We start from the raw sequence: 288,358 nt of genomic DNA on the forward strand, positions 1-288,358 counted from the left end.
GATTGTATTAAAACGTTATAGCAATGCATTGAGTAAAATTACATTTACAGCGGTGGTATATATTCAACATACAAAAAAAATGTGTAGTGATTCGAAAAGTATTGTATATGCATCTTCTAGCATAATTATGAAGACAATCTAGACTGGATCAGCCCATAATCTCTCGGGGGTATATACAATAAGTAACACACTGGAGAAGTCAACAGTGGTTGCCTTTATGGGTTTACTTGCCCCCGCCATAGTAATGTGGAATTTCCACCACGTGGCTCAGAGCTCTTAAATAGGAGATGAGCACCGCCTAAATGCTCACTTTGGAAAATATTTTTTTTTAGATCAAAACGCATCAGTACAAATACAATATTACAGTAGAGTACACATTACAGCAGTACATAGAGAAGTCACATTCATTACCGGTAATTCTTATTTTATCCAGGCGAGATTACAGTACGTATGTAACCCATGCAACCTATCTTGGCCACTGGGATCAGTAACTAGAAATGTGAAACCGTACGATTTGGGCTGATTGTTGACCCTTCAACAGCATCCTTGTGCCATTGTATTTTTTTATGTAAAGGCATTTATCATCATTTTTTTGTTATATATTTTGAAAAGTAATGTCCGTTTGTGTTGACCTTGCAACCACAGCCTTCTGATTATTAGATGTTTGGCTATTTTATCATTCATTCATCATTTTAGATTTCCACCACGTGGCTCAGAGCTCTTAAACAGGAGATGAGCGCCGCCTAAATGCTAATTTTGGCAAATGTTATTTTTGAGATCAGAACGCATCAGTACCAATGCAATATTACAGTCGAGTACATATTACCGCAGTACATAGAGAAGTCGCAAAGTTCTTGAAATAGTATAGTACTGTACTGAGGGCTATACGGTGTACGTATGGAGAGGTTTTGGTTTTAAATTTGGGGAATTTTTGGAAACTTGAGAAGTTACACCAGCTTTCATAAAGTACCCTTCGAGCAAACTTTACGGAATTATAATCACAGTTAAGTATAATGTGAAAAAACCTAAACAAATTAAGTTGATCCCTGCAATCAGCCGCAGCCTATTAAGCAGAAGGTAATGTTACATCCATTATTGGTGAAGTGCATAAGCCAACTTACTACTCTGTAATCTAATGCTTTAATAATTAATCTGTCATCAGCCATCTGTAAGAAAACTAGTCATTATAGCGCTGGAATTCATCTTATAGAATGTAGTCCAAGGCTTATTTTAAATATATATTTTCAAAGCATACGTTAACACTAGACTTTAATAAGGGCCAAATATACTATTATATGTTTTAAATTGTAATGATTGCATGGGGAGAGGTGCACGCTTGGAGTTTCACTAAAAAAGAAACACGTGGATCAAAGAACAAGTTAGAGACATTAAATTGACACTTAATCCAAGAATCGTACTGCAAATTGGCTTGGGACAGCAGGTCACGTCGTGGGAATTGAGCGATGAATTCCCCGGTGGTCGAGACTCATTCGGGAGTGGCAGCCAAAGGATGGAAACCAACGCTGGATGAGATAACAACGTCGTCCTCTGCAGAGATGGAGTAATGCTGTCAGCTCGTGTACAGATGCGAGGCGGACAGGTTACATAGCAGGACCCGGGCCGACCGTGAGAGGACAAAACGGATCGGAAAAGACAAAACGGATCAGAGGACTAAACGTATTGGAGATTCCACGAATCTAGCGGTGGAGAGATCATGGCTGGCGACGAATAAACAACACCCGGGGGAGGATGACCTCGCAGAGCTTGGCTTGGCGTCGTTAAGAGATCGCATACCTGTGTACCCCTTATCAGTGCCCTACCTTATTACAGACCAACTCAGACCTTATTGGTCACCCTGTGCCCTTATAAATCTCAACCTTCATCCTACAAATTCCCATCACCAGGGAGAAACACAAACAGACACAAATGCAAAATGTTTTTTGCCCCGTATTGAAACGGCTGTACGCCGTATGGACCTGGAAACTCAATTTCCCTTTGTAATGCGAGCAAGGATTGAGGAGGGGGTGGAGTCTGGGTCACGTGGGGAGTGGGTGGAGTTAGGGTCACGTGGGGGAGAGGATTTAGGGAGAAAACCGGAAGGGGAAAGGGGAGTTGAGACGGAGTGAAATACGAGGAGGCCACGCTGGGCAAGACGGAGAGTGTGGCGCGGTTGCCACGCGGTGGGAGACGTCGACACCGACGGCCATCGGTGTCAGACGCTAGAGAGCTAACGGGGCAGTTAGAGGCTAGCTGTGAAAGGGGCAGCAGTGACGCTAGAGAGCGGGGCAGCGGTGTGGCTGCAAGGATCGCCTGACGGGGCAGCAGTGAGACTGCATATTGGAACAGCAGGGAGCCTGCATAACGGAGCAGCCGAGGGCTGTGGAGAGGTCGTCGAGCGGGATGCGGGCCTGAGCGAGACGCCGTGGTACGGAGATTCTACGAACCCAATAAAGGACAACGGAGATCGACATCTGAGAGAGAGTCCTTTATTACACCTGTACAAGAATACGGGGTATAAACAGTTTGAGTTGCCACGGTATGAGATCTGTGCCAGAAAGACGTGGCCCTGCTTGAGCACATTGACACAAGACGGAGGAGAGTGGCAACACAAATGACGATATGTGCAGTGGACGCCTAACTCGGGGCTTATCTGCCTTGTCTTTTGTTTGTGCGAATAAAGAATCATAAGAATGGATCGAGACGACGATGATGACGATGAAGAACCCAAGCCAACTCTGCAGAAAAAGGCACCGCTGAAAAAAAATTGCTTCGTATGAAAAATAAGAATAGGTTTAATCCTTTCAGGCAATAAAACAGGTGTTAAGATGTTCAAACACCAAACAGAAACCTTTTGCAAGGAATCAAGTTCGCATTAACCACACGTACTTGTGGTGAACATGGAAACAAACATGCTCTTATAACATATACATTGTCTTTGAACCCGATCTTTAGGATCTCACTAGTATCAGACCAGAGAATACCAAAAGCCGAACAGTACAAAGACAATGCCACTATCAGAGCATTCATAGCTTAGGGTGTGCAGCTACAAAATGGGACATTTTTTCCAGTATGAAAAAATATTTGCTGTTTAAACATCTTACCACATATGTTTTATTGTGAGAAAGGATAAAACCTATTATTCTTTTTTTCATAGATTGCTTCGTGCAAACAGCCCAGCCCGGTAAAGTCTATCTCATGAATGCAAAGTTTATTTTGCCCACTGGGGGAGTTTTTTTTGTGTTCGTTAAAGAAAAGGAGATCTGTAAACTTCTCAAAGTATAAACAACAAAAAACCTCTGATCTGGAAGCAGAGATTCAAATGCCCCGAGCTTTGCAGCGCAGGAATCGATTCCCGTTTAAATGGCAGATTTAAATCGATTCCATATTTTCAGTGGAAGTGCTTCGATTATTAATTACGACATTCGAGCGGCGATTCACGCGGGCCCCTTTATCAAAGTCGCACGTTTGAAAATTTAACAATTATTTATTACGGGGCCTTTTTTTGAAGAATATGCAATTTTGAAAATCGGCTCTCGGTATGCGGTTCGGTTTAAGGTATGAATCATAGTCGATTATCGAGTTGTAAATTATTTGTAGGAATCGATTCGGCGGGCGGGCGCGTGTTAAAAAAAAGTCGAGAAGCTTCGAAGTTCATTCAAATTGCAGCAGTGGATTGACCAGTGTTAGTAATTATGAAGATGCTTAAAAAATTCGAATCCTGAATAAATCGCCAAATTATTCTTGACATATTTTCGAGGTAAATGGAGCGCGGCTTTTATTTTGCAACAGAGACCCGAATAATCCACAATAAAAAAACACACACACACAACCCGATAAAGACAATGCGTGTATACTTGGACATGAGAGATGGGTGCGAAACCTCTCGCCAGACTGGGTCAGAGTGGGTTGGTAAAAGTGGGGTGCACAAGAAGTTCGACTTCGACAGAGCAACCGGTATCCCTTGCTAATTTCTGATGAGACAACCTCATTTGGCAGGCTTAGGAGACTGGACGAACCCTCCGTGCCGTTCAGTGGCCGATCCGGATCTCCCCTCTCCATTCGTCTTCCATTCCCCGGCAGCAAGACACCAGCTACTGCCCCCCCCCACCCCCACCGGAACCTCTTCAATTGCCTCGGACTAAGATCGATCAAGCTCCCGATAAAATAATGAACACGATCGAGAAGCTCTGAGATCGAATCGTCGATTTTTGATGCGTTGACAACTGCTGCCCACAAAAACCCCACAGCGCAGACCACCCTGCCACGCAGGGTGGTCGTCCATCCAAGAAAATGTCCCCAGGCTCGAACTTTTACCGAGCTTTCGAGAGGGGCACACGAATTCTACAGGGTGTCCCATATGTCCAGAATCACAGAGAAAAAACACATTCCTGCGGAGGGAGCTGGTAGGAACGGTGGGTTGCTCGGTCAATGGCCAGGGTCAACGGCGGCGTGGTGTATTCCGCAAATATGCCCGACTGTGAGGGCGGGCACAAGCCGGCGTGAGTAGGTTAAACGTTGAGTTTTATAAGGGCACCACGGGGTGACCAGCCCCTCCCCACCCAGCCCCACCCCTTCCACCCCCCACCCAACCCCACCCTCCCCACCCAGCCCCTCCCCACCCAGCCCCACCCCTCCCAGCCCCACCCTTCCCACCCAGCCCCTCCCCACCCAGCCCCTCCCTCCCATTTTTTGATGCACGACGGACGGACACAATAATTCCCTGTGGGCTGATGGAACCAGGTGGTTCCTACCAGTATAACTCATTCGTATTTCCCTGGTCATTGGACAGGACGTCTGTGGTATGGTCAGCGAGAAGCCCCGATCTCACGCCACTAGATTTTGATCTCTGGGGTCACTTGAAGGCCACTGGTCAACGCGCAGATAATTCAGTGTTGAACATTTGCGTCAGCACATTATTGACGCATGTACAACAACACCGTTACCCCTGATACCATTTACCGTGTGTTTGCTGACTTGATATCTCGTCTGGAGTTGTGTATCAGGAACAATGGTGGACACATTGAGCACGTTTGTTGAATAAAGCGTTATTATTGCCTTTTTTGTAATTTTTCCTATGATTCCAGATGCATGGGACACCCTGTATAACGCAGACGTGAGATCGTGTGGCATATAAATTACAGATACACGAGGGCATACATTCATCTGATCCTTTAATCCGGACGCGAAACCTGCAGTTGATGTTGAAAACTGCCCATACTATTATGCATTTGAACACAGGTCCGAGGATGACCATACATGGCTAGTTGAAACTGTGTGTCCAGGGGTAATAATTGATTCTTATTTTATCCAGGCGAGATTGCAGCATTTAACCCATGCAATCTATCTTGGCCACGGATAAAATAACTTGGGGTGGGAAACCTTACGATTTTGGCTGATTGTTGACCCTTCAACAACAGCCTTGTGCCATTGTAATTTTTTTTATGTAAAGGCATTTATAATAATTTTTAACTATCTATTTTGAAAAGTAATGTCCGTTTGTTGACCCTGCAACCACAGCCTTCTGATTAATTATTAGATGGTTGGCTATTTTATCATTCATTATTTTAGATAATTAACTTTACTTCTGAATGATCACTTTGCTGTCTCCTGTAAATCGTTCATTAAATGTTTTTTTTATTTTGAATTAAAGCTTTCGTGACTGCAGGGATTCATATTCTTGGTTCTTTCGGTAAAGTCACGTAGAAGGGAAATAATAAAATAATAAACATAAAACAATAAAATTCTCACGACGTTTCGATTGCAACACAAGCAATCATCATCAGGTTTTCACACCTGATGATGATTGCTTGTGTCGAAACGTCGTGAGAATTGTATTGTTTTATTTTATTATTTCCTTTCTACGTGACTTTACCGAAAGAACCAAGAATAATGTTTGTTAGGTTTTTATTCTGAATCTGTTCGTCTAAATCGATGTTTTTATTTAACAAAAAATGAGTGATGTATCAATGCTTTTTTTTTTCAATGTCTAATCGGCACCAGTGAGTCTGTCAAATTTGCTTCAGTACGATGGACCCATAAAACAACTTTGGTTACAGCTTACTTTATCGAGTCTTAGAATGTGCATTTTGTGGATTCATGTTGCACGATTAATTGGTGACGTGCAGTGGGATGATGTAGGAAGAAATATATCATCTATAGGAATTTCAGGTTAAACTTCACAGACTGAACCCATGTCCTTTGCTGCAAATCTGGCTGTGACGGTCCCACCTGATGACGGAGACTTGTGTTGCCTCCGAAACGTCGTGATTTTTATTTTTTATTTTATTTTACTTTCATTCATTTTAATGTTTTACCTACGTGACTTTACCGAAAAAACTTAAGAATATGAATCCTTGCAGTCACGAAAGCTTCAAATCTAGAATGAACCCATGTCTTTGGGAGATGTGTTCCATGTTGTTAAATTCCAACTCTCGCTGCGACCCTGTAGAAGCAACGCTGGGTGGCGCCGTATTCCCATTGTAGATCCTGAGCCAGTAGAGTACTGTACAGGGTGGTCCTGATGTCTTGTGACTCCAAAATTAATTGACCCATAACATATTTTTCATTCGCATATAAATTTTTGTTTTAAATAAAGCTTCCTATTAAAATATTAACCTTTAGAGAATTCAATAGAGATCACGAGACATTTGGACCACCCTGTATTGTAGCTGGAATTCCACGTTTCTGATGGTGGCCAGTTTAAGTTTGTTGGCATCTCACAAAGTGATGCTCAACATACACAATACATATATAAAATAATGGCAGATAAAAACATCTCATATTCTGAAGGATTTTAGCTCAAAGTTCAGCTTTACTGTCACAAAAATGGTAAACCACATAAACCAGGGACCTCCTTTGACAGTACCAAAATATGAGAATAGGTTTTCCCCTTTTTTCTGGCAACAAAACAGGTGTTAAGATGTTAAAACACCAAACTGAAACTTTTTACAAGGAATTCCTTGTAAAAGATTTTCTTTGTAAAAAGTTTTCAGTTTGGTGTTTTAACATCTTAACACTTGTTTTGTTGCCAGAAAAAAGGGGAAAACCTATTCTCATATAAATCAGCTAATGAACTGTCATTTCACTGAATTTGTATCCGAGATATAGACAGTACAGGGTTTTCATAATAAATTGATAGTATATAAAACTAGCCAGTGGCAAATTCCGCGACAGGTTACTTTGTAAATTCCTACAATCTCGGAATTAAATGTGTGTGTTGCGGTTTTTCTGTTTAATTCTTGAAAAAATTGTAACTTATTAACTTTGTACCAAGTGGTGTTGACAAGAATCAATGATCAAAGTTAATGATACACACTGAAAAGACAGCTGATAAGTAAAAGAGCCAAGCTCCATTGGATGTCGACAGTGACCAGTCATTTTCCTGTCTAGATATGTTATATTCTTAGGTTTTTTCAGTAAAGTCACGTAGGTAAAAAAAATAAAATTAAAAATTACCGTCACAGCAGTAGGTGGACCGTCACAACTAAAATTACTGCTGTGATGGTCCCACCTGATGACGGAGACTTGTGTTGCCTCCGAAACGTCGTGATTTATTATTTTATTTTATTTCAATCCTTACTTTTAGTAATTTATAATTTTATTTTTTTACCTACGTGACTTTACCGAAAAAAACCTAAGAGTATGAATCCTTGCAGTCACGAAAGCTTCAAATCTAGAATTAGATATTTTATACAAGTGCGTTACTTGGTGGGCTGCAGGTAAACAGTAGCCGTTCAAGATGAGAACAGAATACTTAATAGTTGCTTTGTTATTACTGGATCGGAGTCTCACTCGGAGCCATGCCAGCATCACCACAGTTTAAACACTCGCACACAGATCATAAATTCGAGATTTTGCCTCCCGGTGCAGTGTTCTTTAGATGGAAGCTTTAAATTCTGTGAACAGAATGTGAAAATCCAGTAGCTAAATATGTGTGTGTAAAGAAGGAGGACCATTTTGTGGGTGGAAGGCACCTGGCAAGGGCTAGGTAGCCTTGAAAGACACTGGGAAATGCCAGTCGATGAGGTATATTACATGCAGCAGTACTATTTGTATATCGATTTAAAGCTTTCGTGACTGCAGGGATTCATTTTCTTGGTTCTTTCGGTAAAGTCACGTAAAAGGGAAATAATAAAATAATAAAAATTTAACCTTTTATTATGTTTTATTATTATTTTATTATTTCCCTTCTACGTGACTTTACCAAAAGAACCAAAAATACTATTTGTATACTTTATGTATACTGCACGTACAGCCCTTTTGCCAATGTACTGTTGGATGAGGGCCTCCCCACACCGTGTGGGTCATGGACATGATTTGCAGGATGGTAAAGGCAGGGGGTCATACACGCGGGAGTATAGAAGTGCAGCACAATTGATTTTACTTCACTGTCATCTGCTGCCCACAAACTAGTCTTACTATTTGTCGTTTTTTTAATAATAAAAAAATTACGTTCCACAAGGTGTTCCAGATGTCTTGTGACCCCCATGGTCAACAAAAAAACTACGTTTTTTTTTGGCCTGGACTTTTGCAGCTGTTTTAGACTAATTTCAGGGTGCTGATTCCAAATCTGATCTCAGATTTTTATGCTATCGGCATACCCCAATTTCATTGATTTTACCCGAAATTAACTCTGTCACTTATGATTGCAAGTTGTTGCGAGTCAGTGACTGCTTTAGTGTTAAAATATGGTGCTGTATTTTTAGGATAGTGTGTTTATAATATCATTTTATGTAGATATCCACATTTAATTAATATTTTTCTTCTGCAGTTTTTATTGAAAATGCAATATTTGATATCTCAAAAACCTGATGTGATAGACAAAAACTGATGCCAGATTTGGAATCAGCACCCCAAAATTACCTTAAACCCGTTGGAATACCTTATGCCAGAAAAAGTGTGTTGACCAGTGTTATCTAAAACTTCATACGTATTTTTTAAGTAAGGTTTATTTAAAACATAAATGAATATGCAAATGAAACAAATGTTCGGGGTCAGTTAATTGGGGGTTAGAAGACATCTGGACCATCCTGTATAGTACATAACAGAGAGTCTGCTGTATTGTCACGTGGCTAAACTCTTAGACTGGTCCTGATTTAAGATGGTATATACAGGATGGGGCAGTTAAAACACATTTGAGAAAAGCATACCATATACAGGAGTGTATTGTTAAAGTTAATGAAAATAACATACAGTATATTTACAATAAATGTATTACTATTCATCAACTTGTATCTCTATTACTCTTGGCCTACGATCCAATTGACATGAAATGCACCTGGTCTCATCAGATCTAAAAACATAAGCGGGGTCTGACCCTGGGTAGTGCTAGGGTGAGTGACCACCACAGTGCGCAAAAGACCGGTGCAATAAATAGGCTTTGTGGACAGCAGAGGGGAGTGCAATGTTCGGCACTCTCTCCCCCCGTCTCCACCATCATCCCGCACTGACCAGCATTACGAAATATGGTCAAATATCACCCTCATCCGCACGCGGTGGGAAGGTCCCCCATCCAGCAGTAGATTGACAAAACCGCCTGTACTTGTACTCTTCAAAATCAATGCATTATAATACTTGTTTAAAAATGTGCATAACAAAAAAACAGTGCTTCAGACTGAGCTGGGCATTATTTTCGATTATTACTTCTTTTATGTGTTCTCGACACGTTTTAACCACCTCCAGTATGTGCAAATTGTGTAAGTACAGTACTACGAAGCAATGCATTTAGTTGAGATGAATTCAACATTACGCACACCCACCCACTCAGTGAGCAACGTGTTTGAACCATTGCAATGCTTTTTATCATCTCAGCTTAAAGGAGAATGTAATGATGGCTTGCCAGATTTTTTTTCATTACATGAACGTCCTCCTGCTGCCTACGCATGACATTTAATGTTGACAACACCCGCCATCTAATCTATCCGTTATGAACATGCTTTTCAACAAATCCTTGGCAAAGCCTAATTAAGAGGAGGGGAGACAGTGCAGTATTTGTGAATACTAATGGTGATGAGCCTCCAGTGCCATCTGGAGTCACCCATCTGCAAGTTTATGAAATCGGAAACATTAATTTTAGAGAACGTTGTAGTAACAACTCCCTTTCCAGGCAGATAATTTAGGTATATACTATGAAGCACATTTATCCCATAATGAGATGTAGATTTATATCGGCACGTCTTAAATACAGCAAATGATTATGCTGCATTTAAAGCAATTCTAAATACTGCAATAGTATGAATGCATTTTAATGCAGAATCAGAATATTTATATTTGAGGAATCTGATGAGCTCTTCATTAGATACAATACATCTGGTTTTAATAACACGCATGCTTAAAACCAATGTAATAAAAAAATATGATACTACTACCAGTAAATTGGTTTAGTTCCATCTTAGAAACCATACTTTGAATTCACTATTTAATTGTATTTGATTCGAGATGAGCAACACTTGTAAAATATAAAGCAATGTAAATGTGGGTGTAATATATTTACTTTACAATTATCACTGAGACACAAACCTGCCATAACATTACTCCTCTGAAAAATGCAACTTTAAACTATTACCTCCATAAACCTCCTGACACAATTGAGTACAATTTTAATTTATCATCACCATCAGCTATGATCAATCCACTGCTGGGTTAAGGCCTCAATGCAAGTATCTGTGAAGTGCATGCCCATGAGCTGATTTCATTGCTGCATGTCCATGTTGGATATACTCTCATGAATGTTCCCACCCCATTATTAGTTTCGACCACCGCTCATCATCCCTTGCAGTGACGTAACCTGCCCAAAACCTACTTATTTTCTTAACATTCAATATGATGTATATAACTTGCGATGGGTTGTCCACATATGGCAGCTGGGGCACAATTCAGTGTGGGAGTAACAGCCATCACACAGGTACCAGGCAAGATGGAGGCATTGCTGAAGCTGGTAATGCAGGGAGCCGGGTTGGGTAGGCAGTTAGATATGAATTTGGTTTGCAGTGTACAGTATTGTGTATGAAAGAATATGTGTTTTGGTTGTAGGGGATTTTAGTGATATTTATGTGACAAAACAGGCAATGCAGAATTCCATAATGAGTTCCTTGACTTTCCCAGAGAAATGGGAGGTAAGTTTTTTATTGGCCAGGTAAGACCCACTGAGCTATATAGCTCTTTTTCAGAAGCGACCTGGCCACAAATCACAGCTGATCAGAGTAGCTTATCATGCGGAAATGTATAGCAGCCAAATACTTTAAACGCATTTTTGATTCTAAATTAGAAGGAACAACCCGGAGGATCTGGAGAAAAATCTAAACGACCATGGGGAGTACATGCAAACTACAAATATGCAGGTGTTAGAGTCCGGTTCGAACCCACGACCTGCTGTATACCAGGCAAAGTAGTTAACATCTCTCCACCGTGGCTCCCTCTTGTCAGCTGGGGGAGTAGTGGATGGAGCCAGAGGAATTTAGAAGACTGAAAAGAGATTGAGGGCTCCCAGCACCATTTACAATCAGAGCAGAATAAAAGTCCGATTTGGCTATTATCAGTCACGTGACTTTACAGAAAGAACCAAAGAGTATGGATTCCCGCAGTCACGAAAGCTTCAAATCAAGAGTGACTGATAACCTTTCATGTGAGCCTTCCAGGCCTGGTAATGGATTTCAGGGCAGGATGGTTATATAGTTTTCTTAGACTATGAGCTATATGTTGTTTTGCTCACAAAGGGTGGATGTGTACCGGGGGGGCCAATGAGGTTCTAGAAGAGGTACACATCAATAATCAGATTAAGAATATTTATTGACACTGGAGGAATCCGATGAGCTATAAGGGTCTTTTCCACAGATGTCCAGTAGAGGCGGTTCAACAACATGTCTTTGGAGGCATGAGATAATTTACAGCGGTAGACAATGTGGCATTGTAGTGCTCAATTAAAGGAGTGTTGCATTGCATGAGGCAGGGATCAATATACAGAAAGCAGAAGCAGAGAAGGAAGTGAAGGAGATGGATGTATGGTGGGGCAGAAGGAGATTGGGACCTGTCAAGGAAGTGGCCTAGGAATGGAAAGTGACAATTTTACGATGTGTTGGTTCCTTAATGTGACAGGTGAAATGCTGGTCCTTGGGTTTTGGGATGACGAGGTGTGAGTGGGGCAATGGGAGTGAGTGGGATATGAGATTAGTTGGAAGAGATCTATGGATTCTAAGATTGACTGGGAGGTTGTTGTGCTGCAATCAGATGGATGGTCAGCATGAATATTGAATTCGCTAGTAAATGATGACTGGAGACGCATAGAGACCTAAGGTCGATGTGAGATCAGAAGGGTCACACGTCAAGTTTTAATTTGGCTTTGGTGGATGGTAGGAGACAGAGTGCTTGAGGTTGGGAGTAGAAGGTAGAGCTGGACATTGTTACTCTTGCACTATTACCCAATGGAAACACAACCCTGGTCAGTGTAACTCTCAGCTGAAGTGATTAGGTCACATGACTTGTGTGAGAAAACAGACGTTTGAGGTCTCGATACGCAATGTGTATCTGACATGAAGTCAAATATTATCTCCTGTGTTGCTAAAATAGAAAGTCTAGCAGGAGGCAAGCCTATGATGCAATGAGCATTACTACGTGTTATTGGCACAGCATAGGACCAGTTCAGATATCATTTGCCACTGGTATAAGCAGTGAGCTGACCAGATGCATAAGCACAATATACTCACCAATGCACCAACACTCCCCCGCACCACCACGTGTCAGGGCCCACATGTCCTGCGTCTCTTTGTGTTTGCCACCCTCTGTGTTTGTTTCTCTGTTCCTTTGTGTACGTCTCTATGTTACTCTGTGTTTCTGTGTGTGCTCTCTATGACATATCTCTCTTCTGGGTCTATGGCCGTCTTTGTCGCTCTCAGTGTCTCTTTAATTTTGGGCCATTCTACTCCTCATCCGTGCAGGCCATTGCTTGCTGTTAATACTGCTCAGGCAATGTGTTGAATTATAGCAGCATCAACGTGTGTAGAGAGCACACCAAACTAAAATAAACATCATTCACGTTGTTGTCTAGAATATAATACCAAAGTAGATAGAAGGACAATGTCTCCTCTTATATCTGCCTATCCACATAAAAAATACAAGTATTATTTCCAATAACCCATCGATCGACCCCACGTCCTTCTTCTGGTCGTGAATAATTTCAGCAGCATTGATTCAGTACAAGCGAGCTTAGGACCAGTTTCAGCATACAAGTGTTTCATCAGCAGTCAGGCAGGCTTGACTCAATGGTGGTGCACCGCCAGATGTTAAAGGTAATACATGCTCCTCTCTGCTGAAATTGCTCTCTCCTAGAATGCCGTGAGGCATTCGAATTGTGTAAAAAGATATATTTGAAAATTTTTAAGGACCGATATTTGAAGGAGACGTTGCTTTACGCCGGTCTGTGGTGGCGCACGCCTGTAATCCAGCACTGTGTGAAGGTAATGGTTTGGTGGATTGCACAAATGTTGCGAAACTCCCTTCTCGTTGGGCGTCCAGGAGTTGTCCACACACCGAGGCTTGCCAGGAGAAGGTGGTGCGGCCAACCTTTCGTTTCAACCCTCGCCTGTATGGGTTTTATCCAGGTGCTCCGGTTTCCTCCGACATGTATAACCACTCATTAATGGGTAGATTACACTTTAATATATGGAGGACCGCAGATCTTGGGCAATTGAGCTTGGGCAATTCATGGTTCATTGCGTAGCTTCCTTCCTGCTTGTCTGTAGTTCGTTGCACATTTGAGTCGTTCTCTCTCTACGAGATTGAGCGAATACTTGCACGAGACAAGTGGACATTATTATACTGTACTTTACAGTTTTATTAATTATCCGTACAAAAATTAGTCAGACGTCGTCTTCGCCGCAAGCAGTATCTCACTTTCACCACTAGAGGCTAGCAAAGGCTAAATAATGTTGTTTTATCTTACACATCTGCTGTTGCCCGTTGATGGGGATTCTCCAGTTTATTTTCGGAGGTTAGCTCGTCACATACTCTACGTGGTAGATTATGAAGTCCTGAACATATCTTGCGAATCAATGTCATTATAGTATCCAATTGCTGTTTCAAAACGTGTAAAATAAACATCGTGGAAAATGTTGATGTGAATTGAAAATTTAAATTACAGCAGCCAGTGATGTTTTAAAGGAGTTCAACATAAATACACTGTGGAGATTCAACTCATGTGCAGGTACTATAGACGGGTTGTTTGCATGTTTTCCCACAAATATGTGTGGTTCATGCAGACTTGATGCCTTGCAAACGTTATCTATTTAGTGTTTGAACATCTTAACGCCTGTTTTTTTGCCAGAAAGGGTAAACCAAACCTATTCAAAATTTTCATAATTTTGGATACTGGCAAATAGGTCCCATAGATATATAGACGAATTGTTACATCTCAGGAAATTGATGTACGTATATTTAACTTCTTTCGCATCGTACGGAGCCAACCGTGTTAATAATCGTAGGTGGAGGGGAAGTATAGGTTTAACCCTTTCTGGCAATAAAACAATTGTGTTAAGATGTTAAAACACCAAACTGAAACCTTTTGCAGGGAATCATGTCTGCATTAACCACATATACTAGTGGTAAACATGCAGAAAAAACACATGCTCTGGTAGTATATGCATTACCTTTGAAACTGATTGGTCCACACCAGAGACAGCTTTCTTTAGAGCCTAGTCTCAAACTGTGTTCGACCAGAGGACGCCAAAAGGCGAACAGGGGAAGGTCAACAAACTAAACGCAAAAAGCAGTTCTAAATAAATTATTTTTTTTATATAGATTATTTAAAAGTGCATAGCTGCAGTGGCTTTCTAATATTGGAAGGAAGTGCGTTCGAAGACGGCCGCAGAAGCGCATCTGAAAGCGGGGAATGCAGTGATCGATAGTGATGGCTTTGGGAGGCCTTCATCCAGCAGTGGATTGATGATGACTGATGATGAGTAAATATCAAGAGTACTATATATTGCAGTGCAATTTCTACTGAAAAGTGAATAGATGCCTTACATGCATACCCATAATTATCAATGGCACAATACACTAATTTATTGTAATTACAACCATATAAAAAATATAATTAACAATGCATATCCATTTCCCTGCTTGCACACCAATACCTGGCCTGGCAGCAACTCCTGGGTAGAATGATTTAATGAAGATATAGACTCGTTTCGTGCTTTCAAATAAGCTCTGTGATGTCCACGTGCTAGTCCTGTAGAGTGCGATGAATAATCATTACGAACATGCTGACATTAACGGCAACAACGGTCTGTAAAATTACAGTCCTTTTGGCTCTCCAGACCAACTTTTTTTGTATTTACAAATACAGTGTTCCCAAATTAAATTTAAATTAGATATTGCTGTAATGCAATATTGCTGTAATGCAATATCTAATTACACGCATAATGGTTGCTACATGTTCATTTGGTGAAAATATGAAGGTGTACTTGCAGGCATGGAACAAAGATTAATATGTAAGCTTTGTGCAGCAGGCGATATTATCATCACTTTGTGAGCTCTCGATGTGTTTATTTATACTTTTATTTAAATGGGTTTTACAACAAAAACACAAGCACAATCAAAACATATATATACACATTTTTCATATCGTAGTGAATGGTAGGGTGCCTGTACGATCGTTTTAAAAAGACAACTTATTGGCATGGGTGTACAATATAAACGGTCGAGAGACCGGTCTCATGTGTGGGGTAAAGTGTGAGTACTCCCACCTGTTCCAATATATCTGGCCAGGATGGAAGAGAAGGCCAAATATTCTCTAGAGGGGCTCTTTTGAGCTTCCTCGAGTGGAGGCCCTTCTGCCAGTTATGGCAAGATAAAAAGTAAAATTGTAAGAGCTGCACCCTTACCTTGTATTCAGTACTGTAATGTAGAGGCAACAATGATGTATAACCAGCAAAAACAATGGCTCTGCATTTCACCATCAGCCGTGCTCAATCCACTGCTGTATTAATGTCTCCTCAAGCCATCACCATCTCTTGTGATCCTGCAATTGAATAAACCACCTAGCACCCGTGCATGAGCAGATTTCATTGCTCTATCTCCTGAGTGAGTAACACCTTAGAGGCGTTACTGCTCGGGGCACCACGGTGGAGAAATGTTGCCTACCTCGCCTGGTATACAGGAGGTCGTGGGTTCGATTCCGACCCTGACATTTGTATATTTGGAGTTTGTGTATTCTCCCCGTGGTCGTGTGGATTTTTTTGTAGGTCCTCTGGGTTTTCCCTCCACATTTAGAAACATGCCTTTCGAGTATTTGGCGGCTATAATTTTACACATGATAAGCCACTTCGTTGAGCTATCATTTGTGGCCAGATTGCTTCTGAAAAATAATTATATATAGCTCAGTGGGCCTTACCTGATAAAATAAAAAGTTTAGTTTAATACTTTATGCAGATGACTACCCTTTATTTAGACTAATTATTTGGTGATACTGCGTAATTGGCAGTGGTTAACAAGCACATAACAAAAACTCAACACATTAGTTAATAACACTATGGCCTTAAACGGAATAAATATATAATAGGTGACGTTTCAGGCAAAGGCTCTTTATTCATGGCGCCTGTCCTATATTTAGTCTTAGGTTTCATATTACACAATCTTGCAAAATTATTGGCAGTGGTTAGATTATTTCAAGAAAGTGTAAAGTCACATGGCATACAATTTAGGCCGGCAGTGTACTGGCTCAAATACACCCTATAACATAATCTATGTTATTTACAAGTCTCCTAATTTACACCCTGCACCCCACCGCTATCCACTTTCAGCATAGCAATAATTAAAATAACAAACAATGGGAGATGAGCTGCCTTTGCAGGTGGTGCTTCATAATTGAGACCCTATAACATCTGCTGACAAAAAGGTTTCTTTTATTAGTACTTCTGCTTCCTCATAGTTATTAATCAGTGGGGAGTGATGGATGGTGGCATCAGATGTGATAATGCATATTCACCAGCTGCGTGCAATTGCACAGATCTTGCTTATGGTAATTTTGAGCATTTAAAATATCATGCGTTATGATGTTTGTCGTCTGTTGTGGTGCTGATATTGGAAAAGACGTGGGGTTTTTTCATTTAAATTTTAATAAAGGATCACTTGTCTTCTCTTGGCTTGTAGGATCAGTAATAAGTACGACACTTTATATTTTAAATCTACAATGCAGTCCTGTATTTGTAGCAAAATTGTGGTAAGGGTAAAAGGTCAGTCCTGCAATTGCTTGCACAGTACTAGAGGGAGCTCTCGAGTGTATTTGGCCTACTCTTCCATGCTAACCAGCCGTGTTGGAAGAGGTGTAAATACTCACACTTTACTCCACCACACATCACCCTGCCGATCGACTAAATGTGGTGTTACCCATTTATTCTGCGGCGTGGGCGAAGATTGAGATTCAAGAACCTTGCCGTTGTTTCAGCTGCCGCGCCGGGAGGTCGAATCGAACTGTCCACCTCTGGATTGACCGTTGCACCTTGGCAGCTCCCAAATCGGTATACCCTGAATCAAACAAACATGCTATACAGTATTACATTTAAACATATTCAAGTTGGTTACGATTGTAATCTCCATTCAATGCGATATAAACAATACGCCGTATCAGTTCTGTCCAATTTATATGGCACCTCTTGAACGAATACTTTCAGGGTTACGTGATATACACTGTGAGCAGGATTGTGACGCTGCTGTCACTTGAAATTGTTTTCTGAATTCTGGGTGAATATTGTGGAGTAGCAACGGCATGATTGTTTAGTTGAGCATTCTTTTTTTTATTACCCTGATGAATTATGTTCAATTATAGCATAACAGAGCTACATATCATTGCACAGTAAAGCATTCTTTAAATATAAAAAACAATATCGCCCATTAAATTTCGATTTAAAGCTTTCGTGACTGCAGGGATTCATCTTCTTGGTTCTTTCGGTAAGTCACGTAGAAGGGAAATAAGAAAATAAAAATAAAACATAATAAAATAATTCTCACGACGTTTCGGCCACAACGCAAGCAGCCGTCCTCAGGTTTTTCAGACATACCTGTTCTTCACCTGAGGACGGCTGCTTGCGTTGTGGCCGAAACGTCGTGAGAATTATTTTATTATGTTTAATTTTTATTATTTTATTATTTCCCTTCTACGTGACTTTACCGAAAGAACCAATAAGAATTTCGCCCATTTTTTCTTTCTTAGCCATTAATGTTCAACTGCTGGGCTAAGGTTTCCCTTAATGTATTCCACTCTTCTCTTGCCACGTGCATCATTGCTCGCTTGTCACCTCCATCCATTGCACTCCTCCATTTCCACTTTCTCATTTTATGTCTACCTCTCTTTTTCTCTTGAACAGCCTCCATAATATTTTTTTAGTTTTTCCCATCAGTCCTCCCCGATTCCATTCCAGTCTTTCACTTTGTAAAATGACATCTGTTACCTCTATTATGTATCTTAGTTTTAACTCTCAGATGTTAATTTCTGATGTTTCCCTGTTCATTACATTCCACATCCTCTGTTTCTGAGTATACAGTACTTGTAACTCTGTTGCTTGTTGTTAAGTTCGAGACCAGGTCGGTGCGCTGTAAGTCATTATTGGTGAACGAAAATAACTATATACACGCATTGGTAAATTGCCCTTCGTGAAGCTTTTCAATGACATAAATCTTTCCAAGCACGAACGTCTCTCTTGAGATGTGAGATACTGTATTAATATTTGCAAACTACCTAGCATATGTAATTTGAACATACAAAAGCACTTTGCCATAATTGTATTGCATTACCTTAAATTTTACAAACATTTCTTAAATACAAAAATAGGTTTATTTCATAATTCACTAATAATACTAGATTGTTTTTTGTCATCTCTCTGAGACTAGAATTACGATTTCGGTGCTTTCACATGCCGGTCTGAAAGGTCACTAATGGAGTTGGGGTTGCAGTACGGATCAGGCCAGATGGCGTAAGATAAAGTTACAGGTTATTGGATTCGCAGCACATTATCGGTGGGTCTAGCAGATGCTATTTAAGTGAAAATGACAACATTTGCTCTGGCAGACCCATTGGGGGCAGGGACAGTTACTGCAACAGCCCCAATATATTACATGGACCATTCCCCATGTAACGCCTCTGGCAAAGCACTGCAACTCTCCGGAGTGATCGGTGCTTAAATTCTCATTAAAAACTGTTGGTAGCAATCTTCCCTTTTTCTTTGTACACTGTCCTCTCTCTCTCTTCTTTCGCCTCGTGTGTGTCCCCCAGCTACTCTTCCACTTTATAACGCAACTTCGACCACTAAGGTACCCTCTCAAGGCAAAATACACGATGCCCTCTTTTTCATATCATTATTGTGCATTCTATTGTACAAAAATGCAGTCTACCCATTATAACTACTGTACAGTAGATATGGCCTTCCCTTAAACAACTGTATGCTGGTTGATTAAACTGGCCATGTCTATTTGAGATTAATTTTAATATTGTCTAATAACAGGCCATTAAGACACAAAACCATTTCCAAATTAGTTGTTTAAGACACGAATTCCCAGACCTGATTTCTGCAAATGTAAATACATGTTTAAATATCGAAAATCTTGACGATTGCAATCGAGAGAATGCCGTGTGTACATCCCATGTAGCCATCAAAACCATTATAATAGTGCAATATTAAAGTCACACCGTTTAACCGAAAAGCTAATGTGCAGTACAAGTCAACCTAATTGCACCGCATGCACTTCTGTCACAAGTTAATGCAGTCGATGCATTTACCAGCAGCTCATACGGTAATGGAATATCCGCCCCACCAAAAACGACAATTGCCCAAGATCCGTTCGAAAGTACTGTAATCAACGGTGAAGGGAGATCTGACGCGATGGCCACATCTCAAGCAGTGCAGGTAATTGCACGGTGCCAGTGGACTATATAATCGTGTGAAGAGGCACAGATGCTGCCGAAGGCTTTATAACAAAAAAAACCGATGTTGGAAGCTGACCGGACAAGAGGTGATGGGTCTAAGAGTTGTGAGGCTTTTTTTACCGTTAAATGCGTAAAGTGAATGAAGTAAACATTCATAACCACATATATGCCCTGGAGATAGAGTAGACGTGAAGAACGAAATCACGGTGCGTTGTTCCAGATACATTACGTTGTCTTGGTGTGGTCGGGAACTGTTTTTGCAGGTTTTTTCATCCTTTCCCAAGCTTAAGAATTGATGTTCATATGCAATTTGAACTTATATACTTTATTACAATGTATTTATTTATAGTGATTTACTCACCTTTCCTATACTTTCCAATCCTATGGCTTTTTGCAATTGTTATTATGATAGCTTTCTGACCTGACCCTACTGGACATGTTTGAAAAAGAGTTTCACAGCTAAACGGATTTCTCCATGATAAATAAAGATTCTGATTCTGTGTGAAAAGAAACAGAGAAAAAGTTGGACATTCCCATTGTACGAATGTACGTTTTTGTAGTCTAATTCCTCGATTTTTGGTATGTTAAAATTAGCCCTGTACTCAAACAACTGTAGCCGACATAAATAGTTTTACACACATGTACAGACATGGGATTTTGGAAGCTGAATGTGAATAATGCTTAGAGCCACACGCTTTGAATGACCACTCACGATATTCCTTGGCTGCATCCTAATTCACTGCCATAGGCAAAGCACGAAGGCTGAGTGGTAATGCCTGCTGCATGCCACCCACCGCTCTCCAAATACATTTGCGAATAAAACAACACGGGGAAAAAACATCATAAGCATTACAATATTGGTAATGGTTTGTGTCAGTGCTGCATATATAAAGGTTTATAAACAAAAGGGGCTCTTAAATATGTTTTAAATGCCCATCAGAGGCTCTCTAAAGCTCCTCCTAGTGGAGGCCCTTTCCGCCAGAATTGGCTTTAGCAAGCAATTGCAGAGCTTTGTTTTGCTTCACCGTAATGTGGCGCTCACGTTCCCTGCGACCCATTCCAAATTTCTCCTGCACTGTATCCACGCTGCAGCCTGTGCCCCCCTCCACCCTCACTCACTGGGCTTGGGTTTGTTGTAATCCCTGCAAACTGACATCTTGATTTGTCAAATGTATGAACTCTGAAGTCATTCAATATTGAAGGTGTGCTTTTTTTTTCTTTAAAGCAGTTGAAAGTAAATTAACTTTGGAATAATTAAATAATTTGTAAGTATCCGTGGGGTGTACATTCTATTCTAGCGTATGGGAATGTGCTAAGGCACTAAATGCCAATGTCGAGGAGTGCCAGCAACGAGAGGGCTTTAGAGAGAGTTGGTGTAGTTTTGCTGTTCCTCCTCCGTTGAAGGAGCGCAGACTACATACAGTGGTTTACTCTACGGTCAACAGTTTGGATTGACATGACCACGGTCGCACTGTGGCTCGTGTCTATAGTTTACCATTCATGAAGGAGATGTGCACAGTGGGCTGTTGATATTCTGATGCCGTGGACTGTTAGCATCCGTGTTTTCAAGGAATGTCAAAGCCAGGAGGTGCGATGTTTGGTTCTCAAATCACGTGTTCATTTCTAGTCGTCTGCGTTGTTCCACTCAGTTCGTCAGTTAACTTCAGGATCTGGATGAGATTCCAGGATGGCGACGGCACAATCCCAAAAGGGGGAATCTGGACTTGAGTCAGCGGCGAGATAGCATTGCTGAGGCCTTGGTTGATGGGTAGGTTCTCTTTGGCAAGGAATAATGTACACTCCTTTGCAGTTTGCAGGATTGTATAGATATTAATATTTTACAGACTTGCTGGATCATGAACTGGAATGAGCAACAATAATGGAGCAGGTGGAAGTCGGACGAGAGGAATGGAAGTCGTTCATCCGAATGCATGCCCCTGTGTGGTTTCAAAAACACCGGTCGTCCGCACCAAGCGTGGAGGAGTGTAACATCGTTTAAAGGGGTTGAATACAAAAACACGACACACAATTTAGCATTTTGTCTAGCCCCCTCCAACTATCGCAGGGAGTTTGTACATCAAATAATAAGACTGTCAAATTATAGGATGGCTGAGCCTTTGAGGGTAATCAGTCCCCCACCACCGCAATGTTATTAGGGTACTCCACACACTCAAGGAACAATCTCAGGATCGAGCCACATTGTTTTTTTTAAGGAGTTAACCTACAACCACAGACATTTACAAATGGCATCAGAAAAAAAACCAACGTAAACAAATATAATGCATGCCAACGGTTAAGTTAAAAGCATAGTTACATTCAAAGCATTCTCGGATATTTTTGGATCACACAATTACAGATGCGAGTTAATGTCACGAAGCTTGCTGCAGTCCGCACTCAGTGTACACATGCGGCATTGTGTGCCCGTACTTTTCAGCACAACAGCTACGTTGTGTTCTCTGTGGTGGGTACGCAGGAAGCAAAAAGGTCCTCCTCCCAGCACCAGCTCAACGATTCAAATGTCCTCATCGTCTAAGCCACCAAGCTATTTGAGGAGAAGCCCTCTGAAAGGCCCTTTGTTCCTGGGACTTCAAATATACTAAACCTAAGCCAACTGCGAAATGAGATATCGCAGGCATAAAAGCGAGTTAGCGACAAATGAAAATCCCTAGGTGCAGTGCTGGCATCTCCTGGCCTTGTGGCGTGCAAACATTGGCGTGCATGAAATGCTTGCATAGACATAGACTAAATTATATCACAAATGAATGGGTGTTGGTCCTTTGAGGCCTATTTAGCATTCCTCCTTGGCAATAACTTACATTCTGTGGATTTTAACTGTGCTCTATAGTATAAAAAATCATTTTAGAATGGGTTTAATTCCCATGTGCTTATTGCCACTATGCGGCAGAAGTGTACTTAAGTACATTGAAATTATTCGTGAGATACTAATAATTTGTAAATAGGTTTATGTTTTATTTTACAAATTGATGAATAAAAACATGACATTCTTGGCTTTGTAAAGGCTCTGCTGGTAATATTCCCCATCCTGAGAGTAAAATGTATCATTTACCATACCATAAATAACGCAACACTTTTGATTCACATTCCACGCTGGAAACTAAATGTGCAAAATTCCAAACAGCATGGTGGTACTGATGATACAAATATTGACACCTGATTAGAGTCATGGGCTGATTCTAAGTGTCTGTGAGGTTCATAAGAGTGACCTGGTTCAATGATTAATGTGATTTTCTCTTAATCTTTTTTACAATACATCCAATAATGCTTCGGACAACTGGGGAGTCAGGCTATTCATAAGCCTGATTTAAGTGCAGTTTAATCTTCACACCACTCCTTGATTCAATATAAACCTTACACTGACCTAAAAGTCATACCCACCCTTACACAAAGTAATTTAACATGACTACACTTTCTATTTAAATTATCCTAAATCATATTAAAATTGAAACAACAACTTTGTACCTTATTACATATATGATATTGCATGTGCTTAAAATATTATTTATTACTATAATAAGCCAAGAATGTCTGTGTCCCGTCCGTGACGTCAATCCACGGTGACCAGCCCCCCTCATTAGTAATCATGAACAGGTGACGTCTTTAATAATAATTAGCGGGTGACGTCACTCCACATGGGGGGCGAGGCGCCTCCTCCCCCCTCCTCAGCGTCAACTGACAACCCTCACTACAAAGGCAGAACCCTCACGTCACGCGATCTCCGCTATTGAGACATCAAAGTAAAAAGGACGTCATGATGAACAAGGGATTATAACCTTTAAATGAAATAAGTCTGTGTCACCGCGGCCTTACTAATTGCACACGAATTGATGCAATGAATATCACGTCACGGTCTGCTTTTCGCTTGCAAGTTTCATGTTTTACTGCAATACACCCGTCCTTGGACGGGCAAAAGGCCAGTGCATGATATTTAAATACAATAAGGGGTATGGGAGAGAGTGGTGGTGCACTGGTTCACACACTGTGCTCTGACTCTGGAAACCTGAGCTTGATTCCAGGATGTGGAGAACATCACCACTGTCTAAACCTGTCCAGAGCTCTCCTCTTCCCTGCTGCTGAACCAAACCACAGCGAGAAATGATGACTAGGGATACAACCTCCATGACCAATTCTCAACGGGGAGGTCTTCATCCAGCAGTGGATTGACGAATGGTGGTAAATGATACATTGTTATCATCGCAGCATCATAATTATTTGGGAAATATTACAATAGTTATCGACTAGATTTTAAACAAGGTTGGCTCTTCAGATTCAGACTGAATGCGGTGCCGCGGTGGCGAGATGTTAACTACCTCGCCTGGTATACGGGAAGTCGTGGGTTCAATCTCAACCCTGACGCCTGCTGCTGTATATTTGGAGTTTGCGTGTCCCTCTCCCTGTGGTCACGTGGATTCTTTTCCGGGTCCTCTGGGTTTCCCCTCGTTTAGAGTATTTGGCTGCAATAAATGTTCACATGCTAAGCCTCTCCATTGACCTATCATTTGTGGCCAGGTCGCTTCTGAGAAAGAGCGATATAGCTCAGTGGGCCTTACCTGGTAAAATAAAATAAAAAGTTATTTCGTACATTTTTATTTAAAGCTTTCGTGACTGCACTGCAGAGATTCGTATTCTTGGTTATTTCGGTAAAGTCACGTAGAAGGGAAATAACAAATTTATAAAATTCTCACGACGTTTCGACTGTAACACAAGCAATCATCATCAGGTGTGAAATCCACAGCAAGAAAATTTGAAAAAAGTGGCGTTTTTTTTCTTAACGTCAGGTGGTAAGGCCCATAGTGCTGAGAAGCTCCTTTACAACGACGACCACAGCCCAAGACTGTCGGCATTTGGCAGTTGCAGGAGATTGCAGGGTGGAATGCACATAATAACAACGGTAAAAGCACAACATATTTCCATAGAAAACGTGCAAAAACTTACTGCAAGCAGGATAAACTGAATATTTCTTACGAGCAAAAATCAAACGAAAAATGTCTGCCAATAAAACCGCATATGCAGCCTCAGACACAATGGTGTATATGTCACAGTTGAAGCATTTGTGGTTGCGGCAGAAGCAATCCATTATCTTAAAGCAAACTTAACCAAGATACATTTGGAATTAAAATTTTGGAATATTAAGTGTTATCTTATTTTACATTTATATAGCGCGTTAGCTGAAGGCACTTTACATAACCGATGTGATCGTCTCTTAATCTTTCTCACAAAACATCCAATTATGCTTCTGGCAAACTGTGGAGTCGAGTAATTCACAAGCCTCAATTAAGTATTAAAATATATTACGTGAAACACGACGGAACAAACCGCATACCTGATTAATAGTAGATGGTTCTTCGTAAGCCAGGCTCTCCTCCACGCCTGTAATCGAGTGCAGTGTGGAGTTTCAAGTTTCAAGTTTAATTTATTAGGTATAGCCATGTGAGCCATTCGGCTCTTGAATCGGGTGCAACCGCAACAAACAAAAAAACATGAACAAGAAAACATCTTAAAGTGATTATGTGCAAACAGAAAATCCAAGAAAAGACAGTAAAATATTACAGAAAAAGCACCGTACACCAACACTGTGTGCAAAAATCCCAGTGGGATGCAAGTCAAACAACAACAACCACAAGACATTTTAGATCAAGGCCATCAGTCTAACTCTGTACTACAACAAACAAACATGGCCAAACCGAAAAACTTTTCAAAAATCACCAAAATAAAGCCATAAAAGCAATGAAACAGTGATCATAGGAACTGTGAGCGAATTTTCACAATAAACGACGTGAACAACATGTATTACCAAACTCTGCAGCCATAGCTGGATGCATGAGTCACTCCACAACAGTGGAGGCGAGTGTTAGTGAACCACTGCAACAAAATGCTGCGAAACTCCCTTCCCGTGGGAGTCGAGGTTGCCCATAGCCTGGCTCGTCAGGAGAAGACGGTACAGCAAGTGAACAAATCGCCATCTGTTTCCATGTGTACGGGGCTCGAGTGTTGCCCTCTCGCACGCCTGGGTTTTCTCCAGGTGCTAGGGTTTCCACCCACTCGTATCATAAACACTCATCATTAAGTGGCTGGAAAAAATCTTTTAAAATAAAACCCAATGCATGATCAACATTTATTTTACTGGTTAGAGATAGTTTAACACGTAAGCTTTCGCGGTAAATATAATCCGTAATATGTTTTGGGTTATATCGCGTAAATATAAATGTTGTTAAACCCGCCACCACTCGGCACAGCCAATTAGTAAGGTTTGTCGCGTAAACAGGATATGCCAATTCGTTACTAGTGTAGTGGTGATACGCGCTGGGTGTATATGTCGTGTGCCAGCGCGTATGTACGGGTGTGTGTGTGGTGACGCGCGCTGACGGGGAGGAGCAGGCGTCAGTGCGCGGGTGGGGGTAGTGCTGCTGATTGGCTGTGTGCCGGTGACGCGCCCAGAGGGAGTGATCGGGTAGCAGCGCGGTGTGATTGGTCGGGGAGTGGAAACACGCGCTGAGCGGAACCGGATCGTATGGATAGCGCGTGGGGATTGGGTAACTGAGGAGCGGTGCCGACGTTGAGGTCCGCATCCGCTCCGTCTCCCGGGAAGAAGGGGTATATAAGGTGATGCACAGAGGAGCAGGGGCAGAAGTGGAACCATCTAAGAATGAAGACGAAGGTGCAGAGATAGAGCCCGGAGAGGAGAGTAATGGAGAGTAATGGAGAGTAATGGAGAGTAGAGGAGAGTAAGGTATAAGTGTGTAGCCAGCGAGAGAGAACGGTCTACACGAGCTGAGTAATGTATAGTGTGTAGCCAGCGAGAGAGAACGGTCTACACGAGCTGAGTAATGTATAGTGTGTAGCCAGCGAGAGAGAACGGTCTACACGAGCTGAGTAATGTATAGTGTGTAGCCAGCGAGAGAGAACGGTCTACACGAGCTGAGTAATGTATAGTGTGTAGCCAGCGAGAGAGAACGGTCTACACGAGCTGAGTAATGTATAGTGTGTAGCCAGCGAGAGAGAACGGTCTACACGAGCCGAGTATGCATACGGTGTAGCCAGAGAGAGAGGAAGGTCTACACGAGCCGAGTATGCATACGGTGTAGCCAGAGAGAGAGATGCAAAGTCTACACGAGGCGAGTGGAGAGTGTAGCAGAGGCGCAGAGTCTACACGGGGCGAGAGAGGAGTGTAGCCGAGGCGCGGAGTCTACACGAGGCACAGAGAGCCGGCAGCACAGAATCCAGAGTCAAGAGAAGCGCATTGTGAAGAAGAGAGGCCACGTGTTGTATTGTTACAAGTCAAGATTTAATAAAAGAAGTGTGTTCCCGTCAAGGAGTTTCCTGCCGTCATTTTCCAATACTTCACTAGTACAGAACACCAGTGTAAATATTGTGGATTTGCTCTCCAACACACCGGTGTGCTGTACTAGTGACGAATTGGCATGTTCTGTTTAACGACACATTTATATATTTATGCTATCTAACCCAAAAACTTAAATCATGGTTAGAGATAGCATACCATTTTCGGAAAGAAACATTTTCGAAAAAAATTTTGTGTGTGTGTTTACATGTCAGTTAAACACACAAACCAGGATGAGCCTTGACACGTGTTTCTCTGGAGGCTGTGATTACACTTCAGAGGCCTCATTTCCAATGACATTTGCCTTTGGCTGTAAGTCAAATTTTACATCAGTCCTTATTTTAAGATTGCAGCTATTGTCACAGCAAGAATTTACGTAATGTACTCCTCCTATCTTCCTGTATTGATTTTATTTTTTTCTATCCACAACAATGTACACGTGTCACGGGTAAGGTGAAATTGCTGTAAGGAATATATTCTCAACAATCTCCAACTGAACCTAATAATTTTTTCAAATAAATAAGGCAGATCTGAAACACGGTAGGACCAATACCTCAGCCGTGGCTGATCATTGTTTTATTGCGGTGGACTCACACGAAATAGATTTCACAAAGACAAAGGTACTTTGCAAACACACTGGCTATCATCTTCTTGGTTTTTTCGGTAAAGTCACGTAGAAGGGAAGTAATAAAATAATAAAAATTAAACATAATAAAACAATTCTCACGACGTTTCGGCCACAACGCAAGCAGCCGTCTTCTTTACCTGAAGCAGCCGTCTTCTTTACCTGAAGACGGCTGCTTGCGTTTTGGCCGAAACGTCGTGAGAATTGTTTTATTATGTTTTATTTTTATTATTTTATTACTTCCCTTCTACGTGACTTTACCGAAAAAACCAAGAAGATGAATTCCTGCAGTCACGAAAGCTTTAAATCGACACTGGCTATCAACAAAGATTCGTTGATAAAGCCACCCATATATATAGACACAGACACAATTTCAATCGAGAAGATGGGTACAACCTGAGCAATCATTGGAAAGACGTTATTAACCAGTTTAAGTCATAACTGGGTGTGATGTTCCCATCCTACCACCTTCCGATGTTAGCTGTTGTTTTCGGCTCTCTGATTCTTACATTAACAGATACAATTTCTCACACTAACACAGCTACCTCGAGGTTGCTGCTCAGCGATCTCCCATTAACATGCTAATCTCTCACGTAAACATGCTAATCTCTTTACATTAACATAGCCACATCGGTGCACTCGTCGTGGAGGATGCTCGGCGATCTGCCATTAACATGATCATGCATTTTGGCGTCATCTGGTCCAACACCGCGTGAGACTGGGCTCTAAGAAAAGCTCTCTTGGGTGTGGACCAATCAACTTCAAGGACAGTGCATATCATTATCAAAGTTGTGTTTTTTGTTTGCATTCCGACTGCAGGTATTGTGGTCAATGCAAACATGACTCCTTGTAAAAAAGGTGTCAATTTTGTTGCCAGATAAAAGGGTAAAAAATTTTTTTCATATTTTGCTACTGGCAAAGGAGGTTCCAATGGTGTAAATGGTCATTTTTACCTGGCAGCCCTTTGATTGGTGGAAAACCCACCACCGCCGCAGTCGCTGACCACCACGTACATTAACATTGGCTGCTGACATTTGGGCTACGCCCATTTCAAACCTTTATAAACTGTTTGCCTTTAGAAGCTAACCCCCCTTTTCCTGATGACGACCGCTTGTGTTGCGATCAAAACGCCGTAGTTTTTTGTTATTTTTGTTATTTCTTTGAACCTATCTACGTGACTTTACCGGAAGACCCAAAGAATATGAATTTCTGCAGTCACGAAAGCTTTAAGTCAGCATGACCGAATTATTTGTTAATTTGTATCTTTCTTATGTGTCAGGTTACAGTGCAAAAGTAGTAATAGCAACAAATCTGGCGTACTTCTAAATGACCCAAAAATTGACATCACGGGAAGCGCCATCACTTCCGTGACGTCTCACCGGCAGTTCTCTGTCCAAAAGTTGTGGCACGTGGCATCGGGGTGATGTTGGATGTCTTGGATTTTCTGTTTGCACATAGTCACTTTAACATGTTTTCTTGTTCATGTTTTTTTTGTTTGTTGCGGTTGCACCCGATTCAAGAGTGGCTCACAGGGCTATACCTAATAAATGAACTTTGAACTTTGAAATGTTTGTACTCATGAAGGCAAGTTAAATTACTGCAGAATTGTACATGGTCCAAACACCCGTGGGTATTGAAAATGTCAGATTGTCCTTCCTAACCTGAGATGTTAAAATCTATTGTACAGCATATACCGTATGAACATCCACGTTTGTTTAGAAAACGAACTCTTTAATAACAGCAAAGTCCCACTGAAGCCACTATTTACAAGGGCCTGACCAGCTAACGCTCTCACACACAGCTCTGTAAGCTGGTTTTACGAGCAAACGCTGCTTCAGCTTGCAGCAAGCGTGACCTGCACCATCATTCATTCAGAGCCGCGAGCAGCTGTGCACCAACCCGTGCCGGCCTGTTGTTTATTTAAGCACATTGACGTCCACCACTTTTATAGAGTCTATAGCACATAAAGAATGATTGCTAAGGCTTTCAGCAAATGAAAAGTATGATTTATAGGACATTTTTGGTTAGCCTAAGTAGATATAGGTTAAACATTTCACTTACAGCTCGTTTCTCGTCTTCTGGAGAATGTTGAGGCTACTGTATCATCCCCATTTGTGAGCTTTTTGTGTTTTCTTTACCATTTATTTTCACGTATAAAAGACACAATATGTTTCCCATGATAAGAATGTTTTTATTGTTTTTAAAGGAGACCTGCCACTAGTCGTGGAGATTCTAGTGAATGGTGTTTTTTTCTTTCAATAATTGTTTCACAACAGCAGCACAAGCATGAATGCACTCCTATCGTGTTTTGTTTCGTTTGTTGTAACATTCTGACCCCGTGCCCCTACTGAACATGTTTTTTTTAAAAGAGCTTTATAGCTCATCGGATTCCGCCAGTATAAATATTCTCATCGGATTAGGAACAACAGTGGTGAAGTCAGCAGAAGGAACGGTTCTACATTTCGTCATAGTGCTCATAAAGCCATGGTCAATCCACTGCTGGATGAAGGTGTCCCCCATCCGTTGTCGCCATCTCTCACAATCCTGCGATTGCTGCAATGAACGATATGTGAGATTTATAATTTACAACTTGCACTTAACATGTTCTCAGAATGGACTAGGATCGTACACAAAAAAATTGCCCCGATGATGGACACCACCGGGCAAAAGGAAACCTGGGGGGCCAAGACCAGTGCCTATTGGATAATACGGCCCTGCCCAAAGACTTAGGCTAACCAAAAATGTCCTATAACCGCTCTTGGGGCGAGGATGAACACGTTGCCAAGGACAGGAAGACATGGAGGGAACTCATTGCGGCTTCGTGTCCCACAGGGGATGAAGAGGATTAACTAACTAACTTAACAAAAGGTCACCATGTCTGAACTCTATAAAAAATAAATTGTTCAGTAAAGCCAGGTAAAGAAATTGTTTTTCAAACCTATATAATAGAGGTTTTAGTATTATATTTTTCCAATATTGTAAACCATAATTTGGATTGATGTTTTTTTTACATTTATAGAAAGTTGACATTTAACAATAATAACAGCTTGCTGAAATTTTTCCTGGAACCAAGCACAAAGTGCGATTGCATGCTGTTCCCCATTAAGGGGGATTATTTCATACAAATTAAATGTTTTATGCCTGTTATTAATGTTTATTGGGCTCCCGCAGCTAAAACAGCCTCAACCCAAACTGATCCAACTATTGTTATTAGGAAGATCTGAAAGCAACGACTTGTTCTCTCTTGCACATATTCCAATACGTAATCTAATCTCAACGGGGATGTGCTGACTGGATGCTTGTTGTGCGATGAGCCGTGGGGCTATTTCGAAGCTCATCAGGAGACGTAAATGGGGAAGTGCGACAGGGTAAGTGAACACATACCAGGATGAGAAACTCACAAGGGAACACCATGCAAGATTCCTAAAGGAATAACGAGGTTTACTGCAATGTGGAACCATTTGTTGATTTACATGTTATTGTGTATGGGTTCCCACCCCACTCCCCCCCACCCCAAAATGTATTTCTCAAAAAACAAAGCCTTCTCAAGACATTATGAATTACCAATAGTCACTCAGGCCTATCAGCGCATAAAACACTTCGCTCTGAAGATATCAATATCCATTACCACGGTTATTGATCGGGACACCATCAGCTTCCACAGTCCTGATTTTGGAATGTTTGATGCAATTGTGATGTAAATTATACCACTGACGAAAAAATGAGCGTTTGCATTTAACTGGAATGAATGTGAACACGGATTTAAGGCCGAGATTTTAACAACTCATGCAGTGACTGAATTTTCTATAAAAAAAAAATGTCATACAGCATCCTTTTTACTTTTTTGGGGCGCCACGGTGGCGAGATGTTACCTACCTCGCCTGGTATACAGGAGGTTCGTGGGTTCGATCCCGACCCTGACGCCTGCTGTATATTTGGAGTTTGCATGTCCTCCCCGTGGTTGAGTGGATTTTTCTCCGGGTCATTCGGTGTTTCCCTCCACACTTATAAACATGCTTTTAGAGTATTTTGCGGCTATACATTTCCACATCAGCCATTTCGTTGAGCTATCTTTGTGATAGCCAGGTCGCTTTTGAAAAAGTGATTTGTAGCTCAGTGGGCCTTACCTGGTAAATTAAGAATTAAGAGTATTCTTTATATTTGGAGTGCCCCTGTTCAAAGCCTCTTTTGCCTGTTTGCGGCTTTTCATCCCACCGAGTTAAACTGGATCGGATGCACGCGGCCCCACCACGACATTTTTCTAACGAGATCTCCTTGAGGCAATCACGCCGCTTCTTATTCTTCTGCTCCAGTTGGCCGATGACGCGGGCCCGTACAAATGTCACGCTGCGCGTTTCACGCGAGCCTGCTCAGTCGTGGAGAAGGGCAACCTCCGACAATGCCACTGCTAAGGCACACAGCTGCTTCTGCACTCCAGCGTAGTCCAAAGAGATAATTGTGTTGTTATTTTTGCACTCTTGTTTGATCTTGCGACCCCCCCCCCCACACACACATACACCCATTGCAACAATGTTCCAATTGACAGTTGTGGAAACACTACGCAGGATCATAGCCTTGCCATTGCATACCATGACGCAATGCGGGGTGCCAATTATTATTCGTTATCGTTCCGCTCGTCTTGCCCAGCCAGGCGACAGCCGGCTCCGTGAGCAGTGTGTGTGGGGGGGGGGGGCCCTGAGACCCCCGTCGAGTCCTGCCAGGGGGGGGGCACTCATCGACGACGCGAGCCAGAGTGGATTGTGGTCACGTTGGCCTCAGGTGCGGATGTTGGCTGGTGTGGAGGGAGGGCTGCCAAATGAATGCTGCCAATGTCATAGAAAAAAAACTACTTATTGAAAAGCACCTCACTTATTCTTCATAACGTACACGTTTACATTTTGAGAGGAAAAAAAGGACACACAGTGGTGCAACAACATCAAACATAACTGGGAAACGAAATTATGATAACATGGCAAATGAAAATACAATAGTGTTACCGATTGGTTCGCCAAGAAGCGTATGGATACATTTGAAAAGCAATCCTGTACTCCTACTGTTGGACCGAAGAATACAATTATCTGTAAATGAGTGGTTTCAAGACATATGTATGCAGGAAACAATATGACCAGACTTTTAGAGCATTAAAACCCACCACCTTAACCTTCTGGCTTAAGCTAGAGATGTTGAGACTATGGGCCACCTTGCTGATCTCAGAAAGGGGCATAAACCATCACGCGAACTCCGGTCATCCTCGCAGCTGCTTTTGGCTGGCCGATATTAGGAAGCCACTGGAGCAATGCACATTTAAATCTAGATTGAAAACTCATTTATTTAGAATTGCTTTTTTTGTTTCGTTTGCTGTCCTTCCTCCGATTAGCATAATTGGCTACGTCCGATGCGAAATACGTTCAAACATACATATACTCACCTGTAAAATGTGCTCAATATCGTGAACTATATATCACATAAATATTCAAGACTTGTGAACCATTATCCACATTTCTTCCCCTGAGCAAGGATTTATGTTTAAATATATTTCCTAATATGTTATCATTGCTTAATTAGTTCAAGACTTTATTTGTGTGTCTATATAGTACTATGCGTTAATGCATCAGTATATAACGGAAAGTTAATTGAGATCTCTATATCTTCATTTAACCACTGAGCCGCATCGGTCTTCAAGTCAAGCAGTGACAATGTGGCCGCAGGTGCCGGCTGTGCATAATGGCGTAATGAGACATTTCCACAGTGTTGTAGATTATTCATGCATAACTGTGGGGCTCTCTGGTAGAACGTGAGGCATTGTATTTATCTCAATTATTTTTCTAATCGGATGGGACTGCGAGATTTTTGCATGAAAAGACGCAACATGAAGCAATAACGTCAAATTGCATGGGCAATTATAGGGATTAAAACATATAGATGAGCAGAACTATCGAGCCATATGGCACATTGTTCCAATTAAAAAGATTAGATGTTTATTTGAATCGAGTCCACGTATAAAGTATTAATCATCACCACATAAATTACCAATTTGTTTTTACACAGCAATGGTTGTGTTTAAATGTTTAAACATGTGAAAGTTGTGTTTACGTACTCTTTGGTTCTTTGGGTAAAGTCATGTAGGTTTTATTTTTCTACCCACGTGACTTTACCCAAATAACCAAAGAGTATGGATTCCTGCAGTCACGAAAGCTTCAAATCAAGATTGTGTTTAAATGTGTACACATGTGAAAGTATGGGACAGAGCTTCACCGCAATCAATTCGGTCATGTATTTGTTATTTGTGGCAGTTGAGATTTGTAATAAACAGCATTTAAGTTACAATATAATGCAAAATAATCCAGAAATGAATGATTTGAGGGTATCAACTAGTTGTAGTCCAAAAAATAATTTAGTCTGATATAACCTTTTTATAGTTTCTGGGCGAGATGTTCACAAGAAACACAACAAAGCCAGCTCAGTGTAGCTATGGTGCCGAGGAACTGGATGCCTCCTCTCTGTATAGATTTATGGTGCAAGATGTGGCCTGCATCGTGATATATTACCAGATCTCAAAGCCACTGGCGTATCGCAATGCCCCTCAGCTTAGGGTCCTCAGGCCGCGTGTTTCACTCACTCCGGAGGATATCACATGCAACTTTCCCCATTTCTTCATTTACAAGCTTGTTTGCTATCGCACGCTGAACAGAGGTGGCATTTGTTTGAGCAATGTAGGAGTGTGGTTAAAACCCAGCAAATGGGATTTGCCAGTCACACGACTCGCTGCTTATCAATCACACAAATCACTACAACCTGTGATGTAAAAGCAGGGACATAATTCATGGGCAGGCAACATGACACGGTGATGATGTTTGGTGAACTCGGCTGGCCTCGCCTTAAGAGTTCCTCCTACGGCATTCTTGATCAGATGCTGTGCCAGAACACACATTCTAAATAGATGCCATAAACCAATTTGCAAGCGCACATTAGCAAATAATAAATTTGAGGGGTCGGTATGATAAGAAAACGATGGCCTTTTCAGCTTGTATTGGTGCTCGTATATTAGCACAAGCCTCTCAACCTCCTCCACGCCGACGCTCACATTACGAGTATTTCTCCAAAACGTGTTGCAAGATGCAACACGTAAGATATAGACCTGGGCTCATAATGTAATCGTAGTGATACTGCCAGGTCGAAACTGCTCGAGTTCGTTTGTATAAACAAATAATGCGAGGATATTAGTCTGGAAAGCCGATAGGCGGATGGAGTGAGACATGTTTTCATTTGAATGTGAACACAAAAGGGAGTTCTGTACTTGAAATCCGAGAGAAATGTATTGTCTAATGCATTAATATCAGAGATGTAGCACCTGGAGGATCAATTTGAATTAAAATGGCAACAGTACTGTGAATACTGCACGAATCACATTCACATACATGAATCCGAGTCGGTGGAAATGTTTTGTTCAGCACAAAATGGTTTGTATTAAAAAACATTACCAAGATAATAAAGTTCCTGCTACATCTCATCTAAATGGTACATTTCATTAAGTGTCGTATTTTAATAACAAATATGTAAAGTAACATACACACTATAAACAGACAGATGTAGAGTATTCTGTAAAGTTAATTTACTTTATTTTACAAAAGTGAACAGTTGATAATAATTCATAACAGCCACAGTTAAGCAATGTCACTAATAGTTCAAATACATGTCGCAATGGCAGTATAACAAACAAAAAACATTAAATAAAATATTTTTAGACTAAGCATTTATATCTCAATACCTTATAAAATATGACAGCCTGTATGCCCGTGGAATTAAAAGCCAAATTTAATGTCTTGACAAATACAGGTCACAAGCCTCCCGTAAATATTCATGGATTTCTTGTTTTAATTTAACTGTTGATATAAACAGGGCAGCGCAGATGAGCAAAGAACGGCACAAACAAAGTGATTCTGTTCTTGCAGAGCTGCAGCTTTCCACGTACAATGTAACACGGGATGGTCGCGCGACTCGGAAGATGCTGCTCGCTACTACAATGTTCCCATTCCAGACACTTCTGAAGTGAGCCTGAAAGAAAAACGCAGAGGAACCGGAGGGGGCATATAAAGAGCAATACACGTCGCCAGAGTAGAATGTGACCGCAGTATGCCAATGCGGAACCCTGACTGAATGTGGCAACGCGCACACACCGCGGGTGGCTGCTGCCGTTGTCTTTTTTTTACGATACGGCTACAACACGCTGAATGGCGAGGTATTTTTTAAAAAAAAGTGTTACAAGGTTATCGTATATGAACGTACAGATTATGTGTTCAATATTACAGCGGCTGTAGCGGCGACATCGCAGGTTTGCAGCAGTGGCAAAACACGGAGAGGGTAGGGGAGGAGGAGGGGGGGGCAACGATGAATGGTTTTCGCAAAATCGGTACGAAAACACAAGCCCCAAGCAACAGCATCGGCGATCGTACCTTCGCGTGTTCTCAGCAGAAACGGACCGTCGTCTCGGCAAAAAAAAAGCTCATTGCGTGTAGTGCATTGCCATCACAGTTAACAAAAGGCAAAGCGAACATTACAGAAGCTGAATATTAATACTGACGATGGCGCGCGCAGAACAGCCGCTTCGGTGGAAAGCCACCATACTTATAAATACTTTCGGTAGTTTTTCACCATACGTAGACCAATACCTCCACTTTAACATACCTGGGTGTGTACATGAGCAACTCCCACAGCAATGGTTAGGGAAAAGAAATAACCCAGATCTAAAATCACAGGCCAGTATGTTAGCCTGCTTCACAATCTAAAAAAAAAATCTATATGTACAATACGCAACTTTGCAGTGCTTTTAATTAATTTTCCATCTAAATCTATTCGCATCATGCTCATATACAAATGTCCAGTTATGCAATTACTACATACAGTAGGTAAAAAAATGTTTTCATATCAATTACGCATTAGTAATCCATGCAACAGGACTGGTTAAACTTGTGGGTGTGCGTCAATAGGAGGCGAAACTGTCAGACAGCAAAAACTCACTTCTGGCGGGGTCGATTAAAAACCGTAAGAAACATTTTGTTCTTATTGCAGTTTTAATACCTCTCGAAACTTTTTTTCATATTTTTTCGCTCACTTTAATCTCAACAGAAAAATTATAATTACATTTGAAACTTAGCGTTTTGGCAGATTTTCATCAACCCAAATCGTGATTTCCTCCACACTTAACGTTTCCTTTACGGCAGTAATCCGATGTTCACCAGCCACGTATCTTGTACAAGGACAAGATTGTTCTCACTTGATAGTTTGCATAAAGGCTAGCTTTACATAGCGCTGAATAGACGTTAACCCAAAGGTGTATTGTAAGTTTTGTATGGCATGTGCTTGGTGTGCGCGCATGTGGTAGAGTCTGTCCAAATCCACACCGACGGCATCGACGATCGAACAATTATAGAGCTTCCGAGAAGCCAAACACACAGAATATACGCAGCAGAGGCAGCACATCCAAAACAGTGGAAGACATGACAAAAGTATAACAATGAATGTTATAAATAACACAATGATAAACAAAAAAGCACTGGCAATTTTACACTTTCCAACGAAGTATTAACTACCAAAAAATATATAAACTGGATAACAGTGAGGGTTTAATGTCGACAATGAAGGTTGTTTTGCATTGTGCCTTGCAGGTTTTTCTATCACCATATTCTGTATTTCTACAAATTACATACTTGCAGTTTTGACATAAAACCGAAAGGTGTAACCTTTGAAGAAAAATTTGTAAATGAGGTTTTGGTTTGTTACATGAAAATAACATTGAGGTTTGATCCCTACATTACATTTTATCAAATAAAAAAATAACAAATTGACACCTTGGATTACATTTTTGATTCGTTTTTTTTGTGTGGAGGTGGCTGGCATTGCCTTTTCGACTGTTATACCTTTGGAGACGGGGTAGCATTGAACAACAATCAAATTTAGACTTAATTTTTTATTTAGTTCTTCAATATTAATTACCAATTATTAATAGTAATTTCAACATTTTTTGTTACAATGCTCACTGTGACATGCAAATGTCCAAACTGCCAGTTACCTATAATCTCAAAGTGAATGCTTATTTTTTTATAATTATCTTGGGCCCTGGTTGCTTCAGATCATGAGGACGAGCAGCCTCAAGCCAGCATCATCATCATCATTTTGCTCCCATCTGGTCAATACGGAGCAAACTTCTGGCGCTCGCCTTTCTTGCCCCCGGTGGCAGATGCGGCTGCGGACGGCATTTTGGCCGTGTAAGCGGTCAGGCCAGCCAGGCCCGCCAGCGAGGCCCCGGGGGGTGGCAGCGGCAGCAGCCGCCGCCGCATTTAAGGCCAGCAGCGGGACGGCCTTGAGGCCAAGCAGGCTGGAGACGGAGACAGGCACGGCGTAGGTGGGAGGAGGAGCAGGGTGGTGGTGGGGGGTCACAGCCGCCGCTGCAGCCAGGGGGGTGGGGGCGGAGGCTAGTGGGGTGGTGGTGGAGGAGGAGGCGGGCTGAGGGAGGTTCAGGTCAACGGGGTTCTGGCCGGAGGCAGACTGGTTGGCGGCTTTAGCCATATCCAGGCTGCAAACGGAGAGAGGGATGGGGATGGGGAAGGCCGAGGGAAGGGGGTAGCATGGGACGGGGGGGGGGGGTTAGGGAAATTAAGGGTAAGGGGGTGGCAGGGTCAACGGGGGGGACAGGGTCAAAACATTCACGGAGGGGTTAAGTAGGCAAACACAAGGGCAGTACATGGATGGGGAAGTTAAAGGGCAGGGGTGGGAGGCAGGGGGAGGAAGAAGGGAACATGGAATGTGTTAAAGAATAGAAACAACAAAAGGGCATCCCATGAACTGATGAAGAAACATTACAAAAACAAAAAAGGTGCGATGCAGCCAAATGAAATAACAAACAAAGAAGAGTTATTATTCATGGAAACAATGAGAAATAATCTAAAAAATAATCCAAAACTATAAGCATATTTTGAAGTTTGGCAATCATGCTTTGGAGGCCTTCTAATCAGTATGCTTCAGACTAAAGAGGGACATCTCTAAACACCAAAGATCAATTCAAACTGCTGATGCATACATCAACAAGTGCCCACACGGTCACCACATCGCGCACTTTCAGATGCGCTTCTGCAGCCGTCTGGAATGCTCTTCCTTCCGATATTAGGAAGCCACTGGAGCTATGCACTTTTAAATGTTGATTGAAAATGAATTTCTTGAGAACTGCTTTTTTTTTTCAGTTTGTTGTCCTTCCTCGCACCTCCAATTAGCACGGTTGGCTACGTACGGTGCGAATTAAGTTCAATGTACATACATACACACACCAATTCAGTAGACTAAAACAAACGTTAACAGGAAGTATTTAAGATTCTAATGGTACAAAAGAAATGTAAAATATTTCTTAAAAATTGTTACTCCTTATAATCTATACTATCTCCAAGAAGCATACTAAAGCTTGCAAGCATCATATAACTCCAGTTTTCCAGGAAAATAAAACAATTATGTCCCTTTAAGCAATGATAACATAACTGTCAATTATGAAATATTTACAATTGTCAATTTAGTTTCATGATCAGCCTCTCAATAAAGCTCAATCCTCCTACACGTATATTTTTGTAATTGGTTAATACAGTTTATTATAAACGTTTTACACTGTGTATGTTTAACACGTTTATTTTAAATGCAATATATATATCCTGTGTAACACAGCCACATCTCCATGTGTTAAGTGCTACTGAGGTTAAAGAACATTGGTTATTGATTTACATAGAATTCAGTATTTATGACAATGTAACGATTGTTACTTAATGGAATGTTAAATACACAACACCACTGCGATTAAGCTAAGAAGAAAATCAGACCAATTTTGCAAACAGCATCAACACGTACTCCAGTCAGTTTGTGAAGCTCTTCCAATGACGGGTGACATTTTAAACTGGGCCCATTTTGAAAACAATCATTTTAATAGCTGTTTTAAAATATAGTATTATAACAAGCATTCCACAGTCTTGGTATATGTCTGCGTGATCACACAAACGTCAGCCTTTCATTCCCCTTCTCTTAGGCGAATGCAGACTCTTTAACGAGCACTATTCATATGCAGTACCAAACACGCACAATGCCAACTGTTCACCCACGGGGCTTAAGCAACGACAATACAAGACATGCGTCACGAATGGCTGCAAACGGCTCCCCACACTGACAGCGTGGTGGAGTTCTTTGTTTTGAGCACCCTCCGATCGAGCTGGAGTCATTGTCTGGACAAGAGCTGCAGTGGGCCAGGACGAGGTGCAGGGCAGGCTAGGCTGTAGGCCTTGCGAGGCCTACCTTGCATTGATGAGGTACTGTGCCAGGCTGATGTTGGCTGGCGATCCTATGATGGTGATCTGTCGTTCTGCCGAGCCTTCTACCGCATTGGCGATCTTGATCTGCGCTCCAGACATCTGTCTGATCTCGTTGATTTTACTGCCTTGTCTTCCGATTATGCATCCTACCAGCTGCAGGGGAAGTAGGGATTGAGTTAATAAGAGTGCACTGTGCAGAACGCCATCTGCTCAGTACAATACACGTAAATCATGGAGCTTTTAATTTCATATTTATTTTTCCATTTGAACATCTTCCTCAATCAAATTGATATTTTATCAATGGAAAGCATTTCCCACCTTGTTACAAAAACACAATGGATTTTAAATAACTTGTGTACCTAACATACATTTTTGCAGCCAATATGAGGATTAATAATTGATTTTTGGATTGATTACGAACCCAACCAAAAACAAATCTCTTCTGAAGCTCGTGCACTATTCATATTTCCCTGGTAGATAAATTGTGTGCAGGCGTGCAGTGAACTGACAAAGACATTTACAGTTGACACTTGTGACACTTACATCATTGGGAATGGTAATTTCATGTGAGGTTGTCTGAGCATTGTCCAGACCTGCTGGGCGACAGCACAAGTGACAATTTTAGAATAGAAAATTCAATACAGATCTTACAACATAGTTAATTAAAAAAAGACAATGCACGTCTTGTATTTCTTGTTGTAGCCACACCAGAAGAATATTTTTGGTTGTGAATGTTAACACTGTACTGCGGTGGCCATACAATGACTGGAGGTGTTCAACCGTAGAAACTATCCAAACTCAATGTGTTGATGATAAGTTGATCAAGTAAGTTTTATATTTATTGTATGCCAAAGAGTTTGGAACCTATAACAAATCTGCCAAAAATTGCAATTATAAATCCCCGACCAATGTATGAGAATACAATTATTTTCAAGACATGTGAAATTGTTTCCACGTGAAAATATTAGTGCAAGAATCACTGAGCCAACAGAGGATGGAGCCTGAAGATTTGAAGATATCAAGACGTACCATACATAACACGAAGGTTGAAGTGAAATAGAAGCTCTCACAAGGCAGTACAGAAAAGTGTGGATAAATCCTCTCAAAATTCATGAAGTAACTGTGTAAAACCGGTTTTCATTTCTCATAACCATATATTTTAGCAAAAAAATGGTAATAACCACCATTGCTGGGTTTTCCTGCAGAGGCGAGTGATATTAATCTGCATTCTCTCCCACGTACCTGATATCACGGGACACTGTTTTAGGTTTCAGAATAACATAGCCCTCATTTGCTTGCATAAAACATTTGCATGGCACTTTAAGAAAATGCTCACAGTGAACGATGGCATTTGCAACCTTAAATGTAGTTTCTGTAATGTAAATGTCGTATTGATCTGAAAATATACACCTGTTTTTTGGACCTAACCCATCCCTACCAATGAGATTGTTTAAGTATAATGTAAAGAGAAGTGCCAAAAAGAAGCAGATTGAAGGGCTGCAACGGAATAAAACAAACGCAAAAGAGGTTTTTTGGGGTTAACATCTTAGGGAAATGGTTTGGATGTAACAGATGCAGGAAGAAGTTAGTAACACAAATGCGGAAGCCAGGGGAGGAAACATACTCACCTTCATAATAATCTCCCCTCCGCCAACTGAAGCAGGGGCATGCACAGTTGACTAATCCAGGGAAAAGATTTATGAGTGGATTTATTTATTTTTACAATTGTTTTTTTTTGGTTCTGTTTGGAAAACATAACTGTTTTGCCCAATCAGGTAGAGGCTACACAGGACGTTGAGACGACAACATAATTGTTGTCCCTGGGGAGCCTTAAGGTGGGTAGGTACGTACCGGGGAAACCAGGGGTAGTCTGTCCGAGGGGGGTAAAAGGGGTATGCTGCATAGCCAGCTGATGGAGCTTGGTCAACTGCAGGGAGGGACGGGGTGGAGTGTCGGGTGTGGGGTGCAGGGTTGTGTGAGGGCAGGATGGGGGTGGATGGTGGGAGCACAGTGCAGGGCAGGATAGGGTCAGGTGAGGGGGGGGGTGTCGGGTGAAGGATGTTGGGAGGCAGGGGGAGTGCAGAGGAGGGGGACACGGAGTGAAAGAGGGAGGGAGAGATGGGTCGGGGAGGGGGAGATTAGAGCTAACAAATCAAACGGAAGAAGATTACAGAAACAGTGCAAACTGGAATTAAAAAAAAGGATTAACGGTGTTATCACGGTGGGGAGGAAAAGGGAGGTTGAATTAGGTTGTAGTATCGATAGGTTGGAATCAATGATTTGGGGATGTCAATATGTAGCAAAGGTTGGAGAAATAAAACTGGACTAGGACACAACAACTCAACGTTAAACTGTCTAAAAGTGATATTACCCAGCAGTACCTTACAAGGACATACCACCGTAAAGACAGTAGCTGGACCACAGCAGATATTAAGATTTTTCAACATCTGCTGTGCATTCCATAACATTATTTTGTAGAAGGTAAACAAAACAAGAAACCACACCGACATGTACAGCACTTGCTTTATGAAATTGTATTGGTGTGAGAGAGGACATTGGCTAATATGACTGTTAGACAGTTTTTTTGTATCTAAAATAGCGCTTTGGAAGTTTATTGCCATGCAGTACTTCAAAAGTTAGTGCTGGGTAGCGGGTTGGAGTACTGGTAACAGTAAAAATGAAATCATGTACCGGGTTTTGCATTGTATGATGCATGTAATGGGCAGAAGCAGCTCCAAAAGAATCGTATGCCTTTTGCATGCTGGAGAGCCATGGTGCACACCCATAAATATCTATCCCTAAGCACGAATCCTGATGTGAAACGAAACGAAAAGTACGTTTTTAAGAGTACAATAAGAAAAAGTATTTCATTTCTTTTGTGCAGCTCAAAATACAGAAGTGATTTGCACATTAAAATAACTATTTGCATAATTCATAAACCGATATACCGTAAAAAAAACAACTCCACAGACATTTCACATTCTGTACCATCATCACAATGAAACACCTGAATGAACATTTGTATACTTCAGACAAATTGTTAAAAAGACTTGAGAGTAAGAAACTCCCAATAAGTTACGTCTCCCTTATAGTACTATTAACACCAAACAATGAGCTTGACGCAAAGCGTAATTACGCTTAAAAAAAACACAATGTAACAAGAGAAAGCCTGCACAGCCTTTCAGTATCTTGGGCTGACGTTTATATATTTATACATTTGTAAAGTCATAACAATACAACAATTACAAAACCAACAAAGCTATGAATCACAACAGCTGTTTATGTGATGTATAATAAAAGACGCTCTTTAAAAAAATATATCAGATTGGTGATTATTTCCTTGTGCTAAAAAACTAAACTTCAGCATCTACTATGTAACATCGGATGTAAAATTCTGGCAAACAACAATAACTACCAGACAAACTGACAATACTCTCTTTTACTTATTCGGTCAAAACTTTTTTAATCAATAACAAAAATATAGATTACAATTGGCTTGCAACAAATTCATAAATTAACTGCAAACAGTTCAATCAAACGCCAAATGCTGCATGGACAGCAAATGCATACGTCACAGGTGGCTGCCACTGGCTGATACAAATGATCTGTGAAATGTCATCAGGAAGGACTCACATCTGGGTGAGGAATGGCATATTGTCCCTGAATGGTGTACGCCTGGAAAACATTAACGCAGAGACCAAAACTGAGAAGATTATAGTATCAAACCTCGCATGATATTAAACAGTGCACCCACATTAAAACCAGACTAATGGATATGGCCGTAATCCATACCACAGAATCAGATCTGCACAGACTTCTCATGTGCACGTGAGCGGCAAGTCTCGTGCATGAAGCAAACGTTCACATTTTAGCTGTTTCTTATGAGCATGAAAACAAATAACTTTTACCTTTTACATATCCATGACATTTTAAAGCATTTTTTTGGAAACGAAACGTCTTACTTGAAACAAGCACATGCGTACTTAAAACAATTAACTTATTGGCAATTTAAATAATTCACTCTTTGCTACTCAAAATAAAACAGACCAACAATAAAAACGAAACATGATCAATATTTTACATTCATTATCTTACATGTCTACAGGTAGAGAGGGTGATGTAATCCGTTTGCTCAAAACATTACTGCCATTTTAGTAGAAATGGTGTGAACTTGTTTGTCTCCATACAAGTTTACAAAACCCTCTATGCCGTCGTTACACATTTACTTACACATTTTATTTAATTTTAAACTTTTTTTCTGTTAATTTATACGAGCAGCAGACCATTAATTTTTGAAAAACACATATATCAAAAACAGACAAATAATAAAGCTTTAACAAAGTCAATGACATTTCAAAAAAACAACGAGTAAAAAATGAAGGCATTGGGAACTAACTGTGAGGGCTGGCGGGTGGTGCGGTAAGACGGCAGGGTTGCCCGCGTGAGCAGCGAGGCCATCCGGCCTTACCTGCCCACCAGCGAAAATCACCGGGGCGGAAGCGGCCGGCTTGGGCCGGTACGGGATGGTGGCACCTTTAGGTGGGGACTGAGCAGGGCAAAGAGGGCAGTACGTGTGCAGGGTGGGTCAGGGGTGAGGGTGGCACAGGAACAACATGGGGTGTGGAGAGAAAGGGGAGTGGGGGTGGTGGGGTTTGAGGTGGGGTGCAGTGGTTTGGGGAAGAGGGAGTGGGGTGAAAGGACAAGGACAAAGGGGCAAGTGAGGAGTCCTTTGAAGGAGTTTTCTATTGCAACAAAAAAAAGATGCAGGGAAGACACAATCTTGTGAGGACATTTTATGATCTCACATGGGAAAATGGACGTAAAAACAATACCTCACCAATGTTTTAATGGCTATAAAAATGATTGACTACAATTATTAAAGTGGAACCTGGCTAAACATTGTTACGGTCATGGGAATTTTCTCATTCACTTCATGTCGGTCAGACAGCGATTACTTCACAAATATTGCACGGGTAACCTCGCACGACGCCGACAGATTATTAAATCATCTTAAGAGTGCAATTGCAGCATCGGTCCTAAAAGTCTTAGAATAAAAATTACAATTCTACCACAGACGTCAGCCTTTCATTCCGAGAGTGCGGGTAACTCGCTGCCACGGCCATTACCTCCAGCATGACCACACAGATTTGCCGCACACATTGGATGATTGCTTCAGGCGTGCCAGAAATTGTGACGGCTCGCTCCGTGGAGTTTGGCAGCAGGTCGCCGGCAACCTGCACCTGTGCCCCTGTCGACTAGAAACACAGCTCAGGATCAACATCAACACGACGGAATAAGATGGACAATTAAAGTGTAGTAAAGCTCAAGCGGTCCACCACAGTTACCAAGCATACATAAGTAAGAAAATGCAACTGATGTGTCAAATAATAAACGTTCATAAGTTTTTATGGGTAAATTAATAATTTATTTGCATACTATTCATTTCATGGAATAGTAATGTGGTTGCTAGAACCTTCAAGTTTATGTCCAAGTTTATTTTGTTTAACCAGGCGAGAACCCTCGACACCATGACAGTTTATTTTTTAAGTGACCTGCCAGTACTGGGTGATGATTGCTACATATAATCCCAATCGAGTAATTTGCGGATGATTTTTCAATTGATGCCGATACATAATGGCCTATTCTTACGAGCGATATCAGGGAATCTTTTAGCATCCGCTGTCAAGTGGACGTTGTGTATTGTCACAGTTAATACACATGCAGGAGGAATCAGTGCGGCCGCTGGATTCGAACCGTGAACCTTTGCAATGGGGACTAACGTGCTACCGCTAGGACACGTCACCACCTTAAACCTGAGGACCTCAGACCCCTGGACATGGCGAATCGGTATCTCGCGAACATAATGAAAACACATTCACATTGATGTAGTAGATCAGGCCAACGGCAAAGCCAATGCCCGATCCAGAAATACAAAGGAGACATTACAGCGATACACTCCTGCACTGGATTGTGAAAGTGTAGTTGTTGCACTGCATCTACATCAGCCATACGAAGGAAGAAGATGGAAAATCGATCTTAAGCACTCCACTTTCACCCCAACCATTACTGACTAGCATAACGAAGTATGATGAAATAATGCATGGGGAGGCATTCATCCAGAAGAACTGAAGTAATATTTATTTTTTTAATGAATATATATTGGGGCAAATACAACGAGACAGCTTAAATTACTGTAAATCGAGGAAAGTTTCACCCGAGTCCTCGTTCTATTTTCAACGTTTGGCCCATTGCTTAATGATTCTTTAAAGACATTGTCCAACACAGATTGAATTCTACAACTTAATTGTAGCCCATACCACATTGTCCTGGGAGTCGTCTATACAACTGTGGAAAACTGTCACAGGCACCTTTATCCAGTGGGATGTAATCTTCGACGTAAAAAAAGTTCCTTCCAAATATCAATTGATAATTCCATTTTGCCTTTGCATACTTAGTTTGAGGGAATTTACGTAAAATTTGTATCCTGTTTAGTTAACCTCTCAGCTTTTTTCATGCAAAATATTACATCTCTGTAAGAAAACTATGTCGTCAATATTTAATTCGATAGGCCTTTATCAGGGCCCAGCGTGAAAAACTAATTATGTCGCTCTTATCCAAGATGATGAAAGCCCATTGGCAGAAATGTAATTTATTGCATTTCTCTCCACAGCATGAATTTAACTGATATTCTTGAACGCAATTAAGGCCGTTAGTCAAGCACGCCAAGAACATTCTAATCACCGTCATCGTTGTCACCATTCGTAAAGATTTTTTTTTTGCAGTCTCCCTAACATTGTCTGCGCGAAATGCAAGTAAAAATTATGATACCGCTTCTGCAATTTGAAAGTGAATTCACTCCCGAGGATGACGACACCGCGTACACTTAAACCAGTTTCAAATTACACAAAGCGCTCTTCAAAATGTATGAAACTAATTTTAATGACATTAAAGCCCAACAGGCATTGTATTGACTCATCTCTTCTTTCAAATAAATACTTAATGAACAAATGCATAGCTTTTTTATTTATTAAATTGCAAACGCTCTATATAACTTGATCATATGATGGTGTGGGTAGAGTGCATGACTCACATTTCGGAAGGTTGCTGAGGTCAAATTCCTGTAGGAAATCAATTCAACCACTCTGTGCGAAGTCAACAACGATCTTCGATGGACAGACTTGGCCTCGGACATGGAAATGTGGTATTTCCACCATTGGCGCTTGGCCACTAATTGCACGTTTGGTCAGCCGATGTCGGTGCACATCTCTGAAGCGCACCGTTAGCAGGCACGTAAAAACGAGGATAAGCAACTGTGGGTCGAGTTTTGTTTCCCCCTCGAGTTACGGAGCAGTCCCTCACCTCTCGGATTTCACGGATCTTGGAGCCACCCTTGCCGATGAGCGAGCCGCACTGGCTGGCCGGCACCACGAGACGCAGGGTGACGGGCGGCTTGCTGGTCACTGTGCTGTTTGTCATGGAGCTGTTAATGTCCTGCCAGTGTGGGTGTGCACAGCGAGAAGGCGGCATCTTACTCACCTACCCAGTGCTTTTATCGGTAAAAGAAAACATAAGGACGACTCCATTCTGCATGTTCGCATAATAATAAAATTATGGTTCTTTCGGTAAAGTCACGTAGAAAGAAATTTAATTAAATAATAATAGCATACGACGTTTCGATTGCAACACAAGCAACCATCATCAGGTACAAATGAATGTACAAATGAATGTACCTGATGATGGTTGCTTGTGTTGCAATCGAAACGTCGTATTCTATTATTATTTAATTTATTTCTACGTGACTTTACTGAAAGAACCAAATAATTATTCCCTGCAGTCACGAAAGCTTCGAATCTAGTTTTATTAAAATTATGCTTTAGTCAATAGGCCTCCTGGCTTTTCAGACCAATATTATCCAGCAGAATGTATTTAAGTACGAAAACTCGGGACCGATTTCGACCTTTTGGATCTTATCAGCAGAGTCTGGCTTATTAAACAAAGTCTGGTGGGTTACCAGACATTGTTGGTAAGTATACACCATCTAAATGAGGGGGCCTTGTATTCAACACCAAGGTGCAAATTACCAGTCGATGCTTTGGTAAACCCAATAAACAATAGTGCTGTTGTGGTTGAAATAAATACTTGAAAAAATAAATGACAATCATTCTTACAGGCACTTGGAAATATAAAATTCAACAAAAATGCCGATGCAATAAAAAAACATTCCTTTTGGATCCTATTAAAATTATCAAGGCTAACCCAATGGGGGTGGCTAAAGCAAGCAAGTACGAGTTTCAAATTCCCATGGAAATCCTTTCGAAGAGTGTTGTTTCGAACTTTCACACACGTACGTAGCTAACGGTGCTAATCGGAGGGTGCGGAAGAAATGCAAGGGCGGAGGAAACGTTTCGTACTTCTTCAAACTTCTCTGCGATCATCGCGAAGGCCTTGAAGATGGCGTCAGTGGGGCCGGTGATGGTGACGATTCGCTCGGGACACGAACCCTCGGAGATGTTGATCCGTGCCCCGCTCTGCCCAGTGAGACACGGAGCTCTCGTTAGACGGCACCCTTAAGACCCGAGCTCAACACGCAACCCTCAAGCAGTTTCGTCGCCACACACGTTTTCAGTGGCCGCACGCGGTGTGAGTAGAGCTTTGCTTTATTTTACTTGTAACAGATTGATGTTTTTAGTTAATTGTGTTTTCCGATATACATGAGCTATGTTTTTTTTTGTAATCAGCTAAGAGTGCTGAGATGAGGTCCACAATTGTGTTTTTCTTGTCATATTGTAACATTAAAGACGGACAAACAATTAAACAACAAAGTTAAAAGCTTGGCTGAATGCAGCAAATATGAAAGCAAACTTCACAAGATTTGCAAACGTCAAATCAATTGTATTCAATTAATAAAACAATGTAACTGCAGGTAACATGAAAATTGAATATAATTTGCATAATGAGTGTAAATACATCTTGAAATAGAGTTAGAAAATATTTATGTGTTGCCTGTAACTTCATGTTTTGGATCACTTGAGAAGGACTTGCTGGTTACTGCCCTCAGAGAAAAAGCACGCTTGATCATTACCAAGAAAGCCATGCCACCTCCTTGTACCCAGTTTACCCATCCTTTACATTTGGGCCATGCCCTTGTCAAGCAAGGTTAAAGGAAAACGCCAGAGCTCAGAGAGTCCGTCCAGAATATTCCACAGACAGCATGGCTAGAAGAGCAGTGCTGCTTCATTTAGCAGCGGACAAACCTCCCACAGCGGCCTATGGTTCAAACTCATTCCGCCCTGCTTCATTTAAACATTCCCTAGGAGTAAATTTTATCGACAGCACTTTTTAATTTTGCTATTTGTGTTCAATGACACCTAAAATAATGTTGGAATTTTCATCAACGTACAACAGTGAATCGGCACAGGCGCCCCAGGGATTTGGCTGTTCGCTAATCGGTAAATCTGGAGAGACGACACAGGAATTGGCTTCTGCGTGCGAGAGTTTGGGGTAGGTCAGTTCACTATTAATAACCAGAGTGTCCTCCCTTTTATGAAGAAGTGAGTGGTGCAAATGGAAGTTATTGTATATGGGTACAAATTTCAAAAAATTAATAAGAAAAAGTTTCCATACCGACCGTACCTCCTCGCGCATTTTTTTCACCGTCTCCCCTTTCTAAAAAAAATAAACATGCAAGGACCTTACATGGCACCAATGTGAACATTACAAATCTTAATTATATATGTCAAATGAAGTTTCCGGAATGCAGTGTTCAACTGAATTCGCCAGCATTAGAAACCATCACTTACCTTCTTCTTGGTTCTTTCGGTAAAGTCACGTAGAAGGGAAGTAATAAAATAATAAAAATAAAACATAATAAAATGTTAATAATAAAATTTTAATAATAAAATTTTATTATGTTTTATTTTTATTATTTTATTACTTCCCTTCTACGTGACTTTACCGAAAGAACCAAGAAGATGAATCCCTGCAGTCACGAAAGCTTTAAATCGAAACATCACTTACCTTACCAATGATGCTTCCAACCTCCTACAAAGACAAGAACACACAGCTTCACTAAGCAATCAAAATTTACATTACGGGTGAAGATTATGTGAATAATGACACAATTGGTGAACCAGAGTCTATTAAATATCTATTCAGCTTCTCAAAGCAACAAAGCTCACAAAGAGCAAAGAATTGTCTTTCAAAAAGTTGGAAAACCTTTTGAGATAATAAAAAATGCAGCTCACGTCAGATGAAATCAATGTAACTGAAATTATACTGAAAGGTTATTTTGTCTGCTAGATAAAACACAAAATACATGTCTTAATTACTCCACATAACAATTACCAATTTTTTTTTAAATAACCACCTTTATCAGTTTCATATATACATTAGCAGAACAACAACAAATTTAAGAAATAAAAGTGTTAGCAGAAACTGGGTAAACAAAATAAAAAAAAAGAATAATTTTTCTTCTAAAAACTAGTAGCTCTGTTGATCGATTTCCAGGGACATGATGAGCCATCATGCGTGACCAGCTGTGAATGTCACACCGCCCCCCGCTCCCCATTCCCTCCCCATGCCCCCACTGGCCGCCATACTGAGGCCGTGCCAATCGTCTGCTCCGCACCTTGCCATGCATGAGCAGGCGGATCGTGAGCGTGACACTGAGGCCTCCCTCCTTGGCGCTGCCGTCCATGGCGCCGCCCTCGCCCCCGCAGTGCAGGCTGATACCGTCGCTCTCTCCCACCCACGAGGGCACGGGGCTCGGGAAGCTCAGGCACGGGTACACCTGTGGCGACGCGGGCAAGGTGGGTTTGGGGGTGACAACATTCGTCGCATTTTAAGTCGAGAACAACACGAGGCTTAGTGCTGCAAAATAGGACGCGGGCTTCATCGCTTTAGGCACACCAACATCCCTGGTAAGATTTAGATAATGGTGCAGCCCTGCAATTACTAGCCTCCATGACTGCCGGTGGAAAGGCCTTCACGAGAAGAGCCCCCACCCCCGAGAAGATATTGGCCTACTCTTCCACGCTGGCCAGCCACAAGAATATTTATGGGAAAAGAATGGAAATGTTGTGCTTTACTCTTTTCCCAAGATTCTGAAAGGTATTTTGATACATTGAAACGAGCCGTGAGATCCCATACTTTGCATCTGACACTTTATTTTCGTAGTCGAAAGCAAATCCTCATGCTCGGGGCATAAACATTTTCATTATCAGAGATATTTTAATAACAATTAAGCCACTGTCTTCTACATTGCCAAACGACACGGTGAAGAGGGGGGGGGGGGACATTATGTATTAGTGTCCACGGTCCATAATTAGCCACAACATGGGAATTCGTTTATCAGATCGCAAGGTTAAACAAATAAAAATACTCTCCAGTGACATGAATATGCTCTCAAGTGACATGAATATTGCTTCCATCAGCTGTTGTCCATCACAAGAGGCCGTAGATTGCAACTGGGCCCTTTGTTATAGATGACATACAGATATTGTGCATTGCCTGTTGCCGATAACCTCTTCAACATTAGAACATTTTGAGCGTTTAATTTTACGGCTCCATAATCAATACGGTACATCTAACCTTTTTCTTGCGAGGAGCATTATTATAAGCTTATTACCACGCAGAGCACATCGTTTTTGTAAAAAGCAAGCGTTAAAATTTGCAACAACAAAAAAAACACTTCCATGTTCTCTCACTCCAGGGACAGCCTTACAAGTGAAACACAACCGAAAGCAGCGATGGCTGACACCTAATTTTCATCTAGGCAACGTACAACATAACAATTCCAGCACCTACAAGGGTTACACAATGCATTCGGCTGCCCCGCTGAGAAAATGCGATTATTAATATGTCAGCGACATCTGGACGGATTGTATTGCAACAGAAGTGGAAAGGAGGTAAGAAGACACCTTATATGTTACGTGTACGCTGTTGTGGTTAATACAGGGTACATATACATACATACTCAGTGGCGGCTCCTGCAAAATCTCTCAGGGGGGGCAAATGTCTGGATGATTGATAAGGATAAGGTCCACCCATGCAATGGATAAATTAACAGCTTAAGCATGTAAAGGCAACTTCACTTCTTTAATATTAATGAAAAATAAAGTGACTCTTACAATACATCTTGTTTGTTTCTATACTCACTATTAATACAAACTACTCAAGTTTCTTTTATTAAAGATTCCACTAGGTGGCGATAAATTATATTGTTGGATGAAACGTGCTTACGTATGATGACGTAAGCACGTTAGGGCGAGCCCTCCCGGAAGCCATAGAGAATGCATTGCAGCGCCCCCCGGTCGAAAAAAAACATCTTTGAATGTAAGTCTATGGGGCCACTCGGGGCGATTCTCAGCCGGAGTGAAATCGCCCAAAAAGAGGCAGTACTCCACAGAACGTGACATGACGCTGATTGGACTATATCCAGAGGCACAGTGACGGCTAGCGTGACTCTGTGGTTGAATGACATTGGTGGTGTGTTGCCCAATCGCCCTAATGAAGAAACCGCCCCTGTACATACTGTAGAAATACGAGTATGCTATATATTTCCAAAATTCTAAATCTCCTTCGGTGTCATTAACACAGTCCTGATAATGAAAGTACCTTGAACACACACACACACATTTCCACAAAAGCAGATAAAGTATTATCTTGGATCTACCCCAAGAGACCAGGGGTGTAACGGTTCAATACCCCCACCGCCTCCTACCGAGCGATGATTCCATTCAGGAATCGCTTCCGTTATTCTCACACACACCACCAATTCGTGATTTTGTTTCATCTGTTTCTGTTCACTCCAATGGCCAAAAATTAAAACGCAAGGCCAGCGTGTCATTTGTACATGACGGTCACAAAACACATGACACCAATTATGTACCGAACGCGCGATTCGACGCACGCATCGTGAGCCTTGAGTATCGAAATTCAAAGTGCGCAGCCCTGTTAAACAACCATGGCGGTGACGGAAGGGGGTGTGGGGGGGGGCGCTGTTAGCGCAAACTACACACACGCAGTTAACCTGCTTCTAGTCGGAGGCAAAGCGCCGGGGGTTCTCGAGAGATGGCCCACGGTCAGCATCAAAGTGTGCTCTTCTCATTACCATGAGGGGCAGAGCCTCCGCGAGATCCCTCGCTGCACGAAGCCCGCCGTGTCGTAAAGATGCCCATTTGAGTAAATCGCAACCGTGTGTATAATACGGCGCTGTCACACAAAGCAAAGGTGGCTTATTACACCACTCTTTAAAACGAATATGTGATCTTAGGACTGCCAGCCACACCTTTTGGTGGGGTAGTGGGGAAAGGAGTGGCGAATGCAATCAGAAAAGCTCTTTTCTTTTTTTCCCCCTCTCCAACAAAAGCCTGTAGCATAGCAAGGGGGCTATGTTTTCAATTTGCTTCCTCCGATTGGTTGCCTTTAAGTATTCCCAATCAGCTTAGGACGTAGTTTGTAAATCTGGGTAAATTTGAAGCCTCAGATAAAAGACAAAGCAGGGACAACAGCAGACACGTATCAATCGTAGGCAACCTCGATCTTCGTAGGCACATGGCTGCATGTTTGATAACTATGTTAACTATAAACATCAGTATTGCAGCAGTTTGAAACAAAAAAAGGAACCAATTTTATAACGAAATTTTTATGTTGAAAAATTATTCACGTTTCTTTTTCGTGTTTGGCCACGTGGGGAGCTTTATGCTAAAATTATTGTCATTAACCCTCCACCGCGCAACGAGATTGTCACGATTTTAGATATTATTATATACACGTGGCCAATGTGTTATTCACAAATAAAGCTCCTCCTCAACAGTGGCTTGAGACTTTGCACGACTGAATTCAATATCTACAGACGACGTTTTGCATGAACTGCTTTGAGCTTCATCAAGTAACGAATTCTGAAATCGAGTGCTCTGCCACGTACGATTCGCTGTGACATCACCAACTGCCACTAAAAATAAAACATGGCATGCTTAATGGATGAATAGTTTTGGACGTAACACATTATTAGCAGAAATCACGTGGCAGGATTGTGGGGGAAGGTGGAGGCTTGAGGAAGCCTTTATCCAGCAATGTATGGAGCATGGCCGATGATGCTTAACTGACATGTTAGAGATTCTTCGAGTTGACGAATACTTTTATGATTGCTCACGTATCTACATCGAAGCGCTGCCTCAAGATCAAACGTTTTACGTTCAAGGGACAGTGTCTTATAACGCACAGAGTAAGCAGTACTGTTAAGTTTGCATTAAATAAACGAATTTAGGAAAACAGAATGGTTGACCATTCTACGCAAAATACGTTTATTCGATATGCGTAGGTTATTTTGTTTTAATCTCTCATTTCAAATGTGGATCAACAAGCCTACTCAAAACAGTGGTACGTGCACATATATAGAACGACTAAGATGGCAGAACAATGACGTTTCAAATTAAGCCTGCCAGGTGCAGTCACCAAGCTGGACCTAAATAAGGAAAGCTTTTAAGCTGGGCGTGCCAAAGACTTTGTGCTTATATAAGCATTGATTTAAATTTCGACTACCTGTCTTGCTGGCCACTTTTATTTCGTGAATGCTACTTATTAATTGGAGCCAAGATGCTTACCTCATCTATGCTGTCACAGCTTTGGGCAATAACTTAATGGTACCAAGAAGCTCTTTTACTTCATGTGCATAGTCTGCTAATGTCTATACAATACTAGTGATCGCATTTGAAAAGGTGGATTTGTTTTAAATCCATATGTAAAATTACTAAATTGTATTTACTATAATTAAAAAAGGCAAAGGTGCAGCCCTGAAATTGCCTGCTCACCAGTTAGTCGATCAACAGGTCGCGTGCGGTGGGGTAAAATGGCGGGTCCTTCATTAAACATCAGGCCAGAATGGAAGAGGTCAAATGGACGTATTGGCGGTACACTGGTGCAGAATAAGACACCGTCCTCATCAAAGTCTGACGATGTCACCGTTGCCCTTGAGTGAGATACAGACTTTCTGTCAGAAGTTGCCTTTGATTCAGCAGCTGCTTTCTCATTCGAACGTGCGACATGAGTCTATCTTTTGATGCCACCGTCCGCCAAGTAATGCCAGAAATTAATCGAGGAACCGTCCGATCAAGCCGAGGCCACGAGTCAAATTTGCCTTTTGAACACGGACCCAATCGTTATCAGGTTGGGTGCTATACGCCAACAGACTGTGAAACTTTGTGTTCAGCTGCTCCTAACATTCGTCTTCGGGCTGCTTGGACATCATGAGAGCCGATTTTGACGTAGCCCGCAAGATCTTCTAACTGGGGTTGCGAATCGTGGGAAAATATATAATTATCCCGCAAAAATGGCCTTTTTTTTATACCGCGCACCGATGTACCCCCAATACATTCAAATACCCTGCTGAGGACCAACTCCAGGAGCTACCTCTCGTGCAGGCCCTTCCATGAGCAGTGGCATAAGCAAGCAATTGTACTCCAGTAATAATGCAGTCATTTCTTCCACTGCACCACTAAAAGCTAATATCGTTGAGATGCCCACGTGACTTATTTGAACCTCTCTCTGTATGACGGACAGACAACTTCAGGTTCTCGTGGGATAAACAAGGGTTCATCTTTCCAATTGAATCGATTGGTCCTGCAGTTTTCACATCACAAATACCACTGCAGCCTCGAGAGTTTTACTCATTAAAAAAAATCCCATTCACTACAAAGTCATGAATCCTTCCAAGGATTATATCCAAAATCAAAATGGTATTTAAAATGCTTCATGGTAATGACTTATAACAGGTTTAAGGCCACTGAAATACATTTTGCCAAGATAACGTGTATAGTGTCAGTTATGCAGAGACAATGATTGATTTTCACAACTTAGTGTATATTTAACATGATTTTTGTTTAACTACCATTGTGATCGTAAAGTTCATCTGGTTTCCTCTGTTGTTTAAACTATGTTACTTAGCGATTACACTGTTTTTAAAATGTGAATTTTTAATGGTTTGAAAGTTACGTGATCTCTGATTTGCTGACTGCTGACAGCCCAAAGCTCAAATTTCTGGCAAATCCTAAGATGCACTCATCCGGGGAGCAGCGGGTTGTAATAAAAGTGCGCAACCAGGAATGTCACAATGGTTAGTACACGGGTGAGTTGATTTCAAGACTAAAAAAACTTTACTGTGCAGCCTGGGTTAATAAGACCTTTAGACTACTTGCTAAAGCAGGCTTCTTTAAACAATTCCCAATGCAAATTCTATGATTCTTTCGATAAAGTCACGTAGATAGAAAAAATCTAACAACAATAAAGTGAATAAAAATAAGAAACATATAACAGTGATATTTTTTATTCACTTTATTTTTCTTATTTTATTATATTTTTTATGAGTATGAATTCCTGCAGTCACGAAAGTTTTAAGTCAAAATCCCAATGCAAAATTAATGTGACGGCATTCCTGGCCGTTTAATTTGATGATTTACTTACGTAATTAGCGTAACATTTAATACACCTTGCGGAAGCAAGTACACCGCTACGCCACAGCGCCGGTGAAAAATGTGTCCAAATTACCGTAATGGCAGTGATGTTCCCGGAAATGTGCCGACTGGCTCTGCCAAACCCAGCAATGAACACATTTGCTTGAACCTTGACCTTCTTCATCCTGGTATCCATAGGTGGCAGCCATCTCAAGCCAGAGGACGAGAGAACTCTAGCCGCCCGTTTCAAAGACCAATGTGGGCTGGGTTGTTGCCCATTGAACACGCATATAAAGGATTTATAGTGAAAAACTTTGTTTTTACGGGTTAATTTTTAAATGATACCGTTTCACTCGCCATCGTGCCACGTAATCTAGCCATCAACCTGCACCCATCTGCCACGATAATGCAATGGGGAAAATCACCTCTCCACCCGTGAGCCGAAAACACCTTGTCCGGCGAACGTATGACTCCAACAGTACGACCAAGTTAACACATGACGGAATGCAGAATACGTTTTAACAGTATATGTAGCACTATAGTACCGTACTGTGCAGTAATAAGCCGCAGTCTCATACCTGTCGAGTAACTTATTTTCTTCAAAAGTTACTTGGACATTGTTTATAACCAAACCAAGTTGTCGATAACAGCTTTAAAATGTTTGCACAGTATAGATCTTCCAAAGTATTTTCTGGTACACGATCTAAGAAGTACAATGTCCTTCAAAGTAATTTCTACATGCGTGATACACATTCAATTTCAATGAACATTTTTACCAGGGATAATCCCTTGAGATCGAACGTCTCATTTGCAAGTGTTCATGGTGTCAGTGATGTGTAAAATCGCAAACACATGCTACATACACAAAATCACGTATGCGTGTCATTTTTGCACTTGAAGCTCATTATAGGACACAATAAAGTACTACTCTAACTACTGTACACCATGAACATAAAATGTAAGGCAGGTAAAGATGTGAAGGAAAGGAAAAGTGTACCACCCAGTAAAATATACAATAGTGGAGGACATTAGGGAACGTGGTATTATAGAACATGGATTTAATCTCTCCGATGTATTTTTTCCACGTAAAAAATATATTATTTTGCACACAGCAGCCTTCACACCAGGCAGTCTCGGAGAGCGTCACATCTCATCTCAAACATTTGAAAGGTCTTCTCCGCTACCAAAAACGATATTCCGCCATGACACACTGCACCAAAGTACAGTACGGTAGACAGCAAGACTACATGATTTTTTTCAAGATGATTAAAAGGAATAAAGCGACAGTGGTTAATGAAACGTTCTGCTGTTGCCTCCACCCTTTAATCCTGATTAAGAGCTGTGCCATCAGTCCATGAGCCTTGATTAAAGGAGAAGTCAGTCTGCTGGCAACGTGCATATTCTGGCTCAGCCAAAGCCCCATCTGACGGGCCAGGGATGATGGGCTTAATCCACCGACTCATTGACTAATCGGCTTTGGCACCATGGAGACATCCGTACTGTGGCACCCCGAGTGGTCCAGCAGCATCCGGGGATGCTTATTGGAGGCACAGGAATGAACCATTGCCACTTTTTCAGAAAATATATAATTCCACGCACAAAGTCATACGCATGATCGCTATGAATAGGACAAGTTGAGCCCCCTTAACTGGTTTCTTGATCTAAAGCAACCACTCGGGCTGTACGAGTTCCTGCTCGTGAGTAAACGTTACCCCAAGCTCGTCTCTTGGCACGAGCCACTGGGTTTCACGGTGGTTTATGTGCAGTGTATGATGAGTACACAAGACAAAGTGTGCAGCGGTGTCTTGGCTCACTGAGAGGGCCAATAACTGCAGTGCACTTCCTTGCGTGTGTGTTTAATATCCCCCCACTACACTTTATGCAAAGAATATCTATGGCGGTATTGAGCTTCAATTTTTATAATACAATTTGTCTGCGGTTGCCAGAGGTGGGACAAAGTCATTGTTATGCAAGTCCAAGTCGAGTCGCAAGTCATCAAATTCATGACTCGAGTCTGACTCGAGTCCAAGTCACATGACTCGAGTCCACATCTCATAGGTGGGACAAAGTCATTGTTATGCAAGTCCAAGTCGAGTCGCAAGTCATCAAATTCATGACTCGAGTCTGACTCGAGTCCAAGTCACATGACTCGAGTCCACACCTCTGGCGGTTGCCCAAATATCAGGAAAAGGGGAAACGGCTTCACTGCAAATATGGTAATTTGTACGCACAACACAAGATGTAAATATGCTCAATACAGTACTGGTGTTATTTCAAAAAGTACCCAACACAATACATAAAGTATCGCGTGTTTTACAGCTGTAGGCACTGGCACATGATGGCAAAGTATGGACAAGATAAAGCGCACCATCAACATAGAAAACCCGCACTGTAAAATGCAATGCTCAAAGGTGAAAATCACTCACTTCCAACGTTATTTTTTTCCCTGCCAGACACTCTAATAATGTGCCTAAGTGAAATGTCCAACAACTATCGAAAAGGCCCCTAAGCTTCTGGCCTCCGGAGGTGCTCAATGAACATTGAGACTGAATTTTATTTCACTGGAGTAAATTGCCCAAGGTATTCCAAAGTGCAACGGGTAATGAATGGGTCTGTGGTGGATGTGTTTGAGAAGCTGCCCTTGACACAAATAGAACCCCTGAGTCCTGTAATCGCTGTGTTTGTGGAAATAAAAGAGACCGTGTTGGATGTCGGACTACCTCTGTGATTCACAGCTGGGGTCCCCAGGTAAAACGTGAGAGAAAAGACACGAGTGCGAACCGGCGAGATACATGGATGCGGTGAGTTGTGGGAGATGACAAATGTCCACTTTTTCATTGAAGCCACAACAGATTTTACCGTTTTTGAATCCTTTATATTAAGTTCACTTGCTTGCTTGCTTAGGACCGTGCAAATCTTTCGGTTGTTTTTTAACCCACTTCCCGTGATCCAATCGAGCTGACATTTTCCACACAGACTCGTTGTGCGTGACAATTAATGTTCGTGAAAATTTTTTTCCAAAATTTTACACTTTTTAGGACAAAAATATTATATTTAATTACCAATTGCTTAATGGTGCCATGCAATCATCTGACCCATAGGTGGCAGCCATCTCAAGCCAGAGGACGAGAGGACTCTAGCCGCCACGCATATAAAGGATTTATAGTGAAAAACTTTGTTTTTACGGGTTATACTTGTTTTTAAATAAGGCTACAATGTCTGCTATATTTTTTATACGTTAATTTTTCCTGGGTGAATGGATTACAATTAAAAACGATAAAAATGTTCACTCTGGCTTTACACCCATACAAAATGTCAGTAAATCGAAATGCAAATTGAAGCACAATATAGTTAAGTCTGTAACTATTGTCACAACCCGAGGCTGTGATTGATTAAAATAATTGTCTCAATTTTTTCCATCTCTTTTGGACCGTTTTTCATTTGTCTTGCTTGTATATTTTTATTGGCACCATTACCCTAATTTTAACAAAACCATAACATATCCTTACGTGAAAATAGATTATTGCACAATTTAACTTGGTGGCCCACCCCTCCTGGACATCTGTGAAAAAGAGCTTCATAGCTCATCAAATTGCTCTAGTCGAAATAAAGATTCTGATTCCATATATTACAAGCATAAAAATCAGTTTCAAAAGTTGAATCAATGTATCATTAAAAGCCTACAATGTAATGTGAAAAGTGTTTTACCAATCTGTCAACACACTCTGCAATTAAAGTGCCATGTGCCTCATTATGTCGAGAATATATGGATTTAGAAAACAAATATCTGAAAAATAGTGCAGCACTCCACGGGAAATTGAACTGTCTAATAGCTCAACCCTTTTAGTAAAGAATGTAACTGTGTGTGCAACACCAAGAGGAATGACCTACTTTCGAAGAGTCAACTATTGTGCATTAAGGCACAGTGTGCTTCTGGGAACAAAAAATATTACTTATTTATTACCCAGGAAGGCCCACCCCGAGTCTGAAACATCTTTTTCAGGATTGGCCCTGAATTGGGATGTTTGGTCAACAGCAATGACATGTTTTTAGCATGAGAGGAAACTGGAAAACCCAGAAGAAACCCACACAGAACAGGGAGAACATTAAATATTTCACACAGACAGCCCTCAAGTTAGGAATCAAACCCAGGACCTTTTTTTCTGCGAGGCACGAGTGTTACCCACTCCACCAAAACTGATGCCCAACGAGGCATCCTTTGAAGAGAATGCGGAAGGCGTAGTGCAACACTGCCAATTGCTCTGTGCGCTGTCCCCGAATGAGCCATATTTTGCACGGTGTTGAGTGTTCCATTCTCGCGGCTGCCGCTTCCTGTAAAGTGATCTCTCTAATTGTCGGTGACATAATTTTGCCAAAGTGGGCCATTATGTGCCGTGTCAGGGCAGGATCCCAAATTTTAAACAATGCTCACAACCGAATGACTTACATTTCATTATAAAAGAACATAATAGTAATAAATAATCATTTGCAGACCTGTTGTTAATCCACTGCTAGTTTAAGGCCTCCCAATGTCATGTTAGTCATGAGGGTTATATGACCACACTTCATCACGCTGGCGAGTGTGGGTTGAAGGCAGACAGACAAACCGTTCAGATATTGCTCGCCACAGTCAGTCATGCCTGAGATTTTGTGTGTTTTGTAAAGAGCCTTGTGATTTTCGGGTGAGAGGCGCTTCAGAAGTGTAAATAATAAAATTATTTTATACAACATCAATTATTATTTTATACAACATCTCATCGGGTCATCTGGTTCTAAGGAAACTGTAAAGTGACAAAAAAAGGATGCGAGAATAGGAAATCAGCAGAGAGATTTGAGCGTGAGGTCAGCCCAAAATGGGGTTTAAGATTTTTCAAAACCACGTACGTTGAAAAAAGAACCCTCTCGATCACATTAACTGAGAACATAGCCCTGACGTGCGTATCAACCCCACTGAGAAAACTTCGGCACTACCAATTAATTTCTATAAATAGTGGATTTTAAACCAGAGTGAGAATTTTCACTACAGTCATTTCTAATTCAGTAAAAGAAAATGGCACCTGTGAAATATCATTGGAGGGCTCATACAGTTAAGTGTTGCCTGTCGCACGATGTACGACTACATAGCACTTATGTTCTACACGGTTCTTCGCGTTGTGCATAATTATACATCGTTTGGGCCACAAGAGATGTTCTCGAACAAAGTAAAATTTTTCTAAAATGAAATTGAACAAGAAATATAAGTAAAATATTGCAAAAACACTGCAGTAGAGGCATTTGTAATGTGCCGCAGAAAATAACCGTTGCACTATACCCAAGGGTACAGGACGCGTCTCCAAATGAATTGCTGTGAAAAAAAAAACACTTTACATGACTCAGACCCGTCACCTAAGTAGCTGTGAAAAAATGAGAAGCAAGAGATCACATCACATGCTCGACTGCGCATAGAAAATCTGATGGTCTGAGCGTTAATAATGTGATGTGCCACCACTGTGAAGTTCTTTTTGTCACTTTTTGTCCTGGGCAGCATTTACTAATGTAAATTGTTCTTGGGCTACAATTCAAGTCACATATGACAAACACAAATCCTGTTCTACTCCTATTAAAAATGCTTGCCCTGTCTGTACTCCATTCATCCTAATAGGACTGCTTACCGATTATGATTTTGTTTAAACATGACCCTGGCAGCCAAAGGAATGGAATGTGTCCAAGTGTACAACCCCTGATGAGATGGAGCGATGAAATCAGTTCGTGTGCAGGTGCCAGTTGGATTAAATAACATCGCAGGATCGTGAAAGGTGGTGGTGGCCTTCATCCAGCAGTCGATTGATCATGGTTGATGTTCATGCCGAAGTTAAGTAATCCAACCAGTCTGAAAACTTATGGAATCACAATTTAGTAATTACAGATAGGCCAGTATTGCAGTTTTTTGTTAACTAAAGGTGATTGATTTATTTATTTCGTAAAGTAAAGACATTTTTCTTCTAATTAACAGATAACGCAAGTACTGTACGGTAATGAAAAAAGGTCACAACCGATTTACTGCACCGTATGCACATCAACGATTCAAGCAACTCATGCACACGTCTGTCACTTGAAATGTGTTGGACACATTGGGCATTGCACTGCTCTTACTGTATCGATCATGCAAAAGTAAAACGGGGCATCTTCTGGTCAATCAAAGCGCATGCAGACAAGCGCTTCCAGTTGTCACTAGCCAGCCGAGGAAGAGTCTGAACCCAAACAAGGCACAGCACGTGCGACCATGCACTCAAACAAATGCAAAACTGTGCCCTTTACTCTGGCACGGCTATCTTCAAGGGTGGGTGGAGAGGATGGATGAGGCAAGTGGAGAGTGTCTGTTGTGTGGCTTTTAGTGTCAGTGATCCGACGTTCAGATGTCACTTCAATCGCTCTGTGCACACAAATACAAATATTAACACGCTGTCGGCATGCCACTGTGTTTAGTATAACATTGCCTATGGGAATAGGCACAAAATAATGAAATGCGGAGCATGCACAAGATTTAACGGGCATACAAATCTTTATCTTCTTTAAAAACGTGTACTTTTCAAAAAACAGTCCAGTATAAATATGTATGTGGACAGTTCGATGTGCCAATGCGTTCTTCAATACGTGCACTGCCTGACACTGAAAGCCTACGTATGGTGCGAACAAAGTTTAACATACAATAAGATTAGGCTGCTAAAGCTGTAATTTTTTTTTATTATTGTTACTTGATTGTGAATATGAATTTAATAAGTACCTGATTAAAAGCCCTCCATTCATATTGTTAAAATGCACCGACTGCCACAACCATTTAAAAACGCTTCAATTTTTCCATTACTTTTACTGCTTTCTTTATAACACATGGAGCAGGACCTTTCATACGGGTTTTCTTTCCCTGAAAGCCTTTTTAAATAGGACTTTAAAACAAAAACACCCTCATTACGGGTTCATTATTAGTAATTATATTACGTGCAGCGTAATGGCTCTGCATCCTCTATAGCCTGCTCTCTGTTTTGTGCATCATAAATGTTTGCATGTAAATAAATTACTCATTATATATACTCAGCTTAAAAGCGAACTGTTTTTTTTTATTGTATTTCGTATAAGGCCTCTTATTGCGCTGCGTTGCAGGGGCCTTCTCGCTGGCTGTGCGAAGGGTCATGCCTGTGTGCCTATTGCCGTTAGAAGTGAATAAATGAATTCTAAATAATGTATGCATTCATTGCTGATCTGCACATGGCCTCAATTCGTAGGCTAGGCACTTTACTTTGATATCACGCTATTTTGGGATATTGGATATTACTAACAATGTTATCGAGAAGCCTAACAATGAGCCCCAGTAATATTAATGGTAATTTTGTTATGCTGCAAGCACAGCAGCTAAAAGCCTCCTTTCACTACTGAGTGGCAATCAGATAAAAAACAAAAAGCACATCCCACTACCATTTATCATGTTTCACAAAGCAGGCAGCAGCCATCTGTAACACAGGCCCACTAAGCAGGTTTGCCAGCTGCCCTGCCTTCCCCCTCCCCTCCTGTGGATCAATATTCTCTCCAAATGCTATTAGCGAAAACAGCTCCATTATCCATCATGCCCACACGATACCCCCCACCTTGAGCCTGCCACTCTAGTTTCCCCCACCGTCACTGTTGCACCCACCACCACTTTTATGAAGCTGCCCAGTGTAAGCGTTGCGCGAGCGAGCAACCTCATTCACCGCTGCAGGAGGGCCACCTCCCTACCACTTTACATTCATGCACAGCTCCAAGCGTGCGCCCACAATGTGTGCCATCCCATGCAGCATCGTGCAGCGCAGCTACGGGTATGTGGGCATGTTGAACTTCTTTCGCACCGTACACGTAGCCAACCGTGCTAATCGGAGGTGCGGGGGCAGCACAACAAGCGAAACACAGAAAGCAGTTCTAAAGAAATTCGTTTTCAATCGAGATTTAAAAGTGCATAGCTCCAATGGCTTCCTAATATCGGAAGGAAGAGCATTCCAGACGGCTGCAGAAGCGCATCCGAAAGTGCGCGATGCAGTGGCCGTCTTTGTTCGATGGATAGCCAAAAGCCACGGTGAGGATGACCGGAGTTCACGTGATGATTTATACTCCTTGATGAGATCAGCAAGGTATTGTGGGTAGCAATGTAAAGCTACATAAAGCCACATAGAGGCCCATATTCACTGTGCAAACCAAACACAGCATCGTTAGAACACGTGCGAAAAGTATACGTACAAAACCAGTTGAAGAGTTTCCAAGCTGAAGTAAGCATTGGAGGAGCACGCATCTCTGTGAGAAGCCCTCAGCTAGTGTTGTTAATTCCACCTTCTAATTAAGGTGCCATTATCGCCATAGGGAAACCACTGCTTGTCAACCTGCAACACAACACGACTTTAATATCTTGGATGGCGATGCAAAGCCAATTATTGCCGGGTGCAGTTTTATCTATTTTGACAATTTCTCTCAATATTATCCTGATTGTGCTCACGGTGTCATGAGTGGAAGAACCCATTTGTATCTCTCACACACAGCAGGTGGTGTTCCCAGGTCCAGGTTTTTTCCCATGTGGTCCCCAGACTCTGAAATTCTCCTCCACTAAATATCAGGATCTCTGAGTCTGTGGACATTTTTTAAAACATCTTAAAATGTATTCATACACTTATGTTTACTCAACTATTAGTTCATTCAGCAAATGGCTTTTCAGCATTCATTTTATCATTGTGCCATGTTTTGGTTTTAGTTTAAGAACTAATTTATGCTGAGAGTTTACTGCTATGTTTTGCACTTTGTTTTGAGATACTCATTGAAAGGCGCAATATCAATTGAATTATTATTAAATCTTTACAAGAGAAAGATCCACAGAAGTGGCTATCATAGAGCTACCTCTGAAACTATTGTAAGTGCCCTCTGGGTCAACACAGTAGGGGGCAGCGTTTTCCCACTCGCCCTGCCACCATGGGTCATGTTGCTTGCATCGCAGTCAAACCGATAATTGAACCTCTCAGAGATACATTTTGGTGAGTTGAGCGCCGAACCAATTTTAACGCGATGGGTTTTTGTGTCCAATCATTTGTGACCGGGTTGAGACCTGCAACTCACAACATTTGAGTACTGGGCTTCATTCAAAGGCGGCTGCCCGGCTTCGAATGCACAATCTCATCGGTGCCAGCTCGGCACTGACCTCTGAGGCACCAGGCCATCTCCATCCGAGTGTAGTCTTAAACATTCTGGACAATTCTGTACAACCCAGGACTGTGACCACCTCCAATCACAGAGGTCACACGTTCTGTCCAGTCACGTCTAGTGCAACTGTGAAGACTCGTGAGTCCCAGACAGCTCCCGACATGTGTCGGAATGCTCGCCCTTGTGTCGGTGTGATGTCGCCTTGTGTCGATGTGATGTCGCCTGTGTCGGTGTGATGTCGCCTGTGTCGGTGTGATGTCGCCTGTGTCGATGCGATGTCCCCTGTGTTGGTGTGCTCAACCCCTATATCAGTGTGCTCGCTCCGAGAGGTAATATGGCACCGGCCACGGAATGTCACACCACAATAGTCACACCGAGGCTGCCCACGCTCGCTGGTGGGTGCGGGGGGGGGGGTTTGTTCAGGGAAGGGACGGCTATTTTTTGACAAAGGGCCTGAGCAGTGGTGGAGGGGGTCATGGGGGGGAACACTATCAATCGTGCAAGCGAGTAACGTGGGGCTAGCAGCTGCAACAAAGGCCTTTCTTGTGTCGCCGTCATGTACGCTTATAACAGGACTAAGAAACCACCCTATTTCTTTTCCCAGCAAGGTTTTTTTTAGGTTTTTTTACGACTTAAATACATTCGGACGTGCATTCCATGCAATTACGATCGAAGGAGACGATTTTGAATCGTCTAGACGAGAGATGTCTTGATGTACGTAATACGTGACTTCGTTTTATTAAATTTGTTCAATTCAAGAAGGGCACGTTGAGTCTAGGCACTCTGTTGAGGTGCGGATTGCTTGGGATGTTGAGTTCATTTTGGGTTTTCGTTGTATTTTTGTACATTGGAGGAATCTTGAATGCCAAGAGAAAACCCGTGACAAAGAAGAACAGAGAATATTCAAATGCTGCACACACGGCAACCTCGGTGGTTTTCCGTCTCCAGGGGGCACCCCCCCCCCCCCCCACTGTATAGGGATATGTCATACACGATCTCAGAATGATCCACCAATCCTGCCTTCAAATCCATACCAACGTACACCGCTATCCACAACAGGTTTTTTTTTGTTAGATCACGTAAATAGATAAATGTGTCGTTAAACCTGCCACCACCCGACACAGCCAATTAGGGAGGTTTGTCACGAAAACACAACATGCCAATTCGTTACCCGTACAGCACAGCGGCATATTGGAGTAAATTCACAACATTTACAATTCGAGTTCGACGTTTTTAATTCGAACTTGGCATCATCAGGCGGTACAGCCAGAATTGTGGATAAATCCTCCTGTTGTTGGACAAATGCTACTGTTTTGTTGTTAAATACACCGAATATCTCATCGTTTTACCGTCTGATGACACCATCCAGCAAACAGCGACTGCATTCACCCCGACTCGCTGAACCCAGTGCAGCTTTTCCGATGGATTTAATAATGTCAATAAAGCACAACAAGTTTTATAATTACACTCCATGTTACGGCTTTTGTTAAAGAGGTCAAAGCCATCAAGCACAAAATATGCAATGCGCAGTATTTCCAAAAAGAAAAACGCAACGAGGCTAATCCCTGCCGATCTTAATCCACATTTACATAATCACTTAAATAAGTTGTTTTTGTATTCGTTCAAATACCTCGCAACGCTAACTAGTGGCGTCTCGTCTACTTTACGGCAATAGAAAGAAATATATATGCGCATGTTAACACAAATCTCAGTTAACACTTTACATTTAAACTTGCAACTGCACACTCTGTATATATAAAATTCCATCAATTGACAAGCAAAAACACAGCCTCTGACACACTTCAATCTCGCAATCGTCGTAAAAGCGCCCACCACCACCCGGAGGTTATTAAATCGCAGACACGACAATACTTCACATTTCACAGGTCACGTTTAGAAATAAATGTAAAAAACCACACGAAGCAAGCCGCCCGGCGTGTAGGGGGGGAGGGGGGGGTAAATATCACGTTGCTAACTAAGCCCGTCGTGAAAAATAACAGAAACTAATAAAAAACTAAGAGTATCTTATTCTTGGTTCTTTCGGTAAAGTCACGTAGAAGGGAAATAATAAAATAATATAAATATAAAACAATATTTTATTGTTTTATTATTTTTTGTGAGAATTTTGATTGTTTATATTATTTTATTATTTCCCTTCTACGTGACTTTACCGAAAGAACCAATAATATGAATCCCTGCAGTCACGAAAGCTTTAAATCAAAATTTAAGAGTGTCTTTATTGGATCAAGGACGGCCCACCACTGAGCTCATACGGCTGGCCGCCAATGACAGCTCCACCAAAAGTGCTCTCATCTCGGGCGGTCATTCTCGGAGCCAAATAGTCCGAACGCACCCTTCTCTAAATGCGAAGGGGGTGGGAAAAAACAACTCGGAGAGCAAAAAAAATCCACACGGTGAGAGAGCGAGAGAGAGAGGAGACATGCAATCTCAAATATACAGCAGCAGCAGCAGTCGTCAGGGTATCGAACCGATGCCCTCCTGCGCACCTGGCGAGGTAGTCAACATCTCGCCACCGCGGTGCCCCCACGGCAGTAACGTGGCGATGCGATTTGGCGGTGCCCACCACCACCATCACGCACGAGAGAGAGAGATCTTACTTAGATCTTAGAGAGACATCCAGAGAGATCTTACTTGCAGATATGGCGGCACAGCTGGGCCGTAGCACCCAAGGGGCTCTCCAGCACAGTGCATTGCCGGTGAAGCCGCTTCTCTTCCTCTCCCCCTCCCAGTGGCTCTCGCCAAGTCGCTACTTCCCAAAGAGGCGCAAGTCGACAGCAGCAGCAGAAGCAGCAGTCAGCCGGGGCTCACACGACTGCCCCAAACTGCTGTGAGAGCTCCCCAAGCCCCATGGGTTGGAAGGACCCCAAGCCCACCCCTCGCAACGCGCACAGCCCGCGCCTCGCATCCAACTCCCTCCCCCCTCCTCCTTTCTCTCCAGCAGCACCACCACTCGCCACCCACCCCCTTCCACAGCCCCCCACCCCCTTCCCCAGCCCCCCACCCCCTTCCTATCCCCAGCCCCCCCACCCCCTTCCCCAGCCCCTCACCCCCTTCTCCATCCCCAGCCCCCCACCCCCTTCCACAGCCCCCCACCCCCTTCCACAGCCCCCCACCCCCTTCTCCATCCCCCCACCCCCTTCTCCACCCCCAGCCCCCCACCCTCTTCCCCAGCCCCCACCCCCTTCTCCACCCCCAGCCCCCCACCCCCTTCCACAGCCCCCCACCCCCTTCTCCACCCCCAGCCCCCCACCCTCTTCCCCACCCCCCACCCCCTTCTCCACCCCCAGCCCCCCACCCCATTCCACAGCCCCCCACCCCCTTCCACAGCCCCCACCCCCTTCCACAGCCCCCCACCCCCTTCCCCAGCCCCCCACCCTCTTCCCCAGCCCCCCACCCCCTTCCTATCCCCAGCCCCCCATCCTCTACACCTGCCCCCCACCCCTTGCCCAGACCCTTCCCCAGCGTATACCAATACAAACACTTACAGTATTTACAAAGCCCCCCCACCTCATCCTTTACCTCCATCATCCCCCCCACACACACAAATCCTCCATCCGTGCGCCTTCTCCATCGCTTCACCCTATCCCCCGGGGGTAATTACATGCTAATGAGCCTAGGCCTCTTGTAAAGGCTTTCACTCCAATTATTCCAATTACAGACGAGCATGCGGACATTTTACTGTGGGGCTGAACACGCCTGTCATGTTGCGACAAAACTGCAGTGGTTGACGTAAGATTTCTAAGCGTATACTTGTGTAAACGAAAACTATTCAAAAGCACTTTTTTTTTAAATCTCAAAACCACGACAGTGTATTTCCCAAGTTTTCTACTCGTTATGATCCACACAGCATTTGTACTATTTGTTTTCATGCATAACTCTTCTTCAAAGCGGCAATATATCTAGAATATGCATACAAAGGCGACATCTCCGTTAATAAAACATGGTCACGCCTGGCCTGTCACCGGGACAAAAAGGGGCTTCTTCACAGTAAGAATACGCTTCTCTGAGAAACTTAGACGCGGGAGAGAGACCCACGGTGGGTTTTTTTGTTCTGTTTTACATCCGATCTACCACGAACGCCACAGTTCGACTCGGAGCATTCGCGGGCAACATCTCGCCCAGTGGAAGCTCTTAAAAAGAGCATTAATGAATATTTGAACACACTGTGGAACGAACGATTGGGAGGGGGGGGGGCATCAGGGATGGCGCAGAGGCAATTGTTTTCACTCATCACTCGGTTCACTTAAGGTGGAGATGAGCGATCATTCGTATATCTAAAATCTAAAAAATGTTTAATGGTCGCTGCACAGAAGCGTGCATAAGCAACAATATTTCCCAAATGAGACGGTTTATTGTGTAATACTGTACATGTATTGCTGGCAGCCAAAATGTAACTTCTGCCAGAAACAATTAGTGTATACATATTTAATGCATAAGTAATAAGCCATGAGATCTTATTCCGAAAAAATAATGACAATTTATAGCACATCTTAATGGATGTGAGTGTGCACCAAGCCTGTCTAAGTAGAGGTCAACTCTTTTATGTATTTGTGAACGTCAGTTAGAACTGGAAGTGCAATTTATAACTTCCACAAATGAGTCTTGTCATAACCATAGAATACTATTTTTAAAGGGGGGATATATTTTTTTTACTAAAACAAATTGAAATTGGAGCTTTAGGCCACTGGCAGTAAGAAGACACTTGAAGATTAGCGTCGAGTGCATTAGCAAATTGGCTCATTTGAGAAAGTGCAAAAAAACCCATAAAATGTGGTCAATAACAATCGTGCGAATTATTACGACCACCAACAGAAAAACACATGGGGGGGGGGGCATGGGATAGCAACTATGAGGCCACGCATCACTCAGTGCTGCCGAGTACCACGTAAGTGTTGGAGTATTAACATCAGCTGTCCAGTTATTTAAACGAAACCATACTTCAATTGACAGTTGTGTGGCCGGCAACTACAGCAGTGATACAGTACTTAAATGTTGGGAGCAATGTGGCAGGGACACCCAAATGAAAGTGTCGCGTCTGCGCCGGATTCTTTCCACCACAGACGCACGTCTGCCGTTTTGGCACAGGTCGTTACATTACAACATTTATCTGTTCTGTCCGTCAGCACAGCGGAGCCACTAGTACAGCCGTCTTCGTCATCCTAACACACTGACGGCCCTCACCTAGCCATGACCAAGCACATATTTTTCAGGGCGGTATTTCAATTAAACGTATTCATAATCACGGCCTGATCTTGCATATGTACGTGAGAGCGAACACGAGCTCGTTGGAAAATCCATTGTCGGTTCCCTCTGTCCAAGGGGTGGGTCTCACTCGGAGCAAGACACTCCCTACCATGGCCCACGGATCTGACAGCAGCTGCCAAAAATCAGCCGTGAAAAAATGCAGTGTCCAGCTGCAATATGAAACAACAATCCTTTGACGCAAGTAAAGGTTCGCTTTCAACCAGTTAGGCCTTTTTTTCTCCAAACATTTTTGAAAAATTACATTTTTCTGAAAGTAACACCTACATAACGCATGTAATAACGACACACAATGTCTGTTTCAACGTGAGGGATTGAAAGTGATATTTGCAGAAATTAGAATGACTTGGTGCCAATGTATTCTTAGATCCACCGGTGAGATAGATGCGAGAAGATTGCGCAGCTTACCTCCCCAGTCCACACGTGGTCCTGACCGCTTCTGCCCTGCATCGCCTGTTATTTATTTGGCTTAAGAGATTCCTTCCAATTTACAAAATAACCAATCAAATCACTTGCAGAATTTTACCCGTTAAGTGTATTATAAAGCCTTGTAGGCACATCGCCGTATTAAGGGATCTTTGATTTCCACAATTGCGCAGACATTTGAGTGTTTCATTTGCAAAACACCGTAATTTCAGGTTGCATTTCAACAATTACGTCGACGCAGCACTCATTTTAGGAAACCATTATACGACCACTTTAAAATAGCAAATGAATGATACAGCGTTGTCATACAGCAGCTATTCACTGCACTACTTCGCCACACAACAGCTGACGTAAAGGGAATCGCAACACACAATACCTTAAACCGCCGCCGGCAGGCAACAGCAACGCCCTGGTCACAGGATACAGATAAATCGTCGTTCTTATACAAGAAGAGCAAGCTAACACCCAGCAAAACAAACCAAATTTACAAAACTGCACATCCCTTACCCCAAACACTGGTCTCAAGAGTAAGGACCACGAGAGAAGGGTGAAAATAAAAATGAAGGAGCAAAACGAACTGGAACATCAAGTAAAAACACACAGACTCTGACGGCAGAGGGAACGATTGATAATGATTATGGTGGGACAGATGGGGTTGAGAGGCTTAGCTCATGTGCTAAGGGGTCACTGAGCAACTGCAATCAGCTGATCCAAAGCTGGTGCCTGGCTGTCCAATCACAATGAGTGAGGGACTGAATCTGGAGGTCTCCAAGTCAGCCTGCACTTTGCCATGACCACCGCTGTCCTTGCATGATTGGTCTCCCCCATCCATGAAGTCTTTCATCGGGCCCTTGTGTTAGCAATGCGAACTTAAACAGACGCAGTCTGTTCTGTTCATTCCTGCTCGGTTGGGTTGGTGAAAATGAACGAGTGTTGGGACAATGGTGGGGTTTGTGTCCACGCGGGTGCTTCCTCTATCTCGATGATGGCCTCTGGCAACGACGATACGTGGTCATGCGTCTGCCATGAGGCTTGGCATTCCTGCCTGCCCACCTACAGCAGGGTTATTGTCGGGCGTCACAATCATATACATTGTGCTCTCTGCTGTAGTACGTGAACCTCAAGAGCATGAAAAGCATCAAATTACATTGGCAAAATGAAAAAAAATATTATTAAAAAAAAAATCTAAATTTACATTTAAATATAATCAATACGATTGTACAATATTAAATCTCCAATATGAGTTATAGAAAGTCATACAATGAAGATTAAATAACAGGTTAATAAAAAATATATACAATAGGTGTTTTTTATATTCTCAATGAGAGGAAATAAATATCTCCGATGTTTGTTATTATATAACAAAGAAAAACACTTAAAGTACTGTATAGACCTCCACAATTAGATTTTGATGACATTTGTGAACATAAAGAGACACCATTGTATAGACCGTGGTGCCTTTCACGACATCAACATTCCCAATGGCCGATGGCACGGCCACATTATTCCGTCCTATAAAATCCAGCAGGCACCGTAAGCGTGCAACAAAAACGAAACTCTGAACTGCGTTACTTAACTACTGTACACAGGCTTCTCCGAATTAGCACTGCTTCCAAGGTCGGGCTTATCTTGAGGGCTGCTTGGCCCTTCCGATCCACTCATCATCGGCGCATTGTGCATAACAGGGCACTGAACAGACAAATATAACGTCTCAGTGAAAGAAAAAAAACACTCAGAGGCAATCAGCAAATGGACTCGGACCAGGCCCAGCATGCCTGGTGAGAGTGCCGGCTAGGAGCTTGACAATGGCAGGGCATATTTGCAGCGGGGGGGGGGGGCACAGGGATGTCCAGATGTAAGTCTGCTGGGCATACATGAATGGGGATATGTTTCATATCAAATCAAACGCTGTGGGGTAACAAGAGGCGAATCCAGCGGGGGTAATCTTTGTCCTTAAGAGTTCTTCCTCTGAACTAAAACAGACGTGGCCGTGTCAGTAAGCGGCTCTGTGTCGCAAACAGCTACATTTACATTCCTAATCTTGGTAACAAAACGACAACGTGCTTTTCATTCGAGAATGCACCTAGTAAACAAAAAAATTGTCAACCATTACACCGACCCATAAGCATTTTAACCCCAAGCCGACGTTTCACAAATTATTTACTTGTCTGCAATGCGACCATGGGGCCGTGGTGGCACAGTGGTTCACAAACCGTGCTGTGAACGTTCCCAATAGGGTATTATTTGGTAGTAATAATAAAAAAATATTTAAAGTCCTTTATCAATACACTGCTAGATGAAGGCTTTCCCATGCCATGTCAGCCAATGAGGATGTTTGACCATACTTCACCACGCTGGTCAGTGGAGACTGGTGAAGGGGGATGCCCAGGACTGGTTCGGCTATGTTAGCCGTGGACGGGGTTCGAACTTAGGTCACCTAGTTCACAGTGCAGTGCGCTAACTGTTACTGCAGCACCCATTATTTCGTTAAAAGGTGCCTTAAAAATAATGCATTTTCTTAGAAATAATACTGAACGTCCCACTTACAAAGCATTGACATAAAGCACTCTAGAGCGCTTCATTTTGAGTGGACCAGCACACCCAAAAATCGTAATACATGTGCACCTCTGCACACGAATGTTGGCTTTTGCATTGTACTTCATGGGCTGAACACACGGCGTGGGCCTACAACCCAATATTCTATGGCTTTTTTTTTAATGATGATGAATAAGGGAACAAATTGCATTCACACAGTAGCACGGTGGAACGTTAGGCCCTTGACCTTTTATTGATATAACAGATGATGGAAACTATCCGTGACCATTTAGAAAATGTTACGGATTAATGTACAACGAAATAGAAAACTGCGTAAGTTACCGGTGGTGTTGGAACAAATGGACGATAAATCAACTGCAGGTCCTATATGCTATGAAATAAATAAGCAAAGCAGTGCTGGTTTTAGGAAGCGCTTGGATTACATCTGCGGCTCGACAGTGACAGACGGTCAAGCTTTTCAGATGCATTTTTGCGGCCATCTGGAACGCTCTTCCTTCTGATATTAGGAAGAAGCCACCGTGGAGCTACGCACTTTTAAATCATCTTTCTTAAGAACTGTCTTTTGCATGTAGTTTGTTGTCCCCCCCCCCCTCCTCGCACCTCCAATTTGCACGGTTGGCTACATACGGTGCGAAAGATGTTCCAACGTACAATGACAAGCATGTAAATGGCAGCACGCTGCAATGTAAGACGAGGAGAGGGAAACTTTGAAATGCATCAGTGCGCAATCTTCTCGTTACAAAGTGACACTTTATAATTCAGGAATGTGTTGACACTTGTAAAAAGCATATTCGCAAGATGGCCAGTCGAGAACAGTCAAAATATAAGTGCTCTGCAAAATGCATTCCACTATCATGACAGCTTCATAAACAATGCACGATATAATTATATATACAGCAATTGTTGTTTTTATAATTATTTGTTTCTTTCGGTTAAGTCACGTCTAAAGATAAAATAATAAATTAAATTAAATAATAGAATACGACGTTTCGATTGCAACACAAGCAATCATTGTTGCAATCGAAACGTCGTATTCTATTATTTAATTTAATTTATTATTTTATCTTTAGACGTGACTTAACCGAAAGAAACAAATAATAATTCCTGCAGTCACGAAAGTTCTAAAATTAAGATTGTTGTTTTTATAAATTTAAAAAATCCCATTAATCAATGGCTGTGATCTGTTCACAATCTCAATTATTGATGTCCTGCACAACATTTGCCTATTTCCCTTCTCTTTTTAGCGCGTACATTTTTAAGGCTCTTGGGGTAGCCCTGGCTCTAAAGGCGAAGCACACCGGACTTGTCGATACATGTCCACTTACTCGCCATCCCCTGCCTGGCGAGAAACAAGCCATGACCTCCAAACCAACCACCAGGCTAATGAGCCACAGGAAATGCATCTAAGATTCGCCATCACCACACAGCAGTGTCTGCCTTAATATCCTATCGAAATGAGACCCGGGGCACTCTGTATTACCACTGCGTGCCAAGCAAATGCTGTTTTACAATTTAATTTCATAATAGATAGAATACTGTATTACGTTTGAAATGTAGATGACCATTAATCATCTTCATCATCTGCCATGATCAATCTGCTGCTGGATAAATGCTTTCCTCAAGCTGTGCCATCTCTAACGAGAATGCCCTTTAATAGACATGTGCAATTCAAACCTATGACCATGTCCATACGTAAAGAGTTTGAATACAGACATCTGTACATCCTCGTCAATACATCATTTGTCAGTATCATGCCCTGAAACACAACACAAGCCTGTATTATACGGCAGACTACTGTATTTTGATTAATACAAAGCCAAGTTGTGTCGTATTATCCTCCTCCATTTGATGCAACAAAACAAAACATGTCAAATGGTGACTGTTCAGCAGACCGGTCCGTTGAAAGTCAATTCACACATGTGACTATTTTAAATGGGAGAGGAGACAATTTGGCATTTGTACTAAATCAATCTATTCAAAAAAAATGATGACGAACCATAACGATGGTCACGGAAACCTTCGTTATTAAATTAAACACTTTCGTTAATGACAAACATCCCATGCAGGGCCCACCGGACAAATATTGTCAAAGATAAATGTCGGGTTGCTCCTGGATGAGGATTTGTCAAAATGACCTAATGACAAAAGGAGATGACAACATTAATTAACGAACAAAACCTGAGAGTGGCAATTAAACACATGTGGACAGACTATAAATAAATGCGTACACTATTGAATGTCCGCTTTAACAGATTAATTGACTCAAACACATTTGACTGTTCTAAATATAATGCTGGGCTAAAAAATATATTTCTGGATAAATATCCTTAGAATGTCCTCGGCAAACCATAACGTTCAAAACCAATAATGCGTTGTCAACATTCACCTTTCACTCATCTACCGGTCGAAACAAAAACAAAAAACTGTCTGCTTAATAAATCCTGAATTTGGGTGCCAGTTGCTGCCTCTTCGACCTGAAGAAAAGTCAACATTGCTCAGTTCACCGTTTTTCGGGGGTGTGATCTGTCTATTGCAGGGCGGCTGGCGGCTTGTGTTTTAGCTATAAAAGATTTCCAGAGCTTGTTAAGAACATTGCCAGTGCACAAAAGCGGATGCAATGATGAGAGTGGGGGGCTCTATATAACCCCTCTCAGTATCGACCCACGCCAAAGCATAAAGAACTGCCTAGTGTTGTGACTCCATTTTGGACGGTGTGCGTGTTGTCTCTCAAACTGATTAATTCAAGAATCCCTACAAAATGTATATTTGTCAATTATAGGAATGGAGGCAGGTGCTGCGAACGGTGTTTTTAAGCCTTCATCAACTTTTAACGGTGTATCAACACCATGGAATTTTAAATCGATCAATTGTTATATTTTTTTTCAAAAGCAATTCTCTTCACCATGATGAATCTTTTTTGTGACAAAATATATTGGGCAGTGACTGCTCCATTGATTTGTGTTACCTACAAGTATTAAATCCCACTGAATAATGAGCTTACAGTTACTAAAATGATAGAAGCTATAAAATATGTATAATTTACAAGCCTTTGTCAATTCACACCTCACTGGCAGATGAAGGCTTCCCCAGACGTCGTCAGTCATGGAGGTTGTTTGACCATACCTCGCCACGGTGGTTAGTGCGGATTGGTGAAGGTGGGGGACAATGACCAGGAGTTCTGGGATTGCTGAGACCACAGCGCAGTGTGCCAACCACAAACTCACGACCCCACAGTAAAACATTGCAATATTATCAGTTGTATGAACATTGACAGGCACCAAATACTCTTCCCCAAAGCAATCTCAATTGAGAAAATTACTCATCATTAAGTATGCAAAATAATGTTAAGATCACTTGAAAATGTTTTATTCGTAATCCTGTCGTTGATCACGCAAATAAATGACAGGTTCCGCGAGGGTACCATTAAAAATGCGCCCGAGGCTACGCATAATAGCTTGTTTAACATCAGTTTTCTTTCATAAATAAAGCAAAATAAAATTTTAAGGTGTTTTACTGTGACTCGCCTTTCGTAGACTATCGTTCCAGCACTCAAAAAGAACCGTAGGTCAAGTGTGGCTCAATATTCTCAGTGTAAAGTGCATGCACCGACCAAACTTAATTGGCAATCCGCGCGTAATACATCGGCAACTTTCTTAGGCAGCGGAGAGCTTGGTACTGGGAGTGCTTCTGGAGGTTGCAAATACCCCGCCGCGTAATGTGCGAGTGCCGGCTTTATCCAGTGTGAGGAAACGTTGCAAAAATCACACACCTGCAGAAAGTACGTGGCATGCACCTGGCCGACAAAATTACATGGACCAGCATTGGCTGGATGACCGTAATTACATCCATCGGTAGTTGAAAAAACTGACCCTGGCGAGGAATATCAGGGCCAGTTGTCTGAAAAAACGACTACGTAGGTTTCCACGCTGCCTTCGGGTTACGCATGGTGTGTGACATCTCTGTGACCTAAAAATATTTTATATTTAGCGTTGGTGTTTTGTTTTTTATTACGGATTTCTTGGTAACACTTTGATCAATGTCACCAAGTCCCTAAATGCAAAAACGTAATTCACATTGGATCTTCAAGCACATTATTGTGACCCCTGCTACAGACTGACAAGAGACGAACACACGGGCCGAGGTAAAACATTCACGCTTTATCAACATTGGTTACAAAGCGTTAAGAGAGAGGGGGAATACAAACTAGTTGGCCGGCGACGTAGCATTGGTGCAAGACGAGTGAGGAACCCCAGTGCTATTATACAGTCCCTCCAGAAAAACGCGGAGTTTTTTGGTGATTGTTGCGGGCAAAAATCGTTGATTATGCGGCACGTTTTCTTAAAAAATGCGATGGAATATGCGGGATATTTATGCAATTTTATGCGATTAAATTGCGGGAACTTGCAAAAATTGCGGGAACTTGCAAAAATTGCGGGAACTTGCAAAAACTGCGGTTTGATGAAAAAGAGAAAAAAAAGTGATTCCCCCAACACCCTATTCACTAGGCTACTACTTTAATGTAAAGAGTAATTTCTTATTACTTCCTACGATAAGCAAGCATACTACATCACAGAAAGTGCTGGGAATATTTAAGTTCTCATCTTGTTTTATTTCAGACCTTAACAAACAGATGGCTCAAACTTACAAAACATTGAGTCGAACAAGTTCTGTAGCTTTACAAAATGAATATGCTACAACTTCTGTAAAAATGAATAAATAAAATATTAAAAAATAAAATGTGTGCTTCCTGTTTTACAGAGGTAGCTATGCAAAATAATTTGCCCCCACTGTCATGTAACACACTGGGGAACTGCTTTGCGCGGTCTTTTGCGCTTATGTTTGTTGGCAAATGAGAAAGATTTGCGGGCTTCATCATGGTTTCATTGGCATCGCGGGGTTTGCAGCTTTTCAATGATGTCGCGTAATGAGTGACGTCACTTCATAACGTTCCCATGGCAACAGGGGAAATGGCTGCGCTTGTGTGAAGTAAACGCAACATTTTTCAACTTTCTGCTAAGATATATGTGACTTTTTGCAACGAAAATGCGGGGATTATGAAATCATGCAAGCCCGCATATTTTGCGAGTGGAAATCTGCAATTTATGCGGCGAAAGTGCGGCGTATTTGAAAAAACGCGCCCCCCCACATAAATATGCGGACTTTGGCTGATTTTGCGTGAAATCTTGCGATCGCATAATCGCGTTTTTCTGGAGGGACTGAAATTATACGGCCTTAGATGCACGCGACAATGCAGTTTGTTATTTTCTAACTTTTAGTACAGTTTATATATAGAATACATTCCTGCGGAGAGAGCTGGTAATAACGTTGGGTTGCTCGGTCAATGGCCAGGGTCAACGGCGGCGAGGTGTATTCCGCAAATCTGGCCGACTGTGAGGGCGGGCACAAGCCGGCGTGAGTAGGTTAAACGTTGAGTTTTATAAGGGCACCACGGGGTGACCAGCCCCTCCATACCCAGCCCCACCCCTCCCACCCCCCACCCAGCCCCTCCCCTCCCCACCCAGCCCCTCCCCACCCAGCCCCTCCTCACCCAGCCCCTCCCCACCCAGCCCCATCCCTCCCACCCCCTCCCCACCCTCCCCTCCCCACCCAGCCCCTCCCCACCCAGCCCCATCCCTCCCACCCCCTCCCCACCCTCCCCTCCCCACCCAGCCCCTCCCCACCCAGCCCCATCCCTCCCACCCCCTCCCCTCTCCACCCAGCCCCACCCCTCCCATTTTTGGATGCACGACGGACGGACAGAATAATCCCCTGTGGGCTGGTGTAACCAGGAGGTTCCTACCAGTATCATATCCACCGTATATAAAATCATATCCACTGGTGGAAATAATCACCATGAAAAAAATGGCACCGTCATTTCTGATACACACATGCAAGTCAATATGCAAGTGAATAAATACTTCGTTTTTTTGCTGGGGCCCAACTACCGCAGTACAGTTGTACAACATTGTGAACCCTGAGAAAAAGTATATTGCAACAACTGAACACTTTTGACACCTCGAGTAGTGAAGAGCCTTGTTGAAATGTACAATGACAACTTGAGAAAAGGTGCTAATGACAAGTCAAGACAAGTCAAGTTTATTTATTTAACCTTGATGCAAAATCAAGAGACTGGGATAGCCAGGTTTGCAGGAGTAACCCCGCGTCACCAAAATGACAAAATAAAAATGTAAGAAAATAAAAAAACAGCGACCATTGACTGTGTGAGAACATCCCCCTCTCCCCGACGAAGCGCCTCCCACCTCCCACACACACTTGGATTGATTTCATCACACAATTTAGTAATGGAAACAATGCGATGAGGCATATTTTAAGTGTGACGTTTCAATTACAACCCTGGCACACTCGCGGACTGAATTCAGAAGCGATGCCAACAAAACGTACACAATGACCCGCCTTGACTTAAAGCTTTCGTGACTGCAGGAATTAATATTCTTGGGTCTTTCGGTAAAGCCACGTAAATAGTTTCAAAGAAAATTACAAAAATAACAAGAAAAAACTACGACGTTTCGATCGCAACACAAGCAATCGTCATCAGGAGAAAAAAGAGGGGGGAAGCTGTTGAGGCAGGATGTTTTAAAGGTTTGTAATGGGTGTAGCCCAAGGGTCATAAGCGAAGTGAGTGGGGCTAGTGATGTTAAAGTAAGAAATTTTCATGTAAATGTAAGATCGGAGAGCTACCTGTTATTTTCTTTGAACCTATCTACGTGACATACCGAAAGACCCAAGAAAATTACCTGCCTGCCAATGACGGGCCGGCCAATAATGTCCTTCTTAATTTGGTTAACACATGATTTTACTTATTTGAGGAAATAAATGGTTGCATAATACAATACTTATATTTTGTACAAATATTAATGAATCCTGATTTGCTGAATGCTACACACGGCTTCAGGAGTGATGTGTCGGCAGTGGTAAATATGATATTTACTGCCAAAGAAAATGGGCTCCATTTAGTAAAAAATTGTGTTTGCTTGGATAAAAAAACTGTCATAACAAATTCCAGACTATAAACAATCACGAGTACTGTTTTATTGCAGTATTTACAAACTTGCAAATAATTTGTTTAAGATAGATTGACGAGAAAAAAGCTACGCAAAAATGTGTTACAAATTGGCAGAAAGAAAAGGCGTAAAATATAATATTTTTTCCAGACATTATACTGCACGGGCAGAAAAAAAGGTAAAAGTCAAAACATGCAATCTTCTACCCAATATTATGAGCACTCCAAATGCCCCTTAGCACTCCATGCCCCTCCCCCCCACTGCTGATACTGTAGTGAGCTCAGGCACTAACACATCAACCCTGCACCGGATCGCAACAATCATGCACTATGCCTATCTTTGCCCTCTACACTGATGTTAGCATGAGACGACACCTGTGGCAGCATTGTCCGCACAGCTGCTTGTCCCAGATGAGCAAAAATATAAAATGAAAACACAACTCTCGACCATATGCGCGTTATGGGCCTGCTGTCATCGCGCACGGACACTTGAACTTTACAGGGGAATACTCAAAAATATAGCAGGATAGATATAAGTACAGCTCCAAATGTTAAATGGATTCTGCTTGGACATTTTCATGCAGGTGTGTTTGCTCGTCGAGTGCCCATGATCCACCCGCATGGATCTGAGGTGCAATTGCTGATCAAGAACATGTCCAACAAACATTGACCATATTGAGGACAAAATGAGAATCAAGACCTTCTGAACTGCTGAGCCCCGGGCAGACGTCAGGGTTCAGAACGCATGTTCACATCACCAGCTGCCCTCCCTCTAAAAGCGATCAATAGCCCGCTTCGTCTGTTGTGCATAACTGAAGCCTAGGGGGCTATTGTGTCTTCATCGCGGTGTGAACGCATCTTCTTTTGCTCCCCTTGCGTTCAGCTCTTGATGCGTTACTGCCCCTTCGTACATAGCGCAGTTGGCTACGCACGGTGTGAAAGAAGGTGAACATACAGACCGACCTGTAAGAGGCTGTGAATTTGATAGCTGCACCAGGAGCACATTGCCCCATCCATCCATCTCTGATACCCATGCGCCACCCATTAGATTGTATGCTAGAAAACTATTTTATGTAGGGTCATTCCCTCGAGAAGATATTGATAATGTTACACCATTTGCCACCGCTATCAATACAAAGTTCTATTGCCCAAGCCCGTGGACACTTCCCATGCATTCCAAACATCACGCAGCACGGTTATTAATTATGATTGCGGAGCCATCTGCACACTCAGATAAAACCATAGATCAAAGAAATAAATCAAAGATTTATAGTTCCTTTGTTATAACGTTGTTTAAGTAAACCCATTTTTTTGCCACTTTCAATTGCGGCACATGAAAGCCCTTTCCAACTTGAGTATGCCCTTGATGCGTAAAAAAAATATATTAAACCCAACAATGTTAGTCAAACTGTTTGTTTACAGTTTACAGCAAATATAACAATGTCGCAAACAATGTTCACCTCTTGTCTGCTTCTGCGATAGCTGTCACTGCCAGTTTCACTCAAGTTATTGCGGCGGATTGATTATAGCGGACCGCCGCTGAGAGCAATTGTCCAACGAGACTCGGCGCGCGCTGATGGAACGGTGCGACTCGAATGGTGTGGCGGCGGTCCCCGGGGAATGTCGCTGCACTGAGCCCGACAGCTGGGCACATTCGTTATTGACGAACCGTAGAAGGACAAGGAGAATGGTAGAAAGGGCAGTGGGTGCTCGAAAACCTACACAGAACTGTCACAAGCGGGGGAGACAAAGGCATATTTATAATCGTCAGATTGTCTTTCAACCGCATTAGAGAATTGCCCAGCAACCGTGAGGCACGCAAGTGCTATGCGGCGTTGATAAATAGCGCGTAGTTTTCTTTCAGCGCTTGATAAAAATAAAAAAACACATTTTACAAATCGCACCGTTTTGAGGTATTCCTCTGCCCATTAAGAAAATGTCCGTCTCAATGTCACGAATGAGGGAATGCATGAAATATCCTGCACGTGGTCCTGTCACGGTTGGACGGTGAAGAGAGCTCCTCCCATCACAAAGGGGTAAACACAGCGCCTGTCCCCCCATTATACCACAGCATATTTATAATTGGCTGGCTACGTGTTCTAGCTGTCTCGCTGAGAGAAAGCAAAGGCAGCACAATGAGATAATAACCACACAAAACTGCTACATTTCTAACTGCCATTCACACGCATTGATGTGCATTAAAATAAATTACATTTCACTATATTCCATCTATGTGATGTCCATATCTTACATCACATTTCCCCCCATATTGCAGTAGCCTAAAGGTCGGGCTAATATTATAAGAGATAAAAAAAGATATATAACTGAATATGTACGTTGATTTTATATATCTCTCATTTGAAATTAACAGCGGCTGTTTTAATAGACCTCTATGAGAGTGTACCACAGTTATTTTATTATATTTAGATGAACGTGAGCGACGGTCACTTTAACAGCCCTCAATGACAAGGAGTGGGCGTCTCTTTAACACATCTGCATGAAGGTGGTGATGGTTCTAACTTCTCAATAAAAGTGAATAGTGCCCTTGCTTCAAAAGATCGCTATGGGGTTCACTTGAATACATCCCTATGGAAGTAAATTGCGGTCTTTAGGCCATGTAAAGCTTAATCGGTTTCACAGATTCCACCCCCCCCTCCTCCCCTTATAGCGCCAGGCATTGTCGCTTAGACCGTAACAGCCGTTCGTGAACCAACCTTGGAGAGACAAAGCCCTGGCACTGGGTGGCACGTGGCTGCCACGCGTGCCACAGCGCCTGTTCACTCACCATATCCGTGTTTTGCAACGGGACACCAGCACCGAAAATAAGTACGCACGCAAAAAGATTTTGCACAGCTGTGGCTGGGGGATTTTTTTTTCTTTTAAAGCATTGTTTCAACACACACCGAGGATGCAATATGGTTAGACCAGTGTAAATTTTACATCAAATCGAAAGGGCAGAGGGCCCCTGACAAGTAGACCATTGTCAATCTTATATCAAATGTAAATGGACAAGGGCCCACACAAGGGACATCAAAAGTTCAAACACCAATCACAAACAATATCAGCAGGAGGCCTTGCCGGGTGAGTTTTTTCTTTTTTCCAACCAAAATCGTGGACGTGTTTTCACGAATTGTGGGATATTGAATTGTGCTTACAGCCTGCCTCCAAAGCTTCACTTTTGACTTTATTTTAGCAATGCGAGCATTACTATAGGGCGCATTAGACCTTAGCCCGTAATACCTTCTGTTGGGAGTTCATGTGTGACTATGCAGAGCACTTATTTTGGTCTAAAATACGTAACTCAAATCGATTCGTGATAAGCTGTGCATGGTACCTAAGGCACAACAATACCACACATGCAATTTCCACATTTAAAATGCAAAGTTAAGTAATATTAATGGCCCTCGTGAGCCAGGCGCCTGTTCTAGGAGAAAGAGATGATTATATATATATCAATCACCAAAATTCCAAGCGATATTTGAAATAAAAAAAAAATGTAAGTGCAATTTTAAATGTACGGTTTTTTTTGGCTGGTGAATGCAAAATCGAATGTGTTGATTTCATTCGCGGAGGAGAGGAAAAAAAACAGCGGACAGGTTTGGGCAGAGGTTATGAAGCCGCGGAAACCATCGAGGACGCGGCGATTGGCTCTTGAGCCCCATCAATCATGCGAGCCACTCTGACAGGTCAACAGCGATAAACAGAAACACCCATCCACATCGCCTGCCACCGCATCCCTCTCCTCCCAGAGGCAGAAGCGTCTGCTTTCTTTACTCACGTGAGATAAACCCTAGACTGACAACAGGGCTCATAGAAAACTGTACTGCCTCTACTTGAGAGACGTTTACAGTTGATAAACCACACTGTCATAAAGCACAATGTGAATAATAAGGCATATTCGTTGAAATAGTGAAATGGTCATTTGATATACATACCAATGTCACTTATAACTGATGTTTGGTGGATTTAAACGACATTACGGGGCAATATAGATGCATACAAAATACACAACATATCCAAGTAAATTAAAATGTATTTGTTTTACCATCAAGTTGAGAAAATTATCCGAAAGACGTTATACTTGTGAAATATTTCGCAAGTGTAAGCTAGCATTTTGGTCCGTAATAATGTTTTTGTTAAATATAATTGTTTCAACTATATTTCCTTCACAAGATACATTCAGTCAAAATTGTGTTCTTAGCAAGTGAGTTTTATTAACATATGCTGCTGCTGAACCAGCCAACATTATTCAGTATCAATGATTATCTATACTGCATATAGGGTACATATATAAATTACATGATTTACATAATACACATTGGCTTGCCATAATCCTGTAGACAGTATTGAACTCACGGAAAAAAAGCTTTTTGCCTTGGTGCTGCTAATACACGTTGTCGGCACTAGATGGCACCTTTGCACAACTGAATATTTCCAGAAATCGGATATTTAAAAAAACCGAAGCAGCCTCACCATATATTTTCAGCAGAATGCGAGCGGTGCGTGACAATGCATGTTGGACCGAGGAAGTTATCCGGGGGTTTGTTATTCATGATGAAGAATTAATCATGAGGATTGCAATGATTCATAATGTGAATTTCCGTTAAATGCCATTCTTCCGAGATGTATTAAACCAGGTCATGCCCAATGACGGCCAACATGAATCCAGGATGCTGCCCTCAGCGTCATCCCCAGCAGTCTCAACACTCCATCATCCCTACAACCTTGCAATTATGTAATCTCCTATACCCAACACGTGTTAAACGTTTTCCCGGTGCAATTTGGCAGCCAAACGGAGGAATGCAGAGAGGTCACGCGATGCACGCTTCGCCCTGCCTCTCGTTTCACAATTTACACATTCATGTGGTCGGTCCCCATGGCTCATGCAAACAGCATGGGACGCACGAGGCATCTATTTGATCTGACGCTGCTCATTAGCGTTTGTTAAAAATGGCAAGTGTCAGCCGAGTCGAAGCACAAACGATACATTTCACCCCGAATATCGTTTTTTTTTAAATGAGCAATTCTCCACACGTAGGTTTCGCATGATGTAACCTTATGGTCGGCTGGCCGCATGATCTCTTTGATGGCAGTTAACCTCTCTAAAACTTTTTGGAACGAAAAAATGTACAAGTTGTAACAACAACACAAAGGTGCTGACAAGCCGTCTTGTGGTCGGGGTATAGGGTAAAGTCAAACACTCATGGGGATGGTGCCGTGGTGATGGTTTGGCTAGGAAATTAATGTTGACAGTTGGGGCCTGAGTTACAAATAGCTTTGCTTATTCTGCTTTGTCCACTTCAATCCACTTATACTTTTGCCCCCCGATGACATTTCACTTTTTTTGGCGCATTTTATGTGCAGTTGCTAATTTCCATCACTGAATTTGTCATATTTATTTTATAGCATGCTTCTTACAACGGTACACGACTACTATACTTCACAGATACATTTTACTCTTGTAAAATTGACTGTACATTCACGAGCCTCTTTAAAAAAAGAAACAATATTCAATACAGTATCTCAATGGGCTGCTTTTTGAAGGTATGAAGGCGGCGACTGCCGGCGAAACATCATTTCCTACAATGGATGCACGTTATCAATGACAATTCACCGCTTTAAAATATTGTCTCTAATCCAGAATGGGTCATGGATGCACGTTATCAATGACAATTCACCACTTTAAAATATTGTCTCTAATCCAGAATGGGTCATGGATGCACGTTATCAATGACAATTCATCGGTTTAAAATATTGTCTCTAATCCAGAATGGGTCTTATTTCACTGCAAAGGCCCCCTCCCAATAGTTACCGCGCCCTCTTAACAAGGTCACGCCAACAGCATTTCAACCTGCCGCTGGGCCAACCGCCCCCAAGGTCGATCCTCAAATAACCTTTGGTCAGGCCTCTAGAGATCAATTTGTTACAGATGGTTCTGCCAGCACAACCAAGGATATACAAAAAAAACACTCTGCCTATTATTATATTCCAAAATATGTCACGAAAATATACGTAATGCAGAAAACAATCTGTAAGGGCTTACCGTTTGACAGATGTTGGTTATTATATTGTAAGTGATTAACAACGTGTGCATATTTGGCAAATTTAACTTGCGATTGTAATACCCGGGCTTCTTGGCTAATATCTAAAACATCCTCAACCTCAGCTCCTTAATCCTTTTGCCACAGTAAGCTCGTGTTCGTGATGACAATTTACCCACAGTATGTTTTAAATCTCAGGTTTCAAATCACGTTAAATACATTGCAGTACTACACACGAGGCTGGCTTGAGTAGCAAAATGAAAAAAACGATATATATATAGCCGGTAACGTGCCTGTATTAAAACACTGAAAATAAATACTGCCGCTAATGCTCATCGTACAAAAACAGGGACCCACTGGTATTTGACAAGCTGGTGTATTTTAATAATAGAAGCGTGCTATGCAAAGATATTCATTTACTCTCTGTTGTTTTTCTTTCTCGCTATTTTGACAACGTACTGTGGAGTACCCTTTACTGTTTTTACAGCAGTGGACTGCCCCTTCTGAGCTCTACACGACATCTAATGAAACTAAACGACTGCCACCAATTCGCTTCTTATTGCAAAGCACTGTATCAGGACCATTAAACGATAATACCATCCTGGCAAATATTGACTTCATGACATTGCTCTCTGGATGTTTGCTCAGCACATGAACCCTACGCCACTGATCACTGCATCTGAGCCTCAGTGCAAAAGGACCACTCTCATTCTATTCACATGTCATGGCTCAAAACCCCCCCCAAAAAATTTAATTTTTCCCGCAAAAAAGTAATGACCGTCTCCCCAGTAAACTATGATAAGCGATGTCTCGCCTGAAAAAAAATAAGCGGTAATGAATCTCGGTGGCTTCTCTCCCAGTTAAATAAAGAACAGCGAATTGACCCCAGTCTTCAACACATGTGGAAGGGGCATGCTACGAATAGCCACTTTGCGAGTTTGTGTGGTAACAGGCCACATTCCCGTTATGCAGGATTTCGCTCAAACCACGCCTGTGACCTCCAACCCAAGAACACCTGGGCTTCAAACTGATTGGCTTTAACACAAGAGAGATGGAGAGTGAGTGTGAGGGACTGCAGCTTTGGCAGGTTGAGAATGATTTTTTATGCTCACAACTACCACAGCAGCATTGTTATTCGGGTGCTGGGGAATGCTGGCACGGGCCTCTGCAGGAGAGAAGTGACTGAGTGGCAGGCACGCAGAGCCCCAGATGCACAGCTTATTAGAAACATTAAAAACATCTTCACGCATCAATTACCAACAAACATGGGTGCTTAGAAGTAGTGTATTAACGTAGAACAAAGCACAACATAGTGAGCCATTGGCTTCATATTTACCACTAACTACCTGCAGCACTAAATTCAGATACTAAACTTATAGAAAAAAATGTATGCACTTTTCAAAAAGCGTTTCTTTTAAATAAATTAAATAATGCAATCTTTATTTTACTGTATAATTAAAAAAATCGCATATACCAGTCATTCACATCTAATTGAGCTTAAAATATGGTATGCATGATATTTTTTGACACAGCACAGTTATTTACAAGCAAGAGAAATGTTCAAATGCATATTAATGCACTGCTCGCTTGGCAATGTGAACTGTTCATTAAGGGCAGCAGCAGGAGCATGATTAGCTTCAATCTGCACAGCAGTTTTATTTTAATAAAGCAAATTACTTTCAACTTGGCTTACTGAAATATCCAAGGGAGAACTGTAAACAAATGCACCGTGGTGCATTATGTAATGATGAATTATTTTTAACTACGTGACACAATTACTTATTTCTATTAGGTACAATTTAATGAACATCACCGCATTATTTTCATCGCTTTCATATAGAGTCTTTTTCTGGAAATGCATAAAGCCACTCCAATATTTAAATGTTCGTACAAAGTGAATCCAAAAACAGATAACATACACCCTCACGGAAACAGATAGTTTTGTTCAAAGATGACAAGTCACACGGGCATTGCCCACAGGTAGCAGCAAAATACTTTCATATCCTCCAGAAAAAAACCCAGTGGTGGCTGCAATTGAGACCAGAAGGGTGTGATAATTACGTTATTTTAAATCTGGCTATGCTCACTAACTGGCAACTTATGTCACTACAGATGGTAATGCGAAAACAAAAGTGGGCGTCGTTGTTTAAAAGCCGCCTTTAAGTGTTTCACACTGGATGTTATCCAATAACTCAAGACAGCCCTTCGATGTGTTTCCAGGTTGCATCGCGCGTTGTCCGGCATGCTGTCCCGACGTTCGATCAAAGTCCTGGGAGCCTCTTTTGGAAGCACTCAAAACTGTTCAGTTCCCAGCACGTGGAGCGAAACATCCACCACAGCTACACAGCACAACCTTTCAGCAATGCCACTCAAGGAATGTATATAAAAATACAATGGGGCTGGCAATTGAATGTTTTACGAAAAGTACACTGAACCAGAGGGATGGATGCAGTTGCGGTTTGCACGTATGCGTCACAAAACACAGAATTACAAAGTCCCATTAAGTCGCGATTGAGATGACTGGTGGCACAAAATGAGGTCGCACATTAAGGTAGGACCCACACAACTCCATCAATGTACCCGTTGATGCTTGCAGTCAAACTAGATTACTTCAAAATGCAAAATTTAAAATAAAGAAAAACTGCTCGCATAATTTTTAAGCGCTGTAATACAGCAAATAAACATTTTGAAACAATTCAGATTTTCTTTTTATACCACCCAAGTCTCAAAATCTATTAAGTAATATGTTGTTATGAAGTTCTTTCTGTCTTTGTTACATTTATAAGGCACAATGTGTACTTTTGAGCACTTGCACACATTTAGGACGTGTAAAACTAAAGGAATCAAAACATAATTACGTTATAAATGTTCTATATAAAATGAAATTGCACACCAAGTATAAAGCCGAGTGAAAGAACATTAGTCTTAGTATGTTTTTTACGATGCAGATATCTCAAGAGGGCACTTTGGAATTAAATTATTCACGCTTGGCCATAAGGGAGTGCCAAATTGGCAGCTTGGGGGACGGGAGGGAGGAAGGGGGCAAAGGAAACATTTTAGCCCCCAAACCAAGGGTGGCACAGTCGGGTTTTTTACAATCGGGTTTAATTGTCTTTTTATATTAAACCCGATCATCTGAGATTGGGAGAAATCCGGTTTAATTGGTTCTAATTGCAGAACCGCACTTCGCCAACTTCTCAACGATGGGCTTCATCCATTCCAAGCTAAGGAACTCACTGGCGCCCACGATTGTGGAGGAGAAGCTCGTGTTCATCACGACCAACCTGCCCGCCGCATTATACGACTACCCCGTGCCCGACGGCCCCGAGTACGATAGCAGCACCGACGAGGAAGCAGCCTAAGCCTTGGATCAGAGTTTCGTATTCATTAAACCAGGTTTTAATTCACCAAAATCGGGTTTAATTGTATTAAAGAAAAAACCCGATGCCTGCCCCAAACAGGGTTGGTGGACCGTGGGATGGGAGCCAGTTGTAAACGGTAAACTTCACATTCTAAATTATTTCGGTAACAACATCGCTCACGTCGGGAGATGCCGGAGCCCAGGAGTTACGACACCAGGGGGCGACGCTAGACACGTCAAGGATGTAGATTCTGTGCATGGGTCCCTTGACGAATTTTTGGGAAGGTAAATTGTTTAAGATACAGCAAACTCTGATTTGAGTCAGAAAATGTAACGCACGCCCTCTGCACGTTAAAAGACGCCGACTCGTATGGGACCTTTTTGCCATCATCAAAATGATGAATAAATAAGAACAGATTGACCCACACCAGAGACAGTCTTCTTTGTGGCCTTGTCTCACAAGTGTCAGTAGACCAGAGAACGCCAAAAGGCAAAACAGCCAATCAGCTTCAAAGACAATGCATATATTAACAGAGCATGCTTGTTTGCATGAATTGCCACAAGTATGTGTGGTTTATGCAGACTTGATGCCTTGCAATAGGTATCTATTTGGTGTTTAAACATCTTAACACAACTGTTTTATTGCCAGAAATGGGGCAAAGCTTATTCTTATTCCTTCATCACAAGCAGACTCGTGTAAGCAACTCCTCTCATCGAAGAAGAGAGGAGAAACCATTCCTATCAACCCCTTATCCGTGCCCTACCTTAATACAAACCAATTCAGACCTTATTGGTCACCCCGTGCCCTTATAAATCTCAACGTTAATCCTACAAAGTCCCATCACAAAGGAGATACACAAACAAATAAGAAAAAACATGTTTTTGCCCGTATCGAAACGGCTGTACGTCGTATGGACCTGAAAACTCCCTGTACAAGAATACGGGTAAACTGCATGGGTTTACAGGTATGAGAAACGTAACACGGCTACAGTCTCTCACCTAGAAAGCCACCGCTTTTTTTCCCCGACTGAACCATCGCTGAGAAATCCACGGCATCGCCTAAACCACATTCCTCAAAGTCCCACCACCCCAATTCCACCATGGAATCAGGTAGCCCCCCACCACCAACATCCCCTATATCCTGACTATCAAAAGTTCAGAATGGTTGGCGGCACAGATTTATATTGGCATGCGTTGTATAGTTTCATTTGTTATAAAACTATACAACAGTACCGTGGTGGCAATTTTAAATATATGAGCAAAGGAAAATGCATTATTTTATGACACTGGACAGCCAAATGATTAAACGGGGGCAATATAAACAGGACATTGGAAGATCTCCACACGTAAAGTTGTCAGAAAGCTCAGCAGGAATGGTAATTCATATTCTTAGGTTTTTTCGGTAAAGTCACGTAGGTAAAAAATGTAAATTAATAAAAGTAAAATAAAACAAAATAAAAATCACGACGTTTCGGAAGCAACACAAGCCTCCGTCTTCAGGTGGAACCGTCACAGCCACGATACAGCTGTATCAAGTAAATGATCTTGTGATCATCGTGGCTGTGACGGTTCCACCTGAAGACGGAGGCTTGTGTTGCTTCCGAAACGTCGTGATTTTTATTTTGTTTTATTTTACTTTTATTAATTGACATTTTTTACCTACGTGACTTTACCGAAAAAACCTAAGAATATGAATCCTTGCAGTCACGAAAGCTTCAAATCTAGAAGGAATGGTAATCTTTTCGTGCTGCGGATGAACACAGAGAGAATGACTCCCTGTCTCACCACCACGTCGTACATTGATACAAAATTACAGTACCTAAAATTCACACGTGCTCTTGCAAATCCAGGGCCATTTAAATTGATATGCAGGACATTTCGGTAGGATAGGATATGCCCTGCTGAGCTATCTGACAATGTGTTTCAAGTGACACGTCTGTTATTTCGCTTCACGTACGTAAGATTGACTTCTTCAGGGAAACATTGAGTTCCAGCAGAGGCTTGCAGAGGATGGAGCGAGATGTCAGGCATCATACAGAACAATCCATGAATCAGGTTTTTTGGATTAGATCGCGTAAATATATAAATGTGTCGTTAAACCTGCCACCACCCGACACAGCCAATTAGTAAGGTTTGTCACGTAAACAGAACATGTCATTTCGTTACTAGTACAACACACCGGTGTGTTGGAGAGCCAAGCTACAACATTTACAATCTGAGTATGACGTTTCGCCAGTAATTACAACTAGCTTCATCAGGCGACAGCCAGATTTGTGGAGAAGTCCACCTGTTTGGTTCCTTAAATAGAGGGGCAGAAGGAACAAAACAGGAAGACTTCTCCACAAATCTGGCTGTTCTCTCTTGATGCTAGTTGTAACTAATGCAAAAACGTCGTACTCAGATTGTAAATGTTTTGGCTTGGCTCTCCAACACACCGATGAGCTGTACTAGTGACGAATTGGCACGTTCTGTTTACGTGACAACCCTTACTAATTGGCTGTGTCGGGTGGTGGCGGGTTTAACAACACATTTATATATTTACGCGATCTAACCCAAAAAAACCTGTATTGTGGATGATATTGGTCGCGAAAGCCTGCTGCGTGTTAAACATACAGAACAATACACTCGGCGGTGGAACCCGAGAATCCAATGGACAGCCAATCACAGCCCAACCATGTAATGCAAATCACGGTTGCTACACATGCATGTCCAGGTGCAAGGTGATTTACCAGCATGTGAAGGTGATTTAGCAGCATGTGCATGGTGACTTTTGGTTCACTGTAGGTTACTCAAGGACAGGAATATCTCAGATGATGATGGACGTCTACCGTGCCCTTGTGCTGCTTTGTATGGGCTTGACAAAAAAAAGGTATCTGTATTACGAACGGCATTTCTGTCCGGAACAAACGTCACCGTGATGTTTCCACAACTGCACACGCTGAAAGTGGTTCTACCAGGAACCGTTACACGTGGCAATATGCATTTCTGCATGATCGGTGCCAGAAGGGTCATTTACACCACACGTACACACACTGCTGCTGGACCCCCGAATTACCGGTGAACCACCCTATCACAAGATTAAATTAAGAACAAAAAAGGAGGTTTACGTGACATACTATAGCAGTGGGTACTGTAATGGTAGCAGAATGAGGTGAATGGATATCAGCAACGCAAGTTCAGTGTGCATCATACGAGGGTGAACATCGTTTTCTCAGGTTTTTTCGGTAAAGTCACGTAGGTAAAAACATTAAAATTAATGAAAGTTGTTTTATTTTACTTTCATTAATTTTAATGTTTTTACCTACGTGACTTTACCGAAAAAACCTGAGAATATGAATCATTGCAGTCACGAAAGCTTCAAATCTAGAAAGGTGAACATCGTTGTAGCAGGAAATAAGCACGGGCACGTAAGCAAACCCATGTTGGTATTATGACTCCACCGTCCTGTACAGGAATTACATTAACGTATACGTAATGGTAAACATGCATTAGCGATGCTAATGTTCATATACAGAGTGTACTGCCAAATATGTATGAAACTGTTGATCAAATGTTAAATATTGAAGACTTTTTTTTTCCAACCAATTTCACAGCAGATGAAAGGAAATTCAGGACACAGTGCAGCACCTCTCTCTTTAAAATACACAGCGTAACCTTCGTGCATATTCATCCGCATGTGACGTCTCATATACCTTTTCTCGGAATCAAACCATCACGATGACAACTGCTAGTCGAATGCGCTACGCTCATTTTTGGGCAGCTAACAGAGGTTTAATGATGCATCAATTCAGTGAGGATACACGCATATGTATGAAAATTCATTATTATCTTGTCATATACGCTTTATGTAATGGCTTGCACGTTATCTCTCCAGCCACGAGAGTCCGTTACATTCATTACAATGTAAACAAATTTTGATCCACGAATCGGATCGGGATCCTGAAGAGTGACACGTCATTGAATGACAAGGGGAGGTGAGTCGTTACACCTCTGGTAGTTCAAACAGATATCACATGCTAACTACAATTCAACCATTCCTGTATTACTGTGTAGAATTACCCAATGTTTCATTTGCTCAAGTGTAAATGTGTGAGAGGGGAGATGTAGCCGACTCTTTTTTAAATCCTTTATATTAAGTTCGCTTGCTTGCTTGCTTAGGACCGTGCAAATCTTTCGGTCGTTTTTTAACCCACTTCCCGTGATCCAATCGAGCTGACATTTTCCACACAGACTCGTTGTGCGTGACAATTAATGTTCGTGAAATTTTTTCCTAAATTTTACACTTTTTATGACAAAAATATTATTTTTAATTACCAAATGCTTAATGCTGCCATGCAATCATCTGACCCATAGGTGGCAGCCATCTCAAGCCAGAGGACGAGAGGACTCTAGCCACCACGCATATAAAGGATTTATAGTGAAAAACTTTTTTTTACGGGTTATACTTGTTCGTTTGTCTCTTTGGTATCCGAATGCCATTGTAAAAAAACTATATTTGGTCAATCCTAGATCAGCCAACAAATGAGCGTATAAGGCGTGTGAAGATTGCAACTGATATTGCAGACATATTATGTTTAAACGATGGACACGCATTGCGAATGGCGAGCATAATTTTTTTTCAAGAGTTGCAATTGTAAGCAAGATGAAAAGAAACCTTGACAACGGATTTTTTTTCTCTCTCCAATAGCTCTTAATGCATCCCATGCCTAGCGACGTGTTCTAGTTGAGCCAACAAATGGTCCAAATAACCGTCCCATCTGCATTTTGCACAATGCATCAGTTGCCATGGCTGGAACTGGTCAGCTTGCAGATATCCATGTTACAAACGGGAACCCAGCCAACATGTCATTAGCTAGCATGTGCACGTGTCACACGATGTACACACCTCGGTGTGTGTGTATGTGCACCACGGCAGGGGTGGTGCCAAAAGATGTGGTATTTGCACTTGTGCTTGAATGGAGAGCTTTGTCAATCAATCAAGCAATCTTTACTTTACGTGCCAATATCGCACTCAATAAAGTAGGCATCAGTGCACATTTGCAACAGAAAATAAGCGGTACAGGGGGCATACAGCAGCAGGAATAAAAAAATAAACTCATCACGCTATATCTCTATGCTCCCACATATATGATCCTCACAATCAGCAACCCGCACTGATCAGTGTCGTGGTGAACGGTGGCTATATATATAGAACTCCCATGACAAACACAGGCTGGGGACAGGCCATCGTGTTACTTACTCACTGCAAGAGAAACAATGTCATTCCACGAATAATTTGCCACCTGGGAGCCACAAATAATTGAGTATTTTTAGTCACATTTGTATTGGTCCTTCAAAAGAGCCTTTTGTGAAACATCCAATTTTGAAAAGGAAAAGCAGTGTGCAATTATGCCCGTGATGATAGCGCAGTGCATTTCATGTGTATTGCAGCAGGATTTCCTTTGTTCATAGAAAATGAATAGCTTGTTTGTCCTGATCACATGTGCAATACGATCAAATTAAAACTTGCAACTGCAGTAATGAACCATGAGAAGCATCAATGCAGTATTTATAAGAATCAATTTCTAGTGAAGGGGTTCAGCAACATTTCCTTTCAAATCTAAATGCCCATATCATGCGAACAAGAATGGTCTCCAAACGAGTTTATAAAAAAAAGTGCAAACAATTAAGCTTGAATATATATAGTTTTACAACTATACTGTAATCTGCATTTATATAACTCGAAATTCCAAAGAGTCTGAGGCGCATAAATCAGAATCCTATTATCAAAAATCACTCACACTTGACATGGACCACTGGCTCTACATGAATAAAACTCATCTAGATGATTATTTTGGAAATGGAGCAGTTTTAGTAGAGATGCATTGTAATACAAATAAAATATTGAAGGTTATTTGTGCAATGATTGTGACCCATTTGACATGAATTATTGCAAGTACTTTAGCAGTAAATAGGTTTTTCCAGAAAAAAATGCACCTCCCGAACTGGTTTGCCATACCACTGATGTCAGTGCGGTTCTGTAATCACTATTAGAGTTTCAAATGGAATAACTAAAATATGCACACGCTATATTTGCCATTCCTGGCAAGGTGTACTTTGTGATTTAAATAAGAACCAGCATATCAGACACTTTCAATGGAGCGGTTGATATATTTAAGAAAAGGTGTGCCAGTTAATATGTTTTGATCATACAACTCTTTGTCATCCCTTTCGGAGTTTCTGCAGTGATTCAAATGAAACGAAGGCTCATGGGCTCCATTGTGACTTCATAAAAATGTGGCTTTGAAATAGGAACTCTTGAATGGAACACAATGCGACTGCTGTTACCTCTGATTTAAGTGGAGGACCTAATACATTGACGCAAATGCTATTCAGTGCTTCAGAACTCCAATAATCCGCATTGATGTGGATAAAAACATTTTTCAGATCCTGCGATCCATGGTGGTTAGTTCTATAATCCAGACAAATGTTTTCACACCGACACACTGATGAAAATCATTGGAAGACTCGAGACTCCATTAATCCGCAAAACAATTTCTATATTACAGGGCAAGCACGGTACTGTACGTGACAAGCTGAGAAATTTGTAAATTACGAAGTTACGATTTTTTCTAAGACCCAAATGGCGCAAATCTGCCCAGTTGGTCTATGTTAAGGGTTATTTTAGAAATGTTTTGACTTAATATAAAAAAAATGCTAAAAATCCTCCTAAAATGACAACACAAACTAGCTGTGCTGATGCTAAACAAAAACCGAACCTCTGTTTCCCTACAGCTCTGCTACTGCAGCTCCACATTATCCCTGCCTACTTCTACAGATCGCGTTCAGCAGTCCTCGAAGTGTTTTCGATCCACTGCAACGTCACGTGGATTACGGGATTCGCCGCGAACCGCCAAATAAACCGAAAATTACAGGAATTCACAGAGTATTGGGGCATGAATTACTGACGTAAAACCTCTCAAAGCCGGGCCAATTGGGGGTGAGAGCCTCTCCGGTTATAGTGGATGACTTCTTCTTTAGTGCTGCCTAACGGCGTGTGCGACTTCACGATGATATTGGTCCCGGTCTAGCACGGCGTGTAGAGTTTGTGCTGCTGTTGTTAATTGTAGCCATGTTTTGATGTTACTGAGCCATGTCGTTTTTGGCCGTCCTAGTCGATGACTGGCAGAATGCAAATAATAAAGTAAATTAAAATTGGCTTCCCCATGCTGCATCAATCCTGGGAGTGTTTGACCGTACCTTACGGGAGGGTTGGTTCACATCACTCGCCACTGACATTAGCCATGTCCAGCAATCGAAATCAAGTTGCTAGGTTCACTACGCTCCTTCCTCCCAGTTCTTGATTAGTCAAAATACACTGCAAAAAATACGTTTAGATTAATAACAGTCATGTCTCAATGATTTCACCTTTGCCTTTACCATTATATGTGACTATGTCCCCAAAATTGTGGTGGCTTCTGGAATTTTGCAAGTTTCTAACAGCGATTTTACCCACGGAAGAACAAAGATGCATGGGTCCCAGCCAGGTGTCTTTGTCTAATGTCCAAGTGGTGGGTTTTGTCACCTTCTTGACCATGGCCTGGCATAACCAAGTGTGGCACAGTACAGTCATTTGAAATGCACAATTATATTCTGATTTTGATTTCATAATAGCAAATTTTACAAAAAAAAGCACTGCTTGTGATTAAAATTTAAATGGCAAACCTAAACAGGGCATACAGTACATTTATTATTTATAGCGGTATTGCACAATGTAAATTTACTGAGCCTATGTTTCTTAAACTGTCATCACAAAAGTCCAGTATGCAAGGACTATTTAGCATTACAGTGCTCATTTTCTTTAATGAACACTAAAGCAAAATAGTAGTTGTCTACTTTCACATTTTCATGCAATCCGTTCTGTAATCGAACGTAATGTAAAAAATAATATGGTATTGATGAAAACGGCACGGAGAAGCGGTGAAGTGGTTACCCGTACAGTGCTATCAAGCCCAGTAACCTGAGTTCGATTCCTGGCCAGAGCTAAAATCGTGAAGTATGGTCAAATGACCCTCTGCTGGCACGGTGCGTGAGATATCGTTCATTTGGTGTGAAGAAAGATGAACAAAGGGTAGTACATTATATATTACTAGCGGGAAGTACCCGGCGTTGCCTGGGCGAAAAAGACACACACACACATCGACACACACACATCGACTCACACACACATCGACCTAGACACACATCGACTCACACACACAAACAAATGGACTTACACACACACACAAACAAATGGACTTACACACACACATGGACCCACGCACACACATCGACTTACACACACATCGACTCACACACAGACTCACACACACACACATCGACTCACACACACACAAGCCACATCGACTCTACAATGTAGACTGTATCCTGGTTCTTAACCTCGGTGAGCGTAATGGCAGTCTATAATGGCTATTAAACTCTCACTCAGTTTAACAACCATTGCCACAGTCTACATCATAGACTGGAAATATGCGCACCAGCGTAAAAAGCAGGTAACAGTCTACATTATAGACTGGCAGTAAACTCACCCAGCTTAATAACCATTGCCGCAGTCTAATATTATAGACCGGCAGTACACTCACCAAATATAATAACCAGGCTAGAGTCTATACTCTTTGGTTCTTTCGGTAAAGTCACGGAGGTATAAAATAAATTAAATCACGACGTTTTGGGGGCAACACAAGCGTCAGTCATCAGGTGGGACAACCACAGCAAGAAAACAATTGCTGAAGTGGGCAAAAGGGCTGCTGTAACAAGAGGCTATATAGGTAAGAGAGGGGGGAGGAGAGTCTACATTATAAACTGCTAGTACACTCTCTCCAATTAAGAAGCAGTCCACAGTCTACATGAGTGGGTTTTTAGTTATGTATTATTTTTATTTAATTTATACCATTTTATTTTGAATCAATTTATTTTTTATTCTCATTTTTCTATCTACATGACTTTACCGAAAGAACCAAGAATATAGTACTCACCTAACAATGGCGTGGTGAGGCCTTGTCCCATGCAGAGCTCCCGGCCTCGCCTAGATTGCCCAGCTGGCCGAGGTGGCACCTTGGCAGGCCGGGGCTGGGCCGCTAACCCCCCCCACCATCCCCCCCACCCACTCTACAGTAATAGTAAGTAAGCGCTAAAATGTTAATATCTACCGACCCTATAGTAGTAATTGCACACATTGGGGTGGGTTTGGGGGAGAAGAGGACATCACACTTAAAAGAATGTACTTCAGTCTTGTGTGTTTTTTTTGCAATTTTTACGCAAATGAGAATTGCCCCCCATTGCCGTCATAGAACGCGTGCGCGTTGTTCGAGGCAACCACGTCTCGGCTTTGTCGCGCATGCACAGATGCGTGCTTTGGCCCGTACTCAGCGGCGCAAGGAAAAATAATAAATACTAAATGCTTAATTAAACTACTTTAAAGTTGACGGATGCAAAATCGGAATAGCGTTGGCTCACCACGGGTCTTATCGCGTGGTACCTGGCTACTTTTTTATAACTTAAACCCCACGGTTAGCGAGCCAAATCCTTCGCAAGTTTCGTCCACACACAGACAGACACACAGACAGACAAAAAAATGACGATTATAGGTAAGAAGATTACGTGAGCCGAGTTGCTGTCCTCCTATGCTTGTACATATGGGCTGTCGTATTCCTGTATTTATATTCAGGGTATCTGTAAATACAAACGTGCCTGTTGACAATGCAAATGAATGGAGTATGGTATGAGAATACTAATGGAAGCTATTATGTTAATACAGTAATGTGGTCTACGCAGTTTAGTTGAACATAAGCTGCAGTAGGCAGGATTTGTGATGGCAAAAAGAGGCTTCAACACACACATTAACTTATTATGTTGAACAAGCATGAGTCATTACAAGTTCGACTGACATGCAAACACGTGGTGATTTTCACCCATGGTTGGTCAAAGTATGTCCACTATTCTTAAGGTGTCTCGCATTCCATTCTATTCTTGCGTATGGCTATATGTTCAGGAGCTAAATGCCAATGTTTAGGTCTGCTAAGCACAAGATGGTTTCAGGAGGGGGTTTGTGTAGCTTTGCCATTCCTCTTCCATTGAAGGAGCGAACACTATAGTGGTTTGCTCTATGCTGTTGATTCTCTCTTCAACACACTGGTGGGCTAAAGAAGTGAATTCTTTTGTCCTTTGAAAAACGTGACACATTTTTTACTGTTTGGCCGTGTCGGGTGGTGGAGGGTTACGACACATTTATAAATAACGCGATCTGACCCAAAAACCTATATTATTAATAATATTGATCGCGAAAGCCTACGTGTTAAAGTTTGCTCTATGGTCCATATATTGGGTTGCATCGCCAAACTGTGGCTTTTCTTTAATTCTCTATTTATGAAGGGGCAGCGCACACTCACGCTTAAAGTATATGCATAAAACTCCCGTTTACACGATTAATTGCTTGCTCATGCCACTGTCTGTGAAAAGAACGACACTAGAGGGAGGTCAATGAAAAACCACAGAGGATTGTTGAGCCTACTCTTCTACTCCCTGGAAGAGGCGTGAGTATCCACACGTTACCCCACCTCACGTGACTTGCCTATCGAACTGACGGTGGTGCTCCCATTGTGTACTGCTGGGTGGACACAAGAGGCATTGGGGGACTTCAGAAGCATTCCCATTTCAAGTTCAATTTATTTTGTCTAGCCTGGTGAGAACTCAAGAAAAAAAAACCAGGATCGTCTAATTTGTATCGCTTCAACTGCCACGTCGGAAAGACAAAACCAATGACCTCCGTTGCCGAGGTTCATTTTCGTCAATGCACAAACCGGTGCATTGCAAGTCAGAATCAGAATACTCATTTATACTGGGGGAATCTGATTAGCTATGTAGCTCTTTTTCACAGATGTCCTTATAAATTTACGGTCCAGGAGGACATCTGTGCTGTATGCTAACCATTACACCACGGCAGCATGCGTTCAAGGCAATCAATACATGCATAAAGCATGCCCTTGTATGGTAGCAATACATTGTAGATATTTAAAGAGAAAAAACTACCACATCGCCACATGTATGGTGAACTTCTTTCGCACAGTAAATAGCTAACTGTGCTAATCATATCGTCTCTCGCTGTTCTTCGTATCAAGCGTTGTTTAATGACACCACGTTATACAACCCTTGCAAGCCAACCCGCCACAAAATAAACTGCCTTTTGTGTAAAGGAAAGCAATCACAACGCATACGAAGACATTTGTCCAAGTTGCAACGAGTTAAAACGACCGCTCTATTGCAATCAACGCCGAGGCGCGAGTGTGGCTCCGCAGAGATACAGCACAGCCCGGCATTTTCTCCTGCAAGGTGTGAAGCAACCCTGCTGGAACTGAAAATGGGTTTTTGAAGCCCAGCACTTCTATTTGGTTGAGCATATGGTACCGGGAAATTGCAACAATATACATTACAAACACAAGGCAGGATTATGCTAACTATTTACGATACAGCAAATACGTGGAGTGTCATTGATGGGGGCACCGTAGTGTAGCGACAGTACCGTGTGAGTGGTACTGTATGGACGGAGTTAAGTATAGGAGAGGTGGGTTACCACCCTATGTCGTTATCCCGTTAGTGTTAAGAGTTTGTGATGTTAGTTAATAAAAACGTGTTGCCTCCAAGTTCTAGTGTGCGCCTCGATGGAACTTATTACATACGTAAATCGCCACACGAGGAACAAATATAGTATTTGTAGCAGGTGAGCTTTGAATATTGATTCCGCAGTATAAAATGGGCCAAGTGCACTCTATAAAGTGCTCATGTTAATAATTTGCGACGTCGACATGTGAAAACATATAACCATCAATCAAATAACTTGCCAATACATTATATATGTTCAACTCGTGACCGTATATATTAGGGGTGAATGATTCACCCTGCCCCCAGAGTGATTTTACGAATTGTCATGGGCCATTAATTTTTTCCCACATTGTTGTAAATGTAGCGAGTGGCCTCTAACACGCAACAAACTTCACATGAATAAAAAAAAGCACACATATCTTCTTACAAACACAATTGGATGCATTTATCATGATTATTAAGCAATATTAATCTATGCATTGATGCATCATTACGCCCCACAATTAGCCACTGTACTGAAAACAACACACGGTATACGCACATGATTCAATCTCATCATGTTAACCATTTAAGAAAGAATACTCTAAAGTATTTGACAAATATACAGGCTTTTTTATTTATTATAAATATACAGTACTATATAGATTGCCTTTATAGACATGTTTACTTCTGAATGCCTGCATTATTGCTTTAGGTTAGAACATAGGGTTGGGGGGGACCCTACATTAAGAGATTAGCAAAAAAACATTCTCTGATAATATATGCATTGTCTTTGAAACGGATTGGCCTACAACAGAGACAACCTTCTTTAGGGCCTTGTCTCATCACCATTGTCAGAGCAGAGAACGCCACAAGGCAAACAGCACAAAGACAAAACAAACATAATCTAGATTTGAACATACTCTGATAAAATGTATGTTTTCTGTTTGCAATCTGACCACAAGCATTGTGGTTAATGCAGACATGATTCCTTGTGGAAGGTTTGAGTTTGGTGTTTCAACATCTTAACGCCTGTTTTGTGGCCAGAAAAAAGGAGAAAAACCTATTATCATATTTTGGTACTGGCAAAGGAGGTCTCATGATGTAGCAGTTCACCCCAAGCTCTCATTACTCTGAACTCTGATAGTGCATTGGCTTTGGGCTCTATGTCTTTTGGCGTCCTCTGGTCTAACACCGTTTGAGACGAAGAAAGCTGTCTCTGGTGTGGACCAATCAGTTTAAAGGACAATGCATATATTAGAGTATTTTTTTTGCATTCTGACCACAAGTATTGTGGTTAATGTAGACATGATTCCTTGTGGAAGGTTTCAGTTTGGTGTTTCAACATCTTAACCTATTCTTGTTTTTTCATACTTAGCAATAAACGTGTTGCGCAAACAAATGTTGCTCCTCCTCTCTGCTTGAATGACGTCTTGTACAACGCTCAAACTCGGGGCCCATGGCCTCCAGCACAGTGGTTTCTTCAACCTTTTTTTGGCTACCGCATGCCACCCTCTCCTCCCTCACCTTTGTCGGAACTTTGTTTGGTTCTGAGAAATATACGCATGAATTAATGAACAGCGATATTTTAACCACTTCTCCACTGTGCGAGGTAAACCCTCCTAACTAGCTTTGAGGGAGTAAGAAACAAGAAAATGCAATGGACGCTCTCCTGGTTACTCTTGGATGCCACATTGTTCACGATCAATGAGTCCAGAAGGGCCTTTCAAATCGTTCTGGGTTACCATGGGGGATTCTTTTCGTTTCCCAGTTATTTTATATTGGCAGATTCACACATGATTATTCACCAATGACTCTCGTGCATAATTTCCACACATTTATAAAATCACCTCACGTACACCCCCCAGGGACATCGTCACGTACACCCAGGGGTCCCGCGTACCCCCCCGGCCGGTTGAGAACCACTGCCTCTAACACACCACTACACCCTGAAAAAGACCGGTGGCTTGCCAACAACAAATGCTGCATTGTAACTGAGCAAATTACATAGTGCTCTACTTCTATGTCCACCGTCTCATGCTCACTTGCTTTCGCCAAACCAGCTCTGACTAGCGTTGGTGGAGTGTGGCACAGAGTGGGGATGCTGTCATCCGGCAGTAGATCGACGAACACCACAAGAGGCAATACATGGCTGTATGCGGGGAAAAAAACACGAGAACAGAGGTGGACAACTGTGGATTCTCCTCATGGGCCACTTTATCTTTCTAAGAGAATCCATTGCTGATAAACAAGGGAAATTAACATCTCCTGAAGTATGTGTGTATCCGTAAACTACCTATCTGAAAAGCTAAACAACTGCATGCCTCGAGCAGGCAGAAGATACTGTTTAAATACCTTAATAAGGGGTAACAAAGACAAGTAAAGCAGTCTGAAAAGCTAAAGGCTTTCAAATCTCATCTTGGCATGCCACCAGTCTGCCATTTTATGTTTGCCAAAATAGACAACGCAATCGCTACACATTATTCACGTGACTGTTGGGGGTGGAAGTAAATCCTTGACTGTGGCGGTAGCAAGAGGAAGTAGATTTGGGAATCCCTGCCCTAGATGAACACAAATAAAATCTGGAAATGTGTCTAAATGACACGGGAGTAAAAGGAGTCGGAGGCATCAATGGGACGCAGAGTACACAACGATGGGTGGTTTTCAAGAACCAGTGGCACAAAGGAAAGATATTGCAGCGATATGGCGGGATTTAAGAAAACGTGGAGGTATGGCAGTACAGGGTGAAGCTGTCAGGTGCCACTGAAATCATAAGCAAGTTTGATCGTATGACAGACAACGGCACTGTGCTTGCAAATTGTGTGGGCACACAGCAATGCATCAGGAGAATGTCAAAGGATTAATCATTTCAAAGACACCATTAACCTGTCAAATAATTTCTTTTCAGCAAACATTGAAAAAATATATACAGGACGAGTGTAAATGGCAAAGGAATGCGATGCATCACGTGAAATTTTCATCTAAACCTACAAGAACCATAAAATGTTTTTTTTACTTTCGCAGTTGGCCTTTGCAAAAAATAGACCATTTCAAAAACTAAGAAGTGAATTCCTCTTGAGTGTGGAAGTCACAGCACTCATGGGCACTGTGGGCTCTTAGACCACCAAGAAGGTGGTCATTGCACCAAGCACTTGAATGGCTCTTATTGGCCCCCTGTAATGGCTGGGTTCTCAAAAAGTTTTTAAACAGCCTTGTCTAAACACAAATATTTTCACGGGGCCAATATTTAATCCGTAGTCTGTATGTGCAGTCTACATGTGTTTTGCATCGTCTGATTTAATCCAGATAATACTTTTTGCCACACTATTATTATTTTATTATCATGATGCACGGGTCACAACAGCTTCACAGTCAAGCTCAAGGGACTTTACACCGATATCATATTTCTGCAATTTGTTCTAACTTAGAAACAGCAACTGGCAGCATTTTTGTTGTTGGAAAGGACCATTAAAGAACAAGCACCAATTATTAAGAGACCCTTAGGTCATCTGACAGATAAAACCGGTATACACGGGGCAGTATTGTCTTAAAATAGATGCTGCATTGGTTGGGAAGTGAGTAAGGACACGGGGGTCATTAATGCAGACGTGGCTTAAAAGAGACCCAAGGAATAAACCATCTGTGTACAACTGTCAGAGATAGACATGGCCACAGGCCTGTACACTGACCCATGTGAAAAGGAACTTTGTTACAAGAGGTTTCCCATGATAGCAGCGTGATGGCTGGAATTACAAAGCAATGTCTTAAGCTGTAATAAGGCGGTTACAAAATCCCTGCACAATGCGGTTCTATGTACGTCAGTTCCTAAGTCTGTATCGGCAGGGTGCCTGGAAGATGAACTGAAAAGTCTTCACAAAATGAGAAACATCTTTTATAAATCACAGTTGGTGTCCATTGCAATGTAAGGGGTTAATGCTTGTTTGCAGAATATGAAACACTCATAATTTCTAAAACATGCCCTCTGGCAAGGCTGTCTTTCAAATGTCCCCTTTGTATCGCCACTCACCACAAACAGGATTGCTGTTATTGCAAAAAGATTACCGTTTTATAAGAATGTGGGGAGACTAACAAGAAAAGAAAGGCACACATAGTACAGGTGTGTACACGTTAAGGGTAGTTTAACTCATATTGCCTAATGGTTTATATTTAAACTGCAGTATTAATGATCGAGTTACAGTTGAAACATGCATGCTATGAAGAGAAATCCAACGAAATTTATATCTATAGATTTCAATTTACACCCCATATTGCAAATAAATACCAATAACTGTCACTTAGGAATGGAATAAACATACTCCCATATTAATTTTAATTGACTTTCAGCGTGCAAATGATCAAAAAAGTGTTAATATGTAAGCAATGTGCTTCGTTAAAAGGGTTAATACATAATTACACAGCTTCAACGCAGGCAGAATTAAAGGCTACCCCCTAAGCTATAATTGCAACATTTATTTTTCACTCATACATATTTATCCATTGATCACAATAATAACATATTACAACTAACAATTTTAGTATGTTGCTAGCAATCAATTTCAGCCCATTTTCTAGGACACAAAAGTTCTGCATTCATTAAGTCAGAGATAAAAGGAAAGAAAGATAAACGGCAAAACCTAGCATATTTAAGAAGATGTGCGTGCATAGCTTGGAAACGAGTGCATGTCTTGGCTGGATGAGCTCTGCGCTTTGGGGAATTAAGAGAGCTGAGAAGATGACCACATAGTCGTGGCCACGAGTGAACTCATCACTACTATTTGCTATTTTTATCTTACCAGCAGTTTAAGGCCCACTCAGCCATATAGTGCTTTTTCAGAAGCGACCTGGCTACAAATGATAGCTCAACAGAGTGGCTTTATAACGTGGAAATTTATAGCGGACAAATACTTTCAAACGCATGCTTCTAAATGTGGAGGGGAAAACCGGAGGATCTTGAGAAAAATCCACGCGACCATGGGGAGAACATGCAAACTCCAAATAGACAAGCGTCATGGTCGGGATCGATTCAACGATCTCATGCATACCAAGCGAGGTAATTAACATCTTCATACAGGCTGGGCTGCTCTATTTGTGCACATGTGTGAAGATAACATTGCAGGGCTTTATAAGCAGTGTTGTTTAGTTTTAAGTCAATTCGAAGGACTCCGTGGCATCATTTGCAAGAGAAAAACACTGTGTGTCAGTGCCACACCCACATTAAAAAAAAAGAATTCACATACAAAAATAACAAAAAATACACTGCAATGTAAAAGAGACTTCTGGACTTTAAGAGCTCTTGGTTTTAGACAGTTAAAACATAAAAATGTATCTTCTTGGTTCTTTCGGTAAAGTCACGTAGAAGGGAAATAATAAAATAATAAAAATAAAGCATCTTTTATTTATTATATTATTTTATTGTTTTACTTTTATTATTTTATTATTTCCCTTCTACGTGACTGTATCGAAAGAACCAAGAAGATGAATCCCTGCAGTCACGAAAGCTTTAAATCGAAATAAAAATGTATGTTTAAATTTACATCGTGTTGTTCATGCAAAGTGCATCTCACAATCGCTGAGGATCCACCGACAGGCTGGAAGACTGCCAGGCGGTGAGCTGGCTCCCAACAATTTCTCTGTTCTCTATATATATGAAGATATTTTTAGCCAATCAGCGAGTATTTATACATCTACGATGTTTAAAAAATTTTGTTATGAGGAATGTTTTGTATTTAGGATGAACTGGGGTACCAGAGACAACTCATATATGAGATGAGACTCAAAGGTATCTGCACAGGCTGGGTGACCAAATCACTTGCTGTACTGCCATCTCCTGGCCACCTGGCAGCACAGCATGTTATAATTTCACAAACCTGCGTGGTGACATCTATGCATCAACCCGAACCTCGGCAGAGCTGAATTACATGCATTATGCACCATTCCTGGGTAAATTATTCATTGCCATGCATGCATACTGTGCACATTTTATTACAGTGTTTAATCTCCAGATGAAAAAAATGTAGGGTAAAATAAGACTTGGGGTCATTTTGGAAAAAAACACTTATATGGGTAAATATGAAATGGATAAATACACAGTGACGTTAAACAAACGTTGACAATTATAGTACTCGGTATAAAATACAGTGAAAAGACTGTATGCTGCTTATCTTAAAATGGGTACATTGCCAGTAAAAGCATATATTGTACAGGTAAGCACAATTTTAATGGGTTTGCATATTGTATCGGTAATTTTTTTTTCTCTAGTCACTTCTGAAAATCCGTTCGGCTTACTAAGTGGCACATACATTGAGTGGCACATAGACTGAATGGCAATTGTAATTTGCCTGTCGAGGTGGCAGGTTTCAGGGTACATATCGGACTATAATCTGAAGGTGGCAATGCTCCTGAATCACCACCTCAGCTTGTCTTGTGAAAAGGGTTATCGTATTTTTAAATATCTTACATGGGCAAATAAGATAACTTCACTCCCACGAACATGCAGGGTGGAGTGTCAGAACTAAGTTATGAATGTCCAATCAGCAGTGAGGTTGGCTGCCTCGAGTATGAACTTCATCCGAGTCTAAATAATACAATATTTAAATGCATGCCGACAAAGGGCAGCGTACTTCAATAGGGATTACCGTTGGTAGGGCTATTTTAATAAACACAATAGACAGGAAGGACAAGTTCAAAGGGCTTGTAGAATGCATAATGTACGTTGACTCAGTAATCCCCCCCCCCCCCACATTGTGCAAGAGCACAGAAGCGTCGTCAATACATCTACGCCTCTATATAAGGAAAGAAACAGGTGGACTTCTCCACAAATCTGGCTGTCGCCTGATGAAGCTAGTTGTAATTACTGGCGAAACTTCGTACTCAGATTGTAAATGTTGTGGCTTTGCTCTCCAACACACCGGTGTGCTGTACTAGTGACGAATTGGCATGTTCTGTTGTCGTGACAAAAACCTCTATTATGGATATTGTTCGCGAAAGCCTACCACGTGTTATACATCAACATCTTGCCTGTTATGAAGATTATGTTGTGTTCTCCAGTAGTGACCCTCCAACTTTTGTCGGTTCTACATACTTTTTATTCTATTTAGTTTGAGCGGATATTTTGCAGCCTTGTTTGTTTACGACTATGGCATCAGAAAATCTGCGGTGGTTAATACCATTTAAGTTCTTGCCTTTATTTCTCCAACCCAATTTTTGGAAGACATTGCAATGTCACTGTGAATGTCCTTGGTGAGAGCGTCGCTCCTTGCCCGACTCTTAAACTGACATCTCAGTGCAGCTGATCACATCTTAATATATAATTTGAGATTTCTATGTACATTTTATCAACAATTGTACGTGAAATCTTGGATGACTGCATACATTTCCACTTATTCAGATAAAAAAGAAAAATGTACAAAAGAGAGGCATAATGGTATTTCATATACAGTACATTTCTTTTTAAACAATATAAGGGTGTATGTAGTCTGTAGTTAAAAGTAACATTTCTATCACCACAATAAGCTATCACTTGTATTTAATGTGTACATAGTAATTATAACATCATGATGTATGTATCTGTTCTGAGACCAATACACAATCACCTGAGGTATAAAATCATTGTTTCTGTGTACAATTACAGTTTTGTTTGTTATTCCTTAATTGTAAAGGCCAAGTGTCGACTACATTTGTCTAATGTGGTATACATCCTACAGTTTCGAATTTGCATTTTCAAGACGGATTAACCTTTTTCAAATTGAATGATTTGCACACATTGACCCTGAGGGATTCCTTAATACATCTGAATAATAGATCGATTGTCTGACTAAATTGTACATAGTAGATTTTTAGCATGGTATAAATACAATTAAGGTTGGTTATTTCCATTATTTAAACCCTGCCTTTAAATAAATACAATTAGTTTTCAGCTGCTAATGCTGAATGCAGTAATTCTACCAGTAAATGACAACTTAACTATTTCTGCTTGGCAGCTAACAGCAGATTTTTTTTTATAATGAAATTAATTTGTACCTAATCGGTGCCTTACACAAACAGCATTGAGGCTTGTAATACATTGTTTGGAATGCATTAGGTTTCAACTTTGTTTCACCTAACAATTGTTTTTTTTCTCTCGAAGATTGAGCAGCCATGTTAGGCAAAATAATTTGACCTTTGCCATTTAAAAAAAACAACTGTAATCTGTGTCATACAGCAGGAGCACACATTGTAGAGGTTAGCAGCCCATAATGCATGGGAGAAAAACACCGTTCATCAGCATTTGCCGAAGTTGCCTTGATTGCAACAGGCAAGACGGCACATAGCCACTGATTGTCCATGCGCTCTATTAAATGTATTTTCTGGCTTTGGTTTGTACTGCTCCCAATTGACATTTTTCAGCAATTATTTAATCCAAATTACATTTTCTGTCCAATACATGCCAGTAAAAATATGTTATTCTGTGAATTGTGTTCCGAAACTGTAAGGATTACAGAAATGCAGTGAAACTAAAATGTGCTGTTTGGCTTTAGTAACACATTTGACCGAAAGTTATCGAGCTACACAAACCAATCGGGAGCAGCTCGCTTCTGGCCACATGGTGCAACTCACAGGAAACCATTAATGATCATGTGCTGCTCCCAGTGGCTGTTTTCTTTGATCTATGAAAAGCCTTTGACCCGTGCTAAATTTACATGGAGAATTTGTTTCATTATTAATAATTATTTCACTGTATCACACCAACTTTCGAGACCCACTGAAATCCTGTTTGGAATTTAGCACATCAGCCAAATAATTAACACTCATTTGTCAAAGCAATAGCCTTCATTACGAGAAAAAAGTTTAGTCACTTTTGGTCCAGTGTTTAGTCACACAATCAATGAAACCTCCATCTTAATTATTTGCGAACTATGCAATTTGGGGGTAAAAACACGTTTCACCCTGTTATTTTGTTCCATGCCAATGCAAATTATAATGTACTATACCAACATCTATATATGTATCCACTGCCGAATAAGAGCCTCCCCAAGCCACTGCCATCTCACACGATCCTGCAATGTAATGATCCATCTAGCTGCTGCACGAGCCAAATTCATTGCTCCATCTCGATGGTTGAAGTGCTATCGGACGTGTCACCCCTCTGTCATTATCCTTGACCACTTGCCATCATCCTTGACCACTTGCCGCCATCATCATTCCTTGTAGAGAAGTAGCCTGCCCAAGCCCAATTACTTTCTAAAGCACTATACCATACTACACTTAGTTTCACACAAAATATAAAATAGAGTTTGCTCCTTTATACATTGTACAAAAAATATTATTACTGTAGTTATAATTATATTGTAGTAATTTCACAGAAATATTTTGTAAACGTTTGCAGGAACCATCAGCATATTCTCATGACCTATTTTTGTTCAACAACCTACTAACCTCTAACAGACCTCACTTTTACATGACCTTGGTAGGCATCATTAAAATTCACACCAAGTTGCACACAAATGATTAATATTCCAACACACAACCCCCGTGGGTGCTAATACAGCACACTTATGTGTTTAAAACTATCATATCCGGAGGCTACATCACATTAAAGTGGCTCTGCCTGCCTATAAAGCGCGAATATTGCTTTTTCTACGAACTGCACGTAAAAAAAATGAGAAGAGTAAAGTATCCACCATGCATTTAAAATAAAACTCTTTTTTCGTGCTGCTGTTGTACAACACGTTACTGTGTTTATACGCGTACGATAAAAGTCACGTACATATGTGGTGCCTCAAAAGTGAATCAAAGCGCAAGATGGCACCAGTTTTTTTTGTATGAAGAATGAAACCACAGTAGTACACGACCGCATTTCCCATTGTGCTCGATGCTATTGTGACTTTGCATCGTTTTGACTCTAATTGGCAAGCCGAGTTTGGCGGATAGCCCCTATTGACGAGTACCTGAGCCGAGGTTGATTTAAATATTCCTTCTTCTGAAACCCCCAGGGAGATTGTTAGGTAAACTGCGGTGCTTGATATTCTTGGTGCAGAAATGTAATTTGCACTCAAGGTGACTTGAAAAGCACTAAAATCTCATTATCAACCAATCCCTCAAGGAAGTTTCGTGAAAGCAAGAATAGACAAAAATTTAATTAGGACAAAAAATTGCTTACCCCAGTAGAGCCCAGTTTTTCATTTAAGGTAGACAGTTTATATGCTCTGCCTTGAAACTTTGCATCAGTAAACCTTAATAAATGTACAGTACTGCATCACTATAATTCAACAAAAGTTGTACATGTAAATTAATACACGATTGTACATACATTAGAAAGCTTGTTTAACAATAACCTTAGCTTTTTTAAACACTTATATTTAGAATTCTTCATCAGCCATTATCGATTCACTGCTGGTTCGAGTCATTGCGACCTTTCACAGTTCACATGGCATCCCACTCGTGTTGTTCCACCAAAGCTTGATTCCCTCCATTGGCTAATTCAAAGAGTTTATATTCTTAGGTTTTTTTGGTAATGTCACGTAGGTTAAAAAATTAAATTAATAAAAGTAAAATAAAACAAAATAAAAAATCACGACGTTTCGGAAGCAACACAAGCCTCCGTCTTCAGGTGGAACCGTCACAGCCACGACAGCTGTATCAAGTAAATGAGAGATCACAAGATCATTTACTTGATACAGCTGTCGTGGCTGTGACGGTTCCACCTGAAGACGGAAGCTTGTGTTGCCTCCGAAACGTCATGATTTTTATTTTGTTTTATTTTACTTTTATTAATTTCAATTTTTTACCTACGTGACTTTACCGAAAAAACCTAAGAATATGAATCCTTGCAGTCACGAAAGCTTCAAATCTAGAATCAAAGAGTTTAGTTATTAGTTGATTATTAAAATTTACTTGATTATGAACAACGTTATGATTAACCCTCACTGATCACGAAAAAGCTTAATCATCCGCCTTCTTTGAAGCACCAATATTTTTCATTTGTATGCATGCCACATATGCGAACGCTGCTGCTTTGTTTATACCTACCAATTCTCTCAACAACATGACATGCTGTCAATGATGTACACATACGTTACTGCAATTCTTCGTTGAACATTTAAAAATGAAATATGTATTTCCATACATATGCTGAGCTGTTATGATGCAATTCTTCGTTGAAAATTTAAAAATGAAATATGTATTTCCATACATATGCTGGGCTGTTATGATGCAATTCTTCCTTGAACATTTAAAAATGAAATATATATTTCCATACATATGCTGGGCTGTTATGATGCAATTCTTCGTTGAACATTTAAAAATTAAATATGTATTTCCATACATATGCTGGGTGTTATGATGCAATTCTTCGTTGAATATTTAAAAATGAAATATGTATTTCCATAGATATGCTGGGCTGTTATGATGCAATTCTTCGTTGAACATTTAAAAATGAAATATGTATTTCCATACATATGCTGGGCTGTTATGATGCAATTCTTCGTTGAACATTTAAAAATGAAATATGTATTTCCATACATATGCTGGGCTGTTATGATGCAATTCTTCCTTGAACATTTAAAAATGAAATATGTATTTCCATACATATGCTGGGCTGTTATGACTTCACGAAAAAAATGGCCTGCTTGACCCCCTACTCACTCCACATTTCTCGCACACTACCACTCGTGCAAAGCGGATAAAAGACACGGCAGGCATCGTGCGAACGGAGTCCTCAATGAAGTAAATGTACAAAGGGGGATGTCGAAAATTCTAAAGCCATTTGTTTTCACGATTCATTCACAAAACGGGAGCAGTTTAAACACCTCTGTCCCACCTTGCTCATGTATCACCCACCCCCCTACAGCAGCGTCGCGACTGGCACGCTTGGAATTGATAGCGTCTCACCGGCAGTTGTGAATAATGAATAAGGTCAGTTTACATCACTGCTATCGTATTACCAAGGATGGAGCTTGCAGACTTGTTAACGGTGACACAAGAAACCCACCCACCATCGAGCGGACCTCCTGACCAAATCCCTTCGGGGCACTCCGCACTGCTGTTCCACAACAATATTTCTAAGCACGAGGTTTGTGAGAAGGAACATGGCCAAGGTTAAAAAGAAAATATTTTCTCCTTGCAGGGTCGACCAAAAGAACCTGCTACGAATGGTGTGCACTCCGAATGTCTCAATGGCAGATTAATTTGTACTGCGAGTAAAGCTCCCCCACTCAGAATAACAACAAATTCTCATCCCGTGGCTGCTGTATCCAAGTAAAACAAATGATGTTCGACATCCAGGCACGTTGGAAACCTTCTCACGCTGTTTTCTCGACTCTACTTCAGAAGGGTTCTACCAAGTTTTCGCAGTAGGGGGTGACGTTGCTTTGTGTCGTTCCAATTGTGTAATCTGCAAGAACGGTATTGTAATGTATCAACACTAGCTTGTGTGCCCGTCCAAGGACGGGTGTATATTGCAGTAAATCAAGAAATATTAAATAGAGAAATTGTTCAGCTCATGATTATTAATGAGAGGGGTTTGCCCCATGCGGAGTGACGTCACCTGCTAATGGTTATTGGGGAGGGGTGCGGCATGTGGAGTGACATCCCCCTCTCATGGTTAATGGGGAGGGGTGCGGCATGTAGAGTGACGTCACCCTCTCATAGTTATTGGGGAGGGGTGCGGCATGTGGAGTGACGTCACCCGCTCTTGATTATTAATGAGGGGGGCCTCATGTGGAGTGACGTCACGCACGGGACACACACATTCTTGGATTATTATGAGTAATTGGGATGTTTGGTCAATACCAGTTACATTTGCATGTTTTTTTTTAAGCCGTGTTGTAAAATGCTCTGTATTAACACTGTCATGTTGGCCTGAACATCTCCCCTACAAAGAAACAAAGGGCTATAACTATGTGTCAAATATTTCTTATAATGAATTAGTCCCTATGTTGACAGAAGCATAGCCATCACGTGCATTCCTATATTTTGGCATAAGCAATCAAGACAGTGTTCCTTTCAGCTCATCATGCATGCCTCCAAAGTGTTCATGTATTGTGATTTATCAATTTAATTCCCGCAATCATCATGCACTACTGCGAATTAATTAACCTTCCACGGAGTGTTTCTGTTGAGGCAATGAATTCACAGTAGTCGCGCATTACTGGCCACGTACAAAAGTAACGGATCGTTTAGTCCATTGTCTAGCAAAGCGAGTATCTTTTGAGTCTGATGAGCTGCTATATTCTCGTCTTTAAAGTGTGGAAATAAGTCTGGCTAGTTTCCAATCTAAATTACACCCAGACTGCCTAGCCACGTTTGCTGTGGGCTTGCTGAAACACCTCGAGAGTGACATATCCCAAATGCAGCCTCAACCGAATTACACACCGTAATGCTAAGTGGCACATCAAAGTTGCAAGTCAAACCAAAATGTCAAATTGAAGTGAGGCCCCCTTTGAAGTGCAGAGTCCCGCTGCTTGCAGGGCACTTTATTGAATGACAGACACAAACAGGAGGCCATCAGAGATATGGAAGTGCAGAGACCCAAAAAAAATAGATAACCTTAACCTTTATTACTGTGCAGAAATGCCAGTCTAGCGTTGAAAGCTTTGCAGACACATCAGTCGGTTGTTAATGCCTTTCATTGTCTTGATGCACGAGTGCTTAATTCAAATTAGAGAATGTGTAAATACCATCATAAATAAATCTGTGAAAAGACTATAAATCAACTGCACAACCAAACTACAATCGATATACAAAGGGCATTTTTGCTTTCAATACACCTGGCATAATGTATACAAGCTAATGCTTACTTGTAAGCTAATAAGCACATTTCTTGAGATATTAAGCTGTTAATTTACCTGCCACTTACAGCACAGGATAACCAATCTGTTTTCAGATGCAGTCAACAAATGTGTGTTTTATATAAACCGAAAATATTTATTAATTTTGCCCAACACATCGAACCTGTACTATTGTACATATATGTGGGATGTTTGTGTAGCTCTCAGCAGACACATTGCACGTGCAAATAATACATTAGTTTACACATTAAGTGATATTTATAATCACGAATCCAAATCTAGAAGCAACTGATTACTTTGGAAGTGTCCAGGTATATTTGATCAAATGCTACATTAATTCTAGATTTGAAGCTTTCGTGACTGCAAGGATTCATATTCTTAGGTTTTTTCGGTAAAGTCACGTAGGTAAAAATGTATTTTACTTTTATTAATTTAAATTAAATTGTTTTACCTACGTGACTTTACCGAATAAAACTAAGAATACTACATTAATTACTGAAGGCGCATTTTTGATGCTGATGCATTGGTCCTCCTTTCCACGCTCAATGATTTTTTTTCCTTTCCACGTTGAAATAAAAGGGCAGGCCCGGTTTCTCTAAAGCCACAATGAGTGCACCGACATGGAAAACATTCCCAAATATAGCAAACGTGCCGAAATGAGAATTAGCAGTGTGCTTTGTTCACAGTCTCAGTGGGCACTGGGAGCAAGGCTCCGTGTCTTTTTGATCAATCATGGTGCACGGAAAAGACTTCTTGCTCACCTATGATAATAATTAAATGGGTCGTAGGTGGTTTATGCTTGAATTAGCTAATGAAGGGAAGGCACTTAGGCTAAACGACTTTAAAATACAATTTTACGTAATTGACAGTAGGACCCAGCTGCCGTCTTCAAAGCAACTGCCACAATTCAAGATATTTGCGCTCGGCATCTGATGAAGTAAAAGATGTTTGTAGTTTTTGACACTGTATGCTGTCAAACATACAGTCCCCGGGTTACGGAAGGGTTAGGTTCCCGAGAACGATCCGCAACCCGAATTTTCCGTATGTTGGAAACTGAACAATTTCCCCCCCAAAATCAAAGATAAAAATCGATTAACTTAAATCCTAGTGAAGCTCTCTCCACGTTATTAAACCTTACTGTGCAGCACCTACTTGTGCTTACGTAACTAACGCCAAAAATTCGGTTTATTGAATTTTTTAAACATGATTTAGGGGACCATTTCCGTAAGGTCGGATTTTTGTAAGTCGGGTCTTCCGCAAACCAGAAGCTGTCTGTATACTCCTGTACACTTTAATTGTGATCAAACAATGCCTGGATCTAATATAGCAAAGCATAATAACCGTACACGTTCAACCTGTTTATATTGTTGTACTTATTTAAACACAGTTGCTGAGCACAGACTCAAAGGCCCAAAATGTCAGACGGCCAGCGACAAACAGCACTACCGGAACCATGCCTTGAATCGAGCAAAGTTGGACGAGCTTTGGAAATATAGCCAATGGGGAGGAGCAGTGCGAGGGAAGAAGCAGAAATAGATGCGCTTTCACCTGCAGTGCGGAGGTTGAAGACAGCGTGGATGAGATGCCACCAGTCGATATGGTAGAACAAGCTCTCAAAAGATGAGTGGAGGAAATCAATGGGTGAAGTTCACGGGGAGAGTAACGACGGTCGTAGCGAGAGAAAGTCTGTTTAATTATGATATTAAAACGCAATCAAGGTACAGCACAGTCTATCGATGAAAGGGATTTGACGTAAACATCTGTATTCGAACTAAAATAATTTCAAACAACCTGAAAAGTTTTTACCTTCGGGACACAATACTATGAATGTTGTTTTATTTGAGGCAAGGCTACTACTTCCACGTTCACATGCTTGATAATCTTTCACGATTGCAAATACCGTAACTGCGATGAATGAAAATGTTATAACCACGACAAAAAAAATCAAGAAAGCGACATTTGCCGAAGCAATGCACTATATAGCAGATTGTTTTCTTTATTATTTTGCCAACATTACCATTGGGAGAATGTGCTATATTACCCAGTCTGCATAACCTACATGACCAAGTCCATAATTTAACAATAATACAGGTTTTTGGGTTAGATCACATAAATAGAAATGTGTTGTTAAACAGATCACCGCCCGACAGCCAATTAGTAAGGTTTGTCACGTGAACAAAACATGCCAGTTCGTTAAAAGTACAGCACACCGGTGTGATGGACAGTAAACCCACAACATTTACTATTTGTTTAGTGACAAAGCTTACTAATTCGCTGTCTGTGGTGACAAATTTAACGACACATTTATATATTCACGCGATCTAACCCAAAAACCTCTATTATGAATAATATTGGTCGCGCAAGGCTGTGTTAAACTCCATACTATAATTTGGTAGAAATTACACAAGCCCCTCTAACTGTGATACTTCGGCAAAGCCCTGCCAAGGGCACAACAGAACCATTAATGAAAATCACCACACCCAACACAAACTCTACAAGGAACTCCAAACATCACATAGAGGAAAATATATTAAAACTGGCACACTCTGAAATCTCACATTACCTACACAAGCCATTCCTTTTTACAAGTATACATTTCTATCACACAAGCAACCTTGTCTACTTTCCCGTGCAAAATTCTTAGTTAAATATTCATGTTTTATTAATAGATGCATACACAGCACATAAACATACTATGTTGTTTTATATGCTATGAAGAGGGTAGGTAACACTCATCCCACAATTTGATTAATTGTCCAGATATGGGTGGCAATTCGATCCAATTACTACATTTTAATATCTGGTTCGTATTCTGATTTATTTACATCTCATTTTTTAAGTTTTGTTCGTTCAATTAACCCAAATATAACATGTGCATATAATTTGCATATATTTTAAGTAAAATTGTGAATACATTCTTACATGCACTATGTCATGCATGTAAAATAAAATCCATATACTGAATGATAGCTATACATTACATTTTGGTTCTTTTGGTAAAGTCACGTAGAAAGAAAATAAAATTCGATTGCAACACAAGCATTCGTACCTGATGATGATTGCTTGTGTTGCAATCGAAACGTCGTATTTTATTATTTTATTTATTTTATTTCTATGTGACTTTACCGAAAGAACCAAAAAGTAATTCCTGCAGTCACGAAAGCTCTAAATCAAGTTTATAACTAGACATGTATATTTTACATGTTATTAAACATTTTCTCCTGAGGCAACCTGCAGTGAAATAATTGTTACGGCCACTAATGAACAGCATCTTAAGGAGAAATTCAATTTAGGTGCTGTTAAAATCTAAATTGTGTTATGTCATGTTCACATGTTATTGTATTGTTCACCATATTCACTCAGAAAACCCCATTGTCTCAACAGGGCCTGGTGCTCACGGTTTTAGCCATTCCGCCAACAGGCAATGATCTTCGTTTGACTGAAGCCCCACCGGAGTAGAAGTGGGTTTTCATTTTCACTCACACTTGCGTTACACCATCTATTTTGGCTTACCCTAAAGTAACCACATCTGGCAAACGTTATATCTAGAATATATTTTTTGGGAAATGAATGCACACCACAAAATGTATTTTAAACTGGCTGCTGTTTCGGTCACCGTTGGTCTCTACCTTGTTTGTATTACAGTTTAAGCAATCAGAGAATATCTGTATCATCGACAATTGTTCTTAACAATGATTATATCAATAATATATATAATGCAGTTGTCACACGAGTTTTGTTGTTAAAATGAGCACTTAGAATACATATTAAATACATATATTCTTTGGGTCTTTCGGTAAAGTCACGTAGATAGGTTCAAATTAATACAAAATTAAATAAACAAAAAACTACGACGTTTTCATCACAACACAAGCGATCGTCATCAGGAGGAAAAAAAGAGGGGGAAAGCTGCTGAAGGAAGGCTGTTTTTAAAGGTTTCAAATGGGTGTAGCCCAAGGGTCATAAACGAAATAGGCGGAACTAGTGATGTTAATGTGAGAAGTGAGCATGTTATGGTAAAATCGGAGAGCAGCCTCCACGGCGAGCGTGCTGAGGTGGCTATGTTAATTTGAGAGATGAATATGTTAATGTAAGATCACAGAGCCGCTGCCACGTCGAGGTCAGCACGCGGAGGTGGCTATGTTGGTGTGAGAAATGTAATCTGTTCATCTAAAATCGGAGAGCCGAAGCCACGGGGAAAAGAAAAAAAACTAACATCGGAAGGTGGCAGGATGGGAACATCACAGCCAGTTATGACTTAAACTGGTTAATGACGTCCTTCCAATGATTACTGAGTTTGTACCCATCCTCTCGGTTGAAATTGTCTGTATATATAGATGGATTCATGAATTAATCTTTGCTGATAGCCAGTGGGCTTACAAAGTACCTTCGTCGTAGAGAAATAAATTTCGTGAGCCAACCGCATTAAAACAATGATCAGCCACGGCCGAAGTGTTGGTCCTACCGTGTTTAAAATCTGCCTTATGCTCATGAACACGGTCCGAGACATGTCACCTAGTTTCCCTAATGTAACTACTGCCGCAGACACAGCTTAAACATTTTTTGGTGACCTCTACTATGTATGGCAAGGTGATGGTTTTTATTGGGTCCTCAGATGGCTCTTTCCCAACGGTTGGGGTGATAGCTTTACGGATTGTGTGGTCCAAATATCCATTCATCTTGAAAGCTTGGTGCACGTGTTTCAGTTCACTGGCTAGGTGATGATGGTCAGAGATACATCGAGCTCTATGGTGTAATAATTTTACTAATCAAAATATTGAAGAAAAAACACATAAGCAAGACTGAACTTACTAAAAAATATTGTGCTTTCAATAAATACATAAAATAAATATACAAACTTGAAATTAATTATTTAGATTAAAATGGATATACTGGCAATTCTCCCTGTGGAATTTACTAAGGAACATTTATTCAGAGCTTACTTTCTTTTTTCTAATACGAGAATCAGGAAGCCTTTTCAGGCCTCGAAAGGCCACCTTCCTCACACAGTGTGCCCATTTTCTTCATGCAACTCTTTGCTCAAAGCTATTGCTGTGTATGCCTTGGTGGACTAACTTTACTAAAATGTAAATCGTGTGTGACTGTGTGAGGCTTTAAGTGTCACCGTGAAAATGTGTAGAATGTTTGTCTTGACCAATGTGATCATGCAAGTACATATGCATGCAAGTTTATGCAACCGTATGATTAGTGATGTACATTGTGTCTTTATGTATTTATAACAACATTCAAATTTATCTTAGGTACTGGAATATATTCAGTATTACTTATTTTAGGATGAATGTTCAAACGAAGACTATAACCCAAAAGGCTACAAATAGTAAAACAATTCAAGCAGATTTGTTTGTTTGGTTTCCATACTTCCTCTAAACCTTAAGAGAAGTCATCCCGAACCAATTTATATCTGACACTTCTGTGCGGCTGACACATCAATTCTTGTGTCTAGCGAGCAGGCAGCGTCTCCACTGTTGCACGCGGCATAATGTGGCGACCAAGCCCAGTACCACCAACCCACATCCTGACAGTCCCACTGCACGTCTGTGGCCACCATCGGTGTGGGTCTGCATAACAAAAAACCTGACAGGCACTGCATGTCAAAATCGGATGTCGGGGGGAAAAAAAATTACATTAGCGATGAAAATAAGTTTAATATGAGTTTTTTTAACCAAAATGTCAACATACAAAATGTCATTTAAAAAAATACGTGTCCACGGACATGCAATTTCATAAATCGATGTACGATATTTAAATTGTTTCAGGAATAAATTATATACATTTCAGACTTCATACATTCACACTCTTGAATGTTTTATGAAATGGCCTGTATAAAGTTACATAGGGTTTTAATGATCCCATACACATAACCTGTCAATCCCTTATCAGTGCCTACATTACAGACCAATTCAGACCTTATTGGTCACCCCGTGCCCTTATAAATCTCAACGTTCATCCTACAAAGTCCCATTACAAGGGAGAAACACAAACAAATAGACAAAACACGTTTTTTTGCCCGTATTGAAATGGCTGTATGCCGTATGGACCAGAAAACTCAATTTACCTGTACAAGAATGCAGGGTAAACCGTATGGATTGACCGGTATGCATTCACACATTTTAATATTTAACTTTATTTTGTAGCCTTCAAAGGCTTCGAGGCAAGCACACAACAGATTTTTCCTGCATTTAAATAACATTTGTTGTTGTTGTAAAATTTCATTCAGCTCATAACTGTCATTCATCTGGCTATTTGGAAAAAACAAAACATGTGCACAAAAAATATTGCATACAATTCATGTATATCAATGTTAATTACTATTCCACATCTATGCAAATCTATTAACTGAAAATCTAGGATTGTATTTACAAACTACTCTCCAACAATATATATTTTTATTAGGTGTATAGGTATACTGTGCAAGTTGTATTAGCTCTTTTTGATCCTCTACTATTAACATACTAGCCTATTGCCCATCCAAGGACGGGTGCATTGCAGTAAAACTTTAACATACTAGCCTATTGCCCGTCCAAGGACGGGTGCATTGCAGTAAAACTTGCAAGCGAAAAGCAGACCACGACGTGATATTCATTGCATCCATTCGTGTGCAATTTGTAAGGGCGCGGTGACAAAGACTTATTTCATTTAAAGGTTATAATCCCTTGTTCATCATGACGTCCTTTTTACTTCGATGTCTCAACAGCGTTACGGAGATCGCGTGACGTGAGGGTTCTGCCTTTGTAGTGAGGGTTGTAAGTTGACGCCAAGGAGGAGGGAGAAGAGGCACACATTAAATAGATTTCTCCAAGACGAAGGTACTATGCAAACCCACTGGCTATCAACAAAGATTTGTTCATGAAGCCATCCAGATATATAAACAGACACCATTTCAACCGAGATGGGTACAAACTGAGCAATCATTGGAAGGACGTTATTAACCAGATAAAGTCATAACTGGCTGTGATGCTTCCATCCTACCTGCCGAAGTTATCAGTTATTTCCGACTCTCTGAGTTACATTACCTTGTTAAATGCCTTTACATTAACAGGTTAAATGTCTCACTAACACAGCTGCTGCTCCCTTTTCCTCCATGTGGCGGTGGCGCTCGTTGTTTAATAGGCTGATTGTATTTCATTCACATAGCCGCTGCTGCGGGAGCCGTCTAACATTGACATGCTAATCTCTAATCTGGAGCAATACAATGGCTTCTTCAGCACCGTAGTCGTGGGGTTACATTAACAGATTGACATGCTCATCTCTAGCAATACAAGGGCCGAGGTAGATCTGGCTCTGCGATCTTACATTTACTTGCAAATTCCATCTCTAGCCCCGCCCACTTACCCTTGGGTTGTACCCATCTCAAACCTATATAACCTCTGGCTGCAGTAGCTCTCTCACTAGATTTCTTTCTGCCTCAGCAGTCCGCCTGCTGTATTTTTTCACCTGAAGACGATTGCTTGTGTTGCGATCGAAACGTCGTGATTTTTATTTAAATTTCTATCTACGTGACTTTACCGAAAGACCCAAGAGTATGAATTCCTGCAGTCATGAAAGCTTTAGGTCAATATATAAATTATGTATACGCCTTTCTTGGTAAGGGAGAAAGACTCAACACCATGGTGACTTTTTTTTGTTTCCGCTGAGATATTATGGCGCATTTCGTTGTGTGTGTATTAAACCATTTACCTATTCTACATTCAGTATACAGAACTCTTATCTGTCGCCCTATTACTCCTATTAGCGGTGTCAGGTTTAGGGCCCTAGTTCTTCCTATTATTTTCGATTAGCCACGATTTACTCAATGCGTTTAGAAGCTACTTCCTAATACTCACAATTTGTGCACAGATAAGAAGAGTCACGTGGCAAGTTATTCCCAATGTCCATGGGTTATCTGCACTCCATGTCATGTAAAGGGACTTTATGCAGCAACGTATTAACAAAAGGACCGTACATTACTAAATTGTTATTAACATTTGAAAAATATACATGAAGTGAACTAAACATGAACTACATAGCTATATGAATTACAAGCATGTAATGTTGCATTTCATACAAATATGATTAATCTGGAGAATAAACACTCACATTGGCAAATAACAATACAGAATTCAGGTAAAATATTTACAGACGTTTAAAGAGTACAGTGTAATCATAAGCTGCCTATAAATATATAATTCACTTGTAGTCTTGTGCTCCATATGGCTATTACATAATACTGACATTCAGGCGACTTACGCTTCGTGATTATCAGGACAAATAAGGTTTGCAACCACAAAGTAAAAATTACAACGAAGTACATTTTTTGTAGTGCACATCACGAAAGATGTGGCCAGGTGGCTCAAGGTTCGAACTTGGCACTGCTGAGATTGTTGATGGACAGCCATGCATGATTCAACTGGGGTCGTCTCTCAAGTTTAGTTCGATTATGTCAGCCCGGGTCACCCATGAATGCACATAAAACATCAAGTTAAATTTGGTGTTTCACTTAATTTGGCTGAATTCCAATTCCGAGAATAAATAACAGTATGGGTTGGACTGGCATGAATAAACATTTTCTCTGTAGCAGCGTGTGTGGGGAAGTGTTGGGCGAAAATTTGTATTCTTGCCTTAATTTTACCAATGTGTTATCAATGTCTCCATCGCCAACAAAGGAATATATCCCCAAGGCCACATGTGTTGATAATTTTTTAAAGATGTGTATTGGGTACACAAAACGAGGGCATTTTAAAAACAAGTTTTTGAATGTGTGCAAAATCACACGCAGGAATCGATTTACTTTTTCACATTGTGCTCACCATTTTCAATTCCATTAATGCTCATAGAAAAAAACAGGAGTCCACTAACTATAACTTCAAACCTTTGCACTGCACTTTTCTGAAGCTATTATTAAATTTTTACTTTTAACCCGTTTACTGTCTCTGTTTTTTCTGAAACACGTTACAACTTAAAATATGAACAAATTGTAGAAAATTCAAGGTTATGTAAATAGTGGCTGCTGTAAATAGCCTTAGGGGGTTGACAACATGAAGATGCATTATTTCATTTCCTAACCAATTCACACATACAGTACTTTAAAACACAATTTTTACAAATCTACAAAACAAAACATTATTCTAGTTAGAAATTACTTCAACCATTTTAGAAGCTATTCTTACAAATACCTCCTTATCTTAAACATGTTATTTATTCGAAGCATCATAACAATATTTGTAAATACATACATTCTAAGAAGCCAGGCCCTGGTCATCTACAATAATATAGTATTATTAATAAAGCCTAGAATTCATTCATAGAAGACATCCTGTTTGCTTGTTTGCACAGAGGATCAAATGTGTGCCCATTGAGAGCTGGTGTTTTTGCTCAAGATTATATATATATTTGACCATATCTATATAATTAAAGAGGAAATGCTGATTTTAAATCAATATGGCAAGTAGTGGGATGAATGGAGCTACATCATACGAATTTTAAATCTAAGGATAAATGTTGAAAAACGATCTGTAAATTGAAAGGTGTCAGGTCACCAGATTCAAAATAACAAACATTTCCAAAAGAAGCTACAATTTCCTCAACAAATGTGGCAACACAAATGAAATATATATAAAGCTGACTATAGCATCCATTATTAAATGCTGTCTCTAGTAAGAAAACACGCTAATATGAAAAAAAATCCAAGTATACCAGCAAATGTATACTGTATAGGAAATGTAATGCATTAATCACTACTACATACAACACACGGACTCTGGTGACCAAAAACATTGTAGTCCGTATACATCGTGTACAATCAAGAAGAAAAGATTTCACCAAGGCTATTCAACTTATGTCGTCTGAAAAATTGGAGAAATACACACGTGAACATAAGAGGGGAAAGCATTGACCCTCTCGTCATGATGACAATCAGTATTGCTGATGACAATCCAATGGCAGTGATCTATCTACAGGATATGAATGAAGAACATTATAAAGAAGGCTGTGAAGGTGGGCTCAAAATAAATAAGCACGGCAAATCAAAAGAATGTGCGATAAGTTCACTTTTTAAACAAAGATACTTCGAGAGACAATGCTGCAAAACAAGATAGTACCGTATATCCCAAAGGCAATTATTGATGGAAAATCAAAGACAAAATGATTAAATAAGGAGTAAAAACAAGAGCACTGTTGGAATAACAATTCTCAATGTTGTGCCTCTAAAGGAAAACGTTACCACAGTACATACGAGTTGCTATCAGAAGTGTGGACGTTCGCAAAGTAAATGGAAACGAAGCAAGGGGAGGGAAATGCATGCTGGCACTTAAGCTGGGAGATAAAATGGGCAAAACGTGGATAGAGAACACATGCAGGCTAGAGACATCATATTGACTGTAAAGCGAGTGGGCTTATGCGAGAAAAATGGTGAGTGATCGAAACTAACGATGCAGTGGCATATAAAGGAGGGAACGAACGCCAGGATACATCCACCGTGGAAAAGGGGTGCTGAAATCTGGTCATATGCAGGAGCCCTGAATGGGCTGTTTCATGACAAGACTGAGCTATGGCGGAAGGTTGAAGAGGCCTTATCCAGCAGTGAATATATCATGGCTACTAATGAGATCGAGCATTCACTTTGATTTAATATTGCTCACAAGTGCATGAAAACAGAGGGTGAGCAAAACAAGGACAAGGTTTAAGTAAACATACGCCTACACAGTCTTGTTCACTGCTACACAATGTGATGCCCTTAAACAAAACTGTTTTCAGATCTTTTAATAACGTCGACAGGAGTGCAAGGCTGTGGATACAACGATCTCTCTGAAGGATGGAAAGAGCACTCGTGTTACACTGCCTTTGCTAAACAGGGTCTGAACAAGGATAACATTTAGCATTAATTCAGTTATTTATATAAAAAAACGCACACAATTAAATATATTTCATAGGGTGCTCTTTATGTGATTCAATGTCTGGATTCATGACCTAAAGCAAGGTACCCGACCACACCTACAACCGCTCCAAAACAAGCTCCAATGACTGATTTCAGTGGCATCACTAAGAGCTGTTAGTAAGAGACTGCGTGTGAGAGGGAGTTACCGTTCGGGTGTACAGGACCCCCCCCCTCTCTCCCACCATAAATAGACCGATGCCACCGAGTGAAAAAGACAAAGTATAGAGTTAAGCGTATGACCAAATAACCATCAGATCTTGGATGAGCCTGGATAGAGCTTGGAATGGATGACCACCATGCACACAAGGTTGTCATATGCAGCTACGGGGCTATGCTACCTTAAGGTTATCAGCAAAATGTTTTATACTATACTTCTATGCTCCCATATCTATGCTCATCACCATCACCAACAAGCACCGATCAGTGTGGTGAACGGTGGCAATATAACCCCCATGGCAATCGCAGGCTGAGGAGGCCATCATCCAGGCATGGATTGACAAAGGGGATGTTCAATAACATGAACATATCCTTAAGACCTCTCATTCTTCCATAGTACTGCCAAACCTTAATATTCCACACTATAATACAGTATATAATCGATTCTGAATTGCATGTTTTTTTTAACGTTTATTGCATAAAATACCCAAATTGTTTACCAAAAACACACACATATTTTCAATCTAATTCACCACTTCATCTAGAATTCTCTTCACACATATGCTAATTGCTGCAGGAACATTACATTGTCAAGTCTGCCACATTTGCAGATACTGGGTAATCTCTGCATACATTACATGATGATAAATGCATGTGCAAATTATTTCGAAAAAAACTTTTATAAGGTACCCTACTCATAAGATGAAAAACACATGTGCGTGCTAAATATTGGATGCCCCTGTGATATTCAGACACAGTCTGCTTTGGTACAATTTTAATTCAAGCAATTGGCTGCTGAAGTTGGTCTGTGCCAGTCATTCTTTAAATGCATGCATGCATTCATGATGTATGCACTTTAAAGAAAATATATAAACACATTATACTTAAACTAACTTCATGAGTTTAACGCAAAAGTATGATTTTTCAGGCCATCCAGCTCATTCCATTAGTTACAGTTCTTACACTCGTCAACGTTATGCCAAATGTAGAGCCATGCCTGATACTTGACGCTTCTTCCTTCTACATGTGTATTCATGAATTGTAATTATTCACAGTATGAAGAGTTGAATAAAGAGCACAGTTATTATAACCTTATCACGGTTATCACATCTTCAATGTGCATTAATGCAGTATGCACGCTAATACCTGTCATGCCCTTCATGACTTTTTAATGAAAAGCTCTTAGGGAAATGTTCCATTATAAAGCACTGTACAAGGTAAGCGTGTGGCCGCTGGCAGTAAATGGGAACCTTGCCAATGTTACCTAAAGTCAATGGACCAACCATTGTACAATGGTGTGGGTTTACTTACCTATCCTAAGCTAAACGATGCTTAAAGGACAAAGTCTGAGATATGTTTGACCTTTGTTTAACCTGGGGCAAAAGGAATATACAAAGTGATAAATGAAGGGAAGAGCAATGCATCCTGGCAGATTCATCCCGCACGTGCCCGTGATGTCTTTTTTTTGTAAAAGCCAAAAAACATATTACATTTGTATGTTTTGAGGTTTAACTCAAACCCAGGGAATCTATTTCATTTCCTCTGAGATTGCAACCGTTGGGATTGCAGTCGAACCATTGCCTTGGAAAAGCAGATAATAAAGTGGTGCTTTGCAGTGCATATGAAAACATCAACATCATATACTGTAAAAGGAAACACCAATGTAAAATATTACACAGCTAATGTGCTCAAAATTTGTCGTCCGTATAGCCTAGATTCCAACAAAATTATAATATGTACATAGGACTTATTAAGTTGCTGAATAACAATTTCGTTACCAGTTCATTAGCATTTTAGGCGGGAAAGGAATATAAAATGAGCTCAGATTGCCTTTGACCCTTAACACCGATTTAACACGCCAAGTTCCATTAAGCCATGAAAATGTGCTTAATGCTGCTGTATGATGTTCAAGCCCAGACAATATTAATTACATTTTTATAATTATGGCGACTAAAGAAAAACAGTTGTCACTTTGGAATGGTGAAGCTTTCATTTAATATTCCACAGTTTGAATGGTCTAATTTCTGAAGGAAAACATGAATAACCTTTTTGGCTTGTGGAACCAATATAAAAAAAAAAGCCTTTGTCAGAACACAACGGGAAAATACACTTTATCATCCTCGAAATATGTATTTCACAGAAACATATGGAATGGATGTAAAATTATGAAAACGATGCAGCCAATTCATATTTGCAACTCAATTTTCTTCATGGTGCTGTCACGAATCAACTACGCCACCTCTGCGTCAGAGTAATTATTTTACGTCCAACATCTTAAGAGCTCATTAAAATATTTCCCTGTCAGTGTGAATTGATTACACTCATCGTATTTTGTAACAAGATAGTCAATTCAAGATAGAATTTTTTTGTGAAATCGTATTTTTTTCAAAGGGTCACAAGAGGCCAGTTTATAAAAATAGGTAATCTCGCATTTTTAAAAACCCTATAATCCTTGGTGGTTCATATTTTGAAGGTAATGATCTAGTTTTAGAATATATGGCTTACTTGTGGAATGTAAGTGGTGTTAGACCCAGTACTGAATATATCACAAAGTATTTTGAGCCTTTTTCCTTGCAAATATTTTTTTAAAAAATGTGAATTAGACCTATTTGCTTGTCACACTCTGCCCAAGTAAAAAGCCACTTCATGGCTATACAGTACCAGTACTTACCCACGTTTAAAGTGTCTGAAATGTACCTCTTAAATCGTTGACATTCCCAAGGACATTTCACAAACCTGCACGTCTATTCATTTATTATGCTGTGCAGAAGTAGATCCAGCATTTTGTGTATCTCTTTAATACCCTAGAAATACAAAGTTGACGTAAATTTGCCAACAATTAGCACCTAAATTCACACTGAAAAAATATAAACGAAGGTTGCCTTAATCTGGCTCTCAGACCCACAACGTAACATTATTGACCCTTGTTTTCCAACTGCGTTTGTGGTTCCCCAAGTTTCAGCAAAAGCAGACAATACTGTCGTTTAGTAAAGTGCAGGACTATTGCACACAGTATAATATTTTGTTACGTGTTGTTCACAACAGAGTACTGCAGTTAGGTAACGAACATTTGTCTGCATGCACTGTTAACATAAATAGATTTACACCATCCCAAGACCGCGTTTACTCAGCAATGGATGCATTCTTCTCAGCAAATCTGCCTCGTAACACATTGCTCATAACGCCTAATTATCTCATAGAAACTTAGCATTTCATGGACCATCATTTTTCAGATCCTTTATCGCCTTTTCTATTTAGACCTTTGGTAAGCACAATCGTTGTCTTAAAACACACCGTTTTAGTCATTGAATAGTGGTTTTGCAAGTAAATACAACATGTTAAAGTTTTGTTTCTAGACTTTGCAGGTAGCAGAAGTTTGCGCACATTACATATAGACGAATTGCAATACGGTGCCACCCCCCTCACCCCAGTTTCACAATGACCACATTATACTACTCACTCGCCACTACACACTTTACCTGTTCACACGGGTATACTTCCGTTACAGAGTAGAGCTGTGATGTTATTACGTCCGTAGTAAAAAAAACCCACACACAAATGCCACGCACACATATACATACACACGGCACACTGTATGCAGGCACACAAGCTGGCCCTGAACCACAGTGGAAACAGTAAAAGCGACACACAGCCCCCATTGACTTAACAGTGCAATTCACATGCAAATCACAGCAAACGCATGCACGTTCAGCACCACGGGTAGCAAACGGAAAGGTGACAGAAATCCCCTCCCCCGCCCAAGCATGCACACAATAAAAATGTGCAATTACCGTAAATATGAAGAAAGCATCATAATGAACGTGGATGGAGGGGGGGGGGGCAAGGGGGAGCTGTCAATATTGAGAATTATAATAATGAAATACAGACTGGAGTAACAAAATCCACAGAACCAAGAAAGGACCAAACAAAGTGGCCCACAAAAGGACACAAATGGCAATGCAAAAAAACCCCAAAAGAATAACATTAAACAAGGGCAGACAATTACCGGCATATTAAACAAGGCTGGCAGCGTGTAGGAGGAATTAGCGTAAGCCATTGCTTCCAGAGCCCGGTTGGCCATGGGCCCCATGTGGTGGTGAGGTCTACTCAGGGCCATAGGCCAGGCCATGGGCCACTGGCCAGACAGGGCCAGCCCTGGCGACCCCGACCTCCACTCCAACGTTGTAGCTGCTGCCGTTTCTGTTGCTGCTGCTGCTGTTGTTGATATTTCTCCTGGATGCTGTTCCCGTCCGTCAACCCTGTCACGTCAGTCTATCTTGTCTGTTTGTGGAACTGTGGCAGCGGTGGTGGTGGTGGGTGCCGTGAAGTTTTACACGTACGGTCTTTTTGAAAGGTTTACCGCTATCACTATCAGCACCATCGTCGCCACCGGAGCAGCAGCAGCAGCAGCATCACACGTGGGTGAATGGGGAGGGATGGGGAGGAGGGTGATGAACGAGCAAGGGAGGTCGCGCGTTTTGCAAAACGGCAAAAGCTTCGACTTTGCGAAACTCCAAAATGAAACAGGGGGTGGGTTGAAGAGGGAACACTTTAGAGCAGAGGATAACAACACCCAGCGTGTACGGACAAATGCATATACCGATAAACACCGAGCAAACACAACGCTGGGATATTCACAGGTACAACAAAAGTGCCCTTCCACCCCTTGCGAGATGTCACGATGCCAATGTTAAGCGCTGCACCGCGTGCGCGGCTCCCAATGAACGCACATCCATCACATCATCATCACCACACATTGCATCGCCCATACACGACCACGCAGCAGCAGCAGCAGCGCTTTAAATGCAACACAGAGCAGCGACGGAATTACAAGAACAAAAATGAAGATAATGGATGGGAAAATACACACTCACCTCGGGGTTTTTTTTGGTAAAAACGGGGTTTTGTTTTTTTTTAAAGGTAGGTTTTAGGAAGGAGGTTGATGCACGGGGGAGTGAAGACAAAAAGGAAGAGGGGGGTGGTGGTGGTGGTGGGTTCTGGCTGGGGATGACTGCGCAAGGACAAGGTTTCTCGGGGAGCCAAGGAGCAGCAGGAGGAGGAGGAGCAGCGGGTTGGGAAGGTGCTGTCTAGTTTAGACCCTGAGCGCAATTCTCACGAGCAAAAAAAAACCACCCCACTCAATATATATAATATAGCCTGGCCGATTTTTTTTTTCTGGACAAAACTCACAACCACCAGCCCAGCCAAAACGCGAGCGCTGCCCTGCCAACAACAACAACAAACACGCGACTCGCAATGAACGCACGCCGCCCGCTACTCAGCGTTGCCTCGGGTGTGGGGGTGTAACGGGGAGCGAACCACACATGGCGAAAACGCGATTCCTTTTCCTTCTCTCGCCGCCCCGCCCCCCCTCTTTGAATTTTGTCCCCAAGTGGCGCGCCGTAGTAAAGGGGGAGGGGCGTCGTTCCTTCGCTCCCATTGGGTTGTTACGCAGTTGCCCAGGGCGACGGGTCCCCCGTCCACTCCATGGTGCCACGCCCCCTTCTCGATGTCTACGCCCCCCTCCTCTCCTCCTCCCCCACAAAACAAAGACAAAGATCCCTCCCCCCTATAGCCCACACAGACTATTGGGGCAAGTGCTGACAGCGAGTTAGTACGAGGTGGTGGTGGCCAACAAACCACGCCCGGCCGCCTTTGTCTACCTACAACAGCGGTGATGTTTTTTTTTATTACACCGCACCAGAGACTCATTTGAGGCTGAGTCGACCTAGGTGGTGTTGAGGAGGAGGAGGAACCGGTTCAGATAATCGCTATCACCGGTGTTGGTGACCGTGAGCAGGGCATCGAACTCGCGTCTCCGGGTTCGTAGCGCAGCGCGCTAACCGCTGCACCACCACTCCCCCCCCCCACTAACCCCCCCACTACTCCCCGCCCCCTCCCCCTGCCTCTGACCTTTGCACTCGCGGTCCGCACGCGTGACAAGTCGGTCATATCACACTCCGTCGCTTGTCACCTCTGAAAGCTGCGTGCAGCAGGCTCATTCCATGTTTTTTGTTTTGTTTTACCCTCATCGCATCGTATCTCTCTCTGTCTCTCTCTCTCCTGAAGATGTCCACGCGTGGTGTCAATGCGAACAGCAGGAGGAGGAGGCCGCCGGGTGGACGCGATGCTGATTGTTGATGTGGAAACTGACCCACAACTTGTGCATTGCAGTGCTGTAGCTGAGCCAAAGTGCGCGCCTGACCGGTTCCACGTCAGCTCCAGCTTGCCCGGTAATTTATGGGGGGTACGGTTTTCGTCAAAGCCGTATTGTCATTATATCATTGAAAGGGGTACATTTGCTGGAAAATACAGTTTTAGAGCCGAATCTCCTGTGACGATATCGCCCGCATGATCGGTATTTGGAACCATAATGTGAGTTTACCACAGGAAATTCTCACCGAGTCTTTTTCAGGAGGGTTCTGCCAAGCGTTAAACAGTGCGTCGTGGGTTCATTCTAACCGCGTGAATGGTCAGGGTGGCCGCTGGAATCGAACCGTGAACCACTGCGGAAATCACTTCGGCTAGGCTATTTCTGCATGCCGCGTTTATCAAGGGCTTCCCAGCTCAAAGACCGAGGCTTTGTTAATGACAAAAAATACGTTAAAGGCATAGTGACGAGCACTCCAGTGATATCACTTGAGCGTTACTACGGCACTCTTTAACGTTACCTGCAGGACGATATGAGCGGCTCCTGCCTGTGATGTTAAAGTCTCATTAACGTGACTTTGAACTCGCGTCTAACAGCCGCGTGTCGGCAAGAGCTATTTGCCCTTTGGGTTGCCTCTTTAACGCAAACTATACACGTGGCTAACACTCTCACAAGTGCAGAACATTTGAAACTATTTCGAAGTGCTCTGAAGCTACCACGTTTTCTAAAGCATCCTCTTCGAAGAGACACATGATTAAATAAGTGACGGCGAATACATTTGGAGTATGAAACTAATGGATTGGACATCTGATGGGTACGTTGGTGCTGTGTTGTGATGTGACAACCGCGATGTTAATGACTACTCCAAAATTACTCATTGACAGATCACACTCCTCCTGCAGCAGCCTGAGGGCGTTTCAGGAATGGACAGTGGCGTGCAAAGCCCTGCTGGAGAATTCTTGGACCTATCCAAGTTTCTGGACAGTGCCAAAGGGTGGTATGGCTATGATGGCCAAATAGAAGCAATAGTGGAGAAGGATTTTAAGAGACTCCAAGGTACTTATTCTGCCAGTGGTTATAGGGTAACTGCATTGTATTCCCATGCATTTACCCAGGGGGATTGTTTTTTTTACTGGCATACAATTATGGACAAATGAATGGAGACCTTTGATCATTAAATAACTTTCACCCACAACAGAGTTTTCCGTTGTTCTGTTCTACGCATTGCATTGACAGTCTCATTAGGCTCTCACCTAATTGAAATAAAGGTTGCCTACTCACTTAATATGGCCATGGGGACTGTATGGCAGTCTATAATGACAATATTAATATTATTTATAGTTAAAAAATACTACTACCCTACTCGCCTCAAAGAATGCAACTGTGCTTATCCATCTTTTTCTGTGGCCAGTTATGGAAATTCTACATTTCCATAGTTGGGCACAGTCACTACATAGTACAATTATTATTGTCGTCCAAATTCGATGATAGGCGGAAATGAGTCAGGAATCGGATTTCATTTGACAACTCTTTGATTGAGTACTGTATAATGCTTTCAACCATAGCACCGATTTATATATGAATTAGTGGGCTTTTTAAATTATGTATCTTGTAAAAATGTCCATGCTTGTCACCATTTCTTTATACCAAGACATATATGTTTTTACATTGACAATGTTATCTTTGGAACTCTTGATGTTATGCAACTGGGCAGCAGGGCATTGTAATATTTGAGATGTTTATCAGCATAGCTTGATGGACAATAATTAACATTTGTTCATTCTGTGTTCATGCTAAAGTTTATTCGTACAGTGGTTGAGTGTTTCCTTTTGTTTTATGTGGTTTATTTAATTATTTGTGTATATTTTGCTTTAAAAGATTCAAATCCACAATTTATTTTCTAAAGATAAATCATGTTATTGTGTACCTATGCACTAACCAGGTCAGTACGGAGAGAAGATTAATTCACTCTGTGTCACTGGTATTGTCACTCTCTACATTAAATCATAAATATCCTGACAGCTGCACAAATAATGTGTGGCACCACAGACCTGGGTAATTGTCAGATATGTGTCACATTGGGTCATGAAGGATATTTACAAGGTCTTGACAACTTCACCTCAATACCGATATGATTCAGAATGATGGTTCCATTTGGAATCACTAATAAAAATGCACATTTCAGCATATGTGCATTTAAAGGGCTTCTAAACTCAGGAGCAAGAACACTCGCACAATTGCACACCCTCCGCTGCTATCCATGCTGTGTCATGTCTTTTGGAAGCTCCGTGGCTCATGCTGTGTTGCACTAATCCACTGTTTCACAGCCTTTTGCTGGTTTTAGCAAAAATCCTCCCATCACAGCTCCTAGAAGTCATGCAGCCATGATCGTACCACAATTATAGCTGGCTCGCTGCTACAGTATTGACAGAATCTGCCTTTTTGTTTCTTGGCAGCAGTGGCAAATCCATTGAAGGTGGGGGGGGGGGGGGCAAAATTCCCATCTTGAGACACCAACATTTTTTATTGTATTGCTATTCAGAAAAAATATATTTTATTTGGTGTAAGGCCCTGTATAAAAGGCTTAAAATTCTTGGACCGACCCCCCTCCCACCCACCTTGGGAAGTTTTTTTTATCCACTTCTGCGTGGTGGTGGTGGTGCTTCTTGATCAAAGTTATAAGCAAATGTCCATATGTTGTGTTTGGTTCCATCGCAAACCAATTGCATTTGCTTTTAGTTTAAACTGTACTAAAACTTTGTAGTATTATTACAAACCTTGTGTGAACCACAGCAGCTTATTGAGGCCTTCTTCTGCTCCTAAAAAATATATAAAATACTTATAGGCTATTTCTGATTTTTTTTTTAATCTTACAATTCTCAAAGTATTAATGATATATAAAAGAACACAAGGGATTACATTTTTTTAAGCAAATATAATCACCAAGTTGCTCAAATATCTCCCATCCATAACTTCCAATATAAACATTGGAATTTTAACAAGCGACTTAGAAAATACCTTTAATTCTACTACATTATATTGCTGCTACAGACACAGCAGTCCAAGTAATGATTCAATACCTGCAGTCATATCGTGACATGTGACCGCTCATTTACAAAGGTATGACTATTTGACTGCGCGGTATTATTACCGAGTGGGGTGGACAAGCATAGCCCTGATCAACTAGCATCCATATCTCAATTGTCTGCCAGACTCGTTTGTCAATGCATACCGCTGTGTTATTACTTTTTTATGGAATTATTTTCCACTTGTGTCATTAAATACCCTTGGGTAGTTCGTTGACATTTAATGGCAATAATTTTGTAGGAGATTTCTGCCAAATAGAGTATTTTCATTCAAGAGTAATTTCTTTTTTCCCAAAAGAACATGCATGCCCATTATATGACTTTCAAAGGGGGCTTGCATAGTTTGCAATGCTCTTGTGAATTATTGAGTGGATAAGCAATATGGTGACTGATTAGTTGAGTCTGATAAATTATTGGATGAAACATTGCTTTCATAAATTCTACCCTGTTCACATAAACTATATAACATAAGCTTCCAAATCACAACCATTAATTTAAATTGGTGGAGCAGTCTGTAGATAACTGCTCTTCACATCTCACTCTAGGTATTGCATTCATATCATCAACGTTAAGTGATGAACATAATACTCATACACCTTTAGAAGTTCTGCTCCTTTACGTTAATATTCGAAAGGTTCTGCTACTAAGCATGACGTATGTTAATCTACATCGGAGAACCTATTATTTGCGTGCAGCTGAAGCTACTGAGGGTCTTGTTGCTTCATTTTAAACCATTGCCCAGATTCATGAATGATGATGTTAATCCATACCATGAGCATGGTATCTATTCAAGCGTTACCCTTGTGTCTTGGAGTGCAGGTACGACCTATCTCGATCATGCTGGGGCCACTCTCTATGCTGAGAGCCAGCTTCAAGGCTTCATGCGTGACCTGTCGTCCAATGTTTTCGGTAATGCAAATTGTGCCTCATTTATAGTGGGTTTTATTAGAATGTATGTATTTATTTGTAGCACTAATGTAGCCCAGGTTTCCCCAGGCGACCATGTCAATTGTCTTCATTTTATTAAACTACAGTTAAACTAATAGGTATTTAACTAGTTCGCCAAGCTGTGTTTATAAATGTAAGTCTTTTCAGTTTTTACTAAACGTTTACAATTTAATCGTGAACGCACAAATATTTATTCCTTAAATAAACTTTATTAACATTTATATAGTCCATATATATGGAACTGTTTAAAAACATGTTTTGTTTTTTGCAATTGCAGGTAATCCACACAGTCATAATAATGTCAGCAAATTCACCCATGACATCATTGAAAATGTGAGATACAGGTACGTACCTTGCATGTATGTGATACTCGTAATAGAACACTAAAAACAAGACGCACATGCTTATCACCGCTGATGGCCATAGTCCTCAAAATGTGGAGGCATTTATTCATTTGTAATATATTCATTTTCAATAAATATTCACATTTTGTAAATTGTTCAACAATTGTCACTTTTTGTCATAGTTCTCAATCGTTGAGACATTTTTTTTAAAATGGCAAATATATACCACTGCTGTAAACCTCAGCGACTGCTGTATTTGTCAAATGTACAATATATGTACAGTGCTGTATGAAACAGTGGCTATGTTATAAATATCGCAGAAATTTCAGGAATTTGTACACGTTTTTCCAGATTGATCCATCAGGCTGAAACGTCACACGTGTCAAGTCCACAATAACTTTTTTTTACAAGATCATAATTTGATCAGGTTATGGTCGGGTTGTGAATATATAATGGTGCCCATTCATCGATTAGCATTTTCCAGTATACAGTAGCATATTGTGATTGCCATGGGCCCTGGTGCAAGGAATGATATGGGGCCCCCTCTCAGATTTCTCCCCTCATCCTAGCACGGTGCTTGCACCCCACTGGCCCGTGGGTTCCGGTCCAGTCACAACCTTCGCACTTGATTACTACACCACACTCAGAATATTGACGCATAAAATACCAATGGAAGAGCATTCGTGAGCAGGTTGGCAGCACTGTATTTACGCTTGCACGATCTTGTGTTGAGCATGAAAAGGTATCTGCGATGCTCCAGTGGACACCAAGCAGGCACGCAATGCACCTGTGCACACAATGCACATGTGCTTGATTAAATGAAGTACAATATGTGTCAAAATCCCCATGAACTTACTGTCATTACATCGCAATGTAATATTTAGAAATTGCATGCATCACTTACGCCCATAAATAGAATACCATCTTTGGGTGACATTACGTTTCCTCAAGTGGTGTGTCCTGAGGCGACTGCCCAGCATGCTATATATATCAGTCTTAAACAGCTTTTACCAACTCTATCAATCTATCGTATTCTGCAGCATGCCTGCCGTCTCTGTCTACATGACCGGCCACAGGAGGCTTCCAATGTTCCCTAAGCATTTATAGCTTGAGCCATGTTTGAGATGCATTGTTCTTCAGAAGGATTTATTTCTCTTTTTATATATATATCACTTATTCTTCATGGCTACTTTTCTTCCTGTTCATTCCACCACCTGCCTACCACTAAATTTACCATATGAGAAATCGAACCTCTTATCCCACACACAGTAAAGTGATGTTTGATTGTCAAGTGGCACTCTCGTTGAGACTGGGACATTTGTACGGTATATTGATGCAAGTTATATAGTGGAGTGCCTAAAGATTGCAATACAAAAGCCCTGGAGCATACACAAAGAGGGAAAACATAGTATTTTATTGTGGAGTGCCTAGAAATGTCCGTGGAAGAATAGTTGCACGTAACGCAGTACATGCGAATTTGCTTTGTAAGAGAAGGCGCACCGCTAAACTAAATATGTTACGCACATAGGCTGGGTGTCCCGGGCTGTCCGACATAGGTTGAAAGCTTTGTTAATCAGAACAAAGACTTTAAAGTTACACGCAGGTTTGTCATCATAACCCTCCAGTGATGTCACCTGACGTCACTCCCATCAATCAAAACAGTGACGTGACTGAAGCAAACTGTGGCAGAAAACTTGACAATAATGCTCAAGTTTTGATTTAAAGCTTTCGTGACTGCAGGGATTCATATTCTTGGTTCTTTCGGTAAAGTCACGTAGAAGGGAAACAATAAAATAAGAAAAATATATAACAATAAAATTCTCACGACGTTTCAATTTTCTTGCTGTGGTTTTCACACCTGATGATGATTGCTTGTGTGGCATTCGAAACGTCGTGAGAATTTTATTGTTTTATATTTTTATTATTTTATTGTTTTATATTTTTATTATTTTATTGTTTCCCTTCTACGTGACTTTACCGAAAGAACCAAGAATTATAACGCTCAAGTTAAATTTCTCATTACCAAATCTTGAAACTCATGTCAGACACTCTGGCACACAGCATAACTATGTATCTATAAGATAACGGTTTTTTGTTGATTGAATTGCATCTTAACGCTGTTTTATTGTTCTGCATTTAATATTAGTTTTAAAATTGCACTGTACTGTATGTCATTGTAAAATGGATGGATGTGTCGTATTTTACTTAGGGGTAGTTTATGACAGTTTTCATTGAGAGAAATGTACAAATCATGTACTGTGTTTAATTCTTAACATCCTATTAGATTTTTAAATAGGTAATGCCCTTGTCTATTTACATCAGGAACATTTGAACATGTAATACATTTTATCAGGAGAACATGCTGATTACTTTTCCACAAATTGACCATTGAGCAGCTAAAGCCTTTCAAATTTTATTGTAAAAAAAAGGTGACTGGGCAATAGTCATTTGTAACCCTCAATTACGTTCCGCCGTCGTGTAGGTCACAATGCAGACTTGGCACGGAGACCCCTAATTAAGAAACATCCACCTTGCAGAGGGTGCACGTTACTCGGCTCAACTGACGAACCCAAACCATTGCACGCGTCTTATGGGGCAGAGGAAGAGACCCAGACAGGGTTGTTTTTTTGCCGCGATGTTAAAGACGTAAGTGTTTGAGCCGCACGTAATTTAAGGCAGCGGATAAAGTACAGCCATTCCTGTTTGATAGTGGCACAAGTAAATGCATTTATTTATGGTTTTCATACACAGTGTACGTGTAAATGCCGAGGCGTCAACTTTTAAGTATAATGAGCGAAGCGCTCTCGGGCACGTGTTATTTCGCAGTAGATGCGTATATAAAGAAAGCCAGAGCCGGGTGAAGTGTTTCTACGGGGGTGTGCAGGTTAGCCTGGTGTGCTGACTGAAGCAGGCACGGGAGTGCTTGCATAAATGATACATTAGACCAGCTTGGTGATTCATATATTATGAATGATGGATGGCACAGCCTAGCGATTGCATAAAGAAAGAGGGAAAATATATATCTTAGAAAATGTGATCTCCATAATAATTCATGCAGTGATGTTGAATGTCAGTTTTCATGCGGTTAGTTAAAGTTGCTTACAGGCATATAGACATTTTTAATCGCCATTGTGGCAAATGACAAAAAGGACACTTAGCATTCCTAGTGTAACCACAATTGACCCCACATTTACATCTTTCTGATTAACAAAAAACACTTCCCAGTGTTAAAATAAAATGTAAGAAATGTATGCATGCACATTGTACACCCTACACATCGGTTTCTTAAATACAGTATATCCAATGCTGCATAATTACATGCATATTATTAAACCTGTCACAGAAGAACCCTTAATACAATGACTGCAAAAGTGGTGGATAAGGGATATGACTCATTAATACAGTTTGCCTGACCTGTCGTGAAGCAAGACTCTGGCTTAATGCATTTTTTTTTGTGATTTATCATCTCGGAACCAAAACCACAAACCTTTCTCTGCAACATTTATGATAAATGGAAGCAGATATTCAAGCCGTTCATCTTGTACTTGTGTTACACAAATCGAAAGCACGATGTTTTTTTTTTAAATTAAGAGCACGAGATTAATATCTATAATATAGCTCCGTGAGTTTAATATTTTGGAATGTGTAGGACATGTGTATATTTTTCTCTGCCACAGAAGGAAACTGTGAGTCTAATATAGCTCTACTGCTTTTCTTCAGGTGAGCTTTTCAAAATCAGTTATTGATTAAGGAAACGGGCCACAGCCAGGCTACCTACCGATCTAGGGCTTGTTGTTCAACCATCTCGAGAGTCAGCCAATCAATTTAAGGCCATATTAATTTAGTGCTTTGCGGGATGGCTTCCTATTATCCGCGATTTTTCCTTACAGATAAGTGGATACAAATTGCGGGTAACCCCACAGATAATAGGATCCATGATATTGGTCCCCCAGATCACGACAGATAAGAGTAATGTATACAATATCCTCCTGTCTGTGCATTTCTGCAACAAAAGCAGCAGCATCAGCAAAGTAAAAAAATGTGTGCTTGCACATCATTCTAATACAACTCACAATATCTCAAAGGGCTATATGTTAACGGTGGAAAAGCATTGTTTCATTTTCCCAAAAAAAAACACCTGAGATTGAGAAGCTGTGCAAGTGATTGTGAAAGTGCCTCAGGAAAATCATTCATGCTGACCGTGCCGGACATATTTTTCAAACATGGGAAGAGCTGAATTACAAAACCCGCACGTGAGGTGCATCTGTAGCCATCGTTGGGCTCTAAAGCAGCCACTGCTGGGTCATCGGACTGCACTGGGAAAAATATGCAGCAACCACCCTCCATGGTTGCTATTCTGTGCATCAGTTAAAGCCATTGGAGTTAATGAGAAATATTCTACCACTATACTCTTTGGTTCTTTCGGTAAAGTCACGTAGGTATAAAATAAAATAAATTAAATCACGACGTTTCGGGCGCAACACAAGCGTTGCCCACTTCAGCAATTGTTTCTTGCTGTGGTTGTCCCACCTGATGACGGATGCTTGTGTTGCGCCCGAAACGTCGTGATTTAATTTATTTTATACCTACGTGACTTTACCAAAAGAACCAAAGAGTATGGATCCCTGCAGTCACGAAAACTTCAAATTTGATTATTCTACCACTGTCTCGTTGTCACTTTATTGTATTTTCTTGCATTGGCAGATGTGGGTTGGACAGTTGCATACATTTAAGACACCCCTCCTGAGATAATTACTGGTGGTGGACAAACTATTCACGGGCATCCATGTGAACATACAAAGTGAAATATTTCGTACCATAGCTAATGTAATTTTTTTTACTAAATGTGCAAAATTTAGCCTAATATTCCATGAACACCCCTTGCAATATTTGCATTACTATGCTTTTCCTCTTTCTAACTTACATTTTTTCTTTTGTCACATTTTGTTTCTTGACACCAACTTTAGAGTACCGATGTCATCTGTTTCGTTTGTCATTTATATAATCAACATCAAATACGTTCAATCCACTGTTTTATGAATGCCTCCCAGAGCCACTGCTGCCCCTCTTGAGCCAGTGATGTAATAATCCGCCTAGCACCTGCACACGAGCTGATTTCATCACTCCATCTCCTCCGAGTCCATCCTCTTGGATGCATTCCATTCCTTGGCTACCACTCTGTCATTATTCCTGATCGAGTGACATATCCTGTCCAAGCCCACTTAATTTTCTGAACACGTTGAATTATATATTTAACTGCTTATCTTCTCTAATTCACATGTTCCTCTTCAGATCTCGAATTGTAATTTTAAACGTGCATCTCTCAATACTTCTTTGTGCACCTTTGAGTTTTTGTTCAATTGTATTGTTTGTTAATGACCATGTTTCTGTGCAATGTCATGATAAGTAGTTTGCGCTGATGAAAAATGTTCTTTCGCCATATTGGAATGTTACTTTTCATGATGAAGTTCAAAAACACCCTAGACCCACTATCTTACGCCGCTTTATTTCATCATTTTGATTCCAGTCTGCCTTCAATAGCTTTCCGATGTACTCATTCTGCTGTCTTCCAGTTGTATCCTCCCAACAGATATCTCCAATGTAGAGTACTGTATTAAAACAGTGATTAAATTGTAAGCCGCTCTTCATTAAGTACATTTTTATATGGATTAACACGTGTTCATTTAATTACCGTAAACGTTTAGATTATTCCCCTGCACAGTATAATCAGTTGCGGAAATTCAAATATGTTTGGGGTATAAGTACCTCTCTTATCAGTAGTAGTAACTGTAATACTGTTGAATTTAGCAATAATGTAACAATCACCATATTAATGACAGTAAAAATGATAAAAGTACAGATTATTTGGAAATGGTGGTGCTTTCTCAAGAGAGTTACCTTTGTTTAGCTCTTGTGAGAATACAATCTAATGTATTGCCCTGTTGGAGGTATCTTTGGGAATTACCTAGTTAAATTTTGCTTTAAAATGTGTTATCAAGACATCACTTACCAACATGGATTAGTGGTGCTCATCACAGTCATATTTTATTAACCGGGGAATAACATGAGATTGTTGTGGGGTTTGTTCTCTCTTATTTGAACTTTAGAAGAATAATTCGACATTCATCCTTGTTTTATATTTATTAATAATTACACGAGTTATTGACCATGAAATTGTTTCGTGCGTCTGATTTGTAGACACCATTTCAACGTTTATGGTGAATACTTTCACTGTCTGAGATTCGCTGGTCAACATATTCATTATGTACTACTGTACAGTATAAGTAGATGTATGTGTCCGGACTTTATTAATCAACTCTGCGGTAAATATGGGATTTCCCCCCCCCCCCCCCTATTCTGAAGATGAGAATCGGCATTGAACTATCAAGGTGGCATTTAGCATTATTGCAGCCAATCTATGTAGCAGCCACGAGATACAGTAAACAATTATGGTAACGTTTTGTACTTGGCTAGGACTGTCTTTTCGGTGGGTCACCACAGGCTGCTTCTGTGTTTCAAGTTTGTTGATGCAATTTCATGGTCTGACACCATGTGATTTCGGAGAGTTTTGGCAGCTTAGACTTATGCATACATACACCGTTGCACACTAATGCGCACACGTTTATTCGTATCATCTCAATGGAAAAGCGAAATTGCGCAATTGGTTTAGTTGGAAAATAAATGGAAAAGTTATCTGAAGTTTCGGACCATACTGCTGGAGTGCACATTCACCGCAGTGAGAGTTTTTCTTTCTTCCCAACAGCACATCTATAAAGTATGCTATTACCACAAAATGAAATTGCAATTTTAATGGGGCACACTAAACAGGGCGAGTATTGCGATGGAAGTTATTACAGAAAGCGCTTCTACACAACGGCTGAGTTGCAAATGTGTTGCAGAATTCTGAACCGTTGAAAATATTTTCTTTTAATCTCCGTGGCACAATATTGCGAGTTTAAAAGGCATCACCTTTTCACTAGTGAATTGCCATACATAAAGATATATTCGATTTAACATGTAGGATTTCGCAATCAATATTATTCATAATAAAGGTTTTTGGATTAGATTGCGTAAATATATATGTCGTTAACCCACCACCACCACCCGACACAGCCAATTTGTAATGTTTGCACGTGAATACAACTCACCAACTAGAGTAAATCCACAACATTTACAAACTGAGTATGACGTTTCGCTGGCAATTACATCCAACTTCACCAGGCGATATGCCTGTTAATATTGTCGGTTTACTCTCCAACACACTGGTGCTGAAGTAGGAACTAATCGGCACATGTTGTGAACTTGACAAACTTTGCTAATTGGCTGTGTCTGGGGGTGGTGGGTTAACAAGACATTTATATTTATGCAAATCTAACAAAAACCTTCATTATGAATTAAGATATTCATTTGTTTGAACACAATAGGGACGGTTTGAAAAATATGTTTTGTTTCTCTGACCAGGATCCTCCAACATTTCAAAGCCTCCCCTGATGAATATGCCGTTGTCTTCACCTCGGGGTGTACAGCAGCTCTCAAATTGGTGGCAGAAAGTTTCCCCTGGTCCAGCGGGAAACAAAAGAACCCATCTGCGAAGTTAACGGAGCATGTACAGCCCTCCAACGGAGAGGACGTGTGCAGTTTTAATGGCGGTGGTGATGCAACATCTGAGCTTGACAGGCAGAGCAGGAGTGTGTTTTGCTACCTCACAGATAACCACACGTCGGTAATTGGCATACGTGTCTTGGCACAGAATGCTGGTGCCGGATGCCTTGCAGTGACCCCTGAAGAGGTAGAATCGGGCCCGGCTCAGACCTCCTGTGGCCCAAAGTGTAAATGTGATATTAACAGAAATATAGCTGCTGATAAGGTTAGTGAATCCTCAGTGGGCCACCAATGTGTACAGACCCAGCAGGATGGAGGTGAGCCGCAGAGTCACGAGCCACCGCCTTCCAAAAGGCTCGAGAGACCTGCTGATGTCAAGGAACTCCACCACCTATTCGCTTTCCCGGCACAGAGCAACTTCACGGGCAGAAAGTACCCGCTGCGCTGGGTGGCAGCTGTGCAGGAAAGGGGAGCGGCGGCCCTGCTGCCGACCCAAGCAGTGGTGGCGCGAGAGAGTGGTCGGTGGCACGTCCTGCTGGATGCCGCGAGCCTTGCAAGCACTGCCCCACTCGACCTGTCGGTCCACGCGGCCGACCTCGTTCCCATCTCCTTCTACAAACTCTTCGGGTTCCCCACCGGCCTCGGCGCCCTGCTGGTTCGGGCGCCCTGCCAGGCCCTGCTACTCAAGCATGGGGCATACTTCGGAGGAGGCACGGCCGCAGCTTATTTACCTGCGGAAGACTTCTATGTTCCTCGAGACTCCTTCTGTGACAGGTGTGGTTCATGCTCGCTTTTCCACAAGCGCGTTAATTCATTGGTCAGTAATTAAGTGCAATTGGACGTAAAATTATATTTTTAGGGAGATTGATTAGGAATAATTGGAAAGCTGCCTTGGGAAATCAGTTACTGGCTGTAACAGTGATTTATTTTCGTGGCGGAAGTGGCTAATTGTGTTTTTTACACTAGTTTGTTGTAGTAAGATTCATTTTTAATAACACTTGATTCCACTTTAGAAGTTAAAAACTAAAAAAAAATCTAAATATATACAGAACTACTATTATACACAAATCATTGGTGACTAAAGGTGTGCTTACTTGTCCGTAGCAGGACATCCATTCTTAAGTTGGTGAATTAACAAATTGTGGCAGCATTTCCTGCATTTACCTTTTGGAGTAATCTGTCAGATAAACAAACTATAGTATAGTATTTTAGTTATAAATAAAGTCCAAGAAATGCAAGTTACCTACAATTATGCAAGTTATTTTGACTGCACTGGTTCTATGTGGATGTATTTTACATCTATTGCAGTGGTTCTTAACCTGGGGTGCACGCACCCACTGGGGTGTGAGATTCCCTTTCTGGGGGTGCGAGACATGGCCAGATTTTTTTAGAAGGTAAATCATAGAAAACACAAATTAAGTACGGGCATGTAAGTACAGCTACTTTGTTTCATGAAACCTATGTATTTATTAACATACATGTTTTTAACGATTGAGAACCATTGGGGTGCAGTCTGCAGTAAAGGTTAAGAACCACTGATCTATTACAATGCTTTTGAAAAGTAGGGGATCATTGCAAAAGTGCGACGATGTGAACTTATCGGCCACAGTTCCCCAACCTCCATGCTTCTCTCGAGGGGTGTAACGATGCATCGATTAATCAAATGTCAATTCTTCTAGCTCATGATACTTGCACCGAATCGCATGAGTAAGCATTGATGTTTATTCGATTTGTTTGCGTTGTGCAGTGAGTTCACGTGGTGCATGTAGTCACTAAATGACCCACTGCACTCACCACAATGAAACAAATATATTCTTCAATTGAATTGTGATCATTCTATTGCAAAAACTTAATTGAATTGCAGTGGGAGTGGATGCTTCCACCCCTACTTTTCTCCATCTGAAATCTTTCACGCAATGTATTGTTCATCATCGATGTACACGAGGGTGACATATACACGCATGCTCTGTGGCTAAGTGGTTACAAAGTACAGCAGCAGATGTGTTAATTTGCACGTGAATAAAAATAAACCTCACTTGACAAAAAATGTCACGGCCTTACAAATGTCACGCCTCCAAAAAATATGGCAAATGTCACCAATTGATATGATGGCTTGCAAATTGTCTTCTGTCACAGATACAAAACGTAGATGTATTTATATTTTGTTTGCTGGATCTAAGCTTTATCAGCGTTACCTTCCCTTAGTGGGATGGCATGACTTTTTTCCCCTCATCTTAACGGTGATCATCTCCCCATTTAATATATCAGTTTCACAATTGCTGTAAATATTGAATGGAAAGGAACATCTCATCTTCAGCAATATGTTGCTTAGGAAAGAGCAATTTGCACGCATTAAAATGTTATCTCAGAAACGTAAGGGGAATTTTCCACACCCTCTTTAAAGTATTTATCCAACCAGTAACAATATATGGCAATGCATGAATGTATTCCCAGCCTTGATGGTTATCCTAGAGCTATTAAACAGTGTTCAATGGTGGTGGGTAACAGTGACCTTTATGTTTTGGTCGAAATTACCAAGCACTGGAACTGGGAACCTTGCACCAATGTTGGAGGAGAATATATTTTGAGGCATTCTTGACTAGGTTGTGCTTACAATCATGCGTTTCCCTTTTAAGGTTTCCTAATTAATGTTTATTGCCCCCAAATTGCAATATATTTCAACAACGAATGACCATTTTGCAGACAAATGCACATTGCTGATTACAAGCCGGTCCTCTTACCATTTTTAGGAGACGTGTAATGATTCCTTCGTCCAGTGATTGAACAAATTGTCACAATTTGGGGTCGCGGTTCAATTAAATTTTGTTTTTGTTTTTAAGTCTCAATTTTACCGTTGAATTTAGTATTTCTCTCTTTTTCAAATTTTGCCCCATTAGCTTAAATATGATTCGCATACAATTAACATCATATGCATGTATCATGAATATTCTATCTTCACATGTGATTCAATGCATGTTGAGCACAGGAATTGAGGTTAATGAGTGACTCGATGCATCGTTACGTGCCTATCGACATGCGACAGACAAGAAACTGCTGAAATTATTGGAAATCAAATGCTATGGAATATGTCCTGAGGCACAGCCAACTGTCAGATGGTTTGTTTTGCAACAGCTTTGTTGGCCGAGTCAGTCGCGATCGTACTAATGCACTGTATGCGATGACAGCTCCTGGCTTTGATTTCGGCAGTAACTGCCAGTGGCGGTGAAAAGACCGTCCGTCCAGAATGTTGGGGTGGCTGAGAGGGCTGCGATTGATCCCCCGCGTATGCACCATTTGTCACGCTGCTGTTCATGCTTCGGGTGGTGGAGATCGATAGCGTGAAGGGCCCGAGCGAAGCTCGCTCGTTCCCCATTGCCTGGCACACGGTGCCACCAGGGGAGGCTCCAATGCCAGCGTAGCGATCTCAGCAATAAAATCTGTGCTTTGCTACTGCTCCATCAACCACGATAATTAAATTAGCAGGCAGATAATTTAATCAATAGTGTAAAATAAAATTCAGCATAAAATGTTAGCTAAAACCTTTAATTAAGTGAGCATTGTTTGTAAATCGCTAACTATTGTAAATGTTGCTGTGAATAAATTTTATATTCCTTTAGGGCATTCCACCGCCCCTACATGATTTATAATTGGGCACATTCTAATTTACTCCCTTATATCATTCGTTATTGTTTGACTGCAAGTTTATTTTCACGTAATGCATTGCAATAACTGTGCATAATATTTCAATATCGATAACTTCATCTTTATGGATTTTTCTATACAGGGCTTATTTATTTTTGTACTTAAAACTGGAATACTTAAGAATGTAACTAGTGCTGTAACCATTCATTATTTCAGTTGATTTTAATGTATGCACATGTTAGGTAATAACAGCACGTAGATTTTATTGAGAGCCAATCAGAAATGAAGTGAGTTATTGATAACTAATGTGGAAGTAGCAAAAAATTGGCTGCATTTCTATCCTAACAAAATGTCAATGGGAATCATTAAACAGTACGTAGTAAATTAATGAGAAACTGCATTGTAGCAATGCAAAGCGGTGATGTAGCTATCAAGTGTGCAGGTGGTCCAACTGGTTCATGGAGCGGAGTGGCCCACATGCTGGACTACGAAGAGGGTGGGGGGGGGGGCCCCCCCAGGGTAGGGCCCCCCTCCCACCCTCTTCGTTGGCGGGGCCCATATCATTCCTTGCAAATGGGCCCATGCGAACCACATCACACCACAGCTGTAATGACACTTAGTACAGCTAATAAGCAATATAGTGCATTCTCTGGGTTATGAGATGCTCCTAAAAGTAAGAGTGCCCTAAAATTGTGCCCAGTCTAAACAAAGTTATGAAAATTTTGTCACACGTACACACCTACTGGGGATATAAAATACATCCCCCAACTTTAACTTTAAAGTACATGGGGGGAAATTGCGTCATAATCCAGTATAAATAATACTCTATCATCAGTTTAACAGCACAAATCTGTGGGATGAGAAATCGTTTTTATCGGTCACAAGCCTGGGTGTTTGCTAAAGTGGAATTGGACAGCAAAGGAGCACACCCAGTGAATGTACAATCAAGGTAAAACAGTGCCATTTCAGCAAATAAACAAATAGGGCACAACTAATGCCATTCATTTGTACGTGACTCACATGTCACAAGACGAGCATGACACATGTGGCATTTCTTTTTGCCCACCTGCTTTTCTGCACATATGTGTATGCTCCTTAGGCTCAGAACTTGCCGCACATGTTACAACCAGATGTACATCGTGACCTTTGACGCTGAAGCCTGGGGGAGTGCCATGGTGGAAGGAAGGGGGGGCTGTGACAAAACAATTTGGAGCGGGATGTTTGATGAGAGCCATGAATAGTGCACTGCGACAGCCCACTGCACTTAGAGTATTGTAATGTGAAACGCCACACCTCCACAGACGCTGCGCTGACGGCACACCGACGGCTTTCAATTTAATCTCCTTAATATAATAGCAATAATAAATATGTTACAGCCCTTTGTTAATCCGCTTCTGGAAGAAGGCCTCCCCATGCCCTCTCAGTTGTGAGGCTAGTTTGACAAGGTACAGGTTGGATGAAGAGGCCCTCGATATCCCCGTTCAGATATCACTCTCCACTGATATGAGCCATGGCTGAGAATGATCGAATCGAACTCGGGTGGCCGGGTCCATTGCATAGTGCTCTCCATACATATTTTTCTCCTTGGTGAAAACAAAAACAGTAAATACAGCAAAATAAAACATTTAAAATGAATTCAGTTCATGCTCAAAGCGAGTGTGGGGTGGTGTGCTTTATCTGTTTCATTTCTGAAGCAGTGGTGAAAATTCCACATGCAAATGGAAAGGACCAGTCTCACCATACCACAAAGTTTAGTGCAGTTGCAATAATTATATCTTAATTTGGGAGCTTTCGTGACTGCAGGAATTATTCTTTGGTTCTTTTCGGTTAAGTCACGTCTAAAAATAAAATAATAAATCAAAATAAAACAACACATTACGACGTTTCGATTGCAACACAAGCAATCATCATCAGGCATAAAAGAAATAGCAACAAAAATCTAACTAGAAAACTATAGACCGACATACAAGCAGACAGACATCACAACGGCACACATAGAGAGGAGTATACAGGCACACGAAAATTAAATAACCTAGTAAAATATTGAAATGTGATGTAATACAACACAGAGAGTCGGTTAACACACAATTAACGCATGGCCTGGTTGACTACGTGTTTCAAAATTTGCTAAGTTAGAATTTTAAGTGTGAGCAACAAATATCTAACTAGAAAACTATAGACAGACATACAAGCAGACAGACATCACAACGGCACACAGAGAGAGGACACAAATCGGCTGTGTGAGCAACAAAAATCTAACTAGAAAACTATAGACAGACATACAAGCAGACAGACATCACAACGGCACACAGAGAGAGGACACAAATCGGCACAAAGAGATGGTCGTTTCTGTGACGGTCCCTTAAATATAGAGAGGAGGGGGAGGGGACGGGGGGAGGGAGAGGGCGGGGAGATCAATGGGTGCACGCCAACGTACTCCTATTGTAAGTGAGATGATAGACGCGGCACGGGAGGCAAACCTGAAAATTAGGACAAACGCGGCACGGGAGGCAAGCCTGAAAATTAGGAGACAAGCACACGAAAATTAAATAACCTAGTAAATTATCGAAATGTGATGTAATACAACACAGAAAGTCGGTTAACACACAATTAACGCATAGCCTGGTTTATTACATGTTTCAAAATTTGCTAAGTTAGAATTTTAAGTGTGAAATTTCAAGGAGAGGACACAGGCAGAGAGAACAAATAGCCAGAAAGAAAAAAGGATAAGTTTAAAACTTCCCCGTAGAAGTGGTTCAATCTTAATTTGGGAGCTTTCGTGACTGCAGGAATTATTCTTTGGTTCTTTTCGGTTAAGTCACGTCTAAAAATAAAATAATAAATCAAAATAAAACAACACATTACGACGTTTCGATTGCAACACAAGCAATCATCAGGCATAAAAGAAATAGCAACAAAAATCTAACTAGAAAACTATAGACCGACATACAAGCAGACAGACTTCTCCAAGACAGAGAACCTCTGTCTTGGAGAAGTCAATGTCATGTGAACCCACTGAATTGTAACAGTGATCTGCCACGGCTGAGGTGTTTGTCCTACCGTGTTTCAGGTCAGCTTTATGTTCACGGATGCGGTCCGAGACATGTCGTTTGGTTTTTCCAATGTAACTGCTACCACAGAGGCAACTTAGTTTGTAGACGCCAGGGTACTGTATGTCTGGAACCACGTCTTTTACAGACGGAACCAGATCACGGATTTTATGTACTGTGTTGAATCGTACCTGAATCTTGTGTTTAATCAGGATTTTGGAGATCTTTTTTGTGACCCCAGCAATGTAGGGTAAGGTGATGGTTTTGAAAGGCTCCTCAGCAGGATCCTTCTTGACGGTTGGAGTGATGACCTTGCGGATTGTGTAGTCGGAGTAACCATTAGCCTTAAGAGCTTGGCGTACGTGTTTGAGTTCACTGGCAATGTGTTCCTGGTCGGAGATGCATTGGGCTCTATGGTGAGCACACTGCGGTATAAACCCGGCTATCCAGGTTCGATTCTCGCTTATGCCCACCACCAGTGACGGTTATCTGGACCGGTCCTGGGCCTCCGAAAGGTCAACTCAGCCTCAAATCAGTACCTGGTGCAGTGTGTAAACATCGCTACGAGGGAGACAAAACCACACCCTTCTTCTTAGGTTTTTTCGGTAAAGTCACGTAGAAAGTAAAATAAAATAAAAACAAAAATCACGACGTTTCGGAGGCAACACAAGTCTCCGTCATCAGGTGGGACCGTCACAGCCAGATTAGCTGTATCAAGTGAGGCAATGATTCAAGATGTAATCCCTTAAAAGCGAGTTGAGGGGGGAGGGAGAGGGAGGGGGGAGCTCATCAGACTATGGTAGCCAAAACCACACCCACCCCCTCGTGTGCCATGCCGGCCTTCATAGGTGCTCACTAACAGCACTTCCCCAACAGTCTATTTAGGCTAGATGGGGGATATTTGTCTTTGGTGCATCTGCCAATCATCTCAGCCAGTCAGCTCAGTCAGTCAACCCATGTCGCCTGGGTCTGTCCCATGATCTCCTGCCAGCAGGCCTTCGACACTTCACCTGGCCTCAAAAATGCATCTAGCGTGGTACAAGCGCTATGGTAACATCCACTGTTACTTAGTGGTAAATAGTGGCTGTTATCATAGCGTAGTGGTTAGAGCAGTGGTTAGAGCATTACGCTACAAACCCAGTGATCAGAGTTAATTTACAACACAAGGCCAACATCACTGACAAATATCTGAACTAGTTCTGGGCCTTCCCTAGGTCGACTCGGTCTTTTAAAAAAAAATCAGTACCTGATCCAGTGTTTAAACACCAAGACTCGGGATACAAAAGTGGTGGGGCATGGTACTACTATCACATGTGTCAACAGCGATATAGAGGATCTTTGTCTTTGTGTGTGCTGCTGGTACAAGCTCGATTAGCAGTCCTCTACAGAAGCCAGGAGAGCATCTAAGGGTAAATGGGGAACACACCGTTACTGGCCGGCTTTGTCTCCCATGTGCTAGTTTTGATACTTTACGCCAGGAAACCAATTTTAGTTAAGTTGACTTTGGGGAATCCCACACAGCATATGCACACCTCAGATAATCGGTGCTCAAAAAAAGCATTTCTCCAATTAGTCTCTCACATAATGAGATGTAATTGTTTTCTCTTCATCTTTCTCAGTGCATTTGTATGCAAAGAGTCTAAGTTACACTTAAAGAGCAGATATGGAGAAGCCACGATATAAAATATTCACAGCTCAAATGAGATGCACTTTCGCCTTAACTGCACATACTGTAATTGCTTTGACATTTGCTATCATTTATCGTTAAACATAAAGTAAAATTTTAGCACCGATTATAAGTGCTGTATCATCATTATTTTGCAAGAAAAATGATAAAACACTTTTTGACTGCATATTTTAACAGTTTAAAACTCGATACTTTAATTCAAATCGATTTTTTTACACTAATCAGACTGCATCAAATTATGCATAGTACAGTAGAAGTACCCTGGAGCTCAGTCTTATGGACATAATTCATTGGCATCAATATTAGATTAATGTTGTAAAACAAATTCGGTTGACCTTTGTGCACAGTGCAATATTGACTGAATACAGTTATCTTATAGATATAAGCAGAGATCGAACAATGAGGTCATTTTAGCGAGCTTATCATTGCAAGGTTCGTCTAACGTGAAATGGGAAATGGCTCCTGAGGTGGCCTTTTAAACACACCAGCACAACAACGTCGCGTGTTGTGACCGCATTTTGTGTCTCTTTCGCTGTGCCTCGGGTACACCCTCCAGGTTCGAAGATGGCACCGTCTCGTTCCTGGATATTGTGGCACTGAGGCATGGATTTGACACCCTAGAAGGACTCACAGGTATGCCCCCCCCCCACTTCGGAGAAACAAAAACACGATATGTATCATGGGAAGCAAAATATCTCACAATACCAGAAGAGGGGAGAACTACATGGAGAGCATTGTCTTGAGCAGTGGCGGTTGATCATGAGATGCCATTGGGGCCCAAGCCCCATGGCTATTTTAAAGATAATAAGCTCCATACACCCAGCTCCCTGTCCCTCCTTCCCAGGTAGGCTTACATGCCCCACAAATATATTTACCCACTAGCTGCCACCGAGTGGTGGATTATTATCAGCGAACAATAAACCTGACTTTTTAATGTCCTCGGAAGAATTACAGATTTCCCAGGATGGCAGCTACCCCAAAAAGAGGACGATGCTGATAAAAGCAGGGACAGGTAATGAACCCACTCACAGCTACAGGCAGCAGGCGCAACTTCATTAGAACGCGCCCTATGTGAGCGTAGACCCGCTGCCGCTTTCAAATAGAGAGACCGTGGATTCAAGAACTAAAGAAGCAGTAATAATGGTTTGGAAATAAGCATTAACACGACAGGGGGTGCGACCCAACATACAATTCATTATTACGAATGTAACACTAGGCTGCTGCGGTATGCATACTTTATACAGCATTTGTCTGCATGCTTGTGAAAAATATAATTATACCCATGTAGATAAAGGGAATGGTTTAATAATTGGGGCTGCTGAAACAGCTTAAAATGCCTAAACTCACACATATGGGTCACACGACATTTGGGCAATGATTGCATTTGTAATGGGTTCAACTGTGTCGCAGACGTAGACTTGGAGGCAACATATGTATTCAGTTCCAACACACGGGGTAACTTTCCCCTTAACAGAATAACAACATATGGTGGTGACCACCAGGTTAACTACACGAGTTACAACGTAACTGCTACTAATGACCGGGACCAACAGCTTCGGCCTGGGTCCACGTGTTGGAGACTCTTTGAACGGAGAACGTAGACGAAGGATTTCTCCCAGGATGAACAACAATCCTGGTCCCTCTTGGGACCCAGCTTATATTCTATGTGGTGTGGCCGGCTGTGCCCTTGGCCACGTCCACCTTCCAGAATATGGGTCCCAATCACGTGACCACCCCTAGCCCCCTCTTGGGGCCCCTTTGTAGACTTAACTGGTCATGTGTCCTCCCGGGTCAACCAGAGTGCCATGGCCTCGAATAACCTCATCCTTCAGCCGGCAACCACACACCCTGTCCTTTAGGGTCGGCACTGTACGCAAAGCGTGGTGCCATCTCGCGCTATAATTCAGCGCTCACCGGGCCCCTCTTGGGCCGGTACTACACGCACACCAGTGTGGTGTCCACGATGTCGCAACACCGCACGCCGTGCCCCTCTAGGGCTGGCACTGCACCCAGCATGTTGACATCCAGCGATGTCAATACACATTCATGAGATTGCCAAGATTGCCTCTGTATTTGCATCATGCATATCACAAGTACTACAGGACATATATACCCGTTGCCTTTGATCTATTTTGTTCCAGTACCAAATTAAACACATGAGGTTTAATTTGAATTTTCCCTGGAAGCCTCCTGCGCTTCGGAAAGCTTTTGAAGGGGAAAGCGCACGGAGTCAGAAATTTTAGAATTGGCCTTGTTGGGCGCGGCTCGTAACTGGACATCAATCGGGGGTTCGTGTTCTCTCCCATACATTCAAAAAATGGTGAGTAGCCGGTGGATGCGTGAGGAGCCATTCTATATGCAGCGAGGACTTCGGGAATATGCAAATCCCAGTCGAGTTGGGACTCGCTGACCTAATGGCTCAACATGGAGGTCAGAGTCCTGTGCAGCTGCTCAACCATGCCATCCGTCTGCGGATGGTACGGTGACGTGTGTACTTTCTTTGTTCCCAAACAATCACACACCTCGTGCAACAATTTTGAAGAAAAATTATTGCTCTGATCGGTCAGAAGACGTTTGGGAACACCTTTGTCCATGACATAGCCATTGAGGAATGCCTCAGTGATCGTTGCCGCCAACTGGTTGGGGAGCGGCCAGGCCACAGGCCATCATGAAAAATACTCGACTCCCACTAGCAAATACTTATTCCCACGAGGGGTAGTGGGAAATGGACCCAGGATGTCCAGAGCAACTAGTTAATTTATGCGGGAGACCTGAATCGATTGCAACGGTGGACAACAGGGTTTCGCCGGCGGTTTCCGCCGCGCGCACTGCACACACCCTTTCAACAAATTAGCGACATCCTCAGCCATGCCAGGCCAAAAGAAGTCCAGCTTAAGTGTGGCCAACGTCTTATGCACACCCAGGTGCAACAGGCGCTCATGTACCGCCCAAATGACCAATAATGTTATAACGGCGCAACCCTCCGTCCCAATGTATGAGCAATCCGCCTCTAAGAATGACAGAGGCAACACCCCGTCGATCCCCGCCCCCCATCAGCCTCCCTGACACGGCGTCGCAGTTTAAGCAGGGAAGCGTCCTCAACCTGGAGGCGCCCCCATTCGTTGTGGTCCAACCCAATGACGGCGTCACGCGCCACTGGACCCTCGGCCATCTCAGATGTTACAACCTCGGCCGACGCCGCAAGGGAATGGGGCAAGTGCTCGTTGGGCAGCTTACAGTGCCCCGAGCCCGAAAAACACGCGCACTCCCCCGCTCTTTGGTAATCCCGACAGGGCGTCAGCGTTCGTGTGTCAGGAGCCTTTGCGATAAGTAACATTAAAGGAGTAGTCCTGGAGGAACTCCAACCAACGTGAAAGTTGGCCAGACGGCTGTTAAACACGCTGCGCATACTGTAACGGGCTGGTGGACAGTGAAATAATATCTGCGGCTAAAATTTTGTCAATCGCCAGCCGAACGTGTTATTTTCCGTAGGGCTCAGGTGGTAGGGATTCTGCTTGGTGGGAGCGGCGTCACCCGTATCAATGTGATTACTCAAAGGCGTAGTGCAGCCGATGTCAAATTTTCCTTTGCTAAAAACGTCCGAAAATTCGTGCAAAGTGCCCTCAATTTCCCCCTCTGGACCTCGGACAATTCTGCATTCTCCGAACAAAGCGTATTCATCCAACCCTCATCAGGACTCTGGTGCAGCCGCGTATTCGATGCGGCACCCACACTGACAACGATGCTACCCTCATGAAGCGCTGGTGACGCATGAGCTAGCACGGTACCTTCTTGGATGACCGACGTGTCTAACCGTGCGATAAGAACTTGAATGAAGGGTTCCTGATCGTTCAATACCAACGTCGGGGCCCCTACTAACGTCAATCCACGACTGGCTTCATTAGAAGGTCCCAAGATGATTCCACCTGCTGTCGCCTTCTGGTCTAGTGGCTTCCGCAATCGTAAGGGGACCAACATCTGCGCGCCGGGGGGAATCTTAACTGTCGTACGTGCAAGTGCTTGCATGGTAGCGTTAGCTGTGCCCAAGCCAGTAGGAGAAGGCAAGAATGCCATTCGACGGCCGGATGGTAATTCCAGGCACCCCTGGTCAATCAAAATTTTCAGGGGCATCCTTCCCAAAAAGTCGGTCCCGAGCAAGCAAGGAATAGCAAGGGATGTTGACACAAGAACCGGCCCCGTCAATTTGACATCCGCAATGCACACCACCGCTGTTGTTCTCCCAATGATGCCCAATGAGCCGCCGTTTGCGAGGAAGCACGGACATAAGGTACGACATCTAGGGGATAAGATGTTATAAATAAATTCTGAGATGATGATCGCTGACGCACCGGTGTCAACGAGCATTCTGATCTCAACCCCCTCTATCAACCCAATAACAGCTGACGAACCTGCGGTCACGGCAACCACTCTATGGGCCAGCTCCGACCACTGACCCGGTCGGAGCGGCCGGTCAGCCCGATAAAAGTCCGAACCCTCCTGCACCGACGCGCAACCGGAACGGAACCTGAACGAACGAGATGGGTGAGGTGGATTCAGGGGCCAAGTGTGTGATGTGTCGCGACTCACCTTTCGGTGTAGTGAAGTGGAGGACGGTCGGGCGGATGATGGCGGTGGTCCGGGGAGGCGTCGTCGCGGCATGCGGCAGCCCGACGAGATGTGTCCCTGCAGGCTGCAGTTGTATCACACGACGAGCCCGCTCCCAGGATGAGGAGATGTCTTCCGCCGTCGTTGGTTGTCCGCCCGTCGCACCATGCCATCCCCTCACCCGCCTCCGCTCTGGGTCGATGCGTAGGCTGGGACGGGCTCCACGTCTTCAGGTGTATCCTGCCACTGACGGGGCGCGGTACACGCCGCCAACCCCTTGTGCCGTTGCAAGAGATGTTGAGCCTGGATGCTTCTTGCAATCTTGATAGACAAAAGGTCATTGTCATCTACAGCCAGCAGGACGATGTTGAGGTCCTTAGCCAAAGCCAGCAATCCATCGAGGACCAGCGAGTCGACTCCGTCATGGTTCATCCTCGGAAAGGCAGCCTTCGCCGCGCCAAAAGTGAGCTACGGAAGGCGAGGGGCGTCTCGGTTTCTCCTTTCCTTCGCGTAGAGAATTTATGGCGCACGTTCGACGGCGGCTCATAAATTCCCGCCATTTGGTCAAAGGCTTGAGTCAGTGTGGCCCTCTCCGATGGCGGGATGGTGGGAAACGCTGCCAGGACGTCGTCATCAAGGGCGGCGAGCAGTGCTTTCAGCGCCTCCACCTCCGTCCACCCCACCAAGTCAGCGTTCATCAGAAACCGCCGCTTGAAGGCCACCCAATCGCCTCCGGTGGCTTTGAATTCTTTCACGAAGGGCAGTCGTTGCCGGAGAGATGGAATGTCCACAGGCAATTTCGACACAGCTTCGAATTTGGCGGGCTCCGCGCTCCGCTCTTCTGCAAAGATGGCAGCCGCAAGCGCGGGCTGCGCTACAGAGGTTCCCGCTTGGCAGGAAATGGCGACGAAAACCTAATTTCTGCACGGCTCCGCTGCACCTCCGTCCAGCACTGGCTCCTCGCAGTGGAGCTCTGCAACGATGGACGCCGCGGCTTGGAGGAGCTCCACAAGGCGTCCGGCGCTCCCTCTCCGACGGCGGTGAGCCGTCGCGCACTGGGTCGGTGCGCTACTCCGCCAACAGCACCTCGCCTCCCTCCTCCGGGGTTACCATTCCCGGAGCTGTTTGAGGGATGAGGTCCTCATCTTCATCGGCCGACGCCCTGGTACGTAGTTTGCGTCGCGTAGTCATGACCTAAGCCTACTAACTTTACTCGAGAATGTTTGGCCACTTCCGTCACCAGTTGTAGTGAATTCAACTGAGTCGCAGACACACTTCTTGGAGGCAGCACATTTATTAAACCAACACACGGGGTACTACCCCTTAACACATTAACAACCTATGGTGGTGGACCACCAGGCTATCTACACTAATTACACGGGAATTAGCTACGACGGACCGGACCCTGGCCTGGGTCCGGGTCCGCGTGTTGGTGACTGTTGTAGCACGTAGAACGTAGAACTTAGATTCTTCAGGATGAACAACAGCAGACGGTCCCTCTCGGGGACCTGGCTTTTATCCTCTGTGGTGGGACTGGCTCTGCCCTTAGCCATGACCACCTTCTAGAATCCTCTAGCAGGTTCACGACCCTGACACGTGACCACCCTTAGCCCCTACCTGGGGGCCTTGTGTAGACTTTACCGGTCACGTGTCCTTCGGGGTCAACCGGAGTGCCATGGCCCTGAGTAACCCCATTCCCATGGCCGGCACTCTCACACCCTATCCTGTAGGGGTCGACACTGCACGCAGAGCGTGGTGTCATCCAGCACTGCCAGTCAGTGCTCACCGAGCCCCTCTAGGGCCGGTAATTGCACCCACATCCTCATGGTGCCCATGATGTCACATCGCACGCCGTGCCTCTCTAGGGCCGGCATTACACAGTGACATCCGCGATGTCACTACATATGTATCAATAATGTAATGATTAAAAATAAGTGGGTTTTAAATGCGTATAATATCATAATGATCTACCATCAATTCACCACTGGATTAAGGCTCCCCCAACCCACCATCATCTCTCTTGAAGCTGGGACATAATATAATAAATATTTTTTTTCGTTTTCTAAAACAAATTCATGAGGGATAGCTTAGTTTATTCCTTATTGTAGTTGTATTTAAATCACACTGAAGAAATATTGCAAGAGCGGTTAATGATAATAGTTTGAGGAAATTGGAATACTGGAGTGAGTAATCAAGCTCGTTGGTCTGTGAAGTGTTAAGACAATGTGCCTCACCAAACGTGACCTCAGGAGGTTTATCTTAAGTTAATGTTATTGAGTATGTTCTGTTCGTGCAGCTACTTGGCCTTGACACTTAGTATGTAAAAATAGAATATTGTCTACATCTAGTGATTATTCATATCTCGGTATTTAAAAAAAACATGAACAATGTTCTTTGAAATGGTGTGCACTTTGTGTGTGTATGTGTGTGCATTGTCCTAGTGGTTTACACTCTGCCTTATGATTCAAATATACGTTTACAGCCCTTTGTCAATCCACTGCTGGATGAGGGCCTTCCCCAAGCTCTGCAAGTGATGACGAGTTATTTGACCATAGTTCACAATGCTATTCAGTGCGGGTTCGTGAAAAGGATCTGAATGACCTAGCCCAGGGGTCGGCAACCAAAATAACAAGAAGAGCCATTTCTTTCCAATTCGGTACAAAATTCAGTATTTCAAGAGCCGCAATGCATCTGAGTACATACTGTACATACGTACATATTGTCAAGAAGCAGCCCGTAAAGAGCCGCATGCGGCTCCGGAGCCGTAGGTTGCCGACCCCTGACCTAGCCTAATAAATTGTTGGCCATCATGCGCCACAGCGGCGTTTGAAACTGGCATGAGAGTTCACCAAGTTCGCTTATCCTTTATACCTGGTGCAGTATGAGATCAACATTCCCAACCTACAATTCTCCACCTCCCCCCAAACAATTTTTTTTTTCGTGTACAAATGTCATCACGTGTATTCGATGTATAAATCCAAGCGTAATGTAGCCTAAGCACTGCAGAGACAAAGGGGCGACATGGTCGTACTCTCACTTCCCCTTTTGGTGCCTTGCCGCCTTCAATATATTTTTACTATCAAGCTTTAAGGACAAAATCTGAGACCCTTTTATTGTTCTGTACTTTATGTACACTACACCAAATTGTCACTTGCTTATACACTACGGATATTTTAAAACGTGCTGCCTGATGTTAAACCATGTTTAGATTTTTTTTTTTTACAAAATCAATTGAAAGCACTTCCTTTGATTGACCATGCAGAATTGTTTTTAGAAAATCCATACATATGGCCAAATGGTTCGAAATGATATCACTCTAAAATGCAGCCAGTCTCTGAATTATCCTTGACACCCGTGAACTGTAATACTCAACGAAAGATAAATTCAACAAAGGAACACAGATTTTGTTTTCAGATAGATGCACCTGCGTTTACATCCCTCAGGATTGTGTCTCATCACAAACAGTCATTTATTACAAACACGTTAGCCCTTTGCAGTTACAGAATCAGAATCTTTATTTATCCTGCAGAAATCCGATGAGCCATGAAGCTCTTTTTCACAGATGTCCAGTAGGGGCGAGTCAGCAAACAGAAAACAACAATGCCTTAAAGTTAATTTCATTTTGGCACATGTGCTTCACAGAGTACAATAACAGCCATAAGAAAAATGTATATCTGTACATAGGGAATTATGTAAAATTCTGAATATCTATGAAAACAACTCATTTATCATGATTATCATACTTCTGCAACATTGAAAATGTGTTCACGCCATAGAGTTCGAGATAAAATGTGACTGTGAAATTGACTGACAACTTGCAATTTGGATTGAAAGAACATTACCTCAAAATTGCACCTCGTAACCTGCAAAAGGACATCATCCAAGACATCGGAGCCTCACTAAATTTTCGCGCATGCCACATTTACATTTTCACTTCCACCTTTCAAGCGTGAGAGGGAAGTGTGAGTTGTTGAGCACCCAAAAACCGCATGGCATTGCTGGGCCCTAAACGGAACGCTGCGGGGTTTCGCAGGCGGCATGGAGCGAGTCATGAGACACGCGTTCAGCCTGGCGCGGCACACGCACCATGCGCTCGCGTCTCTGCATCACGGCAACGGGCGCCCCGCTGTGCGGCTCTACGGGGCCACAGATTACGAGGATCCCAGCACTCAGGGTGCCATCATCTCCTTCAATGTGCTGGGGCCTGACAGCGACATCGTTGGGTACTCGCAGGTGAAGCGGAGAGGCGCCGTAGGGAAAGCGGAGTATAATGCCGATCTCGTCAAGGAGCATAAACCATCACGCAAACTCCGGTCATCTTCGCAGCGGCTTTTGGCTGGCCATTGAGCAAAGACGGTCAATGCATCGCACGCTTTCAGATGCGCTTCTGCGGCCGTCTGGAACGCTTTTCCGATATTGAGAAGTCACCGGAGCTATGCACTTTTGAATCTATATTGAAAACTCATTTCTTTAGAACAGCTTTTTGTGTTTAGTTTGTTGTCCTTCCCCTGCACCTCCAATTAGCACGGTTGGCTATGTACGGTGCGAAAGAAATTCAATCTACATACAGGGTGCGGCCGAGCCCACCGCGAGGGCGCCTTCTGAGAGTCGGCATCTAACGTGCGTGCATGTGCAACGAGATGTTAATGTTTCGGGAGCTGCACTTGCAGTGGTGTAGAAGCACAGGTGGAAAAATGCCTGACCCCTACCATTGTCATTAACGAATGGAGCAGTATAACATATATTTCTACATGCTAACGTTTTAGCTCATAGTCCTTCATCAAAGCAGAAGACAAGCTCGTGCGTTAAAAAAAGTGCATGTAGAAACAATAAACATTTTTACGACGTGCACAACAAACACAGTAGGCAAACACTTTTTTGCAGAGAGAATATGGACTTTGTCGAGCATTGAGTACATTACGAATACATATTGCAATTATGGGGAGGGGGTGGTTGCTATGTAAACAATCTCATATCATTAACATGGACAATCTTGTTGCATCCTGGGACCGTGGAGGATGGCAGTGAATTTGGGAGGTTTTCATCCAGCATTGTATTTGATCTTGGCTAATTTTGATGTTCATGATGAACAATCTTACCCGTTCCAATGCAATGCGTTTCCCGGATATCGTTAACGACAGGTGGACCAGCTGGCTAACCTGCACGGGATCTGCCTGCGCACTGGCTGCTTTTGCAACACAGGGGCCTGTCAGATGCAGCTGGGAATCAGCGATGGGGATGTGAAGAAAAACCTGCAGGTGACGCTCAACAAAGTTTTTTTTTGTCACTGCCTGGGTATTCGCAGTGGCGCTGTGTAGCTCTCTGATGTATTTTCGGGTTGTTACCGCTTGTTGTTCGGCATGATGCCCGACCTTTTGCTCCACACGCTGGGAACATCTTACGGAACTGGGAGCACGTGGAGCAGGTCTACCGGACATCTGTGAAAAAGAGCTTCATAGCTCTGGATATCTCAGTAAAGATTCTGATTCAGATATTGAATCGTCGTACGACCAGAAAGCATATCAGAGACCAACAGCCCAGATGCCTCAGTGGTGTTCTACTGTCATATCATCACTGAATGGTGGTTGATTTATACTTTTAACATTTTTATTTTGCACATATTTTCCTTGATATGTACATATGTTGAACTTTCGCACCGTACATAGCCAACAGTGCTAATAGGAGATCCCATGTCAGTGCCATGTCAGTGTCATGTCCGAGATCCTTTCAAGTGACCACTGGTGCACATAATGCACTCAATGGTAATGTAGCATTTTCCTACCAGCCATACCAGATACAGTAAAATTTGTCACATGACAGTCAAATAAAGTGCAGAAACATACCAAAACTGTTTTCTTTTTGTTCGTGCAATGAGTCGTGACCAAGCAGAGACTATCAGCTTACTCCACATGAGAACCCCGTTTAATGGCAGGCGGTTGCTTAGATTCGAACCCAGGTTCTCGGCGGTTTGACCTCTGAGCCGGTCTGTTGTGACCCGGTGGCTTTGAAATAAAACGCACAATTTCCATGTTCATGAATAGAGTCACGTACAAAAGGAAGTCACAAGACATATATCTAAATTTTCATTTAAACCGTTACTGTGAATGTGAATAGTAGTTAGCTGGCATCAATGATGGTAGACTAGAGTAACACAGCACCGCGTTAACTGAAACAAAGCATCATCGTGGAAACTCGCTGTTCACATAAATTATCCTGCCTCCAGTAATATTCAGTTAATTTATAGTGACGGGTGCAAAAAAGGAATATATGAACACTTATTTTACGTGCTTAATTACTCATTTACCTATGATTATCTACTATAAGTGTGTGCCCTAATTTTTTTCACTACCTACAGAGTTGTGGAAGTGTCACTTCTTAAGTGTGCTTCTATGTTCACTTGCCTGCTGTGCCCATCTGTGCCGCTCCTTACATATCTTCCTGCACGTCTCCCCTGCCCACCGTCCTGCTCACACGGCGTGCCCTGTGCAGGCCGGCCATGTGTGTGGAGACAACATGGACCTGCTGGATGGCCGCCCCACGGGTGCCGTGCGCGTCTCCTTCGGCTACATGTCCACCTTCCACGACGCGGCCCGTCTCATCCTCTTCATCACTCAGTGCTTCGTGGAGGAACGTCTGCCCAGCACCGCTGCAGCCGCGGACATCTGTCACGGCCACAGCAAGGAGGGCACGGGTCCGGAAAAAGCGGCCGGCACAGGTTCAGAGGAGCTCTGGTCATGTACAGCTCATGGCGTCGACCGGGGGCTGGAGTCTCCGAGGTTCGGTGCGGCGTGTGACATAGGCCACGCCATGTTACCTTTGGACGTAAAGGCGGACGGAGCTCAGCAAGAGACATTGTCCTGCAGCATCGCGGACGCTAATGCGGCCAAAAGTTCAATAGCAGATGGCCGTCAAGTGGTCCTGACCAACATCTTTCTCTACCCCGTAAAGTCCTGCGCTGCTTTTGAGGTGCGTATCTCCAATCCAAGGTGGGCTCTGGGCACATGCCTTTGGCACACGCAGCCATGAGTCGGGTTGTCTCAACCCGACACGCCAACCTTCATAAATTGTTGGCAGAGGACCTAGCCTCTTTAAGCTGCTTTTGATAGAGTTGTTACTCTGGCAGACGAAATGTGCCTGCCTGACATCTGTCAACAATGAATGCATAGCTGATTGGTTGGCAGTCAGTGCTATACTGAAAAAACTAAACCCAAAAGACTCACTGCCTGCATTAATCCTTAAAAAAAATTCGTTCTAAATTGCTTTAACCCTTTTGATTACTTAATGAACTGCATAGTGGAATTAGCCATACAGATCATATTCTCAAAATATTTAATTATATGTTAATTAAAATATTTTGTTTTGATATCGGCTACAGGCAATATGATCGTAGTTAATGTCAATTTTACTAATTGACCTAACGCTGAGTGTGAAGGTATAGCAACAAATGAAAGGCTATGACTAGATGTGAAAGCTGTTAAGGTATAAACCTTGCACTACATCTGAATGTTTAATATCACACTTAGAGATGAGTTCAGCATTGAATTAATCATAATCAGATTCTCTATTTAGACTGGAGGAATCCGATGAGCTACAAATTGCATAAGTACATGCAAAAGGTTTCTGTTTGGTGTTTGAACATCTTAACAACTGTTTAATTGCCAGAAAGGGTAAAACCTATTCTTATACATACATTCGTGTTGATTTTTCTACACTAAATGTGAATAGTGGCTGTCTGACCACTCTCATACCATTCATGTACTCCCAATTAAAATATTTCAATTTCCAGCCTAAACAGTTAAAACATGAGGCATGTTGTTTTAACACAATATTGCTCCTGCCTACCTATCAAGAGGTAGTTATTTGATACTACAGTGAGCTTATTTGTGGATTACTTGAGGCGGGATAAAATAATGTGACCTCCCCATCACAATGGTTTTTGCTATTCCAACCAACCTGAAATGCTAGACTACATTTCCTTCATACAGATGAGTATGATTGTTTTTGTGTGTACTGACATTTTCAACTGTAGATTAGTGTGGAGCGGTCTTGAGGGCAATGCCATAGGGATTGTTGAGTTCGATTCCCAGCCATGGCTAACATCGGCGGTGAGTGGCACTGTATACACACCGGCTTTGCGCACCCCCCATTCACTGATCTGCGCTGCCCAGCAAGGTGAAGTATGGTTCATTAAACCCCCATGATCGACACAGCGTGGAGATGCCTTCATCCAGCAGTGAATTTCCAAAGAGCTGCGACTTATATTTTCAGGCTATTTTGCAGGTTTACCCATTGTTGATGCGCAAGCGCTCTCTCCATGTGCTGTTCCGAAGCATCGACCACGGCAGCAGCAAGCCAACGCTGTGTGACCAAGCCAATCCCTGAAATGCACCCGGAACCCATTCAGAGTCACTACAGAAGGACTCTTAAGTGCAAAGACATGTGACATGCGGCATGCCGTCAGGGCACTCGGTTGTAAGCAAGAGCCATTTTCAGAACCTTATTACATTTGGATCGATCGCAGGACCCTGTGAACGCCCTCCTGGAAACCCGGCCCCATTTCACTTACGTCCATGACACATCCATTTTCTTCAGACGGCCTTGCTGTTTTCGTAATGGCTTTAGGAACGCTTGGCCCTGAGTTTCTGAACGCCACGTATATTGCAGTCCACAGGTGCTGTTCCTTAAAAAATGGCTGGCACATTCTAATTAAAATGTTAAATATTTTTAACGATTAACTCACGAAAACTGTAAATGCATGACGTTTACAGAAATTGAAGTTAACTTGTCCTGCAGCTCTACTCATAATTGTGTTTTTTTTGTATAACCAACTGATGTTTCATCAGTTGTTGGCTAGGCTGTTTGCAGTGTGCTGTACAAACAGCCTGCCTTCTGTAGAATATTATAAAAACAAAACTAATCCTATACTCAGGATAGCCTCACAAAGTTTCTACATTAATTCAAGTTGGGGTTTGCAAGGGATACTTAGCAATTTCCTTTTTAATGCTTTCTAATAATGGTTGAAAGTGTTTATGCATTAGCTCTGTCTGCCTAAAAGAGAAGCGGGTGCACAATAGCTCTCAGCATGATTATGCAATATGTACACAACTTAAATTAAAAATTCTGTTGTCAAATGGAGTTACCCTATTAAAAAACCCTCTCAATTTTTTAATGGATTGCCAAAATATGTGCATATTTTGGAAACAGTATTCTGTTCCATAGATGCTGTAATTTTAATGATCAAAATGGTATTGCTCATCCATGCTTTGTGTCTAAAATGACACCGCTTGTTCTGGTTGTTTTATTATTTATTTAACCAGGACATTAATAAACTCATTGACACATACGTAAACATTGCCTCTTTTGGAAGTGGGACCTGGGCCAAACCACTCATCCAAGAGTTTTTAGGACTGTGACACCAGGCGTTACTGGTCGACCGAATTCTGACACTTCCGTTTATATTTTGCGCGTCCATTTATTTTTCATGAACTAAGAGTTTCCTCGTCATGCAGTATTTATCAGTGTGTCTGCTTGAGTGTTTCACAAGTCTTTTTTTAAGCAGCCTCTGAGTGTAGGTATGAATTTGTTCTTCCTCATGCATATTTAAGTATGCGTGTATGGGTATGTGCATGTGTGCCTGTGTACGTGCACATGTGCCTGTGTACGTGCACATGTGTGCTTGTCGGAATGATTGTGTGTGCAAGTGTGTAGGTGGATGTGTGCGTGTGATAATGTAGCAGTTAGCACACTGCGCTATGAAACTGGTGACCCACATTCAATTCACGCTCGTGGCTAACATCAATGGCGGATATCTGAACCGGTCCTGGGCCTTGTGTAGGTCGACTTAACCTGAAATTAGTACCTAGTGCAGGATTTAACCATTTCCACTTGGAAGACAAAGGCAACCAGGTGTGTTCCTGGCCACACCACCTGTGCTGGCCTTCATAGGTGCTCGCCGACAGCACTTGCCCCCAACAGCCCTTGTATAGACAATAAGGGGGATCATTGTCTTTTATATGCAATGTGTGTGTTTGTGTACCTGTGCACACATTCCATGTCAGTTAGTTCAATTGTAGTGCATGGGTCTCTTCCAGGACCTCCTGCCGGCTAGCTTTCGATACTTCACATCACCTCAAAGTGCATCTCGCCTAGTGCAAGCACTGTGGTAATGGCATCACCACCACTGAGGGGTGAATAGCACCTTTTGTCGTGCACGTGTCTGTGTTTGTGTTGAAAGAATGGGGAGCACAGGTGGTATCTGCCAGTCATTTTAGTCAACCCATAACACATGGGGCTATCTTTAAACCTCCTGCCAGCGAGCCATTCACACCTCATGTGGGCTCAGAGTACACCAAGCCCGGCACAAATGCAGTGGCAAGGTTGCCACCACTTAGTGGTGAATGGTGACTGTTGCTGTTGTGCGTGGGTTGCAAGTGGAAGAGCAAGCTTTGTGTGTGTGTATGCGTATCTTGGTGTATTCGTCGCTGTGTGCGAGGCAGGTTGAGAGCTGGCCAGTGGTGGAGCAGGGCTTGTGGTGTGACCGCGTGTGGATGGTGGTCACGTCGGGAGGGACCTGCCTCAGCCAAAAGCGAGAGCCACGCCTCTGTCTGATCCGGCCCGCCGTCGACCGTACCACGGGGCAGCTGTCGCTCACCGCATCAGGTAGCACCAGCCCAGCAACGATGAGCACCTGCATGCATGTGAAAGGATTCGGCTCGCGCAGTGTTCAGCAAAGGCTTCTTTATTTGACAACCCAAAAGGTAACGTGTCCAATCACACAGCAGTTGCGTTCTTTGCCACCTCAGCGCTCCGTACTCAGAACTCCTGCTATCCCACCTTTATCCCCTGGTCTGCGTTCTTTGCCAGTAAATAGTTGCCCAGGGCTTTGTCCCAGGAGATGACTCACTGACCAAGCATCTGTGAGTCTCCTATCTAATCTCTGCACGGGGCTTTGCCCCAGGTTATGATTAACTAGCTAGGTGCGATCCAACATATGTGTTGAGATTCTTTCACACCGTATGGAGCTTGAACCATGCTAAAGCGGGGGTGCGGCATGGTGGCGCACACCTGTAAGCCAGCGTTTTGAGGGGAGGGTTAGAGGATTACACAGAGATCACACGTGTGATCTTCCCACGTTAAACACATTTGGGTGCATATATATGTGGCAGAGACACGTTGGTCAGATAAATACTTTTTTGCCAGGGTTACCTGTGAACCAATGAAGCAGTTGTTGCAAGGCTTTACAAGAGTTTTTATTATTATTATATTATGTTGCTAATGTTTGTGAGTGTGAAACCAAGTACTTGATACTGCCGTAAGAAATATATATATTTTTTACAGAATAAGGAGCTTGACCTGAAGACACTTAATACAAATTAGTAAATGCCTTTGTCAATAATATTTAGATTATATATGTCTTCCAATTAAATAACTAACTATATTTAATGATATACCTTAGAAGTGGCAATTGAGTTACATTTTACAGAATAAACCGTGGAGTTAACATATTGATAAAGTTAGCACAGTAATTCTAACCTTGAGTCCATCTGTCCTTGTCTCTCCCATGAAGGAATGAAGGTTCTGGTGGTTCCCTTGCGAGGAGCTGTGGAGGAGGCGAGTATGGACGTACGCCTGTGTCACAGCAAGGTGTGCGGTGCCAGGTACGCAACTGTGTACGGACACACACAAAGATAAAAAAACAAAGATCCCCCGTATAGTCTTAACAGACTGTTGGGGCAAGTGCTGTTAGCGAGCACCTATGAAGGCCGGAACGGTACACGAGGGGGTGGGTGGCCAGCACCAAGCCTGACCGCCTTTGTATCCCCAGTGGCGATGTTTACACACCGCACCAGGTACTCATTTGAGGCTGAGTCGACCTAGGGGAGGCCCAGGACCGGTTCAGATAATCGTCACTGGTGTTGGCCGTGAGCGAGAATCGAACCCGAGTCGGCGGGTTCATAGCGCAGCGCGCTAACCGCTACACTACCGCTCCCACACACACACACACATATATAAACTCAGGTGCACATCTTCCAACACACAGATTGCCTGATACTAGCACGATTTTATTGGCGCTATTGCACAGTACGTACGCATAAAATGAGCATAATGTAGCTCTGATCTGGTGTAATTCACTTCAGTCATGCATCATTTAGTAAAGCAGGCCTTTTCACAAGCCACGTTACAATGCTGTGTAGTGTTGATGTGTTTGGCGAGCATAGGACTAGCTCGGTGCCAGTGGGTATAACCCTCCATCTGTTAGACACGCACACACTAAAACGCGTATTAATTGCACGTGGTTATGCATTCATTAGAACCATGTACAAACTCAATTAGAGTGCTGTATTTGCACTCAGATGCAGTGCTTGGCCTGCATGTGTTTTCACCTAATTCACTCCGCTTTTAGCATTTCTGTGTGGTTCACTTATTATACATGTTATTGGACAGTTTTATTGATGATAAATAGTTCAAGCATTTTGACAAATGATGTAGTAGAGTCCCATCAGCCGACGTTTTTCCGCATTGGAATCCCTTTGTTTTTGTACTTGGGAAGGCATCGTAATGCAATGGTTAGCACCCTGGACTCACAATCCAGGTCGCTGATTCCATTCACCCCCCCACCCGCACTTGAAACAATGGGCACATTTTGTAAATTCCTCCCGCCTCTGGTCCATCCTGCTGCATAATTGGATGCACCACAGTTTGGTTGGCAGATCGTGTGTGGGTGGGGTGAAGTGTGGGTACTCTCACCTCTAACAATGGGACCAAAATACCCTCTAGAGGGGGCTCTCTAGAGTGGAGGCCATTCTGCCAATTGCAGGGCTGCACGCCGACCCTTATTATCTGTGTGTATGAGAATAGGTTTTCCCCTTTTTTCTGGCAACAAAACAGGAGTTAAGATGTTAAAACACCAAACTGAAACCTTTTACAAGGAATCATGTGTGCATTAATAACCACGATACTTGTGGTCAGAATACAAACAAAAACACACTCTGATAATATTTGCATCGTCTTTAAAACCAATTGGTCCACACCGGAGACAGCTTTCTTTCGAGCCTAGTCTCAAACGGTGTTAGAATGTTAAAGAAGATCAGGCTAAACATTGTTATAAATGTAACACGTGACTGTGGGTGCACCATCAGTGTTATTTATTTGTCCAGGAAAGCCTCACTGAGAATCAAGTGGTTTATTCCGACAGGCCCTGCATATCTGTTGGCATGTAAATGTTACGAATTACTTCAGAAAAAAGCTGTTTTGCAAAATAAAAAAAGTAGGTCAAAATGAATGAGATATTGACGGAATGCAAATGAATTTTTCCAATCTGAAAAAATTCCTCTGAGCAGCATGGGGATCCAGGGCCCTCCTGGGATGTCGCTTTAAAATGGAATTTTAATTTATGTCAATTCCACGTGATTCACACTCCCATCCTTTCTCAAGGGCTGCTAATTGGTTTGGAATCAGACGTACTGCTCAGGTTTAAATTTAGCAACGTACATATCTCGAATGTTTTTTTTAACCAAGCTACTGTACACCTTCACAGCTGATAACAATTTACTGGTGCATATTAACCACATTAAACGACTTCCAGATCAGCCAGCCCAAGATATTTACCGATTGCGGATGAAATAGAGGTTGCTGTTTTTCCATGCCATAATAAGTTTGTATTGACGTGTTTATCATTTGTCAATCCACTGCTGAAAGCCTCTGTGCCATGTCGGTCATAGCACATTGCTTAACCATGCTTCACCACACCGGTCGGTTGTGAGAGTTTGAGGAGGCAAGGATGGGTTCAGGTATCACTTGACACTGATGTTAGCCATGGCTGAAAATCAACTCGGGTCACGAGGTTCATAGCGCAGTGTACGAACCGTTGCACAACCACTCCACCTAGCTTACAGTATTCATAAATCGGAATATTTTATTAAAGTACTCATACATATCCCTTGTACGAGCAGATATTTAATTTAGCCCATACATTAGGATGTCGCGTTCTTGGTTGTAAATGTGGCCCACGTCTTACCAGAAATCCCCTGGCCCAGGTCTCTGCAGAGCCTTCTTTGACATCACTCGCACAAGTAGGTCATTCTTTAGCAGCAACATAGTCCAGACCACAAATGTTACCTGCAACAAACGTACAAAATGTACAGATTTCCTTGTAAGAAAATACACTGTAGTTTAACAGACTCCCACTTAATTTCAAATAATGAAAATTTTATTGACAAATGCAGTACTGTGCATATAAAATGTTGTTTTGTAATTTAATGCTCCCCACTATCACCAATCCACACAGACTGGTGTTGTGAAGTATGGTCAAATAACCACAACCTGCATGGCGTGAGGAGGAGACCTTCACCCAACAGTAGATTGACAAAGGGTTGTAATGTTTTTGTTAAATGTACATACAAAGTAAGTACATTCATCATGGGTACTATTTACCCTTTTGACCTGAAATGGCGCACAGCTGGAAGTATGTTATTGCCATTGAAAATGTAGGAAAGTGCATACCATGGGAAATAAAACATTTACACACAAAAAAACTATTGATATGTGGTTTTGAAACTGCAGTTGCCTGGCTACACCACGGGCTAGTTATCCTCATTATCGAATCCTCTCTACTCATTAGATAGTCACCATTCCATGACTTAATTGTGCAGAAATCTTGGAAGTGCTGGACTGGAATTGAGGTTGGAAGCCTGGAGCCTGAGATGCATTGCTTTGGAGGATGTATTATTTCACACTGTGAATCACTGTTTTCCACTTCATTTTCACTGAAGCAAAGGCTGCCTCATCAAAATGTATCAACCCTTTTGGTGATATTGCCAAGCTAGAATTTGCCACAGGCTGTGCATAATCCCACACCTTTATTACACCCGTATATCACATTTGCAAAATCCCACTATGCGAGCACTCAAAGCTTCCTCTCCCAACAGAACAATGATAGCCATATGTGAGCTGCTGTGTTGTTGCCACTTTCAGTAAAACCATTGGCATCCCCGAGGCTCCGGTGTCAGACTTTTGGCACGGAGGGATGGACTGACGACACATGCCATTAGCTCAAAACATGACCTGCTGTGGTGCTAGCAATTCAGCGTCGCGTCTTGTATAGGTTCCCGCCAGTGTTTTTATACATTGTGGTGACTGCAAGGTGAGGAAGAGGAGTAGGAGGAGGAGACACGAATTTAGCCTTTCGTCGTGATGTGTGTCTGTCTCCTCGCTCAGGGTCACTGGCCTGGACTGTGAAGATGAGGCAGCCGAGTGGCTGACAGAATTCCTAGGGAAGAGCTGTCGCCTAATTCAGCAGGACCCAAGATCCAATCGCACGATGAAAGCAAAAGGTTAGGGGGAATGTCGCTGCTTTGGCATGAATTGCTGCCTCACCACTCGTTGCCTTGTTTGTATGTCATCTTTGACAATGATATTTTTGCAGCTGCTTAAGTGGCTTAGCGCCACTAGTAGAAAAAATCCATAACATTGTCACATCATTGGCACTGCGTTTTTGTATTGGTGCGAAAAATATTAATCTTGAACCATCATCCAGAGTGTGCATATTTATATGGAATTCAGAAAAATAATATTCTCTTGTAACCACAGTAGATGACATATTTTTTGATGTTTGATTTATATAGTAGATCTGTAAATATACAATATGTATTAGTTATATATATACACACACACATTCTAGATGGGCTCTATAGAACTCAATATAGTGAAGGCCCTTTCATCAGCATTGGCATGAGCAAACCATTGCAAGCCTGCAACTTTTCCCTTTAGCTTTATATTAAGCAGAAAACCGTGATTGCATTGGACCAGCAGTGATGCACTGATATTATCTGCTGCCGTGTTGTGTGTGATAGGCCAGAGGCAGGCGGGAGGCAGTGCGGACGCAGGGGCCAGCCTCTCTCTGGCCAACGAAGCCCAGTACCTGCTGGTGAATCGCACCAGCGTGGCGGACCTACTCTGCCACGTTCACGAGAGGTGCCATTCTGGGGTTTTGTAAATACGTGCGTTACATCAATAACAAGCCTTTGTCCGCAATACGTCTTGGAAGTTGCGTTCGTTAAAAGTTGGCAAAATAAAAGGGGAAATTAATTTGACATGCAAAAAAAACAAATGTGTCAAATTGAGCACCACGGGGGGGGGGGGGGGGGGCGGTGGCTGTGTTAATGCTTTTTTTAACGATTTAATTCAATTCCGTGTTTGGACGCCATGCTTAAGCCTCTTGTTAATGAACTATTGCACATGCCCAACATGTGCTAATTACAAGGATAGCATATTGAATGTATATGGACAGTATTTCCAAAATCACAATAACTAATGATTTATGGCAAGTATTCAAGGCAAGTTTTGTCGAAAATATGCAGTTGTGCATCGAAATTTGAACACCGGGAAACAAGACAAAAACCCCTGTTTAATGATAACAAAGCACACAAGGGGATGGTGTGGCCACACACACCTGGCCACCTTTGTCTTCCCAGTTATGTTGATAACACCAAAGGGATTTTACAGTTCATCCACCCAGCGATTCTTTGAATGGTCCCGATTCAGGGTCAGAGTTTAATTCCAATATATCTTTGGTCTTATATTTGCCATCTCATTTGTATTGTTTTGCTTTCCCTGTCATTGTGTACAGGTTGCACAGTTTTGTTCATACCATTACCCTGAAGGTTAGCGTTAACATATATTTTGTGTTATCATCATTTACATGATCATTTACATGATGATAACATTAAATCATTAAATAATTAATCCCAGATTGCTAGGATCATAGCATAATGCCCTAACCACTACAACCCCACAACCACACATACCACAATCCACATTTATTGTAATCTGCCATACCCATACCTACCCACGGACCTCGGAAATATCGTGTGTCATGTTGAGTCGATGTAAGGGAAGCCCATGACCAGCTCTGAATTTGCTCGCCACTGAGTTTGACCATGGTTTGGAATCAAATTCAGGTTTCTGGGTTTGTAGCACATTGTGCTAACGACTGCACCACCACTCCCACCCCACACACAAAGACAGAGATCCCCCATATAGCCTTCACAGGCTGTTGGTGTAGTTGCTGTTAGCGAGCGCCCTCCAGACACACGAAAACACACAGGTGTGCGTGTGTGCGTGTTCAGGCAGGGAGAGGTGGCAGGACCCCCAGCACTTGACATGGAGGCGCTGGTGAATCGATTTCGAGCCAACCTGGTCGTTAGAAGCGACGAGCCTTATCAAGAGGACTGCTGGGAAACCGTCTCCATCGGAGCCCTGATTTTTCAGGTCCATTCACCCTTTCTCCTCCGTGTGTCATGTGCTTGCTGCTTGCATGCTGGCTTTCCCCTTTCGGTTTTGCATCCTGTATTTTCATTGCACGGTGGCGTTTTTGCACCGGGGATCGCTTTTGCCTCTCAGCCAGCTGCCCCGTCTTATTTGGTGATTATGCGGGCGTTCGCATGGATGTCGCGTTCTTTATTTGAGCTCCGTTGTCAATGCCTTAAAGCACCAATTACATTTGTTACAGCACTATAGCAATTGGTGGGGGGGGGGGGGGCCCGAGTTGCCCCTGCTGAAGACTCAGCTCCCCCCTTCCTATTTAAATTTCTTTTGGTGTGGTAATGGCTGTGTTCCACACGTTTTAATGGCTGCTCAGACACCCAGCCGTATCTGGCGTTTAATTTGCGAGCTCTACTTGACGATATGCAAACAGCCTGCAATCATTTCAGGGGGGCGGTGGGTTAAGTGATGGGGGTGCCACAGCCTTTTCTCATACACGCAGCGGGTGAGAGCTAGAGCAGAATGCACAAAACAAAAGCAGATTTTATAGATACTCATTCTGTTGAAAGTTTAACATTTGTTAAAAGATTAGGGCTGTGTAGTGCACCACCTAGGAGATAGCCTTGCATCCTCTGTATCATGGGACCTCCTTTGCCAGTACCAAAATATAAGAATAGGTTTTTCCCCATTTTTCTGGCAACAAAACTGAAACCTTTTTACGAGGAATGATGTTTGCATTAACCACATACAGAGTATGTTTTTTGTTTGCATTCTGACCAAGTATTGTGGTTAATGCAGACATCATTCTTCGTAAAAAAATATTTCAGTTTTGTTGCCAGAAAAAAGGGGAAAAAGCCTATTCTTATTGCATGCTCTGTGTTTAGCAGCTGCTCAAATCTACTCGACTTGTGTTTGTTTTACTTTTGCTGCACCATTTATTCCTCATCTCGGTGCATGCTGATTATTGTGAATGTGCTTGCCGTGTAAGGCGTCTCAAGATACTTTTAGATTTGTTTTTTATATTAATCCAGACGGGACTGTGGTGGACAGCAGAGGGCAGTGCAGCAAAGTAAATTGTTGTACTGAACTTCTTTGCTTTCACATCTATGCTGTCCACCTTCATCAACCCTGCACTGACCAGCAGGGTGAAGTATGGTAAAATAGCCCCCACGACCCACAGCACGGTGTGGAGAGATCCTCATCAAGCAGTGGATTAACAAAGGGACGTATATGTACATAAATTCCAGTAGTATTCCTCTTACTGTTGGTAGTGTTTATATTAAATCTTGACTTACAGCTTTCGTGACAGCAGGAATTCATATTCTTTGAGTCTTTAAGTAAAGTCGCGTAGATAGGTTCAAAGAAAATAACAAAATAACAAAAAAAACCTACGACGTTTTGATCGCAACACAAGCGGTCGTCATCAGGAAAAGGGGAATTGGCTTCTAAAGAAAACTGCTTATAAAGGTTTGAAATGGGTGGAGCCCAAATGTCAACAGCCAATGCAAGTGGTGGGCAGCGACCACGGCGGTGGTGGGCTTTCCACCAATCAAAGGGTTGCCAGCAGAGGTCGCAACCGGGTACCCGATACCCGTACCCTACCCGATACCCGGCTACCCGTACCCGGCCGGGTATGGGCACGGGTAGCCGTTTGCGACCCTGGTGCGGCCGGGTACGGGTAGGCCGTGAGTCACTGGTGAGTAACCGTTTGTCACTCATTTCGGGTAGGGTACGGGTACGGGTACCCATTCTGCGACCCTGGTGCGGCCGGGTACGGGTACGGGTAAGGAATCAAAACCCGTTTGCGACCTCTGGCTGCCAGGCAAAAATTTGCATGTCAATGCAAGATGGCCGAGCATCCTCCACGGCGAGCGGGCCAAGGTGGCTATGTTAATGTCAGAGATTAGCATGTTAATGGCGGATCGTGAAGCAGCAGTCTCGAGGATGGAGCGCGAGGTAGCTGTGTTAGTGATACATTTTATCTTAATTAACACAGCCACCTTGGCACGCTCACCGTGGAGGAGAATGCTCGGCGATCTTGCATTGACATGCAAACTTTTGCCTGGCAGCCCTTTGATTGGTCGAAAGCCCACCACCGCTGTGGTCGCTGCCCACCACTTGCATTGGTATTGACTGGTGACATTTGGGCTATGCCCATTTCAAACCTTTATAAGCAGTTGTCTTTAGAAGCCAATCCCCCTTTTCCTGATGACGACCGCTTGTGCTGCGATCGAAATGTCGTAGTTTTTTTCATTTTCTTTGAATCTATCTATGTGACTTTACCGAAATACCCAAAGAATATAGTGTTTATATTCTCATACTCAAGTGTAAAACTGTCATCAACAACAAACGCTTTATTTTTGTATTCATATCACCTGCTATGATTTTACATGACTCACTGGAGGGCAATATAGCTGTGTTTCGTGATCATGCACCTGCTCATTCAAGCGTTGTAATATGTGCAGTTTAAATTGACATTTCATGAACAGTTAATGTTTTAACTGGCTAAAAATAACACGTTAGGAGCACATTTACCGAGGATATGGTGTCAGATTTAGAATGAAAATAAGTTAATGGATATTTTTTTCAGTTTCTCTATGAACAGATGTATGTTTGCACAGCATTATGGGAAACGGCAGGTATTAATATATTCTCACAGCATCCATAGCAAGTCTGTGGCTGGAGGATAACTGCCTGCAGTAATGAGACATTGTGAGGTTTTTTTTATCGAATGAAGAGGGGGCTATGTAGTCACATGTTTAGCCTAGTGGTAGTAGAGGCTGTCAAGTGTGCTTTGATGGCACCTGTAATGATGTGGTGGGCTTCAAGAACCCACAGCTCACAGTGTGTGCTTCACTGTGTTCGTCAGATCCGCAAAAATTAACAGGAAACCTATAATTTTGAATTCTATGCTACATTGCTTCCTTTTAATGGCATGGCAGCATGGAGTGTATGAATACTTTGCAAATGATGTGCTTTCTATGGAGAGACAAAATTAGTTCTCAAACTGTCACTGTGATAATGAGATAACCAGGAAAAGCAGGCGTCTTGTCCCCTGTAAATTATGTATTACGCTAGACTTTTATAAAATGCTAACATCTCTTGCATATGCATACAAGATAGCAGTATTTTATTTTTATTTCTTTCCCGTCCTATAAATTAAGATTTGCTATTACTGTTGACATTGGAAAGAACTTCAATGTTAATTACCATGGTGTCATGTATTTTTTTCGCAAAATCACCACAACTTTTCCCACACACCGTGTCATATCAATTAGGTACAAATGTACCTTTGAGTAAAAGCTCATCTCGTGCGCAAACAATTTCACACTCGACGTCATTAAAAGTGCGGGGATTGCTCTGCGAAAAATAAAGCCGATGCAACATACGTTTCTTGCAGGCTGCAAGCGTAATGATCCGAGCGGGTAGCAGTCACGACAGCACAGGACTCTCCGTGTTACTGTTAATGCTCATTACCTGGCAATCTAAGTGATGCCGTCTTACCGTTTAAAATCATTACGTGTGCTCGTGTTGGGGTTGTGTAGCAGGGCGGGGGTTTAGAATCTCTACCCCCCCCCCACCCCCTGCGCCCACCTTGGCTGCTGTCGATGTGCACCCTGTGGCTTGTTGAGTGGAAACATCACTCGCGTTCAACCGGCGGAGAGCGTCTCCGAGTCACTCGCCGCGTCTCGACGTGCGCCGCGGTTACCCGGCCACCACAGCAGCCCAGCCTTCCTAGAGCCCCCCACCCCCCCAAACTCCCCCCGCCATGAGCATGCTTAGACAGATGTGGAGAAATAAATTTGCTACGTACATCATGCTTGCAAGGACAGGAGAAGAAGAAAAAAGGCACTTTATTCAACCTCATAATAGTCACATAATTCATACTCTTAGGTTTTTTCGGCAAAGTCACGTAGGTAAAAAAATAATAATAATAAAATAATAATAATAATAATAAATGAAAGTAACTCGATTAATTCACGACGTTTCGGATGCAACACAAGTTTCCGTCTTCAGGTGGGACCGTCACAGCTAAATTTACTGTATCAAGCGAGTTATTTTCATTTATGATTCTTTTATTATTTTTTACCTACATGACTTTACCGAAAATACCTAAGAGTATGAATCCTTGCAGTCACGAAAGCTTCAAATCTAGAGTCACATAATTCACTTGCATGTGCATTACTGTGCACTTTTTCTGCGACCAAATTGCCCAAAATGTGACCCGAGCTCATTATATCCCGGAAGCAAGACAGGTAGGCGTTGTGGGCAGGGCAGTGCAACATGATCGCAGCCCACAAGACGTGGAGTGGCCCTTATCCAGCAGTGGATTGGACAAAATGGGCTGTACATGTGCAGTGCACTTTAACGACAGAGCCTGCAGCAGCGTTTAGTGCTTAAAATGCAAATGGATTTCAAGTGGACACACAGCACGTTTATGGGCACGAACAGGTAGTTAAAGGACACCAATTTGTAACAAAATACATTCACCATTATTTTGCCACTTACCATAAACAATTAACCCACTTGTCTCAAAGTTGTCGGCTCCAATGACTTTTGTCGTTGTGTAAGGCGCTCTGAGATGCCCTGGCGTGAAAGGGTGGTCTACCAAACAACGAATTCATATTTTGAATGTTGCTTGAAACGTTGAGTTGGCACACAGGACATAATTGATCAAGTTTGGGGTACTCTAAGGAGGACCAATTTAAGTGTGTCCATTTGTGTCAACTAAAACGCTCGACAGCTTTCTCGTGCACCACATTCGTACAGTGGTTGTATTTCCCGGGTTATAACGCTCCGGAAAGTAGGATTCATCCAAAACATCGTGTGCCCGGTGTCATTAAATGTATACAAATACGTCGTGGCCACTCGCATACATACCGGATTATTAGATGCGCCCCCAAAGTTTCCTTTAAAGTACAGGTTGAGTGTGTCCTGTAATATAAAGACGTTGATATACCGTATGCATATGTATCCATCATCTACATAGCCTTTGAACAATTCCCTGCGCTTCGCACAGTGTTGTTATCTGAATGTGCCCACCTTTCGCTAGACAGCGAGGAGGAACCCCGTGGCCGAGACTTTCATGCGACTTAGGCTGGCCCAACCATGAATGTGAGGCTACGACAGATTACTGAGTGTGGAATACATTAGTTTTCGTATCTTTCTGGAGTATGGTACTCCTTCAGTTTGGAAAGCTGCAGGTTAATCCATATATGTATTGTGTGCACATGCTTATATGTATTAGGGGCCGTCCATAAATGACGTCACGCACCTGGGGGGGGGGGGTCAGACATTTGTGACGATGTGTGACGAGGGGTGGGGGGGGTTTGAGAAATGCAACGTCACATCAAAATGCGCAACTTTAAATAAATATAGACAACACGTTCTACTTGATTGAATATACTTTTTAATGTTTTCTCCTACAACTTAATTCTAGATTTGAAGCTTTCGTGACTGCAAGGAATCATCTTCTTAGGTTTTTTCGGTAAAGTCACGTAGAAAGTAAAATAAAATAAAAACAAAAATCACGACGTTTCGGAGGCAACACAAGTCTCCGTCATCAGGTGGGACCGTCACAGCCAGATTAGCTGTATCAAGTGAGGCAATGATTCAAGATGTAATCCCTTAAAAGCGAGTTGAGGGGGGAGGGAGAGGGAGGGGGGAGCTCATCAGACTATGGTAGCCAATGAAAGGAACGTATCGTACCACCCTTTTGGCCTCGCCCCCCCTCCCTCCCGATACGTTCCTTTCATTGGCTACCATAGTCTGATGAGCTCTCCCTCTCCCTCCCCCCTCAACTCGCTTTTAAGGGATTACATCTTGAATCATTGCCTCACTTGATACAGCTAATCTGGCTGTGACGGTCCCACCTGATGACGGAGACTTGTGTTGCCTCCGAAACGTCGTGATTTTTGTTTTTATTTTATTTTACTTTCTACGTGACTTTACCGAAAAAACCTAAGAAGAAGATTCTCCTACAACATCAGAGTGCAGCGCCACATTAAATACGCACTACAATGGCAATAGTTTAAAGCGATTTGAAGCATGTTTTATTTTTTTGGGGGGGGGGGGGGGGGGGCAGAGCCTTGTGACATATTTGAGGGGGGGTCTGACTTTTTTGTGACGTCGTGTGACGAAGAAGGGGGGGGGGGGTCAAAAATCGTCCAAAATCGCGTGACGTCATTTATAGACGGCCCCTTACATATATCAGCAAAAGTCCTTGACCACTCGGGTCGTGAAGGTGGTAGTGGTGCCGTGAAGGTGATGGTGGCGGCACTAGATGACACGATGCGATCCCGTCCCGCCTCCACTCTGCCCCTCTCACTTGGAGCTACTTCTCTCTCATTTATGCATCAAAGCACCATCTGCCGCGTCCCACCGTTAGACCTTGTGCTTTTGTCTGTCCCTACGCATAACAGCAAACAACACCTTAACTCACGGCTGTATTGCCCATCCCTGAACCTCGCCAGGTGAAATTGCCAGCACTTGGGAGTGCTTTGGAGATTGTTCTTCGGCACTTGTGTACATTAAGATCCCGTGTGTAAGCCAACACAGGCTGTTAGAGCAAGTGCTATTATTAGCGAGCACCTATTTTTATTACGGCCAACACTGCACACAAAAGGGTCAGTGGTCAGTACCACTGCCCGGCTGCGTTTGTCTCCCCAATGCTGCTGCTGTTTACACCGCGGTTTTACACCACAGTGGGTTTTCAGCCCAGTACGTTAAACGCTATCCTACCCCTCCTCCCCCACTGTGTACAATTACAATTTAGATTTACAGAGCGTCTAAATTCAACCACATGTCAAGATACCGTACAAAACGGTGCAATGTGTATCATAGAGTCAACGGAACCATATCCTGTATCAAATATATCTACAGTTTTCTTTTGAATCGGAACAGTCAGTGATGTGTTCCTTTGAAATAATCCATTCATATCTCTTAATATTTTGCAAGGCTTATGGAAAATACGAGTCCTAATTTAATTCACATTGATTTGGTAGGCCTTGAGGTTTTTGCATTATTTAATGTGGTCAGTGCTACTGTGATTTGGTTTCGCAAGTGTTTTTGTTGAGATGAACCGTACATTTGCAGGGTGATGATTTTTTATGAAGTGTACTTGAAATTGTATCACAGTACACATATTTAGTGCTTATAAATGATACAAACAATCTATAAATTATATATAAACATATACAAAAGTCACATTTATATATTAACTTAGAACAAGTTAATTAATCCCGATATAAATTTTTTTTTTTTAAATGAGCCATACTGTACAGTAGCATACATTTGCAGAATTTCACCGGTTTCATTGGCTAAAAATTTATATTCATAGTTATTTTTATGGCACCTTATAAAAACGGGCAATTTAACTCTTTAAAAATCTATTACAAAATTAACTTCGAAAACAGGAGACTTATTTTAGAAGCTTAGACCTGTGTTTGCAGTAGCCTTTATTAGAAACCATAAGGATGGGGGCGCTGCACTTTCACTCAACAATTAAACCGGGGTAAGTGAGATGCCCTTACCCAGTGTTTTTTCATGGAGTACCCTTGCCAATAACATCTGGTAATCTAACAGCATCTGTTTAACAAGCCTGACTCTGCTAGTGCCATCCAGAAGGTCAAAAATGGTCCCGTTTCCTTTTTTAAGTGGATGCTAAAACTATGAAAGTTTACACCATTGGAACCTCATTTGCCAGTAGAAAAATATGATAATTGATTTTTTACCCTTTTATCTGGCAACAGAACTGACATCTTTTTTTACAAGGAGTCATGTTTGCATAGGCCACAATACCTGCAGTCATAATGCAAACAAAAAACATAACTCTGATAATGTATGCACTGTCCTTAAAGTTGATTGGTCCACACCCGAGACAGCTTTCCTCAGAGCCTAGTCTCACATGGTGTTGGACCAGATGACGCCAAAAGGCGCATACATTATCAGAGTTATGTTTTTTTTTCATTATGACTGCAGGTTTTGTGGTCTGTGCAAACATGACTCCTTGTAAAAAAAAGTGCCAGTTGTGTTGCCAGATAAAAGGGTAACAAACAATTATCACTATAAAAGTTGTTTTTATGTTACCAGGTAAAATCCACTGAGCTATTTTGCTCTTTTCAGATGCGACCTGGCCACAAATGATAGCTCGACAAAGTGGCTTATAATGTTTACATTTATAGCAGCCAAATACTCTAAACGCATTTTTCTAGTTGCTGCTTGATATCGGTCTGGACAGCCAATAGGCTGACGGATAAAAAAAAATGGAGACAGAACATAGTTCAGCGTATATTTTACTCTTGCCCACAACGATCGCTTTCCTCAAAGTGCATTGCATTGTCACCTTAGCAGTTATATTACCATCACTAGGGCTGTCCCTTGCCGGAGTTCTGTAACATTGCAATGCATTTGGGTGGTTGAACATAATATCATGAATATGGCCTTTGCCCTCAACAGTTCATTTTGGCAGCACTGCTGACGCTCTCTTATTGAGAAGTACCAACTTTATTACCGGTGAAACTTTATTATCGATAGGTCCGTACGTTTCACAAGCATCATGTCACATGGTACACAAAAAAAGCAACCTCCACGGATCTGCTGCGCAGGCAGGAAATTTCGAGACTCTTGCAGATAGCAACAACTTTTAGGCCTAATAAGCTCTATGAATGCTGATGTTTTTTTCCAAATTGGCTGGGATACCAACCACATGTGACCTCATTGAAAGCAATCATGCGTCTCTGCTGTCTGCATACTAATGTAATGGGGAGTATAAGAAAGAGGAAATAAACTCCGTGCAATGCGCGTCAAAAGGGCTTCCTATTAAAATAAATTATAAATGACACAGCATTTTGAATTTGCGCTTTCATCCGTGTTGTTGAGACATTATAATTACAAAATGCTCCGAATTTAAAAGCGTTTTAAATAGTTGTGTATTATTTGCAGCATATATACATACATATCTTTTGTACGCTTATTGTCAGGCAAATTAGTAAAATTTTATTTATACATTTTGTCATTGATGTTTGTGGGAGCACCCTTTCCATTGTTGTTATTGGCGAGTTTAAGCCATCAGGCTCGGTGGAGCTGTGCTGAGTGCACTTGACTCACAATCGGAAGGTTGCAAGCCCATATTCTGTTGGGGGATTACTAAGGTTATCATCTTTTGGGTACCGATAAAATTGGTATCAGTTTGTGGAAAATCAACGTGGGCCATCTTATGGAGAGATAAGCTCCCATTACCAGAGTGTGGAATTTCCACCACTGACTCAGGGTTGGGAATGGAGATGAACATTGCCCCATCGCTTGTTTGAGCAGAGAGACACGAAGGGTCACGTCAGTAACGCGCGTCGGCTCTGGTTTTGCGTCCAAGATGGATCGGCTCAGGCTGGAGCTGCTCAGTTGTTTTCAAATACACGTGAGTGGCTCAGCGATGGCTTGGCTCAGCTCAAGGGAATGCTGAGCATGGCTGGGACCATGCTCATTAGAGTTGGCTCAAGTCACGTGTGGCTTTGAGCTGGCTCACTTTAGCCAGAGCCAAGCCTTAGCCGAGCCATGACTAAAAATACAGTTCTAAGTCTTCAGTTTCAACCACAATGGAGTGACGAGCAAATAAGCTCTTAATTATATTGGTCACAAAGTAATAGTTGTCTTCTTGGCCTGTTAAACCGTATGTTATTTGTAATATTTACGTGTGCTGTAAAAGTGAAGTACATCCACTCTGAGCCCTGCAGTGGCAACAGTTAAAGCAACCCACAGTTCACCCTGCTCATAAATTGCTGGAGTTGAATAAAATGCCTGAAGCTTTGAAAGCTGAAATCTTGCATCCTTATGGGACAAAGTGGCGAACAGTGCATTAAATACAATATAACATTATACATTAAATCCAAAGCAAAGTGAAGGATAAGTCTTGGGTCTTTTTTTAAATGCGAGATAGTCATGATAGATTTAAACATGTTCTAGAACTAAAGCTCTCAGTGGCATAAAACAGATTATGAATAAAAAAAATCACATCTATATATTACCTTATTTTGTATCCCTGTCTGTATGTAGTATGCATAACACGGTATACGCTGTATGACAATCAGACAGAGTATAAACCCTAGCCATCTTTTCACTAAATCTATCATTGCATTTCTCTCAGGGCAATAAACTCAGTAGCATTATTTTGTAAGTAAACAGTGGTCATGCTACGATTACACTGGTCCACACCTTAGGAATATAGAATTTACACTCCTGGCTTGGAACCATCAATGGAGATGAGCACCACCCTGTACCCACTTACTCATTATGTGGATAGACGGATCCCCTCTTTAGGATTGTGGGATTTCCACAGATGGCTCGGTATCACGAATAGAGATGAGCATCGCCTAATGCCCACACAGGCAAGGGGACAAATTCCACTTGGCGTTGACACAAGCGAACCTCGTCTAGGCCGACAGGGGTAATTCTCCGTAAACAGTGTAAGCCGGGGCCCAGCATGCCCACTAATTAAATACGTTCCTTCGGAGTGGGCAGGTAGGAACTTGGTTGGACAGTGCATTCGTGCACGACAGACAAATATGCACGACAGACAGACAAATTATCCCTGGTAGGCAGTGTGGAACCTGTTGTTCCTACCTGTATACAAGATAACTTGACTTGAGGTAGCCAGGCAGCCAGCCAGGTAGCCAGCCCCCTTAACTATCGGCCCCTCCCCCTTGCTTAGGCCCCTCGCCTTACCCCCCTCCCTTAGGCCCCTCCGCTGACCCCCCTCCCCTGACCACCCCCATATCCTTAGGCCCCTCCCCTGACCCCCCCCCCCATATCCTTAGGCTCCTCCCCTGACCCCCCTCCCTTAGGCCCCTACCCTGACCACCCCCCCTTCAGGCCCCTCTCCTGACTCCCCCCTTCCTTAGGCCCCTCCCATGACCTTCCTCCCTTAGGCACCTCCCCTCTCCGTACCCGGCAGTAGGTCTCCACCAATCAAAGAGCTGTTTATATTATATATATATTTATGCACGACAGACAGACAAATAATCCCTGGTGGGCAGTGCGGAACATTGTTCCTAACTGTATGACTTGTGCTCCATGTTCTCTGGGACAGGTGACAGGTGGCTGCAGCCGCTGCCAGATGATCTGCATTGACCAGCAGACAGCAGAGCGCTGCCATGAGCCTCTGCGCACACTGGCCAGCCAGCACCGCAAGAAGGTAACCCACCACCCAGCGCTGTCTGCTTGATATTTTACATCACGTTGCCAGTGGAAGTGTAGGAGTCTGGGTTTGTACGTTTCTCGCACTAAACCAGGTGTAGATTTTACACCTTCCTGTTTTGAAGGTACCGCCTGTGTTAAAATTGAAAACCTGAATCCACATAAGCCAGGCATTCTTACTAGAGTCTGCACAGCCCTTTAGGGCCACGTGGATCATTAGATTGTCTATAGAAAAAAAGCTATTCCATGGTCCGTAATTATAATACAAATTGTACTTGTTAAGCGATATGGATTACATGACGTCAGAGGCATCTGCACTTACATCCACATGCGAGCACCCCTGTTCCAACCACTGGTCTAATATCGCCAAGGTAAATTTTGACCCTAGGATAAATGCTCGAACATACCCCACTTAACAGCAGCCAACACCACCCAGACTGCTAGCTACTTGTTATTCATTCATTATTTTTAGGATTATGTTACCCAACAGCACACCTGTACTGTGGTACCTGGTGGGGTTGAGGATATGGCAGCCTCTCAAAATACATCAGCCAAAATTCTGGTTACTGTCCAGGGCACTTGAGATCCAATTTATTTGTAGGTTGTTAAAGTACGAGCTCCCGTTTCTGCATTATTTAAATTCATACATTTAAATGTTATTCTGCGGTTAATAGTTTAAACGTTTCAAATATTAGCAACAGCGACTCCCCCAAGATACTGCCACATGAGACCTAGGGAAGCCATTATGGCATATTATTATGATAGAGAAAATGTATCCTATGCATTATTCTATGCATAATTTAGTGAGGGTGGTTTTTTTATTTAAAGGTCGAATGCAGGGCTTTTATACCTCTCACAAGCCTGACTCATACCAGGATGTCCTGACAGACAGCTCAGGTTTTTCCATTAGCTGGGGAATCGTTTTAGCATGTTTTCTCTTGTACCCATCCGATGACACAACTTAAAAGTTACTGTATGTGATGTACTCGTGACAAAAAATAAATTTGGACGACGCCATACCATCCCCTGGCAGACAGCATGGTGGAAAGATTTAACAAAGCCCTCTCCGCCAACATGGTCCCACATAATGAATGGCTGTCAACAGCTGGGAAAGGCACACAGTCTCGGCTCGATGTGCCAATCGAACAATGCCGCACACCGCTACGGGGTATCCACTCTTCTTCCTGATGTGCGGCCAATGAAATGCGTCCGCCTATGGAGGTACCATTGGCACAAGAGCACCCACGGTGGTGACAATGGAAGCTGGAGCTCGAGTAATGTTGCTCACCCTCAATTCGGCTTGTGCTCAAGCAGCCAGAAGTGCGGGAAAACAGAAAGCACAATTTGTGGAAGACCAGGAGCAAAATTCAGGTGTGCCGGACATTCAGGAGGGTAATAGAAAATGGCTCCACTGTATTTCCTTAGGAACAGCAGCGACAATGCACCTGGGTCCGGTAACCCATATGATACATCCGAGCAGGCGAGGGCCCTCGCAGGTAATTAAAGGGTGCACGCATTCTTGTTTAAGTGTGCCGTTGAATGTCATAAACCCATGTCAACCTCATGGGACCTCCTTTGCCAGTGTCAAAATATAAGAATAGGTTTTCCCCTTTTTTCTGGCAACAAAACAGTTGTGGCTCACAATGTATTGCCCCATCGCATAGAGAAAGGCATTGTTTCTGTGCTGTACATTCATACAAAGGCTGTGCTTGGTCACAGTTGATCATTTTGGGAAGAAAAAAATGCCTCACATTTCATTATGAGGAAGTGTTGGTGTATTTTCTTTGGGTCTTTCGGTAAAGTCACGTAGATAGGTTCAAAGAAAATAACAAAAAAACTACAAAGTTTCGATCGCAGCACAAGCGGTTGTCATCAGGAAAAGGGGGTTAGCCTCTAAAGGCAAACTGTTTATAAAGGTGTAAAAATGGGTGTAGCCCAAGTGTCAGCAGCATAGGCGGGGTAGCTAATGTTAATGTAAGGGAAGTTGCTGCGAGAGGTGATGGCAGTCGTTGGTCGTGATGGTGCTGGTGCTGGGCTTCCACCAATAAAGGGAGTGGGCAGTAATGGTCCTGGTGGTGGGCTTCCACCAATTAAAGGGCTGCCAGGTCTAAAATGGAAACGTTACAGCCAGTTATGACTTTAACTGGTTGATAACGTCCTTCCAGTGATTACTGAGTTTGTACCCATCTTCTCGGTTGAAATTGTGTCTATGTGTCTATGTCTGTATATATGGATGGCTTTATGAAAGAATCTTTGTTGATAGCCAGTGTGTTTGCAAATTACCTTCGTCTTAGAGAAATACATTTCGTGTGAGCCAACCGCATTAAAACAATGATCAGCCACGGCCGAGGTATTGGTCCTACCATGTTTCAGATCTGCCTTATGTTCACGAACACGGTCCGAGACATGTTGCTTAGTTTCCCCAATGTAACTACTGCCGAAGACACAGCTTAGTTTGTAGACGCCGGGGTATTGCATGTCAGGGATCACATCCTTCACAGATGGAATCAGATCGCGAATTTCACGTACTGTGTTAAATCTAACCTGGATCTTGTGTTTGCTCAGGATTTTGGAAATATTTTTGGTGACCCCTGTTATGTATGGCAAGGTGATGGTTTTGATTGGGTCCTCAGATGGTTCTTTCCCACTGGTTGGGGTGATAGCTTTATGGATTGTGTAGTCCGAATATCCATTCATCTTGAGAGCTTGGTGGCTGTGTTCCAGTTCACTGGCTAGGTGATGATGGTCAGAAATACCTCGAGCTCTATGGTGTAGAGTTTTGATGAGGGAATTCTTCTGGGATGGATGGTGGTGGGAGTCAGGTTTTAGGTAGGCGTCCGTATGGGTGGCTTTCCTGTAGACAGTGTCCCATTGAGCCATCTGGTCTCTTTTTGATTAAAACATCTAAGAATGGTAGCTTGCCATACTTTTCCACCTCCATGGTGAATTTGATGGGTGGATGTATGGAATTGATGTGGTTGAGGAATTGGTTCAGAGCTGGTTGGCCATGTGGCCAGATGACAAACGATGTAATCTTCGTACCTCTTCCATAGGGACTGACGTAGAGTGGATGCCTGGATGGTGTCTGTCTCAAATTTTTCCATGAAAACATTGGCGACAACCAGAGATAAGGGATAACCCATAGGGGTACCTTCAATTTGTTTGTAGAATGTTCCATTCCAGGTGAAGTAAGTGTTGGTGAGGCAGTATCTCACCAGGGCCAGTACATCAGCATTCAGTCTTTGGACCAAATCCTCAATGATTGCAATGGTGTAAGGCATAGGAACTTTGGTAAACAAAGAGACTACATCGAAACTAACGAGCAAATCACCTGGAGATAGTGGGATGTCCTTAATTAACGATACCAAGTGAGCTGAGTTAAGTACAGCTGAGGTGGTCTTACCAGTGAATGGTTGTAAGGTCTCAGACAGAAATCGAGCCAGTTTGTAGGTGGGCGAGTCAATGGTGGAGACCTTCTTTATGGATTTTTGGTAAGCCATACAATCTGGGTGGTCTAACAGCAGAGGGTTTTAAGGAAAACCGCTTGGATGGTTCGATTAAAGATGTCGAATCAGTGATGATATTGTTGGTTTTCGTAACGAGGCTGTTGGTGGGATCTCTTTAAATTTGTGTATAGCTACCATCATTAAGTAGGTCCTGAATTTTGTTATTGTATGTGGTTATGTCCATGATGACCATGGCATTGCCCTTGTCGGCTGACGATGTCATCCCTCTTTTTTAATGTAGAAAGCTCAAAACGCTCATCTTTACGGATGTTGCTGATAGGTGTCTTGTTTTAAGGATTGCAGCGATTTATTATCTTTCTACGTCTGCAGTTATGCGTCCCAAACCCTTAAAGGGCTACATCGACCTAGGCAATGATATCATCAACTGGGATGTGTTTAGGGGTGACTGCGAAATTCAACCCCTTAGCTAGAACCGATTTTAGGCTGTCAGAAATTAGACTATTATTCTTGTCAACGTCTAACTTTTTAATGTGTGAATCTGGCTTCTTCTTGGAACGGAGGTTGAACTTGGAAATCAGGTTATCTTTGCATTTAGCTGTTGGTGCATTCATAAATGTTTGTACGTGTTTATTTTTACTTATATCAAACATATTTAAAACACATCTTCCCAGGCTTTCAAGTCAGACAGCATCTCTCATGCTGTAGACTCCCTTTAGTGACTTTACCGAGAAACCCAAAGAATATCCCTTTAGTAGGTTTGTCTTTAGGCCACAGATGTTTCTCGTATCAATTGCTTAGATCTCAAACTGAAACAGATGGAATCAGCTCGTGTCTTAAAGCTTCAAAATGTACCCACCAGGTATCTCGCTGCATTAGTTATTTTCATGCTCTGGTTTTTTTTTAAGTTTGTAAATGTTTACATTTCATAGCATATTTTGTAAACAAAAATTAATTATATATTTGTGTTGCGTTTCATTATTTGGTTATGTTTGGCATGGAACTGAAAACAGGTTCCCCTGAGAAATTAGATCTCAGGGTTTTAAAAAAATCATGGTTAAACAAAAACTATTCGTAATACTATTGACGTGTTTATACTGCCACAATTCCTGGAATGTGTGCTTCATCTTGTATTTGCTTAATATATATTAAAATCACGTGCAAACGTAGAATGCAATGCATGCACAAACTTGATCTATTCCGTAAAATGTATGATAATTTATGCTCTTACTGCTGTAGTCAATTTACGATAGAAATGTAACCTTCGATATTAAACACATGAATAGTATTTTTTTTATTCAGATGACAAGTATGCTGTTTCGATCTCTTATACCATTTTTAAAGTGGATTGCATAAATTCATTGTTAAAGTGACTTTGGTTAACCTTATAAAGACGTAATTTATTTTTTTCATTTAATTAAATATGAGTAAGAGCACCTCCCAGGGCACTGACGAGACCCCTGGCCTTTCTACTGCAGCTGAATTTCACATCTTTATTCGAGCATTATAGATTTAAGTGGCCATGGATTGCGCGTTGTCAAGTGATATAGACCAATTCCTTGATCCATTGTTCACCAGAGAGCATCACTAATATGCGTAATTCTAATTTCCCACTTGACCACGTTTAATAACCTTTCTCGATGTCGAAGCATGGACAAGTTTACACCCCCTAGAATAATTACGGTGGGAAAATAAATACAAACGTAGGGGTTTCACTTCAAGAATAAATGAGCAAATTTATATGAATTATTATTGCTTCACTGGTTATGCAAATAGTGGCTTCCCAAACGCTCAAGCTCCATCCGATTCCTCTTCATAAGAAGCACAGTATACTGTACACACATTAACATTAGAACGTCAACTGTGAAATATTAAGCGATCTTAATCACCATCAACCGTGATTAATCCACTGCTGGATGAAGGCTTCGCCCAATCTGGTCACCATCTCTCTCGCACGATGCAACAATCCACACCCAGCACCTTCACGTGCCAATCTCGTCTCTTGGCAACTTAAATCTTTTAAAAGGTCACAAATTGATTTGGTTGTTGCCATTACGGCATTCCTATTTGGCATTGCTGTGATAGTCCGCCGTCACTTGCGTGCCGTTGACCTCTGGGTGCGTTGTTGCCGAGGTTGAGTCCGTGCGCTGATTTTGTGCCGCAGATGGAGTTTGGGATTTGTCTGATGCAGAGCCGCCTCCCCGCGCAGGGCAGCATGCTGCACGTCGGCACCGTGGTGCTGCCACGAGGCAAGGATTCATCCCCTTAGCACCATGGGCTACAGTCGCCGCACACGCTCGAGGCTATACTTTAACAACCCCTATTTGCGCTTCTGCGGCCGTCTGGAATGCTCTTCCTTCCGATATTAGGAAGCCACTGGAGCTGTGCACTTTTCAATCTAATGAACTGATTTGTGTTTAGTCTATGGTTGGCTACGTGTGGTGCGAAAGAAGCTCAACATACATACGTACAACAGAGTGAGTACACAGGGCATTAAGGCAAGATGTCACACTTTAAAAATTGTACCGCCAATGCAATGTTTCTGAATAATTTTTATTTGATCACTTGGATTTGATTAAGTCCCTATAATCACTCAAATTTGTAAAAATTCTATAATCTTTCAAACTGCAGTGATGATACACTCAAATACTGGTATGAAAATGTACCATAATCATGTTAATTTGATCCTGTGCTTGGGATGGATTTTTTATACAAATATTAGCATTCTGTGTTAAAGCACTGTTAATTTATATTTCTTAAAAGAGCAGCTTTAATATGTGTTTACCTTGATTCATGATGCGCTAATGTAAATAAATGTCAGCGTTTGCCAAGAGTAATTGCATTTGTGTGATAAATTGTAAATGTTGAAAGGGACACATGGCATTCACATCGATTGCTTTTAATATTTTTACATGCTTTTCATGTTTCACATAATTATAAAATAACACTTTTATGTGTCTGTATTTAGATACAGAACTGCTCTTATCTAGAACCCTATCACTCCTATTTTAACGATTGAGGATTTTGGAATCCTGTATTTGCGGAACGACTTCCTATTCTCCACAATTATTTCACGCATAAGGACGAAATTTGTGGATCATAGGATCAGCGATGTATCCCTTACATAACTGTGGATAAGATGAGTTGTATTGTATTATAATGCAAACCATTTTCACCTTTTTGCATTCCCCACTTTTCACTCCTTTTTACGGAGAAGCTATCCTGTAAATCAATTTGAACATGAAAAAGGACGAACGTATCATTCATCTTTTAGCTTTTAACAATTTTTTAGCTCTGAAGTTTATCTTAACATAAATACAAGTGAATATATATATTTTCTAAATGTCAGCACTTTAGCAATGAAATGTATTAAGTGACCTGGAAAATCACATGCTGCCACTCGCTCCCCTCTGACCTGAATTTTGAACCTTCCAGATGGTTTGACATTTTGATAGAATAGGTCCACAGTGAGCTCGCATTGGTCAAGTAAATTTGTGAGCCGTATATCTCATTGCCGTGTCTTCTCTAAATCAGCACTGGGAAAGCTACTGGCAGTATTTCTTACGCTGCTGACATATATACATTATTTTTCGTCTCGCATCACGAGACACGCTGGAGCACCTCCCTGCCTCCCACCACTGGCGATGGCCGCAGCCTCATGCAGTAACCTTTACTCCTCATGTGCAGCACGTAGATGTGCGGTCTATTTCTGTCAATGGATGAGATCCTCCCTACACCACGCCGGTTGTTAGAGGTAGTTTCACCATACCTCACCGCCCTGGGTTGGTGAAGGTGGTGAGCATAGGATGTGGGGAGCACAGACGTACAGTACAACTGCGAATTTGGTTGCACTGCCCTCTGCTGCCCCGCAACCTACAACAAACACCCTGGTGTTGCACGTTAGTCACCCGTTCAAACACTATCCCAACTCAACACTGCTTAGACCTACTGAAATTTGATGAGATCGGGGTTACATCCTGGGTGATTTGGCCTTGAGCCATATTCTTCATGCAGTTTATAAAGTCAAGCACACCCCAAGTGTGCGGTAAACCAATAGCAGCCTGGCAGCTGTGCAGGAGCACAGAAGCAGCAGTGCCTCAACATCTGGACGTGATTCTGTACAACTATCAAGTGTCAAAGCAGCCGAATTGCAGCCAGGGAGGGGGCTACATTTCATGGCCTCTGTCCCTTGGGAGAAAACTATTGGTTGTGAATTTACATGAGGCACTCGTTTTGGTTCACAGTCATTGCATCGACCGTGCTCATTTCAAAAACCCGAATTGCAGCCTGACAGCAAGCCACTTGATGCTGCCCTCTGTGTATGTTGAACTTGTTTTGCACCGTACGTAGCCGACCGTGCTCATCGGGAGGTGCCCTGTGTGTAATAAAGGCATTGGCCGTGTAGCCCGGGACCTCGCCAGCTCAGTGCCCTCCCGCCAAAAATAATACGCTCATTTATAATCGTTGAAATGCAAAAACTATAGCACTATGATGAATCCCTCGATGCAGTTTGGTGGATAGATTCATCGCGTAACTTTGGGCGTTACAATTCGATACGTGCCAAAATAAAAATGGGCGTTGTCCACTTAACCTCTCCTTTAGCTTTACAATTCATAGAAGAAAAAAAATGACGCTTGAAAACGAGAGCAAATAACCGAGGTGAATAACAATTCGGTAAAGTATTTGGCAACGGCTGGTGGCAAAACAGGAGGAGGAGGAGAGCGATTGGACGACATTGGCGCGGTTGGCACCTCCGATTAGCGTGGTCGGACTACGTGCGGTGCGAAGGGAGTTCACACACATACATTAAGAGCGCCCTCCCCCCCCATAAACTATAACAGCCCTGGGCCCCCATTAAAAAGTTCAACTGACGGCTGCCGACGCTGGGAAGTCGGCTGCTTTGCTTTGAGCTCCGCCTGCTGCTCACGAGGGTTCAGCGCAGGCGATTGTCGGTCCCGGATGCACGCGGGTCCCATGGCGAGGTCCCTTCTTTGCGTTGGCATAAAAGCGGTGAAAATGACCAATCTTCTTGGTTCTTTCGGTAAAGTCACGTAGAAAGGAAGTAATAAAATAATAAAAATAAAACATAATAAAATAATTCTCACGACGTTTCGGCCACAACGCAAGCAGCCGTCCTCAGGTGAAGACCAGGTCTGTCGGGGAGACAGCGTCTGAGGACGGCTGCTTGCGTTGTGGCCGAAACGTCGTGATAATTATTTTATTAATTTTATTTTATTACTTCCCTTCTACGTGACTTTACCGAAAGAACCAAGAAGATGAATCCCTGCAGTCACGAAAGCTTTAAATCGAAAATGACCAAGTTGAGGAGTCTCAAAGCATTCAAAACCCACTTGGAGTCAAATTAATGCTGCGACCAAAATGGATGATTAAAAAAAAGGTTAGCCTAGGGAGAATGCAGATTAAAAAGTGAAAGAAACACGAGCTTATTGGGTTTATTGGTCAGTTCAAGTATTCTAAATCCTAGTTACAAATCGTATACTCTACGTTGTTTATTATACAGTACGTATAAAACTACACGTAGATGTACTTACTACTTTTTGTCAATCCACCGCAGCCGGAAGGCATCATTATGCCGTGCGGCTTTAGGTTGTGGCGGGTTATTTTACCACGCTTCGTTTGACTGGTCTGGGTAGGCTTGGCGAAGAAGGGGAGCATAGACATTGAGGCGAAGTACGGTACAGCAAATCGAAGTCACCTGGGTGGCATACAAGGAAAATGCCGTAGTGTTTTTGTGATAACTGAACCAGTCCTGCCCAACCTTCAAGAACCTGCATTAAACAGCATGGTGAAATATAGTCAAACATCCACCACTGGCCAGCATTATGAAGCATGGTCAAATAACCCCCGTGAACAACATGCATGATGGGGGAGGCCTTTATCCAATGTGGATTAACCGAGGCTGCTGATGGCGGTAATACCCAGCATTTACCAGCAGCAACGATTAGCTGCTTATTTTTGTAAAATGAACCAAAGTGTGCATTTAAAATGTTCATTTTCGATTTTAAAAAAATAATAATTAAAGAGTGTAAATTATGTGCGAAGAAAATTAAGTTACACTGATCACTAATCAGTGCTAATCAAGGAGGAAGTGATGTTGGGGAAAAAAATATTGAAGTGTTTTTTGTATCTTGTAAAAAGAATAGACGTGACTTTTTAGTTTTTATAATTTTTGAGGATTGACACTGGCACTGTGATGCCATCCACAGTATTCTGTTCCCCAGAACCACACGGAACATCGCGACATACTTCTGCTGAACAACAAGTGTCAGAACGCATCATCGCACCTTTTTTAATATTACAAATAAATCGTTCGCAAAAGTTCATGTACCTGTATTCTAAACACCATTAAGGAGCCTGTTGCACAATTAACTCATCTGAGATTTTTTTTTCATTTAAAAAAAGACACAAAAAGAACCTCTGATAAGGTTAACTATGCCAAGTTCATTTCGGAGATTCTGCCAGAATGAAAACTACAGCTCTTTGTGTGAGAAGGTCATACCTCGAGGCCTCCTTGCCCATCACCTCAGCTGGATTTGCTCACGCGACGACGACGAGGCACTGGTACGTACATGCCCACTGCAGCGTGCGCTCATTTGCGTCTGGGCAATCGGTGCGCGTTGGGTCGAAGAATAACTTGCGGTGCGCTCATTATTAAACTCGTGACCTTTGGCCCTGGCTTGGCACTGCATTTTTACGGAGAGTGCTTCTATCGTTTACTCGTTTCTGGTAGCCGAGAGCAACAAGCCCCTGGACTGTCAAACCCGAATGACATCACCGATCACACGATTGCCTTGGCTCATTTCAACGTGACTGCAGGACTTCACCGAATGTCATCTGGCACAGACACGTGGGTGGGTGAAGGTGACTCGATCACTCACTTTCATTAGATACACCTCCACGGCATGAATTGGCTGTAAAAAAAAATTGGACTTGCTGACTTTATCGGTCGTGATATTGTGACAGCGTTAGCCGAGTCATCAGTTACAATTCCAGTGTTGCGCTGGTGAAACAACTGTTAAATCGAGAGCATTTTGTGAAAACTTTCATTTGGGGAAAAATGTGGTTCATGATATGACAGGATAGTGTGAGATGGCACTGGCTTGGGGAGGCCTTCATCCAGCAGTGAATTGATCATGTCTGCTGATGATGATGATCAACAGTGGTTGACATAAGGCACATGTGCCCCACAATAGGAATGTGGAATTACCACCAATGGCTCAGAATCATCAAGGAATATGAGCGCCGCTCAAGTTTTGTTTATGTGAATTCACTTTGATTGTGTTCATCCAGGTCACCCTTGCAAAAGAGGCAAGGTATAATTAATCTCAACGGGTCTGCATTTTCATCTGGTTAAATGAATGATACAAGTACTTCAGTAAAACAAACAAATCATGTCAGCAAATGGCCGCGTCTGTGTTTCACTGAACTCTCTTTCAAAGCGATTTCTCCAGCACACTGAACATATTTACACGACTGAATGTGTCAACAAAGACGTGCTCAAGAAACACGAGGATTTGTGCCTGGGGATCGTCAGACGAGCGCAGGGACAGGGTTTGTTACCCACTCCGACACACCCACTCGCCCCGACACCACAACAGATGGAGGAAAGTGTTTTATATTCATAACAGCTGAGGGTAAGCTGCCCTATTCCCCGGAGCACATTGGAATTAGTTTAATGGAATATAATGTACACATAACACGGGGGTAATGCTCCCGAGCTGCCCACTGAGTGATGAAAGCCACTCTGGAGTATGCGGCCACGCAACACTTACCCAGGCACTTCGAATGAAGCAAAAATGCAAAACTACCGGCGATGGTGGTGGCCTTTTCCAATCTAGGGAAGTGTGCTAAACTAAACTACGTTTTTATTTTACCAGGTAAGACCCACTGGAGCTATATAGCTCTTTTCAGAAGCAACCCGGCCACAAATGACAGCTCAAACGAAGTGGCCTATCACGGTGAAATGTATAACAGCCAAATACGCGTTTCTAAAATGTGGAAAAACCAGAGGACTCGGAGAAAAATCCACACGACCACGGCGAGAGACACATGCGAACTCCAAATATACATGCCTCAGGTCGGGATCAAACTCACGACCTCCTGTATACCAGGCGAGGTAGTTAACGTCCCATCAGCGTGGCACTCAGCCGTGTACGTAGCCAACCATGCTAATGGGAGGTGCGGGGAAACAACAATAAACATCACTGGATGCATGCATAGGACTCACCGAGCCGTATAAAACGCGCGCGCCTCGCTCGCATGCATTTGTTCTTCATTTCAATCATTTGATGGCACGTCGTCATGATGGGTTTTTAGTTGAAGGGTATGCATTCATTATTTATCTACCTCTGGCCTATGTGCTGAGAAGAAGGGCCACAGCCTAAAACGTCGCTTACTGTATACTTGTTTTAAGGCTGTGTTATTGACGAACGCGTTGGATGATTTCTGTTTGTTAATTTGGTTATTAGTAAAATGTGCAACCCTGTGTCCATGACGGTTGTGTAGGTAGTTTGACCATACTTCACCATACTGGTCGCCAGGTTCACAGTAAGGTGACATCACCGCTCCAAACCCGATGTAATGTAATCATTTATGAACATAATTCCTTAGGATGGTGCCCTTTAAATCAACAAACCCCTAGATGCCATCGGCGTTTCACTCTAAAAGAATTACACGCGCTTGAATGCATTTTATGCGAAATAAGCTTGTTTATAAGACACCCGTACACATGCATAATGTACACGTGTGTATGTTGAACTACTTTCGCGCCCTACGTAGGCAACCGTGCTAATCGGAGGTGCGGGAAAGGACAACAAACGAAACACTAATAAATGATTTTTTTAAAAACAGGAGAATCAACCCAAATAACCCCGAACCGTGTTTTAGTGTAGAGCATTAAGCCACTTGTCATCACTGTTGTTTGTTGCGGCGATGGACGGAAGGGTAAGAAACTGGAGCCCCGTATTCAACAGAGATCAGGCCCCTTGTCTCCAAAATATGTCAGTCTACCAAGATTGGTTCAAGCAAGCCTGACTGCTGATGAGACATTGTGTGTCGAAGCCGCTCCTGCCTCAGCTTTTGTTGAAAGCAATGCTGCGCAAATTATTTGCTTTGCCAAAAAAAGGCCTGTGTGGCCGATGGAATGTGTAAAAACGACGCAAAAAATTACGTGCAAAGGCCAAATACGTGGAGGTTTATCGTGCTTAATTCGCCAGGGTTCGTTTTACCGAGCGTGTAAGACAAGGGCGCAGCACTGCAATTACCTGCTCACTCCACTGCTGCCAGACACGTCACTGTGAAGGGATGATGAGGAGGATGGTGCTGGTCAAGACTCAAAAGGAGAGAGTGGCTGCCGAAAAACAGAACAATACCGTGAGAGAGGGCAATGGCTTGGGGAGGCCTTCATCCAGCAGTGGATAGATCGTGGCTGATGGTAATAATGATGAGAAACATATCAGGGAATGAGACGTGTTATTTATATTATTCACAACGACGCCGATGATTATTTCGAATTATGTGCGGCATTGCTATATAATTGTGCGTCGAAATAGGTAGGCCCCCCACATCGTGCATTGATTCAAGCAATCTTGACTACCGATGAGAGACCGCATGTCGAAACCGATCGAGGGTTTCACTTGCCTTGAAAACCATGCTGCTGAAAAAGATGCACTCTCAGGAGGCCGTGCGCCTAACAGGTTGATGCACGAAATACCTTTATTTTCTTACGCGAATAGACAGGCGTGCGAAGGAGAACGGATATCGGCTTACCATAATAATAAAAAGTGGACCGTTCCTGGCCCATCCCCCCCCTCAACCATTATATATACGGAGTGGTATCTCTTGTAATCACTCATTTACTTGATACAGCTGTCGTGCTGTGACGGTTCCACCTGAAGACGGAAGCTTGTGTTGCCTCCGAAACGTCGTGATTTTTATTTTATTTTTACTTTACTTTTATTAATTTTAATTTTTTACCTACGTGACTTTACCGAAAAAACCTAAGAATATGAATCCTTGCAGTCACGAAAGCTTCAAATCTAGAAGTATATCGGCTGCTCATTTATTTTTGTCGCGTAAATAAAAGACACTCTGCCGTCTTCCGTGGTTGCCGAATCACTGTGCGTGACGCAGCCACACTGTTCCAGTGCCACTGTGTCCTCAGATTGCCTGCGACCTCGAAGATGACGCCATTTCGGCCACGCGAGATCGATAAACGGCTGCAGTTGTGGAATTAAATGTTTAATTATGCAGCGAGCTCAACCGTGCGTGGCTAACGCCAGATTGTATGCACCCAGACTGCAGGGTGTGCTTTGCATACGTGTGTATGTCGTCAGGCCCCGCAAGTATGAAGTGCATTCTCCAACTCTTATGCACTCTATCTGGGCCATCGCCCAAAACGTCATCTATTTTATGGTTTTCCTTTTAGGGCAGTGTTATTAATGTGTTGAGTTTTGTGGTTATTTGTATATGTTAAGGTACGTGATTGTGTGCGCGTGCCCATACCAAAATGAATTTATGGCCCACATTTATTAGTTGGTGAATATTCATTGCTGGCCCATGTTCGTGAAAACGTGGCCATGTCTCGAGAATAATAAATAAGGGGGGACATCTCCAAGACAATGCATTTTAATCTGCGGCGTAGCTTACTGTGCTGCACTTTATTATTTTTTCTAAACATTTCTCTGTGGACACCTTTGCCATCGTAAGATATGTATATGGTTGTGTTGGAGGCAGCGTCTACACTTTTCAGTTGAAGAAAGTGGTCTCCAAAAAAATTGACAGCTGTCTTTCAATTTCATTGCTTTGGTTTTTCTATGTTCTACACCATGCAATATGTGTACACACTGTTGGTCTTTGCAACGTGAGCAGCTCTGGCCCTGTGCACTTTTAGTCGAAAATGGAATTTAACAGGGAGCATTCTAGCCAGTAACAATAACAATCCCTTGCTCATAAACGAGTCCGAGAGCCTGGATCTTTCATTACTTGCTGCTATCACACACAAAGCTTCCGCCCGTTGTCAGAGGTGAATGGAGCGAATTCTCGTTTTTTGCTCGGTGGTCCAGGGCAAAATAAATTATGCCCCTTAGAGCCAGCAGTGGGCCTGTCAGGCTTTTATAAAACGCATCGAAAGCCCTCGGGCATCAAACGCACTGCAGAAAAGAAGATGGGTTTTTTTGGCACTCCCTATTAAAACAAAAACTTTCAGGATTAAAAACACTAAAGTAAGTTTATCAGTTGATGTGTTAAATAATATTATATAAACTAAGTCTGTTCGCATGAGATCCCATAATTCGAGAAACATTGTTTTCATAAGTTTTGTAATACGTTTTGTCATGGGTGGTTAGTGGCTATCAGACGAAAATCGGGCTTAGGAAAATGTCTGTACTCTTGCAATATAATTATAAAAAACATATATGTCTGGCTGATATTTGCAAAAGCCGCTTATGCACACGTTATTAATGCTGCACTGTTCCTCTTGGGAAGCTTAATCAAACATTCATTATTTAGACAGCACAAATGGGTGACTGGTAGGGTAACAGATACAATATTTTACAATTTGTAATAAACTGCGGTAATTATCATGACAAAGGTCTGTTTTATCTGCGTAAGAACTCCAAGGTGAATCTATAAAATAAAAGTACCGGAAAGAGCAAAGCAACTAAATATATTTGTTAGTAAAAAAAGGGGAAGTTTGGACCGCCCGACTCAACATGCTGCCGCCGCGACCCTCACCAGGACAAGCAGACTGAGAAACGAACGAACGATTAAAAAATTAACCCGTAAAAACAAAGTTTTTCACTATAAATCCTTTATATGCGTGGCGGCTAGAGTCCTCTCGTCCTCTGGCTTGAGATGGCTGCCACCTATGGGTCAGATGATTGTCTGGCAGCATTAAGCAATTGGTAAGTAAATATTTTTAAAAAAAATCCCTAAACAGTGTAAAATTTTTGACATTTTTTTTCACGAAAATGCATTGTCACGCACAACGAGTCTGTGTGCAAAATGTCAGCTCGATTGGATCACGGGAAGTGGGTTAATAAACGACCGAAAGATTTGCACGGTCCTAAGCAAGCAAGCAAGCGAACTTTAACATAAAGAATTTTAAAAAAGGAGCATCACTATTTGTCAGGGTCCTAACATCCCTCTGAAAACGTGTGATTTTATTTGTGAGTTGTCAATAGATACGCAATAGGAGGCATTTCAAGCAGGAATCATGAGAATTAGCGTATTTATTGTACAAACAGGTGGCTTTTGGAAAGCGTTTCGCTAATTGCCCCCAAGTCTCCTCCTGAGCAATCAAGGTGCCTCAAGTGGTTGTAACGATGAGACCGAGTCCTTGAAATATTGATGCTGTTCACAATCGCGATGGTGCCCCCTGGGGCACCGCACAGGGGACTGGAGTGCGAGGTTATGACATCCAGTGGGAGTCGAGTCAGGAGCAGAAATAAACTGAAGCGTGCACGAGAGACATCGGGCCCAAGCAGAAGCTCCTCTCTTGCCGGCACTGTAAGACTCACTTTAACGATGTGTGGTGTTGCTTCTTCGAACTTTGTAAACTTAGTTCGGAGTCTGAATGTACATCATACATGGACAGAGACGGTTGATTAAAGTGGTTTGAGAATGTGTGAACTATATGATGAGGCTGACTCAATAATTTATTTTAATGTATATTTGCAATTATATTATACAATAATACAGCTGGGATATTCAAGTAATGCATAATTATTGGTCCGGATTACTAATCATGCAACACCAAATTAGTTGTGGAAAATAATTTCTGTTCTCCCGTGTGCCGCTGGACGGGAGGTGATGGACGGAGCTTGGTGACGACCAGAGAACATTTGCAATATACAAATTATGTACGAAAGAAGGGTTTGTTTCAAAATAATCACAGTGTTCGTTTTGTTAAACATCATCGAGCATCTCACTAGTCCATTGTAACGGGTAACTTTCTGCCATTAGTATCTTTGGGGTGGTGGATGTGGCACGTTTTAAAAGAGAAATTGTTCTCGCAGCCCCAAGCCTTTCAACACCTTGGTATTCCTCGTCTTCCATCCACGCACTTGCCAGGCTCCACTCTTGTTCGCTTACAGGTTTGTAAGACCATAAGATTGCCAATGCAGTTACTGCGCACAGCCCTACGTTATACTGGTAGGAACCCACTGATTCCACCAGTCTACAGGGGATTATTGTGTCTGTCCGTCCGTCTTGCAGGGAGGGGCTGGGTGGGGAGGGGAGAGTGGGGAGAGTGGGGAGGGTGGGGAGGGTGGGGAGGGGCTGGTCACCCCGTGGTGCCCTTATATAACTCAACGTTTAACCTACTCACGCCGGCTTGTGCCCGCCCTCACGGTCGGGCATATTTGCGGAATACACCACGCCGCCGTTGACCCTGGCCATTGACCGAGCAACCCAACGTTCCTACCAGCTCCCTCCGCAGGAATGTGTTCATCGGAACGTCCTTTGCCAAAGTGACGCATCTGGGCATGAAAACGCTCTGGAGAGAAACACCGATTCAGTGCTTGCCCCCCCCCTCTCACTTGCCCTGTAGAAGACCCCGTTGCTGCACAGGATTTCACACTGATCTTAACCCGCAGAGCTAACTGTGACTACGTCAGGATTTTATCTCCATCAAGTCATCGTGGATGGGCTGATATCTTTAAAGTCATCTACACACTGAGGCATAATTTCAGTTTTGATCCCAGCATTCTCAGGGATACTTAACGGACTACACCACATTGGCATTATACTCATGAACCTTTCCATTTAAATTGTTTTTTTGGGGAACTTTCATATACAGCAGTCCACCCTGCAGCAGCATTAAGCCACATCTCAGCATCTAAAAAGGTAAGCTCATTAAACTTCAACGCTTCGAGGCTCTGTACTCGCAGCCTTACGGATTAGAAGCTGAAATATAAGCGGGGAGTGAATGGACCCCTTTGTACCTTCCTCCCCCAATCCCCCGTGGTAATTCATTCCATTCCCAGCGCCCGGTGTAAGTGTCGGGAGGATTTGTAGCCAGAATCACCGCACAGCCGCGAAGCCAGAGGCGGCGTTCCAAAGCGTCACATCAAAACGTCGCCCCCCGCGTCCTCCGTAGTTGACCGGCAACTGGGGGTTATCAGACGACACTCGGGATGCAATCAAAACACTTGCAGTGGCTCCGTACTTATGTAGCTCATTATGTTCCACGGGCTCGAACAATTTAGCTTTCACCCGAGTTGTCATGCCAGGGCTTCCTCTTTGAGTTTTTAATTAGTGCAGTACTGCGTGGCGGCGGTGGTTACAAATGAGGTGATTGAGCTGTTCGCCTTGGTAAGTGGTGGGGGACGACTCTTCACAGTCTTCTTGTGCTAAATGGAATTGGCTCCAACTACAGCTGGAAAAGCAGTTGAGTTTGGTGCAATGAAAATAATTTGAATCGGCAAGGAAAATTATTTGAATCAAGATACATTCTTCTGTTTTAATGTTAAATGTATGTATGGTCAACTTCTTTCGCACCATATACGTACCCAACCGTGCTACTCAGAGGTGCGGGGAAAGAAGGTATGTGTGGAAATATTACTATGGCAGGCTCAAAAAAACACACGGCGTATAAATATTTCACGTTAATATTGCACTGCATATAAACAAATAACATGGCTTATTTTGATTTAAAACTAGACAAAAAGGTAAGGTATCTTCTATGTTTAACTACATAGTCCTAAAAACATGTATCCATGTACTGTAGATTGTTTATATGATATAAGGTGGCACAAAACAAAAAGCAGTAGCCGAAATGCGATTCCGATATTACATACACTGTACACCATAAATTTACAACACAATAGAGTTGTATAATGACATCGATATATACTTAGACACATCTTGAGATGCTGTACGAAGCGTGACAGGGTGATCTGTATTGAGAGAGAGAGAGAGAGTTACTGGACACACACCGATAAATTACGTAAATATTAAAAGCATACATAAACCTCGAGCTCTAATGTGATGTCGTGGCTGAGATTTGCGAGCTAATTTCGCACCGAGGAAGGCAACTGTCGCACCGTACAACACCGGCCATCCCATCTTCCATCCACAAAAAATTGGATAATTCGAGCAAGCAGAGACAGTGTTGAGAGAGGTGAGCCTGAAAAATGTGAACTTATAATCGTGGCTTGCTGAATTTACTGACTCGTCACAATTTTATGGCTTGCCGACTGCAATATTTATCGCTTGCTGGACGCAATTTTGTATTGTTTCAATTAAAGAGCGTTATCCAACGTTAAGGTACATGTCCGTGGTATATCATCTTGCCCCTGAATGTTTGCACGAACATATTTCTCGCTCTTCTGTGTCCCTTCACATCGTTTTGCTTTACGTGAATTTGTGACATCAGCGCTGATCAATCCACTGCTGGATGAAGGCCTCAGAAAAAAAGCTGCCGCCGTCTCTAACAACCCGCGATGTAACAATACATCTAAAGCCACCGGTACCACAAGCCGATTTCATCGCTCCATCTCCTCTCAGGCACGTGGTCTCCTTTTGGAAGGACACGTGTCTGCATGGGCTCGAACCTGATTAAAATCAAAGCAATTTGCTTGGAGGAATTATAAATATCAAGTTTACGCAAATATATTGATGACCCCCCCCCCTACCAGGCCCTCACCTCCACCACCACCACTCCTGAAGTGATTTAGCGGCTCATCGCAATTTAGAGTCAAGAATCGACTCTTTTTTTCATAATTCACCGTCCACATTGGCATCGTTGTTTTTTTCAGTCTCGTTAGTAAAATTGCAGTTACAATTGCCTTAAACGTAACGGCATACTATTTTAACGTAATTACACGAATCCCAAATGACGACGAGTCTTGCAAACACGGTTCGTTTTCATCATTGCCTAAAAAAAAACTACAAATATAAAACTTCCTTGTCCGCTATTAGACACACACATAACTATGTCGTTATCATCACCATCAGCCAGAGTCAATCTACCGCAGGATGATGAACGCCTCTCCAAAGCTGACACCGCCTCTCACGATCCTGCCATGTAAACAATCCACCGCCCGGGCACCTGCACCCACACACCTGGTTCCATCCCTCCACCCTCCTCGATGTACGGTCCTCTCAGATGCATTACATGCCTCGATGTACCAATAAAGAGGTAGTAATACAAAAAACCTCCATCAATAGAAGGTTCAAATGAAAGTCGTGATGCTCATCAGAAGAAGAAGAAGGAAAAAAAACATTTCAACAACATATTTTCTGGAGGCAAGTCAGCAATGTTCCCATTACAGCACCGAGCCCTGCCCGCGTTGCGCATTTTAAGAACACGATGGTGCGCAAACAGCTGCGGCGCGCGGCACGGGGTGCCAGCCTCCCCCCTCCTACTCCACCGTGCCTGCGTGGTCACGGTCAAGGTGCCTCATTTGCGGTTCGCTCCGCAACAGCTGCAGCCTTTTCAGAAAACATCTGCACGTGGCACGTCCAACGTTGTGCACTGCCCAGCGCGAATCGTCTCCCGCGTCAACGCAGCATATTACATCGCATATCCCTCGACGCACGCGTCAACGTACGGCCCATTGTTTTTGCAATCCACCTCCAGACGAGGTACCTTCTCCAGGCCCTGGTTATTCTTGTCTTGCGCACGATGGCAGCGATACGTCCAGGAGCTTCATGCCAATGTCGAGGTCTGCTAGCCACGGCGAGAGGGCTACAGGAGAGAGTTCGTGTGATGTTTTGCTCGTGGTCCTCTGTCGAAGGAGTACAGACTACAGTGGTTTAGAATATGGTCCGTGGTTTGGGTTGCATGTCCACAGTCGCACTGCGGCTTGTCTTTATGGAACCTCTAGGAGTCTCCATGTATCTCTAGGTGTCTCAAGGTATACGAGTCGACGTATCTCCACGAGTTCACTCTATGGTCCACAGTGCGAGTTGCATGGCCACAATCGCTCTGGTGGCTTTTTTTTTTATTTTCCACTTACGACGATGTGCACATCGGCCTGTTGATGTTCCAATGCGGTTCATGGTTGCGCCACTGTCTTCGAAGAATGTCGTGGGGGTTATATTAGACCATGCTTCACTACTGCCAGTCAGTCCAGATTGGTGAAGGAACGGCACATAGACGTGAGAGCTTAGAAGCACAGCACAACAATCTATGTTGCTGGACTGACCTATGGCTACCTATAGCTGTATTAAATCACAGAATATAAAAATAATATCACTGACGAGTCTTGGGAACTGGCATCAGCATTTCTGAAAATACATTTAAATTCCTTGATCTGGGTAGGCACTACAGGACCACATGGACATCCCAATTCAGCGTTACAAGCCTCATTAATCATAACGATGTAATAATTTAATTTACCATAGCCTCAGTCATGTAAAGTGCACAACTAAAACGCAGGGCATTGAAACGCCCAAGGCTTTAAAATACACGAAAAATCACATCGAAATTAAACTCTGAAATAATTACTCCTGGACGGTTTAAGCAGAAACACGTAGAGAAGAATTGTTTTACCCTTGTATAATATGTGTCTGTGTATGCGAGCGAGCAGCACAGTCGGTCATCTGAGTGAGTCAACCCACGTCTCCTGCTGGGTCTGTCCCGTGAGCTCCTACCAGCGAGCCTTCGACACTTCACGTGGCCTCAAAGTGCACCAAGCTTGAAACAAGCGCCGTGGTTTGTTAGTGGCGAATGACAGCGGTTGTGGTTGTTGTTGAGTGTGCCTGCATGTATGTACATACTTACATGTGTACCAAAAAGCAATGGTTGATAAGAAACACTTTTTAAATAAAAATGTTCATGGAAATCTAGATTGTCAATGTGTGCACGTGTATGTGGCCACGTGCGCAGCGGTTATGAACCCGACTGCCCGAGTTCGATTCCCGCTCACGGCCAACACCGGTGACGATTATCTGAACAGACCCTGGGCCTCCCCCCTAGGTCGACTCAGCCTCAAATGAGTACCCGGTGCGGTGTGTAAAACATCACCACTGGGAAGACAAAGGTGGCCGGGCGTGATGTTGGCCATCCACCCCGTCGTGTGCCGTGCCGGTCGTCAGAGTAGCTGCCTACTCGCCAACAGCACTTGCCCCAACAGTTCGTCATACAGCCTACACCGGGGGATCTGTGTCTTTGCGTGCACGCACTATTTTTTTTATACTAGTGGATTCTTTTTTTTTAACCGCCTCCGTTTTTTTTGTGACATTTTGTATTTTGTGCACAGGTTACTCGTCCGCATTCAAATTATGGTCCGGAACCTGCTCATGCAGCGTTTTAATAAATGATGCATTTCCAGCAAGTCGCTCGATGGATGCAATATATTACTCTGTCAAACGCGATGATTACATTGCATTATATATACACACAGTGTGTGTGTATATACTGAAGACTGCCAAATGGGAAACGTGACTTCGACATCGCCACACAAAGAAACCCCAAATGAGATCGTGTCGCACAGCACGGCATTTTATTTCCCATTGTCAAGAGTACGATCTGAAAATTAACACGGCCACAAACAAACAAAAAAACCATGCGATAGCTGAAGCAAACCGCGTGGTCACACCCTTGCAATGTGCGCCGGTGTTCAGCGATGTAACCGAAGATATAAAGCAATTTCACTTGTCAATTATGGAATGTTTATACCAGTGCAGTGTTCTTCTGCAACGCGGTATACGGTAGCCGAATTAACTGTTGGCACGCACGCGGTGGTGTTAGTGGGGAGCGCTCTCCCGAGATTCGATTCATGGCTAACGTCGGTGACCACGAGTACCGGGCCTCCCCTAAGTCGGCTCGGCCTTAAAACGAGAACCTTGTGCGGTGTGTAATATCATCGGCCTTAAGGGAGACGAAGGCAGCCGGGCGTGGTGCTGGCCACCCCCACTCGTGTACCGTGCAGGCCTTACTTAATTAAGTGCTCGCAAACAGCACTTGTCCCAAAGAGTCTGTTAGAGGCGGGCGGGGGGGGGGGGGAAATCTGTGTACTGGCATTACATTTATTACATTTTCGGATTGATAAAACGTACAGGCAGTGCGGGTGTTGGTGGCGCAGTGGTGAGCGCACTGCACTTCGAACCCAGCGTCCAGCATTTGAATTCAGGCAAGGCTAACATCAGGAATCACCCGGGTTATTTATGTCCGTGAAATATTGTGCGGCTTATAAATTGCATTGTTATCATTATTATTATTACGTCCAGGGCTAGATTAAGATGTTGTAGGCGCCTGGGCTACGGGTACTGTGAGCCCCCCCCACACCCCCCCAGTAATATTTTCAAAAAGGAAAACAAAGTTAACGACAAATACAATGTATTTTTACAAGGCTAACAACAAATAAAAATCCGCATTCACAAATAAAATAACTTTTCACTTCAATCTCTGGAGGCCATCCAGCTGGTGGAGCCCCCTGGGCTTGCAGCTCCTAAAGCCCCCGTGCCTTAATCCGGCCCCGATTACGACTCGTACATAGCTCGTGATTATCTAACCGAATCATGGGCTCCGTGTTCTCACAAATCCGCAATGGTCAGCATTGGTTAAAGTATTAGTCACGCAACCCCATGACTGGCGCGACCTTGGGGAGGCCTTGATCCAGCAGTGGAGTGACAAAGCTGCATCGGGTTTTGTTTTCGAGTGTTACATTCCGATAGCCGTAAACAAGGCCTCCCATCATATTGGAGGCATCTTCATATTCCCTAATTCTTTGCACCACGCGTGTTCTTTATTTGACTTAATTCATGAATGCATAGGGAAAAGGTTCTCCCCGAGACGTATTAAAACCTTTTAAAGTCGTTATGTTTTCATTATCAATGTAACCACACCGCAATTAATTGATTTCCGTATCATTGATTGCGCTATTCTCGTATCATCATTGATGTTAATGTGGTAAAGTCACGGACGCTTGTGTTGCGCCCGAAACGTCGTGATTTATTTTATTTTCTACCTACAAGACTTTACCCAAAGAACCAAAGAGTATGGATACCTGCAGTCAGGAAAGCTTGAAATCAAGATTGACGTTAGTGTGGTTTGCAATGTTTAGTCTTTTGCGACGCACTTTGCATACACTACGCTTTATAAAATAAAAAAATGAGTATAATTTAACTGGGTTACTTTACTTACAATATATTACTCCAATTATACATCATTTATGATAAAAGCCACAAATGTGGCTGGAAGTATGAATAAAATCACACAAACGAGAAAAGAAAAAAAGCGACAGAATGAAAATTAGATTGTAAATATTGTACAAGGTAAAACAAGAATAGATTCTTCAACTGAATCATCACCCACAATTCATCAAATCATCGGAGGCGAATGATCGCATGTCTCGTAAACTATTAATTAATAATTTAATGCTTTAATGAATGCATTAGAAAAAGGCTCCACAGTAAAATGGCATATAAACAGCTTTCAAGCCATTGCCTTTTCACGCGGTATCACCATATGTAAGTACAACCCCTGGGCTACAAAGGCTTAGGCTTTCATCTTGCAAAAAGAATATTAAGCCGTCAGTGAAAAACATCAAAGACCGATCCTTTTAGCTCTGATGAGTTCTCTTCCACTTGTACCCATATATAGCCGTGTTTAAAATATTTTGCAAAGTTGACTTTCAAAGACAAGAGGTATTTAAATAATATTTAAATATCCTTTCCTAAGCCCGTATGGTTTGATGTTCACTGCCACAATCTAATGACAAAAGTGCAAGAGTTTTGATTGTGTAATTCCTCCCATCCATAAATGTATCAAAGGTAGTTGGAATTGAAGGGAGTTACGTGAAGTCGGCCTTGCCAGAGAGAACCCTTTTCAATTGCCGCTGTTGGTTGTTACTCAAACATCGATGTGACTGCACCTTTACGTTTTTCCCCATTGAATACGTTTTGTCTGCAGACCAAAAGCATTTCTGATAAAACCCACATCTCCCGAGGTATCCATCCCAACACCGATCTCAACAGGAATCACAATTCAGTTCCTGAAAGTTCCCACCCAGAACGTGGAGAAAACATGTAGGACATCGTGCCGAATAACACGCGGAACAACCCCACGTGTCCCGAGATATTCATCCCAACGCCGATCTCACACGAATCACAAATTCAGTTCCCGAAGAAGCTCCTAGCACGTGGAGGAAAAAAAATATCGCAGGACATCGTGACGCTCAACACGGGGTACAAAGCTCACCTCATCAGAGAGCGACACAGCACGGCCACGCACAACGAAGCAGTGTAATATTTCGTCCGTATTACAATCCAACCTTTCTAGCCGTCGATCATTTACGGTTTCAACAAAACCGAATGTACGCAAGTATTGTAAACAGTGACCGGCCGTGTCATATTGACCTTTACAAAAAATGCAGTGTTAGTATAATAATTGTCTGATACGCTATTAGACGGTTCATTTGTATATAAAAACATTTTAGTATTTAAAAAAATGGACTCAAAAGCAACGCTTAGAAAACAATTCCCCCTAAAAAAATAGGAGGGCTGAATACATTTGGTAAATTTTTATCTGCTTTTAAAATCTTGACTTTGCTAGCTCTCACGAGACATCATGGTGTGTGGGGGGGGGGAAGATGCGTCCATTGGAAAAAGATCATTCCATTGTAAAATGTCGTCCATTTCACGGTGAACTCTGAGTGCCGCCTTCAAGAACATCCCACTTTTTAAGAGGCAAGAGAAGAAGGGGGTGGGGGAGGGGGGAACATCGTAACGTGCTAAGTGGTTTTCACACGTTTTGCTAGGCTGTTGCATTTTAATTGGCGTGGACAAAAAAAAAAACCTGTCCATTTTTGAAGGGCATTGCAAGGGCACACAGCATCATTGCTTCGCGGCATTGGAATGGCACTTTTTGTAGTAGTGCAATGTAAACAACGGGTAAAGGTGCAGCCATGCAATTGCTGGCTCACACCTCTGCTGGTGGAAGGGCCTCCACTGGAGGGAATTCTATAAAGAGGCCCCCCTCTAGACCCGTCTCGAGGGGATGTTTGGCCTACTCTTCCACGCTGGCCAGACGTCACGGAAGAGGTGGGGGTGATATCCACTTTACTCTACAACACGCGACCTGTGCTCGTTTATACTGCGGGGTGGACAGAGGATGGTGGGGGGGGGGGGTTAATGAACTTGTTTGAACTGCCTAGTCTGGAAAGTCAATTAAACCAGCGACCTCTGGATTGCAAATCTAAAGTAGCATTCCGGTAAAAAATAAGTCAAAAGATAAATTTGTGGTATACAGTGGCCATAGTTTATTACTTTGTGCTTAAAGTTCCACTGGTGTGGGGAACCATCTCGGTTATCCCAAATTGCCTAAGTTAGTTTTACCCATAACGCCTGGGTCAGTTAACCCACAAGGCCCGGGCGAGTCGATTAACCCATAACACTTGGGGTCTATTCCGTGACCTCCTGTCCGAGCCTAGGACCACTTCATGCAGTCTCAAAGTGCACCTGGCTTGGCACAAACACCATGACGACGTGACCGTCATTTTAGGTGGCGAGTGGCGGCTGTCGTAACCGTGCGACTATTAAGTATCCACTGGTTTTGGGTTTTGACCGACAAATTATTATCTTTCCACTTAACTCATCATCGTCGCCATTATCTTTTCCCAGCCCCCTTTTTCTGTCAATCCACTGCTGGATGAAGGCCTCTCGCGTAAAGCGACGTGGTCATTCACGCGCGCGCCCTGCCAAGCCCAGAAAATAAATTGTCACAATTGGACGTCTCGAATACATTTAACAATTGTAGTTGTTTTTTGTCGATATTGGTTTTTTGCTCCCACGAGTTTTGTTTCTCATTATTTCTAGTTGTATTCAATCCGGTAGCGTACAATTAACATCCGCATAATACATTACACGTAACTTGCACAACGCGTGCCTTAAGGTTTTATGCACGTTACTTTATCGCATTTTTATCCCACGAATCCATGCATCACAAATTGCTAATTTCATCCATAAGCACGGTTAACCTGCAGAGGAATATTCGTTTTATATTCATGGTAGAGAACTGCCATCTGCTGGATGAGACGTCCGCTGCAATTTATTTTTTTATCCAGATAATTCTCATGTTGCTCAAAGAATAATGAAAGTGGCAGCCATGGGTATTATAAATACACACAGACACTCACGAGAGAATGTCCACAGAGAAGGATCGACGAAACACGCTCGTGTGTGCACATGCTCAGTGTAGTTGTTGTATCGCAGGATTGTGAGAGATGGCGAAGGCCCTGATCCAGCAGCGGGTCGTTCATGGCTGATGATAAATGAAGTCTCGTTGGGGTCTCAAAGGCTAGGGGGTTCGTTATGGTTCGGGTTATTGCTCGAGTTAAAGTTGGTTAAGTTTAGTTCGGGTGGGTACGGGTGAGGGTTACGGTTCGTTATGGTTAGGGTGAGAGTTAGGGTTGGTGAGGACGAGGGTTATGGTTAACATTACAGATTGGGAAAGTTCACCGAAAAAAACCTGTTTATTTTGTTTTGCGTAAGAGCGTAAATCAGAGTGCCTAGAGAATGCCCATTCCGTCGAGAATGGACCGTCATTGTCGACCACGACGACTCTTTTTCTTCTTCTTCCACGCGTTCGTCCCACTCATGTGCGGTCCGCTGTCCTTGCCAACTTTCTCCACGCTGCCCTGTCCTGCGCCATTTCTCTTTACGCTCCTCGGTCCACCGTGTCCGATCGCACCGCATCGCCCCCCACCTCTTCTTCTGCCTTCCTCTTGATCTCTTTCCTTCGACTTGCATCACTTGCACCTTCTGACCCACATAATGTTCCAGTTGTCTCTCCGCATGACCGAACCACACCAGAGCCTTTTCTCTCTCATCTTCTCTACGATTTCTACCACCTTGAGTCTTCCTTACACATATTAATTTCTCACCCTGTCATTCCTTGTTAAACCCAACATCCACCGCAACATTCTCATCTCTGTGACTGCCATAGCTTGGTCCTCCTTCTTTCTTGTGCCCCAACACTCGGCCCCATACAACAGCACCAGCTTCACCACCGTCTTGTACTATACACTACACTATACACTACACACTTTCCCTTAAAGCAATCTGGGACCCTCGTATTACACACACCACACCAGTCATCTCTCGCCCTTTCAGCCATCCAGCCCTTGTTCTTCTCTCCTTCTGTTAATCTCTCCTTCAATTGACCCATCCGCACACATCGTTGCACCCAGGTACTTAAACTCGTTCGTCTTCATTAACTGGTCACTTCCAATTTGCAATCCTCCTGCATTATTTCCACTGACATTTGCCACCATAATACTCAGTCTGTCAGACTGATCCTAAACCCATTCCCTTCAATCTTTTGCACCCAGATCTTCAAATCATCTTCCACTACCCCTCTGCTTTCACCACATAGCACAATATCGTCTGCAAACAGCACACAGTTGGGGGGGGCTCCCTCTGAATATGTCTCGTCAGTGTGCCCAGTACCAGGATGAACAGGAAGGGGCTTAGGACGGAACCTTGCTTCACTCCCGCTTTGACTTGAAAGTTATCAGATCGCACAGCTGCTTCGCACGTGCATGTCCCCTCCTTCATACATATCCTGGAACAGCCGGACATATGCCTCCGTAAAACTTCTCATACACCACCAGATGAGCTCTCTAGGCACCCTGTCGTACGCTCTCTCGAGATCAGAAAGCGCCACACGCAGGCCCCGTCTCTTCTCTCTGGACTTCTCCATCTACACTCTGTGCAAAGATCGCATCCATTGTTGACCTTCCCTGTCCGAATACAAAACGGAGTCTCGCCAATATCCACCAGCTTCCTCAGTCTCTTTTGTATGATCCTTCCCCAGAGTTTCATGATGGGACTCAATGCTATTCATCTGTAGTTCCCACACTCTTGTACATCGCCTTTCCCTTTAACGCTGGGAACCAATGTACTCTCTCTCTCTCCACCCATCCAGCATTTTCTTCCCCATCCAGATTTTCCACAAAAAGCCCAAATCAATATATCAACACGCGTTTTCTCCCATGCAGAGGAAAATGTGCAGTGCCTTCTGATCGCCCTGCAGACCATTACAAATGCATCTTCAGGTCACGCTGGAAAGTGAACTCATGCGCTTTGTTCGCAAGTTTGTCCGTTGGAGCGTTCCACAAGACTCGACGCGCTCGCCATATTAATTTCGAGTGCACCTCGCAGCAATCAATCATCGCTTCCCTACCGGCACATGAATGCTCGTTTTGCAGGCCAGGTGCCGAGTCACCGCGTGTCTACAGGGACAGCTGCCACTGGGAGTGCCCTTTTCAGAATGTGCCGAGAAGAGATGGAAGGCGCCTTGAGACGCCTCGGCGTGAAGGGCGGAATATCAAAAAAAGTCACTTTATTATCGTCCGGAAGCTTGGTCACCATACGTTTTCGGTCGGGCACAAGATCATCACTGCAGCAGAGGGACTCAGGTGTTGTCACCTCAGGCACTCCCAACTCTGGCAATTTCGGCATGAAAGGGTGGTGTGTGTGTGTGATCTGGTGGTGCTGTGTGATGTCTTCCATCCGTTCTCTTTAACCGCGCCGAGCCAAGGAGTGTCGGTCATCGTAACGTGTCGACTATTTTTCATCACCACTTCGGGAATACCGTCACTTCATTCCCCTTCTCCCAAAAGGAGCAGCATTCCTCTTAAAGCTGAAAACCACATTATTATTTGAAAAGAGTATTCTCTCCTTGGAGTGGGTTCTGCTGGCAAAAAGGGGGCTCTGTTCATTTATAGTGGACTGATTTAATAACTTTCCACGAAGCAGTGACGGAAGTTCTCCATGGACTCCCTAATTGGAAAACACACATTGCGGCTCATCGAGTACGTACAGCTCCCCCCCCATCGCCTTTAAGTAAATGGATGTGGAGGGATGCTGCAAAAAGGGTACTTCAGACCGTGTTCCCTCTGAAGATCACCAAGAAGCCGTTGTACCACGCGGTGCGCCCTCGTCACCACGTCGTTGACCTCGCCCGGGCGAGCGCTCGTCCACGGGCCCCATTATGTTGACGTTTCTAAGAAACGGCGAGATTCTGGCGAATGGTCAAGCCTGGAAAGAAAACGAAAATTAATTAAAATTCACCACAGCAGCAACAGCCCATTTATATATATACTAGATTTACTACCCGGCTTCGCCCGGGACTTGGATTCACCACGCCCGGCCACCTTTGTCTCCCAAGTGGCGATGTTCACACACCACACCAGTTACTCGTTTGAGGCCGAGTCGACCTAGGGGAGACCCAGGATCGGTTGAAATAATCGTCACCGGTGTTGGTGGCCGTGAGCGGGAATCGAAGTCGGGTCACCGGGTTCGTAGCGCAGCGCGCTAACCACGACACGACAATGCGTTCGCTTCCACGTGTGCGGGTCACGTGACAGATTTGACGTCACAGGTCACTTGCCGTGCAAAAAATATATACATTATTGAGCTCCCCCCCCCAAAAAAGTGCATTTTTATCATTTTTGCATGGTTTACAGTCTGGAAAGTACCCACATGGCAAATTTCAAGTTTGTTGCATGTCGGGAAGTACGCTAAACATTTTGAACAGACACACATAATCACAACTTTGCCTTTTATATATATGGAGATAAAAAAAATCTTCGACCTGCAGCTCTGGCAATGCGCTTTCGGGTTGTGCCGCCGTGTTGTTTGGCATGATGTCCGACGTTTCGCTCCACGTGCTGGGAGCCTCTTTCAAGAACTGAATTCAGTATCCTGTTCGAATGCGGAGCAATGTTCTTCTACAAACCCTCAGCACGAGTCTCACCTGATGGCAAGTCAGAATTGTGTTGCTCTCGACTGCAGAGCCGTAACCACGCACCTCACACGTACAGACAACGACGCATGCGATTTTTTTTTTACACGGGTTAAAATGCACTCTCTGTATGTGTCTAGGCAGTCACTGGTAAAAACAAACCAAAACATATCATCACCAAACCGAGCAACGCTCGTGACAACCGATGATCCGAGACGATGCTAAAACCACACAATGCAAGAGAACCATCGTTACGTGATCTAGCTATCCGTGATTTTACCCGGTCTGTGAGATATAATCGTAGGGCCGCTGATATTGAATTTTCATGGACCCAGTGGCGGATAATAGGAGGTTTGTACATGTTTTTTTTTTCAATGAAAACCAAGCCAATTGTTGCGCTTCTTGGCCTTTTTGAAAGAGTTGAGAACCGCTCGTGAAGAAAGTGAACAACATAATACTTAATGACGTACAGCCTCATGTCAACCCACTCCCGAATTAAAGCCTTTCCATGCCCCGTGTTGGTCATCACGGTCGTTTGACCATACTTTACCCTTGGTGGACAATGTGGGTTGGTGAAGGGTAGGGGGCGGGGGCTCAGGGCCAGCACAAATATCACTCATCACTGACGTTACCCGCGGCTGGAAATCAAACTCAGGTCGCCGGGTTCATAGCGCGGTGCGCAAACCACTGCGCCACCGTTCAATTCCCCTGCTGGTGCGGTAATGCTCTCAAAAGTGAACACAAGGCGATGGACTTTCAAAACCTTTACGCTAGCGTGCAGATGACAGCTGGCAATCATCGCCAAGGAGGTGACACCTCTAATCGTCACTTAATCGTAAATCCTGCACCGTACACGCTGTAAACGAGTGCTCCAGGAGAGCGCTAAAACAAAACATTGCAACATTTGTAAAAATAAAAAACCGCAAACACAAACGGACGCGTGGGCTGAAATGTCAACGTGGATACCTTTTGAAAAGCAAAATGACTCTTCCGCTTGTCAGCTTCCTCGCACGCCCCCTCGCTTTGGGGAAATCTTAAAACTCGGCCAATGACCATTCCTTCCATTCGTTCAATTAGTCAATCCATGTCACCGACTTCCGGAACATCACGACCCCCATCAAAATGATCAAATGCCACCGCAGCAGACAACGCCTTCAAATGGAGGTCGTTCGTTTTCAAAATTGCCGGCGAGTCTCCTCTTCCCGGTGACTTATTATCTTTATTTATTTATTTCTTATCCAAGTACGGTATTTATTTTGCATCCGACGAATCCTAAGGTCTTCGTTGTCAATGCTGGGTCGACCCGGGTAATGAGAGGACCTTCACCTGAACCCGCTGGGCCAAGGATGGGGAATAAGTACACGTGGTTATAGTTGCCACTACACGACAATATTACTAGGGCGGTACGATGGCGAGATGTTAACTACCTCTCCTGGTATACAGGCGGTCGTGGGTTCGATCCCAACCCTCACGCCTGTGTATTTGGAGTTTGCATGTATTTTCCACGTGGTCCCGTAGATTTTTCTCCGGGTCCTCCGGTTTGTCCCCTCTACATTTAGAAGTATTCGTTCAGATTATTTGGCCGAATACATTTCCACGCGATAAGCCACATTTCTGTCAAAGAGCTAAATAGCTCAGTGGGCTTTACCTGGTAAATTTGGAGGGAAAAACCGGAGGACCATGAGACTACGGGGAGAACATGCACACTCCAAATATACAGGCGTCAGGGTTGGGATCGAACCCACGGCCTCCTGCATACCAGACAAGGGAGTTAACATCTCGCTGCCGCGGCGCCCCACACTATTACGACGATCTGCCTCTTCGATTCCTGTGTGCCACGAGATGATAAAAGGGCTCCCTTTTGCGGCTATATCACGGCCTTGAGTGTGACCCGGGGATATCGTCAGCCGCAGGGGCCTCTTGCAGCCACATATTCTGCTGATGAGCGAGACCAACCGCGCTCGCTATCCACACATTAATCCCCCGTATAGCCGACAGACTGTTGGGGCCATTTGTTGTGAGAGATCGCCGAGTAAGGCTGGAACGGGGCACTCGGGGATAGGTTTTCCCCTTTTTTCTGGCAATAAAACAAGTGTTAAGATCTTTATTTGAAGCTTTCGTGACTGCAGGAATCCATACTCTATGGTTCTTTCGGTAAAGTCACGTATGTAGAATTTTTTTAAATTTTCTATCTACGTGACTTTACCAAAAGAACCAAAGAGGTGTTAAGATGTGAAAACACCAAACTGAAACCTTTTACAAGGAATCATGTCTGCATTAACCACAATACTTGTGGTCAGAATGCAAACAAAAAACACACTGATCATATATGCATTGTCTTTGAAACAGATTGGTCCACACCAGAGACAGCTTTATTTTGAGCCTAGTCTCAAAACGATGTTAGACCAGAGGACGCCAAAAGGTGTACCACAAGCATTGTGGTTAATGCAGACATGATTCCTTGTAAAAGGTTTCAGTTTGGTGTTTTAACATCTTAACAACTGTTTTGTTGCCAGAAAAATGGGGAAAAACCTATTCTCATATTTTGGTGCTGGCAAAGGAGGACCCATGATGTAGCTGCTCACCCCGAGCTCTCATTACTCTGACAGTGATTGTCTTTGTGCTGTACGCCTTTTGGCGTCCTCTGGGCTAACACCGTTTGAGACGAGGCTCAAAAGAAAGCCGTCTCTTGTGTGGACCAATCCGTTGCAAAGACAGTACATATATTAATCAGAGTATGTTTTTGTTTGCATTCTGACCACAAGTATTGTGGTTAATGCAGACATGATTCCTTGTAAAAGGTTTCAGTTGGGTGTTTTAACATCTGTTTTGTTGCCAGAAAACAGGGGAAAACCTATTATCATAGTTTGGTACTGGCAAAGGAGGTCCCGTGATGGGGCACTCGGGGATTGTGTGGTCAGGAACCACTCCCAACCGCCTGTGTCTGCGCAGTGGTGACGTTTACACACTGCACCATGTAAGGCCGAGTTGACTTAAACGAGGCTCAGACCTGGTTCAGACTCTTTTCAGGATGGTCCTGCCAAGTGTTTGCAGTAGGTGGCGGTGTTGTCGTCATGCCAATTGAGTACTTTGCAAGTAATGTTTAAGCATTGGGATGTTCAGCCAATACCTGCGGAATTCTAAGGTTTGTTTCAGCTCTGGGAGAAAACCGGAGGGCCATGAGGAAACCCACGCAGAACAGAGGTGGTGGAAAAGCGACGAACTCCACGCAGAAAGGCGCGCCCCAGGTCGAGAATCGAACCCAGGTCCCTTATTGCGGCGAGGCGTGAGTGTTAACGGTGTTTTTGTGTGCGCGTGCGTGTATGTGCGCGTGCGTGTATGTGCGCGTGCGTGTATGTGCGCGTGCGTGTATGTGCGCGTGCGTGTATGTGCGCGTGCGTGTATGTGCGCGTGTGTGTGGGGAGCGGTAGTGCACCGGTTAGCGCGCTGCGCTATGAACCCGGCGACCTGGGATCGATTCCCGCTCACGGCCAACACCGGTAGACGATTAACTGAACCGGTCCTGGGCCTCCCCTAGGTCTACTCAGCCTCAAATGAGTACCTGGTGCGGTGTGTAAACATCACCACTGGGGAGACAAAGGCGGTCGGGCGTAGTGCTGGCCACCCCCACCTCCTCGTGTACCGTTCCGACCTTCATAGGTGCTCGCTAACAGCACTTGCCCCTATAGTCTGTTAAGGCTATACGGGGGAATTTAGTTTTTGTGTGTGTGCGCTCGCGTGTTTTTTGGCCACGTTACGCACGCAGTGATGGGAAGGGCCGGGTCAATAGCCGGTGCCGGCTCCAGCGGGTTTCGCGCGCTGGCCCTTACTCGAGTCTCACGGAAGGGGCCCGTCTGTCACGGGGATGGCCTGGGGGGGGGGGGTGTCTCCACGGAGACGGCACGAGCGCTCGCGCCTCGTCCCAGCGCGCGCGTGACAGAGAGCAAGAGTTAGGGGAGACGCACGCGCGCGCGCGCGCCCCCCCCCCCCTTTCCATTCATCAGGAGCCGGCGACGTCACACGCCAATGCCACCCCATGCCAATTAACAATCGCGGGTGTTACTCAGATCACGTTAGAGCCATTAGCGGGCGCTTTGTGCCAATATCTTGACGATTTGCTGCCCTTGCTGCAGACTTGCAGAGAGGCTGCTGCTTTTCGTGAATTCGACTTTGTAGAAATGTGGGGACGGTGTCGGGAGGTAAAACAGAACAGGTTTGTTCAGCCAAGAGGATCAACTTTAAAAGTCAATGCAAATTACCATCAATGGTGGCATTTGTACTGCAGCTCCAACTAAAATACCCCAGTAGTTGTAGCTTGGCTTCTTGGCCATGTCCAAATTGGATTATAGATAATTGCGTGTTTTTTTTTTATTTTTGAATGCAAAATATGTTCTTAATGGCAAGTCTCAATAATAATGTACAGTCTCTCGTCAATCCACTGCTGGATGAAGGCCTGCCCACAATGTGTCAGTCAAAGGGGTCGTTAGACCGTACTTCACAAACACTGCTCAGTGTGGGTTGGTGACAGGAGGGCCTTAGGATTAGTTTCAGATACCACCTCCCACTACCGGCGCTTGCCGTGGCATGGACTCAAACTCACTGTCAGGTTCCCACGTGCAGTGCGCCAAACACAGCCACCACCCACCCCCACGACCTCAAATTTCCAAAAGTTGTGAACATTTTAAAAAGCATGCTCTATTTAGCAGTTTTAAGTTGCAATGCTCTACGTGAAATAAAAAGTCCTGGTTAAATTCCAAAGGGCTCTGTTTGACCCGAGTTTTCCCTGATTTACTCATTACAGCAGCAGCGTTTTCGTTTTTTTATATTTCTTCCATTACGATGCCAGGGCATGCTCTAAATCTACAGACGCTTGTCAAGAGAGGCTGCTGCCTCGTGTGTGTGTGGTGGGGGGGGGGTATAACTTTTTGTTGGTCTAGAGCCCATTTTTGTTCAGCCACTCTGGATGAGCCCCCCCCCCTCCCATGCCTTGTGCGCCATGAGGGGGATAGCTTGAACAAAGTTGGCCACGCTGGTCCTTTACTGCCAACAAGGTACTCTACACTTGGCTTTTTACGCTTGGTGGTTACCAATTTAAGCTGCATCTAGGCCCCAACATCTGCTTGGCTTATTGTGAAAAACAAGATTTTGCACGTAGTTTCATTTGATCTTAGGCCATTCTCTTTTAAACGACAATGTCGGCCGTCTGTGGCCGCCTTATTTTAGCCCCTGCGGAGGGCTTCTCATACGTCGCCCGTCGCCTCCACTGATGTGCTCCTCCCTCCCCGCCCCCCCGAATGTGTGCAGATACTACCCTCTATCGTTTGTAGGGTGTGTAGACATATATGCCTACAAAATAAATTGCCTTGAGGGGGGGGGGGGAAGCGACTCTTCTGGGGGGGGGGGGGGAGAGGCAGCAATTTTTGGAAACCTGTTGGATCAACTTTTTACCCCCAGCCCACATCCGGGAGGGGGGTTCACTTTCTATGACTTTTTGATTCAGCCCTTCGGAAAGGCTCGAATCATTTATTTGACGGACAAACGGAACGCCGGGCTTTTATAATAAAATATATATAACGATCGGAAATTCTCTCGAGTTCACCCGCAGTGCGCAGGCGACAGTTCTTCTCCTAATTTCTTACGTACGGCTGATGTAGATGCAGGAGCAACCACTACGTCGTCACATTCTGGCGGTGGTCAAGCCAGACAACCGCGTCAGGAGCAGCGGAGTGCATCGCTGTGACGTCTCCTTCGTATTTGTGGATCGGGCATTGGGTCTGTTCCAGATGACCACAGTCGCACACTACAAGGCTAAGTGGACAATCAAACCCAGGGAGATAATCTGCATTTGGGTCTTTCACAAAGACGTCAGTGATGTTGTAGAAACGCGACCGTTGTTATTCACTCGGGTAGTGGTCGTCACTGCACCTGCCCACTGCACCTGCCCACTGCACCTGCCCACTGCACCTGCCCACTGCACCTGCCCACTGCACCTGCCCACTGCACCTGCCCACTGCACCTGCCCACTGCACCTGCCCACTGCACCTGCCCACTGCACCTTATTTACGCGGCAGTCTTCTCCATTCAGATGCAAACCAAAAAACAAACGTCGGGCCATTAGACAGGAGAACCTTCACCAACCCGCACGGACCAGCGTGGTGACCGTACGGCCAAATATCCCTCAAAATCCACAGGAATGTGGACATCTGGCACCTACATGGGGGGGTGGGGAGACGAGGCCAGAAGCTCGCGAGCTGCTATGCGCGAGTTACCCAGGTTGCGAGCAGTCTCTCTCGCATTATAAAAAATAATTAGCCGGATTTTTTTTTATCTCGCATTAGTCAATAACATTTCGAGGAGACGTGACAGGCAAGGTTTCGATCAATGACCCTTCATTATTAGTAGAGAGAAGGGTCATTTACCCAAAAAACTGTCGTCCAAAAAAATATGAGGTGACATTTCAGGCAATAGCCCTTCTCTCTGCTATGAAGGGTCATTGGCTGAAACGTCACCAGCGTTGTTGCTGAAATGTGTAGAGTTGTTTATCTGTGCACCACTGCCAACGGCAGTCACAACAAGAACAAGACAACAATGGTTTTGCCGAACATTAGACAGACACGAACTACCCCGTGTTGGTCACTCAAGATTGTGACGTTTCCTACAATAAACCACACATTCCTGCAAAGGCGAGCCCACGGTGTCAGTGTAGCACAATGATCTTAGTAAATATGGGTTTGAAAAGTGATCAACATCTTCAAGCGCAGGGCTTCAATAATCTGCAGGCGGTGTGCTCATTCTGCACAAGTGCTGTCAGAAAAGCTAATGATACCTTTTGGCGTCCTCTGATCTAACACCGTTTGAGACGAGGCTAAAAAGAAAGCTGTCTATAGTGTGGACCAATCAGTTTCAAGGACACTGCATATATATTATCAGAGGGTGTGTTTTGTTTGCATTCTGACCACAAGTATTGTGGTTAATGCAGACATGATTCCTTGTAAAAAGGTTTAAGTTTTGTTGCCAGAAAAAAAGGGGAAAACCCTATTCTTATATTTTGACACTGGCAAAGCAGGTCCCATGATGAGAAAGAAAAAGTTCACGTTTTGTTGCATAGGATGAGACCACCACACACAAAAAAGTGAACGATCCGAACGAGATCTTGAATAAGCGACATCACCGAGACTCTGCCGGTCGTGAAGATTTTACGAATTGGGCCCTCACTCAAAGTTCAGCGTTACGTCCAGCGTCCCTAGTCCTGGCACACATTTGTGCGCGTGTGTACACGCACGGCCCATTTTTGTCAATGCACTCCTGGATGTTGGCCTCCGCACGCTGTGTGGGCTGCAAGGGTTATTTGGGTGTATGTGTGCTCAACTTCTTTCGCACCGTACGTAGCCAACCGTGCTAAAAATTGGAAGTGCTTCACCACGCCGATCCGTGCGGGTTGGCGAAGCCTCAGAGAATAGCGAGCGGATAGAGTGCAGGAAAATGGATTTCGCTGCAACTCCCTCCACTGCCCCGTATATTGCCCACCCTGGCGGTAACTCATCCACGCACAAGCCAGGCTTAACCCCCTACTTAACTTTCGAGATGTGAAGAGATCGGGTACATTCCGGTTGATTAGATCATAGGCCAGTATTGTATTTAAAACAACTATTAAACTAAACATTTTTATTATTCTAATAGATAAGGCCCACTGAGCTATATAGTTGTTTTTCAGAAGCGACCTGGCCACAAATGGTCGCTCAACGAAGTGGCTTATTACGTGGAAACTTATAGCAGCAAAACAAAACTAACTAACGCATGTCGATTCTAAATGTGGAGGGAAAATTCCACGCGACTACGAGAACATGCAAACTCCAAATATACAGCAGCCGTCAGGGTCAGGACAGAACCCAGGACCTCCTGTGTACCAGGCGATGTAGTTAACATCTCGCCACCGTGGCGCCCCAGTAAAACATACTTTAAAAAATCAAGCTTGTGGAGTCCAGGCACTTTCGCATCCATTGTAGAAATATACAAAGCTTGGAGTACCACAGCGTGCAAGTAAATTTCGATTTAAAGCTTTCGTGACTGCAGGGATTCATCTTCTTGGTTCTTTCGGTAAAGTCACGTAGAAGGGAAGTAATAAAATAATAAAAATAAAACATAATAAAATAATTCTCACGACGTTTCGGCCACAACGCAAGCAGCCGTCCTCAGGTGAAGACGAGGTCTGTCGGGGAGACCTGAGGACGGCTGCTTGCGTTGTTGCCGAAACGTCGTGAGAATTATTTTATTATGTTTTATTTTTATTATTTTATTACTTCCCTTCTACGTGACTTCACCGAAAGAACCAAGAAGAAGCGTGCAAGTAGTTTATTTAAAAATCACCCACGAATGTCAGTCATCTGCATCTCACTACATAAAAATGTCCCGGTCCATTGTGGTGTTCTCGTTACGCCACTCTTAGGGACAGAGTGAAGCACTTGGCTATCCGTTTATGTAAACATATTGACAGAGCGCCGGAAACTCTAATCAGCGAACACATGAAGTGGAGAAAGCGCAAGAGGTCCTTTCCAGGCCCAGGGAGATGATGAATGGCAACTTGAGGGTGGAGCGACACAACAACAACAACAATGGTTGTCTTCCAAAAAACCCGTGCAGTTCCCCCCCCCCCCCTACCAATTCGGCAAATGACGCATGGTCTTATTCGCATCAACAAAGGAAGCACTGTCTGGTCATGGCTTGGCCGCGAATGGCCCATGCAGGTGTGTGTGGGGTGGGGGACAGGGCAGCTATAAAAGGGCCTCTTGGACACCGGAGTCTCCCTGCATCGCGAGAAGCGTTGGGCGGAGAGGAGAGCGACACACGCAACGTCCCACCACCGTTGGGCCTCGTCGCGAAACGGCAAAAGTTTGTACGCAGAGCCCTCCTTCTTCGTCTGTGTCGCTAACGCAGCGATGGCACAGCTGAGCAAGAGCAGGTATTTGTCGATCGCCAAGTAGGTGCCGTAAGATATTGCTGGGCGATCCGTCTATATATATACATATAAAGATAACCTCCACCAGATGTATAAAACGAGTCGATTTTATCTCAACCGGTCAATCGAAAATTGTGGAAGCGATGGCTCCCACGTCTGATAGGGGAGTGTGTTACAGGGTTTAACACTTGTGGATTGTTTTCTCTGTACTGTAATTTTTTATCCTATGGGTTGTATAACTGAATCATCATTCATTTGGAGATGCATGTAAATTTGCTTCGCAAACAGCAACCATCGTCATTTTTACATCTAGATCTGGGTTGCACAAAACCACATTTTGCCGATTGTTAAAAATTGATCACCAGCAACACCATCATTATTGTCGTCGTTGTCACTTCTTACACGTGGTGATGCCTTCGCATGCTTTCGGCGATATTTGTTGGATTATATAAAACAAATTGTATCATCTCTTGAAAGTCGACCAAATGATCATGTGGGTCATGTGGACTCTTAACAATTGTAGCTCTGAACTTATTAACTAGGTTCTAATTAACAGTCATTAATAACAGCTATTGGTAGCGTTTACATTGTTATTGCGGCCTGTTATAATTCTGAGTATACAGTAAAGCATATATATAAAGTCAATTGTTTAATGCAGCCAACCTGAGGACGAGCCTCCTGGAAACATGGGACTCAATTTTTCACTTTCTCTGGAAAAATAAACATTTTAATTGGTCATTCTCATGAGCCATGTTCGAGCCACTGATGGAGTCAGGGCTTCATCTCTCCCACGCTGTCGTCATCCGTCAGTTACCCGATGCCCACGATTCATCTCGCTCCTGCGCGAGGAGCCGATCTCATCCGCTCCATCGCCGCTGGTGGTCATTCCTCTCCCCCACGTGCTCTCTTCCACTTAGCCTTGTAGTAATTAGCAAGGTTGGCTACGTACGGTGCGAAAGAAGTTCAACATACACAGCGCATACTTAATTAGTCGACCAAACGCTTGGCATGAAGCCGACCTGACTTCACTAAGCAAATTAGTCATAAGCTTGGCAAGTGGTTAAAAATGCAAGTCTGTACGGTGAACCTCATATCGTACCTCAAGTGATGACAGCTTGTAAATGAAGGAGCTTATCACCTCTCGATAGATGATATTTAAAAGGTGTGATAAATATCGCTACAATTAATTATACGAACGGTTTTGCTCATAAGTGGGATTTTACGCTTGCACGTTAAAATATAACAGATTTAATTAACCGCGTATAAATATTGATACTGGTTTGGAGCGGTAGCGCAGTTGTGAGCGCACTGGACTATGTTTGTAAAAAAAAAAAACATTTTCATTACCTGTAACCGTTAAAAACCTGCTCCAGGGAAATGCAAAACCGATTACCGATTTGCCGCACATATCAAAATGTCTCGCAATTAACATAAAATTTTTTTGAAACGGATAAACCAAATGCAGCTGCCGTTGCGTAATGCTTAGAACGTCGGGATCGATTCCATCTCCCAGGGCAGAAGCTGAGAGACAATGTCACAAGTCCCCTTACATCATCCACGCCTCTCGTCAACCCAGCAGTGCAAACGGGTCCATCACAGTTGGTCGATGGGCAGCCAGGTCGCGTGCGCTGGGGTAAATTGCGGGTACGCTCACCTTCTTCGAAGACGTCTGGTCAGCATGAAAGAGTAGGCCAAATATACTCGCGGCGGTGGCGTCGGCAAGTAATTGCAGGGCTGCCCCTTTATGAATTGAACCAAGACCCCAGCCTCAAGTCATTCGGTTTCAGGACGGTCCCTACTTCCAGCGTTTGGCGAATTATTTTATTTAGTACGAATCTTTGTAGTCACAAGTTAATGCATCAAGCAAAAGCGATACCATTGTTATAAACGAGATTTGTTTTAAATATAAAATAAACAGTATGCGGGCATGTATAATAACCATACTTCACCAGGCTGGTCAGTGCGGGTCTAACGAGGTGGTGAGCCCCAGCCAGGATCGCCGCTTCAGTTCAGGCCGCTACGGTGGCGAGATGTTAATTCCCTTGCCTGGTATGCAGGAGGACGTGGGTTGGATTCCAACCCTGGCCGCCTGTGTATTTGGAGTTTGCATGGTCTCCCCGTGGTCGCGTGGATTTTTCTCCGGGTCCTCCGTTTTTTAAAATAAAATCAACATGCGTTTAGAGTATTTGGCTGCTATAAATTTCCACTTGGTAAGCCACATCCGTTCAGCTGTCATTTGTGGACAGGTCGCTTACAAAAAATAACAAAATAGCTCGGTGGGCCTTACCTGATAAATGGGAAAAGAATAGTTACCACTCACCATTGACGTCAGCCTTGGCCTGGAATGGAACTCGGGTCGCCCGGGTTAATAGCGCGCAAAGTGCGAATAACAGCCCTTTCCACTCCACCCCGTAAATATTCAGCGAGACTACACAAACCCGATTACGCTTCTATACTCGACATTATTACGAGAAGCCCTGTGCGTGCGTTTCGATCTGTGTGCACTTGCATGTGTGTGCATGGTATGCAAACATGGTTTGTATGTGCCCCTGTGTGTGTATTGGCGGGGAACGGTGGCGTAGTGGTTAGCGCATTACGTAAATACAAACCCGGCTATTAGGGTTATATTATCGGCGATGGATATCGGAACTTACATGTACAATGCTTGTGGGATCCCCGTCTCAGTCGCCTCAGCTCCAATGTTAGTAGCCGAAGTGGGTGCCCGAACATCGGCACCGGGGAGACGACAGTGGCCTTTAAAGTGGGCCCCTCGCTAACAGTGCCTGTCCCCAACATTCTGCTAAGGCAGTGTTCTTCTCGCATTCTCAGGAAGGGGGGGGGGGCACTTTCGCCGATAAGACCTCATCAGTGCGAGGGCCGCCACGCATTTGTAACCATGGGGGGGGGGGGGGTTGACAGCAGCACGATGACGACGGAGGGCGGTGATTTCACATTTGTGTGTTGTCGGGAGGCCACGGCGTCCAGGGGTCGCACTCAAGGCCACCGGTGCTCCCGTGGGCCTTGCAATGAAGAACACCGTGCCGAGGCTACATTGTCGGGGCCGGGGGGGGGGGGGTCTTTGTGTGTGCGTGCAGGGCGCTGCTTGCCGCCTGGTTGGCCATGATGATCGTGGGGAGACTCGTGGCACAAGAGCAGCGGTGCAACAACGACGCTCGGCAGTGCCTGAACCCGGAGCGACGCAAGGCGGCGGAGCAGGGTAAGGTGGGGTGGGGGTCGGTGTCTCCAGCATCATCAGCAGCAGCAGAAGCAGCATCATCATCATCAGTAGCAGAGCAATCAACAAGCCAGCGGTCCGGTCCACTTAAGGGAGGAATGATTAATATGCGCACGGGAGTGAAAGCAAACGACGTTGCAAGCTCGCCAATTCGCAATATTTGAGAGACATTCGCGCAAAGTTAGATGCCCTTGGACGTGTGTAATGAGAAAACTAAACGGTGAATTAGAAAAAAAATGCGTTTTGACTTGAAACATTATTAGGCACCGCAAGAGAATAAACAATTTTAACAATTGGATGCAGCTGGAATAACCGAATGCAAAGTTCAGGAGTAAATGTTATGGACCGAGACAAATATAAGGAAAGCCGACGTCTTTGTTTACCTTTCTTGTCCTTTGCACTCCTATCGTGTTGTTGTACTGTTTGTTGTTGTCACGTTCTTACCCGCCCCCTACTGCACATCTGTGAAAAAGTTTTTTATAGCTCATCGGATTCCTACAGTATAAATGCGTAGTCCGATTCGGATTTATTTGAGAAAGGACGTGGCACACCGAGACATGTTCAACGCGTAACGGAATGAGTAACGACACGGATCTGATCACGTCTCTCGTGCATTCTGCTCCGGTTTCGCCACCCGCTCTGCCCCCCTCCGTGTCCAATGTCCCAATTTTTGTTCAGTTCCTCGTGCCCCGAAACCCTATTTCTTGTGGGTTCCGGTGCAGTTGCAGCGCCTGCACTCTCGATTGCTACGTCACGTGTGAGCGTGCGATGGCAAGTGGGGGAATTTGGATGGTGCAACTGACAAGTCACCGTAGCCGATTAAAAGGGAACATTCCGGGGTCTGTGTCGTGACCCACCAGCGAGCCTTTGCCTCGGTCAACTCGGCCTTAAATTACCACCTGCTTTGGGTGTGTAACCATCAGCAGTGGCAAGGTTAATATGGCCAGGCATGGGGTGGCTGGCCAACGCACCTGTGTGTGTCGCGACAACCCTTGACTATGTGCTCACTGACCGCACTTGCCCCAACATTGCAGGCAAACGCATTACGGAGCGGTATTTCTACTTCGTCTTTCGCGCGCGCGGTGCATCCCCGCACTCGTGTCCGACATTCTTGCTCGCGTCGTTTGCAGTGTCGGAGATGAACAAGGAATGGTACCGGTCTCGCGGTGTCAGGCCAATTAGCCGCTACGGGAAACGGCAAATGAGGTTCACGCAGACGCAGGGCGTGGGAGCCGTGCCCCTCGCCATGATCGCTCCGCGGTTTTACAAGCCCTTGGCCATCCGCTTTGCGGAAAAGGTCCAGGAGAAGCCTCAACAGTTTTGGATCTGAGCCGAGCCCTTTACTGTGGCGAAGGCCGCAAGCCACCAACCTGGATTCACCGTGGGAGGTAAGAGCAGCGATGGACTCCACATGACTATTCATCCATCTCCAAGGAGGGACCCTTTCGTGCTAGTTGCATTTTTCAATACCCCCCCACCCCCCCGCTTTGCAACAGGGATATGGCCGCAGACATGCCAAGCCAGCACCAGGCTGTTTCCCCCCCACTGCATAGTCCAAGCCGCGTCGTTGACATCACACGCCACAAAACAAGTCGAGTGCTGACCGATCCAACGCATAACGAAAATTATTAACACCACCTCCACAGCCCCGCTTGGCTCGGAGCTAGAGGAGTTTCACAGTTTGGTGTTGGATCGGCTCGGGAAAATAGGCAGTGGAAAACCTCCTGTAATGGTAGGGCATCTGCGCTGGCCGCGGCTCGGATGTGTCAGTGGAAGTGGGGGTGGTACAAGGGGCACCCATTTAGTGCACGGCCCGACTGATGAGCGCCGCTCCGTAAGAGCTGGATCTGTTTGGAAACGGATTGCATTCACCTCGGCTTTTCGATCTCCTTATGAACATTATAGCTCGGATACGTGCGTTTACGCGTCATCTCAAATTTATCAAGCACCCTTTTTTGATGGTTCGCACTGATCAGTTAAAGTTGTCTTCGTCATACCTTTGGGGTTTTATTCTCTAGTACCTCAGCTATAAAAATGAAACTATCGATTCCTATATTTCTACGTATTTCGCTCAGACGTCAGTTATAGGAGCAATATAATTAAACCCAGTGGTGAAACGCATACAAAACTACATTCTCAACCCAAAAAAAACTGACCTTTTCACAACGCCCAATTGCCTTCTGCACCAAAACGTTTTCAAGGAGGCCCATTGGCAGAGCCATATTAATAATATAATTATTTGGGTGGTCAAAGACTTTTTCACGCACAACCCTAACCATTTCATTTCTGCATTCCACTTAGCACGAGAATCATATATTATGAATGCAAGTAGTGCAGCGTGATTAAAGTCACACGCGCGCGATTAAGTGACGGGTGTGCGACGTTGCGTTAACCATCTATAAACCTTAAATTTCGATTTAAAGCTTTCGTGACTGCAGGGATTCATCTTCTTGGTTCTTTCGGTAAAGTCACGTAGAAGGGAAATAATAAAATAATACAAATAAAACATAATAAAATAAGCCACGTAGAAGGGAAATAATAAAGTAATCAAAATAAAACATAATAAAAGATGTTTAATTTTATTATTTTATTATTTCCCTTCTACGTGACTTTACCAAAAGAACCAAGAAGACATCTATAAACCGTTTGCGGTGTCACCGATGTCGTTTTCGTGAGCCAGGTCACTCGTGCTCGCGTGGCGGGGTTAATGCTGCGAGCGTGCGGCAACTTTTCACCCGAGGCAATGCATTTCTTGGGTTGACGGTCCCTTAATTGTAGGCCAGGTCAAGCCCGACACATTTCCACACGATAGCGCAACTTCGAACATCACGTCATCCCCCCGTGTAGCCTTAACTGACTGTAGGGGCAAGTGCTGTTAGTGAGTAGCACCTATGAAGGCACACGAGGGGGTGGGTGGCCAGCACCACGCCTGGCCGCTATTTATCCGTAGTGGCGATGTTTATTACGTACCGAACCAGGTACTCATTTGAGGTTGAATCGATCTAGGGGAGGCCCAGGACCGGTTCAGATAATCGTCACCGATGTTGGCCGTGAGCGGGAACCGAACTAGGGTGGCCAGGTTCGTAGCGCAGCGCTAACTGCCACACTCCCGCTCCCCACATCAAGGTCACAACACCGACCCACCAGTACCTTACAAATAGCAACGACCAAACACGCACCCACTCCACACCTACCTCTCTCCTCGGATAAGACTACCTCGGAATCAGCATCTCTTTATCCCGGGAGAAATCCGACGAGTTACAAAGCTCTCCCCCCCCCCCCCCCCCCCACATATATATCCAGTAGGGACAGGTTAGAAAGTTGCAATAATATTAGCCACCGTTGTGGCCATAAAAGGCGGTTTTGCCGATCCTTCCGGATATGGGGCCGTTCCCACTATCCGCTACAGGAGCGCGAGTGACCACGGTGGCTCGCAACCGTCGCGATGTTGACCGCTCTCCGTGGGGGTTCAGGGAGTTGTTGACACCCCCTAAATCAGTGGTTCTTCACCATCACTGCAGCCTTGCACCCCATTGGTTCTCGATGTTAATAAATACATCGGGTCTGGTTAAACTAAGCAGTTGTACTTACGTGGCCGCGGTTAATTTGTGTTTCGATTATTTACCGTAAAAAAAAATCTGGCCATGTCTGGCACCCCCCCAGAAAGGGCATCTTGCACCCCCAGGGGATGCCTTCACCCCCAGGGGATGCTTGCACCCCCAGGTTAAGAAGAACCACTGCCCTAAAGACTTCTAACGCCCCTTTGATGAGACACCCCTTCCACCGCAGTATTCCCACTGGGTGCTCAATCAAGTGACCTTACGGCGTGACCTCTGCACTCCTCACCATGGCGAGCCCCATGTGGCCCTCTGAGCTAATCTTCTAGTCACCCACAGGTCTAGCTCTTCTCGGGGGTTCAGGGCACAACACTGCCAGACCACCACCCCCTTATCAGCCACTGCTTATCACGCCGAGCAGAACTGTTAACGGCACGAGTCAGACGGTAGTGACGGCACGGTTGGCTACGTACGGTGCGAAAGAAGTTCAACATATACCATTGGAACCTCATTTGGCAGTAAAAAATATGATAATTGTTTTTTAACCCTTCTATCTGGCAACAAAACTGACACTTTTTTTACAAGGAGTCATGTTTGCATAGACCACAATACCTGCAGTCATAATGCAGACAAAAAACATAACTCTGATAATGTGCACTGTCCTTCAAGTAGATTGATCCACACCCGAGACAGCTTTCCTTAGAGCCTAGTCTCACATGGGTTGGACCAGATGACGCCTTTTGGCGTTTGCATTATGACTGCCGGTATTGTGGTCTATGCAAACATGACTCCTTGTAAAAAAGGTGTCAGTTTTGTTGCCAGATAGAAGGGTAAAAAACCAATTATCAAGTTCAACATACGTCAGACTATTGACATGTTGGTGGCGGGGGAGGGGGGGCTCAGCTGCAACGCAGCGCACCGCTCCTGTCCCCCCACAGGATGGCGCCAGAGGCAGCCACCCTCGCCCCACACTGCTGGAATGTCCTTGCTTCACCTCGCTCGTCTTCTCTCCCCCACCAGACCACCACCACCAGACCACCACCACCAGACCACCACCACCAGACCACCACCACCAGACCACCACCACCAGACCACCACCACCAGACCACCACCACCAGACCACCACCACCAGACCACCACCACCAGACCACCACCACCAGACCACCACCACCAGACCACCACCACCAGACCACCACCACCAGACCACCACCACCAGACCACCACCACCAGACCACCACCACCAGACCACCACCACCAGACCACCACCACCAGACCACCACCACCAGACCACCACCACCAGACCACCACCACCAGACCACCACCACCAGACCACCACCACCAGACCACCACCACCAGACCACCACCACCAGACCACCACCACCAGACCACCACCACCAGACCACCACCACCAGACCACCACCACCAGACCACCACCACCAGACCACCACCACCAGACCACCACCACCAGACCACCACCACCAGACCACCACCACCAGACCACCACCACCAGACCACCACCACCAGACCACCACCACCAGACCACCACCACCAGACCACCACCACCAGACCACCACCACCAGACCACCACCACCAGACCACCACCACCAGACCACCACCACCAGACCACCACCACCAGACCACCACCACCAGACCACCACCACCAGACCACCACCACCAGACCACCACCACCAGACCACCACCACCAGACCACCACCACCAGACCACCACCACCAGACCACCACCACCAGACCACCACCACCAGACCACCACCACCAGACCACCACCACCAGACCACCACCACCAGACCACCACCACCAGACCACCACCACCAGACCACCACCACCAGACCACCACCACCAGACCACCACCACCAGACCACCACCACCAGACCACCACCACCAGACCACCACCACCAGACCACCACCACCAGACCACCACCACCAGACCACCACCACCAGACCACCACCACCAGACCACCACCACCAGACCACCACCACCAGACCACCACCACCAGACCACCACCACCAGACCACCACCACCAGACCACCACCACCAGACCACCACCACCAGACCACCACCACCAGACCACCACCACCAGACCACCACCACCAGACCACCACCACCAGACCACCACCACCAGACCACCACCACCAGACCACCACCACCAGACCACCACCACCAGACCACCACCACCAGACCACCACCACCAGACCACCACCACCAGACCACCACCACCAGACCACCACCACCAGACCACCACCACCAGACCACCACCACCAGACCACCACCACCAGACCACCACCACCAGACCACCACCACCAGACCACCACCACCAGACCACCACCACCAGACCACCACCACCAGACCACCACCACCAGACCACCACCACCAGACCACCACCACCAGACCACCACCACCAGACCACCACCACCAGACCACCACCACCAGACCACCACCACCAGACCACCACCACCAGACCACCACCACCAGACCACCACCACCAGACCACCACCACCAGACCACCACCACCAGACCACCACCACCAGACCACCACCACCAGACCACCACCACCAGACCACCACCACCAGACCACCACCACCAGACCACCACCACCAGACCACCACCACCAGACCACCACCACCAGACCACCACCACCAGACCACCACCACCAGACCACCACCACCAGACCACCACCACCAGACCACCACCACCAGACCACCACCACCAGACCACCACCACCAGACCACCACCACCAGACCACCACCACCAGACCACCACCACCAGACCACCACCACCAGACCACCACCACCAGACCACCACCACCAGACCACCACCACCAGACCACCACCACCAGACCACCACCACCAGACCACCACCACCAGACCACCACCACCAGACCACCACCACCAGACCACCACCACCAGACCACCACCACCAGACCACCACCACCAGACCACCACCAACCACCACCACCACCAACCACCACGGAAACCCACCCAGTGGGGGGGGGGAGGGGGCATACTCTTAATTTACAACCCTGCCGTGCTTTATAATACAACACATACTTTCAAAATCATATGACCAGGCAGCCTGTTGTGGTGCAATGCAGCTACTTACAGCATTCGGCGTGGCTGTTCTCCATGGTCACGCCCCTCTCTCTCTCTCTCTACTGCTAGATGGATAATGGGCAGAGATGTCGTGGCCGTGTTGTCCTTCTGCTGTGATCTCTCGCCGCATATCCATACGGTGGAAAAGGGGGGGGGGGGTCCTCATGCAGTGCAGTGTATTTGAAACTTGGGCTGCGTTTGGCACGGTCCGTTGCTTAATCTCCCTATGAAATTAAGCCACGCACCTGTTCTGTATAGAACGACCGACGCGCGTGTTTTCTCTGCACGCGTCCTGCATTAATATCACCGCACGCGGTTCCATCACTGATTATTTCATTCACAGCGCAGGCTGCGCCACTGATGAATTGGTGACCTCGATGAGGCTCATCAATTCCTTCATCACCTGGCAAACCCAAACCGGCTCTTCCTGTGCCAGATCACCATCACCCTAATTTTTACATCTAGATTGGAATTGTATTTCTTTAGAACTGTTTTTGTGTGGTTTAGTTTGTTGTCATCCCCCCCCGCACCTCCGATTAGCGCGGTTGTCGACGTACAGTGTGTGAAAGAAGCTCCACACACAGTACATCCCATACATTCAAACACGTGGTTCACCCCATACACCCTGTCACGGGGTTGACCCCCCCCGTCACGATAGTATGGCACCTCGATGCCTACAGGAAGGAAGCTTCGCAACATTTGTGTGATCTATCAACCCTTATTATTATATTCTTGGGTCTTTTTGTAAAGTCACGTAGGTAAAAAATAAATAATAAAAATAACAAATAATAGAAGAAATAAAAGGAATAAAATAATAAATCACGACGTTTCGGAGGCAACACAAGCTTCCGTCTTCAGGTAGAACAGTCACGGCACAATTGCTGTATCAAGGTTCAAATCTAGAACCTTATTATTATTATATTCTTGGGTATAATAATAATAAGAAGACGAACGCTTGTGTTGCGATCGAAACGTCGTAGTTTAATGTTATTTTTTGTTATTTTCTTTGAAACTATCTACGTGACTTTTCCGAAAGACCCAAAGAATATGAATTCCTGCAGTCACGAAAGCTTTAAGTCAAGATCTATCAGCCCTTGTCTGCACAGTGCTGGATGACAGGCATGCGATGCCACCATAGCGGAATGAAGTTATATTTCAATGCGGATCGGTGGCGCAGTGGTTAGCACTCCACTACCGACAAGAAAAAACCTGTGTTTGATTGCCAGCCACGGTTAACATCAGTGGATCGTAATATCTACATAGATCTGAGCGACCGCCACAATTTAGCAACCCACACTGAACAGTGTGGTGAAATATGGTAAAAAAATCCCCATGACCGAAATGGCCAGCGGGAATCTGTCGTACAGCAATGGATTGACAACAAAGGGCTCCATAAAAAGATATACCTTCCTGGTAAAAAATATCGCTCTCAAGACGATACATATTTACACACGCTTTATAAATGCATTCAGAATGCAGTGACGAAAACATTAGTTTAAAAAAAAACCTCTGTATAAACAAAACACGGAAAAATGTTGTCGTTGTTTGAACCACCAAGTGTTTTGTTGACGTTAAATGACTCCAGCGTGGCGCTAACACTTCGACGTGGTGTCCGTGCCGCCTTCCCTTTCCAAGAGTCTCCTCCTCCTGCGACCCCCCCCAAAGTCCGTTCGCCATCCTCGTCGGGCCCCCCCCCCTCGTCACCCCTCAACGATGTCCCAACGAAGATGATGTCCCAACGAAGATGATGTCCCAACGCTTCAGCGACGCGGTGGCCACGCACGGCGAGCGCGTCTCTGGCGCCACGACCACTCCAACCCCTCCCGGGACACGCGCGTCTCCCGACCGCGTGAGTGCGCGCCGCGTTTGCGTTTAACCGGGCAGCAGCGAATGCACAGAACACGCTCTTGTTTCCTGTAAGTAAAAAAAAAAGCAGAAAGTGTATTCTTTGATTTTATTTAAAGCACCGAAAACGATGCAGAACTTGTCGCGTGGTGTGGTCTCTGTTGTCGCCCATCAGTTTCAGAGCTGTGTGAACCGCGCTGATCGGAGCTGCGGGGGAAATGTCAACAAACTAAACACAAACACATTTCCGATGTCTTCATCTCTCTGGGGGGGAGGGGGTGGTATGTGGGTTGCGCCGAGTGATGCCTGGGATTTTTGCCCTTCGTGCTGGGAGAAGAACCGAAACGTCGAACTTTACAGAGCACTTTTCGATTTAAAGCTTTCGTGACTGCAGGGATTCATCTTCTTGGTTCTTTCGGTAAAGTCACGTAGAAGGGAAATAATAAAATAATAAAAATATAACATAATAAAATACAATTCTCACGACGTTTCGGCCACAACGCAGAGCACGTGACGAAAACCCGCGCCGCGGTGAACCCGGTGATCTCGAAACGGCCACTCAAGGAACAACGCCTTAATCACACATACCTGGACGCTGTAAATACCCGACACGCATGACACTATATACACGGATGGAACGGCACATGTCAGAGGCAGGTTAACCGGGGGGGGGGGATAATACGACAAATCGCTAACCTTAAAACGCCAGTCGTTCATAATAGTTGAAGGTGGTATAGTACTACAGTAATAGAGCAAGTGCAGAATCACTGAACCGGAATTGATAGCTGGAAAGCGTTTAGCGCGGGGCCCTTGGAAGTGCGGGGCCCGTAGCTACATATGTAGCTACTCTTGCTACATATGTAGCTACTCTTGCTACATATGTAGCTACTCTTGCTACATATGTAGCTACTTTTGCTACTAAGATAATCCGGCACTGCTTCCAAGTTGTCCGGTACAAAAGCCGGACACACACAAGGTGTTGCCTGCGATTCCAATTGTTTATCAACTTACGGCAAGAAGCTCGCAGCCGTGGCCGCTGCACACGCGAAAAATGTTTGGCTGGACTGTGCCTGCATATATTTGTCTCTCTCAGCAAATGTAATTTGAAAGATGAGTGGATACTGTCCATCAGCAACGACTTGAATGGGCGACTGTCACAGGGCAGCAGCAGACACTAGCTGCATTTGGCACATCGCACAAGCAGCCCTGACGCCTGCAACATCAAAGGCGAGCTCACGAGTAGAAAGATAATCGCAAAAAACCCAACACGTGCACCTACAAAGGCACGTGAATAATAAACACACGGACCTGTGCAAAGTTAAGGACAAGATACCCCTTCCGTGTAGCCTTAACAGACTGTTGGGGCAAGTGCAGTCAGCTAGCACCTCTGAAGGCCGGCACGTCACACGAGGGGGTGGGTGGCCAGCACCACACCCGGTCGCCTTTGTCTCCCCAGTGGTGATGTTTATACACCATACCGGGTACTCATTTGAGGCTGAGTCGACCTAGGGGAGGCCCAGGACCGGTTAAAATAATCGTCACTGGTGGTGTTGGGCGTGAGCGGGAATCGAACTCGGATTGTCGAGTTCGTAGCGCAGTGCGCTTAGTGCTACACCACCGCTCCCCCCACTTGTGTATAAACACTGCATGTACACACACACGGACACAGATGTGTACACTCACACACACACAGAGTCACGATAATCGTCTTGAAGTATATTAGCACAAATACATTCGTACAACGAAGAACAACTGTCGGGACAAAACGCATTTTAAATTTACTCGCTGCGAAGTAGCTATCATACGGTGTACAACAAACTCAAAACAAATTCCTTCTTAAGCTTCCCGCGAGCTGATAAATATCCTTGGCATCTTTGTGAGGATCCGCACTCTGGAGTCGACGGCCGGGGTTCGAGATCAAAATCCTGGATCACCCATCGAGGCATCTTCACTTGCTACGCCAAGCACACGAAGTTTCACATCCACACGGAGGTGCAAGTTACTTAGTGTCGGCTGTCTTCCTCCGCCGGTCTCTCTTCAGTGTTTGGCTGTGCAGCGCACCACACACACACAGACATCATTCATGTGAATATTGCAGGATGTTTGGAGCGTTTAAAACAAACCCATCATATTGAGTTTACATTCAGAAGAATTATACACGAACGCAAATTAAAGCTAATATAACGGTGCAGCCCTGCAATTGCTTCCTCATGCTACCGTTGGCCCCTATCGTTTGAATATGGAATTTCCACCGCTGGCTAAGCTCTAAATACAAGGTGAGCAATGCCTATTATTCTTGCTTGAGCAGGAAACCAATGGGATTTTGTTGTTGTTGTAGTAATCACATTGCACAGGTTGAACCCACGTTTTGCAAGCACGCAACAGCGGCTCACTAAGCGGTTGGCCATGGTCACGTCACTGTCAATAGTCATGCACATTGGAGTCGGACGATTTATCGTGGAAAAGAAAAGTCTGTGGAGTGTTCTACAAGCGGGGCATTTCTCACGATGTGTCCGAAGTATACCAAACGAAATAATGTCCACGAGGATTGATTCTCCAAGAAAGGCGATTAACTGTCCCCAAAAATAATACCTACCCTCACGTCGACTGTGTCCCACTCCTCCTGGGCTGAATGTTCAGGGCAGCGATCCGATTCTCAATGTCGGACACCTGCAGTCAGAGGAGGGCCAGCCGATTATTCGGGAGGGTACACGCAAAGCAAGGAACGGAGCCCTTTTATCGCTAACATGGCGCCCGTGCCTGAGTAGCTGCGTGCACGAACCGCCCATGCATTCGCACGCACAGCATCACAAAATGTTGGGTGCAGAAGGCCGAGATGCGTAGCATTTGCATGTAGTGTACACAAATCGTGAACTCTTCAATTGTTATGAAAAACTAAAACTTAAAATGTTACCAGGTAAGGCCCACCGAGCTATGTAGCTCTTTTTCAGAAGCGACCTGGCCACGAATGATAGCTTAACTACGGCTTATCCTGTGGAAATTTATAGAAGCCAAATACTCTAAGCGTATATTTATAAATGTGGAGGGAAAACCAGAGGACCCAGAACAATTCCACGCCACCACGGGGAGAACATGCAAACTCCAAATATACAGGCGTCAGAGTCGGGATGACTTCTTGCATACCAGGCGAGGGAGTGAACATCTCGCCACCGCACACGATTCAATATTAAGTGTCAGTCCATTTTAAATAAATGAATTAATGCATATCCTGCCAATATTATTACTCCTCAGAGGATACCCCGTAGATCTGGGCCTAATTTCTCATGGGAATATTCTATGGGTCACTGGTAAACTGAAGTAGGTACATGTTCGGAGCTACAGCCAGAGTGAACAGTATACTGGATGTGGTGTGCTGGGTGCAGAAATAATTAACAGATTGACATGGCTGAAATTGAGCCCTGCTACGTTTCCATTACATTGCCATGTGGCATTGATAGTGATGTCACCTGTTGTATATGCGTTTGACTCCCACAAAGATAAAGATTCCCCGTGTAGCCTGAGCAGACTGTTGGGGCAAGTGCTGTTAGTAAGGACCTATGAATGCCAGCACGACACACGATGGGGTGGGTGTCCAGCACCACTGGGGAAGACACATTTGTCTTCCCCAGTGGCGATGCCTAAATATTGGACCAGTTACACATTTAAAGCCGAGTCAAGCTAAGGGGAGCTCAGGACCAGTCAAATATTCGCCACTGTTATTGGCTGAGAAAAAAATATCTAACTCGGGTGGCAGAGCACGTAGCACAAGTGTGCTATAGCCAGTACCCGACGGCATAACCGCACAGACAACGCGCAGCACTGAGGACCTGGCTCTCGGCATCCTCCAGGTGGGCCTTGGTGCTGGCCATTTGGTTCTCGAGCTCGGAGAGGTCGGTGTCCGTGCTGTAGGGGCTGCTCGTCTCCCTGTTCCTCTGGCGCCACACATGCCGGCTCGCCCTGCTATTCCCTGGCGTCACCTGTGTACAACCACGAGATGCTAAGCGTTACGTTGTTAATGATGCCAGGCTTGGTGGTGTTCTGTTGGCAAGGGTTTGGTGGATCACGATTCTGCAATCGGTGTCGTGTCACGACATTGAGAGCATCCGTTCACACCGCTCGCAGAGCAGTGCATCCCTTTGTTAGAGAAAACGGTCCAAGGAATGGATATCGGAGCTACCCCCAAAGTCCCTTCAAGTGACCTCTAGACCACACAGGAGGGGGCAAGCACTTTCCCACCCACACTGCCACTTCGTGGGGAGTGAGTTAAAATTCTTAATTTTCAGAGGTGCAATTTATGCGTGGAGCCAAATGTAACGAGTCTGAGAGTCTGAGAACACCAACTATGTACGCCTGAGAACACGGTTTAATCCCCAGCCGTGCCAGCTGAGCTCCCTGCCCTTTGAGCCATTTTTGGTGCATTTGTGAAACACCTAGTGCGTTTGGTTGTAAGGTGGCAGTACAGCAAGCGAGCAAATTAACTGTTCATGAGGACCTTTGCAGCTCATCCCCTTGTCTCTGTGTGTGGGCACTCAGCTTTCCTACCACACAGGACACTCGTTAACAATAAATGATGCACTATAGCAAAGTGCAACTTCTGAAAAAAAGACTCGGTGAGGCTTTCTTGGAAAAATGGACTTCACAGGTATAAGCAACGTTCTCTCAACCCACATTGCTACGGACACTCAGCACCCCCCACACCGCGTCTTTGCGTAAACGTTTCCCCCTTGTCAACACGGCCTGAACCCTTGTCAACACAGGCCACGAGGCACCCGTCGTCATCGCAGTCCGTACGGCTGGTGGTCTGGGATGTGTAACTGAATGGGGAGTGACGAACAACCCTCTGTGACGAGGGGGCCGGAAAAATTAAAAACGACATTTTGCTGGCCGATGATGGACGTGACGGAGTCGATTAGGCTAGACAGCTGTCAGCGTCAGGGGAGCAGTTACGTCAAATATCTGTGCGGAGTAGGGACCTGTGAAAATTCAAACCACAGTGCCCTACAAATAATAATAAAAAACATTAAATGCATTTTATCCGGTAAATATCAATAAAATAGCAATTGTCAGACTCTTAAGAAAGTGGCGATTCCCAACGTCACCCTCCTTTGGATGGGCCGCTGTGTGTGAATTAATGTGCATTGGCCATCGTACACTATAACTTCCAAATGCATACTCTTAGTTTTTCGGTAAAGTCACGTAGGTAAAAAATGAAATAAAAATTCATAAAAATAAAATAATAAAAATCACGACGTTTCGGAGGCAACACAAGTCTCCATCACCAGGTGGGACCGTCACAGCCATATTTGCTGTATCAGATTTGCATTCCAAATGCACTTTGAGTTTTGGGTTTCGTCACGTAACTTGCGCAGCTTAAGGCCATTTACATGATGGAACCACGTGTCACGAGTGCAGGGGTTAATCGACCACGAAAATCATGAATTCACTTTACAATAACTGCTTTAATCAATGAAATAAAAATGTGTTAAACATTTTCAGAAATAAACTCCACGAGCACAGTTTAAACGTGTGTTTTCAGCATCCAAAGAAGAGGTGGGAAAGAACTGACGATGCCATCACTTCGTCATGCTGGGCATGCACTGCAGTGTTGTTTCCAGTCTTTTGGAGGTCAGATGCCCGGTGCCTGCCATTTTTAAATGGCTGCCAACTAATCGAAATATTTTCACACATTTTTTTCGCCGTATAAATAATTTGCTTTAATAAATAAACCGCTCAAGCAAAATCGGTCGCGAGAAAAGAAAATATCATGTCAAAACACACTGGGTTTTAATTTGCATTTGATATTTAGGGAACTGTATTCCCTGATTCAATATTTTTTTCAGACCTCTAGCTAAATTTTTCTTGGTCCCAGAACATTAGCTGGGAAGCTTCGCTGTTCAATTTTTATTTAATGCTGGTGTACTCACCGTTGCGATTCAATTTAAAATAACTAATGCAAGAGTCAGAGATGAAGAATGTGTGGTCCATTTTCGAGTTTGCCAGTTTCCCAGTGCTGAGTGAAATGGGAATGTGAATATCCAGGTGGGAAATACAGAAATGCCTACAACTGGGATGGTGGGACTTGAGCAGATCAATCTGACTTTCAGCCACAGTCCATGCACTCCCAAATAACAGCCCAAGCCAGAAACATCTTTAGTACGGAGATAATGGGCGCACAAGAGGATCTTCAGCTACGGTGAAAGCAACATATAATTCAGTGGGAGAAAAAATAACAGCATGCCTTACACTCCGAGAACAAAAAATCGACCTGACCGCATGCTGCACAGCTTTGTCAGCAAAATACATCGTATTGTATCACGGGCACTTCCAAAAAGAGCCTTCACGCTCATATTCTGAGTAAATATGAAGAACGCGAGCTTATTGGAGAGGCCTTTGTTTGTGCCATTACTGGTACCACGAGGGACCCATAAGCCATCGGTGAGTGGCACTCCACAATCTCTGCAGCATTTCTAATTGATCCTCAAGGGCTATTGCCACTAATAAGCAACAATATGCTAGGAACAAGAATACTTACATGAGCCACACACACACACATACAAGCTGCTTCTACCCCAAGTCAAAATCTGTTGGCAATCAATGAAAAAGGGGTAAAAGCTGCAGTGTGTCAACCTCTCCCATTTCAGAATACTAACGCGTTTTGAAGTTAAATACGAGTTTGACGCTTCTCTGCCCAACAGCATTTATTTTGGTTTCCAACTGTGGCCTGACCATCAGAAGGAGTTCGCGACGTGTAGGCCTCAGCCGAGTCGACTGGCGTTGCAGAGAGTTTATTTGTTCAGCATCGATTTGCGTGTTTTTTTTTATTTCTCGTGTGTGCACGGTTGTTTTTGTTCGAATTTCTGGGGTTCTTTTTTCGTTCCTGTACTTTATTTCGTTGTTTTTGTCGTTTTGGTGACCCAGGTCACCCTTGAAAATGAGACTGTCCTGCACTCTGGAGTTCTCACCACTTCGTTACACAAAGATACAATAAACTTAATAACTCAGAGGCAGTCTTTCAAAATGCAGCATGATGCAAGGAAATAAGAAAAAGAGTGCCCTGTATGTGTATATGTTGACGACATCAGCCCTGCAAGTCAGGGTCCACATCGGTTTGTCCCAACCACGTCCACACGGTGTCCCTGTGCGTAGATTGGTTTTCGTGTGCGTACATGCTGCAATGTGTCATCAAAATACCGGGCGACATCAGGAGTGGGGTTCCTTGGTATATAAATTTTCCTAAAAACACCCCCATAATTTACATCAAGGCCCAGTGCAGCCCAGTTTCAGCTTATATGTTATTCAAACTGCTTTTTATATTATAATAAAATAGATAAAAATGGTTGAAAAATTACTGCCGAAATCTCAAGCCGATTCTTCCCGTGCAATCCATCGCTTCAGTAGCTGCTGCACAGTGCCTGAACCGGGACCGCCTGGCTTGAAGGTTGAAAACAATTTCAGAAGTTTGTGTGGAAATGCCACTAACAATTCAGCTCTTGAGCTTCGGGAGTACGGCTGTCAATTTTCTATTCACCAAAACCAAACATGCGCCACAGACACGCGATCTGGGAATGACGCGCTCTGTGCAAGGTGCGAAACGCCGGGTGTGTGCCGTCATCGCGCGGGGCTGCCTGCCTGCGTGGCCGGCTTCCACCTGTCGCCGTCATTCCTCCGCCGGGGCTCGCCCTGCATCTCATCGCCGTCGTCAGAAAAGTCACTCAGTGGCTCCGTCGACTCTTCAAATCGCCGGTACAACGGTCGCCCTGCCTCGTCCTCCCTCTCCACCTCGTCCTCCTCCTCCTGCTGCCCATATGGCTTGCGTTGGTGCTGCTGCGGCTGCTGTTTCCGAGCCGTGGCCCAACCGTTATCCATGGGGGGATCCGGCCGCTCATCTTCAAAGGGCGGCTGCGCCGAGCCGCGGTTCTCGTTGTGCTGATTAAAGGCGTCCTGAGATGGGTAAACCCCCCAGAGAAAGCGAAGAAGGACGTGTTAATGATCTGTCTCATTCGTCACACAAAGACACAAGAGATTGGTCACGAGGTCGGTTTCTGTAACGTGACTGCATTGAGGAGAGTAGGATAACCACCCACCCCCGGACTTCCCTGTGGGAACAGTGTTTTTCACTTTCTCAACTGACCTGGTGAAATTGGATATATTTTTTTGCGACTGTGCAATTCTCAACCGTGCCCCCCCCCCCCCCCCAAGATCATGCGCACAGTCTCTGTCAAACGTTGTGTTAATTAAGCGAGATAAAAAAAAAGGAAATAGCACCCAGGGTTTCCAAGGTCAGGGTCACATACCTCATCCAGAGCCACAGAGCTGCCAACTCGGCCTTCCAGCCGGTACAGGCTCTGCTCTATAGCAATCAGGCGCTTGACGAGGAGAGGGAGCTGCAGGCAGGAGGGGAAAGGTCAGACCACAGCAGAAGGACACCCGGATTGCAGAGAAACCACAGAAACACCGTCCCGAGCAGAGCAAGGTTGAGGCAGCAGCACCGCAACATTGTCACCATGAATCGTAGCACCAACGATGGCAAGAAAGAGAACAATCACCATCAAAGAAGTCTCAATTATTACTTCCCAACAGGCGAAGATTGACTGCAAAGCTGTGAATAGAACACAGCTGTTACCAATTAATGGGACACTCATCATGTGCTGTGGTGTAGGATCATGAATAATTAGGATGTAATTAACAGACAGGATGTGTATTTATCTCTATGTAAAATAAGCGAATTCCATGTGCGGAGTTTGAGGACAAAGCGAACCCCTGCCCCCCAATTATAGAAGTCAACCTCCACTTATGGCTGATTCTCTAGAACATTGCCATTTACGGGCCGTCGCAAACGGATTCAAAGTCTCTGCATGCATTTTAAACGACTTGGTAAATTTTAGGGGTTCTTCCATAAAGTGAAACAATTTAAACTGTTGCAAATTACGAGGCAATGGAACTGAAGAATGTTTTTAGCAGAAACCACTTTTCCATCTAATTTGTGCGCAAAAATTGAACGCCACTGATCTTGTCACTTTCTACAAATGACCTTGTTTCAAATGATCTTTTAATTTAAATAAGGGGAATTTATTTTTTACAAGTTATTAGTAAAATTTTAAGAAATGGGAAATTTTTATTTTGTATCGTGAATACATTTAGGATGCGGTGAATAATTTCAACTAAACGTAAGGCCCACGTGACAGATACCAACGAATTACAGTTACGATTGGGAGGCTACTGCAAGAGCAATGCATCAATCAGAGCACGTGACGCCGGCAGTCGCTGTTAAACTGACACGATCCCATTATGGAAACTGGGAAGCTACTCAACCTCTCCGAACAAAAAAAAACACACATGGCAAACTCTGATTTAAACAAGCTACGTTATTGCTCCCACTTCCTCGCGGCAGCCCCAACGCTCGGCGACATCAGCCCGAGCGTCACCGCAATGTATCGGTCGCGTCGCGTACAACCAGTGACATCTCCGCCTCCGTGCGCGGTAGCCATGCACTGTTCGCTCGTCCCCGTGGCCATGCCTGGTTGGAGGTGTAGAGCCGCTCGTTGCTGCCCAGGTGCGGCGCCATGGCCTCCATCGAGGCGGCGAGCGAGCGCGTCGACCGCTGCTGCTGCTGCTGCATGCTCCTCCGGCGCCTGGGCCTCGTGTCCTCCTCCGGCGGGAACTCATCCCGCTCCGAGTTCTTAGCCGAGTCTGCAAGAGGCCGGGACAGCGCCGAACGCGGCGCCCGACCGGACTCTGAGTCGGAGGATCCCAAGCGGGCGCGGCGCGGCCCGTTCGCGTCCTCCTGGGAGCGAGTCCTCGCCCGTCCGCTGGCGCTGCCGTCGGTGAGGCGAGAGGAGCTCCGGCGAGGCTTAGCCGCAAGGTGCTGCGCCGAGAAGCCGTGCTCGCCGGCCGAGTCTGCGCGAGAGAAAACACGGGAGAGGCGCTGCGGAAGTGCTGCAGACCGACGGTCAAAATCCCCGGGTCGCATCAGACCGTGGAAGCTAAGCGGAGTTGAGCCTGGTTAGTATTTGAACAGGGCACTGCATGCGGATGTTCCTCCCTCGTATGCATGGGTCTTCTGGTTTATGTCCACAAATGCCCAACAGTCATTGATGGAAACGGCCAAATGCCTCGTACAAAAGGCTGCACTTGCGGCAAAGGCACCTCTTGGCCATCTCGCAGACCAGTGATATCGGGGACCGTCACAAATTGATTCGATCCACCAATGCTCGCCTCCAAATCGCTGGATCCGAGCGTGCACCACCACTGACCCAGGATGAGACATTTAGGGTGAAATTTTCCTCTTGATACCAGTCTCTGGCATTCCTCGGGCTGTACCTTCGGACTCCATGATCAATTCCGGTCCATCCTCCATCACTTTCCAGTTGCTCACAATGAAGTCTGACCGTGCCCTCTGTAATAAAAAAAAAGATGGAATAATAATATTTCAGCAAGTTTCAACACAACACAAACAGCAAGCCTACAACACTTAGAACAGAGGTCGGCAACCAAATCAAGAAGAGGCATTTTTCCGAATGCGGTATACAAATCCCTCAATATTGCAAGAGCCGCAATGCATGTAAATACGAGACGTTCCTTAATAAATAGCGTCACTCCTTAACGAGCCTCATGCAGCTCTGGAGCCACAGGTTACCGACCCCTGACCTAGGAGTTGACATACAAAAGTCGTGTGGCGAGCGTCAAGCCTGGGAAACGCACATATTAGAGGTGCGACAATGCCCTGATTCACAACACATCAAATTGTGCGTGTGAAAATTGATCATTATTATTAATTTATTACAGTATTTCACAGCACTGTGAGAGATGGCAATGACTTGGAAAGACCTTCACTCAAGAGTAGATGGCTGATGACGATGATAAATGGTACTTGGTATGAAGTTAGTTCACTTGATCGCCAGAGTGCATCGTAAACGTTCAAACAGTACGGACTCTTAAATCCAATCACATCACCAAAATCGTGACAATCATCAAATCAGAGCAGGCTGGCATAATAATAATAATAATAATTGCAGGCCTCGGGGCACAGTGGGGCGGGAGAAAAGGTCGAGGTGATTAAGCCAAACGCAGCTTCGTATCCCCATCCTTGCAAATTACCACTTGGCGCGTGGGTGTTGTTAATGGTTGAAGGACAGAGGTTTGGGCATGAAATTCCAGTGCTGCCACGGCATGCAGGTGCATTGTTATTACACTGTCAGGAGAGAGATAACGAGCCCTAATTGGAAAGGCAGATAATTAGAAATGTGCCTGCCAGGGGCTGTGAATTCTCGGGCGCGAAGAAGCGGTAGACTGCGAGTGTGTGTGGGTTCTCTGGACCCTCGTTTAGAATCTCACACACACATCATTCCAACCAAAGCGCAACCTGCACGTTGCCAGCCCTTTACTTATTGCTCAGCCATTAAAATGATATTTTAGGATCAACGAACGCCGTACATGTGCAGTGAGAGAAACGGTACATCCTGATACCATGCGATATTCATTTGAATCTGAGTCACTTAAAGGCTTCTGTGAGTGAGCGTATCTCATGGAAAGGTAATGCAGGAACCTGGCCAAAGTGCTTATTACGCCATCAATCGTCGTATTCCGATGACCAAATCACCCTAAAATGTGTCTAATCTCGTCATATCTCTGATTGCACACTTGGCTGGTGCATGATTAGTACTTGGAAGGGAGAATCTCTGAGAATACCAGGTGCTGTAGGCTTGAGCAGCGAAGTACCTATCATCTGTGCGCAGATTTGAGTGTATGGTAGGTTTTCTTGAGCAATTTCAGTTTTCTCCAACAAGCCAAACACTCGTTTATGATACTGGCCAAACAACCCAATGCCGGACCCTCCTGAAAATGAGTCTCGAGACTATGTGAGGCCTTTCTTGCGTAAAACACTTTTATTATTTCTAGATTTGAAGCTTTCGTGACTGCAAGGATTCATATTCTTAGGTTTTTTCGGTGAAGTCACGTAGGTAAAAAAAATAAAAATAAAATTTATGAAAGTAAAATAAAAATAAAATAAAAATCACGACGTTTCGGAGGCAACACAAGCCTCCGTCTTCAGGTGGAACCGTCACAGCACGTGACTTTACCGAAAAAACCTAAGAATACTTTTATTATTATTATTAACGATTGCGGGATTGGGGGCACCTGTGTCTCGCCTCGCCACCCAGAAAGGTGACGCTGTACACAGAGGGCTCGTCTTTGTGGTAGTTTTGATTCTGGATTTTAAAGTGGTGAGATGAACAATCATCTTTCAATATCTGAATAATAGTTGTGATGATGATTTTTTTTGGAGATTGTAATTAAAAAATCCATGAACAGGTGTATCTAGCAATTTATTACAACCAAACAGTTGCTCCATTAATGTTTTGGATTGTTCTCCAGGTTAGGCCCACTCAAGAATAGCACTTGTATTTTGTAAATGAGACATTATTTTGCAGATCTTTGGTGTTTTGCTCATCTTTGTACTACTTTACCTTCTTAAAAAATAACTTCAATAAGTCACCAAAAAAGCTATCATTATGACCGATAAGAAAGGTCAGAAGGCTTTGGAAAGGACACGTCGCTCGCAAGAAGGGTTTACGGCTCGTTGCCACTGTCGTTGTTAAACACCCTGGTTGTTTGCCAGTTGCGTCATAATGCACTGCTCAAGACGATGCATTTACATGCGGCTCTCTCTTCTTCTGACATTGCGAGATGTTCTTCTCCCCAAGAGATGTTCCTTTTTTTTCGTCATCGTCGTTGCCATCTTCATTGTACCGGGACGTATCGTGGGCAACACCACAATAAGGAACGGCATAATAGCATCCCATGCTGGCGAGATGTTAACTACCTCGGTGGTGGGTTCGATCCCGACCCCGACGCCTGTATATTTTGAGTTTGCATGTCTCTCTCCCCATGGTCGCGTGTGTTTTTGTGCGGGTCCTCCGGTTGTTCCCTCCACATTTAGAAACGTGCCTTTAGAGAATTTGGCTGCTTTAAATTTCCACACGATAAGCCGCTTCGTTGAGCTATCGTTTGTGGCCAAGTAGCTTCTGAAAAAAGAGCTGTATAGCTTCAGCGAACCTTACCTGGTAAAATATAAAATATTGTTTATATAGTAACAATAATAATGATGAGGCAGGCAGGCAGCTGACCCTGAGCGCGGCCTCGTGGTACCAGTCGGTGCGCGTCGCGTTGAACACTTGCTCCGACACGGTGCTCGGCACGGAGAGGCGCCGTGAGCCGATGCGATCGCGGCTCCACTCGACCGGTGCTGACGCCTGCGAGCTGCGATGGCGCCGCATGAGCTGCGGCGAGAGGGCACGCGGGGTTAAGAACGGTCGGAAACGCGTCAGGTACGTGTGGTCGCCACGCTGGCCCCGACAGCGGCACCCTGTTTACAGTAGTTACGTGTGTGTCGAGCTTCTTTCGCGCCGTACATAGCCAACCGCGTTATTTGCGAGTGCGGGGGAAGGAGAAGAACCTCCGCACAAAAAGCAGTTCTAAATAAATTCGTTTTCAACCTAGATGATTTAAAAGTGCATAACTCCAGCGGCTTCCTAATATCGGAAGAGCGTTCCAGACGGCCGCAGAAGCACATCTGAAAGTGTGCGATGCTGCGACCGTCTTTGTTCAATGGCTAGCCGAACGCCACTGCGAGGATGACCGGAGTTCTCGTGATGGTTCATGCTCCTTGACGAGGTCAGTGTAGGTGGGAGGACGGGTGTTCACCGAAACTCAGGGTGGGGGGGGGGTGGACACACACGATACAGTCAATGTGAGACAAACTTTAAACAGGCGTCTAATGCTGGATGACGATATAATTTGCGCTTGTCCATTGTGCATTTTGTTCTCGCTGCAACGTTTTGTCCAGCCCCCCTCCAACTATAAATATTTATAATGGTGGCTGTTGGCCACCACCACGCCTAGCCACCTTTATCTCCCCCTGGGATAATGTTTACACGCTCAACCGTGTACTCATTTAAGGCTAAGTCGACTGAGGAGAGGCCCAGACCTCTTTGAGATATCACTCGCCACTGATGTTAGCCGTGGCCAGGAATTGAACTCAAATTGCCAGGTGTGAAGCGCAGTACATTCACCACTGAAGCACCACTCTCCCGCACAACAAAGACACATCATCTGTAGCCTACATAACCTCTTGGGGCAAGTGCTCTTAGCAAGCACCTTTTAAGGCCAGATTAGCGCACAAAATGGTTGTGTGGCCAGCACCACACCCAGCTGCCTTTTTCTCCCCGGTGCTGATGTTTACACAATGCACCAGGTATTCATTTAAGGCCAATTTTAACCTCAAGACTGAGCCCAGGACACATTCAGATATCACTGGCCACTGCTAAGAACAGTGGCCGGCAATCAAACTCAGGTAGCCGGGTTGGTTCTCCATGCGAGCAACACTGCGCCACCTTTCCCCACACACATATATACACAGTATATACAATCCACAGACAGACAAAGATCCCTATTTAGCTGAAGAGACAAGCGGGGGTGGGGGGGGATGCTGGTTAACGGGCACCTGTTATGGCTGATGGAGCGCATGAGTGAGCAGGAAGTGTGGCCAGACACATGCATGCCCGGTTGTCTTTATTTGCCAAGTTGTGGATTTCATTACACCGCTGTCCCAGGTACTAATTTTAGGCTTAGATCACCTAGGGAAGGCACCGTCCAGATTTAGAAAGCAATTGTCACCACTGCTGCTGCTGTAAACCATGGCCAGGAATAGTTCTACGTAACGGCGTGGGTCAACTTGATGCCGTTCAATGCGCAGTGGCGCACACAATGACTCGAAAGATCCAAATGTGCCTTTTGAACCGATGGCCCTATTTTAAACACAATAATTACCACACGGTGGTTCGCAAGAAGTGTTTGGTCATGCATCGATTCGTACGTCAAACAGGTATTGATTAGTTTGTAAGCTCTTGACATTCGGTCAGGCTGTGCACAAAAAGATCAACATCCTTGCCACACAAATATTCCTCGTTGAAGCCACGACTAATGCGTTGATGTCTTTTGTTGTTGCTGCTAATTGAGTTATTGGCGACCAGCACGTTGCCTTAATTTTTTTTCTCCCCCTGAATGTGAATCAATTCAGTCGTTGGATGCTTTCCAGCATCAAGTGGCAGGCAGCAGACACCAATTGTTGTGCTCAGTGCTTCCATTCATCTACCAGTAAACACCGAAGTCTGTTGTTTCAAATAATAGATGATTAGTAGTCGTGTAATGATTTTCTGATGAATCATTACCTTGATTCATCTACAACTTCGGTTGTACGTCAGTCATCCACAGAATGCTAAATTGGTATGTTTTTGCAGAATTGAGGGAGGGTTCAACATGACTAAAATGAACCTCAGACCTATGATACTGATTGTGAGTCATGTATGACCTTTGACCAAGGCATTCAACAAAAAACTGACTGTGCCTACGAACCCTACTAGATTTATTGCACCCTACCAGGGCTTTCCTTGAGCAGACTGACTAGGCCGCAAAAGGTTAGAAGAGATTCACTAGTATGTACATGTGTGGAGGTACATATAATCTTTGGGCAGTGGGGAGAACTAAAACTTAGAAATATAATACCGGCATTTAAAATGTATTTAAAAACTAAACTATTTTTTATTTTACCTGGTAAGGCCCACTGAGCTGTATAGCTCTTTTTCAGAAACTACCCGGCCACAAATGACAGCTCAACAAAGTGGCTTATCACGTGGAAATGTAGAGCAGCCAAATACTCTAAGCGTACGTTTATAAATATGGACGGAAAACCCGAGGGTTTGGGATTGAACCCACGACCTCCTATATACCGGGCAAGCTCGTTAACATCTCGTCACCGTGGCACCATTAATATTACTGTATTCATATTACTGTATTGTAATTATTATTAATGATTGCGAGCTCAGGGGCACCTTTGTAAATAATTTTGCATCTTTCCCGAGGGCATCAGGTGATGATTACCTGCACCTCTGATCAGCACACTTCTTTTTGCACCGGCGACGTAAGGTGCAAAAGAAGTTCAACACACATACAAACATACCTGCTGGTAAATGGTCGTGGTGAGTTCCTCGGTCACCTCGATACGATGCTCCTTCAAGAACTGCAGCTCATTTTGTGCCTCCTGTTGTACAGATGTTAGTTCCCCGCGTAACAAAAAAGAAAAAACATCATTAACGCACATCCAAGGCAACCGTCAAAAAGGCAGTTAAGAGTGTGTGGAGAGTTACACACACGCAGAGCCTTCGCTCAACACAGGTGTGTGTATAAGACGGATGCATCCTTTATCTGCTGCAAAAGCATTATGAGCAGAGAGTGTGTGAGTACGATCATAGAGACAGACTGAGAACACACTTTGCAAAGATGGCTTTGGGTTAATGAAACAATTTCGAAAGGTGAACACAAATGAACCCCCAGGTGCTCTTGTGATGTGTTGCCCACAACGGTATATTTTATATTTTTTCAATTTTGCTTTCGTTATTTTAGCCAATTTTCCACAATTTTATCCAAATTGGGCTTTTGGCGTCAAGCCATGAGATGAACTCCCACAGAGCATTGCAGCAATTCGTGTGAGAGAAAGGCCAATATAAGTGGATGAAACAGAACTACATCTGACTTACACCCACGTCACCTTCTGATCTACACAATGAGGCATGTCGCCTGACAGTCAAGTTTAGCGCAGAACCAACATTTGATATCGTGCGGGTATTCTTTGCGCATTCATTGGTGACGGGCTGAGATCGTCAACTTCGCTGTGCTTGAGAACCAACTTTAATCACAGACGGCTTTCCGGATTTAGCAGATCAGTGCTCTGACTACTGAGCCACCCCACCACCAATCCAGAAGCCTTTCATAGCCTCCGCTCACTTCAAGTTTACGAAATGTGCACTGTGATCTTGTGATCGTAAAAGCCCCTGGCCATGATGAACGACCCCGTGAGCGGTCCGAAGATGGGTAAACCTGCACGTGCTTCATCACCGCTCGAGTGAGCGACTCTGGGTCCTCACCAGGCTGTCGGCCTCAGCCTCCGCAGTGTCCACGGCATCCTGCACCGCGTCCTGAGCCATGCGCAGGGCGATCACCCACTCCTCCGACATCTGCGTGTCTGTGCCGACGCCATGCATCCACGGTTAGCGCGACGCTCGTTACGCTCCACCCCCGTACCATGATCTCCACGGCTAACATCACTTGCACCAACAGTCTGTATGAGGCTAAACTGGGGCTCGTTGTCGTTTTGGCTTGGTAACTCCATTCATAAACACCTCAATGGTGAAGGTTTCCCAAATCAATTACAATATACCTGACGACTGCAACTCTCTGCTCCAGATAACTAATCTCCAAATGCGATGCCAGATTTCTCATCCGCACCCGTGAATGAGACCACATCACCCCATTGTTCCGAACCCTCCAGTTTCCCTACCCAGTCCTGGATCAACTTCAAGATCACACTCACTGTCTTTGAGACCCATCCATGGACTCTGCTCTCACTCTACTCCTCTCCACGCACTCTCCGCTCCAGCATCCAAGGCCTTCATATCAAAGCCTCCAGTCAATAAACACTCCACATGAGGTCACTCTTTACTAATCTGAAGTCCCCCTCCCCCCCCCCCCCCGGGTCTGGAAATACCTTCAGTCGTCTGTGCTGTCGACTCCCCTGCTCCTGTTGCTCGTGTGTTCTACCTACGACTGTCTGCATTTCTATCAATTCTACGTACAATAAATATCCCCCCCGTCTCCAGGATGGCCGTGTTCCACTGTTTCTGTGCAGCCTCTCGAAATGGGGTTCACAGAGGTGCTTTATAAATACAAATTGTATTTTGTACTCGACTGCTAACACATTTCCAGAACATTTAAATGTGTTTTTAAGTGCTCGCTGTTGTTGCTATTATTGCAGTGTGCACATGGACAACGCACTCTTACTGTGCAGAGGTCCCCTGTGGTTTATTTTTGCTGACATGTAAATTGTGTCATTGGAACATGCACATGTGGTAATGCAATGCAGTAATTCTGCATGTTTATTTTATACATTTATATCTGTGTGTTATGTGTTTGCCAACCGAGAACACCAGTGGTCCAATATTAATGTCAATGGTTATACACGACCAAACAAAAAAAAATACTTCACAGCCATTTGCCAATTCACCGCTGGAAGAAGGCCCCACCACACGATGTGGGTCATGGGAGTTGTTCGACCAGATGCTACCACGCCGGTCACCACGGGTCGGTGAAGTATGGTGTATGTATGTATGTTGAACTTCTTTTGCACCGTATGTAGCCAAACGTGGTCATCGGAGGTGCGGGGGAAGGGCAACAGAGCAGACACACAAAAACTGTTCTCAAAAAATGAGTCTTACATTTTGAGGATTTAAAAGTGCATAGCTCCAGTGGCTTCCAAATATTGGAAGGAAGAGCGTTCCAGACGGCCCAGAAGGGCATCTGGAAGCGCGTGATGCGGTGCCCAGGGACCGGTGTTACTGTACCATGGCATCACGTAGTTGACCTACCTGGTTTAATTCGCTTATATCCTCCATTTTCAACATTTTCAACAGCTTCTGCGATTTGCAAAGAAGATACAACGCATTATTAGAAATGCACATTTGTAATTGTATTAATTTCAGTTACAAAAAAATAAAAGTGTTGCATAAACGCCGACGGAAATCTTACAATTCCTTCAATAAGCACGGTTGGCTACGTACAGTGTCGATAGAAGTTCAACATATGTACGTACACACACACATCCACGGAATACGTAGCTGATTAAAGTCGCTTTTGTACTCGACATCCGTGTTCATCAGGCATTGCTATTGCAGTGTTGTTCGTGGAGTGTGCACATTTCCTGGGGCCTTAACCTTGACGTGTACAATGGCACACATACGTAGGTCTCAAGAACGACCTTGACATCCATCGCACACAAGGTCTCGTTTTTAAATAATAAAGAAATGTCAACAACAAACAAACACACAAACAGCCATCCTCCAATAAGTGTAGGAAACTAAATATTATTAGAAACAAAATGTCCCTGGCTGGCTATACAAACATTTACATAATACAAATAAAAACCCTACTCATGTTCACCTCCAAAAATGCATTCCCTCTCCGTAACCTTCTCAATGGGAAATATCATTAAATGCATCCTCTCTCCATAGTACGTCGAGCCAAGGGCTCGCGATTTAACAAAAAAAATACTCTCAAGAACGGGACATAATAATACAATTCAATGCCAGCCATGATCAATCCACTGTTGAATGAAGAGCACAAACAAAGCCGTCGCCAGGTCTTACGATTTTTCCACGTGATAATTATCCGGCTATCACCTGCACACAGAGAGAGTTGCTTTCATATTTCCATCTGCTTGGTGGACGTGCCCTGCAGAGATACATTTCATGGCTCCCACTGTCACTATTCTTAAGTGTAAATTTTAAAACGTCCTTAATCGTTGCTTCTAATACCCCTGCAGCATTAAGCGTGCAGTCAATCTTATTCCTCTCGGTTCTTATTTCGTACGGCTGCCGATGCAGATGCCGAACGACAACTCCAGTTTCACAATCAGGTGGCCAAGCCAGACGACCGCGTCAGCAGCAGCGGGAGCGTATCGCTGTGATGCCTCCTCCGCATTGTTTCGCGGATCGGGCACCGTGCAGTGAACGACTTGAATTAACTCGAACTTGTTTGACCCTCATCTGCGTATGGGGAGAGAATTCCCTCACGCCCAGAGTGTGACTTGAATTCGCAGGCGGAGGGATGAGAGACCACGGAACCTGCGCGTTCACGGGAGGGCCTTGCGCGCCACCTGCTGTCGCGTCGGGGCGGCTGCTGCCCATAGGTCGCAAACGGGTTTTGATTCCTTACCCGTACCCGGCTGCACCAGGGTCGCAAACGGGTACCCGTACCCGGCCGGGTACGGGTAGCCGGGTATCGGGTAGGGTATGGGTATCGGGTACCCGGTTGCGACCTCTGCTACTGCCGCCACCTCGCGACCGCGCCGAGTTAATCTAAATTGCCACCACCGACAGACGCGCACCAAAGGATCATTGAGAGGGATGCTTCCTCCCAGCGGCTGCAGGAGAGACGGACGGAGGCCTCTGGGGCAGGCCTAGCTCGCGTTGTCTCTCGTGAGAGACCCGGCGCATGAGACTAACTCCGGGCACAGCCAAGCCCATGGCACCGTGGCGGGGTGGGTTTATCAGCTCGGCCAGCAGTTCCCAACTCGCGGGTCCGTTCATGAGGGCGGCTGGCTGTGTGGCGTGGATACATTGTCGGTGCATGAGAAATTACTAAGGGCCCAGTAGCCTCCTGTAGACTTATGGTGTCACTACACTTAATCTTACGCTTGATCCGATTAGCACGGTTGGCTATGTACGGTGCGAAAGAAGTTCAACATACATACGTCAAGATTGAGCCACGTATGGCGCTTATCAGAGGGAAATTCCCACAATTATCATTCCGTATGCATCCAGTGCCACCGCCAATGTACGTGATATAATTTCTCGACTTTCGCATCGCCAATTAGTTGAGACTAACGAGGGAGTTACACGTGTCTGAGCAACTCGTGCACAACAACAGAGGATCTTGAGTGGTGTCGTTAGACACGTGGTGTGCATTTATCAATTCTGGAAGAATGATGATGGGCTGAGTCATCGACCTCATTTGGGATTGAAGCTCACAACCTTTGGATTGCGAGTCAAACATTACAACTACAGAAGCACTTAGCGACGTTCAATACGTGCAAACCACATACCTGTGTGTCTCCTGAAGCAAATTATTGATGTCCGCTTCAACTGTTGATTCTACGTGAAAGGGCTGTTAATTGTGACTTTTCCGTGGAAATTCGAATTAAAACAACCTCTAGAGCCATTAATTATATTATCAATCCAAGACTGAATGAAAGATTTAACCATGCCGTGTCGGTAATGGAATTATTTGATTTTACTTCACCACGTTGGTCGGTGTGGGTTAGTGAAGAGGGAACTCGGGTCTGATTCAGATATAAGCTCGCCACCCTTGTTAGCCACGGCTGGGAATCGAACGAGGTCCAGGTCACTGGGTTCACAGTACAGTGCCTAACCACTGCGACCACCAAGTGCACAGCATGAATTACACTAGAGATGGTTACTGCTGGTCACCAGTGGTTGTCCCGTGGAGAGACCGGCCCCTAAAATAGGAATGTAGAGTCTCTGCTGTCAGTGAAAATAAGTGCCCCTCAACCCCCGTTTAAGACACCAAACTAATTACAAAAACTTCCAGTAAATGACGCGAAACTCATCGGACAATAAAAGGTGCGCTCAGGCCTGTGGAGATACCTGACTTCCTTTTTTTAAAGTTGCAAACTAAAAATCTGACGTCGCGAAACGAGTCGTACCTCCTTCCACCACCACCACCTCCTCCTCCTCCTGCTTCTGGGGGCCCTGCAGCAGCTGAGAGAGCCACAGCTTCACCTTGGCGCTGCCAAACTGCTTGAAGCGTTTCCTCACCATGTCGTAGTACCACTCAAACGATCGCGCCTTCAGGAGCCTGTGCGAGCGACACGGCGCAAGGGGACATCATCCATCGCCCAAAGCGGCCACGCCAATTGTATTGATCTCCGGCGCTCGCCGATTCACCCATTCACTCGAGTCGCATGCCCACCGGTGGGGGTGGGGCCAGGCGCCTCCTTATCAGTCGTGAACTACACCCATTGATTCGTCCACCCGTATTGAGGGCCTCGCATAACGCAGATTTATGGCAGCCTACTTGCTGTGCTGCTGCATATTGAACACGCCGCGTCGCCGGTTACTCATACGTGCGAAGCCCTAACACTCGGGATGCCCCTCTGTTGGCCCACTGGGGCACGCACTTAACGGTTCAATTAGCACAGCCGCCCAGTAATTAGAAACGACCGCAGAGGTCAGAGGTTAAATCCCCTTGCCAGGGTCCCGTGTCCGTATTTTCTTGAGATTCACTGAACATGCCGGGATGTTGTGGTTGAGCACACACGGTTCAGCATGGCACCTCTTAGGGCCATAACGTTCCAGTGGAGAGTTTTCCGCTGGTCTCAATCACTGCCAAGTCACATAAATTATACAGCACAGTGCACACATAAGTAACATTCGTTATATACACAGTGTTGTATGCAAAAATATTAACTCATGCAATTGAGTAGTTGTGTAACAATGCACTGATTGATTCAAATCGATTATCATGCTCAACCGCCATTGGCCACTAAGTGGCGGTGACGTCACCACGGCGCTTGTGCCAGGCTATGTGCACGTTGAGGCCACGTGAAGTGTCGAACGCCCGCTGGCAGGAGGTCACGGGGCAGACCCAGGTGCCACAGGTCGACTGACTGAGATGCTCACAATACACGTATCAAATCATACGTGTAACAATGTTTTTGTTTTACGGTTTATGCACGTGACATAGAAAGTGTATGCAAACATTATATGTAGGCCATTAAAATTAAACACAATAAAAACTAGATAGTAAAAACAAGCCAAAAAAGAAATCCTAAAATGAAACCAAGACCCCCAAATCGTGACAATTCAATAACAATTAATCAAATAACTTGATAAATTTAAGGCGAGGGGAGATGGGAGCATTGCGCGCACCGCAAACTCTGTGTGTGGGGACACGCACCTGCCAAACCGTGCCAGGGCAGTTCCACGATTGAGGACGTACATTTCAGACACTTTAAGGATGACGGCAATCATTAGCATAATCATGGAACAGCCTTTTATTTGGGCATAGCATGTCAACCGATTAGGACTATTAGATTCGATATTGTGGCAACTGTCTGATCAGACAACTATCTGATTATGCTGGTTGTAACTACCAGCAAGATGTTGTAAATGTTCTGGATCGTTCTCCAACATACTGGTGCTGCTGAAGCAGTAGTAAATCGGCGCTTCGGTTTTCATGACAACTTTAATCATTGTCCGTGTCGGGTGGAGGAGGGTGCACGACACACATTTTACTCACGCGATCTAACCCATAAAAAAACAACCGTGAATCGTGTTCGTCGCGAAAGCCTTCGTGTCAAAGTTACCCGACTTGGTCGAGTATTTGAACCGATAATCGGGAGAGTAATCAATTAAATTTCTATTTAAAGATTTCGTGACTGCAGGGATTCATCTTCTTGGTTCTTTCGGTAAAGTCACGTAGAAGGGAAGTAATAAAATAATAAAAATAAAACATAATAAAATAATTCTCACGACGTTGTCTCCCCGATGGACCTGGTCTTCACCTGAGGACGGCTGCTTGCGTTGTGGCCGAAACGTCGTGAGATTTTATTATGTTTTATTTTTATTATTTTATTACTTCCCTTCTACGTGACTTTACCGAAAGAACCAAGAAGTAATCAATTACTTAAATAATAATACGGAGAGGCCGCCGGTGATGGGAGGCCCTGGGGTATGGAGGGGCGGCGGGGGTGGGGTGGGGGGGCATGGTTACCTCTGCTTTAGGCAAACGTTGCAGAGCCGTGCCTTGGCCTGCCGGTTGTAGGCGCTGCAGTCACGGCACACGTAGAGGCAGCAGCTCTGGCATCGCTCGCGTGAGTTGATGAGGATGAGGAAGGGGCTGTAGCACAGGATGCAGCACTTGTCGTTGAAGGCATCCTGCCGCGCGAGGAGTCCCATCATGCTCTTCTTCTCCTGGAGGTGCTCCTTCAGCTCGCTGAGAGAAACAGGGATTTAAATATTAGATTACCGGGGTGAGACACTCAAAATCAACTTTATCATCATAACCGTGATCCATTGTTAATCACCAGGCACTAACTATCTGTATTTATCAAGTGCTTAAAATTTGTAATCGGAGTGCCACGTCTTTTTTATTTTTACATGACTGGTGAACTGTAATAGAGTGAAAACAGAACAACCGTCTTCTTATTCTTAAGTTCTCTCCCAAGGGTGCTTCCATGGCTCAAGCTCCACTGATTCCATCCAATCCCACTCCCCTCCCATTGTGCTTCACAGTGCCGCCGCCCGAGGGTTATTGAGCCTCGTCTCTCAACGGTGTTTGCTGCAATGCGTCACATCGCTGAACGCAGTTGAGCGTTATCAAAATAATTATTAAGTTTTTTGGTCGAGCGCCCTTCGTACGAGGGCATGCACACCAAGGACGAAATAAAACAGCTGATGTGAAATGAAAACAAAGTAATTAAAGTAACGTGTTGCCCTCGAGATCTGACCAATGTGAATGCACAACGAGGTTACGTGTTTGAGAACATTCGTCAAAACAAAGCCAGTCAAATAAATAACAAAGAGGACAGCGTGTGTGCGTATGTCTTCACTTTGAGTTTTCACAATCACGAGTGATTCTCGCGATCATGAATGTTTTATATGTAAAAATAATGTTCCTGACGCCGTTTAAAACTTGGCTCGCAGCGCAAAAAGTCAGACCCCCCCCTAAAATATGACGTCACAAAGCTCTGCCCCCCGCCAAAAGCATATTTCCATTTTGAAAATAAAACATGCTTCAAATCGCTTTAAACTATTGTCATTGTAGTGCGTATTTAATGTGGCGCTGCACTCTGATGTTGTAGGAGAAAACATTTATTAAAAAGTCTATTTAATTAAGTAGAACGTGTTGTCTATATTTATTTAAAGTTGCGCATTTTGATGTGACGTCACATTTCTCAAACCCCCCCCCCCCCTCGTCACACATCGTCACAAATGTCTGACCCCCCCCCCCCAGGTGCGTGACGTCATTTATGGACGGCCCCTTGCTGCATGTATCCATTGCACCACGGCAAAGGTGAAGTAGCCGAGAGTGTTTGGGCTTTATTTGTCATCACTAATCACAACTTCGTTCACCGCCTCTCTCATTGAGCGCTGCATCAGAAGGCGCAGATAACAACAACAAAAATCAACACATCCGTCAAGTTCTGAGAGGGGGGGGGGGGAAACATAGTTGGTGACGTTTTGGGCAGTGGCGCTTCTTCGTGGTCAACAGATCCGCTAAGTTTTCAGAGTAGCATTTAAATTATAACAAGACTGGGTTGTGAAGCCTTAATTGCGTGGCGCACGGAGCATCTGCTGCGGACAACGCAGCCTCCCTTGGAAGACGGTAAGCTGACGTCAAAACTCAAAAGCACGCATATCGTATTTACTTTCCTCGCGAGCCGTAACAAGAAAAATGGCTTTGCTTCCAAAAACATTATATTGCAGCATGCGCTCATATTAGTTCAACGCCATGATATTTTAATTAAGAAGTTAGCCATAAGAAAATTCATTATGCATAGTGAGTAACTTCATAATAAAAAATATTCAAAAAGCCATTAACCGGTTGCCTACGCTAGGAGCATTTCATTGGCGACTAATCTAATACGAACAGTGTGGACACAAGCAACGGTCCCCCAATGACTCTCGCCGTTGCCCTTACACGACGGCTAGAGGAGATAACTTGCACAGCGCTAACAGTTGGCCAACAATGTCCCCCTTCCACCCCCAACCCTACCTCCCACCAAAAATAAAAGAGGAGCCACAGATGCAAAGGATGAGGCAGGATTGAACATAGGCATGGCGCGTGACACTGCCGGCGCACAAAGACCGGTGTTGTTTCGCTCTTCTTCTCCGGAACGGCGCCTCTCTCGCGACGTGCGGCACCCCGCCCCCCACCCCCTCCAGACATCGCCTTTGCCACGACGAACAGCAGTGGCTGGAGATCCGCTAGGAGCAGTCAGTACAATCTCCTTCCAGCCGGGTGGCACAAATTATATATTTCAGGGCCCTTTGTCATTTGGATTCAAACATTTAGGATTTTCAGAGGGAAAAGAGAAGGGAAAAGTCAGGGCCGTATGACCATAAGTGAGTTATGAGAGTATTCTGTTATACTGGTAGGAACGAAGTGGACCAGACCACCGATAGATTATATCGTCCGTCCGTCCGTCCGTGTATCAACATCGCCCCCTACTGCAAACACTTGCCAGGACCCTACAAAGACCTTTTGACTCAGTGGGGCTTTCCTGGCTTAACAAGTGTAATAATACATTATGTTTATATTCTTTGGTTATTCGTTCCTACCAGCCCACCCCGCAGGGTCCTGTTAATGTCATCAGGTTTCCCTCGTCAGTGGTTGGAATTGGTCCTAGGACTGGACTTAAATGCTACCCCCTCCCTCCCCATTCCATTTCCCATTTCTGTGGAGCATATCGCCTGGGCCCCATCTGGCCTTAGGACCTGATGCAGTTGAACCTCTTGCACACTCAATAGTTACTCCCCTGGTGTGAGTTTTGGTTGGAGGTCATGGCCTGGTAAGATGGAATTTCCATCAATTTTATATTTTATTAATTTGTGCTAATTTCTCCCAACTTCATCCCGGTTGTGCTAACAGTACCATGCCATGAGACAAAGTATCAATTCAGATCTCTCACAGTGCAAGTGCAATCCGTCATGTTGGAGAATGGCCCACAGAAGCAGATGTCACAGAACTACCTCAGAGAGGCCTTTAATTGACCTCTGGTTCAAACAGGAAAGGGTAGCAATCTCCCACCCGCTTTGCCATATGAGATTAACGTTTGCCAATTAATCCTCAGATGGAATTTATCCAAATAAAGTGCAGAACCAAATTGTACGTGAGTTGTTTTTTGCGTGCAGCAATTGACCCGGTGGAGACACATCACATTCATAGCTGTGAGAATAAAGTTTAACCAATGGTAGCTGCTGGCAAGCAAATCCAGAATCTCAGCGGAGGTAGCTCTGTGCTCTGATCTCTACCTCAAAATTCCCCCGAATAAAATAATCCCGCATCCTTGGGCCAACCACCCAATGCTCCCCGGTGGCACCGACCCGATCTTGCGATCCTCGAGTTGGCGCAGATGCGCATCGCGCTGCAGAACCTCCATGATGTGAGCCGCCTCGTCCTGGCTCAGGCCACACGCGCTCAGCCAGCCCTCCATGGCAACCGTCTCCGCGTCTCCAGGGGCAACCGGCAGTGTCGGTGGCGACGGCTCCTCCTCGTCGCCGCCCGCGCAAAGGCCAACTGACAAAACAGCAGAGGTCACGTGCTGTCATTCACTCGAGAAAATAGGTCTCCCTTTGTACCTGCCCCAACACCATTTTGGGTCGAAGGGTTACGTCGAAAGGGTTATGTTGCTCCATTGTGGGCAACAGCAAAATCCCAACGTTGTACTGCACTTATATGCTCCCATGTCTATGCGCCTCTGTCCTTCCTCAACCCGCACTAACCAGCGTGGTGAAGTTTGGTCAAATAATATGTGTGGGGAGGCCTGATGACAAAATGCAGGGCCTGGCTTTGGTTCAAGTAGCCACGTTGAAGGCGATGACACACTGGGGCAATCTTCGAGCTATAATCACATGCAGCAATTTTCACCAGTGGCACACTTACCACAAGCAATGACGGCAACGTGGATGGAGATTAGTGAAGGGATTCTGTCTAGAAAACAACATAAAATAGTAGCTCGCCCCCGATGGCTTTTTTCTGGGTGTACCGTGCATGGTACAACTCTGAGCTGCATAGCACAACCGCAAACACAATCAGACACAATTTAGGAGGCACAACAGACAGTTCCACAGTCAGAAAAACTGTCTCGTTGAGTATATAATTGCATGAGTCGATGGGGTTTGCTGTGTGTTTAGAAGGTCGTGCGAGCCTAGCATGACTGGAAGTGATTTACGCAAAGAAAACCCGTCACGAAGTATAATCGCTGGGACAAATGTATGGGTGTGGGTGATCAGATACATTGTAAATCGGAGAATCATTCACTGAATTCGATTGTGTAAAGGAATGCAGAAGTATCGCATTCCGAGACAAGATATTTTTGAACAGGTTATGTGGAAGTTCACTCTGGAATGTGGGTGGGGATGCGGTCACAATTGGAGGATAATGATTTGAGCAAGGGATTATAAACTTGCTTTTCTGAGAGAATCGATCTCCCCATGACATCACTCTGCAAGTCATCACCACTGTTTGGTAAAACAATAGAACATCCACCTCCAACAGTCCACTCGTGGGCTTAGTTACATTTAAAGAGCCAGAACAAGTTTTGAGATTTCCAGCTAATCAAGCCACCTCAATATCACCAGCCATGTACGTATTCTCGAGGGTCATTCCGTACCAACTCAATCACAGCTATTGCTCGACCGTCTCAGATTTTTCGAACAAAAAATTCACTCGGGGGGGTTTTTTGGACCTGCGAAGTTCACAAATGCTCGTCATTTTTTCCTTATTGCATTTGCGTTGTGACCTGCCAAAGGTCAACCTAAAGTAAAAAAAAAGTGGTCTTGACTGGAAAAATCACACTGGGTTCAATTGAAACGCTAACCATAGTGTGTAGCACCTCGTTGAAACTCATAATGAACGAGGATTTTTAGAAGAAAACAAATATCAGAAGCCCCGAATTCACTTTTGGCAAGTTGCCAGACGAAGGATAAGTGCCGCGTTTTATTTAAACGCCAGAGATTTAATTCCAACGTCAGAGCAACGCTTTGCCCTGTAGGGGATTGTGGGTCTTTAAAGGTAAGTGTTGCTGTGAAGAACCTTGGGGACCAGTGTTGAAAATGTCGTCAACCACTTTTGGTTTCAAGTCCCCACACTGGTCATTACGGTAATCCCCTATGAAATTTGAAGTTCTGATCATTTTGCCAAGATTAGGCTAAAATAATGCACGTAAGGGGGGTTGGTTGGGGGCGATCAAAAAAGACCCAAATATATTTTAGATTTTTGCATAAATGTTGATGAGCTCTTCAAAAAGCAAGCAACAAATTTTGGTGTCCACGGATTTTGGATTATTGACGTAATTTTAAGTTGCATTTGCCACGCATTAGAGCAGTGGTTCTTAACCTTTACTGCAGCCTTGCACCACTTTGGTTCTCAATCGTAAAACAAGTATAATGTTAACAAATTAATCGGTTTTATGGAACAGAGTACTTTCGTGCAAGTGCTTAATTTGTGTTTCGATGATTTACCTCCTAAAAAAATCTGCCCATATCTTGCACCCCCAGAAAGGGCACGTCGTACCCCCAGGGAGTGCGTGCACCCCAGGTTAAGAACCACTGCATTAGAGCTTTGCTTATGACCCCTTTGGTGATGTTAAAGTACCACATATTCCTATCCGAAATGGCGTTTTTCTGCAACTGAATCAAATGTTTAATTGCGTGTGGTGACAGTGTTGAAAGCCGACATACACTGTGTTCAGTTTATGCAATATGCTTCGTGTGTAATTCAGACCGTGTGTACAACCATAGGTGCACATAGACATTGATTATTCGAAGTGCAACATTTCATACAATTGTAACCTTTGAATGTGCAAGCATTCTTCAAATATTTACCAAGGGTTGGAAAATACATGCAGCATATTCATTTTCAGTTAAATCTGTGTTAATAATCTTTTTTTTTCAACCATCGCAACGCGTTTCTGTTCGTGTACTGGCCAGTCTTGTTGTTATTATATTTTTTTGCACAAAGTAGATTAATTATTTCCCTTCCAGTGGTCAAGAATGGTGACCGAGAAGCAGCCAAGCGTTAGAACGTGTCCATGAGGAGGTCCGACTACGGAGCTGGGTCGATCGTTACATCCGGCAGTGGCCTTCATCCAGCATTGACTTGACCGTCAAATTTCAACTTCGCTGTTGAGCACACGCATCGTAAGCACGTACCGCCAAGCTGTGTCTCTGCATCTGTACGCTTTTTGGAGGCGGTGCGTTAATAACACAACACACGACGTTTCAAAGTGTGCTTGTTTGAAGTGTAGTTAGTACGCAAGGTTAAATAATGTACTCCGTTCACAAGCTGTAAGTAAGGCCAGCCAGTCGCTGTGGGACATTAAATAAATATTCCGGACACGGAGACTTAACACCCCGGCGATCCAAAGCCAAAGCACACACTTCCGTAGCAGGCTTGTTGAATAAACAATTAATCTGCACATATTTTACTGCACACAAACACGAGGCTCGCTATCGAATGGGACGGAAGACCGCTCTGCCCCAAACTGCTCGCTACTTTTGATCTTTCATTTTGTCATTTTCGTTCAACAGGTGTGCGTTTCAAACCATGCGTGTCCAAATAAAACACGCGTGCGTGCTGCTGTCGCGAATGGCACTGGAGGTCACGCATTGTCAACGTACACGAATGTATGTTGAACTTCTTTCGCACCGCACGTAGCCAACCAGCCGTGCTCATCGGTGGGTGCGTTTATTCGATGGCTACACACTTGATCAATCTGGACGTGTTTTTATATGCCAGACAACTCTACCTCAATCACATATTGAACAATACACCAGACTGTTCTTGCTTGTGTCCCTCAAAAAATGTTTGGGGGAGAAGATACATTGCAGATGACAAATGGAGAACTTTATGGAGATTTGTGATCTCCAGGGTGATCCAGATGTCTTGTGTGACTCCCATCTAATTATCTAAAGCTTAAAAAAAATTCCGGTGAGGTTTATCTAAAAAGATTAATGAATATGCAAGGGGAAACAATTGGTAGGGGACACTTAATTGGGAAGCCACGAGACATCTGGACCAACCTGTACATGCAGTGTGTGTGCGCCTGTATAAACAGATCATATCGCAATAAAATAAGCTTGAGCTACAGCAAGCCCACGTCGCTCAGAAGTGACGATAGCCAGTGGGCAAGGCTGGTGACGGAATGGCAGGTGAAGGATGGAATGCACCCAAAAGTATGACCACCACGGTGATGGAGCAATGCGATCAGTTTACATACAAAACTGAGATGCGACAGTGTGAGACCATGACCATATGGGGAGGAAGAAGATAGAGCTAGGTTCATGGAGACGATAATAACACTGTTATCGGCTGTGTCCAAAGTCACAAGGAATGAAACACAAATATGAACGTCGTTCTTTATGGATTAATGTAGACCACTGAAGCAACGCTCAGGGTTGTGAATTCCCCCACCATCTCCATCTCCCAATCAATTCCACATTCACATGCAGGCCAGGTTGTTGGCCCATTAAGCTGATTTCGTGAATTACAGCAACACGACTCCTCTCTGTAGAAAGGGGCAGCTAAAAGTTTTGAATGGGGAGGAAGGTTCTACAAGAACTGGTGTTGGGAGAAGTTACAGCTGCGGCACGATGGTTGTGTTCATTTTGCGTGGCTGTGGAAATGCACACAAACTAAAAAGTCAGCAGCACCAATTGACATTCGTCCATGGGCAATTTGCATTACCCATCAGCACAACCACATTTAAATCAAGCTGCATGTGCAAGAAAGGTTCTACAGGCTGCTGCTACTGCTGCTGAAACATTCCTGTTCGGTCGGATTTAATGTGTGCTCACCACACATACGCAAGCGCGTGGTAATGTAATTAAAGGCTCATGCTGTCTTGTATGTCACAGAGAAGTGTGGATGACATCTCCGCGCTCGAATTGCTGGTCATTCCTATCATACAGAGCAGCGATGCGCTCACCGAATGAATTGGTCGACGCTCTCAGCGTATCGTGGAATCGTTTTGTCTTCCACAATTGTATTCCGATTTGGTTATGGGGGGTTACGTCATCATAATACGTACGCATGTATGTGTGTTCAACTTTCTTTCCCGTCGTACGTAGCCGACCGTGCTCACCGCAGTACACACGTCTCACGGAGCAGCGAAACCCATTTGCGTTGGAGAAACGGTCCACGGAAGCGGATTTCACAGAGCTACCTCTGACATTAATTCTAGATTTGAAGCTTTCGTGACTGCAAGGATTCATATTCTTAGGTTTTTTTTCGGTAAAGTCACGTAGGTAAAAAAAATGTAAATTAATAAAAGTAAAATAAAACAAAATAAAAAATCACGACGTTTCGGAAGCAACACAAGCCTCCGTCTTCAGGTGGAACCGTGGCTGTGACGGTTCCACCTGAAGACGGAGGCTTGTGTTGCTTCCGAAACGTCGTGATTTTTTATTTTGTTTTATTTTACTTTTATTAATTTAATTTTTTTTTACCTACGTGACTTTACCGAAAAAAACCTAAGTATACCTCTGACATCCCTTCAAGTGACCTCTGATCCACACAGTAGAGGGGGGGGGGACAGCACTTTCCCACACACCCTGCTGTAATGATAAATCTTTGTCGCATCACAGTAAAAACAGATTAAAAAAAAAAATTCTCAAAGCTGTCATTTTACCAAATTATGTGTAGATCAAAATTGAATGCGATTGTTTATTTGTGCGGCAATATGGGTGACCGGGCAGAGACCATCGACTCACTTACGCTTGAGAATTTGGTTTTAATCGCAGGCAGTTGTACGGATTCAAACTCAGGGTGTCAGCGCTCTTAGTTCAGCGCTCTGACCAGAGCCACGTGGTTACCCTGTTTCTCCTCTCGGGATGTGACCCGTTCGGTTGCAACCTGAAGAGGCTGCGTTTAGATTCAAGGTTGTTTGCTTACAAATGCTCGCATCTGCCTCCAGGCATTAGCCCTTGTAGTGGCAACACACGCAAATGCGGTGTGCATCCACGGCACTTATTTTTTGTTATACAATTCAACAGAAATGTTATTTTAGACAAGTTTTACCAACATCTCTAACAATCTGTATTCTCCCTAACTACGGTGTATCGTTAAGTATTGATGATTTAAGTATTTAATGATACACCGTAGTTATATCATTGTCAAACGAAGGTCAATGATTACCAGGTAATGCCATGACAAAGCTGCAAAATGTTTATCTTGTTCGACTTTTTTTTTCCAAAGCTAACCTGATACCACCTCAACGCTCCAAGTGGTAGCTATCCGACATTTACAAAGCAGCAGGTGCTGACATTTCACCAAAAGCTGCCGATTGGCGTCAATTCCATGCCGATATTCACAAACACCAAGAATGCCCGACTGCAGCTGCACTAGTTCTGAATTTACCAGAACCCGGGCGACCTCTGGGCCTTCACTTCTGTGGCACCTGGACTGTGGCATTCTGCACCTGGACTGTGGCATTCTCCGCCAAAATGCTATCGAGGTGTCCAGTTCGCTTAAGGATCTTCAAGTCCCGTCTAAAAACACACATTTATCGCTTCAGAAGGCACTTCCTATTTTAACTTGGCCATTGATTACGTCCCGACCCCCTCGCCCCATTAATAATTCCTTAAAACGCGCCGTGATATGTTATTAAAGGCACTTCGTAAAATATAATGATTATATAATTGTTATTTCAGATCGCAGCTCGCCATAACCACGTGAGCATCCCCACACCTCCACCCCTCCACGATTAGACCAAAAAAAACCTCAAATGACACCGTAGCCTTGAATTACGATGAACACAACAGGCGACGTTTCGGCCAAAACGGCCCTTCTTCATAGCACACGAATCGTACCCGCGACGCGGCGCGCTCCTTGCCCTACCTGCTGCTTGCGCGGCGAATTCCTCCCAAACGGTCAGAGCAAAACTCCACCCCGAGTGACCGTCCCGCGCGTCGCACGCATCGATCTCTCCGTCTCTTCTCTCTCCGTCTCTTCTCTCTCTCTGTCTCTTCTCTGTCTCTTCTCGCGCGCGCACGCGAGAGATTGCGGCGCGCCTCCCGCAACTCGATTCCCTCCGCGCCTACACCACGAGCGTCAGTACCCGTGACGTGTGTCTACAAAGGCAGCACGGGACCGCTCAGCGCGGACTCCACACCAGAGAGGTAACTTTACGCGAAGACGCCGCGGCTGGCGAGATGGGCGGTGGTCACCCAACCACTCACCCGGCCGCCACTGCCTCCCTCAACCCGCACGAGCCACATTCCAGTGCCGCTCCGCCCCTGCCACCAAGCCCGGCGGCTTCCCCCCCCTCTCGCAGTCTTTAAAGAGATCCGTGCCAGCCGGGCACCGTCTCACGAGACCTGCCACTGCTGCCACTGTCGCTGCTACTGCCACTGCTGCTGCCACTGCCGCTGCTGCTGCTGGACACGGTCGCGGCAACAGCGAAGCGACCTCTGGGCTGGTGTCGGGGAGTTCCGGCGAGCCCAGGACATCGATTGGAAGTGTCGCGTAGATTTTTCCGGTTTATTGACGAGGTGACAGTGAAGCAAAAACAACCGCGGCGCGTCGCGTGGTGGGTGGGGGATACCCAATAAAGCCGTGCGTGCCCGTAAAGGTGGTGGGTGGGTGGTTGTCGCTGTTTGGACCGTGGTACCTTAGGTGACAAAGGTGAGTAACGCCTGGCAGCGGAACGTCGCGTGCGTGGCACATGCTCAACTTCCTTGTCCTAAAAAGGCGACGAAGCGCTACGATGTGACGACGGGCGCGCCAAGGACTTAGTTGTGCTTAACAAGGCGAGGTGCTGCATGGGGCCATTGTGTGCCCTGGCAACGGGGTCACCGGCCCAAATATACAGGAGGTTCGTGGGTTCGATCCTGACCCTGACCCTGTATCATCGCGTGGATTTTTTTGGGGCCATCGGTTTTTCCCCTCCACATTTAGAATCAACCAGGCGTTCAGAGTATTTGGCTCCTATAAATTTGCACATGATAAGCCACTTCGTTGAGCTATGATTTGTGGCCAGGTCGCTTCTGAAAAAGAGCTATAAAGCTCGGTGGGCCTCACCTGGTAATACAAATAGAATAGAAATGCAGGGTGATCCATTAATAGATAAACCACTTAAATAATAGTGAGAGATTATAAAGAACACAACATTTATACCCAAAGCCCCTACATGTCTCCCAGCAATCGCAATACTGAACTTCGTTTCGGGTCGTATTTAACTGCCCACACCTCATATAATTCAGCTGCTCAAACAAAACAAATTATACGACTACGCAGTAGCTGAAGCAGCCAAAATGAATAATAAAATAAAGCTATTTAAAGCCATTTGTCACTTAATGAAGGCCTTCCCACACCGTGTCGGTACGAGGGCTGTTTGACCATACTTCACCACGCTGTGCGGTGCCCGGACGGTGAAGGGGGTGGGGGGGGGGCATCCAGGACCGGTTCCAGTCATCACTTTCTAGTGACGTTAGCCGAGGCAAAGGAATCCAACTTAGTTCGTGGGGTTCACGCCAACCACTCCCCATACCGCTCCACCACAGCAGCGTTGTATTCTCGCAGTACATCATTTAAATGCCGGTAACTAGGCTGTGCCCGGACAGCTGTCGATGTCATTTTGTTAAAAAAAAACCACACACGTGACTACGCTGCGTATAAACCGATGCTATGAAAAAAAAACGTGAAGGTGGCAGGGGCTGGTTGAGAGGCAGGGCTGGTCTAAGATCTAAATACAGACCAGACCTCGCCTCTCTCTCTCTGAGTAATAGGTTAGGTAATGATGGAGCGAGGGGAACACATGCGTACAGGCCCTGGTGTTGATCCACTGCTGGGCGCGGGCGTGCCCATGCCGTGCGTGTCCTACTTGGTGATACTTCACCTCGCGGGTCAGAGCTGATTGGTCAACGTGGGGAGCATGGACGCGTAAGTAAAGAAGTGCTGAACAACAATGGGTTTTGCTGCTGCTGCTGCTGCTGCACTGTTCAAAGATGACCACCACCTGGCACAGTCGCCAGAGACAGACTGCATTCCACGTCATTTGTTTTCATCATAGGCAAGAGGTAGTAGAGAGGTAGTGGAGCTCTGTGTTGACGTTTAATAATGGGTTCAATTTGGTTACATCAGCTTGGCATTTGCGGGGTGTTTGGTTGCCACAATGGATTATCAGATCTCGCTCTGGGGTTAGGGGCTGTCCATAAATGACGTCACGCACCTACGGGGTGGGGGGGGGGTCAGACATTTGTGACGATGTGTGACGAGGGGTGGAGGGGGGGGTTTGAGAAATGTGACGTCACATCAAAATGCGCAACTTTAAATTAATATAGACAACACGTTCTACTTAATTACATAGACTTTTTAATACATGTTTTCTACTACAACATCAGAGTGCAGCGCCACATTATATACGCACTACAATGGTAATAGTTTAAAGCGATTTGAAGCATGTTTTATTTTTGGAGGGGGGGGGCAGAGCTTTGTGACATCATATTTGGGGGGGGGGTCTGAATTTTTGTGACGCCGTGTGACGAGGGGGGGGGGGTCAAAAATCGTCCAAAATCGCGTGACGTCATTTATGGACGGCCCCTTATCTCCAGACACTCCAGTTTCCTCCCACATGCCAAACACACATTGATGGCATTGGAGAAGCATCCCATTTGCAGGGACCTACCTGAACAAGCTTCTTCAATCTCACTGAGGTGCTCCTCAGTAGATACATGTCATTATCCCGGGAGCACTGAGTTAGGTTTTTTTGTCCGCGGAGTTTCTGTGCCCCCAACCTTCATTATGGTTTATCCTCTGTACCGGGCTCATGTTGAATTGGATTTTTTTTTTATGTCATAAAATTGCGGCAACACTGACATCAATATTCATAGATATTTCAAACTGGCCTAGAACTCCCCGAACCGACCAAATCACCCACAATGCACCCAATCTCCCCGGATCCCAATGTATCCGATGTCGTCAGAATCGAGCCTGGATAGCGCTTGGATGAGTGACCACCACCAAGTCAATAATCACCGAGTGTAGACGGCACGGCGGGCATTAGAGGGCGGTGCAGCAAAATCCATTGTGCTGCACTCCGGCCGTCTTTGCCAACCCACAAGGATCCAAGAGGCCCTCATCCAGCAGTGGATTTGTGAATGGGCACCATATGCACATCATCTACAATGTGTACTTTGTACGCACGTGTGAAGAAATCACAGCCTCAACAGCTGGATGTTAACCCGTTTAAAAAGCGAAACGCTTAACTTTGTTGCGATGGCCACAATGGTGGATGCAGAGTGTGACGGTGATGATAGCAATGTCTCAAGACGATGTGCAGACAACAGAGCGCTGTCCATGTGAACACGAGTAAATTCTCCGTTGCGCGGTTTGCAAGAAAGCGGTGGCGTCCGTTCCGCCGACGTTTGGTCAAATTCGCCCACCGCAGGGCTCAGAAAATCGCTGCTCGATCGCACAGCGCACACTCTGACAATGCCGTTGGAAAAATAAATTCCGCGCGGCCACCACGACCACGACCACCACCACATGTAGAGTTCACAAAACACGGAGCTGATTAAAATAAGCATGGAACGCTGCCGTTTAACGCGGTCAAACTCAAGAGTTCTTGCTTGCGCATGTATGTATGTACGTTGAACATATTTTGCACCGTGCATAGCCAAAACGTGCTAATCGGAGAGGTGGGTGGGGGAGGATGGACAACGCACCCAACGCTTACCTTCTTTATCTCCTTCACCCTCCATGACAAAATTGATACCACTTCAGCGGCTTCTCTCAACTTTGGAGTTTTCCAGCGGTGACTTTGGAGGCGTTCTGCGTGCGTCTTTTTTCATCTGAAATAGGAACGCCAAAAAGAGAGATTGACAAAGAGAGAGAGAGAAGGATGTTTTCTCCCCCCAAACAACCGAGGCGTTGATCGGAGCCTGCCTCCGTGCGACCGCCGTCTTGATCTCCTGCGTTCGTGTGTCCCCGGCGAAGGAGATTGGCCGTCACGGTGCCGCCATCACGTGGCCCATGCGTGTCCGGCCAGAGTCAGCTGATGGAGGCTGTTGTGAAGTTTTCTTCTACATGAATGGGCCTATTGAGTCTCAGCTATTTCACCCCTCGTCCAATGCCCCGATCCACAGAAAATCGATTTCACGTTAACAAGTTTTATGCGGGGCATCTTCTTGGTTCTTTCGGTAAAAGTCACGTAGAAGGGAAATAATAAAATAATCAAAATAAAAGATAATAAAATACAAAATACAATATTTTTCTTATTTTATTATTTCCCTTATACGTGACTTTACCGAAAGCACCAAGAAGATGAATCCCTGCAGTCACGAAAGCTTTAAATCGAAATTTAGCGACTTCTTAAGGTCACCCTCCGTGCTCTTCCACTTGGGCTGACCGGTAACCTCGTGATGTACAGAATATCAAGTGTCAAAGATTGGAGAGAGAAGAAAAATAATCGACAACGCATTGGACGCTGCCCCTCAGTGTTGGACGAGATCAACTATCAAGGCTTTCCAGGAGAGTGAGTGTTTGCTACAGATAAGTCAGTAACTATTACACCCCCCACACACAGCTGGAAATTTGATTAAATGTCAATACTGTATTAAAGATATAGTACTGACTGATTAGCACGATTGGCTACGCACGGTGCGACAGAAGTTCAACATACAAGAATCGTGATTTAATTCAATCGTATAAATGATTAGCACTGCGGTGAACGTAGTGGTCTCCAGCACATACAGGCACCATATGTGTATCCCTTACACACAACATATGTTCGATAAAGCTATTGTAAATCCACTGCTGGATGACGGCCTTCACATACCATGCAATTTGTGGGGGTTATTTGAGCGTACATGACATATGCACCGAAAACAAACATTGTTAGACACACGATTCGCTCAATACACAAATGAACCACAATATCTTCTTGGTTCTTTCGGTAAAGTCACGTAGAATGGAAATAATAAAATAATAAAAATAAAACATAATAAAATAATTCTCACGACGTTACAGCCGTCCTCAGGTGAAGAACAGGTCTGTCGAGAAGACAAAGTCTGAATGACACACCCCAGGCTTGGAGCGTCTATTTAAGCTGGGAGGGAGGAGGAAGAGCGCCTTGACAAAATAATTTGCATATCAATATTAATTTTAGCATATTTATGGGAAATGCAGATATGCGATTAGTACTACTTGTGAAATGCGTAGGAGGTTTGGCGGGGGGTTTAAAGTCATGTTTTTCCCGTGCATTATGCAGGACTAGCAGCATCAAAGGGAGGGAATAAGAAGAAGCATTAACAAAAATTGAACCACAACACCTTGCTGATCTCGTCAAGGAGCATAAACCATCATGTGACCTCCGGTCATCATCGCAGCAAAAGCGGCTTTTGGCTGCGAGCCATCGAACAAAGACGGCCACTGCATCGCGTGCTTTCGGATGCACTTCTGCGGCCGTCTGGAATTCTCTTCCTTCTGACATTAGGAAACTACTGGAGCTCTGTCCTTTTAAATCTAAATTGAAAATGCATTTCTTTAGAACTGCTTTTTTGTGTTTAGTGTGTTGTCATTCAGCCGCACCTCCGATTATCATAGTTGTGAAAGACTTTCAGTTCAGTTTCATTTATTAGGTATAGCCCTGTGAGCCATTCGGCTCTTGACTCGGGTGCAACCGCAACAAACAAAAACACGAACAAGAAACATCTTAAAGTGACTACGCGCAACAGAAAAATCCAAGAAAAAACAACAAAGTCTTCAAGAAAAAGCACCGTATATCAATGCGGTGTGCAAAAATCCCAGTGGGATGCAAGTCAAACAATAACAACCATTAGACAATTTTGATTAAGGTTATCAGACTAACTCTGTACAACAACAAACAAATATGGCTAATCCAAAACGTTTTCGAAATCACCAAAATAAAGCTATAAAAACAATGTAACAGTGATCATAGGAACTGTGATTCAAATTTAACAATAAACGATATACATCAGATGTACGACCAAACTTTGCAGCCATAGCTGGCAGCATGAGTCACTCCATAACAGCAGGAGAATCAGTAGGAGTATCAACATTTTTCAATGCACCTTTAAAGATCGGCATACATACATATTAACTTTAAGCATCGATAAACATTGATGAATGGATGCATCGTTACACCCCTACCTTACAACTCAGCAAACTCAACATGTCAAGGTCCAAGACGATTTTATTTAACGAGATGAGAGAGAATTAGAGAGACCAAGATCGTCCCATTTGCAGTGTGACCAGGGTCACCGCAATGACAAAAGTGAATACGTAAATCCAGGTATAACAACGAGGAGAATAAAAACAAAAATCAAGCACAAAACACAAGCAGATAGAAATTCGAGCAAAAAACTACCACATTACAGAAGAAATCAAAAATAAGTGGACACACTTTAATCAACATTAAATTGCATACACATATCCTGTAGCCAAAGTCGGCTCGGACAATGTTTTTAAGACCATTCATCGTAAAATTAAGTTACAGAAACATCACGAGTATGTATCGGAGTTGGCCGCGAAATTCCCCAATGCCAGCACACTGCCAGAGTGATGGCTACAATGAAAGTGTTCACACACACACACTCACACACACTCACACACACACACTCACACACACTCACACACACACACATACACACACACACACAGACACACACACAGCACCCCGTGCAGAGGAATGACGTCTGTCCGTGAACAATTCCGTATTTTTTTTGACCAAACGGCGTATTGTTCATCAGCCCCCCGACAAAACTCCGCCCCACGGTTCCTCCATGTACTCATTGGAAGCAAGCTCGTTCGGTGTTGACGCCTTGGTTCTTTTAGATGTTCATGGAACTGAAGCAGTTATCCTTACAATTAAGCATGTGGACACTCACGTTTAAACATAAAAAAAATCTGCCAAGTGAACTCGTTGGATTAAGGAAGTGTGCATGTTGGGTCGATTGTAATCTGGAAATGGTTGAACAACACTCAATTTTGCCAAAATTACAATCGTCATTTACAGTCACTTGGGTAAAGAGCTTACATAATAACAACGTAATTATTTCAACATACGCTCATACTACATCTTGCACAACACGAGTCCCCTGAGATGAAAGCCAATATTGCCCAAAGAACAAGACCACTGGCAAATACATCACGGCCACCCCATCTCTGCCCCTGTGGATTTGAGTTAAGATGTACGAGGTAACGCGTGGAGGAATCAGCTGCACATCGTTGGGCAGAAACGAGCCGTCCAAAGGGCTCTAAAAGCACGGAAGATTATCGAACACGAGGTTTGTTCAGCACTCACTGTACGCCGATGTGTGTAATCGTCTTCACATTCCCAACCTCACGTGGGAGGAAAAGAAGAAGAAGATGACACCCAACAAACGCAATGTTTGACCCGTGTGCTTTATTGCATGGCAAACCCATTCGTCAACCTGCTTTCACGGCACGCGGCAATCCGATCGTGCCCTCCGCATCTCCAATCTCCGATGCCACGATCTCGAAAGGCGGCAGCTGTCGAGGCGTCGTCAGCCCCGAGCTCGGCAGGCCGGACCGGCAGTGCACAGCGATGCGGGTGTGCGCACGAGCGCACGCTGTGTGGGGGGGGGGCGGCAGGCGAGAGAGGCTGCTCTGGGTGTATTTTTGTTTTTTTAAATCCTTCATATTAAGTTCACTTGCTTGCTTGCTTGCGCGCTTACGACCGTGCAAATCTTTCGGTCGTTTTATGACCCACTTCCCGTGATCCAATCGAGCTGACATTTTGCACACAGACTCGTTGTGCGTGACAATTTATTTTCGTGAAAAATTTTTTCCATAACTTTACACTTTTTAGGAATTTTTTTTATATTTAATTACCAATTGCTTAATGGTGGCAGGCAATCATCTGACCCATAGGTGGCAGCCATCTCAAGCCAGAGGACGAGAGGACTCTAGCCGCCACGCATATAAAGGATTTATAGTGAAAAACTTTGTTTTTACGGGTTAATTTTTTGTGCACGCTGTGGGCTGCGTGGGTGTATGCTGGCTTGCGAGCGAGTTTCCACGTTGCACAAGTGTGCGCGCACGACGCGGTGAGCGGCGCTCGTGTGTGTTTTGAACTGTGCTCTACGTGGGGGGCAGAGGGGGTTGCAGTGTGGTTAAAGCACGCACGCGCACTTCTCGAGGCCAAGCCACGTGGCCGCTGGTGTTGTTTGTGTAGCTTGCGGGAAAGACCCATCAACCACCAGGCCTCAGCGTGTGGATTCAAGCGGCGATTTGTGTGTGAGGGGGGGGGATGCGTGCAACCAATTGTGCGCGTACGGCCATTTGGCCGTGCGCGCACAATTGTGGCCCACGGGGATTTCGTTATCACGCCAAATTGCAAGAGCTTGAAAGGTCACTGTGGCCTTTTTCTGCTCCACGCTGGGTGGTCCTCGAGAGATGGAACATATTGTCCCATAAACACTTCCAAAGTTTGCTGGTAAAGTGGTGGACATGCACAAGCTTAGGTTGACTCCAATACTATTTTCATCAAAAGTCAAAATGTGAAAGTGTCTCTATGTTCAAACAAGCACAAAGGCAAATGCTGCTCCTACTACTGCTACTACTGGCAGTACTCATTTATCTTATACTGAGCTCTACATTTAAAAACAAAGTCTCGAAGCACATTATTGAATGATGGAAAATCATATTGGAACGATGTGAGCAGAATATTTTAAATCAATTAAACATCACGCAAGCCTCCGACATATGAATCAATATCCATTGCAGAAAAGTCAGAGCGAAAAATGAATCTGAGGATTAGCCTTGAACTGCGCAACAGTCGTGCACTTACACCATTGGAACCTCATTTGCCTTTTGGCGTCATCTGGTCCAACACCATGTGAGACTAGGCTCTAAGGAAAGCTGTCTCGGGTCTGGACTAATCAACTTCAAGGACAGTGCATACATTATCAGAGTTATGTTTTTGTTTGCATTATGACTGCAGGTATTGTGGTCTATACAAACATGACTCCTTGTAAAAAAAGGTGTCAGTTTTATTGCCAGATAGAAGGGTAAAAAAACAATTATCAGTCGTGCACTTTTTCATGTGTAGAGGCAGTTAGTTCCAGAGTCTCAGCGCAGTGAAATACCCAAGGCAGAAGATCCCTGGGTTTGCTCTTCCGCGAAGCTCAGGGTCCACCCTAAATCCCATCCGCAAAAAACACGTGGCAGATGACGGACACATGTAAAATAAATTCTCCAGTGTGCGACTGTGGTCATCCAGAACAGACCGTACAACGTAGAACGACGCAATGCCCGATCCACAAATACGAAGGAGACGTCACAGCGATACACTCCGCTGCTCCTGATGCGGCTGTCTGGCTTGACCACCTGAATGTGAAATTGAAGTTGCTGCTCTACGTCTACATCAGCCGTATGAGAAGAGAAATGCATTTCTGCCAAAGGCACAATCGCCCCTTGCAAAACCGTAAAAGTCACAGCATCATTGTAGGTGAACAGTTCTTGACTGCAATTCTGTAGTACATTTTTTTTTTCAAGTCTATCAATTAACAAAAAATGTAATGATACTTTTTCAGGCCGTTGTCAATCCACTACTGTATGAAGGCCTCCCTATGCCGCGTTCATTGGTCACGGGAGTTGTTTGTCCATACTTCACCCAAGGCGGTCATTGTCAGTGTCGGTAAAAGTGTGGGACCCAGAACTGGTTGAGATATGAATCGTCACCGGTGTTATCCTTGGCCAGAAATCGAACTCGCAATTTACTCACCACTACGCCACCATTATCCCCCTTTTTTCACCCCGTTGTTTTTCAAATAACAATGGAATTAAAAACAGGGAGCGGGTAGGTTTTAAACAAATAATTATGAACACGAGAGCCAAGGAGATGAACTGTTGGGGTAATTTTCATCTCTAGAGACTGCCCTGCGCAAGCTCACGCCTCGTCGTATGGTAACAGCGACGGTTGAGAGTGATTGCACACCCCGAGGTCAATCATGGAGCGGCATTAAACCGCACTCGGATCTCATCTCTTCATCAATCAGCTCAGGTTGGCTCAAGTCCAGACTCGAGACATTTCCCTCTGCCTATGATCGACTGCCTCTCTGTATACAATAAACACGCCCACTGTTTCTGCACAGCGTCTTCAGTTCTCAAGAAAGTCCGCTCTGCAGTCTACAGAAGGTAGTGTCCTCGTTCTGTAGAGACAATGTAAATTGTGTGCGGCTTTTGTTGATCTAGATCTGTTGCCTCTCTGGAGGTTTTCGCCGTGACCCGCATGTCACCTGCGGTGTGCAGGAGTCATTTAACAAAAAAAGACATCGTGAATGATTTATCATCGTCCAATTTTGTGGGCGAGGGTGAAGCAATGGTGCAGTGGTAAGCTCCACTGTGGTCTCAACCTGATGACCTGCGTTAAATCGCACCCCCCCCCCCCCCATTTAATTTCACATCACTCAACGGAGAGTGAAAATTCGTAAAAGGAGTAGGAATATCTGAGGCAGTACCTGGACGCCCACCTTCATCAATCATCACTGGCCAGATTGGTGAAGTATGGTCGAACAAACCTCATGACCAACACGGTGTGGAGGGAGGTCTTCATCCGTCGGTAGATTGAAAGGGAGATGTTTATGACACAATTCATATGTTGAGTCTTTCCCGCGCAAGATTCTGCACATGGCAATCAGGAACTGTCACTGAACAACAAAATATTTCTCAAGTCGCTCCGGTTCACTTCAAGTTCCATGTGCACGTATTTAACACCACGACACAAACACCACGAGGAAAACATCAGCTTACTAAATATTACTACTCCCGCTCGAGTACATGTACAATTTGACGCGATGTAAATTCAAATTTCGAACGAAACAAAAACTTCGAATTGAAAAAAAACATCAAAGGGCGCGACTCCACGAAGCATCCGCGTCTCATCGGGGAGCCTCGGAAAAGCACGCGCGTTGACGTAGCGAGTTGTAGTTGCGGCTAGCGAGAACGAGAAGCGATGTTGGACGGAGCACGGCACGGCGAAGAAAGAACACGAAAACAGCGGCACGAGGGCCTCGCGTTGCGGCGATTGAACTCCGACAGTCACCAGGACGAGCACGCCACTTGGCAGTGATGACGGTGAGACGCGGCAGGCGCTTAGCAAGCGCAGTGCGTCGCTACAACAGAGGCGTTGAGGGGGTGGGGTGGTGGGGAGGGGGAGTCGTGGGGGGCGGGGATTTGGGGGATGGAGTGGTGGGGGGTTCGGGACGGTGGGGTGGGGGGAGTGGGGGGACAGTAGGGGTGGGGGCAGAGGAGCGGTGGGGGAGTGAGTGGCGGCAGTGGGGGAGTTAGGAAGCGCGGTGAATGAGTGGTGGGGGAGCGGTGGGGATTTTATGGGGAGCGGTGGGGGAGCGGAGCGTGCTCATAGGTGCTCGCTAACAGCACTTGCCCCAACAGTCTGTTAAGGCTCCACGTGGGAGCACATTTGCTTCGCTGCAGGGGCGGGCGGCACGCCACGGGCGATCAAAGCAGGTGAGCTCGTTCCGTGAGCGCCGTTCTCATTATACATCGCGACCGAGCCCCACGGTTCAAGTTGGCCCAGATTTTTAAATACAATGGTGATGGTTGCTTAACAACAATGTGTTTTATTGATGGCCGAACAATTTTCAAGAGCCGTTTGTTGGCACGGCAGCTGCAACAATGCGCACGTGTTGCGCATAAATTCCTCGCCATCTCTGTCCACCCAGGAGCATAACCGTGCACACTTAGCGTCAGTCGCTCGGCAGGTTACGCGTGGTGGGGCAAAGTGTGGGTAACTGCAGACGTCTGACCGGCGTGGAAGAGTAGGCCGAGTATCCTCATGTGGGAGTTCTCGAGAGCTCGAGGCCCTTCTGTAATTCGTGGCGTAAGCATGAAATTGCGAGGGTGCGCCTCTACCCCCTACCTAGCAGCTACGGACCCCGCCACCTGAGTTCGATTCCCGGCAACGGCGATCATCGGTGGCGATGGGTCTGTCTGAATCGGTTCTGGGCGCTTCTCCCTTCTCTTCGTTTTACCAAACGCACTTCCGATCCGCACGGTTTGCTACGTACGGTGCAGCGAAATAAGTTCAACATTGCATACCATTCGGCACTGACCAGCATGTGAAGTATGGTCAAACATCCCCCCTCCCTCCCCACTCCTAAAACTGACACGGTTTGGAAGGCTTTTAATTAAGCAGTGGATTGAACATTTTTTTTTTCATAAATTACGAGTAGAGAATCCGCTTCTCTGCAGCGAAAAAAAAAGAAGAGACCACTCACAATTTCAGTCTTCTCACAATCCTGTTCTCGGGAGCACTGCAAGTAATTTGCCGTTTAATTTAACACAATGTTGAGATAATTTCGTGGGGTTTTTTCCTCTAGGATTGAAACTATTCTGGCTATAGGATTACATTGAAATGAGCAACAACAAAAAAGTTTGAGCAATTTCAAATGAATCGTGGTCAGTCTTCTGTATTGGTTTGTCTCTCCGGTGTCGCTATCTGTTATGCGTCGTCAGAACTTATTTTCTTCTTCCGCCCTGTCAGCGGCAGAGTTGTTGTTGGGATGGAGAGGAGTCCAGCCAGCAGCCAGCCAGGAAATTCGAAGCGTAATTTTTTTTAATAGTAGTATGATGAGCATGTGTGGGTATATTGTATGCAGTTTTCAGAGCACATTGCACGAAAACTATCGGCGTTGTTTCTCCTCCCAAAAGGAGACATTCTTCCCAGCAGAGTTCTTACGTAACCAGTGTTGTTCTTTGTGCACACGCATGCAGTTATGGTTACCGAAGACCCAGAGGCCATCGTGACTGAGCAAGTGACCATTAATGTAAATGATTTTTCTGCAAAATATAGTTAAAATAATCATGATTATTATTATGATTACGAGGAAAAACATCTCTAGACCAAACTTTACTTAATTTGGGCATCAAAATATGAGAGCTCAAAACTGTATTGGTTTCACTCACAGGGCAGGATTTTTAAGTACCGTGGCAAAAACAACAATTTTTTTTTAAGATTCCCATCATGAAAGAATCAAGTAATTTGCTTCTCGTGAGCCTAACGCAGATAGACAGCAGACGAATCCTACTTGCGGTCTGCTATAACGTTTCACGTGACGCGTTTCTGTGTATCCCTCACCCGGGTTGAGAGTGGTGAGCGTTCGAGAAGCATGAACAGTGTGCAGGACACGTGGCACTCAGAACACGTGACCCAGCTACAATGGAGACTTTGGGATCAGCCATCTGTGCCAGACCCAATCAATGTTCTTGGCCCGTATAGTTATCGCCTTATCCAAAACCATACATATGGATTTGTTTTGGATAATTGTATTAACAAACTCACTCTTTAAAAAAATTATATACGTGTTAAGATTGTGGTTGGATTTACAGCGTGATACAATGCATCACTATTATTTTCAGTGTTTAGAAATACGCAGGCGGATTTAATAGACGCGAAAGAATTTGTATTTAAAATATTCAATGTCAGCACAATGCAGGGAACATGAGGCCAAAGTGAGATCACACAGAAGCAGTAATGAATATCGACCACGTGGTGTAAGCTTGCCCATGGTTTTACATGTTAAACAGTATTGTTCAACGAATTAAAAATTGTTTTCACAAAGCAGATACATAAACACGATTCATTTACAATGTTACATACCAATCTTGTCGAATGCATCCTCGTAACAATACTACCGTTCATTATAATAACAATGACAATGCTTCATCATTAGACCTCCTTTGCCAGTATAAAAATATAATAATAGGGTTTTTCCCCTTTTTTGTGTTTTTTGTTTGCATTTTGACCACAAGTATTGTGGTTAATGCACACATGATTCCTTGTAAAAGGTTTCAGTTTTGTTGCCAAAAAAGGGGAAAACCCCTATTATTATTAATGATAATGCTGGTCAAAATATTCCGAGTATTACAAATTCTTGTTCTTAACACCGAAACGCAATGTTTACGCCCATGACGCACTCACACGCGCACACGCCGAGGCGTGTAAACCAACACCCTAAACCAACACCCTAAACCAACATCCTAAACCAACACTCACTTGCCCACATCGCGGCCTGCGGGGTTCGTCCTTTGCCCTTTTGCATGGGAGCCCTGATGACGCCGCATGCTTGAAGGCGGATCATGCAAATCACGGTTCGCAGATTGTCGACGTGTACCCGATTCAATTTGCCTGGAATAATCTGAATTTTTATTTATCCTGGAGAAATCCGATGAGCTACGATGCTCGTCCCCCCCCCCACAGATGTCCAGTTTTGATTTTCTCCAATTTCGGTTTAGTCATCGGGAAAACTCACACAATCGTCACACTTTGCTTTTGGTGAACGCCCCGACCGTGGGTGAAACCAGCACACCTGTTTGGAGCGTTACTTACATTGTTACGAAATACATGGCCGCGATTTCTGGCTGTGAAAAAGTGATTCGTCCATGCAGGGCCTCTTGCTGACACTCTGCGCCAACGGGTCTGGATTCTCGTGATGTCTTGTGAGCCTTTTGTTAAATAAATGGCATGAGACCCATTTCTGGCGACGGCTAACATCAGGTGACGAGTGATATCTGAACCGGACTTGGGCCAAGACTGACCACTCGCACACCCCCCACCTACCCCCCTCCCCGCGCGGACCAGCTTGGCAAAGTGTGGTCACAGAGTCCCGTGGCCAACGTGGAATGCGGAGCAAGGGTGGGAAAAAACACGATGTGTTTTGCAAATTTGATCGGGTTATTGGTTTCATTAAAAAAAATATTTGTCGAAAAAAAACCCATGGCTTTAATCCGGCAAGTCAAGTTGTCGTCAATCGGCGCCAGAGTCATCGGATTCGCTCTCCTCTTCGATCATCTCAACCGCGCCGCTCTTGATGAAGACGACCTTCTCCATCGACTTCACGGTCGGGCTGTTCCTCAGCTCGGAGTGAACGAAGGCCGTGGTGGAGAAGTTCCTCTCGGATGCGGCACTGGACGTGGCGATGCTGAACAGCTTGACGGCGATCTTTTGCAGCTCAGGCCACTCACTGCCATCGGACAGTTAATACTCCATCGGCGTCTTGCTACCTTTGACCATCATCTTGTAGCGAAACGTGTTGTTTGTCTTCTCTTTGGTGGGGGCTATAATTATAGGGATTAACAGGCAATAAAACCGATTAAAACTGGATTTTTCGCCATCTGAGATGATCGTTTTTTTAATTAAAACCATGAAAAACCCGATGCTGCCAGCCTTGATGCAGAGGCCTTCATTCAACAACGGGTTGTCAAAGGGATATAAGCGCAGCACTCTACTCATTAAGATGCCTTTTGTGTGCGGTGTTAAAATTAGAATTTCGCAAGACTATGAAATGATGCGTCACTGAGTACGCGTCATTGCCACTGAAGACCTGTAGGGTGGAACGATATTGGGCAGGAGTGTCGGAACAATTGTAACATTGGCGGAGAGAGTTTTGAATAAGCGAGGGGGGGGTGCAATGAAGGCGATTGTGGTCACAAAGTAAATGGATTGCCCCACCTACCCCACACAAACGTTTGGTTGCAACTGCTCCGTTGCTCCCCGCAATTCCTTTCGTTCTCACACCGATGATATCAGTTCTTCCTGATCGTCAATAGTCATATGTTAAATAAATAAAAAGAAGCATCACGATACATTTGGCCCTGGACTTAATTTGGCTCACATTTCAGCTCTGGAATTCACGTCACGCGACAAACATTACTCTTGGTGACGATGGCGAATGCGGAAATTTTGCCCCCTACCGTGGCGGCGCAGAAGTCACTCGTAGCATCTCAGAGGATAACACAATCTGGATAAAATTGGTGGAAAGTACACCAATTTTTTTTAAATACCACCGAATTTCAAGGATGATTGACATTCTCGATTGCAGTTTTTTTTAAATCCTTTATATTAAGTTCACTTGCTTGCGTGCATACAGCCGTGCAAATCGTTCGGTCGTTTTTTAACCCACTTCCCGTGATCCAATCGAGCTGACATTTTGCACACAGACTCGTTGTGCGTGACAATTTATTTTCGTGAAAAAAAATTCCAAAATTTTCCACTTTTTAGGAAAAAATTTTTCATATATAATTTAAAATACCAATGTGATAAAAATGAAACTCTTACTCAAGAAAAACAGAAATGAATAATAAAATAAAACCGATGCCACGCAGGATTTATAGTGAAACACTTTGTTTTTACGGGTTAATTCTTTTCTTTTTAAACCGCACCGTGAGGCCGTTCGCAACGGAACGTGCAACGCGTATCGGGGAACCCGCTGCGAGCGTCACTTGAATTGTCAAAATAAAATAATTGGATTACTTTCCCACACGCACAGTAAGATGAGCCCGCATCGAAACTTCACGCGTTGCCATAAAATCCGACTGCTGTTTGTTCTAAGCGTATTTTATAAGGAGGTATTTTTATATATATAAAAATACATGTTCGCAAGTGAAAACAATTCGCGTACACATTATGTTCAAAGATCCCTCGTTTAGCCATAACCGGCTGTTGGGACAAGTGCTGTTAGCGAGCACCTATAAAGACCGGCACCGCACACGAGTGAGTGGGCGGCTAACATCACCCCCAGCCGACTTTGTCTCCCTCGTTGCGATGTTTACAAATGGCACGAGGCACTCATTTGAAACAGAGTCGACCTAGGGGAGGCCCGGAACCGATTCAGATCGTCAATGGTGTTGGCCATGAGCAGAAATCGAACTCGGGTCGCCGGGTTCGTCGCGAAGCGCGTTAACCGCTGCACTAACGCCCCCCCTCCCAACTTTAGCAATAATAATGCTTTAGTAATAATGTAGTGGTGATACGCGCTGGGTGTATATGTCGTGTGCCAGCGCGTATGTACGGGTGTGTGTGTGGTGACGCGCGCTGACGGGGAGGAGCAGGCGTCAGTGCGCGGGTGGGGGTAGTGCTGCTGATTGGCTGTGTGCCGGTGACGCGCCCAGAGGGAGTGATCGGGTAGCAGCGCGGTGTGATTGGTCGGAGAGTGGAAACACGCGCTGAGCGGAACCGGATCGTGGGGATAGCGCGTGGGGATTGGGTAACGGAGGAGCGGTGCCGACGTTGAGGTCCGCATCCGCTCCGTCTCCCGGGAAGAAGGGGTATATAAGGTGATGCACAGAGGAGCAAGGGGCAGAAGTGGAACCATCTAAGAATGAAGACGAAGGTGTAGAGATAGAGCCCGGAGAGGAGAGTAATGGAGAGTAGAAGAGAGTAAGGTATAGTGTGTAGCCAGCGAGAGAGAAAGGTCTACACGAGCTGAGTAAGGTATAGTGTGTAGCCAGCGAGATAGAACGGTCTACACGAGCTGAGTAATGTATAGTGTGTAGCCAGCGAGATAGAACGGTCTACACGAGCTGAGTAATGTGTAGTGTGTAGCCAGCGAGAGAGAACGGTCTGCACGAGCCGAGTATGCATACGGTGTAGCCAGCGAGAGAGAACGGTCTGCACGAGCCGAGTATGCATACGGTGTAGCCAGCGAGAGAGAACGGTCTGCACGAGCCGAGTAT

At 43.8% G+C, this 288,358-nt stretch overlaps 3 protein-coding genes and 1 long non-coding RNA gene across 18 annotated transcripts; 1 reads left to right on the plus strand and 3 right to left on the minus strand.

Annotated features, from left to right (window-relative positions):
• Positions 1-35,496: 35,496 nt before the first annotated feature.
• LOC144726439 (poly(rC)-binding protein 3-like) lies at positions 35,497-132,351 on the minus strand. Of its 13 annotated transcripts, none has more exons than XM_078605211.1 (14): positions 131,912-132,351; positions 50,863-51,024; positions 50,253-50,276; positions 49,860-49,901; positions 48,647-48,763; positions 47,595-47,726; positions 45,362-45,490; positions 44,632-44,781; positions 43,869-43,910; positions 42,927-43,046; positions 42,087-42,162; positions 40,779-40,831; positions 40,219-40,388; positions 35,497-38,467 (listed from the first exon to the last, which is right to left on the minus strand). In XM_078605211.1, the coding sequence occupies exons 2-14, from the start codon at positions 50,929-50,931 to the stop codon at positions 38,020-38,022; spliced, it is 1,572 nt and encodes a 523-aa protein (XP_078461337.1). In that variant the 5' UTR covers positions 50,932-51,024; positions 131,912-132,351; the 3' UTR covers positions 35,497-38,019. The 13 variants fall into 13 exon arrangements, with proteins under 13 accessions (XP_078461337.1, XP_078461306.1, XP_078461355.1 ...); XM_078605180.1 differs by lacking the exon at positions 131,912-132,351 and adding an exon at positions 131,044-131,904 and having other exon boundaries at positions 44,704-44,781; XM_078605229.1 differs by lacking the exon at positions 131,912-132,351 and adding an exon at positions 131,044-131,904 and having other exon boundaries at positions 35,497-35,949; positions 40,779-40,828.
• A 289-nt stretch (positions 132,352-132,640) lies between these two features.
• On the plus strand, positions 132,641-192,901 carry MOCOS (molybdenum cofactor sulfurase). 2 transcript variants are annotated; one of them, XM_078605148.1, is made up of 17 exons: positions 132,641-132,859; positions 133,212-133,270; positions 134,073-134,244; positions 137,094-137,183; positions 137,500-137,566; positions 145,028-145,942; positions 154,104-154,180; positions 162,186-162,385; positions 163,294-163,410; positions 164,642-165,118; positions 168,649-168,811; positions 169,719-169,809; positions 173,369-173,484; positions 174,004-174,124; positions 175,279-175,420; positions 186,498-186,602; positions 192,233-192,901. In XM_078605148.1, the coding sequence occupies exons 3-17, from the start codon at positions 134,112-134,114 to the stop codon at positions 192,335-192,337; spliced, it is 2,919 nt and encodes a 972-aa protein (XP_078461274.1). In that variant the 5' UTR covers positions 132,641-132,859; positions 133,212-133,270; positions 134,073-134,111; the 3' UTR covers positions 192,338-192,901. The 2 variants fall into 2 exon arrangements, with proteins under 2 accessions (XP_078461274.1, XP_078461266.1); XM_078605140.1 differs by lacking the exons at positions 132,641-132,859; positions 134,073-134,244 and having other exon boundaries at positions 132,963-133,270.
• Positions 161,643-169,928, minus strand: LOC144726496 (uncharacterized). The gene is made up of 2 exons (XR_013587275.1): positions 169,685-169,928; positions 161,643-168,839 (listed from the first exon to the last, which is right to left on the minus strand). It is a non-coding gene; the product is annotated as an uncharacterized LOC144726496 (long non-coding RNA).
• A 44,678-nt stretch (positions 192,902-237,579) lies between the features above and the next one.
• Positions 237,580-271,443, minus strand: LOC144726501 (uncharacterized). 2 transcript variants are annotated; one of them, XM_078605289.1, is made up of 15 exons: positions 270,737-271,443; positions 264,223-264,415; positions 260,888-261,109; positions 258,819-258,970; positions 255,964-256,011; positions 254,467-254,564; positions 253,503-253,583; positions 250,612-250,764; positions 247,805-247,880; positions 247,002-247,381; positions 245,779-245,868; positions 245,114-245,425; positions 241,312-241,461; positions 240,081-240,154; positions 237,580-239,532 (listed from the first exon to the last, which is right to left on the minus strand). In XM_078605289.1, the coding sequence occupies exons 2-14, from the start codon at positions 264,330-264,332 to the stop codon at positions 240,083-240,085; spliced, it is 1,944 nt and encodes a 647-aa protein (XP_078461415.1). In that variant the 5' UTR covers positions 264,333-264,415; positions 270,737-271,443; the 3' UTR covers positions 237,580-239,532; positions 240,081-240,082. The 2 variants fall into 2 exon arrangements, with proteins under 2 accessions (XP_078461415.1, XP_078461426.1); XM_078605300.1 differs by lacking the exon at positions 245,779-245,868 and having other exon boundaries at positions 270,737-271,442.
• Positions 271,444-288,358: the final 16,915 nt, after the last annotated feature.

The sequence above is a fragment of the Lampetra planeri genome, chromosome 2 (assembly GCF_965212315.1).
Source record: "Lampetra planeri chromosome 2, kcLamPlan1.2.h2, whole genome shotgun sequence".
Lineage (NCBI taxonomy): Eukaryota > Metazoa > Chordata > Hyperoartia > Petromyzontiformes > Petromyzontidae > Lampetra > Lampetra planeri.

What these genes read in the sequence shown, in the direction of transcription:
- LOC144726501 (XM_078605289.1), bottom strand. Translation starts at nt 264,332, where the DNA reads ATGGAGGGCTGGCTGAGCGCGTGTGGCCTGAGCCAGGACGAGGCGGCT. An exon ending in GGTGGTGGTGGTGGAAGGAG is followed by an intron (nt 256,012 to 258,818) that starts GTACGACTCGTT and finishes TGCAAATCGCAG; the next exon opens with AAGCTGTTGAAAATGTTGAA. An exon ending in GGCTCTACACCTCCAACCAG is followed by an intron (nt 245,869 to 247,001) that starts GCATGGCCACGG and finishes TCCTGCCTGCAG; the next exon opens with CTCCCTCTCCTCGTCAAGCG.
- LOC144726439 (XM_078605161.1), bottom strand. Translation starts at nt 131,166, where the DNA reads ATGGCCTGGCCTATGGCCCTGAGTAGACCTCACCACCACATGGGGCCC. An exon ending in GCCTGCTCATGCATGGCAAG is followed by an intron (nt 50,277 to 50,862) that starts GTGCGGAGCAGA and finishes TTGTCTTTGTAG; the next exon opens with GAGGTTGGAAGCATCATTGG. An exon ending in AGATCCGTGAAATCCGAGAG is followed by an intron (nt 45,491 to 47,594) that starts GTGAGGGACTGC and finishes CTGTGTTTCTAG; the next exon opens with TCGACAGGGGCACAGGTGCA.
- MOCOS (XM_078605140.1), top strand. Translation starts at nt 133,126, where the DNA reads ATGCGAACAGCAGGAGGAGGAGGCCGCCGGGTGGACGCGATGCTGATT. An exon ending in CGTCAGCTCCAGCTTGCCCG is followed by an intron (nt 133,271 to 137,093) that starts GTAATTTATGGG and finishes CTTGGAGTGCAG; the next exon opens with GTACGACCTATCTCGATCAT. An exon ending in ATGTGAAGAAAAACCTGCAG is followed by an intron (nt 163,411 to 164,641) that starts GTGACGCTCAAC and finishes TGCCCTGTGCAG; the next exon opens with GCCGGCCATGTGTGTGGAGA.